At 38.6% G+C, this 284,825-nt stretch overlaps 1 protein-coding gene and 1 long non-coding RNA gene across 2 annotated transcripts; one reads left to right on the forward strand and one right to left on the reverse strand.

The window, feature by feature from the left end:
* Nucleotides 1-68,267: 68,267 nt before the first annotated feature.
* Nucleotides 68,268-240,937, forward strand: SPRED2 (sprouty related EVH1 domain containing 2). Its single transcript, XM_072635393.1, has 6 exons — nucleotides 68,268-69,257; nucleotides 198,955-199,132; nucleotides 204,500-204,668; nucleotides 212,106-212,170; nucleotides 234,705-234,854; nucleotides 237,163-240,937. The coding sequence occupies exons 1-6, from the start codon at nucleotides 69,232-69,234 to the stop codon at nucleotides 237,832-237,834; spliced, it is 1,260 nt and encodes a 419-aa protein (XP_072491494.1). The 5' UTR covers nucleotides 68,268-69,231; the 3' UTR covers nucleotides 237,835-240,937.
* LOC140520929 (uncharacterized) lies at nucleotides 195,471-199,014 on the reverse strand. The gene is made up of 2 exons (XR_011972716.1): nucleotides 198,927-199,014; nucleotides 195,471-195,687 (listed from the first exon to the last, which is right to left on the reverse strand). It is a non-coding gene; the product is annotated as an uncharacterized lncRNA (long non-coding RNA).
* Nucleotides 240,938-284,825: the final 43,888 nt, after the last annotated feature.

A 284,825-nucleotide genomic window follows, 5' to 3' on the forward strand; every position in this document is an offset into this window, starting at 1 on the left:
AAAGAACCAGGAAAACAATTTATACAAGAACAACTTTGAAAGACTTAAGAACTCTAATAAATAAAATGATCAACTATGATTTCAGAGTACTAATGATTAAGCATGTTACCTATTTCCAGACTTAAAGGTGATGGACTCAAGATGTAAAATGAGACACACATTTTTGGACATAACCAATGTGTGAATTTGTTTTGCTTCTATACAATTTTACTGTCATGTTTTTTGTTTGTTTTTTAATGGGCTGGGATGGAGTTTAAGTTCAATTTTTTTTTTTAATGAAAAATTTTATAACATTTTTCGACATAGTAAATTCAAACCATCAGTGGCCATATAAGAAAGCAACCAAAACCACTAATATAAAAGAAACATAAACTAAAACAACTTAGAGATTTCATCTCACACCAATCAATTTCATAAATATGTTAAACTATTGAACTAGTTAGCATTAGAAGACCACAACAAAGAGGCAAGTCAGTGAGCTGGTAGCAACCAAAAGGGCTTGCAAAACAAAGCACAATTATAGAAGATGAGAGCTGGAAAAAGCTTTAGAGATCAGCTAAGTCATTTTTTTTCACATTATACATGAGGAAACTAAGACATAGTGAGGCAATGTGGTCAAGTGGAAGCTAATGACCATGAGATACCAAGAAACAATAAAACAAAGTTAAAAGACAGAAAAAAGAAAAGACTATGAAACATCTCATCAGAAAAAAATGATTGACTTGGAAAACAGATCAAGGAAAGATCATTTACAAATCATTGAACTGTATGAAAAGTATAATAAAAAATTCTAAATGTTGTATTAAAAGAAATTATAAAGGAAAATTGCCCAGAGTTCATAGAACCAGAGGGCAAAGTAGAACTTGAAAGAATCTACTAATCATCTCCCAAAGGAAATCCCAAAATGAAAACTCTCAAGAATATTATAGCCAAATTCCAGAACTACCAAGTCAAGGAGAAAATATTGCAAGCAGCCAGAATGAAATAATTCAAATTCACAGTCAGAATCACATAAGACTTAGCAGCTACCACTATAAAGAAGTGGCAGGCTTAGAAGATGATATTCTAGAAGGCAAAGGAGCTAGCATTACAAGCGAAAATAACCTACCCAACAAAACTAAGTATAATCCTGTGGAGAGGGGGGAATAGATCTTTTAATGAATTAGAAGACTTTTATGCATTCTTGATGAAAAGATCATTGCTGAACAGAGAGTTTAGCATTCAAACACAAAGACTGGAAAGAAGTATAAAATGATAAACATGAAAAAGGGACTTAATAAGATTAAACTGTTTATATTCCTACACAAATAACTCCCAAGAACGCTATCATTAATTGGGTAGTTAGAAGGAATCAATATAGATAGAGGCCATGAATATGAGTCTGTTATGTTAGGAGAATATAAAGAAAAGAATGGAAAGATGAGAAAGAGGAATGCACTGGAACAAAGGAGAAGGGAGAGAAAGAATGGGGAAAATCATCTCATACAAAAGAGGCACAGAAGAAATAGTTTTTACAATGAATAGGGAAATGGTGATGGGGGTGTAGGTAATGCTTTGACCTCTCATCTGAACTGGTTCAAAAATAGAAGAATACACACAGACACACACACTCTCAGAGAGCTGAATATAGTATTTCATCTTGTACAACAGAAAAGTAGGAAGGGAAGGGGCTAAGGGAAAATGAAGAAGGCTGGTAAAAAAGGAAAGTAGATTAACAAACAAATTTTTGAAGAGGGAAGGTGAAAAAAAGAAAGAGAAGGTTAAATAGGAGAGAATAGGATGAAGAGTGATGCACATCAGTTGTAACTGTGAATGTAAATGGAATAAATTGACTCATATAACTATATAGCCCAATGGATTAAAAGCCAGAATCCAACATATGCTATCGCAGGAGACACACTTGAAATAGAAAGACACATACAAAGTTAAAATTAGGGGCTAGAACAAAGTCTATTATGCTTTAGCTGAAGCAAAAAAAAAAAAAGGCAAGAGTAGCAATCATGATCTAAGACAAAGCAAATGCAAAAATAGACTCAATTAAAAGAGATATTCAGGGAAACTACATTTGGCTAAAACATATTATAGATAATTAATATTAATATTGAAGACATATGCACCAAATGGCATAGCATCCAAATTCTTGAAGGAAAAGTTAAATGAGTTATAGGAGGAAATCGAGAGTAAAACTATGCTACTGAAAAAAATATACTAGATCTCAATTTATTCCTCTTAGACTTAGATAAATTTAAACATGGAATAAAGAAGAAAGAAGTTGAGGAGATGAATTGAATTTTAGAATAGTTTTGCATGATAGGTCTCTAGGAGAATATTGAATGGGAAAAAAAGGAATATTCCTTTTTCTTAGCTGTACATGGCAACTTCACAAAAATTGAGCATGTATTAGGGCATAAAAACTTCATAAATAAATGCAGAAAAGCAGAAATTAAATACACCATTTTTGGACCACAGTGCAATGTTCCAGTCTGTCAAGATCCTTTCAGATTCTGATTCTGTCATCAACTATATAAGATATGCCTGCCAACTATGTATCATCTGAAATTTTTGAATGTAATGTGTATTCTTTTATACGTCATTGATGAAACTGTCTAAAATTTTAAGTAACAGAGGAGTTGCAGACCTGTATCCATGGAAAATGGATGAACATTCCCATACCAAGAATTCCCTATACCGGTAAAATCATAAATCCTAATCAATCAATATGTACATATTGAAACATATTGTATATATAGTGGGTATATCTGTTGTACATACACACAAGGGCAGTGGGACAGTGGATAGAGTGCTGGCCCTAGAGTTAGGAAGACTCATCTCTCTGAATTCAAATCTGGTTTCATACACTTACTAGCTGTGTGACCCTGGGCAAATCACTTAACCCTGTTTGCCTCAGTTTCCTCATCTGTCAAATAAGCTGGAGAAGGATATGGCAAACCATTCCAGTATCTTTGCCAAGAAAACTCCAAATGGGGTCATAAAGACTTGGACACAACGGAAAACGATTAAGCAACAACAATATACACACATATGTATAATCATATATTCGTGGAGATAAATGTTCAACCAGAAGCTGAAAGACTAGATCCGGAATGTTTTAATGGCAGTAGACTAGTGATATGAAAAAAGCCTCTCCAATTCCAATAATCTATAATTCTATGATATATTAATTTTACTATATCGTGAACTGAATATATTTCTCCCTGTTAAATAATGAACCAGTTGAACTAGAACTGAATTTATACAGTTTTTAAACTCATGTGCCAAACCATTAGAAGGCCCGCTGAACAGAGCTGCTATTTCTTTCAGTTTGACTCCCTGCTCACAATTCCAATCTAATGAACCTCATTTTTGTTGATTTTTTTAATCACTAAAGCTTATCTTTTCCATCACTAAAACTAATAAGGGACTAAAATCCCCAAAAGGCTGTACCCCTCGAACTTGGAGTCAAGGTCAGTGAATGATTCAGATTTCAGAATCATTCCAGCTGCTGAAGGAACCCACCCTAAGAGATGATGTGGACAGGGTTTATTGATGAGACTAGGCTGCCTCCCAAAACTCTCAGTGAGAAACCCTCATCTAAGGTCAAATAAACTGTTACTTACTTAAGCTGTATTGTATCCTGAGGGAATGTTATTTTTGGAGTTTCTGACAAGGGACCCACTGCATTAAGAAGTCTTCTAAACAACCAGGATGCTTCCCAGAACCTCCTCAGAAAAGAGGCACTGGATCAGGGGTGGGGAACCTACGGCCTTGAGGCCACATGTAGCCTTCTAGGTCCTTGGATTCTGTCTTTTGACTGAATCAAAGTTTTACAGAACAAATCCTTTTACTAAAGGGATTTGTTCTGTCAAGTTTGGATTCGGTCAAAGGGTCACCCTTGAGGACCTAGAGAGGCACATGTGGCCTCAAGGCCGCAGGTTCCCCACCCCTGGACTGGATTATAACTGACCACAGAGAAAGGTATGACCAGCTCCATTGTTTTATAACATATCCCAGATAATTATGTGACAGCAGAAGAGCTAAATCAAAGATTAAAAATGGATCAGTCTCTAGCACCATCCAGGTCAGAGGGATATATTGCTTAGATGGAACTATAGGCTATTTACTGAAGTTTGAAAGAAATAAATCATTTTCTCTGGTGCTTATAAAAAAAATCTAACCCTATCAACATCTTGGTTTTTACATCACCTTCATTTCCAAATACATCCATCTCCCTCCCCCCAGTTCCAAACAGTGAACTGTGCCCAGAGATAAAGATTTAAAAATGAAGGAAAAAAGACAGTTTAACAATACTCATCAACACTTTTCTGACAATATTTGTGATATTCCATACACATAGTCCCCTACCTCTGCCAAGAGGAGAGGGGTATTTTTGCTTTCATTTTCAGCTCACCAAACAACCTTTTTTGATGTACAGTTTGATATACTGAGTGAATTTATCCAGTAAGAGGAAGGGAGTGCCTTGGGCAAATGACCTCTCTCAGTTATCTTGCTAGATCTATATCTCTGACTGTAAATTAATAAATCTCCATCCTGCTTTATAAATCAGTCTCTGGTGAGTGCTCATGAATCAAGTTACACAAAGCCTGACCACCTCAGGGTGGACTGATAATATCAGTTCCTGAGTCTGAAAAGCTGAGGACCAGATCTGTGACCTAACATGACCCCACCAGGGTGCTATGACTCAGGGAGGCCCCCGGGAAGCAGCCAGCTGGCCTAGCTTTTCTCTAACACCGTCTTTTAGCTGCAAGTATCACAACTGCCAGAAATTCAATGTTTCCATCAGGAATAAACCTCTTTCAAAGTGTGCTAATATTGCAGATGGTTTCAATATTCCTTAATATTTCTCTGTACTAGGACACGGATAAGTTTCCCCTCTACTATTGGTAATAAAAACACTCTGCATTGTTCCTTCACAAAAGTTTTCCCCACATCGGTCCTGTTAGATAGTTGGTAAGCAACTAGATGGAGCAGTGGGTAGAGTACTGGGTTTGGAATCAAAAAGACTCATCTACCTGAGTTCAGATCTGATTTCAGACACTTACTAGGTGTGTGACTGAGGGCAAGTCACTTGATCCTGTTTGACTCAGTTCACTCAGCTCTAAAATGGACAAGGAAATGATATCTTTGCCAAGAAAACTCCAAATGGGGTCATGAAGAGTCTAGACAATTGAAATAAACGAATGACAACTGCCAGGTAGTTGGTACAGGTATTATTGTTCCTATGTTACAGATAAATTAGGATGATGATGATGATGATGATGATGATGATGATGATGATAGCAATAATAGTAGCTTGCATTTCTACAGGATTATCTAAAAGTCTTAGAACAGTTTTAAACCTGTAGAACGTAATGGTTTTCAAATATTACCTCATTTTGTCCTAACAATGAAATCATTGCTCTTATTATCCTCATTTTACAGATGAGGGAACGGGATCCAACAGTTTGAGTGACTTTGCTAAGGTCACACAGCTAGTACGTGTCTGAGGCCAGATTTGATGCCAGGTGTGACATCAAATACTGTGCCCCGCCCCAGTCACAGCCCAAAGAAAGAAGGGATTTTCCTGAGATTACAACCGAGATCTTCGGGACACAGGGTCATTGCTCTTTCTCTTACCCAGTATCTCCTAGGCTTGTCCCTGTTAGGGAACATTTGTTAAGTGAGGAATGTTTGCCTACCTGGCTATATAGGTTCTCCATTGTTGTTGCTGCGTTTGGTGGGGGTTTTGTAGTCACTTTTTTAATCAACAAAGCAAAAAGTGTTAGAAAGCAGTTAACAAAGGAGGCTGGGAATGAAGAAACCAATTAATCAACAAACATTTATTAAGTGTCACTAGGTACCAGGCACGGTGCTCAGCCTTGGGGATAAAGAGACAGAGGGACAAAGAGAAAGAGGCAGAGAGAAGAGTCAATCCCTGCCCTCAAAAACTCTATAATCTAATGGAGGAGACCATGTACAAACAGATATTTACAAAGCAAGCTATGTATAAGGCAGATAGGAAATAATTAACACAGGGAAGGAACTGGAATGAAGAGGAGTTAGGAGAAGGCTTTCCTCAACAGAAATATTTTTATGTTACATTTTCAATAAGGAGGGTGAAGGGATGGAATTGCTTGATGTCCTCAACTCCATTCAGTACTAGGGATCATCCTCCTTAAAAAGAGGGATCAGATATGCTCTACATGAGAACATAGATATAACCTATATCAAATTGACTGCCATTTTCAGAAGAGGGGAGGGGAGGGAGAAAAATTTGGAACTCAAAATCTTGTAAAAATGAGTATTAAAAATAGTCTTGACATGTAATTGGGGGAAAAAATAAAACACTATTTAGAAAAAGAGAGATCAGACCTTGGAAAAGAAATGATCCCAAATTTTAGAGTTTGTCCCACCTAAAGCTTTCATTTTATAGAGAGGTAAGTGAGGCTCAGAAATATCTAGACTTACACAATAGGAAACAAGAAGTTACATCCTGTTTACTGTCTTTGTTGTCCAAGGACAAGAAATTCCACCCACTTCCCAGAACTATGGTCTAACAACCCAAAGCTTCTTAATCCCTTAAATACATCTTAGAAGTTGGTATAGCAATTATAATGAAACATTCTGATTCAAACAGTCTAGATTCCATAAGAAATGCAGCACACTCTACTTTAATGACTATACACTGCACTTTGGGTAACAAACACATCAGTCAGGATATCAGGAATGTGTGAATCGCAAGTCAGCACTGCAAAGTTGTTTATTTTCAGCCTTTCCAGAAAGAGTGAGAAAAAGGGTAGGTAGTATGCATAATGAAAAAGTATGAGGCATCAGGGCGAAGGAGTAGCTTTCCATAGGACCATAGTCAAAAATTTAGAGCTTGAAAGGACCAAAGAGACCTTTCAATTCACCCCTCTAATCTAATAGATGAGGAAATTGAAGTCCAGGAAGGCTAAGCTGCTCATCCAGGGTCACACATGTGGTAAACAGCAGAGGCAGCATGTGAACACAGGTCCTCTGCTCCGGAGTCCAGCGCTCTTTCCACAACAACACAAAGTTAACCTGAACCTTCTGCTTCAGTTCTGAGAGGGGATTGGAGAGGAGGAACAGGGGAGAGAAATACCTCCCCAACCCAGCAATAAGCATTTATCGAGGACCCACTCTGTTCCAGGCATTAGAAATGCAGACCTAAATGAAATAAATAGTCCCTGTTTCCAAGGAGCTTATGTTCTGTGGTAATTCCATTGTTCATTCTTAGCCCTATGAACATAACCTCCAACCCCGCACTACCCCCACCCCCACCCCCCACACACATACACACACACCAAGCCTAACCAAGCCACTGACACTTTGGGCTATGGGGGAAAGAAAAGTCAGAATTTGGACAAGAAGAAACAAAGCTAGAAAAGGGAGGAAATGAAAGAGGATTATAGGGCAGTTTGCACTCAGATGCGAGGGAGCAAAATTAAAGCTGTCAAAAGAAAAACAGGAATATGGTTTTCCCTCCTTCCTCTGACCTCCTCCTCCCATCCCACCCCCAAGCCACTCCTATAATTAGATGATAAAACTGGGCCTGATAATCACATGTCATAGGGGCAATCCCAAAACACAGTGTCCTCCCTGCCAAGGACTTACTGAAATTCAATGGCAAACCACATTCACAAAGGTTTCTCCCCTAGTGAGGATGAATTTTGTGAGAAGATCCCTTTCTCTACAGTATTCTCAATGCCACCCACATCAACAGCCATGATGAAAGGCTGTTAACAGGAATAATATCCAAACAGAATATTCAAGCTATAAGGGACCAATGGAATGTCAACTTCTTGACAGGCATTAGGAATAGTTTCATTATTATATTTGTACACACACACACACACACCAGGGTGACTTGCCTATAATATGCACTTCGTAAGCATTGGTTTAATCTAATTGAATTGAAGATCATTACTATTACTCTCAAGGACTTCACATTCTAATCACAGGACACAATACATATAAGAGAGAGTTCAGCAGTAGAGTGGGGTGGAAGAGCCTGGTGAGCCTAACAGTGTAGGTACAAGGCAAATGGCTTCATTGGAGAGTCTGAAGTTCTGGAGGCGAGAGTGGCAAGGAAGCTGGTAAGGTCTAGTAGATCTAAGGAATCAGTGGTTCAGCAGATGAAGTCTTATCCTCCATCTTACCAGAAGGATTAGAGTTAGAGACTCCTTGTTTATCTAAGCGATGTGAAAGGATATGCCCTCTCAAAAAACAAGTTTAAAAGGCCATGTACCTTGAAATAGTGTGAAAAAGGGTTGGAAGGGCATGGCCTACCACCATTGGAAATAAATAAATAAGTATTTATTGAGCACAAATTTTGTAACGGAAAATGTGCTAAACCCTAGTGATACAAAGAAGAAAATAATCTCTGCTTCAAGGGGATCGAATCCTAAGGAAGAAAACAATATGCCAAAAATAGGTGCAGACAGAGAGAAAAGGCCAAAGGGCTGAAGTGGAGTCGGGGCTCTGGGTTCCTCACAACCAACAATGGCCAATCCCCAAGATGTTCGAGGTGGAGCAGAATACTCAAACTACTATAGGATGGTCAAGTATTCACAGTCAGTCCTTGTGGCAAGGCAGAAAGAATGACTAAGTCCATAACTGTTACACGGATCAAAGGTAGTCATCAGGCTAAGGTAGAACCCTCTCTTTGAAGCTTTCCTCCTCTTCATGCTTCCCAGAGGCTACAAATACCCAGGTTAGAGTCAGCACTCTGACTTTTCTCCTAAGAACAAGGCCGAATAAGTCATTAGAATTAGATGAAGATATGTGGGAGATAATCCTCATATCAAAAGAACTGGATTGCATTTTTCTCATTAGCGGTTTGGAACAACACTTCACAGGGTTGCTAACAGGTTACAATTCTTCTTTTGAGAACTATTCATAGGCTCTGACCACCTAACTACTAGGGGGTAATTGGTTAATGTCATTTGAGCCTCTCCTTTGACACTGGTATTTTTATTCAAACCAGGCCTCTTCTCATTCACTTTTTGGGCAATTTGTCCTAAGACTATAACACACAGAGCAAGGTAGAGAGAATATTGTTGAGCCCAGTGCCTCCCTTTTATCTAATTAATCCATCACCACCTGTTTTTTTTATTGGCAGAGACCTAAACCCTAAAGAAAGGAGATAAGAAAGATTAAGGTTAAATGGAGAGGGAAAGATGAGGACAGAAATGTCCAAATTTTGGTGTTAATGACTACTAGAGTACCACATTGCATTTTTGGCATTTCAATTCAATCATTTATGCAGAAGATATTATGCTGGTCACTGAAATCAAAAAGATTTATCTTTTATTTTTGTCTCTATCCTCAAAGGAGCTTGAGAGCATGAGAAAAGGTTTGAGTTAATTTATATATTAAGATATTAATAGTAATTATAACCCATATAAGTTCAAAAGATCCTTCTCAAGGAGTTTAGCTAGAACATCATACTGAATATACTTTCTTGAATTCCACCCCCTCCTTCTCAACTTGATAGATAATTTATAGGCAAACCCTCAAGTTCCAGTCTATCTAAACATTTCTTATTTGAAGGCCATTTCAGAGTTACTCTAAGATCTTTTGATTAATTGATTGATGAATATTCTCACTTAGATAAAGTATCAGAGCTAAAGTAGAATAGGGTAGTTTAGACTCAACCTCACTGTTACACTCTCAAGTTATACTAGATGATTACTGTTCCATTTTTAGAGCTCTCGATCAACTCATTTCTATAGTCCTTTTAAGTCTCATGAAATGCTTTTCTCAGAGCAACACTGTGGTTGACTTTTCAGGTATCACTATCCTTCACTAATTGTAGTACATGAAAATAATAGAACTACTGTGCTGTAAGATCAGATGAATAGGAAGAATTTAGAGAGACATGGAAAGATTTGAATGAACTGATACCAAATAAAATATGCAGAAAAAGGAAAACAGCTTACACAAGGACTACAATATGAATGGAAAGAATAAAAGATTGAACACTATATGATTATTGTGACCAAGTTTTTCAACAAAGAAAAACTGAGAAAATAAACCTGTCTCTCTTGTTTATAGATGTGGAAGACTATGGTTATGGGGCATTATTATCTGTACTGATAGACTTGATTTACGTATTGCTTAATTCTACTAAAAAAAATTTCCTTCTTTTCCTTTTTTATTTTCTACTGGAAGGGAAAAAAATCACTGAGTAAGAGAAAAGGGAGAAATACATTTGAAAATAAAACTAATGTAAGAACTGAAAATTTCAATAAAAATTGTTAATAAGAGTAAACTAGAACTCTAACCCATCTCTCCTGACTCAAAATCCAGACAGCGTTTGGTCCACTCCACCGTATTTTATTAAAGACTGATGACAGGAAGATTGTTTACAAGAAGCAAACCCTCAGATTAACACAGTCAATGGGGATGACAAATACATGGTAATTCAATGACTTTTTTTCAAGCAAAGGCTTGCAGAGAGAACATAAACTGCATACCTTAAAGGTCACCTACTCTTCAGATCTACAAAAGAAGTTTGAATTTTGATGGTTTTATCACGCTGAAAACTTAAAGCTGGAAGGGAGTTGGGAAACCTTCTACCTCTTGTGTGCATATGTTTAGATTTCACAGGGCCTGGAATCTTGGGTGTGGAACAATTTAGGGGGCTGACAGATGAGCCCTGTGGGCTTGATGACTGAGAGAGACACCATTAGGAATTCCTGAGAGAGCAGCTGATTTACTAACTTCTCTCCCTCTTTATTCCCCACTCTATGCTGTCTGGCTGAGGGAATGTGTGAGGAGGTGAATTGGATGAGTTCTGTGTTCCCTCCCTTCCAAAAGTATTGGGGCACTGGATTAATGCAAGATAAGAAAATGTAGTGTCAGGGGCCGGGTTGGCACCAGTCATTTTCAAAGTAAGAACGGTCAGCCCAACACACTGTCAGTCTTTTCAAAAAAGGATTAGGCATTGAAGAGACAGAAAAAGGCATGACCAAAAGGCAAAGTCTCCTTACTGGCCCCCATTTGGAACTGGATTTAGACTTTAATTCAATAAACAATTATTAAGTCCCTACTATGTGCCAGGCACCGTGCTAAGCTAAGACTTAAGAGAGGGCCTTGGAGCTTCTGTAGTCCTATTAAACTAAACGAACATTTGTTCACTCATTCAACAAACATGTAAATGAATGCCTATTCCGCATAAAATATTGTACCAATTACTGTGGGAAGTACAAAGACAATCTTTCCTGCCTGGACGCTATATGGGAGATTGCTTAGTTCTAACGCAGAGTAGTGGCTTTAGATAGAGTAGTGGCTTTACTGTATAATGATTTAAGATTTACAAAGTCCTTCACATCCTTTAACTCATTTGATCCTCACAACAATCCTGTAAGATAGGTACTATACACAGAGACTGAGCCCCGCTTTGCAAATAAAGATACTGAAACTCAGAGAGGTTAAATACTTTGCCTAGGATCACACAGCTAATAAACGTCAGAGCAGAGATTCAGTCTCAGGTTTCTCCCGACTCCAAACCTTGTACGTTGTTTCATGTTGCCTAAAAGGGACTAGAGATGAATTAAATGATGAGTTGAACCCTAAAACATGGGAAAATAGAATCTTCATCCTTTAAGGTTTAAACGACGCAAAGAACAATGAAACAAGACAGCCTGAACAGTATGTTATCAAGATCAAATAAATGACTTCAAAGTCATTACCAAAGACATAATTTACTAGAAAAGAAGGTGACTTTTTTCCTCTTTTTTATTCCAAATTGGAGGGAAGGGAGTTGAGGAGAAGGAGGTTAGCAATAGTATTCCCACCACCACCATCCCCCCAAAAAAAGAAGAAAAGAAAGGAGGGTCATTGAAGTATTTTTTTTTAATGTATGGAAGCAAAAATAACGAGGTGGGGGAAATAGTTGATCAGAATAGCTTTGAAAATAACATTGAATTTATTATGTACTTAAAAGCAAAAACAAGTTCAGTGTCACAAAGATTCATGATTTCCTATACAATTCTCATTACCTGTTGTACTTTGTGTATGAAAAAAATGCTCATTAAAGGAGGGAAGGAGGGAGGGACAAAGGGAAAGAAGGAGGGAGAGAATGAGGGATCAGACGAAGAAAGAGTGAAGAAGGAAGGAAGGAAGGAAGGAAGGAAGGAAGGAAGGAAGGAAGGAAGGAAGGAAGGAAGAAAAGAAGGAAGGAAGGAAGGAATCCTATATTATATAAAGTCGTCCAAAATATTCCCATATTGGTCACATCCAAAAATGAATTTCTTATTCCACATATTGGTGCATCATTCCAGGAGGTAAACCATGTTCTTCTTTATTAGTCCTCCAAAATCAGTGGATCATTTCATTTTCCAGAGTTACTCATTTATAAAAGACTGATGTGACTGTATAAAGTGTTCTTCTTGCTCTGCTCACGTCACTCCATATCAGCTTCAAGTATTTAGATGTCTCTCTGAAATCATCTTCTTCATTTCTTATAGTAGCATTTCATTGCATGTATATACCAATGTTTGTTCAGTCATGGCAAAATTGATAGGAATTCCCTTAGTTTCCCATTTTTTATCACCACAAAAAAAAGCTGCTATAAATCTCTTTGAACTTATGAGTCTTTAGCCTCTATCTTTCATTTTTAGGAAGCATAGGCCTAGCAGTTACATAGCTGGGTCAAAGCTCACATGCATTGTTCAGTAATTTTTTATACATAATTCCAAATTGTTTTCCAGAATGATCGGACCCATTCAGAGCTCCACTAACAGCACATCAATGTGCCTGCTTTTCCACAGCCCATCCAACATTTGTCATCTTCTTTTTTTCCCTTCTTTCTTTTTTATTATTTTTTCCAGTTATTTCTGGCTCAGCTCTTGACTTCTCCCTTCTCAATCTCTCAAAATGAATGTCTCTTTAAAGAACTCTAGGTCATAACTCAATCCTGCCTTTCCTTCAAAGTTCTTCATGGTCCCAAATCTCTTAAAAGCTGAGAGAGCTATGTTTGTCCTTCTGAATTTAAAATCCCAGCCAGTCCTCAAACCTCTGTTGCCCAGGACTCTACTTAATGAAAACAATGACTGCAAAGCTTTCTACTCCAATGATTGAAGCAAGTAGTTCTGATGAGTGCTTTAAGCAGACCACAGAAACAGAAGGAAAACTGTCCCATCTACCTACAAAACCATGACACATGGAGGGTGGCAGGAAAGATGAAGGTTCAGAAGTGAATTAACACAATCTCTTTTTGGTTTGTTTTGGGTTAGTTGTTTTGTTGAGTTTTTTTTTTTTTTAACTAGGTCTGATCTTGTGGGAGTACGTTGACTCACCATGCAAAAGTGGGAGTAGCAGTTTAATTAGAAATGGGACATTTTTCCACACTCTTCCTACACATACATATTAACATTAGGCCACAAAGTGGGGTGACGCAGTCATACTGGTGGCTACGTACACTTAGCTATAATGGGGTATTTCATCAAATATAGCAGAGGCTCCTGAATATAGGGACTCAATGGGGTATGAGTAAGAATGAATAATGTTGACAAGAGTGTTGATTAGAGAATTACCCTAAGACTACCCCAAAACAATTGTAAAAGGAGACCAAAGAAAGGCATTAAAGAACACTCAAATGCCCCTTCTCTGCCTAGAGATGCTGAGTCTGCCCATGGATGGTTACAAACACTTCAGTATTTCAAGTTTACATCGTTTTGCCTTTATAATACGCCCTCCATTCATGCTCATCACAATCCCTCTGTCACTTAGTAAGAAGTCTCTGAGGCTCACAAAGGCCAATAATAATAATAATAATGCATTACCTTTCAGGTAATGATCAGGTAATGATCAACATGACTGAATTTAGCTAGACTAGGCCTTTGATGGCAGACATGCAGTCCATCCCTGGGCCTCTACCTTCTAATTTGGAAGAATCTACCACAGTGTTGATTCCTTTCACAAAGCTTTTGAGAACCCAGGTTAACTTACAATGTCACTGTGATAATCCAGTCACAGTGAAGCATCAAGAGGCCTTCACGAAGGACTCTAAATAAAAATAATAACAATAATCACATTTCTGGAGATTTTGAAGTCATACATTTAATATCTCTAACTCCTGACTCCCTTCCTTATCTTTGAGGCTTGGCCACCTTAGCCAGAAAGCATTCCATCCTTTCTTAAATTTCTCAAACCACTCTGTTCAAGCTGTCCTATGTACTTCAACATTTTCTAAATTATGTTATAATTATTTAAGTAAATGTCTCTTCCCTTCTACTAGATTATAAACACCTGGAGGGCAGAGGCTTTGTTTTTCATCTTATTCTAGTATCTAGTACAGTGCCATGCATGTAGTAAGTGCTTAGTAAATGTTTAAGTTAAACAAGAAAAAAATTTGAAATACACATATGTAATCCAGGTTTCTAGAAAAGCCTGAACTATTGCACTTGAATTTCTCCTAAATGGTGAAGGGAATGCAATCTCTTTGAAAAAGAAAAAATAATCTCTCTCCATTCCCAAGCTCTTGCACCAACCCCTCCCTTCACAAAGTCATGCTATGTTGTGTCAGTGCTCTCTCTACCAATTAGGAGAGTTCATGTAAAATGTCCCAGGCTTAGCTGAAAACCAAGATTATCTATAGTACATATAGTACATTTAAGTGCCCTTTGCAACCTGAAAGTCACATTTTTAATTTAAGAATACAGAAATGTGCTTAGTTTGTTTACAATTATAAATATAATTATCACAGACAAAGTTGGAAAGCTTTCCAGAGGTCACCTAAGGCAACCCAGCCTGAGCAAGAATCCCATCCCAAAGGCTATTAAGCCTTTGCTTAAAGAAGGGAAAGCCCACCACGTCCTCTGGCAATCCATTCCTCTTCTGGATAATTCTAGTTTTAAAAGTTTTCATAACACCAAGTCTAAATCCATCTCTCAGCAACTTTTACATATGTGTTTGGTGTACTGGAAAATATAAAATTCAATCATTAAATTTTTTTTCAAAATTTTACCACAATTTGGAGGCAAAAATAAAAGTTCTCATAATAAAGGAACACTATCTCTAACTCCCTTCCCATTTACCATTCACCTCCCACCCTACTGCCTTATTTTTCTGTGCCTAAATCTGCAGTTAAGAGAATAGGTAAGATGTCCTATTTATGCTTGCTGTTGCTACCTCATCTTCCCATGACAACTATGTGTTATTGGTTACTTTTTCAACCCTACCTTTCTGGACGTAAGTTAAGGTATTATTCACTGAGTGCCTCTGTGTGTCTTCTTGAGTTGTTAACTATTTGGTCAGAGCATGATGTAACAAAGGAATTTTGGGTTTGAGTCCTTAAACATGTCAGTCATTCCTCTTAGCGATAAATGCTATCCCATGGCTACCTGAGCTAGTTGTCTCAAAAGCAGTGAGCCAGGTCAGATAGTAGGAATGGATCAGGGGAAGTCCATTTTGACTCTAGGAAATGCTGATCAGGTCAAAGCTTAAGGGCTGCTGATGGTGGGTTAATATTCTCATAGGCAATATAGTAAGACAAAGGAAATCATTATCTTCATCATCATAGTAAAGGGAGCTCATTCTAAGAAGTACTTACTGCTCCCAAGGACAATGAGGCTCTCTACTCTTCTTCATTGGAACAAGGATTCTAATGAACATAAAGATTTCTAGATTAACCAATCCACAAATATTTATTCATTGAGCTATGTTAAAGACACCAATTATAGTGGGATAGAAAGAAAGAAGTACGAGATGCCGTCCTATGTGTTTACAATATATTTGGAGAGGCAAGAAATATACACAGGATAAAGATCAGTAACAACAGGAGAGACAACAGAAGACAACATTATAACTGACTTATAGAATATATGCTTTATAAGTAGTCTCTGGGCTGGGATAGTCAGCAAAGGTTTTACAGAGGTAAACCTTATGGGTCAGGGATAAACTTTGAAGACTACATATGAACTAGAAAAGTAGAGAAGAGAAAGGAGAGTATTTGAGATGAGGGGATGTATCAGAAGGGAAGGGATCGAGCAAAAGAAGTGCACTATAGACCAGATATTATATACCCAGGACAGAGGTGGGAACAAATGCAACTGACATGGGACCAACCAGATATTATATACCCAAGACAGAGGTGGGAACAAATGCAACTGACATGGGACCAAACAACTAAGAAAGGGATTTTCTTTGAAGGAAAGTCAATACTGGATCAAAGGTACCAGTGCTAATCTCAGTACTAGTATTGTAATGATAAGCAGCCAGATCTACATATATGGGGAGTAGGTCTCCCTTCAGAGTCATTCTTGCATGGAGAGGTGGTATTTAGCTGAGGTATTTAAGAAGGACCACTGGTTACGATTGCTAGTAGACCTAAGACATCTCAACTTTTAGAGAAATGAGGCTTATCTATGCAAAAAGGAACTGAACAAAGTAAATCTTCACAAGAAAGGTGTAGCTGTGGTAGCTGCCCTTATGGACTGGAAGTCATTCAGGGATACAACTGGCATATTGGTGTCTCTATCCTTTGCTAGAGACCCATGTATTACGGCTGTGTCCTCTCAGAGCAGGAGGTACACTCTGCTATTCTTCTGCGGAAGAGGGAAGGTTTTTGCAAAACTTGTATCCAACTCTTTGTGATCTCATTTGGGGGTTTTTTGGCAAAGATACTGGAGTGGTTTGCCATTTCCTTCTCCAGTTCATTTGACAGATGAGGAAACTGAGACAAACAGGGTTAAGTGACTTGCCCAGGGTCACATAGCTAGTAGATCAGATTTGAACTCAGGATAATGAGTCTTCCTGACTCAAGGACCTGTGCTCTATTCACTGAGTCTCCCAGCTACACCTTGCAAAGCTTAACACTACCCAAATTTATCAACACTGGCTCTTCGATGAAGCTTCCTCCAAATAACTCTTCATTGAAGGGCCTTCCAAGTTAATTACCTTCAGTTTAGAACTTCTAGTGTCCTTGGAATTTTCCAGTGCTTCATGGAAATACTGCTTTCCAAGGTTACAGTGTAATACCATATTTAGATGATGTCCTGGTTCTCAGTGCAACAGAGAAAGAACTAAAGAAAGCTTTCAGGAAGTCCAACAACATTTAAATAAAAATAGCATACAACAGTTACCTGAGTTTTTTATTTAAAGGTTGTGGGGCAGGGAGAAATGTGGAATCAGAGAATCAGAAGTTACAGTGCCACCATCTCAAGCTACACTATCAGTGCTGCTGGTATTTGTTTGTATAGGAAGATCTGGCACATAGAAATCACAATTCAATTCTATGAACAAAGCAAGAATTTCAAGCCTTTCTTGGGATTATTCAACTTCTACTTTTATTTTTAATAAAAGAATAGAAAACCACTTCATTACCTACTGGAAAAGGACTCTGCCATTGGATTGCCAATGGGATATCAAGCTGATATTGACTCCTGATCTTTAGAGGTCATCTAGATCAACTCTTTCGTTTTACATATAAGAAAACTGAGTCACAAAGAGATCACATAATTCATTATTTTTTACTACTGATGCTGCACCAGTTCTATGTCAAGGGAGTACAGTCAGCCAAAAAAAATGTCAATTAATGCTAAGGCAATAATTGTTGATTATTTAAGAATCATGTGGCCCATAGAATGGAACATTACACAAATTAATAAAGTGATTCTTGACATTATTACAGGAGTGGCAGGGCCAACAGTTACTCCTGCAGTCACTTTCTAATTTGTTCTAGTGGCGTGTTGCTGTAATCCAAGGGAATCTAGGGTAAGATCTGTTAGGTTTGCTTACTCCAACATAACCTAAAATGAATACATCTAGGTTTCCAAAGAGCCATCATCACATGGTCACATGCAAACTCTCTCAGGGTCCTAGGAGTAACCCTTATTGTGTAGGGAGTTTGGGGGGAGAAGAATATACTCCCCCTATTTGGCATGAGAGTTCCTAAGGGCTTTTTTTTTCTTTTTAAAATAAATTTTTATTGATGTATTTGGGAGGGGGGGGGTCTTCATATCATCAAAATTGTCCCCACTATCTCTTCCACTCTCCTCCCAGAAAACCATTACATATAACAAAATAGTATTTTTAAAGACAAAAGAAAAAGAGAGAAGAAGAAAAATTTATGTATCATTATTGATACATTTTTAAAGTATGAAAATGTGCAATGTGCTCTTGGGTATTTCCTACCTCTGAGAAAGGGTGTGTTGGAGATATCTTCTCAAATCTCTTCTTTCTAGCATGTTCTTTGTAATTTTGCCATAATAACATTTTTTTTGTGGTTAGTCTCTTTATTTATATTGCTATACCCATTCTGTATATTTTTTTTGGCTCTTCTTACTTTGCTCCACATCGGTTCATGTGGATTTTTCCATGCTTCTCTATACTCATTATTCATAATTTCTTACAGCACAGTGATATTCCATTGCATTCTTGTACCAACATTTATTCAGTCATTCACCAGCTGATGAGTATCCACTTTGTTTCCATTTCATTGGTATCACAAAAAGTGCTGTTATAAATATTTTGGTGTTTATGAGGATTTCTTCTTATTGCTTACCTCCTTGGGGTACAAACCTAGTAGAATCTCTGTGTCAAAGCACATGGACATTTTATTTGCATAATTCCAAATTACTTCCCAAAATGAGTGTACTAATTCCCAGGTCCACCAACAATGCACTAGTATGCCTATCTTTCCACAACTCTTTCAATATTGACCATTCCCATCTTTTGCCATCTTTGTTTGTCGTGTATCAGGGCTGTTTTGATTTGCATTTCATTTATTAGAGATTTGGAGCATTCTTTCATATCATTGTTAACAGCTTACAATTCTCCTTTTGAGAACTATTTATTCATATCCTTCAGCCATTTGTCTTTTGAGGAATGGCTTTTAGTTATTTGTGTGTGTGCATGTGTGTGTGTGTGTGTGTTTTGAATACCAAATTCTTATTAGAAAAATTTAACACAAAAATTTTTCCCATTTGACTGCTTTTCTTCTTAGGTGCATTAATTTTTTTATGTGCAGAGCTTTTGAGTTTCATGTAATCAGAGTTATCTGTTTTATCTTCTATAATTGCCCATAACTATTATTTGTCTAAGAATACATCCCCTAACTATGTCCAAAGGGTTATAAAACTGTGTATACCCTTTGACCCAACAATACAGCTACTAGGTTTACCTCCCAAAAAGATCAAAAATTTTTTAAAGAGAAAAGGACCTACAGAAATATTTATGGCAGCAATTTTTGTTTTATTTAGTTAGGTTTAGTTTTCAACATTCACTTTTATAAGATTTTGAATTTTAAATTTTTCTCCCTCCCCAAAATGGCATGCAATCTAATATAGGTCATCTGTATATAATCATATTAAACATATTTACATATTAGTCATGTTGAGAAAGAAGAATCAGAACAAAAGGGAAAAACCACAAGAAAGAAAAAACACACCAAAAAAAGACCACATGGTGTGCTTCAATCTTCATTCAGACTCCATAGTTCTCTCTCTCTGGATGTTTAAGATCATTGCATTGCTGAGAAGAGCTAAGTATCAAAATTGGTCATCACACAATGTTGCTGTTACTGTATACAACATTCTTCTGGTTCTGCTCTCTTTTCTCAGCATCAGTTCATATAAATCTTTCCAGATTCTTCTGAAATTCACCTGCTCATCATTTCTTATGGATCAACATGTAGCAACTCTTTTTGCAGTGCCAAAGAATTGGAAATTGAGGGGATGTCCACCAATAGGGGAATGGTTAGACAAGTTTTGGTATATGATTGTGATGGAATACTATGGTACTATGAGAAATGAGAAGCAGGATGGTTTCAGAAAAACCTAGGAAGACTTATATGGATTGATGCAAAGGGAAGTAAGCAGAATCAAAAGAACACTGTACACAGTACCAGCATTAGGATAAGCAAAAATTCTTTCTCTTCCCCCTTTAAACAATGGAACTATTGACATACAAAAAAGGCATCACTCTACATCCTTCACAAAATGATTTAAACCTTTAGATTTATGCCACAGTATATATTCTGCCCCAAACTGTTCCCATCCCTTATGAGAATTGTGATTTTTTTTAACTTGGAAATTTTAGCAGTTTGTATTAAACAAAAGTTCTTTTCCTATTTCTTTTAGGCATTAACCTATCCAGCCATGACAGGCAAAGCCTGTAGCAGTTGGTTTAATTATTTGCAATTTTTCAAATACTTTTTTAAAAAAACCCTCAGTTCATCTGGTACTTTCACTACCATTCCCATTCTTCTTTTCTGAAGGTTAGCCATCTTGAGCTCCTTAAATAATCTTCACATGGTCTGAGGATCATGGAAAAGTCCCCAAAGCCAAGAACTCTAAAACAACAGTTAAAGTAAAAAAAATAGAGTAGTCTGTCAACATTTATTTACTGCTTACTACACACCAGGAACAACTAGGTGCTGCAGTGAATAGAAAGATTCACCTTCCTGAGTTCAAATCTTGTCTCAGAAACTTATTAGCTCTGTGACCCTGAGCAAGTCACTTCACTCTGCCTCAGTTTCCTTATCTGTAAAATGAGCTAGAGAAGGAAATGGCAAATCACTACAGTGTCTTTGCCAATAAAACCCCAAGTAGGATCACTAAGGATAAGACACAACTAAAGACTAAACAACAATAACAAAATACATTAGGCACTGTGCTAAGTATCAGAATATAAAGAAAAGTAAAAAATAGCCCTTGCCTTCAAGGAGACTACATTGTAATGGAAGAGACAACATGTAAATAATTCAATCCATACAAGATATGTACAGAGTAGATTAAAGGTAACCTGAAGGAGGGAAGGAAGGAAGGGAGAGAGGGAGGGAGGGAGGGAGGAAAGAAGGAACTGTGTTTATTTAAGTGCTTTTCAGTTTCATGTGATGAAACTGTGCTACAGTGTCTTCAGACAGAAAGACCAAAACATTTAAGCATTTCCTCAAGCATCTTTTTTTTTCTCACTCTCTACACCCTCACGCTCACACCCCTGCCCTTAAGGATCTTATCTCTTATTGAAGAAATACAATATGAATACAAATAAGTAGCTACTAAGTAGATACAAAATTCTTTCACCAGAGAAAAGAACACAGATAACTGAGGGTGGGGGTAGGGAATTAAGGAAGACTTCATACAGGAGGTGGCATCTAGATGTTATTGCTTTTTAATTCACTGCCTCTCCGGAACTCAGTTTCCTCATCTGCGAAATGAGAAGGTTGGATAATATGACCTTGAAGTGTTCTTCTAGCTCTAAATTCAAGGGTTCTATTAAATAAGTCTGAATGGGCAGTACATGCAGCAGTTTTGCTTTGTTTTATTTGACCAGTTTTATAGTGTGTTTTTAAATTGTTGAATCTGTCCCATTTCCCCAGATGGGCTACAAGATCAAATAGCCACCCTCTCTGATCCTTCATTACATATCCCAGTACCCTATACAGCCCCCTTGAACCTAGTAGGTGCTTATTTCATATTAGTTGAAATGGTCTGAGGATGAACAGTGATGGGAGAGAACATAAAAAGACATTCTCCTTTCATTTGCAAGAACTTTCCGTTTCTCTTGATTTCAAATACTATGTAAGCTAAACTCCCTTCCTTGAATAACTAACTGCACTTGGGTTTGGGGAGATTTCCATCACGGAAAGGGCACTTGGGTGTTTTCCTGGGCGAATAGCCAGACCCACTTTGGAACTAACTCTATGAAAGCTCTAGTTTCAACTAATTTTCAGCCATGACATGGAAGAGCGGTAGGAGACAAATTTCTTTCAACTTCTCCTAAAATAAGACAAGCTCCCTCTCGGTAGTGTACTCTTCTGCCACAGTCCAGACACACTGTGGTTACAGTCAGCTGGATTGAACAGGGACATACTGCTGACTGTGCAAACTTAAATAAGGTTTCCTTACAATCCATGTCACTGGTGATTTCAGAAGACAGAAACCATGAGTTTAGAGTCGCTGGCCCTGCTGGGGACTGGGGAAGGCTCATATCAGAAAGGGGAGGAGAGAAAGGAAGGCTGAATCAGTTTCATGTTAAAGGCTGCAAAGAATCAAGCTTTGTGAATGTCTTCCTCCAACCTGTCTAGGCAGGAAAGTAGGGGACAAAGGGGGAGGGGCAACCTTTGTGTTCAAATCCCAGTGGTTACAGTACGCTATTTGGAAGTAAGCTGGAGAAACTGGAGACTCTTTCTCACCCTCTGCCCTCCACGAAGCAAACTTCCTGTAACTTGAACTAATCTCTTTGACAATAAATGGGATTAGTTGGATGCCCAGGTACTCACAAGCCTTTTCTGCCACCTATTTTTGGGAGAGTACATTTTCCAGCACTCAATAAACATGGGACACCATTCTCCAGGACTTAATAAAACAGTAGACACTGGGAGTAGTTTAGTAACTAAGAAATATCATCTAGGAACAATTGCTCAAACCACTGGTTTTTTACGAGCTTGGCAGTTTCAGATACTTACCAACTATGTGATCTTAGGAAAGTAACACAACCTTTTTTGGTATCAATTTCCCTATTTACTGATGTAAAACTAAGGTCAATAATAGACTATCTACCTAAAATAGCTACTGTAAGGAAAATGCTTTATGAATCTTAAAATGCTATCTAAAGATTGCTTTTTCTTGAGGATAATTCCTGTCACGTTTAAGTAATGACTAAGAAAAAAATAAAGTACTTTATTTCTCAGTTCCCTGGGTTTCTGCTTTACAAGGAGGAGTGAGAGACAATGAGTCCTGTCTCTTACTTATTCTATAATACAATATTTAACAAGATACTGGATGTGAAATTCTTTTAGCTTTCTTCAAAAAAGTAACTAGTAAGCCTATATCCCCAAAGAGATAAAGGAAAGGGGAAAAAGCACCCATATGCTTTAGAATAATTATAACAGCTCCTAGTGGGGAGAGGGGGATGCACATCAGTTGAAACAGCTGAACAAATTATGGCTTACGAATTTAATGAAATTCTATTTGTTTTAATTGTTGGCTAGGCAAGGCAATGATGTGGATAGAGTGTTGGGCTTGGAGTCAGAAAGACCTAAATTCAAATCTAGCCTCAGATACTTTCTAGCCAAGTCTCAGTTTCCTCAAGTGTAAAATGGGGATAGTTATAGCACCTATCTCCCAGGGTTGCTAAAAGAATAAAATGAGATAGTATTTGTGAAGTGCCTGGCACGCTGCAGGTGCTTAACACTTGTTTCCTTCCTTTAAGAAATGATGGAAGGGATAGTTTTAGAGAAACCTGGGAAGACTTGTGAGAACTGATGCAGAGCAAAATGGACAGAACCAAGAGAATGCTCTATATGATGACAACACAATTGTAGACAGACAGCACCGAAATACTTGAGAATTTTGACGAATACGATAGCCAGTCCTGATTCCAGAGGGTCAATGAGGAAACATATTGCTCATCTCCTGACAGGGAGGTGATGGAGTCATGATATAGAATGAAAGCACATTTTTAGACCTACCCAATTTAGGAGCTTATTTTGCTTGACTATTCATATGTATTAGAAATTTTGTTTTTCTTTCTTTCTTTTTTTTTCCAATGAGGGAATGTGGGGGAGAGAGAGAGAAAGAAAATGCTTCTTAGTTAAAAACTAAATTTTTTTTAAATACTGAGAATGCTAGACTCAGAGTGAGCATGACCTGCATTTAAATCCCATCTCTCTGGTTCTAGCTGGATTACCTTGGACAAGTCACCCGACTCAACTTCCCCATCTGTAAAATGACAATAAGAATGAGATAATGTGTGTAAAATGTTTTGTAGATTGTAATATTCAGCTTTTTGAAGTGTCCCACAAGTCAGAGTTTCCAAGGTTGCATATACATGTGCCTCCTCACGCCATAGGGATAGCAGTACTGTGGGGCAAAACCACAATTCCTCCAAATGGCTCTTTTATCCACTAGGTAAACACCTTTCTCCTCTAAATAATAGTTGTACTTAAGCCTGACAGCCCCTTTTGTATCTGCTGAACTCTGTCACAGTCTCAAGTGTATTTGTTCCCTTACAACAAGGAAATCTCACTCAGTCTGGCACAATCAGACCATTTAAAGCTTAATGTAATTACAACAGCTGCAAATTAGCCAATGTTTCCTTTTTCTTTGTTTCTATACTACACACACCTAGATCTTAAAGGTTTATTAAAACTCATCTCTAGGCCATCCCTTTTGAAGGAACTACCTAAGGCCAGGTGTTAGTGTTAAATATTTATTGGGACTTCTTCCACTGCAGGAAAAAAGTCTACTCAGGGAATATTTTTCAATGAAAATTTAGATGACAAGATAAGCAGACAGGAATACATAAGTAGGGTGCTAGCTATTTACTTGGTGTGGTGAATTTGAGGGACACAGCAAGATTCCCCCGTCTCCCAAATCTCTCTCTTGTAAAGTTTTGCCATTAAATTCACATTTGGGGGTTATTTCCATTATTTCTAGAAATCAAGAAAATGTGTTTCCTAGTTGCATTATTAACTAACAAATTAGCTGAGATTCCTTTATCAGTTAATTTCCTAGGTGAGAACAAGGTGAAGAGGAGAGGTGTACTGCATAGTAAGAGAGACCAAGAGCCTAGGATGGAGAATGGGATGGGGAACCATGAAACAGAGTTAGAAAAGGGATGAGAATTTAAGATGGGGAAAAAAAAGTGTAATTTATGTAATGGAAAGGATATTTAGTATATTTGGAGTCAGAGGATCTAGATATAAATCAGACTCTGCTAGTGTTATCTACGGTGTGACCTTGGGCAAGTCAGTTCCTTACACTTTTTATCTGTAGAATGAGAAGGTTTGGGTTTGGTAATCCCTTCCAGCATATACATTCTGTGGTCCTGTTAGATGACAGGAGATGGAGAAATGGTTGGTGGTAAGAGAACCTTCCTATTCATCCCAATCTAGCCAAGGACTATTCCTAACCTAGGAGGAAAATGGGCAGGAATCAAGAATATACTAATAGTGGTAATCATTATTAAAGAGACAATCCCTTAAAACACACACACACACACACACACACACACACATATACATACACACACACAACATACTTGGGTTAAAAAAACAAGATACTTGAGTTTTAGTCCCAGCTCTACCACTAATTAGCTTTATCATCTTATTGAAACCTCCATATCTAAGCCTCTGTTTTTCCAAATACAAAACAAGGAAAATAATGCAAAATCATCAATTATCATTGAAAATATTTGTGTTGCTAATCGTTACCTAAATGTTAGCTTGAGATATTGTTTGTCCTTCCTTTTCAAAGATATCTTTCAGTGATATCTTGGAATGATGTTTTGACTTGCACATGAATTAGATTTAAGTGAAGCAGAAAAGTCTCACTTTCTCTTCCAGAGTCATTGAAGTCTAATGGTAAGAAAAAAGTCAAGACAACTGGTGATGCCCCAGAATGCATTGGATGACCTTGTCCTCTTTGATGTCTGACCAAGCTCTGAGCGCTCCATAGCACTTGATTCAGCCCCTTCATATTCTTATCTTGCAGTTCTGCTGGGGGAAGTCTTCATGTGCTTGAGGTAGATATATTCCCACTCATGAATGGGTTCAAGGCCAGAATTAGCAACAATCATCTCTAGGATCAAATTTCACATTCAAAGACCTTCCTAACCTAGCTATACACCCCCTCATCTTTCTAGTCTTTTTACACTTGTGCCATACCATATGCTCCTTGATTCAGTGACACTGTCCTCTTTGGTAGTCCATGAACAGGTCACTCCATCTCCCTACTTCAGAGCATTTTCATTGGCTTTCTCCCATGTCTGGAATGCTCTTTCTCCTCATCTCTACCTCTTGGCTTCCCCGGCTTCCTTCAAGTCTCAATTCAAACCTCATCTTCTACAGGAAACTTTTCCCAACCTTTCTTAATTCTAGTGCCTTCCTTCTATTCATTATTTCCTTTTTATCCTGTATGTAGCTTGTTTTTACATAGTTGCTTGGTTGTTTTCCCTCCCCCCCACCTTTAGATTGTAAGTTCCTTAAAGGTAGGGACTGTCTTTCACCTCTTTTGGTATCCTCAGTGCTTAGAACAATGCCTGGCACTAAGTAGGCACTTAATAAATACTTTTTGTCTGATTGACTAGGATAAATGTCTGATAAGCTGTATAATCATAGGAGGCAGAAAGGAATTATCACCTCTGTCTAGAGCAGTCAAGGAAGCTTTTTTGAAGGAAGCATCTTGGTATAGCACTAAGCCTACTATATCCCAAAGAAGTCAAAGAAAGAGGAAGAAAAAGGATCCAAATACAGAGATATTTATAGCAGTTCTCCTTGTGTTGGCAAGGAACTAGAGACTACCAAAGGGATGCCCACCAACTGGAGAATGGCTGACCAAATTATAGTACACAAATGTAGCAGAATATTAGTGTAGTATAAGAAATGACGCAAGAGAGAGTTTCAGAGAAACCTAGGAAGATTTGTAAGAATTGATACAGTAACAACATCACCATGCATGAAGATAAAAACCTTTGAGAGATCTAAGAACACTAAGCAATAACCAATCAGGACTGCAGAGTAATGCTGATGAAACATGCTACCCCACCTCTTGACAGAGCTGATAGACTAAGGATGCTGAATGAGACATATTTTTTGAACATGGTTAATCTGGGAATTTGATTTGCTTGACACTTCCTTCTTTTAATATTATTTCTTTTCCAAATTACATGGAAAGACAATTTTTAACATTCATTTTTTATAAAAATTTTAGTTTCAAATTTTCTCTTTCTCCCTATTCTCCCTCCTCCACAAGACAGTAAACAATTTGACATGTTATATATGTGCAATCATGTTAAAGCTATTTCTATATTAGTCTTTTTGTGAAAGAAGAAAGTTTGCTAAACAATTACAGTTTGCAAAAGAAAAAAACAACAAAAAAATACAGAAAGTGGAAATACAGAAAGTGGCAATAAGACTCCATCACTTCCTTCTCTGGATGTAAATTGTTTGACTATTCTTTTTTCTTTTTTCCAATGACGGAGGGAGAAGTAGAAAATAGCTTTTTTTTCATTGAAAACAAAAACAAAGTTTAATTAAAAAAAAAAAAACATTGTGTCTGGAATTAAAAAACACTTGGATCTGGGTCCAAGTCACAGCTCTTGTACTTTACTAGCTACGTGACTAAACAAATCACTTCAACTTTTTGAGCTCGTTTCCTCATCTATAAAATAAGGATAATAAAGTCAGTCCAATGTTGCTGCCAGGAAAATGCTTTGTACCTAGGTAGGCATATGGTACGTTGGGGAGAATACTGACCAGAGTGAAAGGAACTGGGTTGCCATCCTACCTTTAATGCATATTAACTGTGTGCAACCTTGGGCTAGTCACTTTTAACCTCCTCCTGTTAAAGTTTTCCTCATCTAGAAAAGGCAGGAGTTGGAATAGATGGCCCCAAAGTTTCCTTGCCACTCTAAATCCATTCTTCTACCTGTGGACTCTGGATAATTCACATAAACTTCCTGAGGCTCAGTGTCCTCAACTGTAAAATAACTGAATGATTAGACTAAATTGCTATAAGTCCATATGAATTATTATTACTTAAGATTTTACTTAGGGGGATAAAAGATTTTAGATGATCTTTGAGTTAAGACTGGAAGGAAGGGAAGGACCTATACAAGCAGAGAGATGGGAAATGGTAATCCTAAAACTGTATAAGCAAAGGAAAGAGAGGGGAACACACATGGCCTGTCAAATAAACAAATGAGCAGATCAGTTTGACTGGAATGGAAAGGTTCTATGGGAAAATGAGGTAAAATCTTAGACCTTTAAAGCTGGAATGGGGTTTTATAAGAGATATAAAGAGTCCAACAGGGTTTTTCAGAAGATTGATCTCCTAGGGGAGGGATGGGAGGCGTAAGAACCTGGCAGTGGAATATTTGGCCTGCCTGCCTTACAAAGATGATCTGAGATTTGACTGAGATAAAATAATGAATATTTAAGTGCTTTGTAAAAAAAAAAAAAAAAAGTTTAAAACTATCCAACAAGTATAATGTACTATATGTCTCATTTCAGCACCAGCATTAAACCCACTAGCTTCCATTGTGTTCAGATGTAAAAATTGTAGAATGGGGAGTTCACTGACACTCTACCCCCTCCATGTAGAGGACATATCTGGCCCCCATCTTAAGGCACAAGGAAACAAAAGAGGCACACAGAAAATCCACCTTCCTAAATTTGCTGAGGGTTTCTCTTCACAAAGTTACCCAAGGCTGGCCCCCAATTCACATATTAGAGGTTCAAAGTCCTAATTATTTATTGCTTTTCCCCAAGGAAATGGTCTCTTTCATTCCAAAGCCTATGGGAAGTTGTGAAAGCTAAGTGCCCCTAGGAAAGGGAAAAAGAGACCACCACAAAAAAGAAAGTCACCAGTCTCCCCTTGATTTTACAACCCAACTTCAAAACATAGACGTCAATATCTCTTCAGGTTAATTGACATTGACAAATGTAGACTTTAATTACCCTCTGATAACATCAATAGAAATGTTTAGCTTATACTAGAAGTTCCTGGTATTAACTGAAATAGCCAGGAAACCAGTTATTTCAAAGGCAAACCACCCTTCAGTTCCCCTCACTTACCCTCCCTTCCTTAAGGATCCCAGCCATCAAAACACCCCTTGAGACAATGTGATAGAGAAACCACTGAAAATGGAGCCAGGGTACTCAGCTCAATTTCTGACTCAGTCTCTTGTTTGACCTTGGTCAAGTCAACTTAAGCCCTCTGGACCTCAGTTTATTTGAAAAAAGGTGGGGAGGGAATTAGACTAGATGAAGACTAGATGAAGTCCAAGATGTTTCTAGCCCTAAATTAGTGATCCTACCTTTTCTTACAGATAAGAAAACTGAGGCACAGAAGAATGAAAAGTAGCTTACCCAAGCTTACCCAACGAAGGAGGAGGCGATAGAACTGCAATTAAACTCATTCTCATACTAACAGTTCAGATGGTCCTGATGCCCCCCAGGATGAATCCAAAGGACACAGATTTTTCACTATGTCCCATAGTCCCTGACTTGGGGTGGGGGTGGAGAGTTGTAAATCATAAAATCATAATTTCAAGAAAAATGTATGTACTCAATAATGGCAAATCCATCCAGTTCCATAAGCACTTCTCTAACATACAAGGCCAGTAGCTCTAGGGAAAGTCACATAGTGCACTTGGGACATTCTGCAGACACTAAACTACTTAGCAGGCAGACTAAAATACAGGGAGCTACAGTAATTCAATCATGAGAATATTAAAATATGGACAATAAATCCCCAGCTCTGCCATAGTTCTCAAGCAATGCAGTCCAGTCAGGAAATCTTCCTTTTGATCCACTGCTCACTGAGTAGTCAGTTTCACGAGGCAGTAGGCTGGGTGAAAGCCAGTATTGGAAGGGTTCCATTTTTCCTCTTCATTAAATGCATCCCAAGTTTTTGAAGCCTGGGAATTATACAGAGCAACTTTTTGCAATTGCGGTTTCTATTCTTACTGCTATTATGTTGTATCAAAAGTGTAACCTCCTAGATCTCTCAACAGGATTTCCCACCTATTCAGTTAAGTAAAAAGTTCCCAGAAAGCAAAGCAGCTCTGCTCTTCCCAGAATCAGAAACAAGCTGCTCCTGCAGGGTCCTGCTTTATCTCTAACCATAAGCTCAAACTTTGGAGGCCTGGCCAGGCTGCACAAAGAAGGAAGTATAGCAAAGCGCAGAGAGCAAATAGCCCCTACTATGGAATTAAAATGTGTTTTCACAACTCACACAGACAGCACTTTAAGACTTAGAGTGCTTTCTGTCCTAACAGCCCTGATAGCTAAAAAGCATGGTCATTCTCTCTTGGACAAATCAGGAAACTGAGGATCAGAGAAGTAAGATCAAGGTCAGAAATAATAAATGTCAGAGCCAGAATTTAAACCCGTGTTCTTTCTTCTATTAGGCATTGATTCGGCTTTTACTCTAACAAGTTGATGGTCAGCAGGCAGCTGATTCCAAAATGGCTTCCACATTAGTAATTACTCACAACGCAGCTCTGGATTTCTCTTCTTTTTCCATCTTCTCCTGAACAATCTCACCTGCTCATCCAGGAGAAATCTCTACCTAGAGACTCTACTCTCCTGATTAATAACTTCCTAGCCTGGACTACTATTTCAGGAGTTGCCCTAGCCATGCTTCACATGACTTGACCATTGTGACTTCTCATCATTGCCAATTGCCTTTCCTCCCCCTTACAAGTATTCTCCCCCTGCCCTTTCTTCATGTGTTGTCTTCTTGCCACCCCCTTCCATTTAAATGTAAACTCCTTGGGGAATAAGGACTTTCTGGCTTGAATCTATTTGTACACCTATAACTTAGCACAATGCATATAGTAAATTTTAAAATTCTTTCTCTGTCTCTATTTTTCTCTGTGCGTGGCTGTGTCTGTCTATCCATCTGTTTGTCTGTCTCTAATATCAATTTCTTTTTCGCATGATGTTATTTGGTGCCTTCCTTGCCCAGCAATTCCCAACTTATTGTGTGTGTATCTATGTGTATACATGTGTACATGTACACATGTATACACATAGATACACTTATACATACGTAGCATATATAGATATGATTTTTATAATATATAAATGACTTATATTATCTATTTATTGAGGTTTTGAGGTTTCTGCATTAAATATCTACATATGTGAGTATCTATAGCTATATACACATAAATGCATTTATGTGTATATATTTTAATATATTTTATTGAAAATATATATGTCTGGATAATTAAAGTTTACATGTGTGTGCATATACATACATACATACATACATACATACATACATACATACGTATTCATGGGGTTTAAGATGAAGGCACACAGCAAGTTTTTATGAATGAAAGAAATGAAAAGAAATAGGACAGGTTGTGATTAAAGAATGGAGTTTCCACGTTTACCATCTTTGAAGGTTGCTATCTTCCTGATAGTGTAACCTAAGATTTGTGGATGAGGCGGGGCAAAGGAGGAGGTTGTTGGAGTTGAGGTTTCTGAGGAATTGTATAGTTAGGATGTTGTAACAGTAAGCACCCCAACATACACAAGGGGGCCTGTTATCACAGGATCTTAGATCTGCATTCATAAAAGGAAAACAACTTTCAAGGGGTTAACAATGACTTTAATCAAGGACATGTATCATTCCTTTAACGAAGCACATATATCATTCACCTAGTTCAGGGGAGTCAGCACCCTGAACTTCAAAGAAAATACAGAGAAATCAAAGATTAACAGACATGTCTTCCTCTGCCTGAATTTGATAGACAGGACTAACTGTCTGACCATAGTTATCAGAGAGGGAAGCATGGATATGTGGGTTTTCAAAGGGGGGTGAGGGGAGGGCTTCTTTAGTGGCTTCCCAGAGTCCTCATCTGGCCAAACAAACACTTCCAGTCAGTAAGCCCCAAAGTAAAGCCTCAACTTAGAGTATTTATAGCTTTTTTTAGAGCCAGAGGGCATTACAACCCTTGATAACCATTATAACCTTGATAGCTTCATTAACAAAAGGCATGGGCCTTTCCATAAATCTTCCCTATTCAAACTCCCCTTAATGGGCAGGCCCATTAATGGGTAGGGAAGATCTTTTATCACACTAAAATAATTAACAATATAAATACATATACTGTTTCTAGTTAAAGAAACTCTTATTTCTGTACTTTACACCTAGTAAAGACTCTTGATTGAAAAAGGCAAGATTCAGAGGCACTTGATTACACTAAAACAAAATCAGCAAAATATCCTATTTTGCTAGCCATCCCAGATATTTGAGGAATCATCAATCTGAATATTGACATTACTAAAGATGATGGTCATAGATGAAGCAAAGAAAAAAATTCTAAGAAAACCTGTGAGCTTGTTGATAATAGTAACAATAGGGAAGGGGTGATTATAAATGGATGCTTGATCTTCAAAGGAGGCAAGGGTATTAAAGGGTAGAGGTAAAGAAATACTCAAAAAGCAGCAACCAGAAGAAAAGCCTATATGCCAACCACTCCTCTGTATCCTATTAGCTGGGCCAGAAACACAGAGAACAGCGATAGAGTAGGGAGGGAAATAACAACAGGGAAGCTCAGAAATTTACAGGAAACAAAATCCAAGAAAGAAACCATCAATAAAATGCCTGTCCTAAGGTGTCTATATACAACATAGGAGGGAAAAGAAAGATAAATTAAAGATTCCTAACTCAAAAGGGGAAATTTAATATGATAGCAATCCCTGAGACTTGGTAGAGGGACATATGACTTTGGAAGGGTATGTGCCTTATTCAAAATAGGGCGGGGGGGGGAGGAGGAGTAAAAATGGATTGTGAAAATGATGGCACATATTAAGATACTATATTCATATGAGGAAATCCAGGAGTCAAAAAAAAAAAAAGCAGGGAAGAGAGTATTTGGGTAAATAATAATAAAGGCAGAAAAAGAAGCAACATTGTCATCAAAATATACAACAAACTAACCGGATAGCAGGAGAAAGTAGATGGGGATTTCAATAAATAGAATAAAAATCTTTCATGGAGGCATGATGTATTAGTGATGAGGAACTTTATTATCTGAACATCTGCTGGGTTCTCTGTCTAAGGAAGGGTAGCTACTAATTTCTTAGCTTCCTTAAATGATAATTGCATCTTTCAAAAGGTAGAAGAAACAACAAGGGGAACTGTTATTATGGAACTGGTTCTTACCAAGAAGAAAGAACTGTTTTCTGGATGAACTTGATGGGAACCTTAGCGGGAAATGATAATTACATCTGGAATTTGGATAGAAAAGGAGGGGAAAGCTGGGCACCATCTGAAGTACCTTCAAAATGTGGGAAGAGCAGATTTCAAAGCATTCAGAGAAAGGATATATAAAATATCATGGACTAAAATTCTTCAAGGGAAGTCAACAAGCAGTGAGGGAAAGCTCCTAGGAATGAACTTCTGAAGACACAGAAAGAAACAATTCTATTGAGTTAGAAAAAGGTAAATTCTATAAAGAGAACAAGGTGGAACAAACAACAAACTTAGATTTTTTTTTAAGACTTTTTTTAAGACACATCTGTATTGCTAAGACATATTTTAAGACACATATGGAATATGGAGCAAAGGCAGGTAAAGTAGGTTGAGAACAAAAGTATGGCATAGTCCTGTAAGAAATTGGTCAGGAGTGTTAAAGCTGAGAATGAAAGCTCTATTAAGTATTGTATAGAGGAAGGAGAATTAGGTTGGGGAAAGAAGTCAAATGAAAGGTAGAACTCTACTAGAGTGGCTGGGATGGTGAGAGCAGCTAACAGAAAAAACAAAAGAAACAACTCAGTTCTTCTTTTCCTTCTCTTTTCTATGACAAGAAGATTAATCTTTAGTTTGGAAAGAACAACAAAAACTAATAAAAGGTAGAGGGGGAGAATTCAATACAAATCATTAGAGAGTACTTGCCTTGATGAATTCAAATCACTTGTCCAACACATATTGCATCCCTAAGTATGAAAAGAACTAGTAGATATAATTGCTGAGTTACTATCATGTCAATTCAATATATATTTCTTAAACAACTGTTATATACAAGGAACTGGACTATGTACTCACAATGCAAAGGCATAATGAAAAAAGTCTTTCCTCTCAACCAGTTTACATGCTACTTGGGGGTGGGGAGGAAGCAGGGAGAGAATCTTTTAAATACTTTGGTTAATGGAAGAAGTGTTTAGTACTGGAAATGGGCAAATACCATTACAATGTTTTTTTTGTTTTGTTTTTAAAAGAGGAAAAGAAAAGAAGAGGTGAGTCTGGAAACTATAGATCAATAAGTTTGATTTCAAATCACTGTTAAATTCTAAAATTATTAAAGGAATGGCTGGTAAAACATTTAGAAAAGGAAGTGAACCATGTGAGAAGCAGTACAACTTCATCAAGAACAGGTCAAGTTAGAATAATCTTTTTATTGTACTGTGTTATGAAAATTCCTGTTTTATTCCAAAAATTAAAAGTAAAATACATTTTACAAAATAATAATCTTTCCTCTTTTAGCAGAAATATTAGACTGGTAGATCAAAGGAAAGTTAGAGATATAGTCTACCTAGATTTTAGAAAATCATTTGAAAAAGTCTATTATAATGTACTTATTAATATGGAAAGATATGGGCCCATTGACACATTTATATGGATTCAGAGCTATTTCAGAGCTGGACCCATTAATGATTCAATGTCAGGTTGGAAGAAGGTCAGTAGTAAAGTATCCCAGGTATCTATGCTGGGTTTATACTGTTTTAAAATTTTTAAGAATGACTTGGATAAAGACATGTATAACAACCTTATCAAATTTTCAGATGAACAAAACTAGTTCTCATTAGATAGTGAGCTTCTTGAAAGTAGGAACTGTGTGACATGTAATTGGGAAAGAAAATGTTAAATTCAAAAAATAAGTTTTATCTAGGATTAGAAAAAAAGAAAGTAAGAACTGTTCTTGCCTTTCTTTGTATCTCTAGTATTTAGCACAAAGCTTAGCACTGGAAGGCACTTAATTAATTCTTGACTTAACTTGAGTGGATTTGTTTAGAAGGCCTAGGTAATATATTAGATGACAGGATCAGCATTCCAAAAGGGCTTAGGCTGGAATGACCCAAAGGAAGGTAACCAGGATAATGAAGTATTCTACCACAGGAGGATCAGGTAAAGAAACTAAGGATGTTTAGGCAAGAGAAGACTTCCAAGGTACAGGGTAGGTGACATAGCTATCTAGTATCTGAAGGACTAATAGAGCTATCTTGAAGCACCTGAACAATTTTATGCTTGAAAAAGGATTACAATTTATAATTTTTCATGCTTGGCCCTTGTAGGAAGACCTACGAACAGTGGGTACAAGTCACAGAAAGGGAGATTTAAGTTTGATATAAGAAAATCTCCCTAAAAATTAGAGGCCCCCTCCAAAAAAATATGTACAATGTACTGCCTAGGAGAAAGTGGACTGACCTGAGTGGAGGTATTCAAAGAAAGACTAGAAAGTCACTGATAGAGGATTCTTGTGTGAGTAATTGGCCATGACTGTGAGTCTGTGAATGGGAGTGGCAGGAATGGGCTCAGTCAGACAATAAATATTTATGAAGTCCTGCTATATGCCAGGCACTGTGCTAAGGACTGGAGATACAGAGAGAGGCAAAAGATAGTCCCTGCCCTTAAGAAACTCACAATCTGATGAGGGAGAAAACATATAAGCAAGTATGTAAAAACTAACTACGTATAGGATAAATGGGTAATAATCAATAGAGGGAAGGTACTGTGATGGAGAGGAATCAGGACAGGCTTCCTGTCAAGGTGGGATTTTAGATGGTACTTAAAGGAATCCAGGGAAGCCAGGAGGAGATGAGGAAGGAGGGAATTCCATGCATGGGGGACAGTCACTGAAAATGCCTGGACTAGGGAGAAGGAGTCTCTCATTCATGAAAGAGCAAGGAGACCCATGTCCCTGAAATGAAGAGAATGTGAGGGGTAGAGGGTGTCATAAAATGACTGGAAAGGCCTGGGGGTAGAGGGGAGTCCTATATTATGAAGGGCTTTGAATACCAAACAGAGGGCTTTATATTTGATCCTGCAGGGCATAGAGAATCACTGGAGTTTACTGAGGGGGCTGGGATAAGGTGACATGGTCAGATCTGAACTTGAAGAAAATCACTTTGACAGCTGAGTGTAAGATGGATTGGGATGAGGAAAGATTTGTGTCAGGCAGATCTATAAACAGACTACCACAATTTTCTAAGCATAAGGTAATGGAGGACTGTATTAGGTTGGTAGAGAGTGTCAGAGGAGAAAAGGAGATGTATTTGAGAGATGTTACAAAGGTAAAATCAATAGATCTTGGCAACAGATTGGATATGGGGGAAGGGAGGAAGTAGTGTGAGGAGCTAAGGAAGATACCTAAGTTTTAAGCCTGAGCGACTTGGAGGTTGGGGGTTCCCTCAACAGTAATAGAGAAGTTTGGAAGGGGGAGGGATTGGGGAGAAAAATAAATGAGTTCAGTTTTGGACATGTTGAATTTAAGAGGTCTATAGGACATCCAATTCAGGATGTCTACTTTAAGCAGGTACTTAATGGAAGGAAGGAAGGAAGGAAGGAAGGAAGGAAGGAAGGAAGGAAGGAAGGAAGGAAGGAAGGAAGGAAGGAAGGAAGGAAGAAGGAAGGAAGGAAGGAAGGAAGAGCTGTCAGACACAGTGTCTGGGCTTAGCAATGATAAGGAAGATAAGCTCAGCTAAGCTTAGCTTGTCTTAGCTTCTGGTCTTAACTCTGACACATACTCTAAAGGTGGCTTAAGGAAGTCACTGAACCTCTCAACTTCCTTATCTGTAAAAAAGACACTGGAGATGGGGGGAGGATATTTAACTCCTGGATCTAAGTTCTCTATAAAACAAGAGAAAATAGGATCACAGGCACAAAGTGAAACTTCAGTAAAACAAAGATTACCTCTCACTTTGTGACCAGAGAGGAACAGAAAGTGTAGAAATGATATTGAGAGTACTAAAAAATGGAAGAAGGCTAAGGGAACTCCTAGAGCGTGGCCTCAGTCTTCTGCATAAAGTAGGAAGTTATATTAATTGTAGAGTTGAGGACTGAAGGAGAGGAGAGGAAATAAGACAAGTTTTTGAATAGACAGTCAGGAATGGATATGGAATTGGTAAGAGTAGAGCCAAAGGAATGCTGGATCCATAGGAAGTTAGAGGGCAAATTTGTCACAGGTGAAATCAGTTCAATTTCGTAATTTGCCTGTGGTAATGATCAGCAGCCCTATAATAGGAATAGAGCAATAAAATGATGGATTTTATCCAAAGACAAGGATTTGTGGGTAGGTCAATAATTACAAAAGGTTGGGGAGCTAGTGTGCTAGGGTAGCAGTTACAGATTCAAGTATCTCCACATAGGGTCAGGGTTAGGTATAGAGGTAAGTCAAGTCAGAGTGTCGGACTAGGAGAATAGAAATGGGTCACCCAATAAGTGTGAAAAGTAGATTCAATATGCGTGATAGGAGAAGGATGAAGTATAAAATTTCACATTCCAGGTGAAGGTGATTTGATGCTGAGATGGTGACACCTAATATATGACCATGGTGATATATGAATGAAGCTGTGTGATGAAGGAGATCGTTAGCATCAAGGAGGATTAGGAATCTTGAGATTGTTAAAGGAATAACTGGCATGAATATTAAAGTCCATGAGAATTATGTCAGTGGTCAGAGTGGAAAGACTTTAACCCGTGTACTAGAGTTATTAGTGAAATTTGGAAAACTGACTCTAAGTAAATGACAGCAATAAGGCTAGAGAGAGGATGGATTAAATTGACTCCAAAAGAAAAGTGGTCATTAGGACATAATAATAGGGGAATGTTCTGGAAGAAGTGAGAATCGAATCTCCAGGTCCATCTCTCCTTCTGGCCCTTTGATAGAAGAGTTATCCTTTAATAGAGCGTATTACAAGGGATGCAATATCCCCAGAGGTGAGCCAGGTTTTGATTAAAGTGATGTAGCATAAACACTGTTGCTTGAAAAGTTCAAGTATATATCAAATTTATTTATAATGGAAGAAGGTTCTCCAAAGAATATAGTAGAATATCCCAGTAGATCAGTGAATTGAGTCAGGGTAGAACTTATTATAATGGGTCTACAGATTTGGGAAGAGTTACTGTGGGTGTAGTTTACATATAAGGTAGTGAGACTGAATGACCAAGATTAGTGAACCGATCCTGTAGGAGGTAGAATGGTGTGGCATGTTTCATTCAAATAACTCTAGTACTAATAATAATAACTAATATTTATATAGTGCTTACTATGTGCCACGCACTGTGCTAAGCACTTTATAATTATCTCATTTGATCCCAACCACAACTTTGGAATGTAAATATATTATTATCCCCATTTTACAAATGAGGAAATTGAGGCAAACAGAGGTTAAGTGACTTGCCCAGGGTCACACAACTAATTAGTGTCTGAGGTTGGATTTGAACTCAGGTCTTCCTGACTCCAGGTCCAGTGCTCTATCTATTATTCCACCTAGCTGCTCCTGAGTATTATTAGTGCTACCGCTATTACTAATACCCAAAGGGACTCTATAAATCCTACCTCAATCAATCAACAGATATGATTCATTTTTTTTAAATGTGCAAAGAAATTTACTTATACCTATATGACCCTTTAATCAGGTCCAAAACACTTTTTCAATATAATTAGTTTACCCTATAAGCTAACATCTTAGAGATTTAAATAGTGGAAGAAACCTCTCCCATTATTCAGTCAAGTAGTGGAACAGCTCATTGGAGAATGAACCCAAATTCAGAGGGAATTGCTCTGGGTTGGGGTAAAAGAGAACTGCTCTTTCTCTCCTTCTCCTTCCCCTCTCCTCCACTGACGATGTCATGGTAGAGAACAGAACAGCAGGAGTTGCCTTTCAACTAATAATAGCAGAGATTTACTAAGGGCAAACGTATAGTCATATGAGAAAGGAGAGGCTGTACTCAGGAGTAGAGAGAGGCACACCAAAATAAACACAAATAAATACAGACATAGACAAATACAAAATATCAAAGGTCAGAGAGCTTCAAGAAGAGTGACCAAGGGATCAACAGAGAGGAATGGATTCAAGAGAATGCCTATGGACTCAAAAAAGGAGCTGTGTTTACCTTTTGGACACATATTCTCTATGTGGATGCTTCACTCCCATCATATTCTAGTGGCCATCACCAGTTGTCCTACTTGCCAGTAGCCTCTGAGGACTCTAGAGGAGATAGTGAGGCTGGTGACTGTGCACAGCTCTGCCTCACTTAAATCCAATTCACTTGCAAGTCAAGACATCATCCTCCTGATGTCTTTGAGAACCAAGAATGAATAACACCAACAATATCCTATTCTAAGTTAAAACCCACTCTTGTTCTTGTGGGAAACTGCTCCCCAGGTTTTGTGCAGGGGGTGGAGTGGGGATGAGGTGGATATGTTTTGTGCCAACTGCTCTTACTACACTCCTAGTAAATATGCCCTTTATGAAAACAAATTGTCTGACTGGCAATGGGAAATACACTGGTAGGAGACTATGAGCAATAGTCCTAGAATTGCAGTCCTTCAAGTTCACCCCTTGAACCCTGGAAAATAAATAGTAGTCTTTTCTCTGGGGACTCCAACCTGTGAGTTCGAGGGGACATTACACTGATGCTAATACAAACAACAATAACAATAGAATGGCCTAGTACTGAGCCCAGAGGCTTGGGCTTAGTCAGTAAGACCTAAGTTATAATCCAGATTCTGAGACCATATGTGACCATGAGACAATGATTTAACTTCTATGTGCCTCAAGGAATTTTCTAGGACTTAATCTGTTGCCATAAACAAGTTATTATTGGAACTGATTGACCTAGCTTTCATATTGGAGCTCCCCTAGTAGAGGAAATCTCATCTTTTTAATCTACTTGAGTAGCAACATAGTGGAATAGAAATTGTATACTTGAACTTTAAATCAGGAGGGAACAAAGTTCAACTCCCACCTAGAACATAAAACTAACTGTAAGACCACTGAGAAAGTCACTTAAACTCCCTAAGTCTGGGTTTCTTCTTCAGAAAAATTCGATTAATAATAACTATAGTACCTACTTACCAAGATTGTTATAAAGATCTGAAGAGCTCATGTGCATAATGAGCTTTGTATGGGAAACAAACAGGGCCATTTGGTCACTACTGTGTTCAATTTAACGTACACTTTATTGATCATCATATATTGAAATATTTGTGTTTGTTGGTGGATGTTAAATTCATAATAAAAGAGAACATTTTAAAAATAGTTCTATATACCTTAAAATGTTATATAAATATCATCTTTTACCATAACTTAAAGAATGGACACCTAGCAGAGTTAATATACCCCCAAAATTTGTGATGGAATTTGGAATTCTGGTGTTTTGAAGCCCCTGAAGTTTATAATAGCAGAGGTGTGCTGAGAACCAAATGATTAAATTTTCAGGGTGAGCATTTAAACTTCAGATATTCAGCAAAAAACTACAAATTAGGGCTTGATTTATTGTTTGTTGATTGTCTAGACTTAATAAAAAGATGGAAGAAAAGTCAGTGATGCTCATTAAAATGAAAAGTGTATCCTGCCAATATTTTTTCAATAAAGCCAGTTGTTAAACATTTGCCAGCATACCACTGAACAATAATAATAATAATAGCTGATATTTGCATAGTGTTTTAAGGACTGCAAACATTTTACATATATTTTCAATTCAATTCAATAAACATTTATTCAGTTCCTACTTTTCTGCATGTACCCTGCTTGGTAATAGAGAGAAAACACAAAAATGGAATAGTCCCTGCCCTTGGGGAGCTCATGTTTTACTGAGGGGATCCCAGGTGTACATAAGCATGTAAATGAAAAATAACAATAATGTTATGACATAGAGTAATTGTTACAAGGGTAACTCTGGGTAGGTGATGGAAACAAAGATAATATAAAAAGAAGATGAATAAAAATCAAGATGTTCTAAGTTACATTTACTAAAAAAAATGTACAAAATTGCTCCTCATGTTAGAGAAATAGGGGTAACAGAGAACAGTCTTCTTATTTTACTAATGAGGAAACTGAGTCTCACAGAAATTACATGACCTGCCTATGACTACACAGGAAGTGTAGCAGAATTCAAAGAGAATTTGAATCTCCTGATGCGATTCAGGAAACTCTATACCCAATTTTCTCCTTGAAGTTCTGTGGGGTTCCCAACCTGGAATAGCCAGCCAATATTAAGCAAATACATAAATCTATAGTTACACCTTGAAATTATCATGCTTTGATTAAATTCTTACATGCCTTGGGTACTGAAATTTCATATGTTCTGTCTATTGTGGACATTAAGTAATGTTGGTGATTAATACCTTTAATCTTACTTATTGGAAACCAAAGTTTCAGAGACCTCTGGAGACATCAATTTCTTCTTTTATCTCTTAAATTAAAGGAACTTAATAAACTCAAAAGGGATTTAGGTAGAAAAATAGAAACTAAATGAGGGTTAATATGGGTTAAATTATAAATCTTAATATCAGTTTTTAGGTTCCTCTCAGTTTCCAATTGATTTTTTAAATATGGATCAGGGTTAGGGGCTGCAAAAAGACAGGCCCATTAATATACTACAGGTGGAGCTATGAATTATTCTAATCATTCTAGAAAGCAACTGGACTTATGCTTTTAAAAAAATGACTGATGGCTATGCTTTTGACCCAAAGGTCCTACTGCTAGGTTTATATAGGTTTCATGTACCTCAAAACTTTCATAGATACATTCTTTGGTAGCAAAAGACCAGAAACAAAGTATACGCACAGTGATTGGGAAACAGATGAACAAATTGTGGCACATTAATATAATAGACTATTGCTGTGTAATAAGATGACATATATGTTGAATGAATTCAAAGATGTATGTTGAGTTCCATAAACTGTTGAATAGTGAAGGAAGCAGAAGGAAGCAGTGAAATAACCAAGCTTAATGTCGTTAGAGCTAAGAAAATGTACCTCACTTCCCTTGATGCAGAAGTGGGACATTAGAGCTATGGACTTTTGCATATATAGTACTATCAAACCATGGTCTTCTTTGGCAATGAAGGACGAACACACATGCTATCAAACTTGGTTGATGTATTGGTTGGTTTTCCTAAACTGCTTCTTTTCCTTTTTTTTTTTTTAATATATTACAGTGACCCTGAGTTAGTACTGGAAAAAAAATATGATGATGATATAAAAATAAGATATCAACAAAAATAAAATTTTCTAAGATACATTTAAAAGTAAAATGTGCTGAGTTGCTCCTCTTGGTAGATAGGTGACAACTATGGATGGAAAAATGCTGTTTACACTGTTAGATATAGTCATGTCTGTTGTTTCTGAACTATTTTCCTCCTAAAGGAGGGTCTATGCAGCAAAAGGTTAGTAGAAAATGACTAAAGCAAACCACCATCACTCCAATTATATTATTTAAAATTATTTTTTAACTTAAAAAAAGTCTGTCTTTATTCTCTTTAAAAATGTCTCTCTAAAGTCTGTATCTAAAGTGAACACGTAGGCAGTATACTAATGGCGAGCGGAGACAGGGTAGGAAAGGGTTGGTTTCCTTTTTTTTTAAGTTTGGCCTAATGGACAGCTTTCAGACATTAGCAGACATTTGTTGAGTTCCCTAGAGTATTCAGGAGAAAACAGAGTGTTTCGAAAGACATTAAAAAAATAAGTCTCAGTTCTTATACTCAAGAAGTTTCCTGTATTGTATAAAAAGCTATCAACCAAAAAAGTTCATCCGACATGGCTAGGGCTCCAGGGTGGTATGGTAGGAAAAGTATTGAGTATGAGCCAGCAGACTTGAATTATGGCGATGGCTTGCTGACAGCTCAAAATCACTTAATGTCTCTGTGTGCTTCTTCATCTTTTAAGGCATAATATCTTACACATGTATAGCACATCCCCTGGGGCCACACCCAATTTTGACTATACTGACAGGTTAGATTTGCAGAGGATGACTGACAGTTTCCCCTCTTAGGATTCTAGGAGCAACCCTGAGGGTTTGGGGTGTGCTCCTTCATTATCAATCAACTAGTCAAGCTTTATTAGTTTCTACAAATAGATATTTACTGAGATGTCCAAAGAACATTTGTTACAGAAACATGCCCCCAGACTAGCGGTACAGGCTCCCCTTGCACAAATAATATCCCTGGAAAGAAGAGGAGGCTTCTAAAGCACATAACCAAAAGGTCAATTCATAGCTTCCACTACCCTCTCTTTGTATAATTCTCATGAAGTTCCTCTTAGGTATAGCTCTCTGCTGGGCTCCAGCAGTAAATTCATGAAGTTGTTTTACCTCGGGGAGTTTAGTTTATCTTTGGTATTTCTCAACATCCCTCATGCAAATGCTGCCATCGGTCACTGCTGCTTTGGGGCCATTGCTATTCACACCTATGAGAAATCTAGATCTTTCAAATTTCATAATTTGAAATTTGCAAAACCTGGTCAATGGCAGGAGCAGAAGGGAGAGAGAAACTCAATTCTTCTTTCCCCAAGGAATTACCTCTTAGGTGTCCACCACTGGATTCAGCCATCATTCAATTGATCTGCTACTAAAATTTCAATTTTGAACTGGCTTGCTATGTTAAACATAAGTCTAGAGGTATGTCTGATTCAGCCAATCACAAGAAATTGGCTGTATGGCATCATTAGTCTTAGTCCAAAGATCAAAGCCTTCCACTACTTCCAAACTATTAAGAACTTGTTTGCATCTAGTTCATGCTCCTGATTAACTGCTGAATTTATGACATTATATTCCTTAGGATTGGGGGGAAGATTTTTACTTTACTCAGATCTTCACATACTAATAGTCCATTAAGTCTACAAAGAACTTTCTACATGATGCCATGACCACCCTGTGAGATAGATCAGGCAGATACTATAACCCTTCTTTTATATATTAATAAACAGAAATTAAGGCGGGGGGAGGGGGCATGTGAAGGACAAGTATCACCGTGTGTGGTTTCAGTGACTTATCTAGGGTCACCCAGCTAGTAAGTGACAAAGTCAGGGCCTGAATACAGATCTTTTCCAAGGCTCTTCCTACTACTTGCTTCTCATAAAGATGCCCTACACTGTCTTATATGAAGAGAGTTGTGAGGTTCAAGTCTGATACTTTAAAAAGCACTTCGAAAAGTCTCGAGAGAGTTAAGAAACTTTAAGGTCTTCCTATTACTGGAAAGAGTCTCTTGCCTTGGCATGATTTATGATAGGGGCATGAAAGTATCAGGTTAAGGCAGGAATACTTACTTTAAAAGCCTAGGGTTTAAATTTATATCACTAACTTTAATCCTAAACTTCTATTCCCAACTCTGTTCATTATCTAAATGGCTTTAGCAAAAGAAAAGAAAAAACATTATCTATATTTTCCCATTTATGAACTGAGCACAATTTTGCAGCCTTTCTGTATCATAGTATGGTCATAATATGATAGGTTTAGAGCTAGAAAGAACCTTAGAACCCTAATTCAATCTCCTCATTTTATACATGAGACAGCTGTGACTTATCCAGGTCAAACAGTAGTCAACGACAAAGGTGGGATTTGTATCCATGTCTCTTTCCACTACTCAACAGGTTGAGCGTGTGCCTGTGAATGAGGTGTGTAAGAGACAGAGAATGAAAGACTTAAAAAGAGAATATGAAATGTCATATTCTGTATTAGGAGCTATGCACTCTAAATATAGAAAAGAAGTATGTATAAAGGCAAAGTAATACTGTTCCAGAGGATTGAAGAGCATTTTCCCTTTGTTCAAACTTCCAAGCAAAGCTTCAAAGGTGAGTTTCATTGGAATAATAAAATTTACAAGACTTGCAGAACTAGTTACATCCTGCAGAGAATTATTTTGGGAAGGGGCCTATGAAAGGAGGGTAATAGTTGGGTGTTTTTATTTTCTAAAGAAATCTTTGGACCTGATGGTACTCAGTTCTGGAACCATCTTCCCTCTGTTTTAGGTCTAGCATTAGTTATTAAATGGTGACCACTGTCCTAAAAGTCCAGCAGTACGTACTGGAAGTGAGTATCTGAATTTGAAGGCAATCAGAAAGAGAAAAGCATGTAGACTTTGTATCTGGAAAGATCTACGCCACATTTAAGCCCCAAATAAAACCATAATATAATAGTAATGGCTGAGAAAGACCTTTACAAGCTAAGGTATTATATTTATGAGATAAAGTTGTTAAACGCACAAAATGGCTCTGAGATTTTCAGCTGCATTTGTATCATTGTTTTCAGGATAGTCATATTTCAAAGACTGGAGGCAAATTAAAAATGTAACAGCACTAAGTGAAAGAGTCATAACTTACTCTCCTTTATTTTCCACTTCCCTCTCCTCATTGCTCCTCCACAATTTGCCCAAGGAATGGAGAAGAAAGCTTGCCCTCCTCTACCTCATCTAAAGATATCATGTTGCTATAGGGTGAGGCAATGTTCCATTCGCTGCCATGGCAGGAAGGGCCCAAAAGGGTGTGGTATGACCTAGCCTGGCAGATAGCCAAGAGGTGGGGAATGGGAGCTGCCCAAGTACCAACATGATACATTAGATGACACTGAAAGAGAAATTCTGTTTAGCATCCAGAACTGACCTTTGACAAATGGAAAAACAGGTGCCATTTGCCTCTGGTGCCCTTCCATAGAACCATGCACCCTTGGTCTTTCAGAACTCCTGCCCTGCCTTCCTAGAAGCACAACTCTTGTGCCCCCAGATATCAGACATCCAAAGTCCTCTAATCTGACCCTCCCCTCAGCATTCCTCTGTCCTCCAGAATGAACCAGCTTAACCACCAAAACTCTTAGTTCTACAGTGCTCTGATCTGAGCTAGCTGTTAGGAAGAAATAATATAATAAACTAATTCACAGTGAGGTATAAATAATCAATAATAACAATCCAGTATTTTACTTTTCCTGGGAAAATTGGCATTTTAAAGAGGATATTTAGAGACATAAGAACTTAACTCCAAAGGAATGGTACACTTGAAATAACTTGCATTAGTCATTCCCCAACTGGTAAGTAGTCAAAGGATATGAACAGGTACTTTGCAGAGGAAGAAATTAAAACTATCTGTAATCACATGAAAAAATGCTCTAAATCACTATTGATTAGAGAAATGCAAATTAAAACAACTCTGAGGTACCACCTCATACCTACCAGACTGACAGAAAAGGGAATGATAAATGTTGGAGAAGATGTGGGAAAATTGGAACACTAATGCATTGTTGGAGTTGTGAACTGATCCAATCATTCTGGAGACCAGTTCGTAACTATGCCCAAAGGGCAACCAAACTGTGCTTACTTTTTGATCCAGAAATACCACTATTAAGTCTGTAACCCAAAAATATCACTAAAAAGGGGAAAGAACCCACATATACAAAAATATTTATAGCAGCTCTTTTTGTGATGGCAAAGAATTGGGAATTGAGGGAATGTCCATCAATTGGGGAATGGCTTAACAAATAATATATGAATGTCATGAAATACTATTGTGCTATAAGAAATGATGAGTAGGCAGACTTCAGAAAAACCTGGGAAGACTAACATGAGCTGATGCTGAGTGAGGTGAGCACAACCAGGAGAACATTGTACACAACAGCAACATTGTGCCATGATTAATAGACTTAGCCCTTCTCAGCAGTACAATAATCCACAAGAGTTCTGAGACTTGTGGTGGAAAATGCTAACCACATCTAGAAAAAGAACTATGGAGACTGAATGCAGACCAAAGCATACTATTTTCACTTTTTTTGTTTTTTCTTTCTCATGGTTTATCCCTTTTGTTCTGATTTTTCTTTCACAATATGACAAATGTTGAAATGTTTAACATGATTGTACATATGTAGTCTATATCAAATTAGAAAAAGAGGGAGGGAGAAAAATTGGAACTCAAAATTTTACAAAAATGAATGCTGAAAACGATCTCCACATGTAATTGGGAAAAAATTGAATATTACTATTAAGGAAAAAAAGAAATAACCTTGCATTTAGAGTCATGGGACCTGAGTTAAAATCCAGGCTCTTTGATGTCCTTTCTGTGTGACACTGGGAAAGTCATTTAACTTCTGTGAAACGGTTTCCTCATCTGAAAAAAGAGGGATTTAAACTATTTGTCCTCTAAGGTCCCTTCAGCTATAAATCTATGATACTTTTCTAGTAGTAGAAGTTGAGGCAGTGTGTGAGTGTGTGAAAAGTGGATTGGGGAGATTTCTTGTTGCTTTTCCTATTATATATATGAAAATCAGGGGTGTAATATTCTCTTTATGTTTCTAGAATGGGGTGAGGGGAACTGGCTGTTGGAGACCCAGTCCTTAGAACACACACAACATGCTCTGCTGGCTATCAACTCACCTGGATGCTTGTTGAACCTGCTTTCAGAAATCTGGGGTGTGACAGAAGGAACCTTCTTCTCCCTGCTTCAGAATATATGCAAGTATCCTCTAACAGTTTTAGTGGATAGTAACAAAAACCTTTTAAATTTGACTACTGAGTGTTCATACAAAAGACTCGAGCAGTCAAAAACTCTCTTTTCCCTAGTGGCTTTCAGGTGAGGAGGAAAGAAATATTGTAAGCTTCGAGGTGGGGGGAGAGTTAGCAGCCGTAGAAACCACAGCAGACTGCTGCCTGCTGACCTACACTCTCTCACCATTCAGCAGCCATGAATGCATGACATTGTCTCTGCTTCTGTGTCTTCTGGATGTATTCTTTTCTGATCTTAACTGAATGAGTATCTAAGATGTAATAAACGAAAAGCTTACATAATTTCTTCTTCCTCCTCTCAAGCTGCTGGGGGTGGGGGGAAGGGAAGGAGAGCATATTCATCGGTTGAGCCTTGTGTACACACACTCAGTTCCAGCTTATCAACTAGTTAAAAGACTTTTTGTCACCATACAGTACACAAACAGGAAATAGAGGTTACCTGAGTATGCTCAGAAGGGGAGTGGGGGAGTGGAGGAAGGGCTTGACCATCACACCATGCATTTCTGGAAGCAGGTTTAACAAGTCTCCATGTGGGTTGATACCAGGCAAAGCACTCTATGAATGATCTAAGGACTGTGCCCTCATTGGCAAGTCCCCCTTTATTCCCTACACCTTACCCTGGTATAATTATTCCTTGGTTCTCCTCTTCACCCATTGGGTGTTTACACCCAGTGTGGAGTGATTTCTTTTTCCTCCACTCCATTCTCCTAGCTAAGCAAGGAACAGTACCTGGTTAAAGTATTTATTGTATAATTGAAACAGCATATGGAAGTGGAAGAGGAAATCCATTTTTATCTACTTTGGCATAAAGTCTATCACTCTAAGTTCAGGAGTAGGAAGCTGCATGATGAGAATTTCTGTGTGCTGAGTAATAGGGTATAACAGGCAAGGGCAACAGCATATTTTCACTTGTGTATCACCAAAAGGAAAGATCTTTTGTCATATGGTCACACGGTGTTTAGATGACCAAATTAGTCTAAGTATTCTAGAAAGATTACTTTATACATGTACGTGTGTGTGTGTGTGAGTATAACAGAATAGTTGCTGATCTGGATTGACAGAAAGTCTATTCATAGGAAAGTCCTTACAATAATGATAATATATACATATATAATGCATAGAGGCATATATAATAGATATTATAGCTATATTGTGATGCATAAAATAGTAACTATTTTGCATTACGTTATACTTTTAATATTTTGTATTTATTTTTATGTATTTAATAAATATGTATTTATATTTTTACAAGTTTATGTTTATATTTATGTATTTTTATATTTCAAAACATTTTCATATTCATTATTTCATTTGCTTCCCACAATTTCTCTGATAAGTAGACAAAAACAACTATTATGATCCCAGTCTTACAAACACGGAAACCAAGGGACAAAGAAGGTAAGTGACTTGCCTAGAGCCAAACAATGCCTACTCTAGAATCAAGGATTGCTATTTTGAATCCTGGTAGATTTTTCTACCCTAGATCTGAAAACTTTTATGAAAAATTTACAGAATATGAATGACTCAGAGAAACTTGGAAAGATTTGTATGAATTGATACAGAACAAAGTAAGCAGAAGTAAGAGAACCATTTGGAAATGGATTACAATTTAAATTAAAAGAAAACAACACTACTAAAAGACATTAGAATTCAAATCAACGTAATGGCCAGTGGACTCCAGAGAACTCGATACCTTTCTCCTCTCAATAGAGAGATGGATGTCTATGGGTGTAGATAGAAGTTCATGTTCTCAGACATTGTAAATGTTGGTTTGTTTTGCTTAGTTATTTTTGTTTTTAGGGTTGGTTTTGTTGAAAAGGGGGTAGTTTTGAAGAAGACATCAATATTTTTTGAAAGGATCAATGAGACTAATAACAATGTATGGACTTAAGAAACTGTAGTATAATAGTATGTAGTATAATAGAAAATATATTTCTGTATAATATGTAATAGGAAAAATATGCATTTATATATATTAGACACTAGGTATTAGACAATAAAATGATTGGCTGTGGCAGCCCCATTACTTTATACACTCTTCTTGTATTAGCCACTAAAAGACCTTACTGAAAACTGATTCCTAATCTCTGCTGATTTCCTTCCAGTCTTTTTGTTTTTCCTCTTACCAGTGGGCATCTGGCAAACTGCGTGGGAGAGAAATGTTACACACCAAGATTACTGGAGTAATGGTGTCAGTATGACCCAACATTAATACAGATAATAGCATTTCCTTGGCTACTATAGCACATGCTTTTCCATATTCACATAACTACTCCTATTGGAAAAAGCACTGGATTTAGAGTAAGAGGATCTGAGTTTGAATTCTAGCTGGTAATTACTAGATACATGACCTTACTGTAACTTCATTTCTTGGGTCTCAGTTTTCTCATCTGTAAAATGAGAGAACTATACTAAATGACTGGTCTGACTCTAAATCCTTCAATTCTGTGATTTGGATCCTTTATTTCCTGAGTTGTCACTGAAAAAAAATCCAGTTTAAACTAGTTCTCCACAGTAGCTCCTTAATGCCAGAAAACTGTCTGGTTTGTAAAATGATTCTAGTGATACCTCTGTGTCTTCACAGTTTGTTGGGTGCTTTTTTTTTAATGTCAAATCCTTTTTACCTAAATAATTTACTATTTCTAGAAAACAATTGAACATTTTGTTTTCCTGACTCTCAAATCTCATTAACACATTTGGCTTAACACAATTGCAAAACTTCCAGACTGTGCTTCTGTGGTTGTCTGTATATTGTCCAGTGAATATGCAACCCTGGCTCACCTTCTGAAACCCTTGTTTAAAACATATCAGCCTGGAGCATGCTCACACACACACACACACACACACACACACACACACACACACACACATTTTTCCCCAAACAAAAATCCAACCGTGAACAAAAACACACAAAATTCAATATTGTCATAGTAACTTATTACACTGGAATAATAATTTTTCAGAGTAATAGTAAACAATCCTAGGTAAGGACTAGGATAGGTTCTGCTCATTTTCATTAATTTACTAGCATTCTATACAGTTAAGCTGTAAAAATAATAGTCTCAAGGTTAGAAGATGAACTGCTAACTTGTTATCTAGCACCACCTGCAGAGAAGCTCGGGTCAGGCCTAACTGGTAGACTGCTTTTGTCCTACTAACACTAAAAACAAATCCTAAAATTGAGATTAGGATTGGATTACATCAAAGCCAGGGCTAAATGTGGCCCCCAAAGTCCTCCAGTTGGTGAGTACAGGTTCCCCAGCCCATCTCTCCCAATTTAAGGGTCCCTTCTCATTGTGAGGATGCTAACGTGTTCTGACAGACAAGAAAGTTTATGCGCATTACAGGGGAAGAGGGTAAAGGGTGAGTAAGAAGAGAGAGGAAAGGGAAGGAGATGAGGGGGTGGGGTGACAACGGGATGTTTGTTTTGGAGGAAACATTCAAGGAGAATGTCTGGGAAAGATGGGGGAGGGGCATCTGGGGAACCGCCAGGATGAATGAGAACCCATATAAAAATTCCCCAGTGCAAATGCAAGAAGACATTTCTTTATTTCAGGGACACAATAGAAGTAAAGGTAGAAAGGAAAATAGTGCACTCATTGTGAAGAAGCTAGAAGAAACCTATCCCTTACTTTCTCGCTCTGCCCTTCTAAGCCTCTGGTCTTAGAATTTCAGTTTCCCATGTACTTCATTCTTTCATCAAATACCTAGAGTACCTATTTTGTAAACAGCACACATACACAAAAGTGAATGACAGGGTCATTGCCCTCAGGGTGCTTATATGCCAGTAGGTTTGATAAGATTTGTACACATAGAAAGGCAATGAAAATTTATAATAAGTGGATAGAGGAAGAACAAAGTGTTAGGAGAGTTCAAAGGAGAAAGAATTTGCTTATCATGTAGAAAGGGGTGGGGGAAGGAGAAGTAAGGAATTGATCCAGGAAAGTTTCCTTCTTTGTGAAGTAGCCAACGTTTGAGTGGGGCCTTCTTTCATCCAATCTATGAAAATGACTTATGTCAGCATTAGTACGGCTGTATTAAATTGCTTATCAATTTTTTATGTGCTTGTGTCTTATCTCCCTAATTAGTTGCTAAGCTCCCATGTCTTATTCATTTTTGTATCCTTCGCAGAACCCAACACAGCCTTATACATAGTAGGTGTTTGGTAAACGTTTGTTGATTTTCTTCAGCTGTTACCTTGCCTTCACCAGCCTGGGAGGGCTTCCTGACTTCTCCCATTCCAATGATTCTAAATTCCAAGCTGCCATTGTTCAAACCCTTTTCAGGCTCCCACTGACCACTCTCCCTCTATTATCATCATTCAGTTACTTCTCCTTTGAAGTTCATTTATTCCATTTATTACCTAATCAAAATTCTGATAGTGATTGTCTACTGATCTGCAGGACTCTTTCCTTCCTTTGCAATGACGAGTTTAGTTTGTAGCTCTCACAGTCTCTTTTTTTCTTCCGTCTCCAATTGCTTTCTGTGAGGGGATTTTAACATTCAAATTGATATTCCCTCAAACACCTTTTTCTTCCAGTTTCTCAACTTAATCATTTCCCCTGATCTACTTTTCTACTTTACTTCAGTTATACACAGAAATGGTCATACCCTTGATCTTGGCATCATTCACATGTGGTTCATGTTCATGTTCAGGAACTCTGAAATTCCCTTCTCTGATCACAATCTGTTAACATTCTGCCTCTCCTTCAGCCTTTCCTCATCCCTAAAACAAAGGAGGTTTGGACTAAATGATTTCTGGTTCACCTATGACTAAATTCTCTAAGAAATTCTGTAACTCATCTATCTTTACTCAAAGACTGACTATGTAAGTAGTCTACACAATAAAGATCCAAATGAAACATGAAAAATTTGATCCATCTTTTGGACTTTTCTGTTTGTTCATCAAACATACAAGTAATTGAAAATAATTGAATGACGGAAGACACATTTCCCTTTTCTTCTGGTTGTGTTTTGTTGAGTAAGTACAGTCTATGAGTGCTCAAAATAATAAGAAATGATAGGGAAACTTCAAGTTAGGACAATGTCTATATAAAATTGTCATGATAAAACTCTTTTTAATGTGAGACAGATAATGATTTTGCTGATGATGTCATATTTCTTCTGTGATCTTAAGAAAATTATCCCACTTTGGGAAAGAATATTTCAATAATAAAGAAGTCTGACAATAATTTATTGGGCTATGAAGGATTCAGCATTTGTCCTTCATGACCTTTGATCAGATTCCCATTTCCACTGTAATGACATTCCTAAACCTTGTCTTACCATATCAAAGTTCTTTTCCTTTTGACCCAGATTGGGTCCTTGCGTTCAGAAATCCTACCCATCAACTATCTATCCCCCTTTTATGTTTCAACTTTTTAAAGCAAGAACAGTTTTAAATTTTTGAAACAAGAACAAAAGAGAGAATTTACAAATTAACAAATAACATAACAGAGTCAATTAAGATGTCTGCCCGGTCTCGGACTAAAGTGTATCCCTGAGCTTTTTAATCTAATCTTTAACTAGCCTCTTGAGCACCTGAACTTCCTCACCATTCTTCCTACACACCTCCCCCTCCACAAGTAAATGACATTTTTCACTATAAGAACATCTACCTAGACTCCTTGGATCTAGCTCACTGGTTCACTCTTAAATAAATAGTAAGCTTCCTGATGGCATAGAGATTTTTGATACTCCAGTCTTCCTCCTACCTCTTTTTTGCATGGATATGAGATTTCATTGGCATAGGGAACTCCCAGTGAGGGAACTCCCTTTACCAATGCAGATCAGGAATGATTCTGAAATAAATAGGCTTAGAGAGTTGCTGAATTTAAGAGATTCACTGGTGATTACATGGTCTGTGTATCTTGGAGGCTCAGTTTGAACTTGGATCTCTCCTGTGCCAGTCAGCTCCCTATGTATTATGCCATGCAGCCTCTTCATCTACCCTTGTAAGGTTTTGGTAACTGATTGGCATTTTAGATTTTGTAATTCAGAGGGACAAACCTTCCTACTCAGCCTTGAAAATTATTTGGGATTATTTTGATCTTTGCGCCAGAAGGCAAACGAGTCATGCCTGGGAATTTTTGAAAGGACACACAACACAGATTTTGAGGAAGGAGTGGGGACTGAAGAAGCTGAGCAGCAGCAGCTATAAGAGAAAAACAGTGTCTCCTGCCCCACTTAGCACTTATTGTTGTGTGTCCTTCATTTTCAAAGGGGACCAATAATATCACAGGGTGATGTCTTGATTCCTATGTGAATTGGATGTGAGGCAGAGGTGCACAAAGTCATCAGCCTCACTCTCTCTTGAGAGTCATTGAGGTCCAGCAGCAAGATAAAAGTCAAGATGACCGGTGATGGCCCAGGATGCAATGGATGACCTTGGTGTCTTCAATATCTGATCAATCTCCAAGTGTTCCACAGCAACCCCTTCAGCAACCTTCATGGCCCTTGGAACAAATTGTTCTCATTCACCTGTTCTACCAGGGGAAGTCTTCACTCCCCAATGCATTTGAGACCTATCACTGTCTGCTAACCTGGTTTACCAGAATGTGGCCATTGTGTATGAAACAGCTTCTTGGAGCAACAGGTGAAATACCAGGAGCCAAGTAGAAATGGATGAGCAGCCCTGAAAAGGGCTCTGCAAGCTCTCACACTAGAAGTGCTCTTACTCCTAGACATCCCAAACACCCCACCCAGCACTTAAGATGAAAGAATTGGTAGCACAGGAGTTAAGAGGAGAAACTGAAATGAGAGACTGAAAGGAGAAAGTGAAAGAAGGATTGAACTGGGGCAGAGAAAGGCAAGAGTAAGCAGTATCATTGGTCCCTTCAGACATCTTAGAGCAGAAGACAAACTAAAGCTACCAGTTATACCAACTGAAAGAAATTCCCAAAAAAGGACTGTTCTTTCACCAACTTTTATAACCTGTGCCTGTACAGTAACAGATGCTGTAATATACTTTACTTGCATCTTTTCCTTAGATGTTTACCATATCCTGATTTTTTTGCTTCAAATATATAGAGGCTAGAAGTCACCTAAACTAAAATTTAAATAAGGACTGAGATGTAAACCTCTAGCTGTTATGTTGGGAATTTTCCTAACTGGGGGCTCTGAGCTTACAATAACTTTTTGTCTGATATATGCTCAGTAAACTAAATAAAAACACCAAATAGGCCTGAAAAATACTAAGTTGCCCCAACACTAAAAGAGGGAGTTACTTTTTTTAACGGGCTGTGGCTGATTAAATCTCTGGAGAGAAATAGGATAAAGAAGAAAGGATAGAAATGATAGCACTGGTCTAGGAGCCAGGACATCTGCCTTCTAGGCCAGCTCTGCTACTAACTTATTGAGACTGGGTAAGTCATTTAATCTGTCTGGGCCTCAGTTTCCTCATCAGTAAAAAATAATGGGTTGCATTAACTTCCCTTCTGGCTGTGGATTTTATACTTCTATGGATCCTATCTTATCCATGTAGGTACTCCCTTCCTAATGTAATTTTTCCATACCTTCTCATCCAGCTAGACTCTTCTGTAAATCTGTCCATAAATGTTCCATAGTAGATCTATTCAACATCCTTGAGGATTTCCTAAGTTCCTCTTAAAAAATCTTACAAGACACCTTTAATTTTATTTTAAATGCATTTTATTGATGGTTATTGTCATTACATCACAGATATTCCCTATGACATCCTACAGAATGGAAACCTTCTTTGTCATAAAAGAAAACAATGTAACCAAAACATCCCATCCAGAGACCACATTTGAAATCACATACAGCATTACATTCTAGTTGTTCACCATTCTAGTATGAGGAAGAAGGCGTATGTTTAGAATCTCTTCTGAAGCATACTTTGTGATAATACAATAATACAATACAATAGACATTTATTAAGCACTTACTATGTGGTAGACATTGTGCTAAGCACTGGGGATACGAATAAGAAAAAGAAATACAGTCCTTGCTCTCAAGGAGCTTATACTCTAATGTGGAAGATAATACACAAAAGAAGCTGAAAAAGGTGGGGAGGTTACTAAAACTAAGCAGTGTAACTGGTAGGAAATGAAGAGTTGGCTGAGCTTCTGGGACCTCTTTAAAGGGAGGCTTTAGGAAGACTTTTATGTTCTCTCCTCTACCCATTCAATCAGTAGGACAGAGGCAACTAGATGACTAGGTGGTCCAGTGGATCTCACCATTAAGCAACCAACACCTTTTGAACAGCTTTAATTGCTAATAAGTTTTTCCCACCGTTGAGCCTAAATTTCCTTCTTTGCAATTTATACCCATTTCTCCTAGCTCTGTCCTTTCAGTCAAACAGAACAAGTCTAGTCTCTCCTTTACATAATAGTGCTTCATATAATTGAAGAGATCATGATCCTCATGAGTCTTTTATTTTCCAGGCTAAACATTCCTAATTCCTTCTTCTGATCCTGATATAACATGGACTTCACCAACCTGATTTCTTTCCTCTGGATCCTAATACCACTGTGTTAGTTAGCCCTTCAAGTTCTGAGTCATCTGCAAATATGATGAGCACACTAACCATCCCTTTATTCAAGTCATTGATAAAAATGTTAAACAGCACAGGGCTAAGCACAGATCTTTGAAGTATTCCATTACAGACCTCCAGCCACATTAACCATTGACAATTATTCCAACCAGTTCCAAACCCATCTGATTTTATTACTGTATAATCATTCCATAAGAATAGTATGAGATACTTTAACAAGGCTTGGCTAAAATCTTGGTAAACTATATCCACATATGCTCCTCATCACATTAGTAGTCCTAACATAAAAAGAAATGGGGTTAGTTTGGCACAACCAACTTGAAGAAACCACGAAGACTCTACTTTCACTGCTTCCTTTTCTAGAATTTTGTCAATCCTAGATTTCTCCAAGAATCAAAAGTCAAGCTCACTGGGCTACAATTTGCAGACTCTACTCTCTTTCCTTTTTTTGACAACTGGGACCATGTTTGCCCTTCTCTATTCTTGTAATATTTTTGTAGTATTCCATAATCTTTAAATTATCATCAACAGTGGTTCAGAAATAACAACTGCCTGTTCTTTCAGAACTTGAGGATATAGTTTATCTGGACAAGAAGCATGAATTCATAAAGAACAGCTAGATATTCTTTTACTACCACCTTAATTATCTTGGCTGTCAACTGCCTATTTGCCATTTTTCTTCTGTCATGCTAGTATAAAGATCATCTTTTTTGAAGATAAAACCAAAATCGAATATGAATTGAACAGCTCAGGCTTTCTCTATTATCAGTTATCATTGTACCACTCACCCCAAGCAGAGGTCCCATCTTCTTTGATCCTCCTGTTTCTTCCAATGTAGCTAATAGAAAAAAAAATCCTTTCATTGCCCTTAGCTTTCCTTAGGAACCCTCTACTCGTTGTGAGCTTTACTCAGATTACTTTTTACTTATATTCATCTGCAGTTGCTTGGCCTTGCTTCCACTTTCTGTACATTTCTTTGTTAAACCTAAACTAGTTTATGAGTTCCCTGTGCATATACATTGGTCTCTTTAAACAAATCCTATTTTCCCTCTTCAGTGGAATTACTTTATTTTGTGTCTTCAGAATTTCATTTTTGAATATCTCACATTCTTCCTGGGCTGACTTCCCCTGAAACATTTTGCTCCATGGGATAGTATCAGTCTTTTACCTGAACCCTTTGAAATAGCTTTCCCAAAACCTAAGGTACATATCAGACAATGCCCAGATTTTCCCTCCTTATCCATCATAAACAAAGATGGAGTGGTCACTTCCCCACAAGGCTTTTATTATTTTTATTATTTTCATACCAGTCTTATTCCTGAGAATCATATACACAATGGAATACATCCTTGCTGGTTCCTCCACCTTTTGAAGGATGAAATAAGTACTAAAGCAACTTAAGAAGTTATTAGTTGCTCTGCTTTGACAGACTTATAGTAAGTGTCTGGGTAATTAAAATCTCCTATTACTAATATACATGCTTTAGTGCTAAGTTTGTGATCTGTTTCCCAAACTCCTCAAATATCTTCTCTTTCTGTCCAAGTACTTGTAGTAGGTACTCCAATGACAAACCCCTTCTGTTTCTCCTCCTCTGATCTTTAACCAGATACTCTGTCATGCTCCCTCCTCCATTCTCCACCTATTCCTGTATTTCTACAATAAGCATACCTTATTAAAATACAGTTTTGCATCAGCACTCCATATTCCATATATTCTATTTTTTTAAAATAAAGTATACCCGCCCAGAAAATAATACAGTAATGAGTTTCATCCCTTCAAATTTTGGTGATACTTATGAGGTCAAATTTGCCCTCCCCTTATAGTGAGACCTCAAGTTTTGTTTTTTGCCTAAATTTTGGAAATTCATATACAGATATTTGAGAACATGGGTTTCTACTACTGTCTCTTTTTGTGTTTTTTCTTTTTTGTGAGTTTATAGTGTCCCCAGCTGCTATTCTTCTCCTTTTGTGGCTACTTTCTATAGTATATAACTTAGGAGATATACATAGGCAATCTTCTCCTTCCACATTTTTAATGGCTTTTGTTAAGTGTACTATATCGCTGGCCAGGAATATGTCAGCAGCATATTGTAAATCAAGATCTAGAAATCCAAAGCCCATTCTCATATATTGCTTTTTAGTCAGGTATTCACTTCCCTAATTGATTTTTCTCTCTAATCCCTTGCCTTCAATGGGCTGCAGAGGGGAAAATGGAAGATTTTGTTTTTGTTTTTCTTTTGGGTCTTCTGTTTTTGGGCCTGAGGCTTCATGACAGTTAGGAATACTTTTTTGGTTCCTTCTGAAGTGGCATTTGTCCCTGTGGGAATTCACCAGAAATGGATAGTTGTCATCTATTTTGACTAGTCTTGAGAGATTATCATTAGTATCTGTGAATAGGAAATCTTAAACCAATAACAATTTTGTCTTCTTCCTCTACTCTTTATTACATCATCTGTCACCTGGGTGGCTCTACTATGGTACTCTTGGAAAGACACAATATTTCCTCAGCACACCCAGTTCTCTTTTCTCTAGGAAAAGGATCCATTCAGTTTTTAAGCTCTAATTGTAGAGTTGTTCTTTTCTTTCCCTATCTTCTCTGTGGATTTCCTTTTCTTCCTCGGTTTCCTTTCTCTTCCGTTCTAAAAAGGATCAAATCCCCCCATACCTCATAATTCTCCTTTCTTCCCACCCCGTAGAAGCCTTGATTGTGTTTCCTGTAGGAATCCTTCATCCTAATAGGCTGCATTTTGAAAAGATATTCATCTAATCCCATCACCTTTTTCTTTAAGAAACATAGATCACAGTCACACGACCATGGAAAAAATACAACCATTTTTACACCAAATGTAAATCACTGCACATTTCTCCTGCTTTCCATAGCAGTTGAGATTCTCAGTCTCCTTTCTTGAAACTACTTGTGGGTTTTTATACCTAACCCTAAGTACCTGGCTAAAATGTTTCACAGTCAAATATAATTTGTAAAAGTTAAATCTTCCTGTTATTAGTGATTTAGAGGATTCTTTAATATTTTTGTTAATAGTCTACAATTCTTTTGAGAATTACTTATTTTCTTTGACCATTTGCCTCTTGGGAAATGGTTTTTAACTTATATATTCTGTTAGTGATGTCCCCTTATTGGAGATAATTCATAATATGTTTTCCCAGTCAACTGTTTCCTTCTTAAACCAGATGAGTTCATCGTGTTTATGCAAATGCTTTTCAACTTCATGTAATCAAGATCTGTTTTACCTTTTACAATGACTTCTCACACTACTCTACTTATCCCTCTACTTATAGCTATGAAAGATAGAGGTCTTCTTTTCCTATAATCTTTAATATTAGTTCACACATTCATTTTTAATTTATTGTGGAATATGGTGTAAGATGTTGGTCTAGGCCTAATTTCTGCCATGTTACTTTTCATTTTCCCTAGCAGTTCTTTTCATATAGGGAGTTCCTTTCTAGGTAATTTATATTTTTGAGTTTATCAAGTGCTGAGTTATTAAATTTAATTATTTTTGGCTCTTTCTTGTATAGTCTCTTACAATCTACTTTTCTGTTGCCATTTTTTTAAAACCAGGATCAAATGATTGAGATTGCTACTTTACAATGATGATTTAATTTCTGGAAGTGCTATTTTTCCTTCATTTCTAGGATTTTTTTCATTATTTATCCTGATAGTCTATACCTTTTTTTCCTACAAATATAAATCAAACTATCTCTGAGGTTGTCACACCCAGAAAATTGACAAAGATGGCAAAAGATGAAAATAAGTCACTGCTGGAGGATTTACTGAATCCTCTCATGTTCTGCTGTGTACAAGGGAAATGTTCTTTTTTTTATTTTCTCATTTTATATTTAAATTAAAATGAATCAAAAAATTCTTAAAAGGAAAGATAGGAAGACTAATGCATTGTTGCTGGAGCTATGAATAAATTAATACAAATATTCTGGAATTATACAAAATAAAGTCATAAACACACACACATACACACACATATATATCTTTCTCCTAGACATTCCTCTGCTAGATATTATACCTCAAGGAGTTTACTGATCAAAAAAAGGCTCACTATAAACCAAAATATTAATAGCCACTTTTTTTGTGATAGTAAACAAAGTGCATACCCATTCTGACAAATGGATAGACACATTGTGGAATATGGTTGTAATGGAATAGTACTGTATTGTAAGAAATGACAGACATACTGAATATAGAGAAGCATAGAAAGACTTATATAAACTAATATAAAATGAAGTAAGCAGAGCCAGGAAAACAATATAAAGGAAGACTACTATGATGTAAATGGAAAGGAGGAAACAATGGCAACTGAATGTTGGCCAATCATAAAATCTAAACTTGGTCCTGAAGGAGATACTTCCACTTTCTCCTTTGTAAGGGAGTCCATACATATTAAATACTGCATATAATTTCAGGTTTTTCAATGTGTTAATTGGTTTTGCTGTTTTGTTTTTGTCTTCTTTCTTTAAAAATTCTGTTATAAGAAATAGCTGGGATGAGAGGGAAAGGCATTATAATGTTAAAGGAATTTGAAGATCTTCCCTGCCTCTTAATAGGCCCCATGTGACCTGCTTTGAGTTTAGGCTCAGCCCACAGTCTGAGTCACATGAAGTGCATGGTGGGAGGAGCTTGCTGAACAGGTGGAGCAGGAAGGGCATAGCAGGAAGAGAGAGTGATGTGGAGCTGAGAGATCACAGCAGGCAGAGCAGCTAGTCTGAGTGAGAGAGGGAAATTTTGCCTAAGGGAGCTTGTTTTGGGGGAGGTCTGACAGAGGAAAGGCTTGGGGATGGCTGTCTTTCCTCCATTGGTAATGTGCACAAACTTTGTGGTTACTATGGTGGAATTGGCTTTCTGGTATCTGAAAAAATATCTTTGAGGAGTTTAAATTTTGCAAATTTACCCTGGAAATATGCCTGCATATCCATAGTAGCTCCTGTGGATATAGTATTGGCACTAGACAGGCATATAGAAAGAAATGTAGATAATGTAAAGACAAAATATACCAATAAAATATTTTTTTAGAAATTTATTACATTTTACAGCCAATTTGCCCCCCTCATCAATCCACTTTATCAATTTACTTCTCTCTGTTTTGTTCTATTTAGCTTTTCTTACTTGCTTTGCCTTACCTTATCTTGTCAACTACCTTCTCCTTTTTGAGTCTAGCTTAGCAGGTGCCTTTTCCTAATGTTTGTTAATTCTTTTATATTTTTCTTAATCGTCCTCAATTTTGTTTAACTGAAGTCTGGACCTGGAAAATTTTTCTCCAGTTTCAAAATTTTTTTCTTCAATTTTAAAAGTTTTTCTTTAAATTTTCCTCTATTTCTCCCAAATTCGTCCAAATTTCTCCTTTCCAAATTCAATCTTTGACTTTATTTTCTAGTCCAAAGCCCTCCAAGTCATCTACATAATTTCCTTCTTATTTAGTTCAAGTTCTCTCTTTTTCCCAATCTTCCCAAAACCATCTCCCAAAGAAGTCAAATTACAATCAATAAGCATTTATTAAATCACCCACTATGTGTCAGGTGCTATGCTAGTCAATGGGGATACCAAGAGAGAAATGAAATAGTCCTTGCCCTCAAGGATTTTATATTTTATCAGGGCAGACAGCATGTACATATATAAATATATTTTAAGAATAGATTCAAAATTATTTGGCAGAGGAGGGCACTAGCACCTTGGGGATTAGGAAAGGTCTCATACAGAAAGCAGCTTTTGAGCTGAGTTTTAAAATTCTAAGGGGTAGAGATAAAGTAGAAGTGAATTATTCTAGGGTGGGAGCCAGGTAGCCTAGGGCTTATGGAGGGGAGCAGTCAGGTTGTCTATCAGCTGTTATTTGCATTCACTACCTGACAAATCCCCGCTCCTTTTCTTACCATACATGTCCCTGATAATATTTTTATGTCATTTCTAAAATATATTCATTTGGTAGATCATAAATGAATTCTATATTAAAATTGCAAAACATATTTCACCCTCTTGGCAATGACATGGATGAATTTGTCAGGACACTGGCTCCTATCATTGACTGAGTTGTCTGTGCTTGGATATATTGCCTTTTTGTGTCTAAAAAAAGAAAAACCATCCAGATATCTTCATCTTTGACAAACTGCAGAATGAGGAGTGGAAGCAGATGAACTCAGAAGCCAGTGTGGCATAAAAAAAGGAATGTTTTAATTCATGTGAACTTTACTTAAGTAAAAGCTGCCAAAATAGACCCTGGGGAAAAAGTTTATCTTAGATACCAAAGAACTTCATGACTATTCTGTGAAGCAGCAAATGGTTAACAGCAAAGTCAGTCTGTGGAACAGAGTGAATGCACTGAAATGTTCCCTCCCTCCCTCCATTCCCTCCAGCAGCTGATTTAGCTGGAGGGAAAGGCAGTAAGGTTGGTGATTTAACCCTTTAACCCTTCACAAATCGACAGAGGGTGGCCCATGTATTGGGGTGGGGCGAGAGAAACTACATTAATTTTTAGAAATTTGAGTACAATGGCACTACAAGCTGCACATCAGAAAAAGAAACAAATGTTACTTTAATAATCACATACATATTTGTCAAATCGAACTTGATTCTATCATAACTATTTGCTGTGGTAAGGAAAAAATTTAGCACTTGTGATAAGCTTTTACTTTTAAGGTCTGATATGTCTCTGACTGGATACAAAGAAAAGGGGACAAAACAAATAGAATCAAAAAAAGACTGAAAAGAATTATAAGACTTCCTCTATGGTCTTTTCTTTCCCCAAATGAATAAAGAGTAATTTTATGGTGGGGCAATAATGTTGAGATTCCCACAAATATCCTGCCATGTCCCCCTTTAAAAGGCCTAGAGATGCCTGCAGAAAATGAGAAAGCTCATTTGAAAGAAAGAGCACCTTCCAGCCTGGGTTGGAAGGGGAGCCGGGGCTAGGAAGAAGGGTCCTACATGGGGGCCTGAGTCACTGTTACAGAGACAGACTTTACATAAGTCAATTTAAAATTGTGGTCAAATGCGTATATTTGTAAAGAGAAACTCAAAAAGCCCAAATGTGCTTTAAAAAAATTCCCATAGAGCTGTCAGTTATCTGATCTTATTCGGTTCCTCCTTTTCACATTTCCGCCGACCCCCCTCCAATCCCCCTCCCCACGCCTAAATGACATGGAGCCTCCCTCATAGCTGAAGTGGCAAGCACAGAGTATTGTTGGAGAGGGAGGTTATCGCTCCATTCATATTGCATGAACTTGCCCGGAGCTCTGCTGGAGGTTTTACATATTTCATTTACTGGCATTTTAAATCCTAGCAAACCGGCTGAAAGGAAAAAATGACCTGGGTTTGAAGGGACCCAGACGTGAAGTATTTCGAGATAACGGTACAATAGCCCACTTCACTCACCAGCCGGCTATTTATACCACGAACATTATGCAATTCAGCCTGAACCATTCATGCCCAGACCGTGAGCACAGCACGTCGAGATGGCTCTGAAGGACTCATTCCGGCGTGCTGTGTCAGTTTGCATCAGAGCCTTCACTACGAGCTTTTGTTTCCATTTTCGCCCACGGATCTTCGGACAGCAGTGGGGTTATGTCTGCGCTACCTGGCCGGGTACCACTAAGGGTCTGCAACCAAGCTCATTTGGAAACAGCCGGGACAAACTCCGACTTGTTATAATTTTTTTAATGGGGAAAAAAATCCAGGCTGAGGAGACGCAGCAAAATGCGTGAAAGGGATCCTCCGGCTAGGGTTTAGAGCAGACCGGAAGGAAACTGATAAACTGGCTCTCGGTGTTTTAATCATTGTGCCCGCCCCATCGGATATGTCCTCGGCGCTCCTGTCATTGAGAAATACCAAAGGAGAAGGGGTGGAGGGTGAGGTGAGGACAGGGCAAGCAGCTGCGGCAGTCTAGCTGACCCAGGTGCTGCTGGCGGCGGGGGAGGTTTCCAGCAGCTCCCTCCGGTCTCTCTCTACCCCGGGCGGAGTGGGGCGTGGGGAGTGGGAACGCCACCCGAGCTCGCAGCTCCTGCAGCCGCAGCCCCGGGCAGTGGGGAAGAGAGGGGAGCGGCTACGCGAGCGGAAATCGATGCCGCGCCCCCTCCTCCTCCCCCTCCCCTCCCCCCAGCCCTACCCTTGGCAGCTCGGTTCTCAGGCTGGATTCCCAACTTGGCCGACTTCTCGGCCGGTCCCGCACCACGGAGCCTGCCACTCGAATCTCTCGGGACGGCACTCACGCCGCCAGCTGCTGGGGGCAAGGGAGGAAGGCCGGGGTGGGGTGGGGGAGAGAGAGGAGGAAGGCACACTGGTAGAAATAACCAAAAAGGCTCCCCCACCTCGGAACAGCGTTCTGGGGGGGAATGGGCATGGGGGAGAGGGAGAAGGGTCCTTCTGAAATAAAACCTGCGGGTCTACTGAGCATGCCCGGCGTTAGCTTGCTCCGGGAGTTGAGTTTGGAAACTAGTGGATTCCGGGCTCCACGTTTTAGAGTTGGCTGAGGGAGGGGGCGGGGGGAAGGAGAGGGAACTAGAGAGATTCAGGATTGAATCTGAATAGGAAGGCTGGCTGGAATTTCTCAATGCTGGGCTGAGGCCGGGAGTAAAACCCAGAAGAAGGTAACCCACACTGTACTCCCATCTGTGGCTATGGTGGAGATGCAGAGCCTGACTCGTAGAGGATCATTTATGAAGTCTTAGCATTTTAGACCTGAAAAGGACTTTAAAGAGCCTATGATCCGACCCCCTCACTGAAGCAGTTCCCTGGTTAGACTCCCACAAGAATTTTAGGTTTAGTACCTTTTGTCTTGTTAGTTTATGAGGCCGAGCTTTAGCTAGCCTGGGACAAACAAGCCTAGGGCACTCACGTGGGGCGGGGGAGGGGAAAAGGAAAGACTACTGTCCTTGGGTCCTCCCTAATGGCTCTCTGCAAGCCTGCATTGCAGGATGATCCAACCAACCTGGACTGGTGGGACTGCATCCCGGTCAGTCTCTGTGTTGCTGCTTCCTTTGACTTCCTCCCTCGTCCTCTCCCAACCACCCTTTTGGTGGTTGGTGGCTTATGGCCCAGGTGAAGTCATTCCTAATGATGCCTTGGATAGGAGAAACAGGTCTATAACTGAAATGAGGGGAAAGGGATATTTTGTGCTTTTGCGTTATCATTAAAGCCTCGGTCACGTAAAGACTGGACATATATATGATATGCAATCATAGAGCTATCTATATATCTACACGTTACTGTGTTTACATCGTTCTCTGACTTCTAAGACCATAGTCATAGGTATCTCATTTTTCTTCACCATTTGCCCACAGGAGAGGTTAGGTGTAGGTGTTATTTCTATTTAATCAATGGGAAAATGAAGATTTGGAGAGATTAAAATGACTTGCTCCAAACCAAAGAGTTAGTCACTGATAGTGTGGCTGGGTGTGAAAATCTAGGACTACTTCCTTTGGACTGGCAAGTGCATTTTCATCAAAAAGCATTTATTCATGAGTCTAGCTGCCTAATACCCCTTTGCCTTCAACAAACTAATGTTCTTGAAACCAGATACAGCCAAGTTACATGCCCCTAGATAGATACTGTATATTATACATTATATTTAATATTATATATTGTTATTTGGAGGTAGAAAGCCCTGGGTCCCAGACCTTTCATTAATAACTCCATATATGATCCTGCATAAACCACTTAACCAGAAAATATTTACTAAGTAGTTCTTAAGTTGGAGCAAGGGAATGAACCTTCCTTCCCTCCTTCCCCATCACTTCTTCCTACATATGTATACATTTAATGCTAAAGGTATAGTAACACCTTTTTTCTTACTGTGGGAGGTAGCCAATTATAGGTAAGGGCAAGGACCCAGAAGAGTTTTTTAAAGTAGTTAGAGGCAATTATAACATCTTACATTAAGGCACTTTCCCATGTCTCATTTGATCCTCACAATAACTCTGTGAGGTAGATAATAGCATATTTTATTCCCATCCTATAGCTTATGAATTAAAAGCTAGGAATAACCATCTTCCTTATTGACCTCTCAAAGTATTTTTCTTTGCAAATCTACAGTGCTCCTAGGCAATATTGTGCATTCCAATCAATCTATCAACAGGCACTTATTAAGGTCCTATTATATATTGGGCACTGTGCCAGGAGATAGTTATTTGTGTTTAGGTAGCTCAGTAGATATGCTGGGGTGGGGGCCAGGTAGTCCTGAGTTCAAATCTATTCCCAGATATTATAGGTTCGTGACTCTGAGCACATACCTTAACTTCTCTGTGCCTCAGTTTCCTCATTTGTAAGATGAGGATAATAATAGCAATTACCCCCTCAGCATAAGATATCTTGAAAACCTTAGAGCTCTATTATATCAATGTTAGTTATTATTATCTTATACCCCAACTAAACTGTAGGCCCCATTCAGGACAGGAGCCCACTTGGATCTATTCCAGCTTCTATCACACTGCTACGCAAAACATTATTGTTTATGTAAAAACTTATTGAAAGAAGGACTTGCTCAAGTTCACACTTCATTTGGACCTAGAACCCAGGCATTTTGATACCTAGTCCTAGACTCTCCATTATTTCAAATTTTATCCAGGGCTGTGCATCTAATAATAGATGATTCCCAAATCTATCTAATAAATGACAAAGTAGGTAAGATGGATGTGATATAGATGTTAAACTACCCAAACTCTCTCTGACTAAAGTTGAGACTTTAACCACTCATTAAATATCCTATAAATGCCCCTGTTTTCATTTCTATAATCTTCAGTGGAAATGTCATCTTGAAGCAGCTGGTTGCTCAGTGGATAGAACTTGAATTCAAATCTGGACCTAGACATTTGCTGTGTTACTCTGGGCAAGTCACTTAACTTGTGTTTGCCTCAGTTTCTTCAACTGTAAAATGGGATAATGATAGCACCTACCTTCTAGGGTTGTTATAGGAAACAAATGAGATAGTGTTTGTAAAAAACACTTTGCACAATGCCTGGCACGCAGTGGATGCTTCCACTTTTCATCCCCCTAGTACTGCCATCTCATTTTTTTATTATTTATTATTTAATTGAGGTGTTTGTCTTCTTCGTATTCAGAAGGAACTGGATTTTCTCTTTCAAGTTACAAACACCGAAGAGCAAGACTGTATCTTTTTGACTTGTTCTGAACTAGCACATTCTATACCCACATAGCAAATACTTCAAGGCTCTATACCCTACCCTCAAAGGACTTGCTTTCTGGGGATGTATCTGTCTGTTTATGATGGTACTGTCCTAAGGGTGAAGATATTTGACTGGTGCCCATCTGGTATACAAAAACTATCCCAATGGCTTTTGGAGTAGAAGAGGAGAAGGAAGGAAAGAAATAAGGAAGGGAGGGAGGGAAAGGAAGGGAAAGGAAAGGAAGGAAGGGAAAGAGGAATGCCTGATACAGTCTGGAAAAATAGATGATATTCAAGGCTGCCTCCAGAAGGTAGAAATATAGGCATCTTTCTCCCAGATATTTCATGGGAGTTTTTATCTAGAAGTAGGATCGTAGATTTAGAGTTAGAAGGGACCTTTAAAAGTTAAGAAACAGAGGTTTAGGAAGTTAAGTGACTTATGCATTGGTCATATAGCTAGACAGAAGAGCTGGAAGCAGGATTTGAACTATGGTTATAGAATAAATTTAGAACTGGAAGGGGTCTTGGAAGCTACCTAGTTCAATCTGCTTATTTTGGAGATGTGAAAAGAAGGGCCCAGAGATTTTGAAGACTCCCCTGTCAAAGACAGAATAGGGATGTGAACTCAGCCCACCCCCTGGACTTCATATCCCGCTTTCTTCTCATTGCACTCCACCTTTCTGACTCCAGATCCAGCACTCTCTCCCCTATACCTCGTGTCCTTAGGGACGATCTAGTTCAGTTTCATTTTGCCAGAGGTAGAAACGTTACTAGTATGATTTGTCCAAGGTCGTATGTCTAGCTTATGGCAGAACTGGACGAGAACCTAGGTCTTGGAACTCCTAGACAAATATTGGTTTCTTTATGACACATTTCACTGATGTCCTGGGTGTATGAGAAGATTCTGCATCTTAACAGCAGTCAACTAGTGATGGAGAGACGTCTGGGGCCACCCCTCCTCTTTCCTTGCTCTCTCTCAAGCGCCCTTACCACAGTCTGGCGACAAGTCCTATTCTCCTCCTCCACGAGACACACGACAATAACTTGTTATTTAGAACTTCCTTTAAACCGAACAATCCCCATGATTTCAGCAGAAATGCAAACCTTTTAGATCAACTTGCCTGCCTGTGTGTGAGAACTTTAACCAAACGCGCGCCCCTTCCGCCAAACAAGAGCATCGTTTAGGTCCAAGTGGAGGCGAATTTGAAACAAACAAAAAACCTGTTGGGGCTATGCGGCTGCCGAGCCCTCCAAAACTAGTCACTTCTCCCCTCCCCCGTAATCCTAGAGGGCGTAGTGCAAGGACACCCTGAGAGCCCGCATGCTATGCAGGAGGGGCGAGGGAAAGTTGACTCCACTTTGCCGGACCCCCGCACTCCCTTTGCGTTTCTCCCGCTTTATCCTAATTACCCCTTTCCTATCTCCGAGCCCCTGTCCCCGCCCCAGCCCCTAGTTTAATCCCTGGGTTTGGGAGGAGAGGTTGGAGAGGCAGGGGGATGGGGGGGGAAGCAGGCTCCTGGAACGGGAGCCAGATGTGTGCGAATCCCAGTGCCTCTGCTCCCGCCTCCTCCTCTTCCCCAACCCCTGGGGCAGCTAAAACCCGGAGCACGGGAGAGTTGGGGCTAGCCTAACACAGCCCCAGTGGAAACAAGTCCACTCCGCAGCTCCTCCAGTGGGAGAGGTGGGCAGGGGGAAGTAAGCCGGACATGCCCAGTGGGGTTGGGCAAAGTTTTTTTTTCTTTTCTTTCTTTTTTTTCTTCTCCCTCTCTCTCTCTTTTTTTTTTTTTTGGTCGCAAGTAGGAAGCTTTTTGCACTCCACCACCTCTGGCCGCTGGGAAGACGTCATCGCTTCCGCCCTACTTCCTCCTCCTGTTGGCGGTGGTGAGAATCCAATATGGAGTAAAACGGAGGAGGAGTAGGGAGATGGGGCTCGGACGGGGCGCCCAGCACCGCCTCCTAGGCGCGCCTCCCCTCGCGGCGGACCGCTCCCCGGGACAGTGATTGGTCCAGCTTCTCCCACCCTGGGGGCGACCCCCCGCCCCAGACCCCGAGCCCCCTCCTCACTCCGGGCAGACCCCTTCACCTCCCCTCCTCTCCTCCCCAAGGCAGTTCTCTTCCACTCCTCTTGCTTGGCTGCTTGTTTTTCTTGTCTTCGTACCCTCCCCCTCTTCGTCCCCCTCCCCCCAACCCAAATCTCTTCTCCGTCCCCTCACTCTTGGAAACTGTTCCCTTCGAAACCCAGCCTCTAGCTTCATTCTCCCCTTTTTTGCCACCCGACGCCGGTGTCTCCCACACTAACCCCCCCCACATTTCAGCTCCCCTTTTCTCTGTGCCTTCCCCCTTCTGCCTTTCCTCCCTACTCTTTCTCAGCCCCCCTAAAACCTCGGCACTTTGCCGCTGGCTACTTGAATTCACACCCTCCCAACTGTGCCCCCGTAATCCCCAGCCCCTCTTCTCCTGTCTCCTCCCTCCTCTCCTCTCCCCCCTCCCCAATCAGGCGATCTCTCGAAATGTGAGGAAGGGGGGGGGTGGGTGGATGGGAAGATGAAGGGAACCGAGCTACCCGCTGCGGGGCATTCATCTAGGTGAACAAGAAAATGACCGAAGAAACACACCCAGACGAGTAAGTTTTTGCATTTCGGGGGCGGAGGAGGGTAAAAGAAGGGGTTTCATGAGAAACTAATGTGGGCAAATGGAAGGGGAGACATACTGATGGGGGGAACTTCATGGGGTTAAGTTTGTGATGTTGATGAATTGACTCCAGCTTAGAAAATTTCTGGTGTGAGATTTTTTTTCCTCCTTTGATGGGGGGGGGGGGTCGTGTTGGGTATTGAAGGGGGGAGTTATCCCGAGAGCTTGGAGCAGGGGTGACTAGCGGAAGCAGAGTGAAAGGAGTGGGGGAAACGAAGGAGCCCCCTCCCACTACTCGGCCCCGGGACGGAGAAAAGGGTGGTGGTGGTAAGGAGGTGGGAGACTGTCCGCCTAATACCGAAGTGGGGGGGAGAGAAAGAGAGAGAGAACGAGGAGGAGGAGGGGTTAGTAGTCAGAGGATTTGCAGAGAAGAGTCGAGCATTTTCTTTGCTTGGCCCCCCCAAGGTCGGGGCAATGGTGGGGGAACACTTCCCTCCCCTTTTTTTCTCCTTAATAACTCTGACTCACAAAGGTCCCTCTACCTTTCGCTGCAGAAAAGGAAGCCTTTACACCACCTTTCCCTTCCCTTCCCTTCCCCACCCCACCCCCCACACACCCTCTTTCTCCAACCGCTTCCCTCCGGCCCTCGTTTGTTGTTGTTAACTTCATTATTTTTAAGCCTTCCTAGCTCCCCTCTGGTGGCTCTTCGGGAGTCCGGTGATGCCCAATATCCGCCATTTCTTTTTCTTGAATCGCTCTCATTTGCATACCACATTTTCATTCATAAAAAACACACTAGAGAGAGGGGAGGAAGAGGGCTCCACCGCGGGAGCAGCGGGTGGCATTTGTTGTACACACGGTCTCCCTGCCCTGGCCAGCCGGCATTTTATTGCAGCCCCAAGGGGACGTGTGTGTGTCTGGGTGTCGGTCCGTCTGTGGGTCAGTGCTTGTCTCTTCTTCTCCCCCCACTCCCCCAAGCAATTTCGGAGAAATGGAGGGAGAGGTTCCTTTGAGGAGGGGGTTACCCCAGACTGAGGGGGAGCCCCCTCTGCCTATCCTGGCTGTGTATTCACATATACATGCAAGCGGAACCTAGTGGGGGGGGCAGGAGGGACGAGGGGCTCTGCGGGACACACACTCACCCCGGTAGAACGGAGAATGTGAGGAATGATACATACCCGTAGGGGCGCAGACGGAGTTCTTTGGTGGGAACGATACTGTTGCACGGTGTCTGGGTGCCTGCAGTCTGGGGGAAGGCTTAGATCATTTGTTACGAGTTCCCCCCTCCCCCTCCTCTTCCCCTGACACTTTATTATCCTTACTACTATTATTATTCCAAGTCCTGTGGGAGGGTGCAATTTCCAGACGAGCAGTCTCGGTGTTCAGGTGACTACTTTTGACTTCGCCCCCCTCCCTTCCTCCTATCCCTAAGGCATTTGCCAGCGCCGGTGTGGCTGGGGTGGGGCCGGGTCTCCTGGTCTCTATTCGGGTGCTGGGCTCCTCGGTCTCTAGGGCTCCGACCGGAGCCAGTTGCCTGGCTGTTGCTGTTAGGTACTTAGTAACTCTCCCTACCACCTACCACCTCACCTTTTTTTGTGAATAAGACGATCCCTTTGTCACATGATTCCTCTCCCCCTCCCAACACATTCATAAATCCAGTGCAAACCTTCAGCATCTTTCATTCAGAGCTGCCATTAACCTAGGTACCTCCTCTCTCCCTACACCTCTTTCCCCCTCCTTATCTTAGAGCTGCAGCAATTCGGAACCGAACTAAACGACTGGGGGGGCGGGGGGAGGTACCAGGATGCTGAGATGATGGATATTGCCTGGGGTTCAATTTCTTGGGGGGGGGGGGGCGAGGAAGGCGCTATCTTCCTACAATTGACTGAAGAGCCCAGGGGAGGGAAGTGACTCAGTTTTGTGCGACAGGATGGTGTGAAGGGGGAGGGAGATCTCATCATGCGGCAGGTGAAAGAATGTTAATTTAGCTTCCCCCCCTCCCCAAACCAGTACTTGCTTTGGGGTTTTCTGTAAAAGCCACAGCAGATATTGGAAAAGGGAGGTTAAGAAGGAATACAGAGTTCTTATAGATATGGTGAACGAATGAATGAACGTTGCTCCACCCAAAGAAGCCTGTTCATTCCTTTTCCCCCATATGTTATTTTGTTTAGACAATGGGGGTCTAATGTTGGGAAGGGAGGCTTATCTTAGTTGGATTATAGAGATTTTCTTCGTATTTATACATCACACTATACAGTGCTGACCTGTTCGCCTGGAGACATCCTTTGCTTGGATTTTGTGCCAGCTGGTATTGGTTTCTCTGGTTGTTTGGCCTTATCAGCTGGTAGTTTCTATTTTAGTTTTTGTTTTTGTTTTATTTTCAGATGGTACTTTGAAATGTTAATAAAAAGGAAGTTGAATTTTTATGGCTGACATACAAAGGAGGGAGGAAATGACAATGAATCTTACACCTGAACCTGTCTTTTCTTTCATTTTAAGCCTGACTAATAAAATGGCATATTACCGAAGAGAATTTGTGTTAAAAGGATCCTAAACAATTAAGGACCTAAAGCTAGAGGTTTGAGGATATATTTCCAACCTAATAGGTTTCCAAATTCATATTTCTTTAGCATACTGAATTGTTGTACAATTCAAGGTTAGAATTAGAAAGTACACATTTTGGATTTATGCTGCTTCTTGGAATTTCAGTATAACTAAAAATCTCTTGTTGTAAAATCAAGATCTTAAAATAAAATCGAAACACATGAGAGTATTTCTCGTGAGAAATCTACATGTTATTCATGTGAATCCCCTAATATTTATTTCTAACAGGGCCTAAATTTACTTGTAAAGAAATTGTGAGGATACAAGTATTTCTTTATCCACATCAAGAAACTACTGGTAGCCCAGTTATTTGCATGAAGTGAAGAAGGTAAAAAGGATGAATAAACATAGTTTGTTCAGCTCCAGAGTAAGAATTTTGAAAAAACAACCACAAAAATGTTGCCCTACTGGGAAAGGAGCCTGACTCAGGAGCATAAGGGAACTAGCCAGTTTCCCATTTTCCCATTTCCCATTTTCTGCAACCTACTTTTTCTTTGGGATGATTTTGCAAGTTTATCCTCACTAGTCAGGACCTTCCTTGGAGGAAGAGAAGGAAGGTAAGGATCTAAAGGGCTTCTCTTCGTAAGAGCAAGTGATTAAAAAAAAATCTCTAAGCCCACAGTATCAATAATAAATGCCTAGAGCTAAATTATCAAAGGCTAGTACAATAGAACTGAGGTAAGACAATGAAGCAATGATTTTTCCCATAGGTACCTACCCCTCAAAGACATACATACATTACATTCTAAAACATGCATTCACATTCATTTTTGTTGTTCAGTCTTTGAGGTATTCTTTGCAAAGACACTGAAGTAGTTTGCCATTTCCTTCTCCAGCTTATTTTACATATTAGAAAATAGAGGGATGCAGGGTTAAGTGATTTGTCCAGGGTCACACAACTAGTAAGTGCCTGAGGCCAGATTTAAACTCAAGAAGATAGTCTTCCTACTCCAGGTCTGGTACTCTAGTTACTGTACCACACAGCTGCCCATTCATTTAGTAAACACTTATGTGCCAGACACTGTGCTAAGCTCAAAAATCCCTTCCTCCAAGGTGTATATGTACATTTTAATAGTGAAGATAAAAAAATGCAAAAAAAATCCAGCATTATGTATGTATAATCAGTGGAAGGTAATTTCAAAATACGCTAGTAGTAGCAAGGACCTGCAGAAGCTAGGATTTTAAGTTTAGTGTTGGGGGAAGCCAACAGGTGGAAATGAGGAGGGAGAGCATTCCAGGCATGAGAGATAGCTATGAAAAGGCATGGACAGGCAAGTGCATCAGTGTTATAGAGCCCTTGATAATTTAGGAATAAAATGTAAGACTGCAAAGACCTGGGCTGTAAGAGACTTTAAATGCCAAACGAACATTTGATCTTGGAGGTAGTCCGATGAATATTAAACTTGAGTGGGGGATAACATGACTGAACCTGTCTTTTAGGAAAATCACTTTGGCACCTCAGGTGGATTGGAGTGGGGAAAGATTTGAAGGTAGGGAAACCAACTAGAAGACTATTGTAATAGGCCAGGCATGAGATGATGAGGGCCAGAACTAGATTGGTAGCTGTGTGAATGGAGAGAACAGGATGTGTATGGTAGATGTTATAAAGGTATACAAGTCAAGACTTGGCAACAGATTAGATATGTGAGATTGAGCAGTCAAGGATGACCCTAAGGTTTTGAATCTGAGTGACAAGAACACTTGAGTATCAAGAGACTGGTGCCCTTGACAATTATAAGGAGGTTCAGAAGAGTGGAAGGTTTGAGGATTTGTTATTGAGTTCTTTGGGCATGTTAAGTTGAGATGGCTATAGGATATGCAGTTGGAAATGTTTAGGAAACAGTTGCTGATCTAAGACTTTAACTCAAGAAAGGGATAAGGACTGGTAATATAGATCTTGGAATAATCTACATAGTGATAATAATTGTACACATGGGAGCTGATAATATCACCAAGGAGAAGAGGATCCAGAACAGACTCTTGGGGGACATCTATGAATAATGAGTGTGACCTGCCTGAAGATTCAGCAAAGGGACCAAGAAAGATCTATCAGAAAGATAAGAGGATAATCAAGAGAGAACAACGTCATAAACCATAGAGGGAAGAAAGTATTCAGGGGAGCAGGGTGATTGACAGTATCAAAGGCAGAAAGGTCAAGAAGGCTAAGAATCAAGAAAAGGCTATTAAATTTGGCTATTATAAGATCTTCAGTAAGGGGAGAGAGCAGTTTCAGTTGAATGATAAAGTTGGAAGCTACACAGCAGTGATTTTAGAAGTCGGAGAGGAGAGGTCATGGAAGCCATTTTAGAAGGCTTTCTCAAGGAATTTACACAAGAAAAAGAGATATAGGATGAAAGATAATGGAAATTGTAGGATCAAGTTTATCTTTTTTAATATAGGGAGATATGGGCCATAAAGTATCAGCCAGTAAAAAGGAAGAAATTGAAGATTATCAAGAGAATGAGAGTGATAGTGAGGACAATCTATTGCATTGGGATGACCTCACAGGTGCTTGGTGTAGGGTTTGCTTTAGCAAGGAAAAGGGCCACTTCTAACTGATAAAAGAGTAAAGAAGGAGATGTGATACAGGAGTGTGAAGAAAGAGGGGTAAATAGAGAGTTCATCATCAAACTATCAATTTATCAATTTAATTTTAGGCACATCCCAACTGGAAGTTTTTTGAGAGTATAGACTGTGTTTTTCAAAATTTTGTATGTTCTGCTGGATAAGAACTGTACTCTACACCAGAGGTGTCAAATGGGATGTGGGAAAAATTTTAGTGGGCAGAATCAGATTAAAATGTAAATGGGAAATATCTTTTTTAAGTACAGTGCAATATAGGTAATATTCGTTTGTAGTTTTCTAAGTCAATATGCTGCAGTCAGGGATCTGTTTCTATTTGAATTTGATACCCTTGCTCCACACGCAGTAGGCAGCTAATACAGTTTTTAAAGAGTTTTAGTCCTGGAAGCTGATGGAAAAAATCAGAATTAGTTATCACTGGATATAGAATATGGATCTTGAAGCTTATAACATGTAAAATTCTGATAAATTTTGGTTGGTTAGTTGGGTGACTGTTAGTCTATTGCTTTGTCTAGTATTTATTATGAAGGAGTCTGTTTCTTTGTGTGTGTATGTTCGTCCTTCATTGCTGAAGAAGACCATACCATCAGAGAAGTAACGACATGACTTGCATTTGGCTCTGTTTTGATTGAGGGAGGGCTGTGCAGGTCACCAGCCTCACTTCTCCTCCAGAGCCATCTGAATCCAGTGACCAGATATTCATCAGAATGACTAGAGATGACCCAGGATGAGGCAACTGGGGTTAAGTGACTTGCCTAAGGTCACACAGATAGTGAGTGTCAAGTGTCTGAGGTGAGATTTGAACTCAGGTCATCCTGACTCCTGCACTGGTGCTCTATCCACTGCACCACCTAGCTGCCCCTCATTTTTTGTAAAGTTCATTGAAGCAGATAAACTGACCGATCAGACTGGGTCATTCACTCATACCTAAGAAGTCACCTCAGGTCCAATCTGGACCTCAGGTCTCCTTGGGCCAAGGAAGAAACTCCATTTTGTCAATTCAGCCTATGAATCTGTAAATCATTTACATTTCTTTAGGTCCATACTGTGTGCTACACAATTTATTGTGGGGATACAAATACTTGCTATAGTCATTGAGTTTACATTCAACCACAGAAGACAACAAGTTGCGTGTAAGTAGATACAGAATAAATATGCTCGCCACAAAGTAATTGAATATAAGGTAGTTTGGAAGGGAGAGAGCTAATCAGTTTCCTGAATCAAGAAAAGCTCCACGTAGAAAAGGATTAGAATTTCATCTTAAGGAAGAGAAACATTCTAGGAAGCACTGGGTGAGGAGAGAATGCTTTCCAGGACCGTAGGATGACAGGTGGATAGAGTGTGTGAGAAATGGAAGGCTGGGTTAGAGAGGGAGAGAGAGAGAGAGAGAGGAGACCAGTAAGGCTGGAAAGGTAGTTTGGAGCCAGGTTGTGAAGGGCTTTAAAAGCTAAACAGAGGAGACAGTATATTTTTTTTCTTCCTCTGGCCTTAAAAATCATGACATCTCTACTGCTAGCTCATCCTGGCTTTACTCAGTACTCGAAGCCCCCTTACCCTCAATTGCCTTTCTAAGTGTACTTAGCATGTGATATCCCTCCACAAGCCTAGTCCCCCTTTTCTCATTGGTCAGTTCTTCCTGTAGTCTCCATTTGCTAGAGAGGCTGAGGGTGACCTGCCTTCATTCTCCTCTCTGCTCTGTACCTGACTGCCAGGTGAGTACACTTCCCTGCTTTTCAGCCCCCGTTTTTGCATTGTCTTTCTGTGTTCAGCTCCTCAAGTGCTGGATCTGTCCATTTTGCTTATATTTGCATCCCTGTCCCTTAGCATAATTCCTGGCACATTGTAGGCAGCTTCATAAATGCTTGTTTTCCTTCTTTCTTTTATCCCAGAAGTGTAGGAAGGCCCTAGAGCAAGGGTGGGGAACCTGTGGCCTGGAGGCCACATGTGGCCTTCAGGTCCTCGGGATGGCCTTTTGACTCAGTCCAAGTTTTACAGAACAAACCCTTTTATTAAGTGTGGCCCTTTGACAGAATCTAAACTTCACAGAACAAATCCCTTAATAAAAGGATTTATTCTGTAAAACTGAGATTCAGTCAAACGGCCACACCCGAGGACCTAGAAGGTTACATGGGGCCTCAGGTTCCTCACCCTTGCTGGAGCTTATTGAGTAGGAGAGTGACATGGGCTTATCCAGGCTCCCCAAAACTGTATATGGACCCTCTTACAAGAAGCTGTCCAATATGCAAACCAGACTGTCCATTTATTGATTTATAACAGATTGATATACTTTCAGCTGGTGTCAAGGTAGTTGGGAAGCTGAATTTCAAAGTCAGAAGACTGTTTGGTGAGTGGGAAGTCAGGCCCAAGGGAATGGAATGATCTTGAGGGATATTTCATCAAGGCTGTGATGAAGCTTGGAGAATTAGTTGTTTTTCCCCTATGTGTTGTGGCTGTTGTTGTTCAGTCATTTCAGTTCTGTCTGACTCTTTGTGACCCCATTTGGGGTTTTCTTGGCAAAGAAACTGGAGTAGTTTGCTGTTTCTTTCTCCAGCTCATTTTATAGCTGAGAAAACTGAGGCAGAGAGGGTTAAGTGACTTGCCTGGGGTTACAGCTAGTAAGTATCTGATGCTAGATTGGAACTCAGGTCTTCTTGACTCTAGGCCCAGTATTCTGAATAGAGTCACCTAGCTGCTGGTTTCTATGGACACCAGAGACCATAAAGGTAATAAAGGTATCTGTCAGCTACCATCTGCCTTTCCCTTGTACCCTAAAAAATTCTTATTCTTTGATGTAGCTTAAAAAAATTTTATATAAACAACCATACTTGAATTATGGTATCAGTTTACAAGACATGTTGCATTTGACTGAAAGCCATAATGACCTTTTTTTCCTCCAACTTGGAGTTACCATTTTGAAATAAATTATGGGTGTGGCAGGGATTATGCCTTATTTAAATCTTTATCTCCCACAGTGCCTAGTACAGTGCTATGTGCATAGTAGATGCTTAGTAAACGATAGTGGAGTTGAAGCTTATTTCACCTTAGATTTCCCCCCACTTTTGCATATCCTTTAGTGACATTTCTCTGAAGCCATGTAGGTGGTCTTAAGGCATGTCTTCCAGTGGGTTACTTCTGGCAAGTCATTCAGTTTGTATTCTTAGCTTTGGTGTCATAGGGATACAGTTTACTGACTTTGTCTCCAAAATCCAAGGGAATATCCTGTTTGGAGTTCACAATCCTTGTCTCTCTTCCCCTCTACACCACTACCCTTTCCATAGATTTACTGCATAGTAGTTGGTAACAATAAGGCTGACTGTGCAGTCACCGAATTGACTGTAGAGAATTGAAATACTTGTTCTGTTAACCACAGAACCATAGATTTTTAGAGATAAAACAGAAGACCTTAGACATTGACCAGTCTTCATTTTTCCAATAAGAAAACTAACTGAAGCATGAAAAGTACATAACTTGCCTAACATCCTGAAGCTGTTTTGGGGGTTTAGGGGAGAAGGCAAGGTACAATGCTCAAGTCTCCTGTCTACAGTGCTTTTATAACATGCTTCCTTTTTTTCCCCTAAGGAATATTTCATGGAAATTGGTGGGGCCCCTTTTTTAGGGGCAAGCACCTACTGTGTCGCAGGCTTCATTGGAAGGACAAATACCGAAGCTGAAGCTTAAATACTTTGGCCACATAATGAGAAGACAGGACTCACTGGAAAAGACTCTGATGCTAGGAAAGAATACAGGCCAAAAGAAGAAGAGGATGGCAGAGGATGAGATGGATAGATAGTGTCATGCAAGCAACAAACATGAGCTTGGAGATACTTCAGGAGACACAACAGAAGGGCCACAGCAATAACAATGTGTCAGGCACTGTGCTAAGCACCAGGGATACAAAAGCAGGGAAAGTCCCAAATCACAAGGAGCTCAAAAATTAAGACGCGAGGAGAGAAAACAAGCAGATAAATATGTACTAATAAACTACGTATAGGATAAACAAGAAAGGATGAACAGAGAGAAGGCACTAAAATTAAGAGGGGTTGGAAACGACTTCCAGTAGAAAGTGAGATTTTAGTTGGGATAGGAAAGAAGCCAGGGAAACCAGCAGGTAAAGATAAAGAGGGAAAGTGTTCTAGACATGGAGGACAGCCAGAGAAAACTGCCAGACCTGAGAGACAGGATGTCTTGTTCAAGAAACAGTAAGAGACTAGTATCATTGGATCAAAGAGGAGTAAGAAAAGACTGGAAAGGTAGGGGAGTTACTAGGTTATGAATGACTTTGAATGCCAAATAAAGGATTTTGTATTTGATCCTGGAGGTTACAGGAGGTCACTGGAGATTATTGAGTGGGAGAGTGGGTAGGGTGATGTGGTTGGACTTGCACTGGCAGCTCAGTGGAGGAGTGACTAGAGTGGAAAAGGACTTGAAGCAGGCTGACTGACCAGCAGACTACTGCAGTAGCCATGTAGGAGGCAATGCTGGCCTGTACTAGGGTCATGGCAGTGTCAGAGGAGAGAAGAGGGTGTGTTCAAGAGGTGCTGCAAGGGTGAAATCCATAGACCTTGGCAGCTGATTGGATTTGGGAAATGAAAGACAGACAAAGAGAGAGAAAGTGAGAATGAATGAATGAGGAATGCACCACTATACCTAGGCTGTGAGCCTGGAGAACTATGAGGATAATAGTGCCCTTGACTGTAAAGTGGTTGTTTGTGGGGAAGAGGAAAGGTTCTGATAAATGATAGGAAAGCTAATGATAAAGATCTTTTGCATATGTTGAGGTTAACATATCTAATTTAAATTATCTGAAAGAGTTTTGAGTTATAAACTGAAGGTCAACTGAGAGATTAGGGCCAGATTGGTAGATCTGAGAATTATTAGCATAGTGATGGTAGTCAATTCCCTGGGAGCTAAGATCACGTAGTGAAGTAGTATAGAAGGAGAAGAGAAAGAGGACCCAGGACAGAGTGCTGTAGACACCTATGATTAGAGGGCATGAATGACCTGGATGAGGATCCAGAAAAGGAAACTGAAGAGATCACTGAAAGGTAGGAGGAGAACCAGGAGAGAGTGGAATATCAAAAACCTAGAGAGAAGAGAGTATCAAGTAGAAGGAGATTCAATAGTGTCAAAAACTTTTACATGATCTCATTGGGATTCTCACAACAGCCTACTAAAGAGGGCCGTGACCCACACAAAGAAGTTAAAAACCCCTGCTCTAGAGGTCTGGACATTGGATGGATCCCAGAGTGGAGCATGTGGGGTTTCCTCTCTCTCTTTCTCTTAGTTGATGACGGGCCTACACCTTCATTCTCCTTAGTTATTGGTAGTAGCCTGTCCTACATGATAAGGTGATAAGCAACTTTAATACTTGAACTTTTAATAGGTCATAGATTCCTGAGCTGGAAGAGTCATCTGCCAATCACTTTAATGAATGAGATTGAGTCCCAGAAAGTTTACTCAAGTCATACAAAAGGCCCAAATCCAAAACCTTTTCCACGATGCCACACAGATACACGAGGAAATTATTTCATTAGCAGCCTGCCCAATGTCTAATAGAAAGTGGATGACTTTCTAGGACTAAAAACACCCGTGTTTGAGTTTTCAGTTCAGTGTTCTGGGCACTGGAACATTATTAGACTTAATGTGAGAACTCAATATCTCTGCACTGAAGGAATGAATACTGCAAAGGTTTTTGGGGTTTTTAATTGCCAGTACCCAGTTTCTTTTGGGGATAAATCCTATGTTAACTTGCTAGTTTATTCTTGTAGGTTTCTCCTCTAAATTATAAAATAGATGGAATCAGCATTTCAAAAAGTGTTGTTAACTAGAAAATTGTCAATTTGGGTGGGATACCAGAAAGGTAAATCTGTGGTATGTTAGGAAGGGAAGGAAATGATTATACTAGAACCTTGTTTTAATACATTGTTAATAGGTTGAACATTTATTTCTTGAAGACTGCTCACAGGACGGCTGTATATAGAAGCATTAGCATGTTCTAACCACTTCTCATAAAGGGATAGAATAGTTTCTTTCCTTTTTTGGGAAGGGGGGTGCCAGTTGGAGTTAAGTGACTTGCCCAGAGTCATACACCTAGTATGTGTCTGAGGCCAGATTTGAACTCTGGTCCCCCTGACTTCACCTACCTGCCCCTAAGTCTTTTTATTGGATGAACTTTTCTGACTGTTCTCTTCCTTTTTTTTGTACTATGAGAACAATCAGAAAAATGCATGTTCCTGAGAGATATGATGTAGTACCAAGTATCCAAAATGCTTAATGATTTCTTAAGTTTTATTAAGAATTTTTTAAAAGATTTCTTGCTTTTGCCACTTACTGCCTATTTGACTTGGACAATTTATTTAATCTTTATGAACCTCAGTTTAGAATAATGACCTTGCAGTCTCTTCAAGCTCTCAATATATTTTTTCTTCCATTTCTAATTGAATAATTGAATATTTGTATCGCTTGCTATGAAAGTGACAAAGAAATTAGTTTTATCCCAATTCTCATTTTTAATACTAGTGAATGAAGAAACTATACAGACATGAGTATATTTTTTGAAATTTTGATCCAATTTGGTTACACTGTTTAAAATGTTATTTTACACTGTTTAAAATATTATTTTAAACTGAAAAATTTCATACTTTTAAGTATTCTCCCTGCCACTTAAAGGATGTAATACCGAAGCTTAATATTTTCACATTTTCCTTCACAGAGTAAAATATTTCCTTTTTTTTCTTCATCTGGTAAAGCATGACTCACTTTTGAAACCATCTACATAATTATTGTACAATGTTAATAATTACATCCGGTCCAGAAATGTTAAGTGAATTGAATTTTCCTAAATTCAAAGGATCTAAAACACATTTAGTATTTTAAATATGGAAAAGATCTTAGGAATCTTTTGGTTTACAGATGAGACTCATTGTGGGATAGTGGATAAAGAGCTGAATTGGAGACAGGAAGACCAGAATTCAGATTCCTTCTGAAAATACCTAATTACTGTATTCAACAAGTCACTGAATCTCTGTAAGTCTCTTTCTTCATGAGTCCAATGAGAGGACTGGACTAAATCTCTGAAGTTCCCTCCAGCTCTAAATTTTTGATCTATGAACCAATGTATTTGAAGCTCAGGGAGTTGAAATGATTTGCCAGGTTCATGTTGGGAGTAAGGGATTTGAACTCATCTTCAAATTAGAGATTCTGATATTTGATTCTTTACCACTTCTTCTATTGTTTACCTTACCCCCTAATGACAGTGCTTTTGACCTTACCTACAAATACCTTTCCCCCAGACTTCTTCACCTTTCCAAAGGTTGCCTAATCTTCAAGGTCCAGGTCCACAAAGGAAGAGATTTCTGTAATCTTCACTAATCTCTCCATTCTCGGAAATCTCAAGACAATTTTCCAGTAAAATAACTTTTCATAGCCTTGTTAATTAATAGATCACATGCACGAAACAGCCTTCCAACAAAAGTACCCTACTTTTGAGGGTAGAGATTTCATATTTTTTTCTTTGTTTATACTCTTCACAACTTGCTTACTGAAATAAAATTGTACATGAACACAATCCAAAGAAGAGAGGGAGAGTGGTGTGACCCCACTAGTGAGATGGAGAGAGTCAAGACCTCTGGACCAGTCTTTTCGGGGAGGTGGGGGGGAGAGAATTGTTCTAATGTCAGAGGGACTCTTTCAAATGCCACTAGCCCCAAGTCCATGTGATGATGGTTCAGGTTTAAACAAACCATTATCCCAAAGTAGTGCAGGTGATGCCCCCTCATTGAGTATTCAGGCCCTGACTTTTTCTTGATGACTGGCCAATCTGACTTTAAACTGAAGAAAAACTCAACCCTAGTGAGGAAGAAATCAGTAGGCAGAATGAGATACATCATTACCTGGTATGTCCCCTTCATGGACAACCAAGAGAAATACAACACTTAGAAGTTCATCGAAAAGTGATTAGAATTTTGCATTTGTATGAGTGTTCTATAGTGGCACTTTGCAGAGGTAGTGACAAGGAATAAGTCCAGTGGGTGGGACTTCTTCAGCTAGCTGGCATTTACCCTTCAAAATGCAAATTGCCCCAGTGATTCCATGATTCCTTTGGGATTCCTGCCATCAGTAGTGATCTGAGTCCCTTAACAAGGTTTGTAAAATTCACCCCCATGTGGCCAATCTAGTGATGTGTGGGTCCTTGAACTTAGCTTTACTTGGCTAGGATAAGTCCTCAAATAGAAACTGGGAGGTGTAGTTCTTCCCACTTTGTAGGGAAGCTCTGCCTAAGCTTATGCTTCATTTACAATGGACCATTGAGAGTCCATTGTCACCACCTCTATAGGACTAGGAGTTAGAAAGAGTTCGATGGCCCAAATAATTGAAACAATTTTTGATAGAAACATTTCCAAAATAGTACATATTTTCCTATTTTCTCTTAAATGGAGTATAGAGATGGTGATTGAATATGTGATGTCATTGGTATGAAGAATTCCTGGATGAGGATACTCAGTCTTTACCTTTTCTGCCACTTAGAGTCTTAAAAAGTTGCGGTAGTACTGAGATGTTTAGTCAGTAAGTCTTTCCTAACTCATCTGCTATGTATCAGGCTCTCTGCTAAGCATTGGGGATACAAAGAAATATAAAAGACAGTCCTTGCTTTCAAAGACCTCACAGCCTTAATGGGGGATATGACATGCAAGTGACCATGCACAAACAAGACAAATTGTAAGTAATCACAGAAGGGGATAGTACTAGCACTTAGAAGGTCTGAAATAAGCTTTTTGTATAAGGTCGGATTTTAGTTGAGACTTGCAGGAAGCCAGGTAATCCAGGTGAAAAAGATGAGGAGGGTGAGCATTTTAGGCATGAGAAACAGTAAAAATGCCTAGAATCTGAAGATAGATTGACTTATTCAAGGAATAGTGAGGAATCCAGTGCTGCAAAATTGTAGAGAGTATGAAGGAGAGTAACCAATAAGAAGACTGAAAGGGTAGGAAAGTGCCAGGATCACACAGGCAGGATGTGTCAGTGTTGGTACTGGAATCCAGTTCTTACTGGCTCTTCATCTACTATATGAGTCTACCATTCCAAATGGACTAGACTGAACATAACATGATTATTCAGGGTCATTGTTAATATGAATCTCAGTTATTGTATTGCACTGAAGTAGAATAGGAACTCTTGAAGTGACTTTTTTCACCTGTACAGTGTGATTCCAGATAATTTTTTTTCTGTCTCCTTATAGGTTCACTGTCACTTCTACCAATACCTTCATACCCATATTTAGCAGACACCTCGCCTTGTGATCTGTTGTTTTTAAACTGCTGGTGGTTTAAGAAATTCTAACTAAGCCTATTGGAATCGTATCTAAAATAAAACTTAGTCACTGACTCTGAGCAAGGGTCCAAGAAGCTTTTTCTAGGTTAAGTGCATGGATTTTAGTGACAGCTATTTTGGCTGCTCAGAAGCATTTTAAAATGTTCCTTTCTTGGCTATGGCTCTCATAGTTGAGGTTGCCTGGATATGTGATGAGTAAGGTGTTATTATAATCAGTTAGTTAAAGGAGACATAATAAAGACAGATTTCAAACTGTGCCAAAATGTTTAGCCTAAACCATCCAAAGTCCTGTTGGTTTTACTTCTTAAGGAGCTCGTAGTCCAAGGGAGAGGCAACATGTACAAGCAAAATATATACAGAATGGATGGAGAGCCAGCCTGAGAGCCAAGATATATACAGCATGGATGGAAGGTAATCGTAGAAGAGAGAAAGGCTAAGATGTATTAGATTGTGGGCTCAAATGGTAAGAAAAATCTGGTAGGTCTTGAGCTGAGCCGTAATGGATAGATTACATCAAAATAAACCATGGGAAGGCATAACCTGACCTTAGCAATTAAACTTAGGATCATAGGATTTAAAACTGGAAGAGATCATAAGTCTGATGTCCTTATTTTTCAAATGAAGAAGCTGCAGCTAAGAGAGATTAAAGGACTTACCCGAAGTCACAGAGGTATTAAGTGAGATCATCCATCGACCAAGAGCTTGAAAAGGGCCTTAGAGATCATACAACCTATTCTTCTCATTTGATAAGTTAGGTAACTGAGACCAGGTAAGTGGATGGTACTTACTCAAGGTTACATGTAGTAAGGAGCAGAGCAAAGGCCCAATTGAGGGAAATGGGGCTAGATTGGGAATCAAAGGATGTGGCCCTCATCGGATCTTATGGCATTCTGATTCTGAATTCAATACATGGTGCATTGTATGTTGATGCCTTCCCCCTTTCATCCCCACAAAAATTGGAGTGTCAGGTGCTCAGTTACAAACCAAGCTTCAGGAAGTGATGTTAGTTGAGTTAGTCCTATTTTATTCACTTAGTCTTATCTTTAACTAAAATGAATAACTTATCACATTAAAAAGTATAGAAAACATCCATTCAGTAGACATTTATGAAATGCATCCCATGTATTAGGCATTCTACTTAGTGCAGGGGGATACAAAAAGGGACAAAAGACAGTTTCTGCCCTGAAAGGGCTGACAGTCTGATGGGAGAGACTACATGCAAACAAATACATACAAACCAAGCTATATGCAGGTTAAATAGGAAGTAATTAATAAAAGCTAGGGGCTGGAATAAGGGGGGTGGGGGGAAGGCTTCCTGATGAAGGTGGAATTTTAGTTGGGACTTAAAGGAAGCCAGGGAGGGAGGTTGGTAGTCAGAATGGAGGAGAGGGAGTATTCCAGAGAAAGTGAACAGCCAGAGAGAATGCCTAGAGCCAAGAGATGGAGTATTTTGTTTGTGGAACAACCGGGAGACCAGTGTAGCAGGATCCAAGAGTTTGTGTTGGGGAGTAAGGTGAAGGAGGACTAGAGAAGTAGGAGGAGCTATGTTATAAAGGGCTTTGAATGCCAAACAGAGCACTTGGAGGCAATAGGAAGTCACTTAAGTTTATGGAATGAGGACACCTATACTAAGGTTGAGCTTGTAAACCAAAACTTGATTAATTCTGATGGTAAAATTGGCCTCTGGTGTTAATTTCTCTTTATACAAGCAACACTTGAATGATTCCATGGTACTAGGTTTTTCATAGGTGTAAGCCTGCATAAAAGCTATGGAGGAGTACTTAGACTTTGGTGTCTATTCAAGTGAGCTTTGGAATGGAGGCTAATAACTGCCTCAGGGTGTGTTAAAAACTTATGAAGGGTAAGTGGAGGACCAGAGTGTTGATGGGAAGGGTTGTGTTGGCTTAATGTCAAACTAAGTACAAACCTTCTGTTGAAATTTTTCTGGGAACTCCTGGTCCTAAATGGATATTTAGTTTTGCAGATGAATCTCTTGTGAGCTTTTCCATTTTAATTATGGACATAGTTAATCTTGTACATTGGGCACTTTAAAAGTCCCCATTCTTCTTGGGCTTGGTGTGTACAGTTTTTCCTTAAGAGCTAAAATCAAACTACATTGTATGCTCCTTAAAGAACTTTTGAAAACTTTCTAATATGTTCTCACCTTGGTGAGAAGGAAGCTATCTGAAAAAAAACCTGTAATTATGAATGTGCCTCATTGATGTCTGAAACCAGGCTGCTCAAATAGTCATCCATCCATCTAGATTTGAGAGTCTGTTTTGGACTTGGCAGTTGAATGGGCATGTTTATTTTCCTGTTTAAATGATACCAGTGCATAGGGGAGGTGACAACAGGAAGGGGAATCTGTGACAATATGTCTGTCCTTCATACTGCTGAAGTTTCCCCTGATTACAGGAAAGGAAAAGGAGTGTGTGTGTGTGTGTGTGTGTGTGTGTGTGTGTGTGTGTGTGTGTGTTGGATCTAGGGAGGAAAGACTTTACCTGATAAGTGAGTGATTTGCTGCTTACCTCTACATGGAAATTGGGGGACAATCAACAAGCATTTATTATTAAGCACCTACTGTGTGCCGGACATGGTGCTAACCACTGGGGATATCAAGAAAGGCAAAGACTTCATTTTTTTCTTAATTTGTTTTCAGTTTTCAACAATCACTTCCATAAGTTTTAAATTTTCTCCCGCTTCTCCCCTTCCCTCCCCAAGACGCATACAGTCCTATGTGGGTTCTACATATACATTCTTATTAAGCACGTTTTCACATTAGTCATGTTGCATAGAAGAATTAAAACAAATGGGAGAAACCATGAGAAAAAAAACAAAATATAACACAAGAGAAAATATTCTGCTTCATTCTGCATTCAGATTCCATAGTTTTTCTCTGGATGTGGATAGCATTTTTCATCAAGAGTCCTTTGGAAATGTTTTAGGTCCTTGCATTTCTGTGAAGGGCTAAATCAGAAACAGTGCTTGTACATTGTGGCTATTACTGTGTATAAAGTTCTCCTGGTTCTTCTTGCTTTACTCAGCATCAGTTCATATAACCTTTCCAAAAATCTTTCCAGGTTTTTCTGAAGTCCTCCTGTTCCTCATTTCTTATAGCACAATATTATTCCATTACATTCACATACTACCACTTTTTCAGCCATTCTCCAATTAATGGACATCCCCTTGATTTTCAGTACTTGGCCACCACAAAGAGAGCTGCTATAAATATTTTTGTACATGTGGACCCTTTTCCCATTTTTATGATCTCTTTGGGATACAGCTGTAGAAGCAGTATTGCTGGGTCAAAGAGTATGCACATTTTTATAGTCCTTTGGGTATATTTCCATATTGCTCTCCAGAATGGCTGGATCTGCTCACAGCTCCACCAACAATGAATTAATGTTCCAACTCTGCCACATCTTCTCCAACATTTATCATCTTCCTGTTTTGTCATGTTAGCCAATCTGATAGGTGTGATGTGGTACCTCAGAGTTGTTGTGATTTGCATCTTTCTAATCAATAGTGATTTAGAGCATTTTTTCATGTGACTATAGATAGCTTTAATTTCTTCCTCTGAAAACTGCCTGCTCATATCCTTTGTCCGTTTATCAATTGGGGAATGACTTGTATTCTTGTAAATTTGACTCCGTTCTCTATATATTTTAGAAATGAGGCTTTTATCACAGACATTAGTTGTAAAAATTCTTTCCCAGTTTTCTGCTTCCCTTCTAATCTTCGTTGCATTGGATTTGTTTGTGCAAAAACTTTTCAATTTAATGTAATCAAAATTATCCATTTTGCATTTCATAATGTTCTCTATCTCATGTTTGGTGATGAATTTCTCCATTCTCCATAAATCTGATACCTAGATCATGTACCCATTTGAACTTTATTTTGGTGTACAGTGTCAGGCATTGGTCTATACCCTTTGGCGTGATTGTTTTTGTTCTCTCCGAGGCAGCTGGGTGGTACAGTAGAAAGAGCACCAGTGCAGTTCAAATGTCACCTCAGACACTTGACACTCACTAGCTGCGTGACCTTGGGCAAGTCACTTAACCCCAGTTGCCTTACCCTGGGTCATCTCCAGTCATCCTATGAATATCTGGTCACTGAATTCAGATGGTTCTGGAGGAGAAGTGAGGCTGGTGACCTGCACAGCCCTCCCTCACTCAAAACAAAGTCAAGTGCAAGTCATGTCATTATTTCTCTGATGGCATGGTCTTCTTCGCAATGAAGGATGAACACACACACCCCAAATCTTGTTCTCTAGTTGCTCACAGTCTCATGGGGGAAACCACATATGAACAGTTATGGTCAAAGCCAATAAAACCAGGGGTAGTGCAGAACAAACTTAGACTTGTTGCTAATTTGCCTGGTTTCTACTTTTCTCAAACTGCTTGGTGTGATGTTAAGGATTTTAATGTAATTTCATTCCTTCTTATGAGTGTTCATTTGCTCATTTTGGGTAACAGTGATTAATTTTATGATTTTTAAAGTGGAAGAACTCAAAAAAGTTCAGATGGGATTGTCTTTTTTTGTTGGCCAGACACAACTTGAAACATTTGCCATTCTGAGTTCATTTGCTGGTGAAGAATACATAATTATCATAAAAGTTTTCATAGGATTTAGACCTGGAAAGACCTTAGAGACCATCTGTCTCAGAGATTCTTAACTTTGGGGTCTGTGAACTTGGTTATTTAAAAAAATATATTTTTGTTAACTGTGTTTTGATATAATTGGCTTCTTTTGTAATGCTATTTGTTTTATTTGGTGCATTTAAAACACTTCTGAAAAGGAACTCACTAGACTCCCCTACGGATCCAGGCACACACAAAAAGGTTAAGAAATGTTGGCTGAAATGATTCTTGTATGTATCTTGAAAACCAAGATATTTACTTATTGTAAGCCATCTACTTGTTGATTCTCTCCTTCCTCCTACTTTATCCCCTATCTACTCCTCAGTTTACAAAAACAATAATATCCCACATTCCATGTTTCAGATCCTGTATCAGTTTTGGGGGGTGAGCAATGGGTGGAAAAATTTGGCCTGTGGAGATAGCCATAGAGGAAGCTCTAGTGAATACATCCTCAGAGAGATCAAATACCTCCAGATAAGTAAAGCCCCAGGGTTCAACTATGTCTGCGCTGTTTCTTCCAGTCAAGTGCCATTCTGCACTTCCAAACAAATTTATTCCTACGGAAGGCTTGCAGCCCTGGGAAGCATGCATACTCAACCCTAGAAGAAATCACAGGAAGTAATTAAACAGAAAAGGTCAAAGAATGAGGAAGTGGTTGTGTTTCTGATGCGGATAGCATTGTTGTTGCTTGGGATCTCGATGGGAATGTTTAAGTCTCTTGGAATGTGGCTGCTCCTGGGCTTGGATTGTATTTAAATTACAGCCCTTTTAGTTTATTTTCTCCGACGTCCATCTAGTTAGGAAATGAATTGCTTTTGGTTCTTATCTGGAGCCCCACACATGCCTTGCACTAGTCTGCTAAGCGAGAGTTTCTTATGTTCTGGCAAATTACACTTGCAGAAGATTAATTTGAAAACTATTTGAGGTTCCTTTTAGGCTTCTAGAGTTCTCTTTTGATTAAACTCCTTAACCTGATAGGGTTAGGGTACTTGGATAAGGCCACATGTGGCTTTCTAGGTCCTTAAGTGTGACCTTTTGACTGAATCTAAATATTACAGAACAAATTTGAATTCAGTCAAAAGGTTGCACTTATGGACCTAGAAGGCCGTGGGTTCCCCACCCCTGGACTAGGGCTATGATTTCTTTGGTTTAGGGAACTCACTGAAAGGAGACTTCTAACAATATAGGTGTGCTATTTCTGGTCTTAGAGATGTGAGAGGAAGCAGGGGGCTGGAAGTGATTTGCCTAGGGTCATGCAGCCAGTATGTTTCAAAGGTGGATCTATGTTTTCCTGACTTTTTCCTCACTTCTTACCAGCTGGTAAACTCCATATGCCTCTTAACATTATCTTAAATAATAGATTTTAAAAATTGGAATAATAATGGAATATTAGCATGCATATTAATCAATTTACCGACATTTAAGTGGATTAATAAACAGATGAGCTTTCTGTGTTATACATCCATGCCTAATGCTAAGAGGAATAATTCTTTTGGTGAAGAGGTGAATGTATATATTTTATTTTAAATTTGTAGGTTTTAAGAATTATTCATATGTAAAAACAGACCAGGATATGAACAACTAAATTTCTTTTTGAGCTCAAAGTTGTAGGAAACTGAGGGGTTAAGTAGCCAAAATACCTTTTATGCTAACAGAGGAAATAAAATATAAAAATACAGAGGTAACCAGTTAGATAAGCCTAGCTCAAACTGGGTGGTGGCTGCTCTCCAGAATCTTTTAATTGCTCTAGATATGTTGTACTTTTTGTCCCTTGTGGCTGTAAAGCTTATTATTTTCCTTAAGGGAGTTACCTTAAAGCAAATTTTAAAGATGCTTCTTCAGTAGATAGTTACATTTTTTTTCTACTGAGGTATGAGCAGTTGCTCTAAACCACATTAAAACCTAGAGGGAACATGAGTATGTTCACCTGTTCGGCCCTCTGCTAACTTTGCCAAACCCTGTACTAAACAATGGGGATATAAAGAAAGTCAAAAGCATGATCCTTGCCCAGAAGGAGCTTACATTCTAAGGGGGGGGGGGGTGACACCATGTAGATAGTCAGGTACATCACGTGATATACACAGAGGAGATTGGAAGGGATTGATTTTCCAGGAGATGGGAAGACCCAGAAAGGTCTCCTGCAGAAGGTGGGATTTGAGTTTCATTTTGAAGGAAGCAGAGGTGAGGAAGGAGAGAGAGCCTTCCCAGGTATGGAGAACAACCAGTGAAAGACCTAGAGTTCAGAGGTGAGTGTTATGTGTAGCCAGTAGGTAGTTTAGCTGGATTCCAGAGGGGTACCTAGGGCAGTAAAAGATAAGAACACTACTGGTAGGAAGGGACCAAGTGCCAGAAGACTTGATATTTAATAATAAGTAGATGGTTTCAGTTTGATAATAGAGTGACTAGAGCTGGTTGAGAAGCCAGGTGATATGGTCAGACCTACACATCTGAATGGCACTTTGGCAGCTGAGTGGAAGACAAATTGGAGTAGGCAGAGAGAGTTTTGAGACAGGGAAGCCAATTACCAGTTGATGAGAGAGTCTAGAGAAAAAAAGAAGCATACACAGGGCAGAGTTAATAGGTATGACATAAATGGAGAACCTGGAAAGACTTCTGAGGAGTAGTCAGAGAGCTAGAGGGATAGCCAGGGGAGAGAGCAGTGTTGGGAAGATCTAGAGAAAGGGGAGAGTATTCAAGGTGATAAGCGGTGTCAAGTGCAGCAGAGAATTCAAGAAGGATGAGGACTGGGAAAAGACCACTGGATTTTACAATGAAGACATTGTGGCAGTTTAAGTTGAATAATGAGGAATTGAATATTTAGAGGAGAGAGGTTAGCAAGTGGAGAGGCTGCTGAGAATTGGAGAAATGTAGGATGATCACTAGGAGAGATCATCTGATCAAATGAAGATTTTATAACCATGGGGGAAACATGGATTTGTTTGTAGGAAATAATAAGGGAAGGTGGGAGTAAATAGGGAGAGATTGAAGATAAAAGAATAGGAATGATAGTGGAGGTAATCAGGAAGATGGGATGGGATCAAGTATGCCTGCATGTTAAGAAGGACTACCTCTTCCTTTGAGAAAGACTTGAATGACTTTTTTTTGTAAAGTATGAGGGGAGGTACTCAGCTGCTAGAGTAGAATGAGGTGGCTTAAGGAGAGATGAGAGTTCTGGAACTGCCTCCATGGAAAGTGGGATAGTGAATCAATTAGGAAGACAAAGAGTGATGGCTATGCTGCAATGAGAGCTCAGTTGAGATTAGAAACAAATTATTGGTGGCCCCCGCTAACGTAATTTCATGATTCTCTGCAACTCTGTTCTGTACATGAATAGGAGGAGCAAAGAAGGTAGATAGTGGGAGCATCCAGGGTCACGGTTTGGCAAAGTGTTATCAGTGATAGGACTGGGGAGCAAGGGATTACGGAGTAGAAGATGGTTTCAAGTTCATTTGATTCACAAAGGGAAATGATAAGGGGAGGAGAGTATAGCCCACATATAGCTATGCCTAGGGAAAGAATTGTGGGGTGAAGGGAATAGAGGCTACCATAAGGACAAAGGACCCTGTCATGGGGTTGTAAAGCACAGGGCAAATGGAATGATAAAAGGTCATGCTCAGATAAAGGAATTAGGGAGGTCATGAGTGTGGAATTGGAACACTTGTGGGTGGTGGCAAGATCAAAGGTTCCACCCTCTTTGTGTGTAGCTGAGTTGGAGTGGTGAATGGGGTAGGTCCTGAAAATTGAGTAGACTGAGTAACTTGGAAGCTAGGGCTATTTGAAGGATCATTTTTAAAATACATGTATATATATATATATACATATATATAGTTGTATTATGTATGTGCATGTAGTGTATATATATATCTACATACATGTATATAATATATATGTTATACATGTATGTAGATACACATATTTAATATGTATATAGCCATACGTTATAGGTTTTTATATGTATATGTACATGCATCTCAAGGAGGGAGAGGTTTCTGGGTAATGCTGAGAGTCCAGAAGCGGGAATGGGAAGCAGAGAATCAGGGCTTATGAGATAACCAGTACTGGAAAAGACAGTAAGCTAGACATGGAAGCAGTGTCATCAGGAGGGACCCAGGTAGCATTGAAGGCCAGGAGATGGAGTGAGAAAAGAAGAGGTTTAAGATGAAAGGAAACTTCTTACCATGGAGCAGGCTTTTCAGAGAGAACAGTAGAAGGGGCATCATATCTAGAGCCTGGATATTGTGGATGGGTTAGGTTTCAGGTGGATAAGAGTAAAGGAATAGGTATTTGGGGATGAGGAATGGGTTTGTACATACATCAGGCTTTTAAGATTCAGAGAATCTTAGGATTCATCACTGGGAGAGGGAAGAATATAGGAAGGTGGAGGATAAAAAATGTTGAGCAGCCATCCGCTGAGGCCCTCCTACCACCCACCAACACATCCTCCTCCCAATTCCCTTCTTTAAAACATATACTAGTTTCTCTCTTTGGCTAGCTCAGGGTTGAACACTTTTATATGAAAGAGGAAGAGAGTCAGCCTCCATCTGAGAAAGAATTGTAATATTGAGAATGGGCCCTTAGAGGTGAGAGAAAACACTAACCTCAATTCAGTAAGGTTTTTTTTTTAGAGGAGTAATGGACAATAAAGCTGAAAAAGTAGATTTGGACCAGAATGTAGAGGTTCTTGAGTGCTAGGCAAGAAGGGGATGGATTTTTTTTTCATTGAAAGTAATATATTCAGAATATTTATTTTAGTCATGGGATGCAAGATTAAGGAGGAGGGGAAACTTGAAGTTGGTTCCATTATGACTTTGTGGAATCCATTATGCTAGATGTTAGGGGAGATTCATAGGTAGATAGGACATAGTCTTTACTTTCAAGTAGTTTATAGTCTAGTAGATTTAGATTGGTTCCAACTTGTGTTAAAAGGGAGCCAAGAAAGACTTTTCTACTTTAAGTTTATCATTAATGTGAATGTTAGAAAGACAAGCACCGTGACCTGTCAGGATACAATGAAGAGCCCTTCTTTGAGGTGTAGACCAAGATTGTGGCTTGAAAATGATCTTGTGAAAGACATTTTGGAGCAGTCTTACGCTGAATTTCTTTCTTACTGAAATGGCAAATAAGTTATGGTCTTCAGCTTTTCTTTCTTTTTTTAATCAGGTGTTTTTCAAGCAGGACAAGATAGTTGATATGTGAGCTGTACTCAGAATTATGAAATTTAGAATGGGCAGACACCTTAGGGAAGATATAAAGATTGATCTTATTTAAAGACATCCAAAAATGTCAAATGACTCGCTTAAAGATATATAGTCAGTCAGTAGCAGCTGTTTTGTACAGATCAGCAAGAAGGGTTGATTCAACACTTTTCAGGCAAACATCTTTGCCCTTGAGTTGTTTATAACCCAAGGGCAACAAAACAAAACAGTTAACATGGTTGAAACTTGTCTGTAAGGTCTCTGTTGATTAAAAAATTAACCAGCTGTGAACCATAAATATTGACCTCTTAACATTGTGTACAAGTTAAGATCTATCTATACAGGAGGATTCAACAATCTTTGTAAAATGAAGAGATTGAACCAGATGATTTCTTAAGTCTGTAGAACATAATTGGATATCCATTTTACGTTAAAATATCAGTAAATCATAACCCAAGACAATGAGCCTTATACTGGGATATAATGAATAGAATTCTGAACTCGGAATCAGTAAGACCCAAGCCATTTTTCTAATTTGGTCAAGAATCAGAAGGTAATAGTTTTAAGCAGAAGTTTTTCTTGATTTTTCTTATACCATCATAGTTATCTCAAGTATCCCTTCCCATTCCTCTCTCAAAGAGCCCTTCATAGTAGTAGTTACCGTTCAGTTAGAGTTAGTTCAGCTGAAAGCATTCTGAATAGCCCCAAACATTTCTCCTGAAGGGAGGCCCCTGTCATCAGAGATAGAGTCGTCCATTCATCTATACTTAGATGATTAATGGTTTCATTCATAGATGATTTTCAAGGATTACTAGGTAGGGGTGATAAGCTGCTCCAAACTTGTCCTCTCTCAAACAGTAGAGACACAGTACATCAGCAGGCCCATTTTTGAAACCTTTCAAACTAGAACCTGCCAGGGTTGGTGTTCCTCTGACATAGTCTTCAAGAACCCAAAGTCATCATTGTGGCATATCATAATGAATGTGAGTGTTCATCCTTTGTTGACGTCAGAGAAATAATGACATGACTTGCACTTGACTTTGTTTTGAGTGAGGGAGGGCTGTGCAGGTCACCAGCCTCACTTCTCCTCCAGAACCATCTGAATCCAGTGACCTGATATTCATCAGGATGACTGGAGATGATCTAGGATGAGGCAATTGGGGTTAAGTGACTTGGCCACGGTCACACAGCTAGTGAGTGTCAAGTGTCTGAGGTGAGATTTGAACTCAGGTCCTCTTGACTCCTGTACTGGTGCTCTATCCACTGCACTACCTAGCTGCCCCTATCATAATGAGTAATAGTTAGGGGAAGTAATCATTCATTCATTCCTTAAACACTGTTCTAGTTACCGTTGCAGACACAGAGGATAAGACTATTTGACCTCAAGAATTTTACTGTCTATAGGGGAGATAAGACAGGGACATACATGTCTTTAATACAAGAATGAACATGATAAGTGCCCTAAAAAGGATACAAATTTTTATAGACTTTCAAATCCAGGAGCAATCATATTTGATTAGGAAAATAAGGGAAAACTTCCTGTAGGAGGTAACATTTAATCTGCACTTTGAAAATGGGTGAAGAGAGAGGAATTGGTGTTAGGGGATTATTAATTATCCTAGGTTGAAGACACTGCTTGAACAAAGTTCCCAAAGGGTAAGCATAGTTTCTTGCGTTTGGCCAAAGGTTGGACTTGTTGACTTTTGAGGTTCCTTTCCACCCTGAGGGAAAACAAAATAGAAAAGAGCCCTTGAGGAGTTGAAGTTTTTAGGAATGTTTCATGCTAAATACAGGCAATCAAAAAAAATTTGTGAAACAGTACAATTTTTTCTTCTTTCTTCTGCCTCTTTTTTCTTCAGTTTCCTCGATGCAACTGCTTGTTACTGTTAACAGCCAAAAGAATGTGGTCATAGACAGCAAAGAATCATGTTTGATGTGCAGAGACTCTGGGGTCAAGGTGGATTCAATGCCATGAGTGTGGCTGTTTTCATGTGGGGATTCAGAAGTATGCTATAAGCAAACAGATGTTATGAAAGCGAGAGAGAAGGGCATGGTTGGTTTGTGTTTTTGTCTTTGTTGCTCCAGAGATATTATGTCCTCAAGGATTGGTGATTTCATCAGTGTAGATCATTGGTTCTCAAACTTTATTCTTTTTCTTTGTTTTTTTCACTCATAACTGTAAGGAATCCTTGCAAACTTCAGAATCATGAAGCCAAGGAAATCAAGCTGGAAGGGACCTTAGGCCATCTAGTTCAGTACCCTCATTTTACTAATGAGGAAACTGAGACTCCCAGGGAAGTGGAGAGACTTGCTTAAGTTCATACAGGTGAATCCCATCTGAGGTGGGATTTGAGCTCAGATCTTCTGACTCCAGAGCCTGTGCTTTTTCCGTTGTACCATACTTCATGAGATTGCAAATAATAGTCCCACATATCTGGCTGAACCCAGTCCTGGCACACCCTCTGAGCATCACTAATTTGAATATTCATCACTTATGTGTCTGGGTCTATAGCATTACAGATGCAGATTTTACAACCCCTCTGTCTGGGGAGATGACTTCAGGAGAGTACTGTTGTGGGAAATCTTTTTTTTTTTCGCATGGTTCTGGTAAGAAACTTCCACTGTCAATATGGATCAGCTTTTGCTTCCAGTCTTAGAGAGTTGCCTGGGACGTTGGGGTTAAAAGGTTTGCCCAGGGTCACCTGACAGTACTTGGACGAGATGTTTCTGACTCCAAAACTGGCTCTATATCCCCTCTACCATATGGTCTCTTTAGGAAAGGATTTGAGAATTCCAGCCTTGTGATTTCATCAGTGTAAGAACGCCCCCATACCCCCAATACAGATCTACTGCTAGTTTAAAGAATAGTCTGGAACACTGAGAAGTTAAGTGACCTTCTCAGGATCCCATCTGTATGGGTATCAAAAATAAAACTGGAACCTGGTTCTTCCTAAGCCTAAGACCTATCAACTATGTCACAGAATCATTACTGGGGTGATGAACTTTCTGATGATGATCCTCTCCAGACTTTGTTATTAAGAGCAGTAAGAGACGATAGAGACAACCTAGCTAGAACTGTCCTCTTATTTTACAGATGATGAAACTGTGACTTGTCTGAGTTTCCATAGGTAGGGACAGAACTGGGATTTCAACTCAGGTCCTCTGTCTCCAAATTCAGTGTTCTTTCTATTCTTATGATACTCCTTCTTGAGTCAAGATCCCTGAACTGAGATTCTGCATAGCAATAGTTGAGAATTAGTCCTCCATTATCTTTCTCCATCTTGAACACAGAGGTGCAGGATGGAAGGACTCATAACAAGGTGGATGTCCTGGGAAACTTCATCTTGTTTCCTTTCCTCCAGTATCCAGACTGATCTGGGATTTGGGTTTGTAAGAAAGTATTGTTTTTCAACCAGTTTTTGTGATACTCTTTCAATGAAAACACATTGTTAGCATGCCTAGACATCATGAGTTTCTTCAACTCCTAGGAGCTTGGCCACTTTCTTTGGTGAGGGAAAACTGGAGGTGGTTCCTCAATAGGAAGGTGGATGGATGACTTGTGTGCTAATAACTTGGAAATGCCCATTTGTCTTTCATGAGTCACATGTTTAATCCCAAAGTTGATTATTCCTTGGACTCAAGCAATTCTGATTCTACTCCCATCCTAGAACTAGAAATTCATTTTAATGTTAGTTTATGACATTTAAGGCCACCCCACACATACACACACACGCACACATATTCTGACTCCTGCTCTTTTGCCAGCTTTAATTTAATGTTACTTCACTTCACATACTCTTTACTATCGCTGAACTGGACACTAAATAATTCTGGGTTGTTCCTCTCTTGATGCTAACCTCTTCCACCTCCATGCACAGGACCACGTTTCCTGTGTCTAAACTGAATTCTCCTTCCTCATCTCAGCCTATTGAAATTCCTTCCTTCTGTCAAGATTTACTTAAGATACTACCTGCTTTATGAAGCCTTCCCTGATTTTTTCCTTCTCCTATCCTCTAAAAAAAAATGGTGGGGCAGCTAGGTGATGCAATGGATAGAGCAACAGTGCAGGAGTCAGGATGACCTGAGTTCAAATCTCACCTCAGACACTTGACACTTACTAGCTGTGTGACCTTGGGCAAGTCACTTAACCCCAGTTGCCTCATCCTGGGTCATCTCCAGTCATCCTGATGAGTATCTGGTCACTGGATTCAGATGGCTCTGGAGGAGAAGAAGATGCTGGTGACCTGCACAGCCCTCCCTCACTCAAAAACAAAGTCAAGTACAAGTCATGTCATCATTTCTCTGATGGCATGGTCTTCTTTGGCAAGGAAGGACGAACACACACAAAAAAGTGGTGTCTCCCTCCTCAGGTTTTTCCAGAGCATTTAGTGAGGATCTAGTCTGTGCACTTTTTTTTTTTACCTTAAATTTGTTGTTTTGGTATTCCTCACTAAAATGTAAGTGACTTGAAGATGGGGACTGTTGTCATTTTTGTCTTTGTATTCACAATTCAATACCTGGTAATACTCATTCAAAAGCATCTCTGATTTCATTAATTTGGAAATCTTCTCCAACAATGAAAAAGGCCATATTCAATCTCGCCCATCTTAGCCAATTCTTGTCCGAGGTTCATTCAGTGTACTGGAAGCTTTCCCTACAACCTTCTCTTGATACTGAATTGTGGACACTGTGCTGATGGCTTTAAGTCCTATAACACAGCCCTGTAACAGAGTTTCCTGGAAAAAATCAGTCACTATTCAAGAGTTTGGTGTGATTATCCATGCTGGAAAAGCCAAATCAACGAAAAAGTCATTTGCTCTGATTATAGACATACTTGGCACATAGTTGGCACTTTAAGCAAATGCTCGTTGAATAAATGAATTGAATGAATTTCTTCCTTTTCCTCTATCAGATCACACCTTGCATTATATCTGTGTATCTTTATATCCTTTATATTAAACTGTACATTTTTATTACGTTTTGATATTTTTTTATCTTTCTATTTCCAGGGCCTAGCACAAGCCTCTTACACACATAGAAGGCACTTAGTACATTTTGACTTAAAGTAAATCAATCAAGATGGTAAATTTGCAACAGGGAAAAAAAAAAGAAAAATATATAGCACTTAACACAGCAGTTCAGACTCATGATCTGGCCAAATAATTCTTTGTCAGACAATGGCATCAAGAGAGGTCTCATGGAAGAGTAAGGTTAAGATTGTCCTTGTTTACAAAGGGTAGCAATGTGCCAGCTTTCCCTGCCCCTCCATCATTTTACAATCTGATACATAATTAATGTATTGATTAGTTTTGTTGAACTTCTTTTTCCCCTTATTTAAAAAAAGGTAGCTCGCTGAGGTGGGGGGTTGAGAGGGAAGGGATTCATTAGGAATGAAGGAGATATGAAAGGAAACGATAATCATTAAAACAGTTTAATAGCATAGTATGTCATCTATAAACTCTAGAAATTAGCTCAGATTTGAGTCCCTATCCTAGAGAGGCAATGAGAAATACAGGCAGAAAAAACCAGGAGACTTTTATAACTGGCCAAGGGGAACCCTTCCCTGTCTTCTTTTCTCCAACCTCCAAACTCTGGGAAAAGGGAAAATAATGAATTGGAATCAACAATTGGGCTTTGACCTTGTTTCTCATAATAAATTGTTTTCTGTCATTATTGAATTTGTCGAAACTTTTTCTATAAGTTGGTTACTTACTCTATAGGCAATGCTTTACAGGCATCATGTTGAATCCTTTCAAAATACTTATGATGTGGGTGGGAGTAAGTGGGAGTTTCTCTGGGCTAAACCTCCAAAAGTCTGAGTAACTTTGAGAATTAATCATTCTGGGCATAACTCACCTACCTCACCCCCTGGGATAGGAAAGAAATGAAAAATACCATCTAAAGCTCCTAACTCTCTAAAAGGTTAATTTTTTGTCTTCTGTCTACGACTTTATTAGAATGAGCACTCCTTCGTTGGCACAGGTTACAGATTTCCCTATGTTTCATGAGCTGCCATTGGCAAAAACCAAAATGAAACAAAAAAAAACACCATATCCTTCACTGGAGAGTCACCCTTCTAGTGAAGAACTCCCAGTTTACCAGTACTGGCCCTCTATAACAGACCTATGCAGTCTGTCTCAGGCCTGTACTTGAAGCTTTTTCAGTTGGTTAAGGCTTATGCCCCACTGGCATACCTCTTAATAACTAGGAGTCATATTTTGTTGAGTCATCCAAAGTAGGACCTTCCTGTGGAAGCATCCTTCCTTTGATTTAGCATCCTTCTAAAAAAAAAAAGAATCCTTAAATAACCCTTTGATTTTATAGGTTTAGATCGTAAATCCTCTCAGCCCTTGTCCATAGTGCAGAGGCCTAGTCTTTTGGGCCTTTTATTTCCTAGAATCATTTTAGTTATTCATGTCCATATCTTTCCTTTCTTTCTTGAAGAGTCCTGACTAGGACTGCCTACAATAGTCTAGCCTCCATTGTTTTGGTAGAGGATTGGAAGGTGTTTTCTGCCTAATGTCTCTGTAGAGGATGCCCAGCATTGGTGTTAGCCTCTAAAATAATGGATTTATACCATTTTATACTTTTCTAAGTGCTTTCACATATACTATGCCATTTGGTCCTCTCAAGAACATGGAGCTGACCTTGAAGCCAGGAAGACCTAGGTTCACGTTCCTCCTTTAACGCAGACTGGATCTGTGACCCCAATAGTCATTTATCATTTAATCTATAGTGCTAACCAACTCTCTAAGAGTAAAAGCTTCAGAGAAATGTTGATCAGTATCAATAAGAGGCAGCCTCTTCACCTGGGAGTTCCCAGGTCTTAATCCCTTCCGCTGTTTTTTTCTGAGAGAATGAGGTATAATGAATTGAATTCTGGGCTCTGAATCAGTAAGACCCGAGCCATTTTTCTAATTTGGCCAAGAATCAGAAGGAAATATTCTTAAGCAGAGGTTCTTAATCTGTGGTCAGTGACCTTGTTTTAAAACATATTTTGACAATTCTATTTTTAAAATAAGTTTTTATTGATTTTTCTTACATCATCATAGTTATCTCAAGTATCCCTTCCCATCACTCACCCAGATAACCCTTCTGTATAATAAATAGTATTTGTAGAGAGGAGAAAAACCATCACAACCACTCAGTATATTGAAAAAAAACTAAAATCATGTACCATATGTAATACCCTTGGGCCTCCCACCTCCATGAAGGAGTGAGCTGTCTCACTTTTTTTTTTTTTTAACAATGTTTACAATTCTGTTACATTTCACTTTTGGGGTTTTTTGGTTATGTGATGATTCTTTCCACTTATACTGTTGTGATTTTGTACAATATTGTATGTTGTTTTATTGGTTCTACTTTCTTAACCCTGTATCAGTTCGTATAGATCTTTCCCTGATTCCCTGTATTCATCACATTATTTCTTATAGCATAATAATATTCCATTAGCTTCATGTACCACAGTTTGTTTAGCCATTCCCCAATTGGTGTGTCTATCATTCCACAGTCATTCCAACACTGTTGCTATTTTTTGTCAGTTTGCATGGTGTGAGGTAAAATTTCAGGATTGTTTTGATTTGTATTTTTCTTATTAGTGGTTTGGCACATTCTTTCATGTGGTTGTAAATGCTTTGCAACTCTTCTTTTGAGAATGGCTTGTTCTACCCTTGGATCATGTATCTATTGGGAAATGACAGTCATATGTGTGTGTGTACGTATTGATAAACTTCATTTCTGTTTAGGGTGTTTGAGAAGCAATTAATCTCTTCAGTTCTGGTTTTCTTTCTAAATAGTGTTTCTAACACGTTTATTATTAAATGTTCATTTTTTTCCATATATGATTAAGCCCAGATTTGCAGGGGCCAGTTTACCCTGGGTTGCATCCTGACCTTCATTGCTCTTGGGAATACATTATTCCATTCCTTCCTGTGTTTTCTGCTTACTGAAGAATAGTCTTGCATTATTCAAACTTCCTTTCCTTGGTATTTGAAGGTCTTTCTCCTGATCATTTGCAGAACTTATTTTCTAGATTTCACCTGACATTTTGGAGCTAGTCACTGGATATATAACATGTAAACTGATTTTTGTGCATATTACTTTTTTATATTGACACTTAATTTGCCATTCTTAGGACCTTCCACACAGGGATGTAGGTGCCCAGTGGAATGTGTCTTATTCTAATTTAGTTCTGTTATGTTGACATTTCACTAAGAATACTTTAGTATCATTTGCAAATTTGGACATTTCACATGATGTTTGTACCGATATTAATGAAGATTGGTAGAGGAGTGCTTTAAGATCCTCCACCAATAAATATTTAACTTCATCAAGGAGGATTTATTATTTTTTTCCCAAAATTTATTTTTTCCCAAAAAATTTATTAATTTGTTTGTTTTCAGTTTTTAACATTCACTTCCGTAAGTTTTAAATTTTCTCCCCCTCCCTTCCTCCTCCCTTCCCAAGACGACATGTAATCTTATATGGACTCTATACATATATTCCTATTAAACACATTTTCACATTAGTCATGTTGCATAGAAGAATTATAGCGAATGAGAGAAACCATGAGAAAAACAAAACATAACAAAAGAGAAAATAGTCTGCTTCATTCTGTGTTCTAACTCCATAGTTCTTTCTCTGGATGTGGATAGCATTTTGCATCATGAGTCCTTTGGAAATGTTTTAGGTCTTTGCATTGCTGAGCAGGGCTAAGTCTATCAAAATCAGTTCTCACACATTGTGGCTATTACTATGTATAATGTTCTCCTGGTTCTTCTTGCTTCACTCAGCATCAATTCATATAAGTCTTTCCAGGTTTTTCTGAAGTCCTCCTGTTTCTCTTTTTTTTTTTTTAATTTTTTAATTATTTTATTTATTTTCAGTGTTCTACAATCACTACCATATAACTTAGATTTTTTTTCCCTCTCTCACTCTCCTTCCTCCCCCACCTTCCCCCTCCCTCCCCAAGACAGCATACAGTTTTATATAGGTTCTACACATACATTCCTATTAAATACATTTTCACCATAGTCATGTTGCATAGAAAAATTAAAATGAATGAGAGAAATCATATAACAAACCAAAACGTAATACAAAAGAAAATGATCTGCTACATTCTGTGATCGAATTCCATAGTTCTTTCTCTGGATGTGGAAGGCATTTTGCCTTAAAAGACCATTGGGAATTTTTTAAGTCCTTGCATTACAATGAAGTTCTAAGTCTACCAGAAAAAATCCTCACACACTGTGGTTGTTGCTGTGTACAAAATTCTCCTGGTTCTGCTCCTTTCCCTCAGCATCAGATCACATAAGCCCTTCCAGGCCTCTCTGAAGTCTTCCTGTTCATCATTTCTTATAGCACAATAATATTCCATTACATTCATATACCGTAATTTATTCAGTTATTCCCCAATTGATGGGCATCCCCTTGATTTCCAGTTTTTGGCCACCACAAAGAGAGCTGCTGTAAACATTTTTGTACATGTGAGACCCTTTCCCCATTTTTATGATCTTTTTGGGATACAACTTTAGAAGCGGTATTGTTGGGTCAAAAGGTATACACATTTTTATAGTCCTTTGGGCATTTTTCCATATTGCTTTCCAGAATGGCTGGATCTGCTCACAGCTCCATCAACAATGAATTAGTGTTCCAACTCTGCCACATCTTCTCCAACATTTATCATCTTTCTGTTTTGTCGTATTAGCCAATCTGATAGATGTGATGTGGTACCTCAGAGTTGTTGTGATTTACATCTTTCTAATCAATAGTGATTTAGAGCATTTTTTCATGTGACTATAGATAGCTTTAATTTCTTCCTCTGAAAACTGCCTGTTTATATCCTTTGTCTCTTTATCAATTGGGGAATGACTTGTATTCTTGTAAATTTGACTACATTCCCTATATATTGTAAAAATGAAGCTTTTATCACAGACACTAGTCGTAAAAATTCTTTTCCAGTTTTCTGCTTTCCAAGGAGGATTTATTCTTCAGAGTGTCTGCCTTGTTGGATTATATTTGAGTAGTCCCTTGTGTGAGTTGGCTTGAAAAGGATATCCCATTTCTTCCCTGACCTTGCTCTATCTCTCTGTGCTTTTCATTGCTCCAGGATCCTTCTTGTTCCTACTTAAATGATCATCCATGTCATATGAAAACCAGTTGAAGAAAATGGGGCTATTGAGATTGAGAAGGACATGAGAGTTGTCTTCATGTCTCCAAAGGCACTCATGTAGAAGAAGGATCACCTTTGTTTCACTTAGTCCCGGAGGGTTTAACCAGAAGAAATGGAAGTTGCAGAAACAAATTTCAAAACTTGATACAAGGGATTAGCTTCCTAATACTTCAGGGCTAAAAGTGGAATGGGCCACCTCTTTAGGGAAAATGAATCCTCCATCTTCTGTGGTTATCAGGTGGAGACCCATATAGTTAGTTGACTAGAATGTTATAAAAGAGAGTGGGTTCTGATTTGACTAGGTTACCCCTAAAGTTCCTTCTGACTCATGATATTCTTGAACTATATTGTGAATTTAGCCTGTTGAGTTAGAGACATGTGAGTCATTTCCCAGGTGCTCTCGTCGTATGACCAGTAGTAGCTCCTACTACTTCATCTTTATTTATTGGAAATATTTTATCAAATGGTAGGATGATCAGGAACATCCTTAAAAGAACATCAACTTTTAAAAACATTTTTTCCTCCCTTTTTGCAGATTGTTAGCATGATATAACCTACCCGGGATGAATACCAAAATAATTCCATACATAAGTTGTTATGCATGAAATGAAATTTTCTTTTAGAAACTGTGAACTAAATTATAATTGTTGATCCATATAAAGGCCTTTCATTTATTAAAAAAAGAAGAGAGAAATCAAAAGCACACAAAAATCACCTACAGCTGTCATCCCAGGTTAGGGCTGTTTTTTATTAATTTCTTGGAAAAGTTTGGCTGAAACTTTAAAAGCTCTCCTTTTTTTTTTCAGAAGTTTCTCTTGATGATGTAGCACAGATGCCTTTAGGACATAGGAATTTAGCCATTTCCAAAGTTAAAGTAGTAAATAATAAATTGGCAGGGGAAAGTAATTTATACAATGATTAATTCTTTGAAGCTTTTTTTATTTTTTTAAACCTTTGTATTATGATGGGACAGTATCTGCCTGGATCTAAAGTCTTATGGAACCATATGCTTTACCTAAAAATGAAAAATACATTGACAGAAAACAGATGTCTTAAGCAAAAACTGATGCCAGGTTTTAAGATTACAGGTTTAATCTGTGACAAGGACATGGTACACAGCATGCAAATATATGGAAGACTGGAGAGTTTTTCTAATTACTTGGGAAAACATGGAAGGTATGACTGGTAAAGGTACTTAGTCAACTGATAACTTACTGAAAATCCTTTTTAGAAATTCAGCTTATTAGACATCATGATAATGTAATGACTTATTTATCTTGTACCCTAAAGAAGGCATATCATGTCCTTGAGATGTAATTTTGGTAGCTTCCAGTTTTTAGTGTCTTAAAAATTTATGATTAGAGTGAGGTAGAGGAACTACTAGGATTTGTTTTCTACAAAGTTTTCACTTTTTATTTTCCACAGTGAATTTTGCAACACCCTCCAGTGGTGCTTGCAGTCATGTGACACTACCTATCCCTTGTGTTCACATTCCCCATCTGGATGTCTGAATTGCAGCATCCCTTTTCCTTGTATAGCCTATGTCAGCCAATACGTTTAAGGATTGTAAGTAGGAAATCATAGCTCTAAAGTTGGAATGGACTTGAGAGATCATTGGTCATAGGATCATAGATTTAGAGATGGAAAAGACCACAGAAGCCATCCCCAACCCTCTAATTTTACCAGTAAGGGAAACTGAGGACCACTGAGAACAATTGCCTTTGTTCATGACCCCACAATTTACCAGAAGTTTGGTCAAAGCTAGAGCAACCCAGGTTTCCCTCCAGGCATTTTAGATTATGATTTAGAATTTAGATTATTCCTCATTGTAAAGGGAAGAATATAATTCCTTTATTAATTCTTTTTTCTTCTGTTTTGGGACTTACTTCATATGTAAACTTAATTATTTATTAAAATAAATTATCAGAGTTTCTGAGTTTTTTCTCCTGATTTGATGCTTCTGTTAACATCTTTCAAGGTAACCTTTTAAAGAATCTATATGATAAAAGTAAAATTTAATTTTAAAAAAGGAAAAAAACCCATATAAAATAGAATGATAGATCCTAAAATAGATAAGATTATTAACCCTTCAGGATAGACTTTATAAGGTTGTGTTTTTCTTAATAGCTATGTTGAAAGTCAGACATGAAATGAGAAGCCCCCTCAGCATTTCCTTTCTTTGAACTTTATATCTAGTGCATAATGAGTTCGGAGTAGGAAGGTAAATCTAGTCTGATTTGAAATAAGATAGGTAACTTTGTGGTTCCCTCAAATTATGCCTATAGCCCGTTTCTCCTTGACCAAGCATTAAGCTGCTAGCAGTGTACAGTTAGTTGTTCTTTCCTCATGTTGATCTTGGCTGTGCTTGGAAGGATCCATTGTTTCTTTGGAGGTAAAAAAAAAGAAAAACAAACCTTCCCCAAAATTCAGATATTCCTGTACAATTTCCAAATCTAATGTCAGTTGATTTAGTCATAGAATTAAGCTGTCTGAAATGATCTCTGGAAAGGAAGAAAATGTGTTACCAAGAGGTAAATCTTTAAAAAAACATTCATTGAAATGGTGAAGACTTAAAACTAAAAGTGTTTTATTTTCATTACATTTAATAATAAATACTAGTAGCTGTGAATGACACTGTGGTACCTATTAGTATTGTGATAATATTGGGGTGGCAAGGATTACAATGGAAATAATATATACAACAAAACCAGCTTGCTGAGCACCTGCTATGTTTCCTGGCACTGTGAGAAATCTTGGGAGACACAAAAAGTTTAGACAGATTCTCCTACTTCATGGAACTTTTGGCATAGAAGGTAAATATAGTATCAACATACACATCATATATATTATCTTAAGTGCAGAAGGACTTGTGAGGCTCCTTAGGTAAAATTATTGCCAACAAAAGGCATTCTGACCTTAACATTTTTTTCTACTAATGCACATTTGCTGTTACTTAAAAGTTTAGCAAAAAACAAAAAGATTTATTCTTGAATCATCCTTTCATAATTTATTGTAGATCCTGTACATTATGTGCCAGAACTCCTTCGCCCAGGTAGCTCTCCATACATCTTTAACTTAAAGTTTTAGAAGGTTGCCTTAGTTACAAAGTGGCATTACTTGAATATAGTTCTGTTTTCACTATGTCATACTTCTTTTTATTTGTGGTCTTTGAAAACTGATTTTTACATTTATTAACAATGTCTCATCAATTTTGGAATTTTTTTTTCTGTTCAGCTCTGATGTTGAATTTAGCAAACAGTTCTAAATAAAAATGTATGATCTAATCCTTCCATGAAGACTTTTAACTTGTAGGAGAAGAGTTAAGTATTATTTGATATTGTATTTTTTAATATTATTTCATAGTATTTTTATATTCACTCGCGTTATATTGGCTTATACTAGAATATATAGCAATCCCAGCCTTTAAAAATGAGAATCAGGGTCTTGAGATTGGAGTGACATTTCTGTGACTGAGTATAAGCATCGAGTAGAGAGACAACTGGATCTGGAGGTGGAGGAACCTGGGTTCCAATCACATTTCTGCTACTTACTGCTTGTATAACCATGGGCAAGTCACCTCATTTCTTTAGGCTTTAGTTCCTTAACTGGAAAACAAGAGGTAGGACTAGATCCGGGGTGGGGAACCCCACATGTGGCCCTTTAGGTCCTCAGGTGAGGCTCTTTGACTGAATTCAAGCTTCCTTCTCCATTCACATGTGGTCTCCCACTCCTGTACTAGATAGATTCTAAATTCCCTTCCAGGTCTAAATCTGTGATCCTTCTATTACATAGCTAACTTGGTCATTCAGGTTTTGCTGCAGTACTTAAAGGGCTAGGGAAACTTCCTGCTTCACGAGGCAGAGCCAGCCTTTCCCCATGCTATCCTAATTGATAAAAAGTTTTTCCTTCTGTTGAACAATAATTGCTTTTCAAACTATATGGAATAAGCTTAATCATTTTTCCAGATGATATTTTTTCACCCTTCAGATATCTGAAGCCAGGTGTCATGCTCTATGTCTCCTAAAGTCTTTTTTCCCCCAGGCTAAATATTCCCAGTTTCCTTATGCATTTGTCATATGACTAAATGTACTGCAATTTGTTGGTGTACCTCTTACATTGCCCAGCTTAATAACAATATTACAGATGTGAATCTGACCAGGGCAGAATACGTTGGAACCATTTGCCTTCCTTATTCTGCGTACCATGCTTCTATTAATGTCGCCCAGGATTGCATTGTTTTGTTTTTTAGCCATCAACTCTATTCATATTGAGTTTGTCAACTAAAGCTCCCAGAACTCTCTCCTCTCACTTTCCTTCATAGAAACTGCTATTAAGCCAGATACTTGTTCCATTTAATATATTGGTCGGCTTCTCATCAACTTTTTTTTTTTAAGTTTATGAGCAAGGCAGCTTAATTGAACAAAATTGAATTCATAGGATCATAGATTTAGGGCTGAAAAGGACCCAGAGGCCATAAGTCCAACCCTGTCATTTTACAGGTAAGGAAACTGAATCACAGAGACATTGAATGATTTGCCCAGGGTCACTAAGCTAGTGAATGTCTGAAGTGGCATTTGAAACTTGGTTTTCCTAACTTCAAGACCAGTGCCCCTTTCACTATGCCATACCTATCCTTTGATCTTTTCTAGACACTCTTTTTAACATGAGTCCTCACTCCCACAGCATGCTACTTCTTTGGAGTACAGAACAAGAAGTAAACTATACCTGTTGCTAGGATCTCTGTTATCATCAGTACATAATTAATGTCTTCCTACATGGGCTTATTACACTGTTGTTATCCCTTTTTTATCAAGGAGAAACTGAGATAGGATCAAATAACTTGCCCAACATTATATAGCTAGTAAGGGGCAGAACTCTTGTATCAATCCAGTGTTTTTACCAGTAAGCCATGGCATTCCTGTGGAATTCCTGATGCACACTCACAGAAACATAAAACATCAGAGTTGGAATCAACATTCAAGTTCATTTCAACCAACACCCTCCCTGAGATTCAAACTGACTTCTGGTCATTTATTCATTCTCCTAGGTATTGGTGACAAGGAAGGATATGGAAAATCAAGGAAGTATCCTCTCACTTCATAAGGGCCTCTGTACCAATCAGTGGAGGGCCCTTGGAGAGTATGTTGTGAAATTTTTGTTTTTCAAGTTCTGTGTAATACACACATCATAATTTGTTTTTGAGGGGTGAGGTAAGAGGCAATGTAGAGTTCATAACTTTAAAACATTGCGCTGTTTCTAGTGTGCAGTTTCTAACACAGATTATTTAATCATTCTGCAAGGCACCTCTGATCCATTACTCAAGTCAATTCATGTATTATAAGTTCCTGAATGTATTTACGTAATCTGCATTTTATGAAGTCTCATAAAAAACATATTTACCCAATAAGTCACAAGAACCAAAGGTCAAATCCTCTGAATGTGTGTAAAGGGTTATCCTTTATTTTTAAAAAGTACTTCAATAAGGAACCTATTAATGCTGATTTCATAAGACAGTTAAGCTAAGGAAATTGAGTTATTATCTTCAACTTTTGTTCCCTATTATAACCATGAAATATTTCAAATGGCAGGTAAAAGTACAGTTTACTGAAGTATGGTTTGTCGTGTCGTAATATGAGTACTATTTAATACTCCCAAATGATGTAATTTGATATAAGCATTTGATTATTGACCAGCACTTCCATCTGCCTCATAGGCTAGAATCTGTGGGGACAGGTGGAGAGAGGGAAGGGAGTCAGACCAAAGTTCAAGTGGTGATCTCTTCCAGTTAGACTTTTGGGGCTTCCAACGACTTCTTTTCTTTGGTGATCTGCAATGCCTGGGTACAGAGTTTGAACCTTGGATAAGAAGAACTTATCCAAATTCTTAGGTGCTTTTTCAGTTAATAGGACTGTCAAGGCAGACTTCATTGTTAAGTTTTCAACAGTCTTAAGTCAGAGCAAACAAACTATGGTGACTGGAAATCTCTCACTGATCTTTAAGCAGACACTGGAGCCCCAGCTTATTCTGTCTTAGATTTTTAAAGAGCATTCATTCAATGAGCCTTTTAAAAATGACTGTTATATCCCTGGTACTCTACTGGATTCTAGAAATACAAAGACAAAACTTGAATAGTCCTTGCCCTCTTAGAGCTTATATTCAATTGAGAAAGAACTAAATATGTGAAAACAGACAGAATAAATAAAGGACTGTTTGGAGAGGACAGGAATTAGGAGCTTAGGGAGGTGGGAAAGGCCTCTTATAAAGGTAGTGCTTAACTTGGCTTTGAAGAAAACTGGGGTTCTAAAAGGTGGAGGTGGAGATGGGGGTGAGGTGGGAAGTACATTCCATGCTGAGGGTGAAGGCAATACAGAGTCCTCTAGATGGGAGACTGGAGTGTAATTTATACCAATAAGAAAGCCAGTTTGAAAGGATTGTGCAGTGTGTGAATAAGAAATAACATTTAGTAGGGTGGACACCAACTTGTAGATGGTTTTAAATGCCATCAGAGCAGTTTTCAGTTGATCCTGGAGGTGTTAGAAGAAGCCACTGGAGTTGATCGATCAGAGGAATGACATGGTCAGACCCACATGTTAGATATCACTTTGGCAGCTGGGTGAAAGTGATGAAAGACCGGAGAGACCTAAGGTATTGACATTGTCTATAGTTAAAAATTCAAATTTCCTTCCTTTGATATTTTGATGGGTACATGGTCGCTAGTATATGGTTAGCCATCATGGTTATACTGTGCCAAGGCCCTATCTTTGCCCTGATGTAATCTTCCACAGAAGGTCCACCCAACATGGTTGAATGCTCCTTCTGTAACATGGAAACAGCAGTCTTCCCATCTGTTCTCCCACAATCAGCCTGACTGTGTTTCTTGTCTGGTATACTCTTGGATGGTATCCTTTAATATCACTTCTGGGGTACAATTCTTTCTTGATAATATGCTAATCCCACAATGTATTACTCCTTTCTTGGAAGTTATGTTAGGGATATGGTCAATATCTATGGAAAAATAGTTTTCGTTTGGGGAATATTGATAAAGTTTGCATTCTATCACAGGAAAATGATAATTAAGTAGAATTTGTTCAAGTTGACATAAGAATTTGATTGTGTGAGGTATGATTACTGCAGGACTTGGTAGTAATAGTTGCTCACATTTTTGGGGGTGCTTTTATGATTTATAAAGTTGCTTTCTTCACCACTGCTCATCCTTACTTAGAGAATTCCATGGATTTTTTTATTCCATAAAATAGGGATGATAGCACTTGTGCTAATTAATTGCCTTGTTTGGAAGAAAGCACCCTTTAAACTTTAAAGCTATATGTAGATGACAGTAAGATAATAAAACTATATATAAATAAATGTAAGGTAACAATAATGACAGTTGTGATAATTATGAGGCATTTGAGCATCTTTTGAGGAGTGGAACCACCGGAAAAGGATCTTGCTTCTTCATTCACCAAGGAAGTTGAAAAAATATCTCAGCCTTGGATTAGGAAGTAGAAGAGTGAGCTAGAGAGAGGATCCTTGGTGACCCAGAGGACTAAGTTGCAGGAAGAACCCACCAGTCTCTGGGTGTGGAACAAGAAGGACCTGAAAAGAAGCTGATAAATGCCTTAAGCTGAGTCAGACTGAGTTGAGTAAGGTGACTCAACCTGCAGATTTTCACACACATGTATATTTGTGTATATGTGTATATGGATATATGCATACATACATATATTTGTGTTTCATGCCTGTCATTCTCTGGAGCTGTGTTAAAACTATGTTAAACCAGCTTGTGTCCCTTCAAATAGTTAAGTAAATTTATAATCTTCAAGTACAGTAAAGTACTAGAGTGGAGCTGTGGGAAAGGAAGGACTCTGAGAGGTAAGGGGAAGGATGTGAAACAATAGAGGTACAGTCTGGGGACGGAGGGGGGAAGAGAATACCTCCTGAGGACCAGGATGACAGCAGTCATAGAAAAATCTTAACAAGGTACAATGGAATTTGACAGAGGGAGCTCTCTGTTTGGGGAACTGCTCTGGGGACCATAACATTTTTGGAACTGTGCTTCTCTCGTCCCCTTCTTTATGTCGGTGCCACTTTTTTCTCAATTTTGCTTTCCTCTAAAATGTATTCTTTTGGTCAGAAGTAACAGCACAAATCCTGCCTTAACACATAATCTCAGCATGGAGAGTATTCTATCAAATACTTCCCAAAAGGCTCTCCCTCTTTTAATGTAAAAAATGAGAATATTTTTGCTGATAGCAAGATCCTAGTAAAATGGATCAAAGATGTAGACTGATTAGCAGAAAGAATTTGGGGGGGTTTGGTATAACAATAATAATTATTAATGCTACTGTCATTTATATAGTAAGTACTTTAATGTTTGCAAAATGCTTCGCATTTATGTGAAATAAAAAAGAAATGCTCCATGATAGATACCATAGGCATTGTTATCCCCATTTTCCAAAGGAAGAAACTCCGACTCAGAAAAAGTAACTGGCTCCCAGTAGGAGTCAGAGGTAAGATTAGAACCCAGGTCTTCCTGAATCTGGCCCAACATTCTTATTTACCACATTGCTTTTACAGTTTGTCAATGTACTGTAGAGGGGATTCTTGTCAGAGTTCTTAACTTAGGATTTTGTGTACTAGTTTTTTAATTTATTTTTTATAACCATTTTTTAAATATAAATTACTTTCCTTGGAATCCTACGTATCTTACTTTACAAATTTAAAAACTTTCTAAGAAGGCTTCATCAGAATACCTAACAGGTATGACACACAAAAGAATTTTGAATCCTTGGACCACAAAACATCAGAGATCAATCGCAATTCTTATTCTCTAATTCTTTTTACCTTAAAGGTCATCTAGTCCAATCTCTTTACTTTTTGAGTGAGAAAATTGTAATAGAAAGAAAACAATGACGCTGTTTTCTCCTGATTTTCTTCCTACCTGATTAACCTCCATCTTCTCGCTCTCCTTTGCTGCCTTCATTCAGGTCATGCCCGCTAATTTTGGGTGTCCCTCAAGTCTCTGTCCTTACCTCTCTTCTTTTCTCTTCTATCTTGCTAGGTCATATCATCAGTTTCCATGGATTCAGTTATCATCTCTATTCAGGTGATTCCTAGATCTACTCAGTCTTGGTTTCCTGAACTCCATTCCCATATCACTAGCTACCTCTAGGATTGGAGCTCCATCTCACCACCAACTGCCTTTTGCATATTCTAACTGGAGAACTGCTACTATCGCATGTCAAAGAGGTTCTGAACTCAACTCTTATCCTGTGTACTTCATTATCACCTGCGAATTTGATTGGTCTGCTTTTTATGCCTTTTTCCAAGTCATTGATCAAAATTTTAACCACAGACAAAACATATCCCTGCATATGACCCTGAAGACCTCCTCCCACACTGACATGTTAATGAATGCATTAGTACACTAAAGCATTAATGACTATACAGCCAGTTATAAATCCAAATGATTGCATTCTCTTCTAGTTCACGCTTCTCCGTCATCTTTGTGAAAGTAGTATGAGATACTTTTGCCAAAAGCTTTTCTAAAATTGATGTAAACTGCACCTATAGCATTCTTCTCATATGCTTATTATAAAAAAAAAGGAAATGAGGTTAGTCTAGCTTGACCTTCTCTTGCTGAAACCATTGACTCTTCTGTAATTACTGTTTCCCACTCTAGATGTTCACCAGCCCTCTCTTTAATTATCCATTCGATTATTTTTCCCAGGAATCAAAGTAAAATTCTCTAACATGTTCTTTAGCCTTTTTTTTTTTTTAATATTAGGACATTTACCCATCTCCTATCTTTTAGTACTGCTCTTGTGCGTGTGTTCGCCCTTCGTTGCCGAAGAAGACCATGCCATCAGAGAAATAATGACATGACTTGCGCTTGACTTTGTTTTGAGTGAGGGAGGGCTGAGTGCTACTCATACTTCTCAGTGCTTCTATGTATAATCAGTCTGCAACTTTTGCAGGGGTAATGTTACTAGAAAATGGCATCAAAATCAGGTGCAGAAATGTTGATACTTCGAACCTGTGGGAAACAGGGGTTTAGGTTCCTGTGACCACTAAAAACTGTAATCTTTCACTGGAGATTACAGAAAATATACTTTTCTGCATAAAGTTCTTTATAACAAAACATTAATTCTGATAATATATACTTTTCCTAACACACTAATTATGAAATAACCTATAAAATGCAGTATACAAAATAAAATTGGTAACTTGCAAAACATTTTTCTCACTAATATTTCTCTAGAATTCTTTGATCTTTTGTGCTAACATCTCAATTACAAAAACCATTGATTTCAGACAATATTCACTTTTCATAACACGTGAAATCTACAGTACCATAAATACTGTATAGCAAATGAAACTCTTAAAACAAAAACTTTTTAACCTGAATCATCTTACCTTCTACTGTGTCAGATGACAGTGTGAGGGCATTGTATTGTATGCTCAGCTGCCGGAAACCTCTCTACTTTGACCACCCTCTGAACTACCTTGGCTGCTCTCAGAAATCCAAGGGAGAGATTGCTGGGTCACTGCTATTAGAACACTTTGAAATTGTCAGTGTACCCCAAACATAAAATGAAAATGAGGTTACCAATAAAATCACTTGAATACTTGAAGTTCAGAAAGTTAAATGTAGGAATGTTGAAGATTGTTCTTAAAACATTGTGAGAAAAGACATGTTATGGTGACTTCACTCATTTATTTTAAAAATGAGAATTTCTGATTTTTTAAAACATATCGTATTCTTTATTACCTGGCCAAAGAAAGTTATACTATGCTGTAAGGGATATAGAATAGATAAATTAGAGACTAATCAGTCACTTTATAAAAAGAATTAGCTTTAAGAATTTCTGTAATAAAACCCATTCCCTCATCCCATACAGTTGACTCTTTGCTTTACCCAAATGTGATTTACATGCAACTTTTTAGGTATATACCCATTGATTTCATAAAGCAGGAAACACTTGTATATTTACTTTGTAAAAAATGAGAGCCCTTATGCTTTTATTTCATAAAGGGAATGTAAGTCAAAGAATGGCCTAGTCACAAAGGTACCTAGAAATACCCTTATTTTTTTTTAAAAATCCAAACTTTTCATTGTAGTATTCAAGTAAGTTTAGAACCATAACCTATGTGTAGAGCTTGATGAAGGTCAATGCTTCAGGCCTAATTTACTCTTATCTCCAAGGAAGTGGAGGATACCTTTAGTGACCATTCTAGTGAAACAAGTTAACTTTGCCTGCCCTGTGGTCCTGAAAGGAAATCTCAAAGTTAACTGTTTTTGCCCCATATTCTTATCCGTGTTTAATAAGGTAATGAGGCTTGCCCCAAAGAAGGAAGAAACAGTGTTATGTGGTATCAGGAAATATATAATAACATATAATCTATATAATATATTAATAATATGTATTAATATATATTAATAATATATAATAATAATTCTCTCCTTTCTATTATTTTACCTTAAAATAAGTACTTGGTTAATTTAGACGCTTTTTCTAATGAGGTAGACTTCTCTGTCATCCTGAGGTGTGCCTCCGAAAGGGTACAAATATTGAATTAGGCTACAGTCCATGCAGTGTGAAGATAACCTTTGACATCTTTATAAATCATATGTGCCTATGACACATGTATGACCTTTGATTGTTTTAAAAGGACTTTGCAATCATAAAGAATTCATCATTGGATATCCAAGTAGCTATTGAGACTTCTGATAACACGTAGCAAAACAAACCTTTTTGCTTGGTTTGTTTTGTTTTGTTTTTTTTTTGCTATTTTTCCCTCATTCCACCCTTTATTCTTGAATAATGGCTGCTTTGTGGAAGAAAGTAGAAGAATGGGAAATGGAGACCGCTAAGCTATAGGTTTGTGTAGAGTAGATCAACATTTTTTAGTGGGACACAATGTGAATTTTCAGTCTGGCTTAAGTGTCTTTGTAGAATTGTTTATTGAGAATGTCATCACTCAGTAACTTTTCCACTCTCACTAGGGAATTTTTATTTTTTAATTAGTCCAACCTTCTTACTTTCTGAATGAAAAAACTGAGCCTGGAGTGATTTGCCTTCCCAGAAGAGAACAAATTCACTTTCTCTTTTCTGTTTCGCAGGATCTCTCCTTAATGAATTAAAGGAAAGGAGGGAGGCAAGTTTTTTCTTCCATTTTTAAAAGGATCAGTTTGTAGACTTTAGACTGGGAACCTAAGAGAAAAGGGAGACATTCACTTAAGAGTAAACAGCAGGTACCCCGTCATGTGTGTATTGGGTGGGAGGAGAAAGGCGGAAGGCTTGTGAGCCTTGAGGACTTCTCAAAGGAGATCAGATGTGGCTGCTTAAATTAGTTTAAAGTGAGAAATGTAATTACTATACTTGCTCAAACCAAATGTCTGAACATTGTTATAAAATGAGGCGCAATCACAGAAAAGAAGATCACAGCTCAGCAGTTACTCCCACAAAATACCCTTTGTTCTTGGTAGCCCAACGTTCCTGATGCCGTCTGACTGTGTTAAGGCATGCTCTCCTGGGGCTGGGGGAGAAGGCTGAAGTTCCATTAAGTTCAGGTATATGTTTGGAATTTAATTGGTGATTTTAACTCTGCTTATCTGGGGATGCTCATCATTCTATATTTATAACCAGTATGTGATGGAAGAAAAGAGAATGCATCATATACCCTGCTAAGAATATTCTAGATCAGAATGAAAGAAAAAACTGAGCCAAAGAAAAACTGATGCTAATTTAGAGGCTTCTCTCCCATGTTAGCCATATTCTGAATTGCTGAAGGAAAAACGAGAAGGGCATTCCAGCATTTGGCTCAGGTTCTTTAAACCAACAGAATGCTGTGTGTTTAGTTGTTAAAGTAAGCTGTGAGTTTATAAAAATTGAGAGACAGACAGCCTGACTTTAAGTCTGATTTCAGAGACCATGTATTTAACGAACATTTGTTAAGTGCCTATTGTGTAGGAAGGCCATCAATCAATCATCTGACATTTATTAGGTGCCTACTGTGTGCCAGGCTACTGAAATGGGCAGCCAAGTGGGACAGTGGATAGAATTCTGGGCCTGGAGTCAGGAAGACTCATCTTTCTGAGTTTAGATCTGGCCTTACTTACTAGCAGTGTGACCCAGGGTTTGTCATTTAACCCTGTTTGCCTCAGTTTCCTCATCTGTCGAATGAGCTGAAGAAGGAAATGGCAAACCACTCTGGTATTTTTTACCAAGAAAATCCCAAATAGCTTTACGAAGAGTTGGACACAATGGAAAATGACTCAACAACAATACTAAAATGTGCCAGGCACTGTACTTGGCACCAGGGTTATAAAGACAAAAAACTTTGCCCTTAAGTGACTTACATTGTACTAGAGACACACAACATGTACACATTGTAAATACGAAGCTTTTTTTTTTTTCTGTACTAAGTAAGACTAATTTCAAGATAGAGGGTGTACTGATAACTCAGAGGGGGCTCAGGAAAAGCCTTTTTATACCACATGTGATATGTTACAACACATAGTGTACTGTGTATAGATAAGTGATAGGAGAAGATCATGCATCTGAGCATCCCCCACTGAACTGATGAAGACAAAAATACACAATGAGGTAGGAGGCAAGAAGATACTCCCGTGAATGGAAGAAAGGCTGGACCTTTGCCCTCATTGATCTCCTTTTAGCTGTTCGAGCACTTAGTCTCTACTTAGATGCTTCAGGAGTCCCAGTGATGCATAGTAAAGCGTCTACTAAGAAATAATGTCTTCCAAGTGCTTGTCAAACTTTAAAGTGCTGTATAAATATCCGTTTATTACTACTGCTACATTATGCAAATTGTGGCTACTCCCTCAGTTGATGGTCTGGATTGACTGTGCCTAAAAGGTTAATCCTATAATCACATTGCAGCTAAGGGGATCATGAGCCCCACTCTTCCCTGGGCAAGGCTAGTCCTCTATGGACAAAAGTGTTGTCATTTGTTGTTGTTCATTTGCTTTGGTCATGTCTGACTCTTTGGGACCCCTTTTGGGGTTTTTTGGCAAAGATACTGGGAAGGTTCTCCATTTCCTTTTCTACCTCATCTTATAGCTGAGGAAACTTTGGCAAACACGGTTAAGTGACTCGCTCAGAGTCACATAGCTAGTAAGTATCTGAAGCCGGATTTGAACTCAGTCAGGTCTTCCTGACTTCAGGCCTGGTGCTCTTTCCACTGAGGCACCTAGTTGCCCTGCTAACAAAAGTACATTTATACCTGAAACCTGTATAGCTTGGTAGAAGATCTGACTGTTGGCATAACCTTCAAAAATCCACGGTAGCCTCCTCCATGCTGCCTTTAGCAGTGGAGCATGCCAATAAAGAGTAGTGCATTTCATCATTTGTATACCACCCTAGGTTTAATGATTTATCAGGTTAGTCTTGTCTCTTTGATTGGATTAGTAAACTCTGAGGGTGGGGACATTTTATATGTGTACTTTCTGTCCTCTACTGCTTGGATTATCACAGCCCTGGACTTGTGATGAGCTAGGGAGGAAGTTGGGGGCCTGATAATGTGAGCTAGTGTCTCTATGTGATAAAATTTAAACTGTCCATTGGTATCAAAGGAAACCATCATTTCATTTCAGTCTTTATAGATACTGGGGGAGAAAAGTAGAAAAACTTGGCTGAAGAAATATTAATGTCATTTATGCGAATTTTTTTAGTTTAATTAGCCTGCAGCACTCTCTATTTACATATGTCTGTGTAAATATATATGATTGAAAATTTATTACGTATGACATATGTGTACATTTACAATAGCTAGCCCATATACAGTATTGTAAAGTTTACAACCTGTTTTATGTATTTTTATCTCACTTGAGCATGTGTATATACTACACGTGTATATACTATATGTATATACTATACTATATGTGTGTATATCCATAACTATATATCAGTCATTTTATAGCTTAAAAAATTAGAGGCAGTCATTCTTATTACTAATATTTGGAGAAAATAATTTGCTACATGCAACAGACATGAGGTAGTCAGACTAGTAAGAAAGTTGTTTTAATTAGATTATAAGAATAACTGTGTCAGGTGCTCATCTGCATAGGGCATTGTGGCATGCATGATACAAAACAATTTAAACTTAATATGGCCCTTTGAGAAGGTTTTGGGTTAAGAAATTTATTAGATTGAATGGTTTTTTTGTTGCTGTTTGTTTTTGTGTAGGGGGGAGGATTGTTTTGTTTCATTTTAAGGCAATTGGGATTAAGCCCAGGGTAACACAGTTAGAAAGTGTCTGAGGGCACATTTGAACTCAGGGCCTCCTTACTCCAGTGCTCTATCCACTGCACCTACATCGAATGTAAAAGCTCAGATTTTCTTAATGTTTGGAGGTCTTTCTTGAGTATCTAAGAGAGCTAACCAGCAGACTAGGAGGTCCCAATTATCTTCATAGTCTCTTTTTGGGAACAGACCTTTTCTATTATAAGTTCCTTTAAAGTTTTCAAATGGATAAGGTTTTGAAGAAAACTTTTAAGGTTTTTCAAATGGCAGTAACGGCTGTTTTTTCATAGCAACTTCTGGAAAACAGACATTTTAGGGTTCAGTTTGGACAGTGTGTGAACAGTGGAAGCCAAACTTTGCATTAAGTATATCAGATGTTTTGGGTATGCTGGTTACCTGGAATAGGCACTGTTCAAATAGCTCACCTTCACTTTGGTATAGGAATATGCTAGCTTCTTATTTCATTTCCTTTGTCCAGCCCTCCCAAATTTATTCCATCCTTTTTTAATTAGCAGCAAATCTACTCTTTGGGAAGCTTTGCATGGAGGAAAACTGAGTTAATTCTTGTCTCCTTGAAGTGTTTTGTACCATGTCCACTGATTTTAATATTCTTTTCTTAGATGAATGTAGTGGCAGGTACCTATAATCTCTGCTACAGAGGGAGGTTGAGGCTAGTGGATCCCTTGAGCTCAGGATTTCTCAGACATAGTAGCACTTTAGACACCAATAGGTGTCTAAATTCAGTCAACCAAAAAACTCTAATTAAGCACCAACTGCACTGCCCGGTATTGTGCTAAATGTTGGGGATACAAAGAAGCAAAAGAAAGTCTCTGCTTTCACAGTCTGGGAGAGGCAACCTGCAAAGAAACATTGTGCAGGATAAATTGGGGGTAATCTCAAAGGGAAGACACTATAACATTAAGAGGGCTTGGGAAAGGCTTCTTGTAGAAAGTGAGATTTTAGTTGAGACTTTTAAGGAAGTTAGGATAACTTGGGAAGTCAGTAGGTGGAGATGAGGAGGAAGACCATTCCAGGCTTGGGGAGCAGATAGTGAACTACAAGAAGTTGGGAAGTGGAGAGTCTTGTTCAGGGAACAGTAAGTGGGCCAATGTCACTGGATCACAGATTTTGAAGTGAGCACCACTAGTCTATCACGCGTATGATGAGGTCCCTCCCCACCAAAAAAAGGGAATTTGTCATCAGTTTAAGGAGGTGCCAAGCAACCTAGGTCAGAAATGGAATAGGGCAAAGCTTCAGTGGGTTTAAATTGGCCTCTTTACTTCCATCTTGAGTGAAATAGGGAGTCCCTGCCTCAAATAATAATAATAATGATACCTGCTTTCCAAATTCTTGAGTAATTTTTCTGGAATGCCTTTAAGTACTATTCATTTGTTCTGTAATTTTGTTATTTTAAATAAAAGGTGTTTGCTTATCTTTTAGGTAGTGGGGAGTCATTAAATTATCTAAGTAGAAGAGTAACTTAGGCAGATCTCCTGTGTATTAGGAAGATTATTTTGTAAGCTGTGTGAAGGCTGGAGGTGAGAGACCAAGAGGCAGGGATACCCAATTAAGAAGCTCTTTTAATAGTCCAAGTGAGATTGATGAAGACCAGTAGAGTTGGTGGCAGCATCATGAGGGACTTTAGGGAAAGGGTAAAACTTATATTAAAAGAGAAGAAAGTCAGTCCAAAAACATAGTTTAAATTAAAATTTTTAAATGGTATTAGATACTTGCTATGAGCAGGGCACTGTGCTAGCTGCTGGGGATACAATGACAAGACTGAAACTGTCCTTACCTCCAAGAAACTTACATTCTCCTAAGAAGCTTACATGATTGAGAATATGGGGTCACTGCAGACTGAGAACATAGCCAAACCGAGCATTCAAGACTCAATTATCTTTTTTCTTTTCTTTTAAAATAGTTTTAGAAAAAATTATTAGTAACTTAGTAATGATTAAAAAAACCTTCAAATCCATGAACAAAACTAAAATAATGATGCATGCCATTGTAAACACTGAAATAAAAATTAAAAAGTATTTTTTCCCTTCTTTTTTTTATTTGTTAATTTTTTGTTCTAATTTTATTGTTCCTACCTTCCTTTCCTGCCAGCCCTGGCCATTAGCAATGTCTCCTGAAAATTATTACCAATATCTCTTATTTTTATATTACTTTTATCTCCAGATATACTCTTCTCTGGAGAACCATCCTCTATAGTAAAGAATCAAAATAGAGGAGGGGAAGCCCTCTTAATGTTATAGTGTCTTCCCTCTGAGATTACCCCCAATTTATCCTGCACAATGTTTCTTTGCAAGTTGCCTCTCCCAGACTGTGAAAGCAGAGACTTTCTTTTGCTTCTTTGTATCCCCAGCATTTAGCACAATGCCGGACAGTGCAGTTGGTGCTTAATTAGAGTTTTTTGGTTGACTGAATTTAGACACCCATTGGTGTCTAAAGTGCTCTATGGCTGAGAAATCCTAAGCTCAAGGGATCCACTAGCCTCAACCTCCCTCTGTAGCAGAGATTATAGGTACCTGCCACTACATTCATCTAAGAAAAGAATATTAAAATCAGTGGACATGGTACAAAACACTTCAAGGAGACAAGAATTAACTCAGTTTTCCTCCATGCAAAGCTTCCCAAAGAGTAGATTTGCTGCTAATTAAAAAAGGATGGAATAATATTAGCAAAACTAATAAATATATCAGACACACACACACACACACACACACACACACACACACACACACACACACACACACACACACACACACACACACACCCCTTCCTTTCCCACTACCCAACATTTTGTGATCAAGATGCACTTTCTCATTTCTTGCTGTCATTATACAGTTCCTATATATTTTCTCATGCTTTTCTGTATTCTTTGTGATCATTTGTTATGGCACACTAATATTCCATTACCTTCATGTGCCACAATTTGTTTACCCATTTCTCCTCTGCCCCCACTCAGTTGGCATCCTCTTTGTTTCCAGTTTTCTTGAGCAGTGCCTCTTCTTTCTCTTCATTCTCCTTCCTATTCTCCTCCTGCTCTCACTCAGTCACCGACTGTTCTCATCCATTCTGTCCCCACAAAATCCTCTTTTCTCTGTTTCCCACCTTTTTAACTGCTACCCCATTTTCTCATCCCGTTTCATCCTTTCCTCTGTTTAACTTCCAGTCCTCCTGCTCATTCTTCCTCACCCTCACAAATCTTTCTTTCTTTTCTCAAGTTAATTACTAAAAATATCAAGGTAGGTAGGAAAATTGTTAACCATTAGGTGAACTAATGGTGTCTTCTTTAAAGAAGTCCATCACTGTTGTAAATGTACTATGTGCTTTGGGCACTTGTTGAGGTTTCTCTTACCAAGAAGGAGAACTGCACCTTAAAGGAAAGTTGTTTAATGGAGCTACAGTGGCCTTTCTACTTGCCAAGGTCAATTCCTTTACATGCAACCTTGATCCTCACTCTTCCTTTCTCTACCATGTCACTCCATCATTCTGTTCTCTAGTTTTCAGTCTCTATCTGTTGTCTCATTCCTTGCTGCCTATAAACATTCCCAAATGTCCTCCATTCTTAAAAAAAAAAAAAAACAAAAAACCTGATTAGGCTATATCATACCTGCTATTTATTGCTCTATACCTCTCCTCCCCTTCTCTGCTAAATTCCTTGAAAAAGCTGTAGATGTAGCCACTTAATAATCTTCCATTCTTTTAAAAAAAAAAATTTGTACATTGCCTAAATTTTCCCTTGTACTCTTACCCCTTCCCCCTGGGCCATCTCATATTAAAAAAAACTGAAAATTAATAAATAAAAAGAGAAAGAAGAGGAAAAAGATAAGCAAGCTAATCAATACATTGGAAAAAATCTGAAATTGTATGGAATGTTACACACCTATGGATCCCTCATCTCTGCAAAACAGTGGAAGCAATGTGAAATAATTCTCATCCTTGCATATTTCTTTTTTGAGGTGAAGCTTACACTTTATAATTTTGAAACATTCATTTCAATTGTTTTGTGGTAGTTTTTTAATTTACATTGTTATTTTCATTGTTTACAATGTTTTCTTGACTCTGCTTGCTTCATTTTGTATCATTTCACATAAGTCTTCATGATTCAGTATTTTTCATATTTATTTTTAATAAATATGAAACATTACATCCATGTGTCAGAATTTGTGTGACCATTTCCCACTTGATGCTCATCTACTTTGTTTGTAGTTCTTTTTAACGACAGTGTTGCTATATAAATGTTTTGGTGTATATGGAGTCATTCTTTTTAACCATGAACTCCTTGGGGTATATGCCTTTGGTCAAATCTCTGGGTCAGAGGTTCTGGCACATTAACACTTCATTTGCATAACTCAAATATAATTTCCAGAATGGTTGTACGACTTCGTAATCAATTCACACTAGTGCCTTAATTTGCCTGTCATTCCATAGTCTCTCCAACATTGAATATTTCTAATTTTTGTCATCATTGTGGATTTACTGGGCATCTGATTTGCATTTATCTTATTAATCACATGGAGCATTCTTTCACATGATTATTAATAATTTGCAGTTTTTCTTTTGAGAACTGTTTGTTTATATCCCCTTGACTACTTATCTTTGGGGGAATAGATTTATGGTCTTATTTACATGCATCTATAAGTTGTCTATATCTTCAATACAAATTCCTTATCAGAGAAATTTGATGCAAAGAGGACATAGTTATTAATCTTGTTTGTGCAGAAGTTTTTCAATTTTATGTAATCAAAATGAGTTCTTTTTATGTCTTCTCTTTTATAAACTCTGCAAAATATGAGTGGGGAGCACCTACATGGTAAAGTAAATAGAACGTTGGTGTCAGAAAGACTCGAGGCCACATCTAGCTTCAGATACTTGCTGGTTGTGTGACCCTCAGGAAGTCACTTAACCTCTATCTGCCTCAGTTTTCTCAGTTGTAAAATGGGGATCATAATAGCACTTAACTTAGAGGGTTATGGTTGTGAGGATCAGATGACATAGTATTGTAAAGTGTTTAACACAGTGCCTGGCACATGGTAGGGACTTACTAAATTCTTATTCCTTCCCTGATCTCATCATCAAACTGGAACTGCTCTTTTCAGAGTTACCAAATCTACATATTGCCAAATGTAATGGCTACTTGGAGATTCTCATCCTTCTTGACTTCCACCTACCTGCCTTAACATTCCTTTGCAATCCCTTTTGTTGGTTATTTCTTTATCTATGTGTGCCCAATAGCCCTGAGTATTCCCCAGTGCTTTGTCTTGGGACCACTTTTTTTTTCTCCATGGCCTTCCTCCCTTGGTAATCTCATAAGCTCCCGTGGATTCAGCTATCATTCCCAGACATATGATTCCTAGAACTACAGAACTTGCCCTGGCTTTTATCCTGAGCTCTAGTTTCAAATCTCCAACTTCTGTTGTTGAGTTATTTCAGTCATGTTCAACTCTTCATGACTCTTTTTGGTGTTTTCTTGGCAAAGATACTGGAGTGGTTTGCCATTTCCTTTTCCAGCTCATTTTACAGATGAGGAGCTGAGACAAATAGGGTTAAATTACTTGCCCAGAGTCACACAGCTAGTAAGTGTCTGAGATTGGATTTGAACTCAGGAAGATGAGTCTTCCTGAATCTAAGCCCAGTGCTCTAAATACCATACCACCTAACTGCATTTCTCCCCCCACCAAAATCAGCAACTGCCTTTTGTACATCTGAAATACAATGTGTCCAGAATAAAATTCATTATCTTTCCCCAAAACTCACCACTCTTGTGAACTATCCTAGGTTGGTTTTTTTTTTAAGAGATCTGCCATATTTCCAGTCACATACATTTATAATTTGTGTCATCTTTAACTCCTCACTTTCATTCACCCCATGTGTACAGTCAATTGTCCAATCTTAACTCTTCTCTCTCTGCATCATCTCAGTCTCTCTACATGAAGTCACCTTCCTGGTATAGGCCCTTATCACTTCAGGTCTGGACTGTTGTGATACCCTTCAGATTGGTCTCCCTACAGTGAATCGTTCCTCACTTCAATCCTACCTTCACTTGGCTGTCAAAATGATGTTCCGAAAATGCAGGTCTGACTATGTCACTTTCCAAATCAGTTCTCTCCAGTAGCTCTCCGCTGGTGGGATCAAATAGAAAGGCAGTTTGTTTGCCATTCAAAGTTCTTCACAACCTCCCTGTTACTCCTTTCTACACAATCTACAATCTACCTAATGCCATTCCCTCTAAAGTTACTTTCCTTCTCTCTGTATTTATTTTGTATGTTCTAATTTGATTAAAGTGATTAAAATATAAGATTCTTGAAGTCAGGGACTGCTTTTTCTTTTTGTTTCCAGTGCTTGTCACAGTATCTGGTATATAGTAAGCACTTAATAAATGGCTGATTTATTGATAATTTCTGCTGTCCTGAAGACCCATAATCTTGCTTTTTGAAAAATTAACCTGAGTCCTTCTGTTGGGAGAGAGCTATCCACCTTCATCCTGTTCTGGTAGGTCAGCATTCTGTATAGCCCCTGCTCCAGTCTGGGAATGTACAGGAGATCTTCCTGAGCAAAGCCTTCATCCATACTCCTTGCTAGGATGGCTAAAATGTGCCAGGCTCTGTCTGACCCCCAAGAGCATATAACATCACAAAGGTAGATGATGCAGTTAAATGCATCTATGTTGCACCTGAAAAGAAATACTGGGATAGGAAGCAATGTGATATACAGTGAAGAGAACGCTAGATTTGGGCTCTTGATATTGGTTCTAATGTCAGCATTACCATTGTGACAACAGGCATAGCTTGTCTGGGCTTCAGTTTCCTCATCTGTAAAATGAAAGGCTTTGGACTAGATAAGATTTTAGATTCCTTAAACCTTTAAGTCAATGAGGCTGCGTTAGTACTGAAACAAAAATAAATTTCTTGATGTCCAAGAATCCTGGGACTTGACTGATGCTGACCCCTAGTAATATAGAGGATGGGGGGATGGAAAAAGTAGCTTGTTGGGGAAGGCTTGCTCATTCATTTTGAGTGATTTCACCGTTTGGGCAGGCCTTACTCTTCATAGGAAAAAAAAAATCACATTTTTAACCTGAATTTCTTTCTTAGTCTTTAACATACATTCTTTAAGCAAAAAAGATCTTGTGTTCTTATTTAAAAAATTAATTTGGCATATGGCAGACCTCCTTGAGCTATCTTTAGTTGATTGTGGGCTACAAGTGATTAAGAATACATCTGTACTTGTTACCAGTGCATACTTTTATGGAATACTGTTAGGCAGGCCCAAATAAAAATGTAGCTTTAACTGGGCATCAAAGATTTACATTGTCTTGAACATAAGCCTCTTTGTCTTTCTTCCCCTCCTTCCTCTTCACGATTTGAAGTTTATTGGATTGCTTACATGAACGTGTTACCTGTTTTAGACTGCCACAATGCCTGCAAAGATCGTGTTGCTTCACTTGGAGCAGTAAGCAAGAGTTTTAATTACTTGAGGATTCTTCTGTCCTTGTGTTTTGCTTCCACAGTTTCTGTATATGAAAAATTCTTTACTTCTGGAACATTTGTCTCTGCTATTTGGCAAAACACAGTCATTTCAGAACTGTGTAGAGAATATTGAACCCCTCTATCTTCCCCACGCCCAATGACATCAACAGAAAGAAATATTAGGGAATAGCCCTTTGGGTTTCCTACCTCCTTGCTAGATCTCCTAGGGGCCTGTCTTAACTGAGCAAATTGCATTTTCTCTTTCAGATAACAAAGGTAGTTTTTTCTGGTTAGTATCATTATGCTTGAAGTGATATTAAATTAATCAAATATCAAGTGCCTTCTATGTGCTAGGCATTATGCTAGTTGCTAGGAATCCAGTGATAAAAGTCCTTGCCCTCAAGGAGTACATATTCTATTGGGAGAGACAACAAGTAGAATATTGCTGTGTTGGCATAATAGGTATCAAACTAATTTTTTTGTGAAGGCACTAGCAACTGGAAAAATCAGGAAAGGCTTCCTGTAAAAAAAAATAGTGTTTGAGTGGAGCCATGAACAAAATTAGCGTTATATGTGAGGGATGGGGGTGGGGTGGTTATTACAAAGGTAAAGGAGAAAGCCAGTTGGGTTAGAACATAGAATTTGTCAATGGGAATGGGGGGAAATGTACAGTAAGGCTGGAAAACGTACAGAGGGGCCAGGACTTTTTAAATGCCAAACAGAAGTTAGCATATAATTAAACTTTTGACCTTGCCTCTAGTTTTTCTTTTTTCCTTTTTTGGTTATTCTTGTCAACATTTTTTTTAAAAAGCCAGAAACTTCAACAATTAAGAAAAAAATCAAACACAAAACCAGATTATGGGCTAGTAACTAAAGCTACCCATCATTAAGTAGACAAAGTTGTTGACCTCTGCTAGTTGTAGCGTACCAAGAAGAGTAGTATGTATTTCCTTCCCTCAAAGAATTTACACTGTAACTGGGAAAAGATAGCTAAACAAAATCATATGGAAAGTTAATTGAGGATTAGTTGGAGTTTTTATGAATATGTGATATCTTGGAGGCACCATTGAACCATTGGGTTGGGTACTTGTCTCATCTTCTCACTACATAACCAGTCCATTTCCTTTTCTTGTCATTCATGGTCTTGATGTTTCTTATGATGTCATGTGTAAGTTATTTCTGTTAAAATGCTGTAGGTGATGTAAAATAACTCTAAATATGGATATAGATAAAATAGCTCACATTTATATAGCTCTTACGATGAGCCAGGTTCTATGCTAAGTGTTTTACAGCCATTCTCATTGGATCTTCACAACAACCCTGGGAGGTAGGTGCTAATATTGTCCTCATTTTGTAGTTCACAAAACTGAGACAAATAGAGATTAAGTGATTTGCTCTAGGTCACACAACTAATGTGTATCTGAGGTCACATTTGGGTTTGAATCTTCTTGACTCCAGACCTGACATTCAATCCACTGTACTACCTAACTGTCCCAATAAAATTAAGATAATCAGCACTTATGAAGTACCTATTATATATGCCAGTCACTGTAACTCTGTGCTGGAGCCATGAGGACCAAATGCCATTCCCTGCTCTTCAAGAGCTCATTCTGTCAGTTTAATAAAGATCGATATTGGCACAGTGTGCCTCTTTCTGTTGCTGATTTGTTCTTTTGAGATTAGGCTAGAGTTTTCCTTATTCATAATCATATAGCATCTTGCGGAAGAATATTGATGTCTAAGAGGTAGGCTTTCGAAGCATTGGAGAGTTGGGGGTCACTCAGTGTTTCACAAGGTTTTCCAACAGTGATTTTGCTCATTCTTCTATAATAAGTCATTGTCATAGCATATAGCAGAAAGACTACTGATTTTGGAGTCAGTGATCTTGAGAAAGTTACTTCCTGTCTTTGGGCCTCAGTTTCCTCAGCTTAAATGGGGTGAGGCGTATTGGACTAGATAATCACTAGCTCTAAATCTACAAGTCCATGAGCTAGGGAACCATCTGCAAACACCTGCCCAAGACACATGAAAGCTAGAAAACAGGAAGTATGTAGCACAGACAAATTCAGATAGTCCATTTTCACTAACTCTTAAACAACTGGCTTAAGATCTCCGTTTGGGCGGCTTTTTTTGCCTCCCTATTTTTTCATTTGTATTGTTACATAGCAGGAGTCATAGAGTAAATGCAAAATGACTCAGAGTTCAGGGGAAGGGAGAGAATGAACACCTCTGAAAGGAAAGACTAGCAAATGGTAGGCTATGAATTGGGCCTTACAGCATATCTGCAAGAAAACTCACCTTTATACAGAGAAAAATCTCCATTTCCACTGGGTTTTGTTTAACCAAACTCCAAAGGGGAAAACCACTTTCCCTCCTTCATGAAAGTCTAAATGAATGCCTGTTCTAAAGTATCAAACAAATGATGACATGAAAATTTTTAGAAATTTGCCTATTCTTTGGTCTGAATCAGCACAGAGAGAGAATTATACTAAGTTGAAATTCCATGGCAGCTGTGAATAAGATTCTGTCTATTTTTGCTCCTATCCAACAACAATCGGGTTTCCTATTTGTTGTTAGAAGCTAGCCATGGATGGGATATTGGTCACTCTTCTCTTACCTACATGGCAACTGGTAGACAACCTATAATAAATCCCAAGTATTAGATTACTTTTTAAAACAGATCAATTAGGAATATTAACTTTCTCTACTTAGAGGAAAAAGTAACAATTCCCCTCGATCCTCTTCAACCATCCTTCCCACTTTAAAACTCTCAGCCATCATGAAAACCCAGGAAAGCAGTGTGGTATAACAGAAAAAGCCAGTCAAGATCTGGGTTCCAATTCTAGGTCTGTGTAAGCTTGGACAGTTCTCATCATCTTTTTGGGCTACAATTTCCTCATTGTAAACTCTTTCAGCTCCTAATTTATGATTCAGTTGTGAACTTACTAAACTCCTAAACCGTGAGGGTTGAGAATGTAAGCAGACCTAGCAGTCTTCTTGATCTCCAAATATTTCCTTTCTCTCTGCCTGGTCTAGGGGTACTAGATAAGAGGAAGCACTTTTGACTTCAGGCCCCCTACACAGCTAGCATTTGTTAAACACTTAATATGTGTCAAAGTCGAAGGACAGCTAGGTAGTGCGGTGGAAGAGCATTGAGTCAAGAAGCTTTGAGTTCAGTTGGGGCCTCAAACAGTATGTATGAGTTATATGATCTGGGTGAGTGACTTAACCCCTATTTGTCCCTCATCTGTAAAAAATGGGGACATGCTGGAGAAGGAAACAGCAAAGTACTCTAGTATCTTTGCCACGAAAACCCTATGGACTTGTCCATGGGCTCAGGAAGTCAGACATGACTGAAAAACAAATGTCCAGAGACTGTGCTAAGCCAGTGTCTGTCCAATCCGTATCCTTTAGAAGCTCAAAATCTGATAGGGGAGAAAACAACAAATGGCCCTGTACAAACAGAAGATAGAAAGGATCGGAGGGAGAGCACTAAGATTTAGGAGGACCAGGAAAGGAAACATGATTTCTAGTCATTTAACTCATTCTAACAACTTTCCATTCGAAAATTTTTTTTTAAATTGCTTTTATTGTGATTTTACATGTAATCTAAAATCAAAAGAAATGGCCAAAATTTCTGCTAAGTCAAGAACAGTCTACCTTATATCTTGCTGCATTACCTTGTTATTCTCTCTAGAGGAAATGCCTTCAACTTGTTTGGTTGTCAGTCATATTCTAATATTCTAAAGAATACTAGAGACCACAACCAACATTTTTAGGAGGTACCTCACAGGGGATACTAAGAGTGGAGCCAGGAGGGAGAGAGTTTTGTTTTTTAATTCTAGAAATTTATTGTTTGGATCAGTAAGCAGCTAAGGAGGTAGGCAGCCTATTGAATAGAGTGCTGGATATGAAATCAGGATGACTTGAATTCAAGTCTGCCTCACATACTTACCAGCTGTGTGACCCTGAGTAAGTCACTTACTCTCTGGCTGCCTGAGTGCCTTCATCTGTAAAATTGGAATAATATCGCCTATTTCCGCATTCGTTATGAGGCCCCAGTGAAATAATGTTTGTAAAGTTCTTCCCAAACCTCAAAAGCACTATGGAAATGCTGGTTATTACTATGATATCTTCGTTTTGGATTACAGGTATTATTTCCTCTTGATTGATCAGCTTATTCTCTGGTACTTATTAAATGACATTAAATAAACTCAGAACATATAAATTTGATTAGAATTTTCCTGAACTTCCTTTTGTCTTTTTTTTAACTTTATCCCCAGACGCATTAAAGTCCTTTTTTCATTTTTTTTCTTTTTCTTTTTGATGGCAGGAATGTGAGGAAGGGATGGGAGAAAGGAATAGGAATGCAGTTTAAGAAAACCAAAGACTAAAATCCTTTCCCCTAAGGTGCTTGTGGTTTGAAAGGGGTAGGCTACCTCAGTTTCCCACTGTGTGAATAAGGAAAGTTGAAGTAGAAGATTTCTAAGATCTATCTTTTTCAGGTTTTAATTTTATGTAATAAAATACAAAAAGAGAGTCAAGTATTTTAAAGAATGCAATATAGTGGGAGATTTTAAGGGTAAAATGATAGCTGTCTTTGAACAGGCTATAATATATCCTCAAGCTGCTAATTCCCTGAGAAGGGGATATGATATCGCCTGTTGGAAAGAGTGTGAGGGGATAGGGGAAGAGGAAGGGCCTGGGCCAGTCGGGCTGCTGACACTGAGAAACATTGAAGAGCTGGGGGAGGGGGCTTTGAAGTAAAACCATAGATTCAGGAAGAAGGGATGAGCTGGGAGAGACTGGCAGGAAACCTGAGGAGCAGGACCCTAGGGGACAGAACCCAGGATGTGCTAAGTGGAAATGGCTGGCTCTGCCCCAAACTGAGAAAGGAGAGGCTGAGTGCTTCTAATCAGGAGAAAAGGCTGCTCAGATGTTTCCTACTGGCAGAGGCTGGGAGAGGATTGTTGGGCCAGGTGAGTGGCTGCCCAGAGAGCGCCCTGGGTAAGGAGAAACTTCCTTAAAGTGAGAGCTGTCTGTGCAGCATGGCCTCTAGGCAAAAAAGGCCTGGCCCCAATTCTACGGAGAATTATGGACTGAGGACAGAACATAGTTCAGACCTGGGGGTGGAAGCAAGGTCCATACTGTGACTAGTTAGTAGACTGGAATTACTCTTTGAGGACTGAGGCCGTTTTGACTTTGTCCACCCAGTGCTTGGGGTCATACAGTAGGTGCTGAATAAATAACGTACTGAATCGAATTGAAAAACAAGTTGGAAGGACCGCTACAGCCTGGGCCTAGAGCAGCAGCTCTTAACCAGAGTTCTGTGAATTTAGGGGTGCAGGGGAGGGTAGATATTTTGATAGTTGAATTTTAATATAATTGATTTCTTTTATATCCCTCTGAATTTTATTTTATAAATTTAAATAAATTATTCTGAGGAGGGGAGAGATCCAGAGACTTCACTTTTGTGTTATGGAGATGACAGAAAGAATAAGCTCCAGAGAAGTTTTCCCTCTACTTGGGACAAGAATGTAAGAAATGTTCATACAAAATAGAAGTTAAATGCATGAGAGACGTAGACCAAGTGCTTTGCAAGGTTAGAAAAGGGAAAGGGGCATTTGAACTGTCATTTTAAAAGGATAGTAGGAATTCCCCAGGAGTTGGTGGGACTCCACATTTCATTTATCTTAAGCATTCTCTTTCGAGGTGTTCATTATTTAAGGAAATATAAAGCAAACCTAGTTTTTCTCTTTCCTTGAGATCTGGGACTGAAATAAAGCATGTATTTAGGTTCCAGAATGAATAGGAATTGGATACAAAACTGGGTGTGGAAACTTCTACCCTAAACCATAGTAATTACCTAATTATTAGTCATATGTTCAGTGATGAGACTTGGTGTCTTTGACCCTGTACCTAACAGGATCTCTACCTTGAGGGCTTATATTCTGTTTCATAAACCATGGTTTCATTTATGTTGAACCTTCTGTTCCTTCCCTCCTCTGTCATCTTCCCAAGAAAAAAAACCAAAACCTTATAGTTAAAGTAAGCTGGGTGAATAACGTCTTTGTTTATGAGGAGTTGACATTGCTAACTTGGTGACTAGACACTATCAGTTGAGGCAGATACATGGCACTTATTTTCCAGATGCTGAAGCATAATTGGTACATTGATGACTGTGCTAAATATTTCTTTCCCTAAAATTTTTTTTAAAAGTATTTTCAAGTACTTGATGAATAAACATATATTCAAGGCAAAATGCCCTTCCCCCCCCCCCCCTTTTTAAAGGATGCTCATCTTTTTCAGATAAATAGTATAAAACTATTTTGAACCAGATCTGCAGTTTAATCAGCATGGAAAATTCTTGGTGAGGAAATCCACTGTGCCAATCCAGATCAGCTTCTGTTCTGTGACTTAAACTGTAAAAAATTAAACTGGGATACTAAGGGGTTAAGCTAGTATGTGCCAGAGACAGAACATGAACTTAGTCTTCCTAATTTTGAGGCCAGCCCTCTAACCATGCCCTTACAGCTACTTCTTATAAAGTATAAAAACATCAGTGTATTTTATATTTAATAACCTAGACTTGCTGGCTTATCTTGATGTTTCTTATTTGGTTCCTAGAATTTTGAAGCTGAGAAATTCTCTCATCCAGAGCTTAATGGATTTACTTAGATTGTAGAAGCCAGCCCCCAAATTTAGGAAGCAGACACTTGTTTTTAGTTGTCAATGTTTTTTACAAGCCACTATTGAATATTCTTGATTATGTTTAATCATCTAATCATAGAAAAGGACTTCAAATTTTAAGTTTGACTAGTGGGGCATTATTTTTGCTAATTACTAATAATAGCTGACATTCCTATCTAGCTTTACATCCATTTATCATATTTATTCCTGAAACAACCTTATTCCCAATTTACAGATAAAGATGTTGAAGCTCTAAGAAATTAAAAGACTTATCCAAGGTCTCACAGCAAGAATATGGCAGAAAGGAAACTCATACCCAGGGCTCTTTTGATTTTAAATGCCTTAGACCATACCTTTGAGATCAATTTTCATCATGACCAATGAATTTATGAAAGAAAAATGGCATGAAATCAAGGCTACTTGGGGAGCTTGAGATATTTGCCCTATTTTTTTCTACTTAATGCCCCATAACTTTTATCACTCTCACCCCCCAGCATCTGTATAAAAGCTTTGAAAATTACCTAGTCATTTCCTTTCCAGAGGTAGAAATAACCTAGTGACTTTAGTTCATCCCTCCCCCTGCAGCCCCTTCATGCACATCTCTTCCTATTCTTCAAAAAGAGACCATTTTGAAACAGTTTTTCCTGGCCTCAGCTTGGCAGAATTAACACCCACCCAGTCCCTTCCAAGTACCAGGCACCAGGATGAAATTGCCAGGTGTCATGGCAACCAGTGCCCAGGACTAGTGGATTTGTCATCGGATTTAGAGAAGAAGAGGACCTTAGAGATCATTCTTGTCCAATTCCTTTTTACCCAAGAGAAAGATGAATCTTAATTTTCCATCCCAGTACTAAGCACTGGGGGCATAAAGATACAAAGATGGTCCCTGACCTCAAGGAGCTCACGTTTAATGGAGATCACAACATAAAAACAGCTATGTACGTTCAAAAGACGTGCAGAAGAGACTATGGAACCCCCAGATAAGGCAGCCTCCTCTGCCCATGCAGGAGAGCCACCTTCTCTACAATTTATATTGAAGATAGCTATAAAGAGTACTGAGAGGTTAAGTGATTTGCTTAGGGTTGCATAGCTATAAGGTAACAGAAGCAATGTTTGAACATAGTCTTCTTGGCTTCAAGGCCAGTTTCCCAGAGTACCTCTCATTCTGAAGTATGAGTATTAAAATAGGGAAATTCTACTGTAAATGCTTCAAACTATACCATATAGTTTTGAATATACCATAAAGAAACAAAGTGACTTCTTTTCTGCTTCGTCTTCTGGCCATGCTGCTTTTCTCTCCTCAGTCAATTCTTCTTCTTTATGGTGCAAAAGGGAATCATAATCATGTTCATGATATCCTACAACGTATTCTTTACGTATTTGAAGCAATTCTACAAAGATTGTGTCCTGCTTAAAGAAAATTTAAAAATAGCATTTTAAAAATGCATACAGAATAGGTAGAAAGAACTCTCTGAGATAAGGCACTGTCAGTGGGAAGGACCAGAAAAGGCCTCCTGCTGAAAGTAGGATCTGAGTTGACCTTGTGTCATTCCCCCGCTCTTGCCTTTAGGCTTAAGAACAAACTCCTTTGTTTGGCTTTTAAAGACCTTTCTAAACTGACTCAGACTGAACTGTGAGCTCCTTGAAACCAGGTAGTATTTTTTGCTTTTCTTTGTAACTTTAACTTAGCACAGTATGTGGTGCATAGGAGGCCCTTAATAAATATACTGATAAGTATATTGACTTGACATTAAACATTACTTCTTTCACCCACAATTGCTGTTCTTCATACATAATATCTTACCTCCATGACTTTTCTGATTTCTCCCCAAATTACCTTGTATAGTCATCCTTCAACATTTGCAGGGGTTAGGAGCCTGGAATGTGGCCAAACAATGAATAACTAGGCCCCACCCCATAGTTTTATTTTTAATAATTCTGTTCCTGTTTATTTAACACAAAAATAAACAAGTAAAAACAACACACTATACCCATTAAAAAAAGGTTGTACCTTCTACACTAGAGAGATTATTACTATCTTGCATACTGAATCTGGATGGTAGAGAGACAGAGAGAGGCATTTCCAAAGAGAGTAAGTATACTGTAGTTCTTTAGCACCCTGAAACATTTAACAAAAGTTAACTATAACAAATTTATGTATATATGCTTATGGTAGTAAATTATAAAACAGATTAACAATATACAGTACTTATGTATTAATGACTTAGTAAATTCTTTTTTTTAGTTTTCTTGACATACATGTCATCAGCGATTTTTTGCAGCACACTGCTAAATCTCCAAAAATTCTCATTTAATTATTAGTGGCCAACCCACAAATAACCCAAACCGGGAATATGAAGCCTGAAAATGGCAAGAGATGATTATTTATATGTGTACATGTTTTTTCTAGTGGAATATAAACTCTTGGAGGGTAAGAACTATTTTATTTTATTTCTCTTCATATCCCTCAACATCTAGCGGAGTACTTGCCACATAGTAGGCATTTCATAAATGCTTATTGACTGATTTGGTTATACTTGGTCCATTTTTAAAAATAGTTTTGTTAGATATCCCATCTTGAGTATAACCACTGAGTTATAGCACTTAGAACTTAAATTTGAGAATAAACGTGCCTACCCCAAATTTGAATGTGAAAATGAACAGGCTTTGGGATTATTAGAAGAAGTAAGGGGAAACTCTATAAGAGGGTGTTGACCTATACCCATAGTCACTAGCTAGAGACTTTTTCTTAAATTCATTTCAGAAAAAGAGCATGGCCAACTCATGGGTTAACACTCACGTGTAATCTCAGAGAATTCATCTAAGTGTTTCTTTGTCAACAAAATGGCTATTCATAGTACCTCTGTAGTACCTATCCCACAGGACTGTTGGGAGCATCATAGAATGAGGTGAAAGGGACCCCTCAGAGACCATCTAGTCTAGCCCAGGACTCTAATAATCCCCTCTACAAGAGACCCAAAAAGGATCATCCAGCCTCTTTCCCAAAGTAGCAATTCTGCTTTCAGTTAATGAAAACTTTTCCCTTAAATCTAGCAGTACCATTGGGGGCCATGCAGGGCAACCCCAATCCTTCTTCCATGTGGCAGCTAAACAATCTTTTTCCTTTGAATCATATAGCACGTAATTTTCAAGATTTGACTTTACCCATCTTGATCATCTTTCCTCTGGAAATGCTTCGGTTTATTAAGGTTCTTCCTAAAATGTGTCTCTCAGAACTGAATACAATCCTCCACAGATGGTATGATTGGAACAGGGTATGGTGCTACTATCATCTCCCTTCTCCTGGACAGTATAACTCCTATTTCAGCCTATGATAGACTTTAGGTTTTTTGGATGCTATGTTTTACTGTTGACTCCATTTGAGTTTTGGGGCCACTCAAACACCTATTTCATTTTCAAGTACACTATTATTTAGACAAGTTTTCCCCATGTTGTGAAGCTTTTTTTTTTTAACCTGCATGTAAGATTTTATCTTCCCCCTCCTCGCCAATTTCATACTATTCTATTTAGCATGATATTTTAGCTTTTTCAGGTGTCTTAACTTTGTAATCCAGAGTGTTAACTATCCCTTTTTGTTTAGTGTCACCGGAAGATTAGATAATTATGTCATCGATACCTTTTTTAAAAAGTCATTGATAAAAATATTATGCAGCTTTGGGCCAAGCACTGAACCCCTTGGGCACTGGAGACTGCTGCCTTTCAGGTTGATGGGAGCCATTAATGACTACTCTTCCAATTTAGCCAATGTAGCTAAAGTGCTTTACAAATCTTAAAACACCATATAAATGTCAGCTATTAGTTATAATAATTATTATTAGAGGTGAGTGTGCACTTGGGCAAAAGGAAATAGTAAAAAAATAGATTTTTTTGTTTAAAGGAAAAGGAAAAATTAAGCCATTTTCTCCCTCATCAGACCTTTCCTTGTTAGCCACATTGGGTACTGGGGAAAGAAGTTAGTTGCCTAGTATGAGCTTTTTTCTTCCCTGAAGTTTTAAAACCAGCTTGTCATGTGTTTTAAAAAGGCAGTTAAAGTTGTGCTTATACAGAGTTTCTCCTTTGTTTCCATCTTAGTAGTGTGAAGTCTATCCAGGGGAGAAGGCCATTTGGCTTATTTGTAATTTTGGAAGGCATTTAGAACGGAGTCCTTAACACACATGGGTCAGAGAGTAAGTAAATGAATGATTTTTGTCTGAGTGTAGTGGGGGTAAGGGGATTCCTTGGTTGGATTTTTGGTGAAAGTGCCTTTTGATATGGGTGGATATACCAAGCTGGAACACTTATTTGCAGTTGCTCAAATGGTTTCTGTTTTGTTGTTTTCTTTATTTGCATGATTACTGGAGGACTGCTGGAAAGATCCACCCAAGCCTAACAATTCAGGAAGTTGTGTTTAGGATTTCCACTGTTTTTATAAGATTTTTTTTTTAAGCTAGCCTTGTGGCTGGTCTGGGGGAAGGGGGAGGGGAAGAGCTATGAAGAGTCGCTTCCTTAGCTCCTATTTCTTCTGCCTGATTAAAGGGACTTAAGGGCCCAGAGGCACATTTCCCTCCTTCCTCCTCCCCGGGGCTGGGCCTCTCCTCTGCTCTCTCCCTTAACTTTCGGAAGCTCCGGAAACTTTTGACTTTATCTCATCTCTTTTTGTCTGGGAGAAATGGGGAAGGGGCCAGTTATTAGATAGCGGTCTTCCTCTTTTTTTTTGTTATACCCCAAGTTGGTAAAGAGTGGAAGAAGTAAAATCAACTCATGTGCGTGTTCTCTCCCTCTCTCCCTCTCTCTCTCTCTCTCTCTCTCTCTCTCTCTCTCTCTGTCTCTCTCTGTCTCTCTGTCTTTCTTCCTCCCTCTCTCTCCCTCTCTCCTTTCCTCCACTCTTTCAGCACTTACACTAAGGCAGGCACCTCTGAGCGGGAAAACAGATTTCAGCCACTTTCTTGACTTAGCCAATTATGAATTTCTTACTGGAGTAAGTATGTTAAGTTAGTCTTCTGTGTCTTGGGCAGGTTTCATAATGGCAGTTCCAGCTCTCAGCTCCTTTCCTGAAAAAATGGATTTCCAGTAGGATCTTAGTATTTAAAACTCTGAAGGATCTTAGAGATAACCTAGTTCTACTCCCTCATTTTACAATTGAAGGAACTGTGGGCCAAAGAGAAGAAAGGGCCTCCTGACTGCTCTCCCTGTATCCAGTCTCTCTCCCTCTAATTCATCCTCTACACAGCTACTCAATTGCTATTTCTAAAGCTCAGGTTTGACTACGTCACCCTCCTCTTTCCAAGAAAATTCAATGGCTCCTCCTTACCTCTAATGTAAAATCCAACAATCTCCTCTATTTGGCATTCAGAGCTCTTCACAATCAGGATTCTACCTATCTTTCCAAATTGGTTCTAAAACCTCACCTTCTACAGGAAGCCTTTCCTGATCCCTCTTAATTCTAGTGCTCTCCTTCTATTGATTAGTTGAAGTTCATTCTGTCTGTCTTGTTTGTACCTGTTTTATCTCCTCTGTTAGACTGAGCTCCTTGAGAGCAGGAGCTAAATTTACCTTTCTTTGCATGCCCCACTGCCTGGCACATAGTAGGCACTTAGTACTTATTGTCTGACTGACGGATGATGCTCCGTATTCTTTGTCATTGACCGTTTGCTGTTGCCTTTATTGGATCTCTATCCTCCTTTATGAGGGTGCTTTCCTTCTTTTTCCTCTTCTACACCAGGGAACCCCCAGCTTCCTTTCATGCTCAGTTCAAGTGCTACCTTGTCGGATACAGGTCTTGATTTTCACCATTTGTTTTATCCCAGGGCTTTTTGGGAACAGTTTGTCTCATTTTTATCCATGTATCCCTAGGATCTGGTGCTTAATAATGCTTGATTAAGCCAGGATTCAAACCTAGCTCTCTGGCTCCAAGTCTCAAATGCTCTTTTTGCTCTACCATGTTTCCTTCTCTAAGGCTTCAAAGAATTTAGGACAGGGCACTAAGGATTCTCTGGGTTTCCTAAGAATGTACTATAATTGAAAACCAAGAAATGGTCATTTAATAGAGGTCACTCCCCAACACCCACAGTAGTAAATAATATATTTTATTGGAATGCATATTGGCTCAGTGGATAGAGTGCTGGGCCTGGAGTCAGGAAGACTTATGTTCCTGAATTCAAATCTGGCCTTAGACACTTACTAGCTGTGTGACCTTGGGCAAGTCACTTTACCCTGTTTGCCTCAGTTTCCAGATCTGTAAAATTAGCTGGAGGAGGAAATGTCAAACCGCTCCAATGTCTTTGCCAAGAAAACCCCAGTTGGTGTTGTAAAGAGTCAGACATGACTGGAAAGTCACTGAACAACAAAATAACCCCTAAAGCCACATGGATTGGGAATCAATAGACATAGGTTCCAGGTTCATTTCTGTCACTGGTTAGTCCTGTAAGCAGACAAATCCATTCACATTTTTGGGTCTCAGTTTCCATAAATGTACCATAAAGATGACAAGGTGAGAGGACTCACCTTGGAATGATTTCCCTTTACCTCTACCCTTCAAAATTTCTGTTAACTTCTCTAGTTCTTTTACTAGAAGCTGAGTATTCTTACCTGTTACCCTGGTAACCATTCTAAGCATTTGGAACAATGGTTTAAAACATCAAATTGCAATGGTGGCTCTAGCTTAATAACTAGGAATTGTCTATGTTCCAAGTGTGTTTTGCAGCAGTCCAGTGACTGATTATGCTGGGCTTTGTGGAAATTGCCTCACATCATTCTGATCAAATAAAATGAGTTTTTCTTACGTAGTCACGTTCCTTTCTTTAGACTCTATATTATGGATAGGTGAAATATGTAATTATGAAATGTTAACTTCTCTACCATTGTTTAACCATTTCAATGATTCCTACAAATACTCAGAGTTGGATGATATCCTATAAATTAATCTGTCTCTGAAAAAGCTTCTTAGGAATTTTTCTCTTACGTCAATCTAAAAATTTGCTTCCATGCAGCTTTTACATATTAGGCTAGGTTCTGCCCTTTGGGTGAAGTGGACTAACCCTAATTCTATTTCCATTGCAGGCCACTTTGTGGAATCACTTATTTCACTCGGCTTTCTTCAGAGTTAGAATTTCACAGTTGGAAGGGACCTCATTGGTCAAGTAGTCCAACTTAGAACAGAGAGAGAGAGGGAAAGGGAGGGAGAGAGAGAGAGAGAGGGAGAGAACCCAGACTTTAATACAAGGATAAGTAGAGTAATTCTGGGATGTATTCATATTCGCTTAAGGATCATCTGCTGAGACAATTTCAGGTAGCAAATTATGTATGCTAAAGTAATGAGATCTCTCTGTTTTGGGGCTATTGATTATATATTTTATATGTATATATATTTGTAGATCACTGGTGCTGATGGTGGTGAAGACTTTGATTCTCTCCCTTCAAATAATGAAATGGCATATCAGTGTTAGTTTCTAAATAAAAAAACCTAGAAACTTCCTTGGCTCCTGGGGCTTCTTTACCCTGGAACAGACTCCTTTCTTCTCTTAGCAAGTTCCTCAATTTGTGGGAAGGTCCTAGGTTGGCTGACATTTATTCTCCCTCTGATTTTGCTTCTGACCTCAGTATTTCAATACCACTGAACATGAGGGGCTACCTTCATTCCTCCTTCACTTTGTCTGTGAGCCTTTTGTGAATTGTCTCTCCCCATTAGAACGTGAGCTCCTTCAGCTCAACAATGATCTTTCTATTTGCTTGCATCTTGTGTACCTAGTTCTTGGCATATTCCCTAGTATATAATAAATGCTTAATAGATGTTTGTTGCCTTTATGGAAATTGTCTCCCTAAGAAATTTTTTTTACATTGAAATGTTTTATTGATCCCTTCTATTTTCAAGGCACCAGTATTTCTCTCTCCCCTCCCATCTCATCATAAGAAAAAATTCAAAAGAGAAAAAGCAGTTTGGTAAAACTAACCAATTCACCAGTCTAGTCCAATCAGAAATGCAGACTGTCCCCATAGTCTCTTCCCATTTCAGTAAAGAAGAGAAAGGGTTACATTCATCCTCATGCCACTTCTTCAGGACCTCCTTCCAGTCTTCATATTCATTATTTCTTACATTGTACTGATCTTCCCTTATAGTCATTTACCCTAATCTGTGTAGCCATTCCCAGGTGATGATGAGTACCCACTGTGCTTCCAATGACAATGCTACCACAGAAAATGCTAGCTTTCCATATAGTAATGCATGTTGCTCCACTAGGCCCTATTGATCACCATTTCTACTTCTGGGGAGAGAATGGTAGACATTATTGAGAGAAGTAAAGCTTCCAGAATTAAGGAACAAATAATCACTGTCTTTAAAAAAAAATGTTTTTTCTCCCTGCTGCCAACCTGCTGATGAATAAGCCTTTCTAAATTCAGATTCTTCTAGATGCTCTATTGGATGAGCACCTGTTAGTTTTTTTGTGTATCAAGTTTGTCTCTATCAAGGAAAAATTATTAAAATGGAGTTCAGAGGAGGGAGGGTCTTCTATGTTCCTTCCCTTGAAGGAACGGGTAGTTGTTTCCAGTATGGCCAGAATAATGGAGGCTTCTTATACTGTTTTCCGAATTTTGGATCTCCTAGGCTACTGTCCCCTGGCCATATGACTTTATGTTCTCCTCTCTGACAGGCTTTCCTTCAGACAATTCATTGAGCCTGCGCATTAGTTTCTGACTTTTACCTGACTGTCCTAGGTCATCACTCTGTGGAAACAGAACTGCCTTGTTTCCCACAGCACCTATTTGTTGTTTGGCCTTTTTTGGTTGTCCAAGTTGGTTGGACCTTTCAGAGCATATATTCTACTACTATAACCTTAGAAAACCCAGAGTTGCCTTCTGGGCAGTGCTCAGACTAAGGCATGAGAGTTGGGTATTGTTGGAGAGGGATGATGATATCGGTCAAGACCAACATGGGTAATAAAAGACTTAGAATTTTAAGGAGGGCAAGATTATTAATAAAGTTATGTTTGCTTGTAAACCATTCTCATCCTTCTCATATTCCCGTTAGCTTTGGGGCTAAATTCTTCAGTCCTTTACCATCATTTATTTAAGAAATACACACACACACACACACACACACACACACACACACACACACACACACACACACACACACACACACACCTCTTGTATTAACTGAGGCCAGTTCTAGATCTGTACTCAGAGGGGTTGGGAGGAGTAGGAAATAGATACTTATGAAACAAAGGAAGGAACCTTGGCAGACATGTATGCTAACAACCCCAGGACCCCAACACACACCTCATTTACAGATGAGGAAATGCCATATTGCTGTACCCTGGAAGCTTATGATCTGAGAGGAAAGCTGAAGGAGTATCCTGAGAACTACATTACCAACGAGAAGGGTAATAAATTCTACAAGTGGTCCACTCCAAGTATCTGAGGAGTCCAGAAGAAGACAAGACCACATAGGACTTTGGCAGCTAGGTAGCCTAGCTCTGCTTGATTTCAACTCTTCCCAGGATAAACTGATCACTTCCATTCTTACCTCTAGGGTGCTAACTCAACCTTGGATACTCAACAGGTTCCTGCCTCCCTCAGCAGCCTTTCCCTTCTAGTGGGAGAAGAAGAGTAGAGCACTAAACTCCTCCCTAAACCTTCTTTCATAGAGGGCAGGATTTGGACTTTCTGGCCTTGATTTCAACTCCATGGAACAAGATGTCCTCTAGTCTCCCCCTCCCAAGACCCACTCCAAGATGGTTCCAGCTTCCTTCTATGCGATGACTTCCTCTATTAGATTATATACTCCTCAAGGGCAGAGACTGTCTTCCTTTTTCTTATTTGTATCCGTAGTGCTTAGCACAGTGCCTGGCACACAGTAGGAGCTTAATAAATGTTTATTGAATAGATGACACAGTAGATAAAGCACTGGACTTGGAGTCAGGAAGAGCAGAGTTTAAATCTAGCCCCAGAAAATTAATAGCTGTATGACCCTGGACAAATCTGTAAAATGGAGATAATACTATTATTATCCCTCCACCTTGGTTGTGAGTATCAAATGAGATGATAACTGTAAAACCTGATCAGCACAGTGCCAAGCACATAGTAGGCACTTAATAAAAGTTTGTTTTCTTCTCCTTCTCTTTCCCTTTCTTAAGGCATTCAGGAAGAAGGAGGTGCCTTAAAGAGTGGCCAGGACTTTGTTTAGTTTGTATCTGAAAAAAATAGATTTCTATTATGAAGAAGAGGCACTCTTCAGGAAATGATGAAGACCGTCTGTTGTTTTTGGTAAGGGAAGTTCTGTGTGCTAGGGAAACCCAGGTGGTGATGGTTATAGAAATTAGTCCTATTTAATGGCATCAAACTTTGTAGCTTTAACTCTGTCCAGCTCAGCTCACCTGTTTAGATATTTGCTTATTATTGCAACGAGTAGCAGAGGAGGGAGTGAAATGGCTCCAAGCCCATCAGTCTCCACCACCCAAAACATAGGTTCTAGTGTTGAGGATCTGAGAGGTAGAATGATCTATGGAAGGCAGGCCTTCATTTGCCAGTTTGTAGGAATCCGGTGATGCAGATGCCTCCAACTCTGGAGTTTTATGGGGTCTGGGCTCTTCAAGCCTTCTTTCTGGATGCACATGGTAAAAGCTTGAGTCATACTTTCCTTCCCCTTTATCCGATTTAGGGGGTGAGAGGAATTGCTAAGAATGAAACAAAATTAGTGGCAGTGAGAGAAGATCCTGAGAAGGAGAGGAAGAAGGAAGACAGGACGCGGATAGGGCAATTGGACAATCCTCATCTGTACAAATGAACGTAACTACCTACTAGTAAAACTATTAGAAGGGCCACAGTGGATACTTTAAAGTATTTTGTAAACCATGAGATACTCCTGTGCAACAGTAAGCTATTTTTAGGATCAGTTTTTTCTGTCATCTTTCCCCAGGGAAATCTTCTTTGTTAATAGTTTGTTGCAAAAGAGTCTGTGTGACATTAAATCTTTTTCCCTATCACCACTTGAACTTGGTAGCCCACAAAATGAAATGGTTGCATGTATTTACATCCTAGACCTGTCATATCACAGGAAAGGGAAAGGGAAAAAGCAAAGTACCCCTCATGCTGATGAAAAATTTTTAAAAAATAAGTTATGGAACTAAGTGATCTGATCTAACTTGGCAACATTTAAGCTCATTTTTTTGTTTTTTTAATTAAAAGTTATCAATTATGACGGTAGCATCTTAGGATCAAAATCTGAAGTTTCACTAAGTGAAACCTCTGTGAGGCTCAGTCATTTCCTCCCCTGTAAACTTTCCCTAACAAAGGATCCACAGGCCCTTGTTAAATAGGGAGCCTTGCCTTAATTGTCTAGCCTCATAGTATCAAATAGAAACGGGGTTACTAAACGTACATAAGCATCCTTGTGGCTGCATATTGACTTAGAAAACTACATGTTAACATTATCTATGTTAGTGTATTTTTCTATATTAAATATTTCCCAGCGACAGTTTAATATGGCTCTTGCAGTGCTCAGGAATGTTGTGGGTCATGTATTCAACACCTCTGATCTAGCCCAGCTCTCTGAAACCTGTACTTAAACTGTTTATTTGGGGATGCTAGTTTTCTGTATTTAGTTTCTGCTAAAGATGCTACGAGTCTGTGCCCTAGGAGGCAAAGTGATATCGTGAAAAGAATACCACAGTGTTCAGAGGTATGAGTTCTTCTAGATCCTGGTTTGCCACTATGTGACTTTGGCTAGGTAACATTCCCTCTCTGGTTGTCAAGTTTCCTCCTTGGTAAAATGAGCTCCGAATGCTCCTTCATTTGTATTCATTAAAGTACTGTATAATGAGAATAGTTACTGTTTATCCTGTTTGCCTTGTCTGATCTGAGCTCCTCGTAACCTGCATCCAGGCCTCTTATCTCAAACTAAATTGAAGAGCCACACCTGAGCCCCCCTGCCTTGGACCCACCTCTCTAAAGGGTGGCCCAGAAACATAAGGGAGTTGTAGACCTGAAGGGAACCCTAGAGAACTAACTCCCAGTTCCCCTCATTCTTGATCTGATTGTTATTCATTTGAAGATGGTGCAAGAAGACCACTGGACTTGGAGGTAAGAGACTTGGGGTGGAATTCTGGCAGTGACCCTTGGGAGCCTCTGGGCTTCACTCCTTTCCTCGCCTATAAACAGGGGGATTTTTGTACTTACAGTAACCACCTCACAGTTGGTTTTGAGAAAAGCACTCTAAAACTGTTAAGCTTATATAAATATGAATTGATGGTGGTGATAATGAGGTAATGAAAAAGGGACACAGAACTTAAATTTCTTGTCCTTGGTCGCCCTAGCCAACCAAGCAGTGGGTCATGCATAGGACAAAGTTTTAGTGAGTGCTTTATTGAATGAATGGCAAATAATAGCTTTTAAGGTTTGCAAAGCATTTTATTATCCCCACAACAACCCTATGAAATGGATGGTGTTGTTATCCCCATTTTAGAGAGGGAAAAATCGAAGCCCAGAGGTCAAGTGACTTGCCCAGGGTCACATAGCTAGTAATGTCTGAGGCTGGATTTGAATGGTCTTCCTGACTCGAGGCCCAGCTCTCTCTGGAGTAAACTACTCAGCTGACTTACTAAAAAGTGATTGTTACCCAGCTTTTGCTCAGGTCCATTCTTTATCAAGGCAGGATTTCTGTATCACTTTTCCAAAGAATTCTCCATTCTATCCTCTTCCCTGTCTTGACACCTGCCCCCCCCCCCCCCCCCGAGTGTGCCCCACTCCTTTCAATCCCTAAAGAATAAAAAAAGTCATATCTCCCTAATATGCTTGGGTAAGTGTAGGACCCCGAGGATTCTGGGCCAAGTTAAATTGCATGAGGTTGGTGCTATACGTCGGATGTGTGATCTGGTAGTGAAGTTTTTCCAAAAAAGGGCGGAGATCCCTGGTGGGCCAGTTTGAGGAAGCATGGATTGCAGCAGCTGTGCTCCTGCAGCAAATGACCTGCAGATCAAGGTTTTTGTCAGTTTCTTGAGCTTCGCAAGAACAAATACTCACCCAAAAATAACATTTAAAAAATAAACTTCCATTTCTTCCTGTTTTTATAACTTGTCTATTTCCTCAGAGTTTAGGGCTGGTCTCTAGTTTTGTGGGTTATTCATCTTCAGAGGATCAAGCCCTCCATAGAAGTATTTCCTGTACATGTTTATCTACTCTGTCTTCAATTATTTTCCCCAAATGATGAGGAAACTTTTCCGTACTAATGTGACAGGAATTTTCTTTAAAGTGGAAATCTAGAATTGGACAACTTTTGAGGTTTTGTAAGAAAAAATAGGTTTTCAGGAACATGGGAAATAGATGTGACCTAGTCATCAAGTCAATGAGCACTTATTAAATGCCTACTAGAAATGACAAAAATGCAGGCATATTTCTCCCAATAGATCTTTGATAGGTTTTAATTGATTTTAATCTTCTACAGTTCTTGAAGGGTTAAGAGCAACTACTTAATGTCAAATGTCTTTGGGGAGATAAAGGGGGTAGCCCAGAGGGATTTGCTTGATGAAGTCCTGAGTGCCATAATGATTATATACGATAGAATAATAGCCCCTTCAAAGCACAGCAGAGGGACTGCCATTATACCATTTTGAAGATGAGAAAATTAGAAGTGATATGGTTGTATACGTGGAAAGAGAGGAGTGTTTACACTCTATATTCAAACAAGCCAGACTGCTATTATGGGTTAAATAGTCATGGAAATAAACTTTAATCCATTTAAGCCAAAATTCAGCTGGAAGTCTGGTCTGCTGGCATTTTAAAAGAATCTACTCTGTGCTGGCCATGGTGCCCAGCTCTGAGAATACAAAGAAAAACAAAAACTGTCCCTGCCCTCAAGGAGCTCACAATCTAATGGGGAGCAGACAAATAAATAACCATGTGCAAACAAGACATAGTATAAATTGGAGAGAACATGGGGAAAGGCACTAGCATTAAGGGGGGGCCCAGAAAGGCTTCTTGCAAAAGGCAAGATTTTAGCTTAGGCTGAAGGAAAACTGGAAGCAAAGATGAGGAGAAAGCATGGGAGACAGCCAATGACAATGCATGTAGTTCTGCCTCCCCAGCCCGCCCCCCCCCCCAACAAAAAACCACACACACTTCCCAGGGCTCACAGGCCAGCAGTTGGAAAATAAGTAGGCCTGTCAAGATCTTTTCATGTATTACTTGGTTATGAACCTTAATGACCCAAAAGATGTGAGTATTGTTTTATTTCATCATGGTCACCATTAATAATAATATATTTAATCCATATAATTAAATTAATAATTGATATAATTATTGATTTAATTATTAATATCTATTATTATTATTATCATTATTAAGACTGGTTCTCCCTATCTTGGGCACTTAGGTTGAGTAATGGATAGAGTACTAGAATCAGGAAAGCCTGAGTTCAAATCCAGCCTTCAGATATTTACTACCTGTGTGACATTGAGCAAGTCACTTAACCCTGTTTGCCTCAGTTTTCTCATCTGTCAAATGAGGTAGAGAAGGAAATAGCAAACTGCTCCAGGGGTCAGGAAGAGTTGGACATGATTAAGATGACTAAACAATCAACTCCCTATTTTGCCTAGACCAGATATGCAGCAACCACTCTCAGGCCAGATCCCAATGCAGATTGACTTGGAAGCCTGGACCTGCTCCTTTTTGCTCTCTGTAAGCTGCCTGGTGGCCCCCTCTCCTCCCTCAAGGGCTCATCATATTAGTGCCAGACACTTCCAGTGCATCTCTGAACTCCTGAGTTCAATCTATCTACCAGCCTCAGACTCCCTGGGAGGAGGGATTTGCCACCATGACCATCCATCAGTGGGGGTACTTAAAGATTAAGGCAGTTATCCAGCATTTTAGGAAATTCAATAAGTGTATTGCTTCCTTCCTTCCTTCCTTCCTTCCTTCCTTCCTTCCTTCCTTCCTTCCTTCCTTCCTTCCTTCCTTCCTTCCTTTCTTCCTTCCTTCCTTCCTTCCTTCCTGTTTTGTTCTTGCTTTGTTGGGATGAGATTGTAAAGGGATCTTAGAGTCCATCAAGTCAAACTCTCCTGCCTTTGAAAGATAAGGATATTAAGGCCCAGAGAAGCTATGACCAGTCCAAGGTCACACAGTGTTTCACCCCCGTGCCTCCTCTGTGTTATCTGTGAAACACACAGTGAGTAGCAGACCTGAGATTCAAATTCAGACTTTGTGACTCCAAGTTAATACTGCTGAGATCTGATAGTTGAAGGGAAACATAACATTGCTAAACATTACTGAGCGATTTAACAAAGATTGGACCAAAATAACTTTACAGCTTTAACATTTCAAGGTACTTTTTCATCCATTCTCAAAATTGAGATAAAGTTGTGTATAACAGTCAGTCGAAGTGGTGTATGGAATGACAGGCACTCTCACAACTATGTTGGGTAGGTGGGACTGCTTGTTATCTGCATTTTACAAATGAGGCAACTGGGGTACAGAGAAATTGACTTCCCAAGGTCATATGAATAATGATTAGCTTATTTCAGGCTAAAACTGAGAAAAATAGACTCTGTTAAAACAGTTCCTTTCCACATGAATGCACTTGTAGACCCACTGGCATTGGCTTACGCTATAAACGCCAAAGGAAACATTTTCCCAAAGGAAAGCCTGAAGCTTCCTGGGCCTGCTGCTCTAGGAAGCTCTCCCTAGTGGCCCAATGTAATAGGGGTTTTCCCAACCTGCTTGGTGGAGGTAATCCAACCCTGACCACTGATAATTCTGGAGTTGCTTATAGACACGGTATGTATATGATCAGAGAATCAGTGGGCATGAGTATCAACTTCTGGGCAAATATTTATAATAATATTAAAAAGACTTTTTTGAAATGCTTCCATTTTAAGCTAATATCTTTCCTTAACTAGCCTTAGGAAAGAAGGCATGACTTTAGGATGCCTTCCTTTTTTCAGGGAACTTTCCTCTCCTTTTTCATGTTTATTTTATTGGACAAAGGAAAGGAAGAAGAATGATATTTTACCTTCCTGTAACACTTTATTATGAGAAGGACAGGTTGCCTATGTATCTTGTTTTGTTGTCTTTGTCTTGACCTCAGATGAAGCCTCACAGAATTCATTTATCCCTTAATTCCCTGCCCTCTCAATCCCCCCCCACCTCCCAACTAAATTACTTAGGATGTACAAAGTTGAAAAATGCTAGAAAGATTTAAATTGAAGTTTATTTGAATAAAAACTTAGCACTTCAGGTGAGTTTTTTGAGGTTTTTTTAAATGAGGTATAGTGAATAATTAAAAATTTTTTAGAATTTAAACTACTCAGACTTGAAACTTTATGATGAAATAAAAACAACAGTTAGCATTCAGGGCAAGGTTTTCAACATTTTTCTTTTTTTAATTATGAGCTAGTATTTACCTTTTTTGCCAGATAAATCACACAGCACTCACTCTCTCTCTCTCTCTCTCTCTCTCTCTCTCTCTCTCTCATACACACACACACGCACACACACACACACACACACACACACACTTAAAAACCTGTAGCACTCCTTTAATCACATCCAAACTCCTCTGCCTCTAGATTCAAGGCATGTATATTATATGCTACTATATACGTAATGCATAGATGGTATATAATACCATATGTGTACAGTACCTTATAATCTCCATCTTCTTACTTCTTTCAGGATCCTCTGTTAAATTATCTAATTCAACCCCAAATCTTCTTGTGGACTTTCTATGCCCATCCATCTCCCCTTCTTCCCTTCCCCCAGCCCTCACATATACCATGTTCCTTATCACTTCCACCCTTACCTTTCCCTCTATCTGGAACATTCTAACAAAATCCTACCCATTCTCTAAGGCCAGGTTCAAGTTCTTTTTCTTTTATGAAACCTTCCTAGTCCAACAGTAATCTTCTTCTCAGAACATTTGACTTGGGGGAATATGATACAGATGAAAGAAAACTGTCTCTAGAATCAAATGGGCCTAGGTTACTTAGGTGTACTAAGCTTACTACCTATGTGACCTTGGGCAAATCACGTAACCTTCCCTGGGTATTAGTTTCCTCATTTATAAAATGATGGATTAGACTACATAGCCTTTGAAGTCCCTTATGGATGTCACATTTTTAATATTTACATTCTCCTCAGGCTTAAGGGCTCTCATTTTTATCCTTCATGTTTGGGAAAGCAGTCATTATATTAAAAGGGTAAATTCTGGAGAAAGGAAGCAGGGTGATTTCTAATGGGGGAGATGCCCTTAGGCTTGTATCATTAGGACCTTATTTTTATGCTTAAGACCATCCTCTGTATATCAACACTATGGGATGGATGGATGGGTGGATGAATGGATGGATGAAAAAGCATTTATTAAACACTTACTATGCACTAAGCACTAGCAATACAAATAGAGGCTACCAAGTCAGATGGAAAGGACCCATCTTCAGAGTGCAATAACAAAGCAGATAGTAATGCATCTTCTTTCATGTTATTTCCACTAATAAAAACCACATCCATTTCTGATGTTGAACAATTTGACTACAGACACCTACAAAGCCACCTTGAATTATAAGCCTCTCTGAAGTTATTATAAAATTCTCCATGTGAAAACCTTTGGAATAATTTAGAGGCAGGATATGGGTATAGATGAGGAGGATCAGTGAAGTGGTGCCAATTGAAACTCTTCAGAGCAGGGTTGGTTCCTTTGAGTCACAGACTCAGTGGTAAAAGGGGCCTCTTCTTAGGACAGTGTGGTGAGGTTTTTTATTTGTAATTCAAGAAAATACTCAATTTCAATTAGAGGTTAGTGATAATAAAGATTTGAATTTTCTTCCTTCAAAGTTCACAGACTTCCTGAAATTCATGGACTTCAGGTCAAAAATTGCTGTTTTAGACAATTACTTCTCTTACGGGATTGATTTCTTCCTCTTCTCAAGCTCTGTGGATCCAAGATATTTCCCCTGGAAAAGCCATGCAAATAACCTTGTAGGAGATTCCAAGCAGAACTTTCTTAAAGAGGCTTGCCTATCAAGGACAGAAACGTTCCATCTTTTGAACCAGCAGATGTGGTTAGCAGTCAGTAGAGTAAAGTAAGAGTTAAGGAGTAACAGGCACATTTATCTTCAGATTCATGTATGCCAAGGGTGTAATATGTAACCCATTTTAGGGTTTTTTCTCTTAATGTAATTAGTAAGTCTCCTTAAGATTACAGATTGCTTCCTTGTGTATCTTTCAGAGTCTTTCCTTTCATCAGTCCTACTGAATATTAACAATCTGGATGAAGGGGCATATTGAATTACAGGCAATCAGTCAGTCGACATGCACATATTAAGTATCCTACTATGTGCCAGGAAATGACAGGAAGTTGAAACAGTAACTGCAGTCTGCTGAATTACAGAATCTATACCCCAAAGGATCTCATAAATCTAAAACAATGGGCAAAATTGAGTATTATGAAATTTAAAAGGGATAAATATCGAAGTCTTAGACTTTTACAGTTGATTTTTTTTTTTTTGAGCCCAAATCCAACAGAAGGGAAACATGGCTAGACAACGCTTCATATGAGAAAGACTTGAAGGTACTGGTGGCACTCAGTGTGTCTGTAATGATGTTAAAGGCCAAAAAAAAAAAAAAGCTAATGCAGCCTTTTTAAGGGTGAGGAGGGAAGATTTAACTTGTAATTTTTAGGAAGACTTTCCATTAGAAGAAACTCCCTGTATCAGTTCACCTGATGAGTAATTAGGAGTCTTAAGAGAGATATTGAGGGCACTGAGAGGTTAGATGAGTGAGTTACTTAAGGTCACACAGAAAAATATATATATCAGAAACAGAACTTTAACTCAAAGTTATTACTTGGTGAATGGAGGCCCTTTTCTTATTTCTCCTCCAGTGTTCTCACTCTAAACAGTGTGGCAGTTCATGATCCACAGGTCACCACAAACAAATCAGGGAAAGGGTGCCAAAATTCATTTGAGAGGATGACTATTGCAGGAGGGGGAAAATGGCAGGAGGCCTACATTGGTGTCAGCACTTGCCACGTGCCCCAGGGAAATAATCTTGTTATTGTCCCTTCTCGTGGTTAGATTTGTATTGCTGAGAGAGAGAAAAATTTATTCTCCTCAAACTATGCCAGGTGTTGGGGGTGGGAGGTATGGAGAAGAGAACTTCAATTAATGACCAAATTTGAACAGATTCTGAGAATTCATCAGGACTGGAGAAGTTAATTGTTCTACCAAAAAAAGAAATAATAGTCTTTTAGATACTTAAAGACAGATGTCACAGATATCATGTGTCCCCAAACCTCTTTTCTAACCTAAGTTTTTTTTTCTCTTGTCTTCTTTGCCAATCTGATGGATGGGAGGTACAACCTCAAAGTTGTTTTAATGCGCATTTCCTATATTCATGATTTGGAACATTTTTTTCTTTAGTTATTGATAGTTTAAGCTTTTTAGAAAGCTGCTTATTCATATCTACAGGCAACTTAAGACTTAGTAAATGACTTTTATTCTTATATAATTATATCAGTTATTGATGTATTGGTTATCTGACCTCCACAGTCAGTCTCTTCTAATATTCTATTTTATTTTGTGTGGGCAAAAGATGCTTAGTTTTACAATACTCAAAATTGTCCCTTTTATCTTTTATAATAATAATTGGAATTTATGTAGCATTTTAAGATTTGCAAAAAACTTTGCAAATATCTCCTTTTATCCCCACAACAATCCAGGGAGATAGATGCTATTATATCCTCTTTTTACAGATGAGGAAACCGAGGCACAAAGAAATTAGGTGACTTGCCCAGGGACATTTATCTAGTAAGTGTCAGAGGCTGAATTTGAACTCAGATCTTTCTGACTCCAGGTGCTGTCTACTGAGCCACTGAGCTGCTTCTGTCCCTTGTTTGTTTAGAAATTCCCATCTCCCCTAACCAACTATAGTTGGTCATTTTCCTGTAATGTTTAAGTGGCATATCCTTTTTTTATTATAGTTCTTTTTGAAATTTATTGTGGTAAACAGTTTAACATGTTTTAAAACCTAAACTACTTTTCAGTTTTTCTTGAAGGCTCTTGCTAAATCAGTATCCAGTCAATTGCATTCGTGAGGTCTTCAAACATTAGGGGCACCGCCTATGTTCTGTTGCTTCTGAGTTTTGCTTGCCTAGTCTGTTTCATATATCAACTTTTTTTTTTCTTCGAGAGTTTGGGATTATTTTAAGATAGTACCTGTTTTAAAAGTATGTGTATGTAATATGACGGAGTTTCCATTTTGGTGTAGTGCTTGTATCCTTTTATTTCTACTTTTTTCATCTTTTCCCTTGACATTTGTGACTTTTTGTCCCTCTACTTTTGTAATTTTGCCTACTTCTACAAAGAAGCTTATTTGTAGTTGGAGTAGAATGATGCCAAATCTGTAAATTATTTTTTTTACTATGTTGACCCAGCTCGACCATGATCACCAAGCAGCTCTCCAGTTATCTAAATCTTATTTTATTTCATGTTGGTAAAGAGTGTTTTACCATTGTGCTCCTTTAAATCTTATGTGTATATTGGTAAGTTAACTTTCAGATGTTTTATTCAGATGACATTTCCTTAGCAAAAATATATCTTTGTATTAGTTAAAAAAAAAACAAAACCACCTGCTATCCTGAACTTTCTTTCCACTGTAATGTTGTAGTGGGGGAGGGAGAGAAGCAGGCAAAGGGGTGCATTTGCATGTATTACTGCAGCTGCTGATGTAGATAATTGTTTTATCTCAGCTGGATTCAAGTGTGCTCAGCTTCCGGTTTTATCTCTTCTTTGCCAGGCCTCTAGTTTTTAGGACCTTAATTGCACCATCTAATTGCTGGGAAGTCTGGTATGGACTACAGACCGGTATAACAGACGTGATAATCAGGGAGAACACAGGAAGTCTCAGCAGATAGCAGCAGTCTGTCAGCTCCTGTCTTTCTCACGAGGAAGAACTTGTCTAGTCTCTATAAGGCTTGCCTTGTCAGGCTCTTAAAACCAGAAAGATATGAGAGAGGAAACCCAATATATTGAAGTTCCTTGAAAATCTAGTTTTGCTTCTGGTTTCGTCTGATTGCAGTACAGCAGCTGCTTAATGCTGTGTTACAACATTGCTAATAAAAATTACATGCAGTCAGCTTTCAATTATCCGAATAGAAATTGTCCATTCCAAATATTTAATCCCTAAAGGGCCTCTCTCTGCCATATAACATGTTTCTGATTCTGGGCCACCTTCCCATCTTGTCATCAGTGGTTAGTTCTCGGGAACTATAAACTCATTTTATCATCCATCTGAGCTAAACATTATTAGGAAAGTAAATTTGCTGTTTAAAATTTTTTTTAATGTATTATGCAAACCTGATTGTAAATGATGTTTGATTTATTTTGGCACAAGAAATTATCCACATGTAACTATTCGAATCCTTTAGCACCAGTTTCACCAGTGGCTAGAAATGGTAGTGTACAGTGGTCACTAAAATTTTACCTGACATGATTAGTCATTATACTTTTAGTATCTTGTTTAAGGAAAATATACAAAGCTATTGTGGATTCAGTAGAGCTTTTAAGTGAATAGATAGTTCACTAACCGTGAAAGCATAATGATGATGACAATTTTAATATTACTTTAAAGGGCTGCAAAATGTTCTCCATATGTTATCCCATTTGACCTTCACAACAACTTTGGGAAGTAGGTGCTATGATTATGCCCATTTTACAGGTAAGGAATCTGAGAGGGGTTGAATGACTTGCCCAGAGAGTTTCATCCAGCTAGTAAGTGTTTGAAGCAGGATTCAAACTGAGGCCTTTCTGATTCCTAGTTCAGCACTCCTCTATAATGCCACATTAAATCTACATAAATTTGAAAAAATTGGTGGTATATGTGAGATAGCATATTATTTATGTAGTTTCTAGAAGACATGTTTATCATATGAAGTCATGATGTATTGGAATTTATTGAATAAAAATTAAAATGACATGTATTCATATAGATTCACTCCTTGGTTAAGGTTGGGAGTAGCTCTCAAGAGAATAGGAGCCGCTTGTGTGTCTTCAACCTGAACCCCATTTTCTTTCTCTTCGGTACTGTTTTATTCCTAAGGCAAGTTCTTTTCAGTAAGCCAGGGCACAGTTTATCAGGGGTGATGGGGGAAATGTAATTTGAATAGTTTAAATGAGGGATAAGGGTAATTTAGCATTTCCCACTATCTTATTTAAAATTCTGAGATCTTTCACTCCCAGGTCAGGCTAGAAGGGGCATGGATACTGTCACCTTCATTCTTCTGACTGCTATGGGATCCTTATTTAATTGTCCCCTCCTGGAGTGCTTGGCCATACAAAGAAGTATGCTAACTGGCCTTCATAAGGTTTTACTTTGAATTTACCAGCTTCTTCTTCTACATTTTGAGGTTCAGAACTAGATAAAAGCCCAGGTAAGTATAACTGGATAATTGATATTCCTTTCCTTCATCAGGTATATGCTGATCTGTGAAGTAGAGCTGGCCTAGTGACAACTTGGTGGTATCTTGATGGTAGGAAGAGATAAGGGAAGACGCCTTGCCTGTGGGCTCCCTGGCTTAATTAACTCCTGACATGTTTGCAAGTGCCTTCTGAAGTGGGATTGTAGAGGAAGGACTGAGTGCAGCTTTGCACTGTAGTCTCTGGGCTCTGTGTATTAGTCTGCTTATCTTTTGGCATATAGGTTTTAATAGCACAGATGCTTTGTGATCTTTGAATTTGTGTTACTTTCAGCCACTGCAGTATAGTGACAAAACCCTATCAGCAGCTTTGAATGCTCAGAGGTGACACTAGTTATTCACTTTGATAGCAAAGGAAGCCAGTTTGGAATTCCAGGGCTCAGGGAAGAAAGGTAGGAGTTCCTTAAAGAACTTACAAGAAAGGGAGGGAGATTTAGGAACAGGGATTTTTGGGCAGAGTAAAGTGCTCTGAAAGATGCCCATTTATAAATCTGCTCATCATCCTCATTCTACCCTCCTAAACAGAAGTTGTGTTTCCCTCTAGATCAGGAGTTCTGACCTTGGGAATCTGCAGAGGTCTGTGGATAAATTTTGAGAGGTCTGTGAACTTGAATGGGAAAAAAATGACATCTTTTATTTTCCCTAACTTTTGATTTCCTTTGTAATCCTATGGATATTATGCATTTAAAAGCATTCTTCTGAGCAAGGGGTGCATTGGCTTCCCCAGAATGACAAAGAGATCCATAACCCAAGGAACTTTTGCTCTAAACCCACCCTTAATCTTCATTTTCCTGTTTTGCTTAGAATACCTACCTTTTCACCCAGGCTCACAACCTTGGAAGGCTTTTTTATTTTGTTCATGCAACAGGTGTTTAATTTTATGCATTCAGAACTGCCTTTCTTGTCTTTTATTCTGATAATAATGATGACGATAACTAGCATTTATATGTAGCACTTTAAGGTTTGCATAACGTCTTATAAATATTATCTCATTTTAACCTCACAACAACATTGGGAGGTAGCTGCTGATATTATCATCATTTTACAAATAAGGAAACTGAGACAGAGAGGTCAAGTGAGAAATTACTTCTTTACATATATTATGGTGAGCAGGGTATTGCTGAGAGCAAAAAATGCTGACTCTACCCTTTTTCTATGAGGGCTCCCTTCTAGCCTTAGAGAGGGATTGTGGTTGCAGCAGCCAATATATGGATTTATGAGGAAGGACTTTGAGAGCTTTTTTGCATGTGAGGATCTTCTCGTTGAGGGATTGGGAGGAGAAGGGCAGGTTTTCCTAGATTTAACAGTGTGTCTGAATCTTGAGCTTTTGAAAGAGTTAAAAAAAAGTTTAGGGCCCAGGGCAGAAATGAATCCAGCCATTTAGTTAACCCTATAACGCTTGCTATTAGGTAAATTATTCAGCCTGGAAAATCTGGCCTGTACAGATGACAGAAGTATTCCCATTCAGCTCAAATTGATTTATTTTTCAGACTAAATATACCCATTTATGCCAGATCTCATAGTTCAGCTTGTTAGCAATGCAGTAGCATTTATTAAGCTCCTACTATTATCAGGCACTCCTAGTTACTGAGGATACAGACATCAAGAATGAAACAGTTCTGTCCTCCAAGTAACTTATATTCTATTAGAGGGGACGTAAGTGTACATACAACATTTAAAACATTTTTTCAAAAGGCAATTTAGAAGGAAGCACTAGTGGCTGTTATGGAAAGGTAAGGCTTCATGGAAGAGGTGGTATTTGAGCCAAGGTTTAAAGGGAATTAGAAATGCTAAGAGGTGGAGGTGAGGCTGAAGTGCATTGTGGGCATAAGGCACAGGCGAGATAGGGAATTGCATGAGTGAGGAAAAGCAAGAGGGGCCAGTGTGGTTAGAATTTGGAATGATATGCCTGGAAAGGGTAGATTGTACTAGATTGTAAAGGAGAAGTCCGTTTTATATATTAAATTCAGTGAGGATCCATTTGAACTTTTTGAAAAATGGAATGACGTAGTCGGGGCTGATCACTCTGACATACATGTGGAGGGCTGAATCAGAGAGGTGAGAGACTCGAGGCATGGGTCGAAGTAGGAAGCTGTTGTGATGGTTCATGTGATAACTGATGAGGACCTGTATTAGTCTGTGTAGGTTGAGAGGAGGGAGCAAACATGCTAAGTGTTAGGGAGATACAATCACCCTGATTTAGCAACTGATTGGCTGAGCAGGAGAGATAGTAAAGAATGAATGACTCCGTGGTTGCAAATCTGGGTGACTGGAATTATGACGTTGCCCTTGACAAAAATAGGAAAGTCCAGAAAAGGGAATAGGTTTTAGGGTAAAGAAAATGAGGGATGTTTGGATACTTTTCATTTGAGGTGTCAGTGGGATATTCAAGCAAAGATGTCCAGAAGCCAGTGATGAAAGACTATCTGCTGGTACTCAGGAGAAAGACCAAGTCTGGATATATAAATCTGTGAGCCATCTGCCTAGATCATTGAACCCATGCAGATTGATGAGGCCACTTAGAGTGGAGAGACCAGCACAGTTCACACAGAGTGGGATTTGAATGAGATTATTCAGCAAAATAGATAGGAGGGAGAGCCAAGAGAGTGCTTTGTCAGGAAAATCTCAAAAAGAATGTCCAGAATAAGCATGACCATCACTTTCAAATGCTACGGAGAATGGGAGTCAGGAGTCCTTTCTAGAACCATTGACTAGTTGAAAGATCTTGGGCACATTCAGTTCTTTGCAATTTAGCTTCCTCATCTGTAAAATTAGAGATGAATGAAATGATCACCAAGGTTCTTATGAAATCTAAAAATTCTGCTATTTTATAATTAAAAATTTACCTTTTCTCATTAGATAAGCGATCGAGTTTTCTAAGGTTTAAATAATAAATGCAAACATTCATTCCTTCATCTGCTTTAAAAGTTGGTGGCTCAGGGATGAAATTTTTAATGGAAGTGTCTTTGTATGTGCAAGTATCTTCCTTTTGCAAGGCATGAAGAGGTAGGGAGGGAAAGGTTCTCTTGTATATCATTTAAATAGGGATCATTTGATGAAGATTAAGTCACTATTTGGTAGTCTTTCATGGAAGAAGTTCCTATGGGATCTGAGGCATGAGCAATTCACAGATGAAAAATGCTCTTTGAAAAAAACTATCTGTTCTTTGCCATAGCTCAGCTCCTTTCATGCTTCTGTGGTGTATGAATTATGTTTTTTTAAAGAGTAGATCATTTCATTCCTAATCTGATTGACTTCTTAAAACTAAAAAAAAAAATGGGTTAATTGTAAGAATAATGAAAATAGATCTGTAGATTACAAAGATTTTCTTAGAATCTCTCTCCCAACTCTCCAAATATGAAAAGAACAGGTAAGTCTGCTGTTAATGTTGGTTAGACCTGTTCACCTATTGAATGTTTGTTATGCAGCCCTAGTTTGCATTACTTAGGAAATAGAATAGCTTCTTGGGAACCCGTAGAAATTCACTTGTGTTATACTCTAGGGGATTTAAGATGTCATTGATATGGCTGCTCCCACCAGTGAGGCAGATTTCCTTCCCCTTCCTATGTAACTCTGGTCTGTGGTCTGTGCCCTTCCTTAAGTCACCATAGGGGGCATCTAATCCTGGCTTCTTTTTCAATCCTAAATTTCTTTGTGATTGCATAATCTTCCTTGTTTGTAACTTGTTGCACCTTCCTAAGGCTCGCCATGTGCCTTCTTCATTGCCTTTTGCTGGATCTTCAACTTTGTGATCATTAGTGAAGTCATTCTAGTGAGGGTGCACTGTGGACACTGGATTTTTTGAAGTCCTAAGGACTTTTTTCAGATGTTTTTCAAGTATAATTAGTAAAATATTGTGATAATAACAATGTTAGTAATAATAGCTTACATTCGTATAGCATTGCATACTTTTTCAAAGTGCTTTTCTCACAACTGAATTAGGTAAAAAAAAAAAATGTTTTTATTATAATACCCATTTTGCAGGTGAGGAAACTGAGCTTAATTGACCCAGTGTCGGATGGCTAGTAATTGGTGAAGCTGGCTTTTTCTTTTTATACCATACTGCCTCTTGCTTACAGTTAAAAGCTGAACCCAAACCTAATGTTGACATTAGCAACAGCCCTTGACCAGTGTTTATTTAGGAAGAAAAGTCAGTGTTAGTAGCATTTGGGTAAAATCAACATGAAGGAGGGGTTCTGTTAGGACCAGGGGCAGGAATAGACCTTTCCACTGATTTCTGGGTCCCTTTCACACTTTTCTCCCTCCTCCCACTGGCAACTGTTTCTGTAGTGAGTGGGCTTTTTTCTCTGTATCAGGAAAAGATTGATTTTAGTATTGATATTTGGGGGCCTTAGACATTCTGTGTTCACTAATTCATTGTTATAGTTGGGCCTAACTCCTTCTTCTCAGGGTTTATTTGGATTTTTAGCTACCCTAACTGGAAAATAGCCAGCTAGTTTTAGAATTATGTATTGCAGTGAATGCAGTTGTTATAGCTAGATTCCAAATGTGTGTCATATCTTTATATAGATCAATAATTTAAAATATAGACAAAAGTTCCTAGAATAAATTATGTATCTGCCCACCCATCTTACAAAATGGGGTACCCTGAGTGTATCCCCCAATGGAAGCCTCTCAGATTCGGATTCCTAGTTCTATATGTGGTTATTGTATTGCTATCAACTGAATTATCAATAGACACAGGGGAATTTCTTCTCCAAAGACTCTGCCCTTGAAAAAAATGACACTCTTACATAAAACACTTTTTCTTCTAGTGGTGTTTTCCAACTCCTCCCCCTTCTTTTGTCCACTGTATTATATAGTACCTTGAGTCCAGTAGCACAACAAATCTTTATTTTGGGAATTGACAAGTACAGTTTTAAAAATGGTTGACATCAATTACCAGCCTCATTACTCAGCACAGATTATTATTGTTTTTGTGGTTATAATTAATTACAGTAGTATTGATAAATAATAGTTACTGAATTGTATAATACTGTGAAGTGTGAAAAGCATATTATATACATTTTATTAGGTAAGCCTGTATGTACTATAGGTATTATGGTATTCAGGTGGCTTTATGCAGGATGCAGGAACAGGTACTGAGCAATGAAAGCTTTTAGGTTTCCAGCTGGAGTTGTCCTTGCAATCCAGGAATAATGTAACACTCAGTATCCTAGGACAGGAGCAGAAGAACACAAGTAGACAAGATCAACCCAGACATTCCTTCCAGAAATAAAAAGAACATGCCCCTAACAGGAAGTCTAGAGTCAGGAAGTAGGCTGGAAGAATAAGGAAACAAAAAGAATCCCACCATGGAGAACTGTTGTGATGATAGAGATGTTGAGCATACAAACCCTAAGAAGAGAATAATTCCAAAATATCTGCAAAGGCTCAGAGAAAAACCCATCTAGAGCACAAATTCAACTAGAACTCCAGGAGGAGATGAAACAAGAGATTTTTGTTTCATTTTAAGCCCAAAAAATGACTTTAGAAACTGAATGAGAAAGCTAAAAAGAAAAGTGCAAACAGAAAAGAGATCTGTGTAAGAAAGATTTAGAGAATTTATAGCTTGGGACAAGTGTATGAAACCTTATCCCTGAAAATTCAAATGAATCAAGAAGCTAATGATTCCCTGAGACAGGGAGACAAGAAATATTAAACAAAGTCAAAACTCAAAGAGGTTGGGGATGGGAAACAGAAGAAAATGTAAGGTGCTTCATAGCATAAACAGCTGACTTGGAAAACAGATTGAGGAGAGTTAAGTTGAGAATCATTGGGCTACCCGAAAGCCATGACCAAAAAAAAAAAAAAAAAGCCTTGATAGCAGTATTTCAAGAAATCATAAAAGAAAACTGCCTAAATTTCTAGAATTAGAGGACAAAGGTGAAAATAGAAAAAATCTACCAGTCACCTCCTGATAGAAATTCCAAAATGGAAACTTAATGTCCTAGGAATATTATAGTCAAAATTCATAGCCTGAATGTCAAAGAAAAAGTCCTAGGACCAAAGAATCACAATCAGATTCACTCAGGATTTATCAGTCACCTCTACTTAGGAGCAGAGATGTTGGAATAATTCCTGAAGACAAAAAATATAGGTTTGGAAATAAAAATAACTTGTCCAAGAAAACTTAAGTAAAATCTTATAGGGAGAAGAAGTGGAACTTAAATGAAGTAGAAAACATCCAAGCATTCTTGATGAGAAGACAAGAGCTGAGTAAAAATTCTGAAACACAAACAAAGGTGTCAAGAGAAACATGAAATAGTAAACATGAAAAAGCAATCAAAAATGACCAAGGAAGGATAAACTATTTATATTTTAATAGGGGAGATGATACATATATCCCATCAGAATTCCGTCATCATGAGAGTTCATAGAATGAATCTAAGTAGACAGAGGGCCTGTGAATGTTTTTGTAATATTTTGATGATCTTTAAAGAGAAAAGAAAAAGGAGGGGAAGAGGAATACACTAGAGCAGAGGTGATAGGTAGGAGAGGAATGATAGAGAAAATTATCTCACATAATTGGGTTGCACATATGAGAATCTATGTAAGCAATAAGGAAGGAGTAGGGGAAGAAGGTAATGCTTGAACCACACTTTCATCTGAATTAGTCAAAGGAGTGAAGAATACCCACATATTTCACTGAACAAGGAGAGAAAAGAAGGGGATATGGGAAAAGGATTAAAAGGAAGAATGGCAGATTAAGGGAGAGATTTGTCTTAAAACAAACAGAAGATGGATTTCAAACAAGGGTTTCAAAGGAAAGGAAAGAGGGTAAAAATTTGTTTTAGGGCTCTGAAAGAGAGAACAAGAATAGGTACAAGAAGTAAATTTTACCGAACCTTAAATATCCACGCTGAGCTTATTCCTCTTTAACCATTCTCTTCTTTATAAAGGTGGAGTGGAAAACAAAGGGAAGGAAAGGTATAAGAAACTAGGATGGAGAGAAATATGCCATTGACAGTCATAACTATGAATGAGGCGAACTAATCCACAAAATGGAAGAGGGCATTAAAATGAATTAGAAAGTAGAATCCATCAGTATGTTTTTTACAAGAAATTCACTTGAAACAAAAAAAATGTGCATAGAGTTAAAATAAGGAGCTGAAGCAAAGTCTATTATGCTTTAGCTGAAGTAAAAAAAACAGGAAGGGGCAGTAATCATGATCTCAGACAAAGCAATAGCAATAGACTTAATTAAAAGAGGTCATAGAGAAACTGCAATTTACTGAAAGGTACCATAAACAAAGAAATAATATCATATTGAAAATATATTCATTAAATGAAATGGCATCTAAGTAATTAAAGGAAAAGTTAAATGAGTTACAAGGAGAAATAAATAGTAAAGCTATACTAGTAGAAAAACCTCAATTTGCTCTTCCCAGACTTAGAAAAATCCAAACAAAGAAGAAATGAAAGACCTGAATAAATTTTTTTGAACAGGTAAACCTGATAGACCTGGAATATTACAAAAATACAAAATGCCCAAATTAACAGAATAAGAAATAGAAGGATTAAGTAATCCAAGCTCAGAAAAAGAATATTTCAAAACCATAAGTGAATTCCCCAAAATAAATTCCCAGGGAACAGATGTAAATTCTTTCAAACAATTACAGAGTAATTAATTCTAATATTACATAAAACATTTGAAAATAATTGGAAGAGAAAAAGTCCTGTAAAACTTCTTCTGTGATACAAATATGGTTTTGATGCCTAAACAAGGGAGACTAAAAACAAAGAAAGATAAATTTTAAATAAAATATTAGCATGGAGACTACCAATGGGATATTATGAAGATTATACACTGTGACCACAGGAATTCAGGAGTGGTTGAATATTAGGAAAACTATAAACATAATTAACCATATTAATAACAACCAAATACAATTATATTAGCAGATTCAGAAGAAGCTCTTGATAAGATAACACCTATTTCTGTTTTTAAAAAATATTAGAAGACAAAAGAATAAAGTAACCTTTTTATAACAAGTAGTTTCTATCTAAAACCAAGAGTCAGTATTATTTCTAATGAGAATAAACTAGAGACCTTCCACCAAGGGTTACACAAGGAATTCCATTATCACCATTACTATTCAATGTAGTCCTAGAAATGCTGGATATATCAATAAGAAAAGAAAAAAATGCAAGAGTAAACATAGGCAAAAAGGAAACAATTATTGCTTTTTTAAGATTATATGATGGTATTCTTAGAAAATCCTCAAGAGCCAGCTAAAAAGTTAATCAAAACAATGAACATCCCCAAAGTTGGAGAGAGAATAAATCCACAGTATTGTTATCATTTTTTTATATTACCAACAGAATCCAAGAGGAAGGGATAGAGAATTCTATTTAAAATACCATGGATCTCTAGCCAAAAGAGGAAATCTATCGCTAGGGTGGCCCACATCCCTAACCTATTTCCTTATACCAGGGGATCGGGTACACTGAGTCCTTGCCCCAGAGCACTTCCCTGTTGTAAGGGAGAGATACTTAAGAGTCAATAAAGTCATCATATTCAAGGCACACACACATACACACACACACCCTTACACAAAGTACCTATCAAGATATGCATAGAAACTATATAAACACAATTATAAAACACTTAAAACGAATAAAGACAGATCTTAATAATTGGAAAAATATTAATTTCTTTGGGTAGGTTAAGCCAATATAATATAAATGACAATACTACTTAAATTTATTTATTCAAGTAAGTATCTGAGGCCTGATTTGAACTCAGGAAGATGAGTCTTCTTGACTCCAGACCCAGCACTCTGTCCACTACACTATCTACCTGCCCAAGGTTGATCAGTGGAACATATCAGATATGCTATGTAGAAAAGCAAATGAGCAGAATAGCTTGGAGTTGAATTAATCCAGAGATCACAACTTATTAGGGCAAGAACTCATTGTTTTCTAGTTTTAGAAGATGTTTTTTCAATATGGTAAAAGGTAGGTATGTATAGACCAATATACCTCAAACCACATACCAAGCTCCAAATTGGTATATAAGTTAGACATGATGACATCATAAGCAAATTAGAGCCACATGGAAGAAATTACTTGTCAAATCCGAAGAGAGAAGAAAAGTTCATGATCAAATAAGAGTTGGAAGGTCACAGGAGATAAAATAGAGTTTTCATCACATAAAATTTGATTTTTACACAAATAAAATTATTGAAACTAAAAATGTGAAGAGAAAACAGGTAAATGGGAGGGGGGGGATCTTTGCCACAAGTTTTTTTGGGTAAATGCCTCATTTCTGATCTATGTAGAGGACTGATTCAAATTTATAAATATAAGAGCTATTCCTCAATTGATAATGATCAAAAGATAGGAACAGGCAGTTTTCTGAAGAAGAAACCCATCCTATCAATTACCATATGGAAAATGTTCCAAATCACTAATAATTAGAGAAATGCAAATTGAGACAACTCTAAGCTTCACACATATCCATCAAATGGACATAGTTAACCAAAAACAAAAAGGAAAAAAAAACTACTGGAAGAGGTGTGGGAAAACAGGTGCATAAGTGCACTATTAATGGAACTCTGAACTGGTCTAGCCAATATCAAAACCAATTTGGGACCATGCCCACAAAGTTATTAAGCATACCCTTTGACCTAGCAATACCAGTACTAGATCTTTACCTCAAAGATGTTAAAGAATGAGGAAAAAGATCCACAAGTACAAAAAATATTTATGACAGCTGTGTGTGTGTGTGTGATGGTAAAAAGTTGGAAACTGATGGAGGGTCCTTATGAATTGGAAAATGGCTGAACAAAGTTGTAGTCTGTGAATATAATATTATGCTATTGTGCTGTAAGAAATAACGAAGGGAATGCTTTCATAGAAACTTGGGGAGAGATTTTGTCAACTGGTTCAGAGTGAAGTGAGCAGAACCACGAGAACAGTTCGTATAATAACAACAATATTGTAAAGATAAGTCATTTCAGAAGCTTTAAAAACTCTGATCAATGAAATGATTAACCACAGTTCCAGATAACTCCAGAGGAAACATGCCAACCACCTCATGAGAGAGAGGTTATGGTCTCATCAAGACTTCTTTTTTTGACATGTCTAATGTAGGAATCTGTTTTGCTTGACTATACGTATTTATAACAAGGGCCTTGTTTTATCAAGGGTTGGTGAGGAGATGAAAGGGAGAAGAGAGAGTCCCCATTTGAAGAAAATTTTAATTGAAAAAATACTCAAATAGTATATCCAAAGTACGTCACATAGGGACCTTTTCATTAATCTTTCTAATGGTTGGCATCCATCCTCTCAGAAAACTTCCTTGAGCTCAGTTTTCTTTTGAATCAACCCACTTTGAATTCCCTCAGTGCTTTGTCCCTTCTTTTCCTGTTCTAACATGTTATGCCTTTTGTTGAGCTGATATTTTCCATCCCTTTCTTGCCTTGTTCAGCTCATCCTGGATTTTCTCCGATATGTTCACATAAGATTTTTGCAAACTCCTAGAGTTTTGTTTTTTTTTTCCCTTGTAACTTCATATTCTACCATCTTCCTACCTTTCTAATGCTTAGGAAACTTGCTTAGAGAAGCTACACAAGTTATTATGCTAAAGAAGCCTTCATTTGGTGTTTTCAGTGTTGTAAGTTGGCTTCCAGCACTTAGCATAATAGCCCATCAGAATTTAATTATAGTTCAGCTAACCTGGGTCCAGCAAGGGTAAACACTCCTAAAATCCATTATCACTTTTCTGTAGAGAGTCATTCACCATTTGGTCCAAGGCTTTATAATAGATCATATGCAATATTATAATTGGAAGGAACCTCAGAAACCATTTAATACAATTCCAACCCAAACAAGAATCATTATAAAAATATTAAGTGAAATACATCCCTTTCCACATTGTTTTTTCAAATCTTGTTAAAGTTAGCCACCTCTTTAGCTTCTTTTCATGTCAACCTTTGGAGGTCACTTAACCTGTCTTGGCCTCAGTTTGCTCATCTGTTAAATAAGAAGATTGGTCTCTTTCATCTCTGAGTCTTGATCCTGCAGTGGAATCCATTCTCATTCTACTCCCCTTGTGGTTTTAGTTAGGAAACAACACTATTTTAGATGTTAACCTGTGCCTGTCTATTACTGCATTAGCTTTTCTTTTTCAAGTATGCAAAAGCTTACCAGCAAAGTCAACCAATTACCATCAGAAAGACAGTATTCCTGAGTGTACCCCGAAAATAAGCTGCTGTTTAAACATCTGCCTATTAATAAAACATAGGAGTGTGTGTGTGTGTTTGTTTTTAAGGTTCGTCCTTAATTAAAGATAGTAAACCAGGTTTCTTTTGTTCAGATTTCCTCTTCCAGGGAAATAGCCCCAGGAGTTTCTTCACCTGCATTATCCATTACTGCTTGGTCAGAGAGTTAGCTGTGGATTCATTTTTCCAAAATAAATAAGCTTTTTCTGCCAAGAAAAATATGAAGCTTGGGGGATGAGTGGATGGGGGCGGATATCTCAGGAACTGCAAGGGAAAGTTGCTTTTTCCCTAGCAGGACTTAGACTTTACCTCTTGTTCTCGCTTAGCTTCTCTGCTCCAGCCTTGGTTTCCATGGATTGCCTAGCTGCTTCATCCATCTTGGGTGTTGCTCTGATTGCCTGCCACCTCTACCTTTAAGGGTATTCAACTTGTTTTTAACATGATTCGAAGATGTGGCCATGGAAGGGGGCTCAAGAGCAACACATCGGTCAACCTGGAATTCAAGGTTGTGCAATGGGGTGGCTCTTGTGGAATAGGTCGAGAAAGTTATAAGCCCTAGAAACGGAAGCAGCCTCAGGCTGGGCATGTTTCAGCCACAGCATCACAAAGAAAGGATTTGTGTGTTTCTTTATGTGTGGTATGGAAAATATTATTGGTTTCAGGTCAGTCTTTTCAGCCACATTCATACATAAGATATTGGAGTTAGAGCCAGAAGGGAATTTTAGAGAACTAGTTGAACTCTCACTTTAGAGATGAGCAAACTAAAGCCTGGAAAAATAAAAAAAATTGTTTGATCTTGGACGAGTAAGTAGCTGAGCCATGATTCAAACCTTGACCATCTGACTCCAAATCCATTGGAGATCAGTCTCTATTATTATCATCCTAAGCATATATGAAACCAGCTAATGTTCAGGATAGTTGGCAAATTATAACTTATTAAACAGAAAAACTACCAAGGACCCCAAAGCACTGAACCAAAGATTTGTTCCTCTTCTACTGAACTGCTGACTTCCATTATGCTGGACATTTGGCTAGTGAACATAGTTGACATCTAGATTTGCTGTCCAACCTTGACACTAACCAGGCTTTGGACTTTGGCCATAGTGTATACATTTGTGAGCAGATAATCACTAAGGCAGCTGTGCAGATTAACTCAGGCCATATTTTCAAGAAACAAAATACCAGCAAGCAAGTTAGAATCCTGCTTCATCAAGATGCTTATGCCTCCTGCTATCAGTCATTTCTAGGAAATTTGTAAGTTTATAAAGTGCTGGTAGCAAAGCAAAGAAAAGTACATGAACTCAAAGGCTAAAGGAATTTAGCTTGCCAGAAGGCCCTTGTAGCATTTCCTTCTAGTACCTAAGTGATGAGGTAGTGGAGAGAAGTCTGCAGCAGCCATACCTTCAACAAGTTGCTTTGCCTGGTTATATGGGATGCTTTATGTGTCCCATAGACCAGATGTGTCAAATATCTGCTGAGGCCAGCAACTAAGTAAATGCTCCAGAACCAGATTAAGATCAAGATTATAATTGGGAAATGTTTAGCAAAATAAATAAAAATACACACACAAAAAAAGAAAATGTTAATATATAGATGACAAATGGTCCTAATTTCTATTGGAGTTGGATATTACTGCCATAGTCTACTGAGAACCCAATCAGTAGAGCTGAAGCCCATGTACATATTCTACGTATTCAGCCATGGTTGATGGCACAGTCGCTGGTCAGGATTTTGTCCATCCCAATATGGCAAGAGATCTGAGGACCATTATTATGTCTGGAGAAGCTGATAGATCAGGCTTGAATCTTCTTAAATTACCTTAAACAATTAAAGGACTTTCACAGTTATTTCATGCATGCGTATATGTAATAAAACAATTTCCAGTAATTTCGGGCATAGTTTCAGTTAGAAATCTGATTTATAGGCTACTTACAAAAGAAATATGACTTTATTGCTTCTAAATATAAGGAGAGTAACTCATAGTAATTTGGGAGTTCATTTGATATTTAAACTCTTGCCAAATGGATGTTTTGGGGTTATCAGTTTTAATTAATAAAACTTCATTGGAATTAGCATTTCATTTGACTGCATATTGTTTTACTCAAGTGGTTAAAAATAGTTGTGTCAAATTTTGTTAGACTGGTTCTCTACAGTGTTATTTATTAATAACCCATTAAATTGCATTACCTAAGTTTAGTTTGCTAAGCAAGGTAAAGGGCCTTATCCTTCAAACTAATGTTAATTAGATTTTATTGTGTTACTATTAAATGTGTATGGATACTTGTCACAAACATTTGCACTCATTTGGAATCATCTGTGTGTGAAGTGCTTTTGAGCAGTGCTGTCTTAGGATTGGGGTATTTTGTAGAAAGAAGATAGCTTTTGGGGGGGTTTATTGCATTTGGGTTGTTTGCCACCCTCTTTCATTCCTGTTAATTCAGAAGCTTCTCTAATGGAAAAAAAAATAGCTAGGCATTCATTCATCAAGTATTTTATCAAGGCACTGGAGATAAAATGACAAAAATGAGCATCAACCCTCAAGGAGTTCCATTTTGGACTGCTGTAGAAGGTGACAGGATATGTGCACATATGCAAATACTAAATGCATGCTAAAGAGATATGAAGTCATTTTCTTGCAGGAGGAACCTAATAAAGCTCAGGGGATCAGGAAAGGTGTCATGTAGGAGAAGGTGGCACTGGCACTGACCTTTGAAAGAAACTAGGGATTCTAAGAAGTAGAGGTGAAAAAGGGCTACAGTCCATAAACAGAGGAGAATCTGTGCACAGAGAGGAGAGGCGGGATAAAGTGCGAAATAGTAAGTAGGTGAGTTAACTGCCATGTGTAAAATGTGTGAAGGAGAGTAATGTGTAAGAAGAATAGAAAGGTAGGTTGGAGTCAATTGGTAAAGGCTATAAATTCCAAACAAAGGAATTCATATTTTATCCTAGAGACAGTAGGGAGTCACTGGACCTTACTGAGTAGGGGGATTGGCATGGTCAGTGACAATTAGGTAGAGGATAGATTGGGGAAGAGAGTTTTGAGTCAGAGAAACAAATGAACAGGCAACTAGGAGCTTAGTGGATTGAGAGGTGGACCTTGAGTCAGGAAGGCCTAAGTTCAAATCTGACCTCAGACACATTTGTGACACTGGGCAAGTCACTTGACCTCTGTTTGCCTCAGTTTCCTCAATTATAAAATGGGTCATTATAAGGATCAAACAGGATAATATCTGTAATAATCAAAGGGGCTTGGCGTCTGACCAGAGAGATCAGTTAACAGGATTTATTCAGCACCTACTGCACACCAGGTATTGTGCTCAGCTTGAAAATACAAGTATAAAGAATTTTTTTAAAAAGATCTTTACTTGCATTGAGCCATCATGCTAAGGGAAGAGTCATCACGTACATATAAAATACATGTAGCAAATTATAAAGTTAATCATTTCTTGTGTAGATCTTAGAGTCATCTTCAGGTCCTCCTTCTCTATCCTCAACTGCTTCCACCCTTGTATAAGGGGGGAAAAGGAAGTGAGGATAACTCAGGAAGCAGAGGGGCTCAAGGAGAGAGGAGAGTTTGGCAGAAGAGACAATGAGTTCTTGTTTTTGTTTTTGTATCTATGAAACATCCCATGGGAAATGCCCAATAAGTCATGGGGGGAGGAGGAGGAAGCATTTATTCATTGGTAGGCACTGTACTAAGAACATTAATATTATTATCCTCATTTTACAGTTGGGGAAACAGACAGAGCTTAAGTGACTTGTCCAGGGTCTCATAGCTTGTAAGTATCAGAGGCAGAATTTGGACCCAGTTCTTCCTGATGCCAGGCCCAGCCCTCTATCCAGTGTACCATCTTGCTGCCTATTGGTGGTATATTCTGGAATTCAGTAAAGAAATTAAGACTGAATATATAGATTTAATCTGCGTAGAGCTGAAAATGGAACCTATGGGGAACCAGTAAGATTACAAAGAGAGTGTATAGAGCAAGAAGAAAGGACTTGGTTCAGAGCTTTAGGATCTACCCACAGTTTGAAGGAAGACCATGGGTAATGATCATGCAGAATTGCTTTATTTTATGACATCTGCAGCCATTGACCTTTGACTTCATATCTTGCCTGCATGGCGTCTTGTCCAATATCTACTCATGTTCTACTCCAGGCTGAGTTTTGAATAGGAAGCCCCCAAATGTTTTATGTAATGTGAAATGTGACACTAACACATTGTCTTTGTTTTCTTTTTTCTCTCAATATAGAACATATATACTAAAATAAGTATTATTCTTCAGATTAATCTCATTGAGAAGTTAAAGGCTTATTTCAGTTATACTGACATTCGAACCAGATAGGACTTTCTCTTGGGAATTGCCTTCAGAGCCAATGTACAGACCACACTGGAAAATCAGACTTATTATTTTTTGTGTTTGTGTAAGCTGTTATCAGACATTTCACTAACCTATATATAACTGTCCCTTTGTATTTTCTTCACTACATTCATAATTGATACTCATCATGACAACCCTAAGGTGCTTCATGTCGCTTCCAAATGTCAAAGACTAAAAAACTTTTTTTTAAAAAGAAGGTGTGTTGTTAGCATTGAGTGCTTTATCACTGCAAGTTCTTTGAAACAGAAAATCTTTGTAAAGCATGTAAGTCTTCTAACCACTTTATTCCTCAATCTTGCCTGATAGGGTATGCTGACTCCCAAGTACATTAAGACAATATTAACACTAGTCTGGGACTTGGTTGCTGTTTAGGAAAGACCAACACATAAGGACATCTCTGTCTTTTAGGTGTGGATGTTTTAATTTGAGAAAGTCAATCAAAAATGATAAAATCATGGAATTAAATGGTTCCCAGTGGTTTTGTTTTTTGTCTTATTGATTATGTGCTATAACTAAAATGTGTGCACCTTTTTTTTTTTGGCCTTTTTATGTGAATTCACACAACATGGAGTACTTCCTAAGCCACATAAAGAAACTCAATATATTCCTCTTATGGTTCAGATGTGTTTTAGTGCTATGAATGAGGCTATGACTTGTGTGTTCATTGATAGGGAGAACAGCCACCAAATTGTCACATAAGAAGTGAATAGAAAACATTTATTTAGGGTTTTATAAAAGTTGCAGCTTTTATTTATTGCATTTATTACATAAATATCAAACAGGTTGCCAATGTTTTCTCATTCAGGAAGCTAAACCCTTCCTAAAAGCAAATGTTGTTGAGTCCTAACTGGACAAGGAATATTGATTCCACAGGGCAGCCAGGTGGTACAGTGGATAAGTGCCCTGGGCCTGAAGTCAGGAAGACCTGAGCTCAAATTCAACCTCAGGCACTTCTTGGCTATGTGATCCTGGGCAAGTCACTTAACCCTGATTACCTCAGTTTCTTCATCTATAAAATGAGCTGGAGAAGGAAATGGCAAACCAGTCCAGCATCTTTTTCAAGAAAACCCCAAACAGAGTCACAAAGAATCACACTTGACTGACAGCAGCAACACAACATTGATACCATGTGATGAGATGATTTCAAAGTCATCCTGAATTGTGTAGTGTTGCTTTCTACACAAGTCTGGTCAATGTTTACAAGGGACACCTAAGTATGCACCCATGTTTATTCAGTTCTGAAGCTAAAATAGGTGAGATCTCTTGCAACTTTTAACACAGTTGGTTTGGAGGGGAGCGATTCATAGTCGTAGGTGTAAAGACAGTAATTTTAGGTACTTCCTTGTGGTATTTGTTTTCTGAGATACTTTCAGCGCTATCATCAATGACTGATCATTGCAACTTACAGGAATTTTAAAAGAATATTTTAATTGGAAAAAGCATCAGTCAGCTGTCAAGCTTCCAGCTTCCACTTTTGAGAGCAGGATGTTGAATGTGAGTAATGACACAACAGGCCTATAAAATGCAGAATAACCCTCTGATGACTCATCCAGTACAATGCAGTATATTTGTCAAGGAGACTGAATCATATATGGGGGAAACCACTTTTCAGGCAGCCAGCTGGTTCTCAGGTCAGCAAGAGACGATCCATTTTTATCAGAAGGTTTATAGTAGCAATAATGATAACACGGAGCACTCTGGCTCGAAAATGTAGAGGAAATGGCATCTCCCAGCAGGTATGTACTTGGTATTTACATATATCTTATTCTGGCATTCTTTTCTGTTTTCTGCCTTCTCCATTTTCTGATCTTAATTTTTTGTTAGCTTGAAAAAAAAAGCAATTCTAATCATTGAAGGCTAATTAATTTTTAAATATATGTTTCCTCTGTATGCATCTAAATGGAAACTTCATCTATAGATGGAGAGTCATTTTCCCTTCTTCCTTCTATAGAAAAAATAAATTTTTTTCCTGTGTGATCAAATGTGAAATATTTTCATGTTTAGTTCTTCTGATGAAGTCCAGAGTTTTAAAAGGGGGGTTGTAAAAGTGGAGCCCCTTTGGTGGGTAATTTTGAGGTTATTGCATGAATAAGGATGGTTGAGTTGAGGAAGGGGAGTTACTGGTAAACTACTAAGATCTGTATAGAAAATTTATTTTTTTTTTTACTTTGGAATTTTTTTAAGATGCATGACTTCATACAGGAAACATTATTCTAATAGTGAATGTAGTTTTCTTTGCAAATCAAAATGTACCGATGCTAAATTCATACAATTATTTTTTCATTGAGGCAGGATGACATAGTATTAGGTAGGAAAGAGTAAATATAACTTAGAAATGTCATGGATCATACTGCCAAACCTCATGGTTTAGACTTCTTGCTGAAATGAAGGGCCTGCTTTTATTCTCCCCCTCCTTTTTTTTTTTTTTTTTTTTTGGTATAAAAATCAAACCATGCTTAATCCCCAGAATCTATGTACTTAAACATGCTAAGCATTCCATCATATGTTGACAGTCTATTCAGTGTCTCCTCATTTTAAAAATAAATGAATTTTTTGAGCCTTAGATGTTACAGGCAGATTGCTATAGATAGAGCTTGGCATGTACTATTTATGTTTCATGGGCCAGCATGGCGAGGGGTCAGGACCTGTAACCCATCGACTCACTAATTCTTTAAAATCTTGAGTCTCTTTAGTAGAATTGCATCTATAGGCACATCTTTCTATTACTAGCAAAATATCAACTAGTTTTTGGGCTACCAGCCTTGGAAAACATACAAACATTTTTCCATATCCTTTTTCCCCATGTGAAGCTTTCAGTGATGGTTTGTTTTTTTCTTATGTTCCTTGAAACACTCATTTTACAATATTACTTTTAGGAAAGCTGCTAATGAATACGTGATTTCTACATCTCAGTAGTATCCATATATTAGATAAGGTAGCAAACCAGCAGCCAGGAGATGTTTTGTTTGGGGGAGAGGGAGGGATAATTTGGTTTTTGTTTTTGGGAAGGAGGGGGAGGAATCAAGGTGTCTTTCCTTTAGAATTGCCAGTTTACACAGGGAGATATAGTCGGCTTAAAATTTCAGTAATTTTACATATTGTCTAAATGAATGCCACCTGTCATGCAGTAATGTGCTAATTATAGTAGAAGACAATAAGGAAGAGGAGCAATATTTCAAATATGTGGGAGTTTTGCTAAGAATTTTCCTATCACATCTGTGCTTTTTATATATTAAGTGGATGTTTAATAAATAGCATTAGATAAATTTTTTTGAAAGTCAGATTCAGTATGAGGACAGATTTTCAATTATTTTTCACTGAACTTTTTTTGTCAGATAAGTTATTGAAGAACTATTTATTAACTTAATTAGATCAGTTGTTTTGTTTTTTCTGAAATTGTGGCTCTTTCCAACATCTTAAATATTCATCAGAATTAATTTAGCACCTACGGTGCTCATTAAAAACATCTGTAAACAGATTGTCAATTGAAATGTCCAAGTTATGTGACCTATTCATTTTACCCTGAGGTCTTTTATAACTAAGTTACTTTGACTTGCTGTTAAAAGTGGGCTTAAGCGTTTCATTCTTCTTAAAGACGTATAGCAAGTGAGTTATTTAAGGTTTGTAGGTCTTGATTTACAATTGTGTTTTCCATGATAATCTCTGTGCACACAAGAGTATGCTGCTCTTGGTCTCTAATGATTTCTGCATCTGTGACTTTCTTAGGACTGCACTGATCGTTTCAGGAAGGTATAGATTCTTTTAGCTTGCTCACGTTACCCTCCTCTCTACGTGTATTGATCATTATGATTTTTTGTTTTTGGGAAGAGAATCACTTCTGGGGTTGTGGCTGCCAGTCCTTAGAGGCTTTAGTGCCATTGAGAGATAGGCACCTCCCGTCTACAAAGATTAACACAGTTTTCAGATCTTTTCTCTCTAAAGGAAAAGAGGTCCTTCAACAATCAGATTTTTGTAGGCCTAAAAAATTCAAGGTTTGATATAGAAACTGCAGGATTCAAAGAAATAAAAGACAGCTTCCCACTTCCATCCCCCATTGGATTATTTGAATCTTTTCCATAGAGTTGGAATTCATTGTCCCTAGCTTCCTACACCCTGCTTTCATCCCCTGTTATTTGAATCTTCCCAGTAGAGTACGACTCCATTGTCCCAAGAAGTAGATAACTTTACAAATTTTTTGTCTCCTTTAGTATCTGACGTCTTCTTCATAGATAAATGGAATGCTTCTTCCTTCCTTAGTAGTCACCATGGAACTGTTTTATACTGTATTTTATTTATACTATAATTTAAGATAATGGCTCAAAAATTATTTTCTACATGAAACCTTTCCTGATTCCCCCAGCCACCAGTCTCTCTCAGACTACCTTTATTTAACTACTTTGTTATATATGTGTTTATCGACTTCATACTTAACATATGCTCTCTCTCTCTCTCTCTCTCTCTCTCTCTCTCTCTCTCTCTCTCTCTATATATATATATATATATATATATATATATATATATATATACATATATACATATTTCTGTGTGTACTTATCTCTCCTATTAGGATGTGAAGCTCTTTGCAGAACAAGCCATTTCATCTTTGTACTTGATAGCCTTAGCGCCTACACACAGTACCTAGTATACAGTTGGCAGTTACCAAACACTTGTTGATTGATTCTTGTTGCACAAAAATATTGAGGCAGTTTGGCTGGGTGGCATATTATTATTTATTTCTTCCAAGTTTTGCAGTTGCTCTTCTCTTCCTCTTATCTGACTGACCTTTAAATGAATGAACACAACCCTAATACTAAGTAAGCCAACAAAATAATTTCTGTCTTAAATGTAATTAATTTGGGGGAAAACTCAGATATAAGATGACTTGGCATCCCAACTCTGCCTTTTATTTATATGACCATAGGGAAGTCATATAATTTCTCTGGACCTCAGTTTCCTCAACTGTAAAACAAAGGGATTGGCCTCTGAGGTCCCTTCCAGAGCTGAATCTATGGTATTTTTATGACCTTAGCTGTGGTTAAATATTAGATATATATCAGGTCTGTTTTGCTAGAAATTATTGGTGAATATTCTTTATATGCTGGTTAATGCCATAATCAATCCAAGATAAAAATGAGTTTTTGTACATAGGTTCATTCTTCAATGTGAAAGCCTGGTACGTCAACCAAATTAGAAAAATTTTTTTTGTTTCTTCTTTTGGGGAACAGATTTGTTGATCTTGTTGACCTGTGTTATAAGGAAAATATTCTGTAAATCCTAAAGTGCTGTATAAATATGAGTTATGATTATTAAGGCACCTTAGAAATATTCTACCCCTGTCATTTTCCAGATGAGAAGCCCACTACTTATTGCATATGTGACCACACCTAACCCTAGTTTCATCATCTGTTGAATGAGAGGGTTCGTTGGACTTAAAAAATCTCTAAATGTATAATCTTATGACTTGGGTCCAAAAAAATGAAGTGATTTTGTTGTAAAGATCACGTAAGTAGTTAATGGCAGATCCAGGAGGAGAACTCCCAATTTCCCAAGTTCCAGGAGAATGTTCTCCTGGTGTATCATAGTAGTCACAGGGATTTGTAGTTAGAGGACCTAACTTGAATCCCATCTCTGTCATGTAGCTCTGAAACTTGGAACAGGATTCATTTTCTGAACCTGAGACTGCTTTTTATAAAAAGGAGGGGTTGGGACTAGGTGGTTTTTAAGGCTCCTTCCAGCTCTCAATACTATAGTCCAATGATATTTTGAATGCCAAAGGACCTCACAGATACTGTTTTTTAAAGGATTTCATTCAAGTGACTGCTTTCAGTGTTATCTGTGCAGATAATGACTTACTGAATGAACTTAAACTGATATTTTCTTCCCATACATACAGTGTCTCTGTCCTCCACTAGAAACCTACTTTAGTATCTCATTAAACCATGAAAGGAGACAAGTCAACAAACATTCACCAAGTACCTACTACATGGAGTCTCACCTGTGGCTCCAAGGAGCTTGTAGCATGGACAATGGCCACACCCATGTAAAATCATCTCAGCGGCAGGCTAAACTAGATAGAGGATAACCTACAGGTCTCAAACCTGTAGGTGAGTTAGGGGGATGTCTACCCCACGTCTGTGAAGACCTCCCCCAGCAGAATGGGAGGATCAGAACGATTTGTTCCATCCACTATGCAGGTGGCTGAAGCAGGCACCACAGAGTGGTTAGAGCTTGATCAGGCATCCAAGATGCCAAGGTCATCCACAGCATCCCAGGCCGTCATCATCCTGACTTTGTATTGCCACTGAACTTGGATGAGTCTGGAAGAGAGAGGGTAAGGCTGATGACTTTGTTCAACTCTGCTTCACTTATCCAATTCACTCACAAGTCAAGATACCACCGTGTGATGTCATGGTCAATAGCATGTGCAGGCCCTATGCCAAGTGCTGGGGATACAAAGAAAGGCAAAAGATAGTCACTGTCTTCAAGAGGCTCACATTCTAATGACTGTTCTTATGATTAGTTAGACCCATCATACTGTAAGTTCTGGTAGGTCTGAGAATGCTACCAACTTGGAAGGTTTTGATTGAAAGCTTGGCAGTGGAATTTGTTTTTACCAAAAAATCAGTCTAAGAAATGCAGGAGACTCATTATTCAAATGGTTGGCCACCAGATAATGATTTGTAATTGATTATTGGTTTTTTATTTATTTGTGAGGGATGATGGGGAGGAGGGGTGGATACAGAACTTCATGTAACCCTCTACCATGGTGGTGAAAAAGCCTGATTGGAGGTAGGGGATATAATATTTAAGGTATTTAAATGTAGTCTTAAGATATTAATTTAATAAGCAATGTCATTTGTCTTGGAATCCAGGGACCCTTTCATTTGAGATAAGGGGGCTCTTCAGATTATTAATAAAGCACAGGCAGCATGTGTCATAAAGGCATGAGAAGGGTGAAGAGCAAAATTAGTGTCTTTGGGTGGGCGTCTGCTCTCATCATGCAGCCAAGGAACTGTAATGTACAAAATCAGGCAGGAACACATTCCAAAGAAGAAAGAAAACAACCACTTTTTTTGTTTGTGTATTATTAAAAACATAACTGACCTGTGTAACAGAAATGGAACTGTTGCAAAATCGCTTTTCTCCCTCATCCTTTTCTTTTCATGACATCGACCTCTAAGTTGACTTCTTTCCCTCTTTGGACCTTAGCTATTTAACTCCTGAGAGCAGGGGTGTAATAATGACAGAATTCAATCTGAAATACACTTGATGAAAATGCTTACCATGATTGTGATGAGAAGGGATGTGGTTCTTGGAACTCTGATCCCTGATCCTGACCATGATGTCAGTGATTTTAATGGTAAAGATGCCCAGAGTAAATCATTTTCTTTTAGAGGACAGGAATAGTGAAGCAATTGAGTGTGCCTTTGCTTGAGTTGATGACTTTCCTTCTTTTGAGGCAGTTCTATGAAAAAACCTTTTCACATATATTAGAACCATCAGTAAATAAAAATATGTTTGCATTTTCATGTCAGATTTATGAGCAGCTGTATTTCACACAAGGAAACAAAGCTTAGTCAATACTTTGATTTATAATCAGGGCCATAAGTTATCTTTGGGAAAAAGAAAGGTATTATTCTTTCTTTCCTAAGATGTACCTGTACCTTAACTAAGTTATTTGAGATTTGAGAACTTATTTTGAAAGATTACGAAGAGCTACAAAACTAGAATGGATAGATTCTTATTTTTAAAAAATAGCTTTTGCTAAAGAAGAAAACTATAAATGGAACTCTTGGTTTGTTTTGTTTTGTTTTTCCAGTAGGACTTGACCAGGCCTCTCATTATACTAGTGGAAGAAATAGAGTGATTTAGGCTAAACAATAACTCAGGTTGTTTGGGAACAAACTGGATGAAAGACTGGATCCAAGAATCCTGAAACTTAGTTTTAATTTCCTGGGACACTGACTTACACAGGATCACAGAGCTAGTATCCTTTAGAAGTAAGACTAGACCAGTGGTTTTTCTGAATCTAAGCCCTACCTGTCCTCTAACCACTTGGCCATTCTGCCTTTCTCTATAACATTTACCTAAAAAGCTGGATTGCAGACTATACTGAACTGCCAGCTTCATCTCATGGCAATGTAAGCATACAGTATAATAATACCATTCTAGAGTTGTAATTTAAATAATAGAAGTATAGGAGACTTGTCTTTAAGAACTTTTCCTCTATCAGTTATCTGCACACAGAAATTTATTTCATTGGGTCAGACATTACTTGCAAGTATATCTAGCTAGCTGTCTGGATGGACTCGCATCATTGCAAGCAAAATTCATCTTTATAAATAAGTTAGCTAACGCCACTGCTATTTAATCTGACAAACACTTAAGTACCTATTACATGCAAGCACCCTCCAAGGTGCTATGCCTGCGTTCATCCTTCGTTGACGAAGAAGACCGTGCCATCAGAGAAATAATGACATGATTTGCACTTGACTGTGTTTTGAGTGAGGGAGGGCTGTGCAGGTCACCAGCCTCACTTGTCCTCCAGAGCCATCTGAATCCAGTGACCAGATATTCATCAGCATGACTGGAGATGGCCCAGGATGAGGCAGTTGGGATTAAGTGACTTGCCCAAGGTCACACAGCTAGTGAGTGTCAAGTGTCTGAGGTGAGATTTGAACTCAGGTCCCCCTGACTCCTACACTGGTGCTCCATCCACTGCACCACGTAACTGCCCAAGATGCTGTGCATATAAAGACAAAAGGAATGGTTCTTGCTCTTAGGGAGCTTACACGGGGGTGGGGAAATGGGAACTACAGTGCGTGCATGTATGAGTGGGATGTTATTTGAAGAAAGACCAGCAACTGAAGTGTAGGATCATGGTCATGGGCAGGCTTCAAGAAGAAGGTTATACTTAATTGATAGCAGCTAAGCATTCAAAAAAGCACATTGGGGGAGGGGCAGGATGGGGGTGAGGATAGCTAGCCTGTGCAAAGACATAAGATGGAAAATCTAGGTCAGGGCCAGTCTCTCTGAAATGTGTAGTGAATTAGGTCTGTAAGGGACCTTAGAGTCAAATTCAATGTTTTTCTTTTTACAGATGAGGAAACTGAAACAGGCAGAGGTTAAATGATTTATCCAGATTACTGAGTAAGTGGGACTCAGGTCTTGACTCCAAGACCAGTACATGCTTTCAATCCATAAGCCTCCTGGCTTCCTCTTGTGATCAGGAGTCAGTCACTTAGCATTTATTAAGCACCTCCTGTATTCCAGGTATTGTGCCAAGTGCTGGGAGTACACAGAAGGCCAAAGTAATTAAAAAAAAAAAAAACAACAAAAAACAGCACCCTTCTCTCCTCCCCTCCACTTCCAAGGAGTTCACAGTCTAATGAGGGAGACACGCAGATAACTATGTATAAACAAGACATATACAGGATAAATTGTGACAAGGCATGAAGATTAAGGAATACTGAGAAAGGCTTCTTGTAGAAGGTAGGATTTCAGCCGGAACTTGAAGGAAGGCAGTGGTCAAAGATAAGGAGGGAGAATATTCCAGGCATGAGTACAGCTGATGAAAATGCTCAGAAATTGGTGTGTCATGTCCAAGGAATAATGAAGAGACCAGTGTCACTGGATCTCACAGTGAGGGTGAGGGGTAGAAAAAGTATACAGAGACTGGAAAGGTAGAAAGGAGTTAAGTTATATAGGGCTTTAAAAGCCAAACAAATTTTAGTATCTGATCCTGGAGATAGTAGGGAATCACTGGAACTTACTGAAAGAGATGTGACACGGTCAGACCTGTGTTAAAGGAAAAGAGCTGAGTGGATCATGGGGATGGGGAGATGCTTGTGGTGAGGACACTAACAGCCTGTTGCAGTAGTCCAGGTTTGAGATGATGAGGGCAAGATGGTAGCATGCCGGAAAAAAAGGCACAAACGAGAGATGTTGCAAAGATAGAGACGTTCAGAAGGGGGCTGAGTTGGGGGGAGGCGGAAGATAGTGAGTACGGTTTTGGATATGCTGGGCTTAAGATACCTATCAGACATGCAGTTCAAGATGTCGTAGTTATGTCATAGCTGCTATCATGTTGGCCATTTCTCCAACCCTATCCCCTCCCCACCACAAAGTTTTATCACAAGCCTCTTTGCTATGAGACATAATCATGTGCTCAAGTTTCCCAGCAAATTAGCCTCCCCAAGGGTCTCCACCACTGATGTGATCTGTAAAGTTCATCAAAATAGAAAGCGAGGAACAAAATGGCCTCTGTTTTTTGCAGAATGTAGTAGTATCAATATTGTGGGAAAGATGGAGAGAGAGATGAGCTAAACTCAGACTTTATTTCTAACAATTTTACATGATGGTGGTACTTTTCAAGTATCTTAGAATGATTTCTTTAAATTTTGTATCTGAATACATTCTAAAAGGAAAAGCATACCTTAAAATGCCCTGTGAAAATAATTTTTAAAAGATTTTGTTTGGTTTTTTTGTTACCCAAACAGTTCTACTGGAGGGGAGGGGGGACAATTGTGTTGTCAAAAAAAAAAAGACCATTGAAACATCTTTTAAAATGCACATAAGTGAACAGAAGGAAGTTTAGGAGGAAACAGACGAGCAAGACAGCTTTGAACATCACATGGGATTTAGAAAAGCAAGCTGTGGTTTCTTGTACAATCCACATTATCTGATCAACTTTGTGTATACAGAAATGCTCATTTTATTTGATATTTAAGTTCAGAATTTAAAAATATTAATTTGCAAAATTCATAGTGGTATTTACTGAGATCATGTGCATCTCTGGATCTTCCCTGTATCTTGTGTAATGCCTCCCACATGTTTCAGGAATGTGTAATTTTATTGACATAGATAACTTCTTTCACCAATGCAGATCATGGACCCTTGGTAACTTAATAAGTGGTCTTAGAGAGTTACATTGGCTGAAAAATTAATCCTGTCATGGTCAGCCTAGTGATTACATCTCTGAACTTGACTAGGCTGATTCTTGGATATAGACAGTTAGTCTTGACTTCCATCTTGCCTGGTAGTTAGATTAGCTAAACTATAGGACAAGGAAAATTTGGAGTAGACAGCAGCTTATCAAATAAATTTAGATGCAACATCTGTTACCCCATTGATTTCCAGGGTTCATTCCAGTGATCTCACTGGTCAAGTGCATTTACCCCCTTCTCATCCTCCATAATAAACACATTATAGTTAAATGAATGAACCCAGTTACACTATACTTCCTCATCAACCTTATTTATGATCCAGCTATTTCTATGAGAGTAAATCTTACCTTAATGGATTCATTGGCTACCTCAATGTCTAAAAAGTTATATTTTATACACATACAGTAGAATGCTGTTATAATATGGCTTAGATACACAGTGGGTCAAACAATGTCCTCCAAAGCATAAACACTTAAGTCTGGAATAACATAGTTTGCCTTTAAGCCTGGAATTGTTCCTATCTGCCTATAAGTAAACTGACAAGTTCCATAGTTTGGTTCAGAAGATTGAAAGATTCCACTAAAAATTACTTGGTATTAGATTTTACTGAAAAGACTCATTTTCACATTAACACTCATTCACAGATGTTATCATTTGAATCATGTGTGCCATTTTTAACAGAAGTCTGTAGGAACTTGCGTTTTACCCTATAAAACAACTTATTTGTGACATGGAAGGCTGTGAAGAAGCTTCCAGTCACATTTAAGATACCATGGGGCTCCAAGAAGTCGTAGCATGCACAGCGGTAACACTTTGGTAGACCTTTCTTGGCAGACATACTAAACCAGGGTGAGGGTAACCTACAGTCCTCAAACCGGTAGGTGAGTTAGGCAGATGACTACTCCAAGCTCATGGAGACTTCCCTCAGTAGAATGGGCAAATGAGAACAATATGGCCAATATGTATGGCCATAAAGGTGGCTGAAGCACAGACGTTGTGGAAGGTAGACATCAAAGATGCCAAGGTCATCTGCTGCATTCTGGGCCATTGCCAGTTGTCTTGACTTTTGTCTTTCCACTGGACTTTGATGACTCTGGAAGAGAGAGTGAGGCTGTTATGTAAATCTAATTCACTTCTGAGTCAAGACATTACCCCATGACATCATTGGTCCGTTTTGAAAGTGAAGGATGAGCCACAAGACTCTGACCTATTTCTTCAAGATCGTGTCCTCGCTGCTTTTGCTTATCATCTAGGATGTCCATTTGCTAAATACCTCTCTAAATATAGAACCAGAGTAACTTCACATCTTAACTTATTCCACACCTGTAGCTATGTCCTGGTGTTGTCAAATCTTTCATGACAGTGGTAGACGCTCCTCTGTGGAGACCTGGGACCCCAACTCTTTTCTCCAATACTTCCTTCTTTTCCTTCCCTCCCCCACTCTCACTGAACCACTCTTCACCGTTATTATGATCTCTTCTGTCTTTTGACTGAAGGAATACCCAGTCAGGGAGTAAGCTAATGGAGGTCCAGGTAAGAAGGTTCAGGACTTTTTGATGGGAGGAGAGAAGATACAATTTAATTCTATTTAGCACACATTTATTCAGTGCCTACTACGTCTACTAGACACTTAGAGTCCAAAGAGGGAAAAAAAAGCAAAACAATCCCTGCCTTTAAAGAGTTTACATTTTTGGGGGGTAAGAAGTCAAATGCTAAAGCTGAGCCCATTGTCAGAGACACCCCAGGCACTGACATCCCCTGTGTGAAAATAGGAGAGGTGGATTGATTGCTAGCTAGAGTTCAAAGCCAGAAAAAAACATCAAAGACAAAGGGGCTGAAATTTAAGAAATGCAGAGGTTTATTCCAACTTAAAACTCTAGTACAGTATTTGACATGTAATTTTGAAGACAATAAACCAATCAATAAACATTTATTAAGTGCGTCTTCTGTGCCATGCACTGTGCTAAGTACTAGATGGGCATGGATGGAAGGTCCACTTGATTTGAAGTTAGACCTAGGTTCAAATCCTTATTAACATTTACAATTTGTGTGATCTTTGGCAAATGACAACTTCTCTGAGTCCTAGTTTCCTTATTTGTAAAATGACAACATTGGAATAGATAATCTGTGAGGATTCTACTAACTACTATTCTCTGGCCCCTTCTTTTTTGTTACTCCCCTGACTCCCAAAATAGCTTTTTCCTAGTTCTTTTTCTGTGTCCGTGATCATCCCTTCTTTCGTCTCTTCTTCCTTCGTCACTAAGTGGGGAGGAGCAGGACACTATTCACCTCTATCCGCTTTCATTCCTCTGCTTCTCTCTTTAAATTATCTCCAGTAGCAACGTCATTCATTCTCATGGCTTCACTTACTACCTCTATGCAGATGGTTCCCCAAAGTATAAAATGCCACTTAGACTTTATCACTGGGATGGTCTTTGGGAATGGATAGCTATATACACTCCAGACTGAATCTATCATCTTCCTTCCAAAATTTGGCCCTCCTCCTCGGTTCTGCTTTTGGTCAAAATCTTTTTTTTTTTTTTTTTAATTCCTCTCCTTCACACCTTCTGCAACCAGTTTCCAGGTCTTGATGATGCTATCACCATGGTATGTTCCATATCTGTCTTTTTCCTCTTATTCAAATTCTCTCTGCCACCATCCTAACTCTGAGCTGGTTGTTGTAACTTGGCCCTCAGTCTTTCCCCTTGTCCTTCATGTAACTGCTAATGCTCTACTCTAATCACATCACTCATCTCTTCAAAAACCTTTAATGGCTCCCCCTGCCTCCAGGATAATATATAGACTCCTTGGGTTGACATTCAAACCAAGCTCCAACGTACCTTTTCAGCCTTAATTCATGGCACTATTCCTCAAGCTGTCTACACTTCAGCCAAACTAATTTCTCAGGCCATTTTATTTGACCCCTTCAATTTACATAATTATTTTCTCTAATTTGTATTATAGTTATTGGTAAGTATGTAAATCATGGGACCTAGAGTTGAAGGGATCTTGAGAGATTATCATTAGGAAGGAGCTGTAGAGGCAAATTTGTCTTGGTTTAAGGAAAACTGTCCTCCCAGAGGTATCCCAGAGTAAAATGGGCTACTTGGGGAGGTGGTCAGTCAGCGAAGTGGCACAGTGGCTAGAGCTTGAACTTGCAGACAGGAAGTCCTGGGTTTGAATATGTCCTCAGACACTTAATAGTTAGGTGATCCTGGGTAAACACTTTGGGGATAATAATAGCACCTCCATCCCAGGGTTGTTGTGAGGATTAAATGTGATCATATTTTTAAGGCACTTTGAAAACCTTAAAATGCTACATAAACACTAGCTATTGATGATGGAGGTGATGAAGATTTCCCCTCCACTGGAAGTAAACAAAGTCTGAATGACCTCTTAGTTATGTGGTAGAGGAGATTAGATGACCTCTGAGGTCCAGATCCCTTCCAGCTTAGATTTTGTGATATTTATATGTCAGTTCCTTCATTTTTCAGATGACAAATCTGAAGGTCCAGAATTTGTGGCTTTGTCCCATCACCCTCTGAAGTTGTAAGTTAATCAAGAGGTCTGTGCTGTTTTTCATTTTCCCCAGTGTCTAGCAGATAGTACCTTGCAACGTTGAATTATTTAAAACATACATATGTAAGGTTCAACTGGGATTGGATAAGATGATTGTGTATATTTCAGAAACTTAATCAGTGTTGAATTTTCAGTACACGCTTAGTCTCAAGTGAAAAATACAGGCAAGATCCTCCCTAGGAGCACTTGACTTATGAATAATCTAAACTTTAACCACTTCTAACGGAATCCTGAAATTGCTGCTGCCAAAAGGAGACAAGCCACTGCAGATCACCCTCGAAACTAGAGAGGCCTGAGACCTTTCCTCACTCCCAGTAGATCCATCAGCTCTGATAAGTCTGCTCCCAAGCAGCTGAACCTACAAGTCTGGCTTCCCCAAAAAGACCCTTTCCTTCTCCCCCCTCAGTGGAACTATGGTCGATCTCTTCATCTCCCACCTCCATTGGAGTCTGGCTTGGGAGGGGCCCAGCAAGTCTTTTGCTTTAGGTAGGGCCCTTTTTCCCAGGACTGTGCTAAGTAAGGCAAGCTGTCTTCTAAGTATCCCAGTTAGAACTTGGAATGCAGAGGAAACAACGTTCTAAATGTTGGATGGTTTCTGTGAGAGTGATACTGTTACTAGAATGCTATGGTTCAGCTGTGCTATGCGTTAATAAATAAGCTTTTGTGGGCTGGCCTTGGAATTTAATCCTATTGTTTCTGTGGAAAAGTGCATTCTGAGCTCAAAAAGAAAAAATTGCTTAGCAAATGAACTTTTGGAGCATGTCCCATCTGTAAGATGGTGGCAGCCTACATCACAGAATTTACCATAGGGTCATCCTGTAGAACTTGCACATGTACACAATCTGTTTTATAATGTTGTCTTTATGGAGGAGGGGTTGACAGCTAACTAAAAACTTGCCCTTTTTTCAAAAATTTGCTTTTTAAGTAGTTAGAGAATTGAATGGGGAGTAGTATGTCTCCCTCTTCCCCATGTGACTAACTCTTAAAACAGATGGGAAAAATACTTTGAGGGGAGAATGCCTCAGTCCTGCTGAATGGTGGATTACTGAGTTTGAACTTTTCCTTTATTTTGAGAGCCCTGGCAGCGTAGCCCTGGAAAATCTCAGATTTGTTGATTGACTACATAGTGAGATTGTTATCAGGTGAGAAATATAAACCCAGATAGGTGAATTGACTGAGAAAATTTTATGCACAGTTGCTAACAGTTTGCTGAATTCTTTAGAGAAATCAGGATCCCTTGTTAGTATGTGTATGTATATGAGTATATACACACATGGACGCATGCTTTTTCTGAGTAACAAGCCTCCCCTCCATTTCCCTCCTTTTCTCGCCTGTCCTCTCCACTGGAAACACTGAATTGTGTCATAGCACCTACACTGAGTGGTATTTCTGTCTGTTTTTTTGTGCTTTCAAAATTATTTCAGCTTTTCTACTTTTTTTTTCCAATTCTTTGCGGACTGCTTTGGTTATGCATTGGACTTACTAAGGCTCCAAAATATCACAGTAAATTGCTTGAAAGTGTGTGATGTTCATTAGTTCATCCTTCATTCACACATGCATTTAACAATCATTTATTTAATAAATCTCATTTAGATAGTGCTATAATGAGCACCAACTATGTGCAATGTACTATGGGGTTTATAAAAATAAATATGGTGTGCATCGATAATTATTAATGGAGGAAGAAGTCACATTTCTGTAGTGCTCTGTTCTCAAAAGTGACATGAAACATAAATTAAAGAATCTACAAGCATTTATTAAGTACCTATTATGTGCCAGATGCTGGAGATAATAAAAATGTGACATAATCTCTGTCCTCAAGGAGATTACATCCTTCAGGGGAGATGCAACACATATTGGTGAGTTGTATTCAGGGCTAATATAAGCAATCCCAGATGTTGTGAGCAGTTGTTGAGACAATGGGTTTGTCACTGTAGCAATGGTAATAGAAATAAAGTATTTCTTAGACTCTTGATGTGCCAGGCACAGTACTAAGTGTTAGGGATATGAGTAGAAGCAAACAAGAGAGCCCCTGCTTTCAAAGAGCTTACATTTTAGGGGGGAAAGACAGCAAATAAATGGGAGGTTGAGGGACAGGGGACAGCAAGTGTTTGGCTGGCCATGAAGTGGCAAAGAGACCTGTGCCTGGGTAAGTTAAGGCAAAACACCAGACTTGAGACACCCAACAAGTAATTGTAAGTTAATCCTGGGGAGGTGATGGTCCAGTGATGGAGCACACTTGGTTATTATTATGGTGGAAGTGAAATGTATAGGTGGGGAGGAGTGTCCTAATGAAAGTAGATCGACCAGGTGACCCGATAACATGCCCATACTGACCATATTCTGATGTCTTGGCAGGTAGCTGAAGGGATGAAGCATGGTATGGGGGGCTAGCCTTGGGTAGAGGTACTCACCTTCCAATCCAGGAAGCTGTGCAAATCCGAAAGCTTCGGGGGATTAAAATTCTTCCCATGGACAATGTCACTGTGGTTTTTGACTGGGGCCACCCCAATATAAGAATGACCCTTGTAGAACAATAAAAGAGTTTTACAGATCTATTTTGTAGGACAGTGCTAGATTTTAATGGCATGGTCATTTTGGGGGGCTCAGTCAAAGCAGAGAAAGTAAAAACCAGTTGTCCCCATATGGTTTCATTTAAGGGTGGATTAACATTGTCTCTGTGTAGGAGGCCCAGGATGGAGGGACTGTATCTCCAGGTAGATGAGACATGTTTCTTTACAGAGTAACATTGGCATTTTCATCTTTTTGCTTTACCAGAGGCAGCTGGTGGTACAGTGGATAGAACACTGGATCTGGAGTCAGGAAGAATTAGGTTCCAATTTGGTCTCTTGCACACTTACTGGCTTTGTGAATCTGAGCAAGTCATTTAACCTCTGTTGCCTCAGTTTCCTCAGCTGTCATAACAGCTGTATCATAACAGCACCTGCTTTACAAGGTTGTTGCAAGAATCAAATGAGATATTTGCCTGGAACATAGAAGGTGCTTTATAAAGGCTTCTTCCATTCTTCCCTTCTCCTTCATTTATTGGAGAGTTAAACCTGATTCTTAGCATTCATTCTGCTTATGAAAAAGTTGAAGGATTTGGGAAATGAGGAGAATAGAAGACTGTTGAACCAATTGTTACTTCTGTAAACGCCACCTCTCTGTATCCTCAGTACTGAGGACAAGGCCTGAGGAGGGTATCAGGCACATAGTAATCAGTGTTTCTTGACTGAAAAATGGCAGTCCTCTGTGCAAGAGTAAAGACCTGAAGGGCACAGGCTTAGCCAGACTGGTCAAGTAGCTAGCTTAAGATCCCCCAGGTAGTTTGGGCAAAACAGAGACTCAAACTCAGGTCCTTGAGTCCAGTGACTTTGTCAACAATGCCCTGTTATAAAGGCTAATATTAGAAACTGAATTTCTGTTCTTTTTGTGAGTTTTTTAAGGTGTATCCTTCTTCGGTTTCTGAAAGCTATCACCACCAACTCTCATGTTACAAAGGAAGAAATAGAGTTCCTCTTCTTAAAAAAAAAAATCCCAATGGTGGTTCTCAAGGCAAAATGCCTTCCACACTCAGAGAAAGAAATATGGAAGTCATTCGCAAAATGTAGCAGATCATGTTTGTGTATGTGTATGTTTTTGTGTATCATGTTTTGATTTGTTATATGATTTCTTTCATTTATTTTAGTCTGACTACATAGCATGACTATAGTGAAAATATACTCAATAGGAAAGTATATGTAGAACCTATACAGAATTGTATGCAGTCGTGGGGAGGGAGGGGGGTAGTGGGGGGTAGGTGGGGGGGGGTAAAATCTCAATTGTATGGCAGTGATTGTTAAACATTAAAAAATAAAAAAAATAAAAAAAAAAGAAATAGAGTTCCTTTAAAATAACCAACAAAAACACTAGGATAACCATGGCTAATTTCAATTAAAGTGCATATTGCTTGCTGTGGGATTATTGAGATTTACTTATCTTCCTAGGAAAACTGGATTTTTTTTTCACCTAATAAAGAAAGTGAGAAAATCAGTCGCCACTTGCTTAAGGAGAGCAACCTTTTTTGAAGCCCACATTGTGGGATGTCCCCGTAAATGCTGCTCCAGCATTTAGAGCTAAAAGGATTTTGGTTTTTTCTTTTTTTCTTTTTCTTTTTTGCATTTTTAATATGGTTTTTTTCCCCCAATTACATGCTAAAAATCTTTAAACTTTTAAAAAAGTTTTGAGTTCCAAGTTCTATCCCCCTTCCCCCAAAGGGGCTTTTCAGGGATCATTTGAGCTAACCCTCAAAATAAGAAAACTGAGACCTAGAGAGAGGAAAGCTGGTGACTTGCCTAAGGTCAGATATGTAGCAAGTCTTTTGCAGACCCAGGTCCTCTGACTCTACAGCCTGTATGCCCTTCCCAGTACACTAGACTGTGATGTATTTGAATTATCAGCTGATCAGATGTACAAAATTCCATAAACAATAGTGTTTCCATTACCATTATCATAACAGAAGAAAGAAAAGGTTCTTAAGAGTTGGATTGTGTTTTGTTTCACTTAGTTATCCTTTGATCCCAATTATGAAGCCCATTATTACACTAGCCTTCTTTGCATGAGTAGTAAAAGAGAAGTCATAAACCAAAATTTGGTCTTTTGCTTCTCAGGTTTCGCTTGCCCCAACTTTTATGTTACATAAATTGTCTGGAAACTCTGCTTTGCAGGGAAAGTACATTTTGGTTTCTTAGGTTTCTTTCACCTCCCAATAAGTTTAGATTCATTGAAGTCCATAAATGTTTGTTGAGTTGAATTAATTTTATTTTAAATAAATTTTACTTGAATTTTTATTCTTTGCTGATTCTTGAGCTAACTGATTTGTAGTCTTTATTTTTTTAAATTGTACATTTGAAGTAGACTTCTTGAATATTTGCTAATGAACTGTTGTGATGTTAAAAGCATCTAGACACATGTCCTAATATTAGGTTTAAAGGTGTTATTAATAGTTCTGTGGGGTTTGGGATTCTGATGCTAATAAAACTTCCAACCATAATTTCCAAAATTGTCTCTACAGATCCTTAAAATAACTATTTACAAGTGTAGAAAAGCCATGAGTATTTCTGTAGTAGACTGCTTAGTAGAAGAGATTTAGTAATGAAATGTTTTAAAATATTATTTATTAAATTAACATTGCTTCTGTAGGTTAATTTCCTACTTTGGTTTCATTCCAGAAGATTTTTATTATAAATAGCAAAGGCAAAGCTGAGGCCTGTCCTCTTATGAAACAGAGGAAGGTGTAGGATTGGTATCGAGGAGAGTGAGAACGTTGTATGTTTAAAGGAATTTGCCTTGAATAAAATAGTAGAAATTACAAAAAACGGAAATGGGTTCTTTAGGAGAGTCTGACTTAAGACTATATTTTTTTTTTAAAAAAATACTTATTAAAAAATTGGTGAAGCAAGTTCAAATGTATGACTAGGAAAACAATGGACTAATCACATGGTGTGGAACAAAATGAACCAATGATAGTCTTAATGGCCTTGTTGGTGCCTTCTTGGTGGGTCAGTGGGGGAAGCAAGGAGGACTCCACCATGTACCCTACTAGTACTGACTAATTTTCTCTTATATCACAGGGTGCATCTGAAACTCCTCTTCACCTTGTCAACCTCAGGGACTACAAAATAATCTTACCAGCCCAAGTAAAACAAAAGTGAATTGTTTCAGGCAAAGATATAATCATATAATTCATTTCAAACACAAATAATAATTTCCTTTGGATTATCTCATCTTTTTGGTTCCTAAAGATGGTGGTCTGTTGGTCAACAAAGCTCTATATACTATGTGCTTGGCACTGTGCTAAATGTAGGGATAAAAGAAAATCACGAATGATCCCTTGCCCTTAATGAGCTCCCATTCTAATGGAGGAGACAAATAGAAGAGTAATTTGGCACATACTAGATATATATGAACAACATGAAGGCCAGTCTAGCCAGATGGTAGAGTATGTGGAGGGAAAAGTAAACTGTAAGAAGATTGGAAAGACTAGGTTGTAAAAGAGCTTTAAAAGCCTAACAAAAGATGCTCTCTCTCTGGTCCCAGAGGCCATAAGAAGCCACCAGAGTTTGTTAAGTAAAGAGGGGTAGAGGTGGGGGACTGGTAAGATGATCAGATCTTCTCTAGCTTTAGGAAAATCACTTTAGTGGAGGACAATTTGGAATAAGGAAAGAATTGAGGCAGGGGAAAACAATTAGAAGGGACTGAGTGTCTAAATTACTTGCTTAAAACCACACCTTATTAAAGCATCAGAGGCTGACACAAAATCCAAACCTCCAAATTCCCAAACCAGTCTTCTGTCTGCTAGATCATACTGCCCCTAGGGGAAAACAGTGGGTGATGCTGCTATCAGTAGGGAATTGAGTACACATGAAATTCTGCTCATGTGTAGAAAATTACTTTCCTCACTGATTGAAATGACCCTGTATGTAGCAACAAGTACGGATATGGAAATAGAGAACCAAGGTGCTGCATGAATGCCCTCTTTGGGGTGAAACTGAGATGATGAAAAAGCAAATGACCCCCAGGGGACATCATCACTCTTCCCCCAAATTGCAAACTTAATAATAATTTTAATATTTAAATTATAATAAACTATAATCATATCAATATATTATATAATTACATTATAATTGACTATTTAATCATAATTTATTATAATATTTTTCTTTTATAAGGAGAGAAGGCATGTGGGTTACCCCTCTTTTGTTAAGGTGTGTACCTTACATTGTACTGCACACAGTCTTTTTTTCATTCAGGAAGCCATACTTGAGATAGAGCCCAGTGCGATGGAGAGCCTTGGAACCAGGAAGACCCTGGTTCTGTCTTTGGATAAATACTAGCTCAGTACCCAAGAGCCAGTCTCTTAACCTCTCAGTTGCCCACTGAGCAAATCTGTAAAATTAAGGTGCTGGTTGTTAGTGAAAAAGTCATCATAGGTCCAAACCCTCCCATCTCCCCATTCAAATCATAATTAACTTCATAATACACTAACAAAACAGTGCTATTAATATTGTATTGTGCTATTTCCCCAGTTGAATTTTTTTTAACCCTTGCTCTTTCATCTTTCTTTTGAAAAACAGAAGTTTCCTTCAATACCCCTGTATAGTTGTTGTTGTTTTTTTTAAATTATACCACAAATTGATAAAAGTTGGTCTAATTTGCATGTTTTTTCATCTAAAAGATTTTCTTTTTGTTCTAGATACAGAAGAGACCAAAGATTTGAATAGAGAAATGTAATTTTTTTCCCCAGACCTGTATGTATCACATATACTCCCAACAAAGACCTCCATCATTCCCAAGTGCAATCCAAACCAGATTAAAATGTAATTGGAAAATATTTAACAAAATAAATAAAATACAACATAGGTAATACAGTTTTCTATGTCAATAATGTGGCCCACAAGGATCCTTATGTAGATTTAAATGGCCTGTATCTGTTTGAGTTTGACACCATTGGTGTAGAGGACTCTTGGAAGAAGCTTCTGTGGCCAAGACAAATTGACAATTTGTTCTTCAGCTTTTAGTCTTGGAAAGTTGTCTAGAAAGTGACTTACCTAAAGCCATGCCCAGAATATGTCAGAGGCTGGGCTTGAACTCACATCTTCCCTGACTCTGAAAATTAGGCTGTGTTGGCTCTCTAGCCTAATCTGTAACTTTACAAACCTTGCAGAAAACAGAGACTGGTAAAGAATTAAGGTTTTTCAATGTTGTGAGTGTGTTGTGAGAAGGGGGACCTTGGGGAGGGGGTGAGAAGAGATGTATGTATGTATGTATGTATGTATGTATGTATGTATGTATGTATGTATGTATGTACATTCAGATAAAGTAGTTAAACAAAAATATAACTGAGGAAGAATTCTTTGTGGCTGTTCCCCCATGCCTGGAACACTCTCCCTCTTCCATTCTGACTCCTCTGGCTTCCTTTAAGTCCCAACTAGAATCCCACCTTCTACAGGAAGCCTTTCCTAACCCCTCAGAATTCCAGTGCTTTCTCTCTTTTAATTATTTCTTTTTTACTCTACGTAGCCTGCTTTGCATGGATTTGTTTGCATGTGTCTTCTCCCAGTAGAGAGTAAGTTTCTTGAAGGCAGGGACTGTTTTTTGACTCTTTTTGTGCCCCCATTGCTTAGCATGGTGCCTGACACACAGTAGTATGCACTTACATAAATGTTTATTGAATTGAATTGAAAGTAGTTATTTCAAGGGAAATGTTGTTGTAAAAGTCTCATAGGAGTTCTAATAAATTATTCGTATAGGAGCCAAAGTGGGATGGAGAGTTGGGGGTGGGGGGAAGCATTTATTAAGCACCTGCTGCATGTCAAGTGCTATACTAAGTGCTTTACAAGTACTGTTTCATTTAACTTTCACAACCACTTTGGGAGCTGGGTGCTATTATTTTCTCATTTTACAGATGAGGAAACTGACAAGGTCAGAAGCTAAGTATTTGTCTAGGGTCACAATAAGTGTTGGAAACCAGGTTTGAATTCAGGAAGTCCTGACCCCGGGTCCTGCTGCCCCCAAAGCTAAGGAGGGGACCTGAAAAGAAACCAGTATGCTTTAGAGAGAAGACCTCTCAGTTTGAAATCAGAAAACCTGAGTTCAGATCCCTGCTTTGCTACATATGAAAGCCTATGGCCTTTTCCTCATCTGAAGGATATAAAATAGATTTAGTAGGGCATGTTTTGAGATTATGCTCCCACTTCACTACTTACTCACCTCTAACCCCCCTGGAATAAGAAGACAAAATAGATTTGAGTCAAAAGACCACATTTAGATGTTTTTCTGCTTTCAGCCTTGAGCAAGTCATTCAAAGTTTAAAATCTAGAAGAAACCTAACACAAAAAACCTAGTTTAAAATCTAGAAGAAACCTATCACAAAAGAGAAACCTCTTTCTAACAAAGTGAGTCCCAGAAAAAAATTAAACAACTTACCTCTTCTTCCTGAGTTTAAATCTGGCCTCAGACATTTACTAGCTGTGTGACTCTGGGCCAGTCACTTAAGCCTGTTTCCCTCAGTTTCCTCATCTGTCAAATGAACTGGAAAAAGAAATGGCAAACTACTATCTTTGCCAAGAAAACCCCAAATGGGTTCATGAAAAAGTTGGACACGACTGGAAAACAACTAAACGACAACACAGAAATTCAAGAGATTGGTACTTGACATCACAAGAGAGTTAGAAAATAGAATACTATTTATTATGGGATGAGGAGGGAGCTGGGAACTCAGAGATTAGTCAGCCCCACATGAAAACTTTATAGGAGCTGGCTGTGGTGCAGGGAGGGTCAGGATACTACTACTACTAAGAACTAGGGTTCTTTATTCTGTGATACTAGGAGAATATAAGTTCTTTGAAGGCCAAGCAACATGCACATAATAGGTGTAGATGCTTGGGTAATGACTGTTGAATGGAATTATAGGCATTCTGATATTTCTGACTGCTACATCTTTCTCAGCTCTCCTTTCTCTTTTCCCTTCCCCCAGTGTTTGCATCCCCAGCAGCTACCCAGCATAGTTCCAGGCACATAGTAGGTACATTATAAATACTTGCTGATTATTTGAGACACAGAAAGGTTGACTGACTTGTTAGGATCACAAGGAGAGTTAGGAAACCTAGACAAAGGAAGGATTTTTAAAAAATAACACAGCTTTAATAACTCAAGCCACAAGAGCAAAATTCAAAAGCTTAGTTTTGGTTAACGTCTAATGGGTCCTCTGAGGAAGGCCCTCTTGTAGGACATATCTTCTGGCCTCGCGTTTCCCATTAAAATTCTGTAACCCAGAAATTGATTTGACATTGTAGCAGCCTTCTTCATCCCATCTTGGAACTGCTGTCCCTCTGTCCTTTGAGAAAGAAAACAGGCACCATTTTACTTGACCCGATCAAGAGCTAAATTCCCCTTCATTTCCCTTCCTCGACCCACCTCCCTCCACAGCAATCCCATTTGTGTTTTTAGCAGGTTATTTTCTTCTTTCCTTCCAGAAGAAGAAAAGGGGTGGGTGCAGGGTCTGGGGGGGAGGGGGAACTCTTTCTATAGTCTACCTTTAGTTGAGGGACTGAAGACCTTAAATACCCAGCAGATAGGAGATAGTTGGCTGGGTGCCCTGCAGCTGGATAATCCAGACAGATATTGTTTCCTCCTCAGTTTTCAGTGCTCTGCTTTAATTCTGCTGACTTCTTTTATAGACCCAACCACATGCTTCAGTGCCTCGGTTCATTCTGGTCCCTTTTTTTTTTTAGGTTGGTGTATTCTTGGGGGGACAGTGGGAGGCAGGGTGTAGAAGCGCACAGGAAGGAAGATTTTGCAAAGAGCAGAGTTAGAGTAGGGTTGGTGGCATGGGGAGGTCTCTCTTGGGTTGGCTGATCATCTTCCACCTGCATTTTAAAACTTCATCTCTCTTTGGTAAATGAGAAATATTACAGGGATCACATTAATTTAAATTTGGCAAACTTTTTTTTTCTTCCCCTTTAATCTCCTCTCTTCTTTCCACTCTCCCTTTTCCCCAAAAAGGTGCCCCTAGCTCCTGAAGCCCTATAAAAGACAGGTCATGTTTAAACAAGAGGTGTGTGGGACTTGGGTTCTGCACCTTAGTAATTTCCTGTCAAAATGTACCGGTAACACACGTATAGGATTAGGAAGGCAGTGTGGTTAACTCTGGGAAATGCCTCAGCCAGCCTGTTCTAAGCCACTGTGGGAGAGGTGCCTGAGGAACACACAAAAGTTTATGTGGAACTGATGTGGGGAGGGAGAAAGTAAAAGAGCATTTCTTAACATCTGCCGGCTGGAGAAGTGGTAAACAAAGACCAGGGTCTAGAGAAGTAATCCAACCTCCTATACTGGTTTTCCAGTGAGTCAAAAATCTAGTTCTTAAGTGTGAATTATCCAACTAATTGCTTCAGTTTTCCACTTCATTTTCCATTAACAGGGGCAGCCTTTCCCCTAGCCCATGGTAATTCTGTACATTTTTGCAGAAATATGTTGCCAAAAGTTTTTTTTAAAAACACTAGAATGCAAATTTCAGGCTACTCTAATTCTCAGAATTATCTGCAAATAATTAGCTTCCCTTTGCATTCCTTTGTTTTTTGTGCACACAAGGAGAGACATCCCAACTCTATGGTGAACCTTGTTCCTCATTTGAGCTCTGATCATTGACAAGCATTTAAATTTTATCACTCTGCTTTCCCTTCTTGAAATGAGAAAATAACTTGATCAGCAAACTGTTGTGACATTTGTGAACCTATTTTCATTAAACATTTTCTATTCAAAAATAATTGAAGACAAATTATTGCCAAAGTATTTGTGCATATATTTCACCTTTGATAGATGAAATGTGGCTAGACCGTCCATCACGTGCAAATAGGCAAATTACCCATTTGATGGTCTTGTGGAAACAAATAATTGTTCCAAAATGTGACAAAGAATGAGAAAAGGCTGGATTTGGTCTCTGGAGGAAACAGATTTTGGCAGGTTTTCACAGTAACTTATTGTGAAACTAGTTATTTAGACTAGCAAATAAAATGATAAACAGTAGACTATGTTTTAGATGAGAGAGTTGAAGGAAAATGTTTTGTAAGCTATATAAACTGTTCTGTGATTTGCTTTTCATTTGAATGTTTATCATCCTTGTAATCTTATCTCAAAACATAACTGGATTTCTGAAATGTTGAGAATCAGTTTTTGTAAAGTCATTTGAAGGGTTAAAGATTGTTAGGAAAGTCAAGCTGAGTGGCATAATTTACAGATGCCACGTAATACGTAGTGTAACTGGTTATATTTTCAGAGCTTGTGCCCAAAACTGCTTGTAAACAGGCCATATGAGTTACTATTTAAACTTTTAAAATAGATGTGTATGCCTTCAGATGATCATAAGATTTTAAAATATGAATGAAAAGTTATTGAGGAATTGCATTTTGCAGTGATTTTAAAGCAGCTGTCTTTTGTTATGATAGTGTAAAGATTTAGTAAGGAATTGCCTGCTAAGTAACATATTTTCCTTTTTAAACAAATTTAATACAAAGCAATTCTTAAATCACAAAGTCATAGACAGATTATTCAACCTTTCTTTGATTTCATCTATTCTGTTCTTCTCTAGAGAGGGAAAAATCTAAAACAGTGAAAGTAACATGGGGTACCAAAGATGCGAAAGTTTCAGTCATGGTTATATTATAATAGTGAATTGGGAGAGACCTGGGTTCAGATCCCATTTTCAGGACCCACTAACTTTATAAACCATGGATAGGTCACTTAGTAATAGTCATCATTTATTTATAAAGCACTGGAAGTTCTCCAGAGTGCTTTACAGACATTATCTCATTTGATCCTTGAGATAAGCCTAGGTGGTAGGCTATTATTATCCCATATTCTCAGCTGAGGAAATCAAGCAACTTGCCCAAGGTGATACAGCTAGTTAGTGACGGAGGCAGGATTTCAACCCTGATCATCATGACTCCCAAGACCAGCATCACCTAGCTGCCTGCCCCTTACCTTTCTGAACCTCTCTGTGAAATGAGAATGAAAATAATATCAGTAATAACTATTTCACTGGATTGTTCTGAGAATACAGTGGCAGAGTGTGTATTTAATTACTCTTTATACACTTTTAAAAGCTATGTAAGTATCCATTGTTATTAAAAGTAAAATACTTATAAATTATATAATTATGGAATGTTTTATCCGGCTAAAAAGAAAAGTCTGTATTAGATTTCCGCTGTTACTTAAATAGTACTTTAAGGTTTACAAAGTGCTTTATATAAGTCATCTCTTTGATCCTCGTCACAGCCCTAAGAGAGTGTTGCTGTAGGCATTATACCCATTTTATAACTAAGAAAACTGGGGCTGGAAAGTCAAATGGCTTGCCCATGATCTCAACTAGTAAATGTCAGATATAGGATTTTGATCCATGTTTCTTCCACACTCTTTACACTATGCCAAGTTGCCTTTCCATAGAAGATACTATCAACTCTTGATTTTATGAGCACTGGCATTCATGCATAGATCCTGTTTGGGATGTTGGTTGAATGGCCTACCGAAAGAGTTTATTATATGGAATCAGGAGGAGGCAAAACTAGAAATTGATCTTACCTAGTTATTTTTGTTTTTGTCATTTTAGTGACAGCTATATCGTTCGTGTCAAAGCTGTGGTTATGACCCGAGATGACTCCAGTGGGGGATGGTTACCTCAAGAAGGAGGTGGAATCAGTCGAGTTGGTGTCTGCAAGGTCATGCACCCAGAAGGGAATGGCAGAAGTGGTTTTCTCATCCATGGGGAACGACAGAAAGATAAACTGGTAAGAACGGATATGAGACTTGTGGATTAAACTGCTGACGACTGATTTTTTTTCCTACTGATAAATTTAAAAATGTTCTTCCCACCCTTCTCCCTCCCATTCTTTTTCTTAATTCTTAATTTTTTTTCTTCTTCTTAATTCTGAATTCCTTGGGGAAAAGTTTCAGAAGTTAGACTCTGAAGCCAAAGCCAGGTTCTGCAACAAGACCTTTGTTTCAAATAAAGAATTTTTCATCCCCTATACCTTCATCTAGGGGTGCTTCACTTTTTTAGATTCCTTGGGCAGTCTAGTGAAACCTCTGCATTCCTCAGCATATTTGTGAATGCATAAAATAAAATTTGGGGAATTACAAAGGAAACCAATTATATTTAAATATGATTATCACAATACTTGTTTTTAAAGTCCACACATCCCAGGATAAGAAACTTTGCCTGAGCTCAAAGTAGCTTCAGTTACAACTGAACTGCTTTTCTCAGTCAATTCCAATTTTTCAAATGTCTGGGTTGTTTTCCCCCACCCCCAGATTTAGAACTTCTGCCATCTTAGTGGAATTAAGCAAACTACCCATTCATAGATCAGACCTTCCAGCACTGATGAAGTCAGTCACATTGTATAGCCCAGTAGCAGTGAGAGCTTTTAAAACTAATGCATAATTCAGAGTGAGCTATTCCTGAGTTGGATTGGTAGAGTTAAAATGTGGGGGCAGGTTGTCTCCTGGCATACTGTTTCTTCCAAATAGATGTTTACCTAAAAGACAGTGTAGCTTTTATTGCACAAAATTAATGAATAAAACATGTTTTGGAAAGAAAAAAAGCAGTAACAGGAAAATTAGCCAAATCAACCTTCTATTGGCATCTGCTTCCTCCCATGATTCTTTGAAGAAGGTACTTTGGTGTTATAGAAACTAAAAATATGTTGAATGCGAAAATCTACTTTAAATTAGCAATACTGTTTATGAAAAAGCTATGAAGCTCTCCTAGGCAGCTTTAACACTCTTCGTGTTTGTTGCCTATATTATGTACTGGAAATTTACTTTCAGAAGCCAGAAGAGATTCAAAATATTCAACATATTCTCAACTAATGCTACTTAGGAAAGATATGTAAAGTATACATAATATACATAATATGAACAGGTTAATATTATTCTGAGAATATTAACATTTACATTCTTGATCTTTATATGGGCTGAATTTGCAATCTGAACATTCCTTTGCAGTCACTTTATCTTTTTTAAAAGCAGTTAGGAGAGAAACAATTTTAGCTATGGGTCAAAAGATTTCCATTTGTTCAGTTCTAAGAGCTTTTATTAATAAGCATTGAGTGTCAGTATGCTTTACTTTAAGTAATAGCTCTATTCCTGCAACATTCATTGTGCATAAATTGAATTTTTGTAAATGGAAACTTATTTGGCAGATATTAAAGAAAGTCATTGATTTAAAGGAATTGTTTGAGAGGAATGATTGGCAAAGAAATTGTTACCTCCAGATTATTAAACTTATTTCTGGACATCTCGATTTCTCTTGTAACTTAATTAATTTAAACTAAAATAACGTGTGTATGCCCCCAAGCAGTACAACAAAAAGGGGCTCATTGAAGACAGCATTGGCTGCCCTTTTACATTCTTACCTTTACTTGATAATTCATCATCTAGTTTTTATTTTTAAAGTGTTCTTTTTAGGGTTAATTGTACAAAGGGTATTTCTTGGCCGTTCATCGAACAGGCCTATGCATAGAGTTCTATTATTTGTTCTGGGAAAGCTTAGATGTGACAAAAGCTGCCCTCCTAGAGCCTGGAGAGATGGAGACAAGAGCTTCAGGATGGTGCCACATACACACACATTTCAGTTCAGACGTGCATTAGCCTACTGTTTGCAAGGCAATGTGGCGGATAACTTACTGCAGAGTAACGCATGGCACCTGTACAAAGTTGGTGCAGACTGGGGGAGGTCCTGAGAGAAACTGATGGGGACTGAGGGAGGGGGTGGGTGAGGTAGACTCTAAAGAGCGAGTAGGCCAGAGAAGGGCCATGCCAGCACAGAGGGCAGCATGAGCACAGCACATAATGGGCATAGCAACCTATTTTTTCATTATTGTTAGTATTATTATTGCTGTTATTATCATGAAATTAGTCCCAATTGAAGCTGATTTTATTTCTTCTTCAAAAGGGAAACAGTTGCTTGTTCTGGAGAATTTTTCCCCCCTTTCTGTTCACATTATTCAGATGACTAGACCCATTTCAGCTTAAAGTTTCCTAGGAGAATTGACCTTTGAGTTGAATCTAAGCATGGAAAATTTTAAACCAAAGGACAGTGTTTTTTTCCCCTTGAAATTATGGGGAAAGTGATGAGTTAGTAAAGTTGGTTAGTTTGTTTTTTAAAAGACTTCATCTAGAGACTGTTGCACATACTATAACTGCACAGACGTTTGTAACCGTAAAAATCCCTGATTTTGGACTTCTCTAATTCTGAGTTTATTAGGATTCTGACACAGGCTTGATGTGGGTTAAAGTTAGTGCCCTTTGCACTCGCTCTTCCACACCAAGCAAAGCTCTGCAAATAGTAGGCACTCAAGAAAAATATGTGGTGATTTGAGATCTTAAACAGCTTTATTAAACAGTTTAAAATATAGTAGTAAACATTATTCCAGCAAGGAGAGGGCTAACCTTGGAATTAGGAAGAAGTCCCGGCTTTGATATACAAAATAGCTCTATAATCAAAACTAAATTCTAATCTCTTGGTCTTCTAAGCCAAGCTGGTTTAAGACTATGAATTACAGAGGAGTTGTTTAACTGTATCAGTGGAAGGCATTTCTTTATTTCGTGTTGTTGTCATCAACAACAATAATAATAGTATGTGTATAATAACACTTTACAATTTTCAGAGTGCTTCACCTACCTCATTTGATACGAATGATGAAATCATTCTCCCCTCAAAAAAATCTGCCTCAGAATTTTTTATTTATTAATAAGTTATGTCAATATGCTGGTTTGATTATAGATAATGTAACTAAATCTTATTCAAGGAGTACTTCTATTTGACATATTGCAGGTTATCTTCTTAGCCATTCACAATTTTATGAACCCTTCCACTCTTGAATTGTCTTAAAATAATGTGATTCTATTTTAAAATTTTTGATAGCTTATTCTTTACATTAAATTCAGACCAAATTCTACCTCTCCCCCTAGTTCACCTAAATTAATTCTTTACTTTCTTATTGTGATGATGACCCATGTGATATTGAGATTATGCAGCTGAGCAAACTCCTTATAGTATTCTGAATATGGCGATTTTAATACATTATGGAAGAAAACAGAATATTTTGAGATCGAAAATTTCTTTTACCTACTAAGACTTGAAAATGGACCATCCTCAAAGAGCTCACCTGCTTAGGGACACAAAGTTAATCCACATGAAGCAATTAAAAAATGAGATGTGATAGCATATAAGTAAGTCTTTTTGATGTAGTACAATCAAAATGTACAGGCAGCTAGAAATACCATGGAAAGCGTGTTAGATTTGGCATCAGAAAACCCAAGTTAAAAATCTTGTCTCTCTTTTCTTACTACCTCTATGAAATGGGGGCAATTCACTTAATCTTTCTAGGTCTCCATTTCCTTATCAATAAAAAAAGTGGTTTGGACAAGGTGACATGAAGGCTCTTCCAGCCTCAGATTTGTGATCCTATTTAGTTTTTAGGGGCATAAAAAATCAGCGAGAGCTACGCTAATCAGGGAGGGTTTCATTAAGGAGATGGTCTTGAACCGAGCCTTGAAGGGTGAGTGAGATTAAAAGGAGAGAGTTTTCATGTAACAGGATCAACAATTTGCCTAGAATCAAGGGTGAACTTGAAGCATTTGTGGGATGTTGCATTCATTCTGATTCATTATCATAATTTTTTTTCCTACAGGGCTTTATAGCTTTCAAAGCATTTCCCATACATGATTTTATTTGATCCCAAAAACAATTGGATAGTTATCATCCGTATTTCACAGATGAGGAAACAGTTTCAGAGGAGTTACATGACTTGCCCTAGTTGACATGGCTAGTAAGAGACCAGAAAGAAGCCAGTTCTTTATCTGTTGTACCATTTTTAGAGCAAAAGAAGGAATGACATGATATAGTAATATTCAAGGAGGATGAGTCTGTCATAGATAGGAAGGAGGGTTGGCTACTACAGTCAGGAACAGCAGTTAGAAAGCTATTTAGTCCAGCATCCAGATAATAAGAGCCTGAACTAGTAATTGTCAATGAGAATGGAAAGGAATAGCTGGTTACAAAAAAGTATTTCAAAGGAAATATTGAAGGGCCCTGGTGAATACTTGAATGTGAGGGCCTAAAGGAAAAGGATAAAGCAAAGATGACTCTTAAGTCTGAGCCTGGGTAGCAGAGAAAAGAGTAGTAAAATAAAGACCAAGACCAAAAGCAAGTACAGAAGGAGAAAAAAAAATAACATTCATTTTTAAATTTATGGAATTTGACTGAGGCATCTAAATCAATAGGTAGTTGGATCTGAAGAGAGGGCAAGGTTTAAAGGTTAGGGTGGGGTCGTTAGTAGAGAGATGATAGCTAAAATCTTGATGACTAGATGAATGAAGTAATTGATCAGAAAATAAGAGAAAGACAAGAACTTATGAAGGAAATTGAGTAGGAACAGAGAGAGAACTGAGCAGGACTAGAAGAATTCAGTATCTCAGTAGCCAAGGAAAAAGAGAATTTTAAGTCAGCACTTTCATATACAGTAGAAAGATTAATAATGCTGGTATTTACGTAGTACTTAAGGTTTGCAAAAGTTTCATAATTGTCTGTGAGGTAGATACTACTAGGATTATTCTCATTTTATAGATGAAAAACTTCATGAGACTCAAGAGAAGTTGTGACTTGGCCATACTGAAAGATAAGGGTCAGGAACAGGGTTCCAAGTCACATTTTCTTATCTCCTATATTATGTCACATGGACCAGAAAAATAAAGAAAATGCCTTTGAGTTGGGGGAGGTGGGCTGGTAGAGGTTGTAGAGTTGCAGGGTATCTGGTACACAGTAGAAGCCTAATAAACCTTTGTTGATTGGTGACTCATTTCAGTGGAGAGGCAGGGAGGGAAACCAGATTGCAGAGAGTTAAATGGATAGTAAGAAAATTGAGATAGTGTGTTAAAAGTATTCATGTGATAAATTTATTAGCCAATGCAAAGAAAGAAACAAGGTAACAGCTAGAGAAGAAGCAAGGAAAAAGGGCAGCTTTGATTATTGGTACAATTTTTTTTATTTGTCGGAGTTGTATAGTTTAAAGGTAGAAGACCACAATGTCATCTCTTCATAACTAGGCTTCACAATAACACTTATTACTATCTCCATTACTTAAATCTTTTAGGTGGTATTGGAATGCTACGTAAGAAAAGACTTGGTCTACACGAAAGCAAATCCGACATTTCATCATTGGAAAGTTGATAATAGAAAGTTTGGGCTTACTTTCCAAAGCCCAGCAGATGCACGAGCCTTTGACAGAGGAGTGAGGAAAGCAATAGAAGATCTGATTGAAGGTACTGGATTCTCTAAGTGGACTCTGCCAATTTCACAGTGGGATTGTATGAATTATCAAGTTTTTTAAATCTCTCTTTTTTTAAAAAAAAAAATGCTATTTGTCGGGGTTATGGTGTTTTTTTGGTTTTCGTTTTGTTTTTGGTTTTTTGCTCGAAGGGTATTACTTGGCAGCACCCTTGGACTGGATCAGATGGCTCGGTGCAAAGACTTGGTATCCAGTTCAACCACCATTTATTAAATGCTTACTTTTTGCAAGGCACTATTCCTCCCTAGACACTGGGTGTACAAAGATTAAACAAAAAGCAGGACCTGCCCTCAAAGAGTTTATACTCTCCTGGGCCAGTTACAACATGTAAGCAGCTAAGTACGTATCTGACCATTTGAGGGCAGAACAGGCATAAACAACCAAGGAAATTAGATGTTTCCCATAAGCAGTGATACATTGCCTAAGCCTTGAATGAAGCTGGAATATCTAAGAATGGGTTTAGGGAAAGATACTGAAGGCATTACTGAAGTGACATCCCCAAGGCAAAAAAGAAAATAGGCCTCCTGATAAGGGAAAGTCATTTAGATCGAAGGGAGACCTTTCAGCTTCTGTTACTCATGATATTGGGATATTTAATCAAGACAGGTAGTACTCTTGAATTGAATGTGCTGAAGTTCTAGAAATGAATTCCTTATATGAATTTACTTTAGTCCTGTTCCCAAAATGCCTTTGTTTTGGGGTATATCCAATTGGCTTCAAACTCACAGTCATATTCTGTTAAGAAAAGGCTCCAGGAGGCTGAGCTTCTGGGAAATGATCCAGCAATTTATTCCTTGCCCCCGTGGATTCTGATTTAGTCTATGATTGATCGATCAAACAACCAATAGATATTTATTGAACAGCTCCTGTATTTGTCCATAATGTATCTAGCATCTGTAGTCAGTCCAGGAATGAAGCCCTGTATCTGTTAGATATCTGTTAGAGCTGTTGAATGGACTGAATCTCCCAATCCCCTTCTCCAACTGTACCTAAGAGGCAGCTGGTGGCAGATTGGACAACATATTAGGTCTAGAGTCAAAAAGTCTCACTTACTAGCTTTGTAACCCAAAGAAAGTCATTTAACCTACATCTGCCTCAGTTTTCTAAACTGTAAAGTGGATCTCTTAATAGCACCAATCTCCCAAGGTTGTTGTGAGGATCAAATGAGAGGTTATCTGTAAAGTGCTTAGCACAATGCCTGGCACATGGTAGGCACTTAACAGATCCTTGTTTCCTTCCAAATCTAGGCTACTTTAGCCCCAGATATGATCCAGTATCTCACCATTCTCAGAAGGTAATGAATAATGGACTCATTATTTTGAAACTAGAATTTATTCATTACTTTGGAACTTAAAAAGGACCTCAGAGATCATCTAGTCCAACCCTCTCATTTTACAGGTGGAGCAACTGACACCCAGAGAAGTTAAATGGTTTTTCTAAGGTCCCAGAGGCAGTAAGTGGCAGCAGAGCTGGAATGGTAATCCAGGTCTTCACCCCTAAATACAGTACTCTTTCCATTGTACTGTATACTACCATTTGTAGGCACCTATGTTCCTAAAAGTATTTAATATTTTATAAGTCACTTGGATATATATCCATTAATTTAAAATAATTTTGTGCTGCATTCCTTTTAGGCAGAGGTATGGACTAGATGACCTCTATCCCTTCCTATATTGACAACTTTGAGACTAAAATATAAGGAGGTACTAATATCCCTGACCCATTCATTAGTTATCATAATTTTAGGGTTAGAAAGGATCTTAGAGGTTGTTGAATCCATTCCCCCACATTTTACAGACAACATTCCATGGGTTGCTAATTTACAGATATCTCTTTTCTCCAGATGAGCAACAAAAAGGAATTTTGAAATTTTTTTTTTTGGTCTCCTAACCTTTGTCCTTTCAAAGGGACATACTAGCTGGTTTATAAAAAAGAGAGGAGAATGAACCAACTTTTTGTATCCATGAATCTGTTAACAAAAACACTGTATTTTAAAATAAAGCTAAAAATCATAGCACCTACATAATCATAGTTACCTTTTATATTCTTCATTCTAAAGAATAGGAGTCATAGAGTTTTAGAAAAGAAAGAAACCTAGGTCATCTAGTGCAGTCCCTCTTTGCCCTTTCTGCAGCATTTTATAGTTGAGGAAGCAGATCCGGAGAGATCAAGGGACTTGCCACACAGCTAGTTCATGTTCTTGTCTCATACTCTCTTCTCCACACCTTAAGTCTAACTTCCAATTCTTCTATTTAAGTAAAATTGTTCTCACCAACAAGCTTTTTTCTTAAAAAAAAAAAAAATTTTTTTTTTATATTTTCCCAGTCCCAAAGAGCCATCATAACAAAATTTTTTTAAGAGGCAGAAAAAAAGAAAGATTCAACAAAACTGATTACAAGTCAGTCAGCTAATAAATGTTTGTTAATTGCCTACTATGTGCTAAGCACTGAGGATACAAATAGGAAAAAGAAAGACAATCCCTGCCAACAAGGAACTTAGAGTCTAATGGGGGAGGATAACAGTCAAAGGGAAACTGACAGCAGGGAGAGGAGGATGTTATGGCGACATGATGGAGGTCAGTACAAAAGAGTACCACCAGGTGGAAAATGGGAGCTTTGTGAAGAATCTTTTGCTCAGGATTCCATTCAGAGCATACTGATGAATACTAAGGCTATTGCAGACTTGAAGGATAATCCACCCAAAAAAAACAAAATAAAACAGCAACCCTTCTTTTATACAGTGTTCCATATCCATAGTCTCCTTTTTCTCTACAAAGGAGCAGAGTGATGTGTCTTCTCCTATCTCTTCTTTGAGGCCAAGCCTATCCTCTCTAATTTCACAATATTCATCTTCAGCTGTAACCAACAGACTCTTTAATTGTTAATTCCAATGGCCATTTTTCAGACCTTAAACTTTTTCACATCTCTAGCTTTTGATACTGTGCACCAGACATCCAAGAAAAGGATAATCTTTTCTACCTTCATTCCTGAAACACCGTATTCTTCAGGTTCTTCTTTCTTGTCTCTTACTGTGGTTCTCTTGTTGTGTCTTCTCCCATCTTCTTGACTTATTAAGCAAGGTAAAGGAATGGAGAAAGGAAACAAGTATTAGTAAGCACTTAATATGTGCCATGCACTGTTAACACTTTAGATATAGTATCTCATTTGATCCTCACAGCAATCCTGGGGAGTAGGTGTTGTTATGCCCCTCATTTTATAGTTGAGGCAACTGAGGCAAAGAGTAGTTAAGTGACTTGCTTGAAGGGCACAGGTCTCCCTGACTCCAGGTCTGGCATTCCATCAACTTCACCAGCTTGCTCTCTCTAGGTGTGTCCATTGGTCAGTTCTCAGCTTTTTCAACACTCTTCCTTAACCCCCTGGCTTTTAGCTACTACATCTGCAAATGTGACTTCTGAGTCTCCTTAACTATCCCTACTTCTCTTCAGAGTGTCAGATCTGATTCTCTAATTGAATAGAGGACATCTCCACTCAGGTGTTTTACTTTGACCTTAATGCATCCAATATGAACTTCAGACTGAAATTTAGCACACATATTAATTGCTAACTATATGCAAAGATCCTCTACTATTTGAGGTAAAGTAGCATGGCGTATTAAAGGGGGAGGGCTTGTCAGAAAGATCTGAGTTCAAATGAATCTCCTCTGATGCTTACTGACTCTATGATCAAGGTCACCAAGTCACTTAAATCCCCTGAGCTTCGGATTATTCCCCATAATTACCTATTAAGTTGTCTACTAAGGTATGTTTTGGTGGAGGGCAAACCAGCACTAATGACATCCCAGATCCTTCGGTGTTGTATTGATAGACGTGTAAAGCCCTTAGCATTGAGCTTCAGCATTTCTGGCAGTGGCTTTTGCCATGTACCCAGGCTCCTGCATCACATCCTTTGTGTGGTTTTTGAGTCTTCCTTCTGCCTCACCTCTCATATGCAGTCAGTTACCAAATCCTTTTGAATATGCTTTCCCAAAACCTCTCACCTTTATTCCCTTTTCTCCATGATCACTAACACTTCATCCATTACTATCACCCATGTACACACTGCCACAATAACCTCCTAACCAATTTCATTCTTGTTCTCTTCTCTAACCCATTCTTCACATTGATGGCAGCAAATTTACCTTTCTTTTCCATTGATCTAATCTTAGCACCAGATAGAATACTGGGCTTGGAGTCAGGAAGACCTGAGTTCAAATCTGGCCTCAGACCTTTACTAGCTGTGCGACCCTGGGCAAGTGACTTAACTTTGTTTGACTCAGTTTCTTCCACTGCAAAATGGGGATAATGACAACACCTACCTCATAGGATTGTGGTGAAGGTTGAATGGGATAATATTTTTAAAACACTTAGCACAATGCCTGGCACAGAGTAGGAGCTGTATAAATGACTATCCTCTCCCATCTTTCCCAATTTCTCATGTCTCTTTAGTGGTACTCTACTGTTTATCAAGTTCAAACTCATTAGTTTAAGGTTCAGGGAGCTCCAAAGTCTGGTACTCCCTTTGTATCCTTATTTCATTCTGCTTCCTTATATTACCAGGAGGTACACTTTTGTAGTTTGGGGTAACATTACACAAAAATATTAGGCACAACAATGAGTTTATTTGGTGCCACTGTAGATTGATCACAATCTTATGCTTTAAAGAAAAAATCCTGGGTAAAGAGAGGAGGAGGGTGTTGGTGACTTCTGTATACTTTAACTCTCTGTCCTTTGAATACACTCTACTGGTTTTATTTTTTTCACTTCAGTGATGAAATTGAAGTTATTGTTCAGAAACAGCTCTGCTTTTTTTTTTTTTAACATGAGCAGTACAGTGGCATTTCCTTCTTAATGAAACCAAAAATTAAATAGGGAACTAACTACTTTTTAAGGAGAAACTGTCTTCTCTACCTTTTTTTTGTTCTTCCCTAAATAGTATCAAACTTACGGATTTAATCCAAAATGACTAAATATGATCTATTGAATCATGTCACACTCATGCCATTCAGGGTTACGTCCAAAATGATTACTAAGCATGGCTGTCCAGGAGGGTGGCAAGGATCCACAGGCACAAGCCTACAGGAATAGTCTGCCTTCCATTCAGTGAGCAGACCCTGCATTCTTCCTGCTGAGAAAGATATATGACTAAGGATGACATGTCAATAGCCAAATCAAAACCTCCTTTGGTAGATATATTTGTTTAAAAAAAAAACAACCTGTTTTAATCTATTTGAGCGATAATACTTCTTTACTCATTACTGGGTGTGGGAAGAGATGGGTGATAGTAGACTTTAAAATAAGAAATGTGGGGCCTCAAACTCACATAAGCACACACGGATTTTAGTCTCTTCTTAACTGCCCCTGGGTGGTAGCTGAACAGATAGATGAAAATTCATTTTCCAAGTCTAATGTTGTCATAAAAGGCAAGTGCAAGCACACAACGCAACTTCACAATTGTTGATGAAATGAACATCAGACCACGTCTCCATCTGGAACTGCTGAAGGTTTGCTGAGTACTTTGTATATATCATCTCATTTGATCCTCAAAACAGCCCTGGGAAGTGGAAGCTGTTATTCCCATTTTGCAGATGAGACTGAGAGAGGTTAAGTGACTTACCCAGGGTCACACAGCTAGTATATGACTGAGGTAGGATTTGATTTCAGCTTTCCTGATTCTAAATCTATAGACAGCACCAGTTCGGTGTTGCCCCTGTTACCTGGAATACATCCTGCTCTGTTTTAATTTATCTGGGCAATATCCTTTGCTTGGCTCTGATGTCAGTATACACTCTAACTTACTTTAAGTGGGCTTTGGGGCAGCTGGGTGCTGCACTGGATAGAGCACTGGCCCTGAAGCCAGGTGAACCTGAGTTTAACTTCAGCCTTAGACACTTAGTAACGGTGTGACCTTGGGCAAGTCACTTAACCCCAAATGCCTCTAAAAATAAATTTTTTAAATGTGCTTTGAAGGGAGGAATTCTGATGCTCAGTTGAAATCATGAGGGAGAGATGGATATGTGCCAACAGTCTGTTTATTTGGTTATGCCTTTTCAGGTGCTGTATTTGAATATTTAGACAACTGTTCCTCACATCTTTTTTAGGGGGATATTTTAATTCAACTTGCAAATTGGTAAAGGAGGATCTCCTAGAACTAGAAGATCCAGAACTAGTCCAACCCCACCTCCATTTTACAGATAAGAAAACTGAGGCTCAAGTTAAGTGACTTGCCCAAGGTCACACATGTAGTATCATGGTCCTGAAAAACCTAACCAAGGAATGGACCAGAGCTTAAATTTTAATTATTTTATAAAAAGGGAGAGAAGGGAGACTGAATAAACAGCTGATAATTTTGTATATATTTTTTTCTTGCCAACCACTAACTTCATTTTAATTACTCCACACATTATTAATCCTGATAGGAAAAGAAAAGAGGGTAGGCCATGCCTGCTTGTAAATATAAGCTTTTTTTGTTTAGTCTCTTTTCCAAGAATATTTATATACACTTGCATACCAGGATGAAGAAAGATGTGAAGTTGTAAATAAACTTAGCTTTCATAGGCTGATTCCTGTTCCAGCATGAGATAAGCTGAATTTTGGAGTTTCTTTTTTCTGACATGCCCCTAGGTTTTAGCTGAAGACAGCAGGGTGTAAATAAGTCCCCAGAATTTTAAGTGCCAGCAGAAGAAGCTGTGCATTTAAGGGTCCAAAAGTCCAGTCTTCAACCTTTGCCAGAGATCCTTACTTCTAAGTCATAAGAGTTGGCACACTCTGGCTTTTAAGAGTCCTAGAATGTTTGGACCTGGAAGTGATCCCAGAAATCATTAAACTCATTTCCTTCATCCTACACCATGAGAATACAGAGCCAGAGAAGTTGCCCAAGGTCAAACAGGTCATTAGTGACCAGTCCAGCTCTGCTTGTTAGCTGGCTTAAGTAAAGTTCTGCTCTGATTCTTCATCATGGCATAGCAGTAACCCTTGGGCTCTCAAATGCTTTCTCAGTGAAGCATAAACAATGAAATGGTCTACCAGTCCAATAAGGCTTCAAGGACTGCAGACCCAGTAATGAACTGGACAAAGTGTCTCATTTGATAGGCATACCCCACATCTGAGAAATTCATCTCTCCTACATGGCTATTTATTTGGCTGCCATGACTTCTGGAGAACATCTACCAGAGAAGAGATGGTTTCAGTCTGCATCAGTAGAAGAGGCTGTATATGCTAAATAAATCACTGATCTTGAGGCATTGAAAGTATAAAATGTTTGCTGGTTTTTTATATTTTATTAGTGTTGATCCATATTGACCAGAAACACATAGTGGAATGTCAGCTAAACTGACATTATTCTTGAAAGTATAATGTATTCCTCGCGGTCAACTTTTCTTTATATACATATATATTTTCCCATCTTCTTTCTAGGATCTACAACTTCTTCTTCAACAATCCATAACGAAGCCGAGCTTGGAGACGATGATGTTTTTACAGTAAGTGCACTTAGTCCATTGGGTTTGTTTTGTTGTGTTTTTTTTCCTCAGATAATTGGATGAAGAATCCGAAAGGTTCCATTTATGGGTTCCAGTTACAGTAATGAGATAACGCTTTCAGCCTGCAGTTGATTCACATTTTCATCCATTCTAATTTCTCATTCTTTGGGTTTTGTACTATCATAGGTAAAGATAATATCACACAAAGCCAGCACCCAAAGGATCCTCTACGGGGTTCTTCCTTCTCCTTTAAATATACTTCCTTATGTAGTTTTGGGGTAGATTTCTTTTTCTTGCTTCTTTTTTTTTTGAACATGGCTAAAACAGAAATCTGTTTTGTATGACTATGCATATTTGTAATAAGTTTTGTTTTTCATGCCTTCTCAGTGAGGAGGGAGAAGGCAGAGAGTTTGGAAGTTTAATAAAAAGTCTCCATGATTTAAAGGCAAACAAATTACAAACAAAAAGACCAAGAGAGAATAGAAGTTTGAGGTATGGGTTATAAGGGAAAGATATTTGATTAAATGTGTTACAGCCCAACCAGTTACTTTCTGTGATTTGCACTGTCATTTAATGTCAGACCACAAGTATTTTATTATATGCCGACTTAACCCAGGGCTGGACTGTGGATCACAAAAAAAGTAGAAGACATAGAATCTCTGCCCTCTTGTTAGGTAAAGAAGACTGATATAAGAACAAGTTTGGTTTGAATTTTGTATTTTTAAGATACATAAGACATTGTATAATTAAGTGTGGTAGGTGTTCTAAAAAGGGGCAGGTTGATAAGGGCTGGAAGTGATTGGGAAAAAAATTGTGGAGAAGGAAACATTTGGGGACTCTTAAAGAGGGGATTTGGGGTTAAAGAACCTGACTTCAGATTGTTACCCTGCTCCCTAGTACCTGTGTGGTCTTGGGAATATTACTTAACCTCCCCTGGTCCTCAGTTTAGGTTTAATGATCTCTAAGGTCCCACAGAGCTCTTAAGTCTGTGATCCTACGAGTAAAGGCTTGGAGCTAAGAATGCACATAATATGTGCCCAGGACAGTGAGGAGACCCTGCTTGACTAGAAAAGAGCCACCCACAGCAGTCATTTACCTTCATGAAATGACTGGTATGATGTGGATCTGAGCGGGCTTCCTTTAGTGCTCTGACCAGATCCTCTCCACAGCTGGCATGTTGCTGATATCATCTGTTCCTTTGTCACAGTTCACAGAGACAACAGCAGGCGGGTTAAAAGGTGGCTTCCTGTACTCCGGAGCAAAGTTATCCTTAGCAGCTGCTTCCCAGCTACCTGCCAGCAGTGATTTATAGAATGGAGGGGGGTGGGGTGGGGGGATGAGGCCTGATTGAAGCCAGAATAGTTTATTGCCATCCTGTTATCTGTAGAGCTATATTTACTGTGAGAGATTAAAACATCTTTCTATGTTTCTTTCCAATGCCTATAAAACTGGGGTAGAAATTTTACTTAATTTACCTGATGTGAAATGAGGCAAATGGAATTATAGAAAGGGAACCAAGACATCACCTAGTTCTACTCCCTTTCTTTTTCAGATTAAAAAAAAAAGTTCAGTCCAGAGACAGAAAATGACCCATCTTCGGTTACACTCGGAGCAAGGAGCAAATATGAAACTAGATTCTGAGTCCCCTGAATCTTTGTTCTTAAGTCAGTGTACCTTAAAATAGGACATATTACTAATGGGGGGAAAAATTTCAGGGAAAAGAAGGTTCCATCAAGGTGTACTTAATGTCTTACATATCCAACTCTAAGCTGAGGAGGGCTGAGTTTGAGAACCTTCAGACAGAAGTATGTATAGAGGCCCACAAACCACGAGCAAAGAGGTCTCCTAATAACTGTGGGAATGAACAAGGTACTGCTGAAACTCAAGTGAAAGAGGTGAGCAGCAGTTCTTAAATAATGTGCATTTTTACCCTTGAAGGTGAGTGGTCCAAGTCATTTGTGTCTTATATGAAACGATGGATTAGGAGTTTTAGTATTTGTTTCTTAATGAGAAGCTGGAAGACCAGCCCACAATTCAGAATTAGTTGAGTAACTGTGTGTGGGTGTAGGTGTGGGTGTGTGTGTGTAAAACTAGCCTTATGCAGTATGTACTATCTGGTTTTATATTTTCCATGTATGGATTGGAGCTCTTTTCTCAAGAATCATTTCTGCAAACTTTTGATTATTCAGGTTTCATATCATTCTTCCTGTTCTCCACAGCCTTTTTAAGAGTCCTATTTATTCCTCAAAAAAGAACCAAAAACTTTTTTTTTGATTTACATATGTATAAGATGCATTTCTCTCCAGCATATTAAATTTTAAACTTAACAGGCCACTGCAACAGCAGAACCCTTTGATTCTTGCCACCCTTCAGTGGTTTGCTTATTCCAGTTGTATTACATGATCCCAAGGGTACTGCAGCTTTGAGGGTCTTCTGTGGCAGTCAGCTCTGTCATGTGGAGATCTCCATAGAACTCTGGATAATGGGAATTGGTTCTGGTTTGGAATGGATTGGGTCAAAGAGAAAGTGCTGAACATACTTGTTTGAACAAGTGCTTGAACATATTTGTTGCTGAACAAATTTGGAGTCAAATTTAGGTTACCTTTTAAGATCCCTCATAGTCTCAAGCCACTTTCTATTCCTAGGCTGATCATATATTATTCCCCCTACACCCAAGCCAAACTAGAGTCCTTGCTGATCACCACATACCACATTCCATCTGTTGCTCTGTGCCTTGGCCTAGGCTGGCTCTCATGCCTGGAATGTCCTCTCTCCTTGCTTTGTTCCTAGATCCCTTTAGGGCTCAGATCAAGAGGCTTTTCCTGTTTCCCCTAGTCATTAGTTTCCTGCTCCTCCACCTTCCTCATCCCCAGTCATTTTCTATTTGTTGTGTTTTATTTGTCTCTGTACATGCTGGTTCCCCCAGTAGACCATAAACTCCTTGAGGGCAAGGAACTGTTTCATTTTCTTGTCTCTGTATCCACAGAGCCTCGCAGAGTAGTACAGGAAGTAGGTGTTTAATGTTGAGCTGGATTTTCAGTCTTACTGTTTTTCCTTCTTTGTCTTTCTTATAATCAACTTGTGAACATGAATCTATACGTGAGGTTGCCTGCCCCTCTCTTGGTGCAGCTTATCTGCACCTCTGACCTTCCATCAGCAGATCAGTTAAATCTGCTGTCTTTTTTTTTAAGCAGTTTGAGGGGCTGTGATGGGACCTGTAGTTTCTGTAAACAGGTTGAGTAGATTTCATCCTTAGCCTAATAGTAGAAATACACTAAGGGGCACTCTGCAAGGGGCATTTTTGAGTCTATAGAAGCATTCAAAAATGGCATAGTTGGGAGTAAGGTTGCCAGATAAAAAATTAAGGAACACTGGGTTGTACTTAGCTGGCTGCCAAATTCCTGTTCTTTAGCAATATCAGTTCATAAAAATCTGGCCATGTATATACTGTTGCAGTCTTCTAGAGCCATTCTTAATCTTTTTGGATAGATAATAGTAGCCTGTTTAAATTATGGTCTTTGGAGCATGCAGCTGAGGGGTGTGGGTGGGTGTGGGGGAAGGGAGGATGTATAAATGCTTGCTCACTATATAGTCCAATCTGTAATCTGTGGTTGTCTCCTTGGCATTTCAGCAGCTGTTGCTGTGTGAATGGCAAAATTCTGATTTTAAAACTAAAGATTAAGGGAGATTTATATCTATATATATACATATACACATGCATATATATATATGTATGTATGTGTGTGTGTGTGTGTGTGTATTTTTTCAGGTATTTTGCTCTATTATGTTAGTAGCTTTTATGGTTCATTAAAAGCCACAAAAGAATGGGATTTCCTGGAATGTTGTAGAGCAGTCTATTAGCTCCTAGGGTTCATCACCCTCCTGGTTTGACCTATGATTTATTGGAGTAAAATAGTGAACCCTCTCTCCCCTCCCCCCTGTGTCTTGAAAAGGCTTAGACTAAAGTGATAAAGGGCTTTGATGAAATGGAGGTTGGAGGAGATAAATCTGAAAAGTGAATATTTTAGGCTGGTTTTTTGTTTTCCCCAGATCTTATTCATAAGGAGCTGAAATTTCATGCAGATGTTAACATCCTGTTTAATGGGCATTTTTTTCATCATTGATTGGTTGGGCTGTTTTTCCCAACTCTTAACAAATATATTAAAAATGTTGAGAAAATGTTAAGGATCCCTTGAAGGGACAATCTCACTTTCTTTCAACCAAATGAATTTTTGCAGTTTGCTTCATGTGTTGGGAAGGGGAGAATTGGAATGAACACAATAGCTCTGGTAAAACAGACATCACTGTTTTTCAGAGCTGGGTATTGAACTCAAGGGAGTATTATCTTCATAAAAAGGTTGAGTTGGATAGCTCAATTAACCTTGTAGTGGCTGCCCCTGCATTCACTGTAGCCTATTAGGAAGCAGTCTGTGCTTCCTGTTCCAAGATTTTGGTGGTCTTTTTTCTGTTGTAGGGATGCACACAGGGTGTATGACAGGAGTTAATAGGAAAATGTTTAAATTGTTGTGAGATGAGGAAAACCATAGAAATGTCAAGTCATTAGAAGCATAGATCTCAGAGACAAAAGGAAGCAAAGACAGCCTGTCCCACCTCAGCCTTCCAGTACTTTTTTATTAGTCCAATGAAGCATCTGATTCCCAGAGATTTCACTTAATTTTTATTAATATCTTTTGTTTACATTACCTTCATTTCTGAATGTATCCTTCCCACCCTACCCAAAGAATGAAAAGGAAAGAGGAGGAAAAAAAGTGACTCATGAAAATTCATCAGCTGAGCCTGGCGTTATGTACAGAATAACCAACCTGTATTGGTTCTCCTCTGCAGAGAAGAGAGGTGCATTTTCTCATTTCTTTTTTGGGGCCAAGTTTGGTCATTATCATTACCCAGTATTCTGTTTTTTGGCTTTTGTTCTTCCACTTATGTTATTATAGTCATTGTGTATGTTGTTTTCTTGGTTCTGCTTACTCCATTTTATATCAGTCCTAATCAATCTTCCTATGATTCTCTAACTTCTTCCTATTCACCATTTCTTAGGGCACAGTAATATTCCATTCAAATTCCATCCAAATACCACAATTTGTTGAGCTGTTCCCCATTTGGTGGACATCTACTTTGTTTCTAGTTCTTTGCTGCTACAAAAATAGTGCTGCGATGAATATTTTAGCATTTATGGGACCCTTTTTCTTCTGTCATGGACGTCCTTAGAGTAGGAGCCCTAGAGATTCTTAAACGACTTGCCCATGGTCACAGTTGTCTCTCTAAGAGTGAAGACCCAGAATCCAAGGTTCCTGCCTTCTCATTTATCTCCCTTTCCATTTTTACCTCAGCTCTTTTGCTCAATTATATTTAGGTATATTTACTAAATTCTCACTGGTGTTATCTGAAAAGGGCAAAGAATGTTATAATAAAATAACAGGGCTATCTCTGAACAGAGGCACTGTAGCTTAGTGGAAAGAACAGGGGAGTTTGGGTCAAAAGATTTAGGTTCATATCCCAGCTCTGTGATCCTGGGTAAGTCATATCACTTCTGTGGGTCTCAGTTTCCCTTCAGTAACATGAGGCATTAAAAACTAGATGACCGCTATAGTCCTTTTCAGTTTTGTGTGTGGTTCTGGGATTGCTGCTTGGGCCTTATATGAAAGGAAAGAGCAGAAGATTAAGGAATTAAGTTTCCTCAGAGATGCAAATCCCTACCAGTTCGCTAATAGCTATCGCACTATGAAAGAACCTGTTCTGGAGGGATAAAGAAAAAATCCATGGTATCTTAAAACGTCCATATATGGGTAACAAGGGAAGCCCTAAAACCACACTCACTGATTACTGACACCCAGATATTGGTCTTTCCCTCCTGGCCATGCTAATGCACTGTGAACACTTAGGTGGACGCTTGTTTAAAGCAAAATGTTATTAATTGAGTGTCTTCAAAAGTAATATGATACACATAGCGTTGATTTGAATTGACTCTGAAGTGGAAAGAGGTGAGATAGAAGTTGGCCGCTCCAGGCCATTCCTAGCTCTGATTTGCTTTGTAAGAATATAGCCATCTCCCCAACGTGTATATTTTTTTAAAAAATAAAATAAAGTGGCACCAGATTAATTAATTCTCTAATTGTTTGAATGGCAGGTTTCTGATATTTCTTTTGTATTCTATAAAACCAAGTTGCGTGTGTGGGCAGGATGTATAAGACTTCACCATGTGATTTGCTTTCTAATTTAATTTAATTGATTGATTTCTAATTTAACTGAACAGGGATATATCCTATAAAGCATTGCAGGTGTGCACACTGGTGCGGCATGTTTCTAGCCTTAATTTATCAAGAGTAATGAGGTTCATTCCATGCTGAGAGAATGAACCCTTGACACTGAGTTCTCCATCTCCATTTCATTGCTTTTCTTAGTGTTAGGAGCAGTTATTCCTTCTCCCAGGCCAGGGCAGTTATAAATAAGTTTAAAATTGCCCTCTCCACTGAGTTCATCAGAGTGTTTTGGTTTGGTTAGGGATGTTACAGAGGTAGAGGGTGTTTGATTTGGAAATTTTCATGCTTTGCTTAACACTTCCTTTAAGTAAATGAATGAAAATTTCCCATTTTCTCAGTTTCTAAGCTTTTTTCATTAGGAAGAGAGGGAGGAATGACAAAACAGAATGTGTACATTTTTCCTCTGGTGGAGTAATTCTATTTTTGGGTCTCAGTTACCTTCTTTGTAAAATGGGGCATTGGGTTCAGCTGACTTTTAGGGTTCTTTCCACCTCCAGATCTGTGTTCCTGTGATTCTGCACCCACAAAAAGACTAAAATTGTATTTGAAAATTGATCTTTCCCAAATTTAATGGTGGGTTTGTTGTTGTTTTGTTTTAGAACTGTGATTTCAGCCCTCTGACAAATCCTAGTAGGGAGAATGGTTACGTTGCTTCTCATCCACAACTTAGGACTTTAGAGAGTTGTCTGAAGGTGTGGAGAGGTTGGGTAACTGGCTAGGATCTTTCCTCTGTCAGATAGAACGTGAACCCAGGTATAGTCCTTATGATCTAGCCAGTTATACCAAAGCATAGAATCAGAAGGAGGAAGTCAAATATAGATTTTGGTAAAGGTGAGTTATCTGATAATACCATTTACACATAAACATTTAAAAGTTTACAGAGTACTTCTTTTGTATCTTGAAACAATCCCATCAGTGACACAGTGCGGATTATTATTTCTGCTTTATAGATGAAATTGAGATTGATAGGTCAGGTGACTTGCCCAGAAAGGGACTCAACCCCAGTTGCTACTGATCCCAGTCCTGTGTCTTTCCAACATAACAGGCTGCTTCTCAGGGTCTTGGGCCAACTCAGCCTTTTCCCTGGGCCTGACCATAGTTTAAGTACTTCTCGTTTTGTGACACTAAGTGGAACTACTTTATTTCCAAGGTGTCTAAATAGTTTGCCATTTAAAGTGTCTTTCGGGTGAGCTGAGTTTGATGAGTATTTATTTCTAAATCCTTCCTAGTTGGCCTACATTTCCCATGAAGCATCCTTCTGTGAGCTGGGTTTATGAAAATGTTTTGAGTGTATTGAATGCACCAGATTTCATTAATTTACTTTGAGGGTCAAAAGAGTTACCATATATCAATAGATTTTTTAATTGGCACGTTAAGTTTGGAAAAATCAGACTCAAGGATTAGATTCCACATCGCTCCACCCTTCCTTCTTCTGGCCTTTTAGCTGATAGGCTCAGTTTACCCAACATCTTTCTTTTTCTGTGTAAAGGCTGCAAATATCTCAGGAGATGTTTGAGTAGATGTGGTGAATGGTAGGTTTACTGCATATTTAAAGGAAATTAGAGTGTTTTATTTAATTACTTAAAGAAAATTTATTTTTAAATTATTGGTTCATTTTGCTTCCTTACAACAGCTCCCTTGTAAAGGATTATTTGCATAGTAGAAAAGCAGAGTGGACCCATTAAGAGTATAACACCAATATGGATGACTAGGTGACTCAATGGATAGTGAACAGGCCCGGAGTCAGGAAGATTCATCTTCCTGAGTTCAAATCTAGCCTCATACACGTATTAGCTGTGTGACCCCGGGCAAGTCACTTAACCCTGTGTGCCTCAGTTTTCTCATCTGTAAGATGAGCTGGAGAAGGAAATGGCAGTTTATCCTAGTATTTTTACCAAGAGAACCCCAAATGACATCATGAAGAGTTGGGTGTGACAGAAACAACTGAACAACACCTAATACGGACCATTGCATTTGACCAGATTATTGTCTCTCTAGATTTACATTGTTGTAATATTGTCTTATATTCTTCTTTTGGTTCTAATTTTTTTTATGATCTTAGACAAATCATTTCATCTTCCTGGGCCTTAGTTTCTTTCCCATCTGTAAAATGAGACAGTGATTTCAACACTTCAAATGAGTATACCAGTGTTTCTCCAGATTCTCCACATTTGTCATCCCTTGAAGTATGATGATATTTCATTATATCTTTATATCATAATTAGTGGGCTCGTATCTTGTTTCTAGCTTTCTCTTATCACAAATCATACTGCTATGCACATTTTCGGACACAAGGGTACTTTTCCTGCCTTCAGTAACCTCCCTGGGATACTATCCCAGTAGTGAGTGTGTAGATCAAAGGGCATGAGCAGTTTAGTAACTTTTTCTTGCATAATTCCAAATGATTGAACCACTTCGTTGCTCAAGCAGCAGTAAGTTACCAGGCTTGTCTTTCTGCAGCCTGTCCAACAATGGGTTTTCCCATCTTGGCTAATTTGATAGATAGCAGTGAAGGAATAGACACCTCAGTTGTTTTATTTACATTTCTCTGATTATTAGGACAGAAATTATTATTAGATATTATGATATGTGATATATTGTGATCTGTGTTAACATTTTTCTCCAGGTGAAACAAGAATGTTTTCATTCACATCCTCAGCTTTTGAGGCTGTCGTGTACCACAACACTCCTAAGACGTGTCTTGAGTGACTCTGTTCCACAGCAGGAAGTTGAGCTGAATGGACAGTTTATTCAGTTAGCATTTATTAAGCCCCTACTATGTGCTGGGGATAAGACAGGCCTTGCTCTCTAGGACCTTACAGCTGTCATTGTATATCAGCAGTACTAAAATATGAAAGAAGTACATTTCTCCACATTTTGTTACTACAGCAAAAGTGTCTCACAGGGCAACTTATAAATAACAGCTAGAATTCATATAGCACCTCAGCCTCTGAGAGGGAGGTATCAGGATTATCCCCATTTTACAGATGAGGACACTGAGGGAGACCGCAGGTCTTTGCCCAGGGTCACACAGCTAGTAAGTACTTGAACTCAGGTCTTCCTGACCCCATGCCCAGTGTTCTGTGCGTGGTGTCATTTGGATTCTAGTATGTAACCCTTTAGGATCATAGGAGACCTCAGAAATCCTCTCATGAAGCCCCCCTCACCGTACAGAATAAAAAATGAGGCCCAGAAAGATTGTGAGTTGGTCAATAGTGTGTGACACCCCAAAGTGTCCTTCTAAACTTTGAGCCAATTTGTACTCATTCCTCTATTCATATTTTACCCTCGTGAGTACCCAGTGAGGTAGATATTGTCACCGTTTTACACATAATGCAGACTGAGGACACTGAGAGATAAGAATTCCCAAGATAAAACAACTAGGTGAGTTCCAGCACCAGGATCTCTCACGTCTCTACAGCAGCTGAGAAAATTCAAACTAACCATAACTTCATCATTTTCCTTCTCGGGGATGCTGAAATTTTACTAAGCATCAAATTCTGAGTGAAGCTTTTCAAATTGTGCAAAAACTTTTCTTTTTCTCTGCAAATGAGTCCCCACTTTATTTTCCTCCTTCTCCATTCCTTTCCCTTGTCCCTCAGGACCTCTTAATAGATTACATATCAGCTGCCTGACAGGGCCTTGAGTTCTGCTATGTTTCAGGCTGTACTTCCCTGTGGAAGAGGCTTACCCAGAGTGGGGGGGGGGGGGAAGGGGGGCTCATTGCCCGTTAGTTGTTATCTCCTGTGCTCTGGAGTCTGACAAGGAAATGACTGACTACAATTTCCTGTTTACCTGGGGAGAAATGATTGAGGGTTCAGGATTCACCTTGGGGGAAATCAATGCAATGGGATTGCTAAAGTGGGAGCTGGAATTGGGCAATGGAGGACAAACCTGAGGAAAACCATAGTGAACCAATGTCACCTTTTTAAAAAGGTCTTCCTTAGTAGCCGGGACATTGACTTTCCTGGTATTGTGATGAGGGCCAGTGTTCCCAGCTCTCCAAGGCAGAATTCCTTGATAGGACGCTAATAGGTTAAGCTATCAGCTCAACCTAGCTGACTAGGGTTCATTCCCTAGAAATTGTTACCTTCAGTCCCAGGGTAAAGTCGGAAGGAAAACTAACCATCTATGGAGTGAATAGTGATAAAGCAATTGTTTACTGTTTTGTATTAGACGGAAGCACTGGGATCTGTGTGAATTGTCTTTGTTCTTAATCTTGTCGAGATTCTTTGAACCCAAGGAGTTGTAGCTTCCTTATGTAAATCAATCAATCATTTATTAAATGTCTCCTATGTGCTGGGTACTCCATCAGCTCTTGTGTTCTATTTTAAGTGTTGAATTCTGACTAAAGTGTCAATGGAGGTCACAACTGCAAATAAACAGCCCCTAACAAGTATTTTTAAATAGTCATCTTGGTCTATAGAAGAAGCACTGAGATACCATTATATGAAACTAAATTCACTTCTGACTTCTACACCTGAGCTAAAGCCTGAGATGGGCTTCTCTAAAGCTGCAGATAATTGATTCTTCCTCTGACCTTTCATAGGAGGGCAGTGTAGTCTGGTTCCTTAAAGGATTGCTTTTTCTTTAAGTCCTGTTGTGCCCTTTAGTGGAGATGCCCCCTCCACTGATAGAGATTACCACCCCATCATGCCTCCTCATCCCCTGCCCTGTCCCATGGTTTCCCATAAATTATTTTCTCTGCAGAAGGCCTTTCTCTTGTGTTCCATTTTGTTTTGATTTGGGGGACCCATCTGCCACCGAAACTGTAACTGCTACTTTTAGTCTCCCCACATGCAGACCATACCCTTTTCCAGCCATATATTTTCTGTGATTTTTTTTTTAACACCACTTCTCATACTCAGAGTGGTGCTGATAACACACTTGCAACTTGTTAAAGAACAGTCATCTTTCTATTGCTTCAGGGGTTATTTGTCATTTTAATTACTCTAAGATTCCTGTGTTGTAGCCATAGAGTATCACCATACTATTGGTGTTAGGTTTTTTTAAAGGGACTTTTTGTAACAGTGAAGAGTTTGTGATTGTTGGATGCTTAGTGCAATTTCCCAAATGTGCCTTTACCTAGGCCCAGCTCATTATCTATCTGTAGCACCCATCCAAAATATACAGGTGATGACTCCATTTGACAACATGCAATCCAGCTGCAGGCTATCATGTCCAAAAATATGCCTTCCTCATCCATTTTGTTTTTCTAGTGTGAATTATTTAGACAAACCTCTTTCATGGCTATGGATTTTCATATAGGCTTTTCAGGGTTCAGAAGCTCAGTCCAACTAACATGGATGCCATATGTGAATAATAATAGTTAACATTCACACAATATATGAGTAGATAGTTCCAATTACATAGGATAGGTAGGTGACACAATGGATAGACTACCAGGCCTGGAGTCAAGAAGAGTCATCTTCCTGAATTTAAATCTGTCCTCAGACACTTAGCTGTGTGACCCTTGGCAAATCACTTAACCCTGTCTGTCTCAGTTTCCTCATCTGTAAATGAGCTGGAGAAGGAAGTGGCAAACCACTCCAGTATCTTTGCCAAGAAAATTCCAAATAGGGTTATGAAGAGTCAGACATATCTAAAAAATGGCTCAATAAAAACACCAATGACATCCTTATTTTAATAGATGATAAAACTGAAGTTTAGAAAGCTTAAGTTCACATAGCTCAAATTAGATGTTTGTCAGACTCTTTGCATGGTACCTGGCATGTAGTATTAGCCATGTAAATGTTAGCCATCACTGTTATCATTGTTATTATTATTACAGCTAATTAGGGTCAGAATTGTGATTCAAACCCTGGACTTTGGGCTCCAGTTTCAGGGCTGTGTACAGTACTGCTATTCTATTTAGAAGACCTAGCCATTAACAATAGGGCATCTTGCTTTTTTCTGAACATTACCTAGGGCTCTCCCATGCCACTTGCAGACATCTTTGGCAAGCATATCACTTTGCCTCATGTTAATTTTCAGTGGATCATTGGACAAAGTGCTCTCTATAAAACAAGATGTAAACAGACTGGATGATTTAGAGGAACGGGGTGGTTCTGGAAGACATTTTTTCTGAAGAGTCGGTTGTATATACCCTACTAAGTCACAAATGAATTTTTTTAAATTGATAAATTAAAAAAAAACTGGATCTTAGATTCTCTCTACCTGTCATCTGCGCTGTCAAAAGGCAGTCTGCTGCAGAAAAATCATCTGCAAAAAGTTTTTGAGCTTTTGTAGAAGTCCTGTCTACCATATACCATTACCACCTCACCAAAGAATTATTCAGAATTTGGGTACAGAGCCATAGGAATGTGGGCAAGTCACTTCACCTCTGGGCCCCAGTTTCCTCATCTTTGCAACAAGAGAACTGGGTTAGATGCTCACTTCTAAAAGTTTCTTCCAGCTTCCCCACACTCTGATTTTATGGTTTAATTGTTGCCTGCTTGACTTTTGTTCATTGAGGTAATGGGCTGTAATAGAATAGTCTTGTTCACTTCCTTCTCTAGAGATGAGTTTGTGGGTTCTCGTAGGTTTCATTCTATAGGATTCTGTCTACAGCAAATGAGCCTTCAAGCCTTTTCACTAACAAATGTGGCCAGCAGGAGCTTCCTTTTTGAAAAAGTAGTCAGCCAAGGTGCCCTTCAAAAGCTGAGTAGTCCTTGAAGCCTAAGAAACACACACCTAGTCATACTTTTCCTCTCTCAAAGGCAGTGAATTTTGCAGCTGATAATGCTCCAACTTTTCTCTCTCACTGGAAGAAGGGGGAAAAGGGTAACATGAAATTATTTAGCAAACTCCCAGTTATCTGCATTATCAAACAGGTTAGAGGCCTCTACCTATAAACCCCTGGGTCTTTCTGTTTAATTAGCAGTGGAGTGAAGTAAATTTCTGACTCCATATTTAAATCATCCAAACACTCCAAGTTCAAGCATTCCAAACTTTGAAGCTTGGGCTCACCATTATGGATCCGGAAAGCAGGTTCTAGAAAAATATCCCGAGAAGTATTTGTTAAATAGATAGTCCACTTGTGATTAATAGAAAATTAAGTTGCAGAATCAGTCAATAAGCATTTTTTCTAGACTTGCTATGTAGAAGGCACTATGCTAAGTGCCAGGGATAGATACACAGAGAAGTAAAAAGCTGTTCCTACTCCCAAAGGGCATACTAGTGAGGAGAAAACTTGTAAATAACTAGGTGCATAAAAAACATATACAAAGTAGATGAAGCTAACCAGAAAGGGAAAGGCATTAGTAGCTGGGGATATTGGGAAATGTCTACTTTTGGAAGGTAGGATTTGAGCTGAACTTTAAAGGAAGCTTGGAAAATTCAGATGGAGAGGTGAAGGGACAGAACATTCCAGGTAGGGGGCACAGCCAGTGCAAAGGCAGGGAGACTGGAAATGGAGTTTCATGTTTGAAGAACTGCAGGCAAGCTAATTAACTAGATCATTGAGTATATGGAGAGGAGTAAGACAGAAGACTGGGAAGCTAGGAAAGGGGTTCATTTATGAAGAACTCGAAATGCTTAACAGAGAAGAGTTTATATTTCATCTTGAAGTTAAAAGGGGGGCTACTGGAGCTCACTGATCAGGGAGTTGACTGACATGGTCAGACCCTGACCTAGCTTTATATCATAATCAAGTGCAGGTTGGATTGGAGTAGAGAGAGATTTGAGGCAAGGAGACCAGCATGAAAGCTACAACGGTAATCCAGGCAGGTGATAGAACCCTAAACTAGAGTTGTGACTGTAGAAATGGTGAGGAAGATACATGAATGAGAGCAGAGATTTCAAGTTTGTGGGTAGCAATGAACCAGATTAAAATAAAAATAGAAAAATTTAACAAAGTAAGTAAAAATACAATAAAACAGATAACAATACATTTTAAAACTAAGCCAATATACTGGCAACAAGGATCCTTATCTACGAATGAGTGGCCCCCTTTTCTATTTGAGTTTGGCACCACTGACTAAGATGTTGCTTCTGTGGGGTTGGGTGAGAATGAGGAGTTGGGATAAAAGTGAGTTTGTGAGCCCGAGTGACTGAGAGGATGAGAGTGCCCTCAACAGTAATGGGGAAGATCAGAAGATGGAGTGTTTGAGTAGAAAGATTCAGAAAGTTCAGGTCTAGACATGTGGAGTTGGATATTCCAATAGGACATCCAGTAAGAAATGTCCCGTAGGCATTTGGTGATGTGTGACTGTGACTCAGTAGAGAGCTATGGCCCTGCTATATAGATCTGAAAATCATTGGCATAGATGATCATTGAACCTGCGACAGCTGATGAGATCGCCAGATTCAATAGTTTAGATCAGGAAAAAAGAAAGTGGGACACTAAACACCCACTAACAGTGACATGGATAAAGATCCTGCAGAAGATGTTGAGGAGAACAGAGGAGGGCAGATAGGAAAATCAGGTGGTCATTCAGTCCTTTCAGTCATGTCCAACTTTCTATGATCCCATTTGGGGTTTTCTTGGCAAAGATATTGGAGTAATTTTGCCATTTCCTTCTCCAGTTCATTTTACAGATGAGGAAACTGAGGCGAACAGGGTGAAGTGACTTGCCCAGGGTCACACAGCTAGTAAGTGTCTGAGGCCAGATTCAAACTTAGGTCTTCCTAACTCCAGGCGGGATGCTCTATCCACTCTGTACCATTTATTTGTCAAAAGTTCTGGAGACTGAAAGACATTGATAAATTGAATTGTTAGGTGTGCTCTTTTCTGGAGTGAGCTCCATAAGTCTCACCAGATGTTAAAGCTGAAAGATGACTTCAGGATCATCCAGTCCATTGGTCTTCTTAAGGATGTACTTGGATTTTTTTTTTCCTTAGGGTCACATAATAGTAATAATAATGACCTGTATTTATATAAAAATGAATATATTGAGTGGCATGATGGTTTAAAACACTTAGAATCATGAAGACCTGAATTCAAATGCTACTTCAGACCCTTATACACTTAATAGCTTTGTGCCTTTCCTAACCTTAGTTTTCTCATCCATAAAATAGGGGAAGTAATAGCACTTACGTCACAGGGTTGTTAGAAAAATCAAATGAGATAACGTTTTTAAAACATATTGAAAACCATAAAACACTATGAGAATACTAGTAGCTACTATTTTTTTTAATTTAAGGTTTACAAAGCAATTTCTTAACAACTCCATGAGGTAAATATTTCAAGTATCCCACATTTAGTAGATGAAGAAATTGAGAAGAAAGTAAGTCCTCAGAGTTTTTTGAACTAGTAAGTATCAGAGGTGGAATTTAAACCCAAGTCTTCTGACTACAAGTCCACCTCTGGCCTGCCTTCTATACGCTGGTACTGCTTGTGATTTTCATTTTAAGCATCACTAATTCTACAAAATAACCCCTCCATCTTTTTATTTCGCAGATTTGGTTTGTCCATCTATATCTTTTGTTGTTAGGATGGAGGTGATGGGAAGGAGACAGCAATGGCCTTAACACTTCAGCTTGATTTGTGAAAACTTGTTGAAAATGTTTAGCATAGACTGGATGATCATCGGTCTGAAATGGTATAGAGGGCATTCTTGTAATGGGCAGGAATTTGGATGCTGTCTTACATGTCAACAATCCCCAGCCCTATTTTTCTTTCTCAGTCCATTAAAGTACCCTTTTCCTGAATTATTAAATATAGGACTTGATTTTTCTCTAAGAGATAGTTAAGAATGGAAAAGTCTAATCATATCTATTCTAGGTAGGAAAATTATGTATCCAACCCTACGCAGAAGTGACCTAGGTTATATAGGCCTTATTTAAACTGAGATAGAAGTTTGCTTGAGATGAAAAAGTTGGCTAAATTTTCCAGGCAGAATAGAAAACGTGGGCTGTATTGATGGTTATACATTGAACATGTCCGGAAATTAAATAAACCACATCATTATATAACACTTTGGGTTTTACAGTGAGCCTTCCTTGTATTAACCCTTAAACATATGTGGGTACTGCAGATAAAATTACTCCCCTGTTATATCTAGGGAAATTGAGGCTTGTAGAATTTGTGTTTTAACCAGAATTGCCCAAAAAGTAGTAATATATAGACTGAAACCTAGCTAGTCTTGACTCCAAGTCCAGCGTACTTTCTCTATAGGATCATGATCGTGGGTTTTAAGAGCTAGAAGGCACTTTAGAAGCTATACAGTTCAACCTCTTCATTTGACATGAGAAAACTGAAGCCCAAAGGGGTTAAATGACATGCCCACGGTCACATAGTTAGTGCCTGAGGTCTTTAATCCAGGTCTTTCTGATTCCCAAGCCCAACTCTATCCCAACTACTATCCTATTCTGTAGGAGCTTCTGAAAGAAATTTCACTTTTATGATTATGACCCCTCCACTATGCCTACCACTCCAGTTGGTAACACAGCAGTCTTCTATTTTGTCATTTTTTTAATCACCTTGACCCATAGGTTTAAAATTTCTTAATCAGGGCTTTTTTTTTTTTTTAATTGAGGGTCTTCCTAGTAGATCATGGTCAATCAAACCCAGGGAAAAAAACTACTGATTTCAGGTGGCCGCTAAGCCTACTGCTTTGAGGTTTTTTCCAATAATCATATACCATCTGTCATCTCCCCCTCTGCCCCCAAATGTGCTTAAATCATCAACACTAGATCCAATCACAATGGGGGGGGGGGGAATTAAAGATATTGGTTAGTGCTTTGGCATAGCTTTTGTGACCATATATGTTCCTTGGAAGAATCCCAAGAAAAAAGAGAATTTGACCTTGAATCATTTCAAAATTGGAGGAGATCCTTTGTCAGACTGATACTCAGCTTGTGGGTACAGATCTTTTTCAGTGTTTCTGAGTTTTTAAAAAAAAAAAAAAAGAGGGCACTCTAGGTGTATAACATAACTAGTCCGTGGAGTAATTTTTCACCTAACTAGTCCTCCTATAAGCAGATGCCTGATCCCTGCTGCTGCAAGGGCAGGCTTCCTTCCACAGGCCCTGTCGCAGAACTGTGTCTTCCCTCCAGTGCCCCTAGGGAGAACTTAGAAGAGATAAAATAATGGGTGAAAGGGTGAAAATGTGGTTTTCCTTCCCACACGATGACCTTATACGTTCATTCTTTCAGTTATGCAATTCACACCCACCCCTTTGGAAGACTTGCCTGGTATTATGGATTGTAAATAAGTTTCAACTTCTGACACATCCTGTCTCTCATGGCTGCCTTACAATTGGAAAATCATGAACATAGAAGCAACATTGTAATAGAAAGACTGTTGGCCTGGGAACTAAGAGATTTGATTTCGAGTACCCACCCTGACTTAAAATCCAGACTAAGTCACTCAAGCCTCAATTTCTTCATCTGTAAAATGAGGAGTTGAAAGTTGAGGACCATTCTGTGAAAATTCTAAGAGTAAAATCCTGTATTGACACTGTGCAGTAAAAACAGCCAGAAATGAGTTGATTAGGGGATAGAGGGAAGAAACACAAGTGGAAAGCTCCCTTTGGCTGATGCCCTAATCCACAATTGAGGTGCACCCTAGGTATAATACTTTATTTTTGCTTACAATAAAATTCTAGGTATTATTCATCTTAGCCGTAAGTCACACAAAGGTTTGTCAGTATTAGAATAAGCAAGTGATCAGTTTCATGTAGTGCATAACGTGGATTTCTAAGGAATCCTACTATACTTTTGGTTAAATAAATAAGGAAACACCCCAATCACCAACACTTCCCTACCTAACCCCAGCCACCCTTACATTTGAATTTGTGTGAACTCAGTGCACATTCGTATCTGCACTATACAGAAAGGAAACTCTTCATTTGAACTCTGGAGACCTAACTTAAAATCTAGCTCTTTTATGTAATTATTGCTAGTATAACCTTAAAGCAAAACGCATTACCCTCTCTGGGCCGTAGTTTACACATCTGTAAAAATGAAGGGAGTTTCCATTAGATGGATTCTAAAGTACTTTCTAGGTTTAAGGTAAAACCTGTAATTCTGTGAATTTATACCCAAATTAATCCATATTACTTTATTTTTCAAACCAGATTTTTTTTAAAAAACATTTAATATGCATCTAGTGTATGCCAGGCATACAAAGGAATACAGTAGTGAAGTGTTTCTGCTTTCATAATCTGTATCACTTTAAAGTGGGGTAAACTCCTTTATAACTGTTAGAATTGTTACTATTACAATTGGACAAAGAGTCTGGTTGTGTTATGTATACTTTTAATATGCTTATTTTCAAATGAATGAACTTTTTATATTAACATGACTCTTGAAAGTATACAGGGCACCTTGAGTACATACTAGTAAAAGCAAATGATCGTGAGACACTTCACCTCTTAGATCCCCAGGAAATTCTCAAAAATTATAAGTTAAAAAGGAGTTGTAAGTCTGAGTCAGTTGGGAGAGTGGCATAACGATGTTATTGGTCTTTTTTTTTTTAAAATTATTTTAACCAAACTTTTTTACTTGTGTCTAAGTATTCAGAAAAACACAGTACTCATCAGGTATTTTGTGGAGGGAATTTTGCTTTGACTGTCAGTTGTACTAGATGGCATCTGAGGTTCCCTCTAGCTGAGGTTGTATTAAAAAATGTCTGTCTGCAGCTTGTAGAGGTTTGTGGATCCTTGCAGTTTCGTCAGCTCCTTTATATGGGGCAGCTATTGACCATCCCCACACACATTTACCCTCCTATTTATTTTTGTCCCCATAATTCAACTTAATTTTCATCTCATCAAGTAAAACTTAGAACCTGCTGATCATAAATTCTGTTGTGATTTTAACAGAACTGGTTTTGCTCAGTGGCCAGGGCACAATTTGGTATTACGATTTTACCCAAAATTATTTAATTTACAGCTCTCTTAAGTGCTGTTCTCCACCTTAATAGTAACTGAGGTGCCTCTCTCTATTTCATTTGAGCCATGCCTTTCCATACTTCCAGCCATCAAAGTGGAACAATGGAAAGTACACAGTATTTAGAATCTGCAGGCCTAAATTCGAACCCTGCCTGTGCCACTATCTGTGTGATTTTGGGAACATCTCTTTAACTGTCTGGGCCTCAGTTTCCTCAACTGTAAAATTGGGATGGGGCTGGCCTAAATAGTGTCTAATGTCTATTCTACAACACTGATTGACTTGCTATGTGATGACCACTGGGATATTCTTGGGGCATGGTGTCTGCTTGAGCAGGTCACTTAAATCCTCAGTTTCCTTGTCTGCAAAATGAGAGCAGTGGGCTAAATAAAGGATTTCTTAGAGCCACCTTCTAGCCCTACATCTTGGATTCTGTGAATCATATGAACTCACTTTGGAGGGAGGGAGATTGCTAGTTGAAGTATTCTGGGAGTCTCTGTGGAAGAGAATATCTTAAGATCAAAGTCCGGTTTATACTGAATACATTTAGTATCCTGAATAAGACTGCCTGACATTTACATACCAGTGTAGAATAGTGTTTAAAGAGCTGGCCTCCAAGTCAAAAAGATGAATTCTGGTCCTGACTCCAACACGTACTAACTGTGATCCTGGGCAGATCACTCAGCCCCTCACAGTGCGCCAGGCAGCTCATGAAGAATGCCACTTGCAGAAAGGTACTGACCAGCATTAGGAGAGGGGATTTCTTCATCTCAGAGTTCCATGTGTGTGTGCATGTATGTGTGTGTGTGTGCATGTGCACACACATACATATTTTCCTATTTATAGTCAAGGTTTGCAAAATTACATACACACACACACACACACACACACACACACACACACACATATATATATATATATATATATATATATATATATATATATATATATACACACACATATATATATATACCTATAAAATTTCATTTCATTAAATGAAATGAGTGCTATTACTCTCCCTATTTTCTATGTGAGGAAACCAAGATTCAAGTTAAATGATTTGCTTGTAAATTATGGAGGGTGGATTCAAATACAAATCTTCCTGACTTTAAATTCAATGCTCACGAATAACTAAAAGTTATCACATTAGGAGCGGATCAGTTTATCTTAGAATCCACAAAAAAAAAAATGCTAGAGGATATTACATTCTTAAGAAAAATTGATTTCATTTTTTAAACATAAATAATTTTCAGTGATTTCTGCAATAACATCAGTGGCATTGAAAATGAATTGTTTTTTAAAAATAGGATTTTTACAAAGAAAATTATTATAACCTTTCTTCCAAAATCCTCTTTTCTTTTTTTTTTTTATTTTGTAATGTTTAACAATCACTGCCATACAATTGTGATTTTATCCCCCCCACTCCCCCCCTCCCTCCCCACGACTGCATACAATTCTGTATAGATTCTACATATACTTTCCTATTGAGTATATTTTCACTATAGTCATGCTATGTAGTCAGACTAAGATAAATGAAAGAAATCGTATAACAAATCAGAACATGATACACAAACACATACACATACACAAACATGATCTGCTACAATATGTGAGTGACTTCCATATTTCTCTCTCTGAGTGTGGCAGGCATTTTGCCTTGAGATCCTCCATTGGGATTTTTTTTTTTTTTTTGGTAAGAAGTTCTTGTGTTATTACAAAAATCTAAGTCTACCAGAAAAAAACTCTCACACACTGTGGTTGTTGCTGTGCATAAAGTTCTCCTGGTTCTGCTCCTTTCACTCAGCATCAGGTCATATAAGTCCTTCCAGGCCTCTCTGAAGTCTTCTTGTTCATCATTTCTTATGGCACAATAGTACTCCATTACATTCATATACCATAATTTATTCAGCCATTCCCCAATTGATGGACATCCCCTTGACTTCCAGTTTTTGGCAACTACATAGAGTGCTGCTATAAATATTTTTGTACATGTGGGACCCTTTCCCATTTTTATGATCTCTTGGGGATACAGTCCCAGTAGTGATATTGCTGGGTCAAAGGGTATGCACATTTTTGTAGCCCTTTGGGCATAGTTCCAAATTGCTCTCCAGAATGGTTGGATGCGCTCGCAGCTCCACCAACAATGAATTAGTGTTCCAACTTTCCCACATCCTCTCCAGCATTTATCATTTTCTTGTTCTGTCATGTTTGCCAATCTTATAGGTGTGATGTGGTACCTCAGAGTTGTTTTGATTTGCATCTCTCTAACCAATAGTGATTTAGAGCATTTTTTCATATGATTATAGATAGCCTTAACCTCTTCCTCTGAAAATTGCCTGTTCATATCCTTTGACCACAAAATCCTCTTTTCTAAAGTGGGGAAGAGAGAGCGCAATAGAATGGCGGAGGGTTATTAGCAGGGAATGATTTCAGAGAGACTTTTTGACATGTATTGTGTCTATTCAAAGCACTACAGACTCTCTTTATTAGGCTCCTGAAATGGAGGAGGGGAGCAAGTTATCCAAATCGGTGATCTGATTGCTGTGGATAAGGCTGTGGTCATGAGCTCAGTTCCTTAGAGTCTGGTTAGCTCTTCTTTATCCTATAGACACTGATTGCCCCTAATCCTGGCCAGTTACCTTGCATATATTTTAATAAGAATGACTAAAGTAGAATGTATAGATGTCTCAGAGCAAATCTAGCCCCACAGCTAGAGAGAACTCTTGTATGTAACAGGCACTCAAGAAATACTGTATGAATGAACGACTCGTCCAAATAATAGTAGTGTTCATTTTGATCTGTGATAATAACCATCTACTACCCAAAACTGCTTCCTACAAAATCAATGCCTATATGTAACACCCTAGAAGAATCCTCATTTTTAAGGGTCTCTGTAGCAAAAATCAGACTCAGATTTAGAATTTTTTTTCATTGAGTACATATTTATTTCCTAACTAAAATAACCACCAGCCATCTCTGCTCTCATTTTAACTGAAATTGACCACTAGGAAGACCAGACATGCTAAATCCCTAACTGAAAAATCCTAACTGCTTCCACATTTAAGAATATAAACTTGAAAAAAAAATTTTAATTAAAAGAAAAGAATATAAACTTCATTTTTCTCAAGACCTTGTAGGGAGCTGTAGTGACAAAAACTGTTGAGCTCTATCTCATACTGTGACAACCTAGTCCTTCAGCAAGTCTTGCTACCTCTCCCAGGAGAAAGCCCATGATTTGGGAAAACCAAAACAGGATGCTATAACTGGGAAACACACAATATTCAGAAGCTAATGCCACTATCTAGTAATTGAGGGGAGGTGTTTGTTTTAAATGAAAACAGGTTTTTGCCGGTGTGATTTAACATTACTTTCTTTCTTTTCTTATCACATAGCATGAATTAACATTTCTTTCCCTCTTAATACAGACAGCTACAGACAGTTCTTCTAATTCTTCTCAAAAGAGGGAGCCACCCACCCGGACAATCTCTTCTCCCATGTCCTGTGAACACCGGAGTATATATACCTTGGGCCATATCCATGACCAATATAGCGCCGACCACTATCAGCTTGAACAAGTGAGTACCACTCATCATTTTCATAGCCTTTCCCCATTCATTGGTGTCAGCTTCTTGAGAGAAGCATCAATTTCTTGCCTTTCTTCATATCCCCTGTACTTAATATAGCTATTTGCTGCACAGTAGTACTGAATAAATACATGCTGACTTCAAGGCCAAACTCATGTCCTGCCTTTTCATTGAAGTTTTCCTAAACTAGGCCACCCTACAGTGATCCGTCCCTTCCTCCTTTCTCCGAATCCTTATTGTTCCTCTTATCTGTTCCACTGCTGCCTTGTGTCACTGCTAATGACTCCTTTTACGCACGTATCCTGTCACCCCAACTAGACTTTTAAGTGTCTTGTGGACACAAGCCATGTCTTATACCTCTTTGTATCCTGTGTGACTAACATATATAGAGTAGGCTCTGACTAATGTTTGTCGTCAAGGAGAAGTGGGAGGTTTTTTCCTGTTCTATGTAAGGTGCTAATACCATCATCTGAAAGGATGCCTGGGATCAGTTTCATTTAAAAACTAAATCCATGCTTCTTATTCCATGAACACCAGGGACATCTTTGAGCGTAGGCATAGCTCTGTATCTGGACACAGTCTGGGGGGGAGGGAAATAGTATCAGGAAAGACAGATGAGGTAAGGAGTCCAAAACTTAATTCTCTGCTACTCTAACCTAAGGAAACCAACTTTCAAGACTGGACAAATCTTTATATAGCCTTGGGCTCCTCTCATTCAGGAAGAGTTTCGGTGAAGTCCACAGACTTTGGTGGCTCTGCACCCCACTTGAACCTGCTTGGTTTCATGGCCTTAGGCTATATCCTTAATCCTGTTATCTCATAACTATATGACATTGTTCACAGGGGAATAAGGAAAGAAATCCATAAGCAAAATCATGTAAAGCAGCTTGGTGGCAGAGTGGTTAGAGTGTTGGCTCTGGAGTCAGAAGGACCTGCATTCAAATCCAGCCTCAGACACTTACTTACTGTGTGACCTTGGACCAGTCACTTAATCTTCCTTAGTTTCCTCATCTGTAAAAATGAGCTGAAGAAGGAAATCACAAATCGCTCCAGTACCTTTGCCAGGAAAACCCTAAATGGGTCATAGAAAGTCGAACATAACTGAACTGAAATGACTCAACAACAACACAAGCCATCCCTACTACTCTAAAAGGCAACTCTAAGTGGATAATGAAGCTAGCTAGAGTTGTCTCCATAAAGACCTTGTGTGGTTGTTTGGTTTGTTGTTTTTTTTTTAATTTAGTGACTTAAAATAGAAATGACCTATCTTTTTTTTCTGGTAATAAAATAGTAAAGTTTCCTTTTCACTGCTCATGTAGATTCAGTTCTCACCCCAGGACTCAACTTACCATTTTTGTCTGTGATGATCATTTTTCATTTGTCACAGAGACTAAAAAAATCATCAAGATCGTAATTCTCAAGCTGGAAAGCACCTCAGAGGCCATTAAGGTTTTCAGTTGTCAGATAGAGAAACTGAACCTAGATCCTCTGGTTCCAGAACAGTTATCACTATACCATGTTTCCTCCCATTATATGCAGTCCTCTCATGGTGTTGTCCTAAATGCCAATTGACATACTTTATGTTTTTAATAGATTATTTCTGTTATACTTGTGGCCTGAGTTATTACTGGAGGACAGTAGGAGAAAGTAATCTAGTCTGTTCCAGCCTCCCCATTTTACAAATGCCTGGCACACAGTAGGTGCCTAATTTCCCTTTCTTCCAGCCCTCTAACATTCTGTGATCCTATCCAAAAGACCATAGATGAGGGCAGGATTCCTGTGAGCTCAATCCCCTGGTCACCCTGGCCTTAAGTGAGGAGAGCAGAGACCATGCATGCTTTTCTCTTTCTTGGGGCTCCGCATAGTGCCTAGAATATACTAAGTGCTTCACTAACTGACTTTTCATCCCAGTGAATCATTCTAGCAGTTGTCATCTATTAATTTGATGATCACAGATAACCTGTCAGCCTCCCTTCTGCTGCCTGAGCTGTTCTTAAAACCTGTTATTGTTATATCCTTATTGGCTTAACTTCCAACTAGATTTTAAGTTTTTTGAGGGCAAGGACTAGTATTTTTTTTAATTACTCCTACAGTGAGATTGCATAGTGTTTTATACAAAATGAGCACTCAAGGAATATTTATTAAATGAGTTCTTCAAAAAATGCCTTTGACCAGCATTGATTTGGGGGGGGCGGGAGAGGAGGAATGCCAGGTGTGTCAAAGAGACAGTCTTAATTGTGATTGGTCACTGATATTAAATAAATCACATTTGTGTGTCTCCCACCCTGTTCTCGAGCAGTCCATCCCAAGACCATACCGACAGGTCAGTTTCCCAGATGATGAGGAAGAGATTGTCCGCATCAACCCTCGGGAGAAGATCTGGATAACAGGGTATGAAGATTACCGGCATGCTCCCGTGAGGGGCAAATACATGGACACGTCAGAGGATGTCGACTCCTACGTGCGCTTCGCCACCAAGGGTGATGCCTCTAAGCATGACTACACCTACCCATATGTGGACCATTCAGACTTCGACATGGGGGACGACCCCAAAGGAGGGGGTGGAGGGGGCGTGATTAAGACTCAGCCCAACCGAGGCAAGTCCCGACGGCGGAAGGAGGATGGGGAACGGTCACGGTGTGTGTACTGTAGAGACATGTTCAACCATGAAGAGAACCGAAGGGGTCAGTGTCAGGATGCCCCTGACCCCATTAGAACTTGCATCCGCCGAGTCAGCTGTATGTGGTGTGCAGACAGCATGCTCTACCATTGTATGTCTGACCCTGAGGGAGACTATACGGACCCTTGTTCGTGTGACACCAGCGATGAAAAGTTTTGCCTCCGGTGGATGGCCCTCATCGCCTTGTCCTTCCTTGCCCCCTGTATGTGCTGTTACCTGCCCCTCCGAGGCTGCTACAACTGTGGGGTGATGTGTAGGTGCTGTGGTGGGAAACACAAAGCAGCTGGATGAAGACAATAGCCTGTTTCTCTATCTCCCTTTCTCCTTACCATGGACAGGGGCTGATTCCCCTGAAATGGGAGCCTCTTCACCCTAGCCCTGCTGTACCTGGAGACATCATTCCAGCCTGGGGAACCCATCTGATGGGTCTGCCCCTTGAGCTCCAGCCAGCCACTCTTAATTGTTCACACACACACACATACACCCCACCCCCAGTGTTGTAATGAAATTAACCTTCGGCATAGACTATTGTATTATTAATAATCTGTAATCCAATGATTGTCTTGTACATGTTTATATTCCCTGTCCCTGCCCTCCCCAATCCTTCTCTCCTTCCAACTTTCCACTTCAAAAGGAAGGAGACTACTGTCTGAACTGTTGATTTGCAGGGAATTTTTTTGGTTTGGGGTTTTGCAAAGAGCATCTCAAGACTGTATCTTGTTAAGCTTGCCTTGACAAACCACCTGTACCCAGCAGACTTGGGGTACCTACCAAAATAAGTGAGAATGATGAAATCCCACCAGAAGTATTTCAATCTGCAGTCAGTTATTATGTGTATAGAAGGTGTGCTAGCGTGTACCACAACACGATTCTACTATTACCATTCTAAAGCCAAATTTCTTATGTCATGTAAACTGCAATTTCTGTTTTCAGTCCGTCATCATTTCTTTTGCAAAAAAAAAAAAAGCATTTAAATTATTCACTAATGGAAAACATCCGTTCATGCAAAGACAATGAAAAAATAAGCCTTAACATCAGGAGGAGTCCTCAGACTCCATGTGTTTCCAGCTAGAGCTGGAGAAGCAACTTAAGGTTTCTATGAGCTACCCAAATAGTTACAGAAATAGCATTTAAAGGATTTAAGTTTTAAAAAGGGAGGCAATATGATGTAGTGGAAAAGACAGTGGACCTGGGTTCCAGTCCTAAGCCCCAGAACAAAGAAGTTGGGTGTGACTTTGTGTGGTTCAATGAAAAAGCCACTGGATTTGAAATCCGAGGACCTACTTTGAATTCTGGCTCTCCCGCTTACAGCCTATATGATGTTGGGCAAGACACTTCACTTGTCTCAGCCTTGGCTTCCTCATCTACAAAATGAAATGAGGAAGTTGGACCAGAGTGACTTAAGATTTCATCCTGTTCTAAATTAGTGATTCTATGCCACTTCACCCTCAGTGGGTCTCAAATTCCTTATCAATAAAATTACAGGTCTGATCTCAGCTGATTTCCCTCTGCAGAATTCTGTAATATGATGATTCTAGGATGGGAATTAAATGATCACATTCCTCCCTCAAGTTCTCCATCTTAGAGTAAAACACTAACCTCCAAATAATTTCTATTTTGCTCATTGTTCTGCAGATGGACAGTAAATATCCAGAGCAGACACAAAAAGCAGTTGTCAAGATCCACTAGGATTTTAGAGAAACACTAAGGTTGTGGTGAATGAAACCAGAAGCTTTTTCAAAGTAAACTTTGTATTAACTATATAGAGGGAAAAATTTTAACTGTCATAAAGCTTAAGATTTAGTTTTGTTTTTGCATTTCTTAATCACTTCCACATCACCAAATTCCAAATTTGTACTTGAAAAAAATAAGGCCATATGTAAAATACAAAAACTTCCCAATGCCTAAGTGTCTTTCTCCCTTGACTCAGCACCCGGTCTTGATGTTATCATTAGGAGTGTGCAGATGTTTCCAACAGACTTGTCCTAAAAAAAAAAAAATGTCTTCTCTCTATGTACCAGGCTTGTAATTAGCTGGGGAAAAGAGTATTTTTCTAACTTATTACAAGGAATAGCCAAATAATTTTTTTATTGAAATAAGAAAAAAATGAAAAATGTAGAGCACTTAGCGGTAACTAGCATAGTACAATCAGAACCGTTCCAAGGCCGTTAGGGGTAGGCATGTCCATCAACGCTGGCACTGCTCTTCCTGCCATAATTTCTTTCTGCAGTCAGTTGCCAGTTGAGTGCATGGCCTGATCCGCCCCTCCCTCCTTATTGCACATGGACATCGTCTTCAAGGAAAGAGATTCTCTTCTTTTTGCCAATTACATTGGAAAAGTGTTTGCCACGATTAACCTTCTTGGGAATGTTTTGTTTTCTTCCAGTTCTCGGGGAGTTGATTACAGTGCTTGGAGTAAAATTATCAACAACAAAAACCGTACCCAGTGTGCTTTTGACCTAGAGTCATCAATGCTCAGTTCATGGCAGTTCCTGATTTAAGCCTTCTAGCTGGAGAGGGGGCTCAGAGGGAGATTTATCTGATTCTCTAGAATCGGAAAAGAAATCTGCTGTCCATGGTAGCAGATGACCAATCTTGGTTAGCAACTCTGTCAAGCATCAAACCAGCCTCCAAAGGCTCCTGTGAGAGCCAGTGTATTCATTCACTCTGTGAATCCCTGGAAGGTCTCAGTCTCTACAAAGCACAACAAACACTAACCCAAGTTTCTGGTCAGATCCCAGTTTAAGTGCTCCTATTTATTTCAGTAAGAAGACATGCTCCAAAGCAGCCTCTCTGTACATGGGATCTTCCTCCTCTGTAACCTGTCGTTGAAATCTTCCTTGGCCCTGTATCCCCTTCAACACCCTGGGGGCTGACCCTCACAGCCCCTACTACACGTGCTCATTTTTCTGAAGACAGTGTAAAAGGGCCCAAAGACAGACCCCGTGGGGACTTTTGTAAATATCTCTCCCTACTCTCCACACTGCAGCTGAACAGTGTGTGGTACTTTCCCAGTCAGCTTTGCAATACTGACTTCAATCATCAGAGAGAGAGAAACTATTCAGATTTTATTTTTATACCTGTGGTAACAAAATGTTAACCAAAATTTTTTTGTCATCGTTGCGAAAGTTCTCCCACCCACCCCAAGCTATTTGCTCACATTTACCAATTAAAGTGCCTGAAGCATAATTCATTATGTACCTGTATCCTAAAAGTCAAAACCTGTTGTATTGATTTTTTATAACAAGCCTTTTTACCTCTGTGTAAAAAAATATATATACACGTGTATGATGTACATTTTAGTTCTTAACTTTTTTTATGGTTTCTAATATGTTTGATCAATGTAGTTATTGCTTTAAAATTTACCATGTAAATATAAATACATCATATCAGATTGCTGCGTCCTAGAATGTTTGTCTAGAGATTAGATGGGGGAAAAGGAGGGGATGTCAGGGTTTTTTCCAGTCTAGATGAAAGGGGAGAGGAAATCTACACCAACACTCAGGGACTTTTTGCATCCTGCTTCTTCCCAGCCAAGGTGAGTAGTATGTCATTGTCCCCAGAGGACAGCAGACAATTCTTAAAGCAAATACATCAAGTGAGAGGAATGTTCTCTTCCAGGGAGATCAGCAGCTGCTCTATTCCCAGGGCTGACTTTCCCCTATTCAGAGCTCCACAGAAAGGAGCTTCAAGGCTTTTCCTGTGTTGCTGTGGATAGGGGTGGTTATGTCTGAGGTCTGAGTTTGGGAGGACTTAGGTTTTTTCAGAAAGTATTGGAAAAAATAGAGTCATTCCTCTAACCAACTTCTCAGGTTCAGTTAACTTCATTTCACTGTTTAGTCCCCCAAGAATTCATGAGCTGGGACAATAAACCACCTCAGAGCCAAAAAAAGGGGATTACTTTTGAGAGTATTGGAAGGAAAGTAAAACCCTATTGTAATGTAACTGGAGCGCACTCCCTTTAAAACTACCAAAGTTCACCAGATCTACCACACTACAGTCTAACCATCTTCCTGCCAATTCTGCTGTGTGAGCTCCTCCCCAAGGAAAGAAATCAAATCAGTGTCCAGCATACAGTAGGCATTTCTTTGTTGCTTTTTCGTACATTCACTCAAAACAAAATATATGTGATATAAAAAGAAGTATTTAATTTCAAGTCAGAGCACTTGACTTCAAATCAACAGGTGATCTCTGTAGGCTTCACTTGTCCTATATATAAAATGTGGTTGGGACTAGATCCCTTCTAGGGCTGGAGCTGTGGTTTTCTCTGTGTATGTATAACTCTGGTGTGTGTGTGTGTGTGTGTGTGTGTGTGTGTGTGTGTGTGTGTGTGTGTGTGTGTGTGTGTGTGTTTGTGTACATATATATACAGGAGACCTGTTCCATATTAGTTTTGAATATTTGATGGTACCAATCCCCAAAAATGATTAACCAGCTTAGCTCAGCCTTTTAGTATACATTGTAACAAACCATAGCAGACAGAGTGGAAGGCTGGGTTCAGAGGACTTGACTTTGGACTTCGGTTCTGATATTCATGTAATCTCAGGCGAGTCCACTCGTCTGGGTCTTCTATCTAAAATGTAAGTTGAAAGCACTTGGTGCATGGAGTGAGCACTTGATAAATGCCTATTGACTGAAAGGGTTAGACTGGATCCAAGACCCCTTCTACCTTGAGAGATCCTGTTATCTCCACCTCGGGGCGGGGGGGGAAGTTGGGGGTGGGGGAAGAGCAGGGAGCGAGGAGAGGAAATAAGTTTAACATAGGATCTTGATCATCCCATGATTACTGCCTATGTGACCTTGGATAATCCCTTAACTTCCCTGGGCCTCAGTTTCCTCATATGTAAAAATGAGGGAATTGGACTAGAAGTTCTCAGAGGTCCCAGCTCTAGTTCCTTTGGTTCCTCCATCTTTATTATAGAGGATGTCTCCCAATGCCCTACTCTGGAGGGGACTGTTCAAATTTATCTTTGAGAAAATACCACAAGGTTCTGTTTTTAAAATATGTTTTAGGGAGAACTGAAACACCATTCAGCCCAGCAGATTGGTGAGCATAGATACCAGTAGCCTAGAAGCTGAGATTTCTTTTCCTACCTTGATTTTGTTCAAATTCTGGCCACCACAAAGGCTGTGCAAACATGCATGATTCCTGCAAAAATTCCCTAGGTTTCCTTCCAAGCAAATATAGCTCAGAAAAATTCCGAGGTCACTTTCAGCACAAACCCACAAAGGAGATAAAACTATTTCTTGGAGAGGAAAGCAGAGCCATCCTGATAAGACTTTTGTCCCTTGGGAGCATTGGACTTTTTTGACCTTGGCTCATGTTACCTTTGGGGATGGAAACTTGTATTTATTAAGCACCTGGTAAGTGCCAGGCACTTCCCAACTATCTCATTTGATCATCATGATAACCCTAAAAGGTAGGTGCTATTATCCCCATTTTACAGTGGAAGATTGAGGTAGACAGAGGTGAAATGGTTTGCCCAGGATTGTGCACCTAATAAGCATCTTCATTTGAGCTCTGGTCTTCATGAGTTCAGGATGGGCACCATCCACCTTGGGATAGCTTCCTCCCTTCTTCCTACTATTAGTCACCTGACCTTTGATTTTGATATCTATATTCCAATATAATTGGTTTCTTTTTTAATCCTATATATTTTATGCTTTTAAAAACATTATTCTGAGAAGGCATCCATAGACTTTACCAGACTGCCAAAGGGGCTCTGTGACACAAACACAAAAAAAGTTTAAGACCTTCAGGCCTAGATCTGCAGGAGGATTTTTGGAAGAACATAGATAAGAATTACATGGGATGACAATGCAGAAATAGATTGCAGTCTGCACCAATGGAGGGAATCCCCTCACCAAAGATCACAAATTTATCCACATAAGGAGGTAATCAGGCAAACTGAGGTTCACTTCCTGACACAGTGAATGGAATTCTTATCATCTGGAGACCTCTTTGATCTTATAATTTGTGGGATAAAATGGCAAAAAAAAATTTACTCCAATATCCCAATGGATCTGCTAGATGATAAATGGATAGAGTCAGGAAGACTTGAGTTCAAAACCAGCCTCACACACTAGCTGTGTGACCACTTAACCATTGCCTGCCTTGGTTTCCTCATCTGTAAAATGGGAAAATGGCATCTGTCTCCCAGGATAAAATAAGATTTGCAAAATGCTTTGCAAACCTTCAAGTGATATATGTCAATAGTACAACATAGAGACATTTATCTGAAATTGTTGGAAAATTGAAATGATGTTCTGCCGAGGAAACAGTAGGGCATAGAAGATGGAATGTTGAATTTGGAGGCAGGGAGATATATGAGTTCAAATAATATTTCTAGCCTTTACTAGCTGTATGACAGTGGGCAAGTCTCTTATCCTCTAAGTTTTCCCCTACCCACCTCCTGTAACTCTTTAGGACTAATCTCCTAAATCACAAGTTGTGATCCAAACAGTGAGAGGAATCACAGATTCTTCCTGTAGTGTTCTGTAAGAATGATTTAATTTTTTTTTATCTAGTGGGAAAAAATAAAATGCATGTTAGTTCTCTGATGAATTCAGAAGAGGTGAGGTAGACCATTGCACTCTTGTTCCTATAGAGGTGAATACTTTACAATAAGTTTCTCACTCCTGGAAAAATCAGGAGTGCCAAAATCAGCTTCTGTATAAGCTGCAGGACAAAGATACTTTTTAACTTGATGGGCAGATGGAGGATACTTTTCTCTGTCTTCTTAAAATTGGGCTCTGCTGAGCTTTAGGCTCCATTACGGTTCTGTGCATGTAGATCCAAAGTGCTGCCAAATGGGCTGGCCTTAGGAGAAATAGTGAAGAAGTCATCAGCTTTCCTTTTCTGTGCCTTCCATCTGCTCTTGAGGGTGTCCTAGTTAATTATCCAGACTCCATAGGAGTCCTTCTCAAAACTCTTCACAATGCCGTGAAGGTGACCCTGAGTTCTCAAAGGTTATGCCAGCAAAGTTAAAGTTAGGGCAGGTTGTGCCAAGCTGGAAAAGTTTTGAGTATAGGCCTGATGACAGGTTGTCTCCTGTTCAAGGACCAGCCTAGCTAAATACAGAGAGGCTTATCACCAGAAAGTTGGCCACAGTAAAATGAATTCTCTGGCCATGGCAACCCATGAAACAGACAAAAAAACAAAAGGACCCAAAGTCCTTTGACTTCTGTTTCTGCTAGGACAGTAAAGGCCTGGATGAAAGGAGGGACAGATGGTGCTGAGAATCATACAGTGCTCTTATCTACAAATATTCATTTAATTTGTGCTGCTCTTAACGTGAAATCTTTCCCCCCGCCCAGTAACCAATAACTTGGTACCATACTGAAGAAATAGAATCCCTTCCATGTTGGCATTCTTGCCAGTGAAGCCAGAAAATACTTGCTTTTTTACATTTTTATGACAATTATAACCAGAAAAAGCAATGAGTCAAGAATGAGTGTTAGCAGAAGGATAGCTCAAATGCTGTACTGGTACTTGGAATAATAATAATGAATATTAAAATACTTGGAATATTAAAAGGAACAAAGGAAAGCCCCTCAGCCCATTAGGGTCAATGTGGAGGGGGAAAAAAAAAAAAGTCTCTTAAGATGAAAGGGGGCCATGATCTCTCTGACAGGAGGAATATCCCCACCGGTGGGATCACAGATCTGTCCAAATACGGAAGTAAGGAATTAGAAAACACCTCCAAAACTATTGAATGTCATGGGCTTTTCCATCATTTATGTCCCTTCCACTGTGTGAATATTAAGAGTCTCTGGTGTATAAGGCACTTGTTAAACACTAAAAATGGAGAGATGAAAAATGACACGGTTTCTGTCCTCAAGGAACATCCAGTCTAATAGAGTTTTACAGTCATTGTTATGAGCATCAAGTATCATACTGAAAATGAAAATACAGTGTAATTGAGTTCTGATCAGTAAAAAATAGTCCTGCAAGGGTAGCATCCGGAGTGCTATAGCTCAGAAAGTACTGAGACTGGCAAGGAGAACTATGTAACAATAAAAAGGGGGATTGTTTTTAAAGCTATCAGAGGGAAAGGTAAAAGCTCAAAGAAGGGATTGTATGTTGCTTGAGATGGATAGGATCTGTACTTTGGGACAATCACGCTGGCATCTGGTGGACAGGACAATGATAATTGCTGACCACAGCGGAAGGCAATTTCTCTGTCTCTGTCTCTCTCTGTCTTTCTCTCTTTCCCATTTTTGCTCTCCTTCTCCCTCTCATCTCTTTTATACACCTGAGGCTAACAGATTAAATGCCTTACCTAGAATCACACACCTAATAGGAGTTTGAGGTAGGGTTTGAGCCCTGGCCTTCCTGATACCTAATACTGATATGTAAGCCAGTAATCATCCAGCTCCCTCAGGATCAGCGCTAATACCAGATCACCTTTCTAAAGAGCCTGAAGCCATACCCCTAACTTGTAATGAGTGAACTTGTCTGAAGGCTGTGACTATTAAGAAGTAAACCATCTGGGCTTTTCTGAGATCTCCTTCCTCTGAACTTTCAGAGCACTTATTAGCTCAGATCCCTATTCATCTTTGCTTTTAGCTTTTTTCCACAAGTACAAGGGAAGCTGATGGAAAGCAAGGACCAAGTCTTAGTCGTTGAAGTTTTGTCAGGACCTCGCCAAATGCTTTCTTATAGAAATATAACTTCCTGTTACTTAGACTCCTATCTATGGGGCAGATTTATAAAAATAAATTGGCTTGTGAGAACTGATTGTTAAATGTTCAGTGTGAGCATTTCCACTTCAGAAATCAGCAGATGCTATAATCAGGGACTGATTTAGTTTTTTGTTAATTGTCTAGATTTAAGAAAGTGATAGAAAAACGTTTTTAATACGGTTTAATTTAAGAGTGTGTTGTAAGTCCTTTTTTTCTAGAGAGTTTATTATTAAGCATTTACAGAGCACTACTCTCCATGTTGATAGAGATTCTGCCCTTAAAAGTACCGTGAACTGGCTTGTGCTTAGGCCCCAGTGAAAGAACAAAACTCCAACAATGGACTGAAGGTTGGACTCCCAAGGCTGGACTAAGAATGGTCACCTTCTCTTATGTGTTTTCCCAAGCCTCGTGCCACAAACAAAGGGAAACCACATATCTTGAGGACAGAATCAACTACCTCCAGATGTTTATAAGATATTAAACCTGGCAAACTTATTCCTTAATAGAATAAATAAAAACACAATTAGGCAGAAGTAAATCAGAAGCAAAGTAGGTACTGTTCCACCTTTCTGGTTTTCTCTTTGTGATCCTGCTACTGAGTGAATATTTAGTATTTAAAAAACACACAGAGTCACACACCTCTCCCCTTGATCATTGAAAAGTCATCTTTCGTTGTCTTGAAGAGGATTGTAATATTTCAAAAACAAGCTACCAAGGGATATTCTCCATCCAAAGTTCCTCAAAACTCTCCATTCTGAGCACTGGTCTCAAACTACTTTCTTCTCTCCCCAAGCTGAGAAGATCTACAAATTCTAGGATCTTTGTGGCCAGCCAATGCTTTGCCATTAGTTGTAACAAAATGTTATATAAAGTTTTGCAACTCAGAGCCATTATCTCATGAAAACCTTGCAAGTCAGGGTATTTGTAATTTTGTGCACTTTTTTTTTACTGAGGTTCAAAATGATTAAATGATTCACCCACAGTCACACAGCTATTTGTCCCAGATTCATTTGTATTTCAAACTTTCTATGTAGCTCTGGTCTTTTCATCAATAATATTTCATCAGAAGGACAGTCAGGTGTTGTAGTGGATAGAGTGTTGGGGCTTGGAATCGGGAAGACTTGAGTTCAAATCCAGCCTCAGACCCTCAACTGTGTGACCCTGGACAAGTCACTTAGCCCTGTTTGCCCCAATTTCCTGATCTGTAAAATGAGCTTGAGAAGAAAACGGAAAATCACTCCAATATCTTTGCCAAGAAAACCTCAAATAGGGTCATAAAGAATCAGGTATGACTAAAACAAATGAACAACTATTTCATCAATGATCTATTTTTTTCTTCTGTAGGATTATATTCAGTTTTTCTGAGTAAGTTATCCTTGGTCTTAAGTTTTTATCTTTCAGCTGCTAAAATACTATATTCTAAGCTTTCCACTCCTTTTTAGTGGTGACTGCTAACTCTTCTGTGATCTTGAACATGGTTTACTTGAATTTTCCTTTCCAGCTACTCATAGTAGTATTAGTTAACTTGAAGACTTTAGAGTGTGACTTTAATATTCCTGACAGTTTTAATTTGGGAATTTCCCCCAGATTGTCAGTGGATTCTATTTCCACATTGTCCTTTGTTTCCAAGAGATCTTGGCAGTTTCTTTTATATCTTGAAATATTATGTCTAAGCTCTTCTTTTGACCATGGTTTTCAAGTAGTCCAATGATTCTCAGACTATTTCTTGTTGATCTGTTTTCCAGTTCAGTTGCTTGTGCTATTAAATAAAACTTTTTCAACCTTTTGACTTTGTTTTAATATTTCTTCTTGTCTCATAGAGTCATTAGCTTCATTTTGGTTCATTTTTATTTACAGGGAGTTTGTTTCTTGGGTAAGGTTTTGTATCTCTTGTATCATGCTGTTCATTCTCCTAATTTTTTTCTTGCGTAGCCCTTTTCTATTTTTTTCTAATGTTCTCATTTCATTTAATAATAATAATAATAACTTTTTAAAAAAAACTTTCTGTCTTTTCCAGGAATTCTAATTGAACTTGCTGTATTTTGCTTTGAGGCTTCACTTGTAGATGTTTTTTAATCTTTCTCTTCTGGGTTTGTATCTTGAGCTTCCCATCACCATAATAGCTTTTATGGTAGAATTATATTTTTGTTTACTCATTCTTCCAATCTACTTCCTTTTCTGACTTCAGACTTTGTGTTAAGGTTAGACTATGTACACTTCTGGAGAAAGTATCTATTGGATTCTGCTAGATCCTACTGCTACCTTCTTGGGGTATTGAGTGTTGTGTTATTACAGGATCACAGGACAACTCAGGCTGGAGACCTATAGGCTTTCAGTCCTCCCAAAGTGGTCTAACACAAGGCAAAGTTTGGTTACTACCCTCCCGGTCTGAGTTCTGCAAGGTTCTGACCTAGGTTTGGGTCTGAGCCATACAACTATGGGCTTGATACTATTTGGAGCTTCAGTAAACTGCTGCTGGACTAACCCACTGTCAGCAATCTAGAAGGCTCTGTAGGTTCAGTACAACAAGACTGTAGGTTCCCCTTGGGTCTGAGTTCCCTACCCAGTTATTCTGCTCCAGGCTTCAGACTTGGTTAGAGGCTGGGACAGAGATCTTGCTCCACTTCTGTGATCATGGCCACATGCTCCTGCTTGCTTCTGAACTTGTTCCTTCTCCATCCACAGCAGACAGTCCATTACCATTTCTTATACTATGCCTAGGGGCAAATAGATGATGCAGTGGATAGAGCACCAATGCAGGAGTCAGGAGGACTTGAGTTCAAATCTCACCTCAGACATTTGACACTCACTACCTGTGTGACCTTGGGTCACTTAACCCCAGTTGCCTCATCCTGGGTCATCTCCAGTCATCCTGATGAATATCTGGTCACTGGATTCAGATGGCTCTGGAGGAGAAGTAAGGCTGGTGACATGCACAGCTCTCCCTCTCTCAAAGTCAAGTGCAAGTCATATCATTATTTCTCTGATGGCATGGTCTTCTTCAGCAATAAAGGATGAACACACACACACATACACACGCTAAGAATGGTTCTAGAAAGACATTTTTCCTAGTAACTTTTGATGAAGAGCAGAGTTTTATTTCCTTCTTTTCCTCCCTCTTAACTTCTTGGATACTGCTGATGGCTTTTGCTCCTCCTGTCTCTCTAAACCGTCATGATCTTACTCCATCACTGAGTCCTCTTTTTTCATCAAGCTGTTTCAGCCTCATTTTTATGCACTCACTGGCAGTCCCGCTATTGCCTCTAATTTTGCTCACGTTGGAGTTCTGAGCCCATTTATACTCCCTGGGTGTGCTTTTTTTGAAGTACAGGAATATGATGGGCTTGGGAATGTACCACTCAAATATATGAAACCCTCCTCATTATTCTCAAACTGGTATTTGGTGTGTGGAAGGACATTGGGACCTAGAGACTTCACACACAGGTCTACCCCAATCTCAGTCAGTATAGAGTACAAACATGCTAGCTTCTGTCCTTAGCTTCTGTCTTTAGCTTAATACCAGCTATCCCTATGAGTACTCAACTCTCATTGCCCATCCTCCAGAATCTCACATACCTGAAGGTGTAAACCCCTTAACACTCCCTCAAATTCTCTCTCATGCACAGTCACTGGCAGACCTTCAGGCTCCCAGACACTCCCTTTCTCTATCATATATCCATACCTCTTCTCACAAACTACAAGACTCTTAGTCATGGTACCTGCTGTCTGTCTGTCTGTCTGTCTGTCTCTCTCTCTCTCTCTCTCTCTCTCTCCCTCTCTGTCTGTCTGTCTCTCTCTCTCTCTCCCTGTCTGTCTGTCTCTCTCTCTCTCTCTCCGTCTGTCTCTCCCTCTCTCTCTCTCTCTCTCTCTCTCCCTGTCTGTCTCTCTCTGTCTCTCTCTCTCTCACTCTCATCTTTGTACCAACCTCACACACCCAAGAACTAGTCTTTACTGCCACAAATCTACATGACCACCAGCATCATGAGAATGTCTTGACACTCCTAAATATGCCTTGGGAATGAACGACAGCTGCAATTGGCCTTCTGCCCAAGTAGCCTCGAGTACACAGCTGTTCCTCACCTCCTTTACTGGTATCCCATCCCCAAGGGCTAATAAAATGGTGGATCCAGCACTCCAACCCTGGTCTTCTGACTGCAGGCCCAATGTGCATTCCATTGTCCCTCTTAAGCATTTATTAATGATTTTTAATTGCATTTTGATATCTTAAGGCATGGATAAAAATATAAATCCATATATACATGTGTGTTATATATTATATATGTGTGTGTATACACTTGTGTGTATGGGTATACACATACAGAAATACATTGGGTTCAGATATGTGTATACATGCGTATACATGTGGGTTATGTATACATACAAACATATATGCATGTGCATACAGACACATGGATGTGTGTGTACATGTGTGTATTTCACCCATCTTCTGTAGGCTACCATGGTAAGCTGGTTCTTAAGTCAGTTTAGAAAGATATTCTCCTTGACCCTCAGAGCCTCATGAGAATCGCTAGTGTCTGACCAGTTATGAAAGCTGCCACTGTAGCTTGTTACCAAACCATCCTGTGCAGTCCAAAGGAAAGGGAGGAAGGGAGGGACAGACAGCCTGGGACCGTGGTCTGTTTCTGAGCATATCCTCTGGGCTCAGGAAGTTGTGGTGTGGCCTTTGGGGAGTGTTTTGAACTGAAGGTCTTAGCTTCCTCACTGACTTGACGGTACAAGTTGAAGCAAATATAAAAAAGTGCTGGCCCCTGACCAGGCCTGGGATATTTACATAGTGGAAACTATGCCTTTCATTTTGCGTGCGGCCTATGAATCTCAGCAAATATTTTTAGGCCTCCCTGCATTCATGCCCAGCCCATCAATGTCATTCATCAGCTTTTAAGTTCTCTTCACAGGCAATGAGCCACAGAGAGAGGCCTGACTCAGAGCACAGACCACTTTAGCCTGTCTGCTTCCCTTCTTGCCAACACAGAACTGGCCAAAAAGAGAACAGTGAATTTTATAGCTAAGGTTTAGGATTAAAAAACACATACACATACACTCGTGGACACACATCCACCACACATACACACACACACACCCAACAACCAACAAACCATGCCCATTAAAAGGATACTCAATGTACAGACATACAGCAATGTTTGGGGAAGTAAGAAAAATTGTGTGTTTCCCATGACTGATCGTCTCTTTTAGTAACAGCAAGGGAGATTGGTCCTAACGAATGCATCTGCTAGAGAAGTATTATTTTAGTATTCTTTATGGAAAGTCAGTCGGAAAGCGAGGGAAGCAAGTCAGTGTTTGGCTTTTCACCTTGTTCCCTGAGCTGAAGTCAGCCACTGTGGGTTTCCCCTCTGTCCTCATAGATGGAGCAAGCACGTCCAACTCTGAAGGTGTCCCAGGAGAGACGGACAACCTCGGCTCACATGCCCAGGTTGCAGGCAAGGCTTGAGTTAAGGCAGGGTGCTAGTGAGCTGACCTCTTCAACTTGAACCATAAGAAGCTTCCAGGTTTCCTTTATTCTATCAGAAGCTGGGTCAACTACTTAGATTGGGTGCAAGGGGAACAGGGATGGGGATATGGAAGAAAGCCAGGGTTTTTTTTCCAAGTCTGATTTGAGCCTAGAAATATGTGTTGACAAAGCTGGGTCTGAGGAAATCTGTGTCTGGCCCTCCTTTCACCAGCAGGTGTTACTGCCTCTGGGGGGGGGGACTGGAAAACTCCTAACAAAACTTATCACTCCAGCCACCATGAGCGTATGGTCTTTCTAGGATTATGCTTTAGTAAGTTACCAAAGCATGGTGTGGTTTCTTGGAGCTGACTCACCAGCTTGGCAGAGACAAGTGGGCCTTCCACTCAGAAGGCCTGGAGTCACCCTAGGTCAAGACTGACCTCCTGAGCAGTCAGCCATCTGTGAGAGACAGGCCCTACGGGAGAGGGCTGTGCATGTGTGCCTTCTAAGTGTGCAACTTGCCTCTTGACAAGCCCCACATTCTGGCTTTGTGTTGGAATCTCAGCTGTTAGCAAGTGGGAGGCAGTCTGATCCCAAGGGCTAGGCTCTAGACTGAAAGCAAAAGAGTCCTCCGGGATTGAGATCTCAGCTGGACCACCTTGGCTGGCTGACCTGGGCTGAGTGAAAAATCCCCTTTTCCCTCAGGCTTCCCCATCTGTGAAATGGGAAGAGTACCTACCCTCCCTAACTCACAGGCTTGTGTTGAGAGGTATATAACTGGAATAACTGGAAAGACCTCTGTAGGCTGAACAAATATGAAACAGAACCTTACATTTAGAAAGAACTTTTATGTAAAATATTATTATTACGGCATTTTCTCTGTAATTAACTTGAAGTTAAGTAAATCTGAATTCATTATCAAAAGATTTCATCTTAAAATTTTTTTCTTTGGTGATTTCATTGCTGCTGGGAATTCCTGGTATGAAAATTCCCTTTACCAATAAGATGGGCAATTCTTGTGCAATTAATAGTCGAAGAGAATTCCCTGAAACATCAGCAAAGCATTTTAAAAATACATAGAAAAGAGTAAAAGTTCAGAAAGGGACAGAAACAGTCACAGTAGTTTTGTTACTAACAGGTTAAATTTAATATACCCATAAAAACCCCTAAATGCTACATTAGTTCACATTTCAGATACAATCCTATTTTCTCTGGTTTTTTACAGACTGAAATGTTTATGCTTCTTGATACTTATGTTCGTAATATTTTTTAAAATAATAACCTAAGGATACTAAGAAGATAATTAACTAGCCCATAGTCTCAAAGTATTCAGACTGTCTTGACTCAGTCTTTTTGACTCTAAGGACAACATCTGACGATCCACAATCTCTGCCACTACCTACTGCCTCTCATCAATTATATTATTAATAACTAATTGTATTTTCAATTGTATTGAGGTGGCTAGGTGGAAGAATAAACAGAATGTTGAACTTGGAGTCAGGAATAACTGAGTTCAGATCTTACCTCAGACACTAACTTTGTAACTGGGCAAATACCGTAACCTCTCATTCACTCCTCTATGAAGTGGAAATTATGACATCAACCTCATAGTATTGTTGTGAGGTTCAAATGAGATAATACTTGTAAACGTTTTCAAATCTTCAAGCACTATATAAATGCTACTATTGTTATTAACAATAATAATTTACATTTATAGTTGTCCCTTCTACGTCACAACTTTCCCCAGCAGGTCAGCATAAGAAATTAAATGGGAATTTTGCAGAAACTGCCGATAACACAAAGGCCAGCAGACAACGCAAAGAAAGTTTAGAAATCCAGAAATGCATAAAATATAAGTATAGTTTTACATAGTACCAACATATTTTATCTTTTAATACCAAAATAATTCATGATAATAAAAATTTAATACCATAATAATTCATAATAATGGCACAAAGGGAGGGCCAAAAAATTTTATGCATATTTTCCAGATCACAGGAATACCACACCCCTAATCTTGTGATATGGAAGGGATAACTGTAATTTGTAATTTTACACTTAATTGACATTTAATTTAAAATTATAAAGCATTTGTCTCAAAACAGTCTTGTGAGCAGAGCAGCTTTTATTATCCCCAAGTAAGCAAGTATCCCATCTCACTTTGAAGGAAGCTTCAGAGCTAGGATTTGAACCAGACCTAGTACCTAGTTCAGCATTCTTTCTACTAACATTACTCTGCCTCTCATCCAATAATATGGATTGTCAGCTCATTGCTAAGGAGCAGAGTTGCTGTCACCTTTAGACATCACAGCCTTGTACAGAGCAGGGTTTTAGTCAATATCTGGTAAGTCCAACCAGCTTCCATCATACAAGGAAAAATTATGGGTTAAATTACTCGGTGGTGTTCATCCCCCTCAGCTTCTGTTCAGTCCCCAAACTCTTCTCTTCTTTGGGATCTTTTCAGAAAATGCAGAGCACCATCTTTGAGATACCTCATGATGAAACAGAAATAGCAGCCAAGAAAGCCAAGCGAGGAAGAGCCATTGGACTAGGTCAATTGAGTTTGGAAGAGGTCCATGTTGCATGTGACCCATGGTATCTGGAAGAGGAGAGGATATCACAGTCTGAAGATTTAAGGCTGAGTGAGGGTCACCCAAAGGGCAAAGGAGAGGTACAAAATTCAGTTCGATTCAGTAAACATTTATTAACTACCTACTATGTGCCCAACACTGTGGTAAGTGCTGGGGATACAAAAGGAGGCAAAAGGTAGTCTCTTCCCTCAAGGAGCTTGCTCACCATCTAAGGTACACTCAAGTGGGCTGCAAACACAGATCCTACCAGGCATTGTGCCAGAGAAGTAGCGAAAATGACGACCTCAGAAGATGTCTGAGTGATGTGTTTAGAGAGAAAGATGATCTTATGGTCAGCCCTTGTGTTCTATTGATACCCATGGATAACTGCATTTCTACTCAAGCCTGGAGTGCTTTTTCTTAGGGTTCACTCCACCACCTGTGTGCTGTGGAAGGGCATGTCAAAAAAATGAGAGGAAAGCTCCCAGAGCTTCATTCAAAGATTCCAATCAATTAGCATTTATAAAACGCTGGCTATGAGCCAAGCCCAAGGGTTACAAAGACAGAAGTGAAACAGTTTCTACCCTCAAGGAACTTACATTCTATTGAGGAGAGACAATAGGAGACATGGAAACATAGAAAATAGATATGAAACCAGAGGGATAAAAGGGTCTAAATGAATTATCACCTATTTTATATTATTGGAGATATGAGCCATGCCTATCAGATCACATTTCCTTCAAAGGATATCTTCTGGGGAGCCAAATGAGAATATAATACCAATAATAATAGCAATAACTGGCATTTTAAGGTTTGCACAATGCTTTATGTTATCTCATTTGACCCTCATTTACCCTGTGGTGTAGGTGCTATTATCCCCATTTTACAGATGAGAAAACCCAGACTGAGAGAAAGATTCAATGACTTGCTTGGGGCACAGCAGCCCATCAGAGTTGCACTGATCCTTCATCTGGAAGATGGTCATATACCTGAGAGCCAGTGTGGCTTCGGAAACGGCCAAGGAACAGTCAACATGGTGTTTGATGCCCAACAACTCCAGGAGAAATGCCAGGAGCAGTGCAGAGGTCTGTACACAACGTTTGTAGATCTGACCAAAGCCTTTGACACCGTTGATTGTGAGATCTTATGGAAAATTAAGTCAAAATTTGGCTGCCCAGATAAGTTCATCAATATTGTATGTCAATTTCATGATAGCATGTTTGCCCAGGTTCTGGATAATGGACAGTACCCTCATGACTTCCCAATCACCAATGGAGTGAAACAGGGCTGTGTGCTTGCTCTCATGCTTTTTAGCATGATGTTTTCAGCCAAAATGCTTTTAATGAGGATGAACACAGAGTCAGGGTTAGCTACCGTACTGATGGTAAGTTCTTTAATTTGAAAAGGCTACAAGCCAAGATCAAAGTGGAGGGAGTGTTGGTGCATGATTTTCTGTGTGCAGTTTGTGCACTCGGTGCAACCTCTGAAGCTGAGATGCAACAAAGTATGGATCAATTCTCTGCTGCCTGTGCTAATTTTGGCCTAATAATTAACACGAAAAAAACAAAGGTGCTCCATCAGCCACCACCACACCATCCATATGTAGAACCATCAGTTACAACAAATGGAGAAGTTTTGAATGCTGTGGATAAGTTCACTTACCTTGGTAGTGTACTTTCCAGGGATGTACATGTTGACAATGAGGTTGATACATACATTGCCAGGGCTAGCTAAGCGTTTGGAAGGCTCTGAAGAAAAGTTTGGGAGAATAGAAGTATTAGACTGACTGCCAAACTGAAGGTCCACAGAGCCATTGTGCTGACCTCATTGTTGTATGCCTGTAAAACACGGACAGTCTACCAATGCCCTGCCAGGAAACTGAATCATTTCCCTTTGAACTGTCTTAGGAAGATGTTGGGACTGGAAGCTCAATTCCGTGTGGACAGTCTCGGGCAGGTAAAAGTGGGACTTCTAAATCTTAGAGTCTTACGAGGCCCTCCATGAACAGCGGGGGTTCGAGAAGGTCAGACCGAGCTAGCTCGGCTAGCTCGGGTATTTCCGCCTCTCCCCCGGAGATACCTGATGGGTGGAGTCTCCCTGCCCTCGAGGTCGTCCCGGATTGGAGCACACCTAGTTACCTAACAGCACGGTATTGAGATGCAAACTGTGTGGCTGAAGATTAAGTAGGATTGAGGAAGCCTAAAAGCTCGCTTAGCACGTGTGGAGCCAAAGAGAAAAGTAGGGCTCCGCTTCTTTTCTTTCCTCTCTCCCCTCCCCCTCTCTCCCCGCTTGTACTTCTACTTCCAATCCCTTAAGCTTAGCCTTCTTAGGAAATCTCCCCCTCTTCGTCCTAAGAAAGAAGATCCCCTGCACTTGTAACCGAAACCCTGTAATAAAGCTCAACCCCTGTTTGACTCTGGAACGTCCTTTCTCTCATACGTGCATCCGGCGTGGCCAGCCGAAGACCTGGACAGGTAAGAAAGACTCGGGTAGCCCAATACAGGCCTCTAGGCTTGGCAGGAAGATTCTGAGGATCACCTGGTAGGATAAGGTACCAGACACTGAAGTCTTTGCTCAAGCTGAACTGCCAAGCATTCAAACTATGCTTCAGATAGTGTAACTCTGATGGGCTGGCCACGTTGTTTGAATGCAAAATGTATGCCTGCCAAAAAGACTATTTTATGGAGAACTTGCATAGGGCAGGTGATCACATGGTGGTCAGAAGACATGATACAAGGATACTCTCAAGGTCTCTTTCAAGAACTCTGGATTTGACATGGGAGACGCTGGAACAAGATCGCCCAGCATGGCGTGCCCACATCGGAAAGGGTGCTGTGCTCTATGAGTTAAGCAGAATTGAGACAGCACAAAGTAAACTTAGGATGCACACATTTGGAGTATCCACCCCAAATATTCATATGGACCATCTGTGCCCAACCTGTGGTAGAGCATTCTGAGCTTGTATTGGTCTGATCAGCCACAGTCAGATGCACTGAAACTTCACTTTATCATGGTGATGTCATTTTAGTCCTCTTCAAGAACGAAGGACAACAACCGACCAATGCATATATCAGAATCATATCTCAGGACTTCCTCACTCCAAATCTGATATTCTGTCTACTATACCTCCTAGCTGCCTAAACTTTAATGAAACCTACCTTCTAGAACTAGCTACTCTGAGACACTGAATTTTCTCCATCCTGTACTTGGCGATGGGGAGCAAAATGGAATCTAGTTGAGCACTATTAATGTAGGTAGTGAATGGAAGAAAAGGACTCTGGTGTTCCAAGCCAGGGCTGTGACAATGCCAACTTTTCCCACTATAAACCTCCACTATCAAAGTGGAGAAAGCTTTTGCTGATGATAGCCTTTGGGGTTTGGAAAGCTGAGTGGCCTTTGTGTGATGTCTGGAATGAAGACCTTAGCTTAAGGATACAACGGTTGGAAGAATGTTCCAGTAGGAGGAAGGGGACTTCTGCTCTAACTTCCACCTTCACTGACTCCCCATCTTCCACTTACTAACTATACAGCCTTGAGCAAAGTCAAGCTTTCTGGACCTCAGCTGCCTCATCTTTCAAACAGAAATAAAAGTAGCTTTTTTTAACTAAGTCATCTCTTGAGTGATGCAAGAAGGCATCTTTCCTTGACAGCGTTTTGTAGGTTTGCTCATTTGGGAAAGGAAGGAAGTAGGATGATTTCTAAGGTCACTTCTTACTCTAAAGTTCTGCAGTTCTATTTGATGTGATACATGGACTTCTCCTTTGCCATTACTTACTTGAATTACTATTGGCACATGTGTCTTCTCTCTCCTATCAGACCATAAGTTCCTCAAGGGCAGGGATTGTGCCTGATGTCATCTTTGAGTCTCCTGAGTGAATCCACTAGTCCTTGCCGTCTCAGAGTTATCATTCAGATCACTCCTTCAGAGAACAGGTGTTCATTTTAATATTTTATCAGCTGGCAGTTTCTTAAGGAAAAAAATCATTCTGAACTGCTTCCTGTGCCCTGATGGGTCTGAATTTAACCTCCCCCAATTTATTTTTAAAGCACTATGCCTCTGTATGGCTTCCCAAAACTTGTAATATATAGATGAAGTTAATGTATAGCTGGGCATCCTGTTCTCCTTGGGCTTTTATGGAGGATGAGAGAGAGACAGAGACAGAGACAGAGACAGAGACAGAGAGAGATCTCTTACCAAGTCAAAGACAAAATACTCTCAGTTCCATTATGTGTTTGACGCTAACTCAATTAGCTGCCTTCATGCCCTTTGTATTGTAAGCACTTCCTAAACATCATTAGCTCCTGACCAGTGCTGCCAAATGAACTCACTCCTTTTGCTTTGAGAACATTGTCTGTGGAAGGGAACAGATCCTTATTTGTGTGTCTTAATTGCGGTATTCCCCTTTTCTTGAATAATGGATATCAGAAAATCTGGTACAAGGCCAGAAATAGACCTAGATGATTCTGTGTAACCTATGGGGGAAAAAAAGAAAGAAAGAAACTAGCGACAACCCTGCCCTGTCCATTCAACAAGTCAACAAACCATTGAGTAAACACTTAATTGTGGAAACCATTGTGCTTGTTGTCCGGGATACCCTCAAGAAAGGAGAAAGGGAGCATATTTGTGAGATACTAAATAAGATGTTATAGGGACAAAGGAAGAGTCTAGACAAAGGACCACAGGAAATTTGAAGGGGGGAAGATCACTATCAGCGGGTGGGGTCAATCAATCAATAAACCCATAAGAATTTATTATGTGTCTACTATGTTCCAGCTACTATGCTAGCTGCTGGGGATAAGCGTAGGGAAAAGAAAGGAAAAGGGAAGGAGAGAGAAGAAAAGAGAGAAGGATAATAGTTTGAGAAATTTTTTTTCATTTGTTCTCTTGTTTTTAGCATGACCCATGGCCCTATACTGAAACCCTAGGTTGACATGAATTGTTTCGAGCCCAAGTAAGTGCTTTCATGTATATGCATTCTGGCTTTTGCCCTCATCCAGAATTTCCCCAGTGTACATCAGTATACATAGCTTGGATCTGTTCTCTAAGGAAAAGGTAAGTGAGCTCTCAGTTCCCATGCAAGCACTCAGGCTAGCAATACTTCAAACCCTTTCCTCTTCCTTTTCCTAATGAGCCCCAGTTGCTCCAGTGACCAGTAGAATTCTCTGTTCTTCAACCATACTACCTAAGATTGAGGGGCCCAGAAAAAAGAAAGTACTAAGGGACTACTAAAAGATTCAATTCTCTTCTAATTCATAGTAGCGATGAATCACAAAGTATAGGTTTATTCCTCAGTATCTGGTTTTGTCCCCTGTGGCCTCTCAGTCCCACACTGAAATTATGAATATATTTTTCAATATTTTTAAATTATTCCCCCACTCCTCCATTTTTTAAAGAATAAAATAAATAAATGGAAATTAAATTTAAAAAATAATACTTTTGTAACAAATATGCATAATCAATTGAATAAACTCCCATATTGACCATGTCCGTACATTTTGTATGTCTCCTTCTGTATCTGTATGTTCAGTCTGTCTCCTCTCTGTCAGGAGATAAGTATCATACTTCAATAGTGGTTCTCTGGAATCCAGGTTGGTCACTACACTGGTGGGAGTTCCTAAGTCTTTCAAAGTTTTTTGTCTTTACAATATTATTATAATTGTATAAATTGTTCTGCTGATTCTTCTCACTTTACTCTGCATCAGTTCATACAAGTCTTCCCAAATCTTTCTTGAAGCCATGCCTTTTTATCACTTTTTACAGTGTAATATTATTCTATTACATTTATATACCATAATTTGCCAGTCCCCAGTTAATGTGAATCCCCTTAGTTTCTAGCTCTTTGCCACCACAAAATGAGCTTCTATAACTATTTTTATATATCTGGATCCTTTTCCTCTTTTTTAAAAAAAAATCTCTTCAAAGGATAGACCTAGTAGTGATATCATTTGTCTAACTTAGTTACTTCTTGAGGATAGTTCCAAATTGTTTTTCAGAAGGCTGGACCAATTCACAGCTTTACCAACAGTGAATTAATGTGTCTGTTTTCTTTCACCCCCTCCAACATTTGCCATCTTTTTTCATCTTTATCAATCTGATACGTGTGAGACAGAACAATAGAATTGCTTTAATTTAGATGTCTTTAATTATTAGTAGTAATTTGGGGCATATTTCAGATGGATATTGATATCTTGGATTTTTTTCTCTGAAAACTTCCTGTTCATATCCTTTGACCATTTATCAAGAGTTGTAATCAGTTCTTTATATATCTTATAAATAAGACCTCTATCAGAGAAAAATTTTTAATTAAATCTAATTTTTTTCATTTAACAAAAAATATTTTTTCTTTCCCTCTCACCAACCCTCAATTGGAAACAGACAACAAAAAGAAAAATGAATAGTTAAACAAAACAAATTCCTGTATTGACCATGTCTAAAAGATATGTTTCATTTCTTTATCAGAAAAACTTGCAAAGATTTTTCCTCATTAAGTATTTTATTTCTAATTTTAACTATATTGATTTTGTCTGTGAAAAACCTTTTTTAAAGTTATAAAATAAAATGTTCTATTTTATCTTCTGTATTCTCTCTGCCTCTTGTTTGGTCATGAACTCTTCCCATTTCCATGGATCTGAAACATAAATTCTTCCTTGTTTCTTTATTTATGAGGTGACCTTTTATATCTCAGTCATACATGGACCTTCCCTTGTACATGATATGGGGTGTTGGTGCTGAACCTAGGACTGCCAGATTACTTTCCAGGTTTTCCAACAGTTTGTGTCAGACGGTGCATCTTTATTCACTAGCTCAGGTCTTTGAACTTATTCAGCTACTGGGTTCATTTGCTTCTTCTATATGTTACATATTATTTCTCATGATCAGCTTCTGTATTTTTAAAATTTGTTTTTAAATTATATTAAATTCTTTTCAATTGACAAAAAGAGATTTTCCTCTCCCTCGCACTGGGAAAAGACAAATAAAACCTTTGTAACAAACATGCGTAGTCCAGAGGCAGGTAGCATGCTTCATCATTGTCTGCTGGAAAAATGGATGTTTGCCCCACTGATCAGAGTTTTAAAATCTTTCAAAGTTATTTTTCTTTGGAATGTTATTATGGTATAAATTATCCTTTTGATTCTGCTTACTTTGCTCTGCAACAGTTTCTATGTTCTTTTCCCTTCCCTCTTCTTTCTTCTTTTAAGATAATCAAAACATAATAAAATCATTCTGGGGCCCATTTCACTTATTTAACTCTTTCTACAATCCTGATGACATTAATGTTCTCCTCCTATTGGAATGTAAACAGTTAATCCTTTTACAATCTCAACCGTATTTACCTTTTTATGTTCCTCGTGATTTCTATGTTTGCATTTCAAAGTTTCTACTCAGGTTTGGTATTTTCATAAAGAATGCTTGGGAATCCTCTGTCATTAAAAGTCTATATTTTTTTTTACTTGTGGGAACTTATTCAGTTTTGATGGATAAGTTATCCTTGGTTATAAACCTATATCTTTTATCTTTTGTAATATCATATTTCAAGATCTCCAGTCTTTTAGAGTGGCAATAGTTAAATGGGTTTGATCTTGTATGATCCTGACTATGATTCCATAGTATTCAACTCTTTCCTTCAGAACACTTCCGGAATTTTTTCTTTGACCCAGGGTTCTTTCAGAAAGTGACCTGTGAATTTTGTTTTCTATTTTCACTTTGCCCTCTGGTTCTAATAAATCTAGGATGCTAGGTCATGCAGAATAGAGTGCTGAACCTGTGATCAGGCAGAGCTGAATTCAAATCCAGCTTCACACATTTACTAGCTGTATGCTCCTGGGTAAGTCACTTAACTTTTAATTGCTTTAGTTTCCACATCTTTAAAATGAAGACAATAATAACACTTACCTCCCAGGGTGGTTGTGAGGATAAAAGGATATAATGTTGGGCAAGTACTTTGCAAAGTTAAAGCTCTTTATGACTACTAGCTATTATTGTCATCATTATAGGCAATTTTTATTCATGATTTCTTGAACTATGGTATCCAGACTCTCCCTTTTTTCTTTTTTGGTCATAGATTTCAGGAAGTCCAATGATTCTTAGATTTTTTTCTTTTTGTCCTTTTTTCCAAGTCATTTTTTTATGTAAGGTATTTTATATTTTCTTCTATTTTTTATAATCTTTTGGATTTTTTTTAAACATTTCTTTCCTTGTGGAATCATTAACTTCTGTTTGGTTCATTTTCATTTTCAAGATATCTGTTACTGGGGCAAGGTTTTGTATTTCTTGTACTAGGTTATTAATTTTCTTTCTAAGTATTCTTTAGTATGTTCTAGCATTCTCCTTTCTTTTCCCATTCTTTCTTCAAGAGATCTCATTTCACATATTACATGACTTTTAAACTCAATCCATTTCTTCCAAGAATTCTAGTTGACCTTTGTGTTCAGGCTATATTTTTGTTTGAGGCTTTGCTTATAGGTGTGGAGTTATACCCTTCTTGTTTTTTGTCTTAGGTGTCTGGTTCCATAGTTGTTGTTTTTATGGGTGTCTTTTTTCACTTACTTATCCTTCTAGTTTTACTTCCCAAATTGAAACTTTTGTTAGGACCAGGCTCTGTGAACTTCTAGGGTGAATCCTGGATCCTTGTTTGGTCTTACTGTGGATTCTCTAGAGACCTCCTTTGCTTTTTCCATGTATTGTATAATATACTCTTCAAGGATTTCAGGGATCTGCAAAGTTTCAGTGTACCATAATTGTTTGATCTAGGTTGAAATCTGATCAGTATCTTCCTTGTCTGAATTTTGCAAGCTCTGATCTCAGTTTGGGCCTGGGGTGAAAATCCCTGGTTGGAGTTCCAGTAGACTATTGACATTGTCAACTATCTGTTAGTCTCTACAGGTTTTGAATGAGATAACTACAGATTCACCTTTGGTCTGAACTTTTTGCTCTTTTTACTTAACTGGGTTTCACGGAGCCAGGGTCACAATGACACAGATGCTGATTTTTTTCTGTTCCTGCTACTTGCCTGGCATACAGCCTCAGGCCAGGTCCCTCCTAGATCTGAGACACAGCCACCACAGTGATCATTCCTTGCATTGATACACAGTCTTAAGTCCCTCTGAGACCCAGCTCTGGGGTCAGAGTGACCCAGCTACAAGTTGGCTCCCGCCCCTGATGTTTTCCCAGTACATAGCTTCAAGCCCTATCTTGCTTGATCTGGACCTTGTTCTATGTTCTGGTATGCAATCCCACAAGGTCCATGCCTTGCCTTTGTATTAGAAAGATCTGAATGGCCTTTCCTATTTCTCTTCAGTGTCTATAAGCCTCTGGTTATCGCCCTCTACTGATCTGGGTTGGAAAGATAGCTCACTGTGATTTTACCTTGAATTAGGAAATACTACTCAATCATCCTTGATCTTTGTTGGTGTAGCTATGGGGAAAAGCTGGGTTGTACTGCTTCCTCCTACTCTTGGCCTCAGACTTCCTGATTTTAGTAAGGCAGAAGCAGTGTAAAGACACGATGGCAAAGTATACAAAAATGGGGAATGGTATTTTGTTGGAATGGGTAACTATATAGAGTCCAGGCTATGAAGAGAAGGTAAAAATAGAGATGATAGACTGGGGACATATGGATCAAGGAACTGGTGGGTCAGGATAAGAAAGAAAAACAGATCCAGAAGGAACAGGATAAGGGACTATAGGAAATTTCAGAGTTTATTATCCTGAAAATAGAGTAGTTTGAGGTAATAGCAAAGATAAAGATATAACCATCATGGTGGGTAGCTGAGGAAGAGTAATGAGGAAGGTGATAGGAATTTGAGAGATTGATGAATTGAGAGGACAAGTTGTTGGAAGGACAATAAATGTGGATATCTAAAGTCTAACAAAGAGAGGCAAGGAAGATTAAAAACCACATGATGAAGTAATTGGGGTAGGTGTTGTAATACATGAGAAGTCAATAGATTGCAACAAGCATTGGGAGACGATCACATAATAGAGCTCTTGTGAAACCTCTGTCAATTTTCTTCACCTCCAAAGAATGATAAAATGGGATGGAACAAACTCCAGAGGAAGAAAAGCTGTTGAATAATGGTAGCAGGATGTTTCTGGAAATGACAGTGGAGAGTAAGAAAGGGGTCACATTCTTCCTTCTGGTCATGTGATTGGAGAGATAAGAGTAAAGAGCAACTAGCACCTGAAAGAATAGCCAGGGATGTAATGTCATACGGAGAAGGAACAAGTATATTTGGCACTTATGTGCCAGGAATTGTGCTAAATATTTTATAAATATTATCTCATTTAATCTTACAAAATCCCTTTGAGGTAAGTGCTATTATTATCCCTTTTTGACAATTGAAGAAACTGAGACAAGCTAAGGTTAAGAGACTTGCCAAAGGTCATGCAACTATTAAGAGTCTGAGGCCAGATTTGAACTCAGATCTTTTTGACTCCAAGTCTAGCATTTTATGCCCTGCACCACCTAGCTGCCACAGAATCAGAGTCTCACAATCATAAAATTTGAGATTTGGAAAGTACTTAGTCCAACCCATACATGAAAGGAATCCCCACAATAACATACATTACCATATCTTTAAGATGAAGTCTTATTTCAGTTAATGCAAAGTGCCAAGAAATGTAAAAAGCGATAGAGAATAGATGAGAGTTTGATAACAAATTGAGTTCCGTAGAAGACAGCAGAAGCTTGCAGAGAGACAAGAGGTAAGATAGATCTGAGCTATTAAAAGTCCATAGGATCATATAATCAAAGGTTTAGAGCTGGAAAGGATCTTTAAGGCACCTAGTCCAACTTTCCTTTGTTAAAGTCCAGAATGGCTAATTTTTTCAAAGTCTTGTTGAATTGAACTGAATCGAGTGAGCAGGGATAGAGTGGTCAGAGAGAGAGAAATAGGTCCATTTTAAAAGAGAAATAGTCTTTGCAAAGAACAAGGATTAGGGGAGCTAAAGGTTGGGATTTACTTGTCATAGGGCAGAAGTTCAAACAAGCAGAAGTTTGTAGAATAAATCAGTCTTGAGGTTCTCCACTGATGGAGGAATCCTTCATAGATCTTGTCTCCCAGACTAATCCGAAAAACTAAAATGCAAAAGGGAAAAGATAGTGGTGAATGGTAAGAAGGGAACTGGAGATGGGAAATCACTTCAACATATCCTGTTTCCCAGGTGAATTCCCATGGGATTTCAAAATGCAAGTGTTCCACAGTCATTTACTGTGAATCATTTACTGAGAAAGTTAAAAATGGTCTTAACACGTCTGGAAGACAGTGACAACACAGAATGGATTGTGGAGGGGCATGGTTGTTCTCCTTAACCCCATCTCCAAGGGTCAGTCCCCAAATCTTTACTTCCTTGTGTGTATCATCTATAAATTTGTCTTTTTCTTGAATACATTCATTCTTGCAGGTTGACTTACCTCTCAGGATAAGTAATTCCATAAGTTTACCACTTCCTGCAAAAAGTAGTGATCCTTTCTCTTTGTCTATTTTCCAGTTTCTACAGGGATGTTCCCAGATTGGCCATTAATTTGGAGAGCAAGAAGATGCCTACCTTAGAGACATGTCCCTTCCATGGTTTTGTAGATCCTGAGCACATACAAATCATTTTATAGATTCTGAGCACATACAAACCCTTCCAGCTCCTAACTCAACCTTCATCTTTCCAGATGTTCCAAGTCCTAATTCCTCAGGCTAAGTGACTTAGATTAAGTCCTTCTTCTGGATAATTCTTTTACAATGATATTCTTCCTCACTCACTGTTGTTAACAAGCCAGATCCCTTTGGTCAATTGATAAAAGGACAAAATAGACCATTTTTTTTTTAATTTTTTTATTTTTTTAATGTTTAACAATCACTGCCATACAATTGCGATTTTATCCCTCCCCACCCACCCCCCACTACCTCCCTCCCTCCCCACGACTGCATACAATTCTGTATAGATTCTACATATACTTTCCTATTGAGTATATTTACACTATAGTCATGCTATGTAGTCAGACTAAGATAAATGAAAGAATCCGTATAACAAATCAGAACATGATACACAAACAGATACACATACACAAACATGATCTGCTACATTATGTGAGTGACTTCCATATTTCTCTCTCTGAGTGTGGAAGGCATTTTGCCTTGAGGTCCACCATTGGGATTTTTTTTTTTTTCAGAAGTTCTTGTGTTATTACAAAAATCTAAGTCTACCAGAAAAAGCTCTCACACACTGTGGTTGTTGCTGTGCATAAAGTTCTCCTGGTTCTGCTCCTTTCACTCAGCATCAGGTCATATAAGTCCTTCCAGGCCTCTCTGAAGTCTTCTTGTTCATCATTTCTTATGGCACAATAGTACTCCATTACATTCATATACCATAATTTATTCAGCCATTCCCCAATTGATGGACATCCCCTTGACTTCCAGTTTTTGGCAACTACATAGAGTGCTGCTATAAATATTTTTGTACATGTGGGACCCTTTCCCATTTTTATGATCTCTTGGGGATATAGTCCTAGTAGCGATATTGCTGGGTCAAAGGGTATGCACATTTTTGTAGCCCTTTGGGCATAGTTCCAAATTGCTCTCCAGAATGGTTGGATGCGCTCACAGCTCCACCAACAATGAATTAGTGTTCCAACTCTCCCACATCCTCTCCAGCATTTATCATTTTCTTGTTCTGTCATGTTTGCCAATCTTATAGGTGTGATGTGGTACCTCAGAGTTGTTTTGATTTGCATCTCTCTAACCAATAGTGATTTAGAGCATTTTTTCATATGATTATAGATAGCTTTAATTTCTTCCTCTGAAAATTGCCTGTTCATATCCTTTGACCATTTATCAATTGGGGAAAATAGACCATTTTTAAAGTGGGCAGCTATTGACCTAAACTGCAAGATGCATTTGGCAAATTAGGTGATGTGTATTGAAGGCCCCTCTTCTGGTTTTAAAATTCTCTGATTCTAACATGTACATATATATGTGTATATGTGTATACATATATATATGTATACACATATATATGTATATGGTATATGGCCTCTGTCATGAAGCAAAAATCTTCTTTTTCTTCCAAGGTAAACCTCTACAATTGCCTCATAAGCCTTCCCAACCGACCCAATGCCATTTCAGTAATGCACATCACCTTCTTTTGTATCTCTGTATGGTAATTGAAATGAATTGAGGCAATTCATAGTTTCATACTTATTTGATTACTAAAATGTGTTCCCTAAATGTGTAGCCTATAGTAAGCCATGATAAAAGCTTATTGATTGACTGAACCATTCAGTGGAAGAGAGGAAAGAGAAATTATTTATTTCTACTTATTTAACTTTGATAAGACCAGGCAGTAATATTTTTTTAATTGCTAGATATTCAGTGTTCATTTAACGCATTGACACTGGCTATATGTTGAATAGAATCATTTGCTGAAACTTTATTAAGGCCTTCTGAAGAACATTTACTTACAGGTATAGAACATGAAGTCTTACATATGAATCCTGACTCAAACACTTACTTCTAGGGTGACTGAGCAAGTCGCTGTTCACCTCTTGGAGCTGAACTTGATATCTGTCTGTAAAAATGACCTTTGAGGTTTCTTCCAACTCTAAATCTGTGATCCTACAAATGACAAAAGAACACATAAGCCAGTTATAGCCTTCTCACTTCCACTATGTTCTAATAACATCTGTTGGTTTAGGAAGACTGGGGACTCAAAATGTCTCTATTTCAAGATTTTAATTTTTTTTATTATTTGGAATTTTACAAATATTAATTAATCTGAAATTTCCATATACAAAGAAGAAGAGAAAAAGAGGATTGAATATAAAACTGTGAATCTGTACTGTTTACAGGTTGGGTTTTTTAAAAGTATATAATAAATTCAGCATATTAGTTCCAAAGCTGTCTTGATTATCTGTTTCTCCCTCTGATCTTCCTTCTGCTCTCTGTAATTTTTTTTAATCTTCTGGGCTTATGTTACTTTTACTGCCCCCCCACTTTTAAATTTTATTTTATTTTAATAGTTTTATTTATTTATTTTTAGATTTTGACATTCATTTTCACAAAATTTTGAGTTCCAATTTTTCTCCCCATCTCTCCCCTCCCCTCACCCCATAACACTTTGCATTCTGATTACCCTGTCCCTCAATGAGCCCTCCCTTCTATCACACCTCACCCTTTGCTTATCCCCATCTTCTCTCTTTTCTTGTAGGGCAGGATAGATTTCTATACCCCATTACCTGTATTTCTTATTTCCCAGTTATATGCAATAACAATTCTTAACGTTTGTTTCTTCTTCTGAATTCCAACTTCTCTCCCTTCCTCCCTCCCCACCCATCCCCACTGAGAAGGCAAGCAATTCAATACAGGTTATATATGTGTCATTTTGCAAAAGACTTCCATAATAGGCATGTTGTGTAAGACTAACTATATTGCCCTCCATCCTAACCTGTCCCCTCCTTGTTTTTCTATTCTCTCATTTGACCTTGTCCCTTCCCAAAAGTGTTTACTTCTAGTTACTCCCTTCTCCCATTTGTCCTCCCTTCTATCATCCCCCTTACCCCACTTGTCCCCTTCTTCCCTACTTTCCTGTAGTGTAAGATAGATTTTCATACCAAATTTAATGAGCATGTTATTCCCTCCTTAAGCCATATGTGAAGAAAGTAAGCTTCACTTTTCCCCTCTCACCTCCTCCTTTTTCTCCTCCATTGAAAACGATGTTTCTTATCTCTTTTATGAGTGATAGCCTGCCCCGTTCCATTTCTCCCTTTCTCTTCCCAATATTTTCCTCTCTCAGGGCAGCTAGGTGGTGCAGTGGATAGAGCACCAGTGCAGGAGTCAGGAAGACCTGAGTTCAAATCTCACCTCAGACACTTGACACTCACTAGCTGTGTGACCTTGGGCAAGTCACTCAACCCAAATTGCCTCATCCTGGGTCATCTCCAGGCATCCTGATAAATATCTGGTCACTGAATTCAGATGGCTCTGGAGGAGAAGTGAGGGTGGTGACCTGCACAGCCCTCCCTCACTCAACAAAGTCAAGTGCAAGTCATGTCATTATTTCTCTGATGGCATGGTCTCCTTTGGCAATGAAGGATGAACACATACATTTTCCTCTTTCACCCCTTAATTTTATTTTATTTTTTTATGGATATCATCTCTTCTGATTCAACTCAACCTGTACTCTGTGTGTGTGTGTGTGTGTGTGTGTGTGTGTGTGTGTGTGTATGTGTAATCCCTCTACCTACCCAATTACTGAGAAAAGTCTCAAGAGTTACAAATATTATCTTTCCATGTAGGAATGTGAACAATTCAGCTTTAGAAAGTCCTTCATGATTTCTCTTTTCTGTTTACCTTTTCATGCTTCTTTTGATTCTTGTGTTTGAAAGTCAAATTTTCTATTCAGTTCTGGTCTTTTCATCAAGAATGCTTGAAAGTCCTCTATATCATTGAATGACCATTTTTTTCCCTAGAAGTATTATACTCAGTTTTGCTGAGTAGGTGATTCTTGGTTTTAATCCCAGTTCCTTTGACTTCTGGAATATCCTATTCCAAGCCCTTTGATCCCTTAATGTAGAAGCTACCAGATCCTGTGTTATCCTGATTGTATTTCCACAATACTTGACTTGTTTCTTTCTAGCTGCTTGCAATATTTTCTCCTTGACTTGGGAACTCTGAAATTTGGCCACAACATTCCTAGGAGTTTCTCTTTTCAAGTCTCTTTCAGGAGGTGATCTGTGGATTCTTTCAATATTTATTTTGCCCTCTGGTTCTAGAATATCAGGGCAGTTTTCCTTGATAATTTCATGAAAGATGATGTCTAGGCTCTTTTTTTGATCATTGCTTTCAGGTAGTCCCATAATTTTTAAATTGTCTCTCCTGGCTCTGTTTTCCAGGTCAGTTGTTTTTCCAATGAGATGTTTCACATTATCTTCTATTTTTTCCATCTTTTGGTTTTGTTTTGTAACTTCTTGGTTTATCTCATAATTATTAACTTCCCTGAACTCCACTCTCTTTTTTAAAGGACTATTTTGTTCAGTGAGCTTTTGAACCTTGTTTTCCATTTGACTAATTCTACTTTTTAAAGCCTCCTTCTCCTCATTGGCTTTTTGGACCTCTTTTTTCCAATTGAGTTAGCCTATTTTTAAAGGTGTTATTTTCCTCAGCATTTTTTTGGTTCTCTTTAACAAGCTGCTGACTCACTTTTCAAGCTCTTCTGTGGCCTGAGCCCATTTCATATTCATTTTGGAGGTACTGGAGGCAGAAGTCTTGACTTCATCTGGCAGTATGCCTTGTTCTTCCTTATCTGAAAGGATGGAAGGAGACACCTGTTCACCAAGAAAGTAATCTTCTATGGTCTTATTTTTTTCCCTTTTTTGGGCATTTTCCCAACCAGTTACTTGACTTCTGAATCCTTTGTCAAAAGGAGGGTCCTAGTGCTCCTTCTCCCCCCAATACTGTACTCAGGGCTGAGATTTAGATTAGCTGCTCAATTCCCCCAGGGTCTTTAAGCTGAGCAGCTCAGACAATGGACCCAGGCTGCTTCACATAGCCACCCACTGCCCACTGCTGCTGTTGCTGTTGCATCTGCCGCTGCCTGGGGTCAGTGCTGGGGGGATCCCTGCTCCTCTCTCAGCCAGGTGGGAAAGCCCTCCCACGCTGACTTTTGAAGCTTTCTTTGTGGGTTGAAGGATCTGGGACTCTCCCTGCTGGGGATTCTGTCCTGGAGGTCTGTTATAGTCTTGTTCCTCCCTGTGCCAAGTGGCCAGGACTGGGTTCTGCTCTGCTCAGCATCACGTGGGATAGACCCTTCCTGTTTGCCTTCCAGGTTACCTTTGGCTAGAAATCTCTTTCACTCTGTCATTCTGTGGCTCCTGCTGCTTTAGAATTTGTTGAGACATTTTTACAGGTATTTTGTGGGCTGTGGGGGAAGTGCTAGAGTATACTACTATTTCTACTCTGCCATCTTGGCTCTGCCCCTGAGAAGAGAATTTTATAAGAGTACAAGTAAATCATTCAAATCATCCCACCTCACTTAAGTAAGTGTCAAGATGCTAAGTCTGGATATATTTATAAGGTAAGAACACATTTTGATTGTTCAGTAGATATGAACAAGAATCAGACAACTAGTTCTTGAAACAATCAACATCATTTCAGTTAGGTAGGACAGGAAATCTGCTTGCCCCTGCTTTTAATAAAAGAAAAGAATAAAATTAAGTATATACAAGAAAATGCACAGATTAGAATAAAATGAGATTCAGAATCACAAGCATGCGGGACAGCCTTGAAAGTAGCATGGTAAATTGATTACATACATTTTTTAAAAGTAGCTCTATGTAATAGAGATTCTCTGATTCATATATAGTCATTGTTTTTATTCAACTATGTATGTAGAAATGCTGTTTTTTTGGTGTTTGGGTTTTAAGTGTATAATTTTTATTTTTCAATTAACAAACTGTTTAAATGAACAAGTATTTATTTCAATAGACATGCATTAATCTGGTCTTCCCACAGATAATTAAAAAAAAATAAAGCCCTCAGTGCTTAGCTACGTAGGGCAGCAAAATAAATCCCCATATTAGCCATGTCCAAAAATTTATGTCTGTTTCTTAATTTTAAGTTTGTTAACTTTCTGTCAAGAGAGGTATGGCATATTTCATCTTCATTTTGGACTAGTGGTTTATTATTAGAATTCTAAAGGTTTGCAAAGTTGCTTTTCTCTATATTGTTATCATTGTATAAATTATTCTCTAGTTCTTCTCATTCTGCCTTACTTTATAAAGGTCTTCCCATTTTCCTCTGAAACTGTCCTTTTCATCATTTCTTATGGCATAACAATATTCCCCATGGTATATGAATATAATTCATATACCACAGTTTGTTTGGGCATTATGCAAGAGTAGGACATTCTTCTGAGTTTCCAATTTTGGGCTACTATGAAAAGAGCTGCTTTAAGTATTCTGGTAACATAGACAGATAGATAGATAGATAGATAGATAGATAGATAGATAGATAGATAGATAGATAGATAGATAGATAGATACAGATATAGATATATATACACATATATAGATATATACACACATATATATAGATATACACACACTCATATGTATTAGACACACATATATGCACATATATGTATATCTATCTATCTACCTCTCTATCTATCCTTTTCCTTTGATTTCTTTGAGGGTATAAATCTAGTAGTAGCTAGGTAAAAGGGTACATATGTACAGTTTGGTAACTTTCTAGGCATAGTTCCAAATTTCTTTCCAGAATAACTGGACCAAATTCACAGCTCCACCAACAATACACTAAAAGGCCTGTTTTTCCATAGCCTCTCCAACATTTGTCATTTTTCTCTTGTCGTCTTTGCCAGTCCAATTGAATATGAGGTAGGGCTTCAAAGTTGCATTAATTTGTATTTCTTTAGTTTTTATTTAGAGCATCTTTATTATACTTACATATTATTTTAATTATGATTTAGAGCCTTTTTCATATGATGGTTGATAACTTAGATTTCTTCCTTTGAAAACTGTCTGTTCATATTCTTTGACCATTTATCAATTGGGGAATGTGTCTTATTCTTATACATTTAAATCAGCTCCTTATGTGTCTTGGTTATGAGACTATTATCAGAGAAATTTGCTGCAAAGATTTTTTCCTTAGTCCCCTGTTTCCCTTCTAATTTTTGCTATTTAGATTTTTATGCAACAATTTCAAAATTTTGTATAATAAAAATTGGCTGTTTGTTTTGTAAATCTTCGTAGATATATTCCCAAATATTTTATAGGTTTTGCAGTTATTTTAAATTTAATTTCTTTTTATAGTTCTTCCTGCCAACTTTTGTTAGTTATATGTAAAAATGCTGATGATTTATTTGAATTTTGTATATCCTGCAACTTTGCTCAATTCAATAATCAGTTTTATTTGGTTCTGTGGGACTGTCTAAGTACAACATCATATTATCTGCAAAAAGCAACAATTTTATTTCCTCCTTGCCTGTATTTATTCCCTCAGTTTCTTTATCTTGTCTTATTGCTATAGCTAGTGTCTCTAGCACTGTTAAATAGTAGTGATGATTCTTGTTTTACCCCTGATCTTAATGGAAAACCCTCTAACTTTTCTCTATTACTTAGAATGTTTGCTCTTGGGTTTGGATAAATATGACTTACCATATTAAGAAAAGACCATTTATTACTATAATTTCTAGCATTTTTAATAGAAATGAATGGTGGATTTTGTCAAAAGTCTTTTCAGTATCTATTGATATAATCATATGGTTTTTATTTATACTACTATCACGGTTTATTATATTTATAATCTTCCTTATCTGGAACTAATCTAGTATTCCTGGTATAAACCTTACTGGGACATAGTGAATATACTCTTTCTAATATGTTGTTATATCCTGCTTAATAATATTTTAAGATGGTCATATTAATATTTACTGTAAATATTAATCAGTAATTTTCTTCTTCTACTTTGTTTCCCCTAGGTGTAGGTATCAATACTATATTTGTATCATAGAAAGAGATTAGAAAGGTGCCTTTTTTTTTATTGTTGCAAACAAATTTATGTAGTATTGTAATTAATTGTTCTTTGAATGTTTAATAGAATTCACTCTTAAATCCATCTGGTCCTAGAGAGTTTTTTTGTTCTGTATATATTTAAGAAAATATTTCAGTGATGTTCTTTTCTTTCTTTCCTTCTTTTATTTGGGGGGGGGAGGGTATCATCATTAGCACTGGCTTCTCTTTCCTTCAACCTCAGAGTTTCCCCTCCAAAAAAAGCTCTTTCTCAGAACAAATAAACATAGTCATGCAAAACAAATCCACAGTTTGGCCATGTCTGAAATGTATTTTTCATTCTGCATTTCTAGTCTATCACCTTTTTGTCAAGAAGTGGGAAACAGACTTCTATTACCAATCTTCTTGAGTCATGGTTGCATCAAATAGCATGACTGCAATGTTCAGCATTCTTTAGTATTTTTAAAATTCTTGCAACAGGTCTCACAAAAATATTTACAAAGTCAGTGTTAATTTACAAAGAAAGTAGAATCCAAGGATTCGAATGTTGAAAATTAGGAACTAAAGCTCCCTCTTGCGCTCCGCTTCTGCTTCATTTGGAACATTAACAGCATGTGGTCCTTTGAGTTGAGCTGAACCACAGCAAGCAAACCCTTTTCAGGACCCTTTATAAGGTGGAGCACGCAGTTCAACAGTGTTTAAAACCTGAATTTCTTTCCATCCTATTTCATCAAGTTATTTTTACCGTCATAGAGAGCAATTTTTGAGGGGGGGAGGGAGGAAGGGAGCTGGGACCATGGGAGAGTATCATTTGAAAACATCTGGATCATGGACAACCAGCCCCAGTAGCATATCCATGCACCCCATACTATTTCCCTTTCCCCTTGTATCTATTCCATGACTAATTCTACTTCTGTCCATTTTTCCTGATGTCATGTAAAATACCCACATTAGAGACCTAGGCAGACCTTCTCACTGTACTTGAGGGTTGTTTTTATTGTTCATTTGTTTCAGTCATGTCCCACTCTTTGTGACCCCATTTGGGGTTTTCTTGGCAGAGGCTTTGGAGTGGTTTGCTATTTCCTTCTCCAGCCCATTTTACAGATGAGCAAACTGAGGCAAACTCAAGGATCAAGTGAGTTGCCACACAACTAGTAAGTGTCTGAGGTGAAATTTGAACTCAGGTCTTCATGACTGTAGGCCCAGAGCTCTATCCACTGTGCAACCTAGCTACCCCAAGAGTGAGAATAATGGATGTTAAAAATGCTTTCTCATGGTATGGAAAATAAGAGGGACTTTATAATAATAACCAACATTCACATAGCAGTTTAAGGTTTACAAAGCATTTTACAACTATTATTTCCTTTTTCCTTCAAAACAACCATGTGAAGTAGATACTGTTATTATCTCCATTTTTCAAAGATAGAAAACTGAGGTTGTGACTTGCCCAACATCATACGGATGAGTGGCTTAATACATTGAATGCTGGATTTGGAGTCAGGAAGACCTGAGTTTGAATCTCTCCTCCAGCACTTTAGCTGCATGACCTTGGAAAAGTCACTTCATCTCTCTGTGCCTTGATTTAGTCATATATAAAATGTACATTAATAATAGCGCCCACCTCTCAGGACTGTTGTGATGATCAAATAAACAAGACAACCTATGTAAAGTGCTTTGCAAACCTTGAGATGATATGTAATGCTAAGTAGGATTATTATGAGGAAATGTCTAAAGTGGGGTTTGAACAAGTGCATCACTGTATGCACGACATCATGCCAAATCCCATGAACACCATAAAGCTATAGGCACAGTGGCAGTGAGGACGTGCACAGCTGAACCTCAGACTGAGCTCCAAGTTACCGGTTGCTTCTTCTGTTTTGTGTTTCCACACCTGAGACCAAGCTACACAGGTTGGCTACCTTGAGTTGGAAAAACTGGGAGTTCGGAGCTGGGTGCTGGTTGTCTGGTGAGCAGTGATTAATGAAATGATACAGCTTCTGGGAGGAGATGACCTGGGACAGGATCCTTCTTGCAACTAAAAAGGTGGAGAAATTCCAGGCCAAGCAATCTATGTCCTGGGTTGCTACTGGGATGGACAAGTGCAGACTGAGGTGAAAGTGAAATCTATTCAGAAGAACCAAAAAGTTGTCTTTATCTTTCAAGAAAAATATAATATGAGTGGTAGGTTACTATTTTATATGTTAGGTATGTCAGTGTAGACTTGGGAGTCTTTTAAGTTTTAAGCATTTCTTTTGTGGTAGGAGAAATACCCAGTTGTCCAGTGCCTGATACTGCCTTTGTACCATTTGTACCTTTTATAGGAAGGTGCTTCTCTTATAGGGAAACCTCTGGATAGGAACCATATCGAAGCTTTGAGAGCTGTTCCCCAGAACTCAGAGGTGGAGGCATTGAGCCAAGGAGTGCAAGAAAAACTTGACATTCTTCTTTTTGGGGTCAATCTGCTTCTAAAACGAACGAGCCCAGAAATGGAAGCCTTTTTTGGGCCATGGGTAATATACAGAAGGCATATTTGCTTATTAATTTTACTGAGTAATTTAATAAAATGTACCCATAGACATCCAAAGTCCGTAGTTTAGGAACTGCTGGCCTAGATCCTAGGCTAGCTGTGTGCTCCTCAATGCTTCGTGCGCAATAGAACTGAACACTTCACATGTGCTTGGTTGAGTCCGACATACTTTTATCCTTGTCATCAGTTCATTTCTTGAGACAAGAGTTTCCTACTGTGAATGTAATAATTCTGCTCCCTGCCTCTTACCCTTCCAACTGATTTGGTTGATGTCTGGTTGAGGCTGGGGTAGGATTTTCAGGAAGGTAAGAGAATTATTGTGAGCTGGAGACGGAGAAATAGGAGCATGAAGCCAAAGAGCTGGTGTTTCAAAGGACCATTAATGCTTTGGGCTGCTCAGATCAAAGCCCTGGAGAGTAGGAACAGGACTGGGTCTAGACTAGAGTCTAATAGAACATTTGAAAAGCCATTTTCTCCCTAGGATAGCCAAGAGAAGGAAGAGTGCCTTGGCTTCTGTGACTGCCCCAGTACTAGGTATGTGCCTGCTCCACAATCTAGGTATAGATGGGAACTTCTTAGCTCCAGATTAGCTGAACAAACTAACCGTCTCCTTCCCTCAGTCACAGATAATCTGCCTGATCTTATCCTTCAGTGGTTAGTTACTCCAACCCAGTCATCCTCTCACCATCTCAGAGATTCTGAACACCATCTGAGTGGATATGTATGTATGTATGTGTATATCTGTAGATATGTGTAGATTTGTATATGTGTGTATGTATAAATGTGTACATACATTTATGTGTGTATGTATATATGTATGTAGGTACATATATCCATATCTACATCTATCTATATCTATCTATCCATCTATTTACCTGTCCATCCATCCATCTATCCATCCATCTATCCATCCATCCATCCATCTATCTACCTACCTATCCATCCATTTATCTATCTATCTGTCTGTCTGTCTATCTATCATCTATCTATCTATCTGTCTGTCTGTCTATCTATCATCTATCTATCTATCTATCTATCTATCTATCTATCTATCTATCTATCTATCTCTATCTGTCTTTCTGTCTGCCTATCCCATCTTCTATCTACCACTGCTTGTTCTCTTACTTCCATCTCTATGATCTCAACATCTCACTCCAGATCTACCTATGTCTTCCACTGTGATCTCTGGAAGACCTGCTCCATAGGTAATAAACTCCTTTAATCTCAAACCTTTTCCTTTCTCGTTCCTTCTATGTTTTGGCACTTGCTGACACCTAGCTCCTTTCTGATAACACAGCATCCCTGCCTACAGAGGCTCTGTTCTCTAGGTCTCACATTTTAATGAGGGGAGACAACATGCAAATAACTGAACACTATATATACATATATATACAATACACGTATATACGCATGCCATATATGGATTTGCATATACATACCCATATGTAAATTGATGCACATTTCCATTTGCTACATATACATATGTATGCCGCCTAAGAGAGTGAGAGGAGTGGTATAGGGCTCTGAGTAGTACTATCCCCATTTTCCAGATAAGGAAACTGAAGCCATTTGTCCATTGTCCCCTTAGCTTTAAGTATCTAGTCTTGATCAGAACACAGGTCTCCTTATGAAATATATCTTCTCACTCCTGTTCTTCCCTATTTAAAAAAAAGTCTAGAATTTTAGGGGTTCTGTTTACCTAAGGCTACATAACACAGGTATATTAATACATTTTAGAATGAACTGGGTTAAGTATTTATAAGTGATACTCTATACAAATTTACTTCTCCAACTCTTTTTTTTTTTGCTTTAGTAAGTACTGTACCTTTAAATATTTCTAGCAAATTCTTTCCAGTGTATTTATGGAATGGGAAGGAAGCTCTAATTGCCTATTTCCAAGCTCTGCTAGGACTTGCATGTCTCTAGATTAGCAATTCAGATAAGGAAGAAATTTGGGACTGGGTGCTGATTGAAAGAAAAGTAAAACCTATCTACTCCTAAGATCTATGTGGGGAGTCCTCTAATCATTCAGGTCCCCCCTTATGGTACCGAGGATTGTGAAACTGTCAGGTAGCTGAACAAATATTTCATGGAATAGGGATTGCTTGTAGAAAGGATTTAGGAAATTCTGCCTTAAAAACACTCAGCTAATCAGAAAAACTAGAGCTTTCCAATTGAGCTCTAACTCCTCCATTAGATTGGAATAGGTTTCCAAAGCCCTTTTTCTATTTATAAAAAAGTTTCTTAAGGAAGGAGACAATGGGATACATTAGAAAAGACAAACTCCAGACAAACAACTTCCTGAAATTGACTTTGGTCCTTGACCAAATGTACATTACAGAAGGGCCTGGCCCAGATCCCCACTCTGAGCCCTTGTGAAAGATCTGCCTGGCAACAGTCTGGAAGCAGCACTTTATACGCAAACTTTCATTTTTAGCTCCCGTCTTCCTATTTTTCCTCTGCCATAGTCCTATTCAGATGCTTTGTCAGGATGTGGAATTGATCCCCTACTCTCAAAAGCTTGGCCAATGGAGCACAAACTCTCTGGCCAGCTCTACCCAGCTGGAAAGGCTTCTAGTAGAGACCTGGCAATGGGCTAGGAATCTGCTAGGGTTGTTGCTGTGTGGCTGCAGAGAAGGGGATGTATGCAAGAAATGTTGTGGAAATAGGATATGTAAAGAAAGTGAGAGTGAAGATTAGAGAATGACCTCAAGATTTTGAACTTGGCTGATGGGAATAAATCACTACCCACGGAACCTTGGCCAAGTCCCTTAATTTCCCAGGGTCCCATTTTTTAATCTGTAAAATAAGAAGTTGGATAGATAGTCTCTGACATCCCTTCCAGCTCAAGATGTGGAGTCCTATGAACTATGATCCTATGGTATCCTCTGCAGAAAAAGGGAAGTTGGCTTAAGGTGGACATATTGATAGAGTTAGATCTGGACCTTAGACAACAACTGTCTAATGCCCTCATTTTACAGATGAGGAAACTGAGGCCCAGAGAGGTTAAGTGATTTTTCCAAAGACACCCAGGTAATAAGTAGCATTCCCATGAATAGAACTGAGGTCCTCTCATTCCACATCCAGTCTTCTTATGTTGCATAACACAGCTCACAGTTAAACAAGTTTAGTTCAAAGTTTTGTGGATTCTCCATAGGGTTTGTTTTTCTCCTTCTTTTTATCCCCAGTGTTCAGTGCTATGGCACAGAGTAAGTGCTTGTTTACTCAGCTTGAATTCTATGAATTTTTTAAATGTTTCATTAATGCTCTCTCCTTTATTTTCTTCTAATTTTTTTTTGTATCAATATCACTTCTTACTTCCTGCCTAACTCCCCTGTGCTTATTTTTACAATGAGCCCAATTTACCTATTAAGGAAGCCAAGTAGCATAACATAAGAATAATAATAGCTACCATTATAGTGCTTTAGGGTTTGAAAAGCTTATGTAAATATACATATTTATATAAATTTTATACTTATATTTAAATATATATGTATAATGTAATATGTAATATGTAATATTATATAAATATACAAATAGGAATAGTATAATTAATATGTTAATAATTGTTATATAATATGTTTGTATATAATAGAGTAATAATATAATCAATATGAATAATATAATTAATAAAATTATTATAAATATTATAAATCTAAACAAACTTTATAAATATTGTCTCATTTGAGCCTCACAACAACACTGGGGGGTAGATGTATTATCAGCTCCATTTTCTAGATGAGTAAGCTGAGGCTGACCAAAGTTAAGAGACTTGCCCAGGGTCATCTAGAGAGGAGGGGTATGAGGCAGAGCGTGAATGGAGTCAGTTCTTCCTGACTCCAAGCCCAGTGTTCTGTCTACTATGTCCCAGAGCTAGGACACCAGACTTGGAACCTGACGATACAGAGATCTGTCAATTACTGTGTGACCCATAAGCAAATCACTTCCTCTGAATTTCTCAATTTCTTATTCTGTAATTAGCCATAATAATGTTAACTAACATGCAAATATTCTTTAAGGTTTGCAAAGTGCTTTACATATGTTAACCAGTGATAACTAATCTGTAGAATGTGTACAATAATTTTTGCTCCATACCCATTCTTCTCAGGACAAATAATGTACTATATGAGAAAACATGTCAATTGTAAGGCATCATTTATTTTAATATAAAGTATTAATGCTACTATATTGATGCAGTGAGAATTGATGTTTAGAGTCCTGACCCTGAGGCAATTTATAATTGTCCATTACCAATGAAATTTTTGGAATGATAGAATTTTAAAACTGGAAAGATTTGGGAGATTATCAGATTTATCTCCTTCATTTTATGCATGAGGAAATTAAGACTCACAGCCTCTGAGAAAAAATGCTATTCTTACTAAGGCAGGAGACTGGAGTCATGTACTATGGAAACAGTGAGTTAATCAAAGTTAAATTGTTCAGAACACCCAATTCATAGTGTCTTGGACTGGAAGGCACCCCAGAGTTCATCTAGTACAATCTTTTCATTTTAGAGAGAAAAGGAAAGTGAAATCGGAATCAACTGGCAAATATTTCTTAGGTACCTACTGTGTGCCAGGAACTGTGCCAGGTGCTGGGGATCCCAGAATAAAGAATAAATACACTTTACTGACAAAGAGTTTGCATTCTAATGAAGGAGACAAGTGCATACAAATAGAGACGATATAAATATAAAATGAATAAGTACAAATATATTGGGCAGCTAGATGGTACAATGGAGAGAGCACTAGGCCTGAAGTCAGAAAAATCTGAGTTGAAGTTCACCCTCAGAAACTTATAGCTGTGTGACTCTGGGCAAGTATCTTAACTCCTATTTGCCTCAGTTCCTCATCTGTAAAACAGGAACACACTGGAGAAGGAAATGGCAAAACACTCCAATATCTTTGCCATGAAAATTCCATAGAAAAGTTCATGGGGTCATAAAGAGTCAAACACAACTGAACAACAATAATTAATCAAGGTGGGAAGAGACTTGAGACAAGGAAACTAAGGTGATAGAGCTAGTCAGTTGCCATGGTATTAATCCAGAATACCTTCCCTTTTGTTTCATGACACAGTTTCTAGATGGTTCGTCACTCTCCTTTGGGCTTGTCAACATGTCTCTTAAAATATAAATATCTGTCTATCCTGTTCCATCAGTTAGAGTCCAGGAAGATGGCTTTAAGCTATATCTCTCCTCTGGTTGTCTATCTCCCAGCCTTGCATCTCAGATGTCAAATGGAGTTCAGATGGAAATTACCTACATTATTACCTAAACTTTTGCAGAAATAACAAAGGTGCCAAAAATTAGAGAATTTTAGAACTACTGGAAAGGACTCTAATCCAATTTCTTTATTGTGTAAATGTGGAAACTGAGACCTGCAGAGATGATGTGATTTGCCTAAAGTCTCAAAGCTAGTCAAGGGCAGAACTTTGACAAGAATTAGTAGTCCAGGCTCTTGACTCTAGGCTAAATGATCTTGACCCATGCTTTACCTTCTTTCTACCCTGAAGTCCCTGGTTTCATTGAGTAGAACAGACTGGCATTGCATCTGCAGATGAGGAGTTACACACTGTTCCAGTCACCATCATTGGCACCATATGCACAGTCTCATGTGATGACCTTGTAATTTATAGCCTACCTGTCATTTTCTCTATAGTGGATCCTTTTGCTTGATGTCTGTAGCTGAGAATGAGTGGTGTGACTTGCCATCTGCTTTAATTCCAACTAGGTCTCTTCACTTGGTCTGCTGGGCTTCACTGTTCTTTCTCTACATTTCCCCCCTGCCCCTTAACGTGTATTTAATTTCATCGTTGCCTTGTTCTTGTACATGACCCACATGAGATTTAGAAACTGGAAACTGTACTTAAAAGTCAATCAAAAATTTTTTTCCCATAGAACAGCCTTCTTCAAAGTACCTACCATATAAAGTGTTGGTCCCTTAAAGAAAAGAAATTAGCTTGCCTTTCACTTTTGCCATGAGCATTGTTCATTAAAACGAGCAGGCTAGCAACCCTGTAGCTAGTGGTGTCTTAAGTCACCATAGGACGTTATAAGTTCTATGAGAAAAGGATTGAGTCATATACTGTACTGGTCCGCATATAGGCAGCACCCATAAAGGGAGATGTCTTTTGGGGGAAAAAATTGACTCAGAATAACAGCATGATATGGCAGCCAGGAAACCGAATATAATTTCAGAGTACATTGAGAGAAGCATAGCATGTAGGAATAAGAGAATGACAGTCCTGGTGTTTTCTGCCATTGTCAGATCACATCCAGAGTCTTCTGTTCCGTTCTGTGCTGGGCATTTTAAAAAATAATAAGTCACTAACATTTATAAAGTGTTTACAATGTGCCAGGTTCTGTGATAAGTGCTTTACAATTAATATCTCATTTAATCCCCACAACAGCCTCAGGAGACAGGCGCTCTTATCATCCTCATTTTACAGATGAGGAAACTGAGGCAAATAGCAGTTAAGTGATTTGTTCAGGTTGACACAGCTAGGAAGTGAATGAGTACTATTTTGAACTCAGGTCTTCCTTGCTATACTCCCAATCCTCTAGCCACTGCATCACCTGACTGCCCTAGGAAAGGCACTGATCAACTGGAGAGTGAATGACTTCGAGTCCTGATTACTTGAAAGTACTAAGAAGCGTAAGCCTGGAGAAGATAAGTTGTTAGGTTAGGGGTGTTTTTTGTGGGGAGTGGCTGATTGTCTTCAGATACTTGAAAGGCTTTTCACATGGAAGAAGGATCAGACTTGATCATGGTCCCACAGGACAGAATTAGAACAAGTTGGAAGTCAAAAAAGAGTCAAATGAAGATTTGATATAAAGAAAGATTTCCTAACCATCAGAGCTTTAGAAAAGTGGAAAGAGATTTCTTGGGAGGCAGTGGGTTTTCCTTCCCTGGAGGTTGACAAGCAAAAGCTGGATGATCCCTTGTTGGGAATTATATCAACGGAGGAAATGGAATGCTGAGTTAGGGAAAAGCAAGAGTAAGTTAAGGGAATTAATGAGTCTGGAAAAATAGGTTGGAGCCACATGATAAAGGGCTTTAAATATACAAAGAGTGAAGGGCCAGAAGTCAGGAAGACCTAAATTCAAATCCAGATTAAGACACTTACTAGGTACATGACCTTGGGCAAGTCAATTAACCTCTGCCTGCCTCAGTTTCCTCAACTTCAAAATGGGAAATAATAGCACCTACCTCCCAGGGTTGTTGTGAGGGTCAAATGAGGTAATATTTGTAAAGCACTCAGCAAAATGCCTGGCATATAGTAGGCACAATGTAAATGCTTATTCCCTTCCACCTTATTCTAGAGGCAAGAGGGATTCACTGCAGCTTTTTGAGAATGGGAGTGACACAGACAGATCTGTGCTTTAAGAAGATAATCTTAGCAGCTAATGAAGAGATTGAATTGAAGAGGGAGAAACTGGAAGCAGGGTGTTCAATCATGAGGCTGTTAAAATAGTCCAGATGATATATATAAGGAATTAAGAGGGATCTCACAGCAGAGTGATTAGAAGGCACAGATAGTTCTTGGGGTGTCTTAGTTTTCAGTGCTTCCAACGTGGTATGATCCAGGGATAGGGGTGGTCACTGCTCTCCTGGTCTGCACTCTGGTCCTTGCCAAGGTAAGGCTCCTGTGACCTGGAACTGGGTCATGAGCAATGGGCTTGCAAGACAACACCCAGCTCTGTACCCAGTGACAGCACAGAGGTCCCTTGTAATGTCTTTCTGACCTTCTCTGGGTGATGAGAGCTCCTAAAACTGCTTTTGCTCCTGCCAATGCTGTTGCCATTGACTCTAAGACTCACAGCTGGTGGTGCTGTGTGCTGTGCTCAGGGGCAGTCCCCACCCTATTATCACAGACCTCTTCTTTTAAGTTATCTTGGGCTGGAAAGATGTCACACTCACCTGACCTTTTGTTGGCTATGCGACTCCAGAATTAGATAGGATGCATTATTTTAAAGGTGTTTGTAGGGGAATTTGGGAGAGTTCAGCTTGAATGCTACCTTTACTTAGCCGTCTTTGTCTCTGCCATATGATATCTTTCTTTATTTTTCTTGTTCCACCCCACCCCCTACAACGTGGCTAAAGTGGAAATGTGTTTTGCATGACTTCATGTCTACAATGGGTATTATATTTCTTGCTTTCTCAATGGGTGGGGGAAGGATCAGAAGGAGGGAGAGAATTTGGAGCTAAAAATAATTTTTTTAAAAAGTCACATTGGTTTTTTATTTGTTATTAGAATGATTGTGGTGGTAGTGCTGGTATTGGGGGCAAGGGGTGCTAGAAGGAGCAGTCTAGGGAATGTGAAAACACAAGCTATCAATACACATCTGTTTGAGCCAGAGTGATCAACATGCCCATAGGTATAAAGAATGAATTGATAAATGTTGTAAAAATAGAACTGACAAGATTTAACAAATTGAACATGTAGAATAAAGGACGAGGGGAACATTGAGCATGATTCTCACGTTTCAAACCTAGGTAACTAGAACTCCC

This window comes from Notamacropus eugenii, chromosome 1 (assembly GCF_028372415.1).
Source record: "Notamacropus eugenii isolate mMacEug1 chromosome 1, mMacEug1.pri_v2, whole genome shotgun sequence".
NCBI classification, from domain to species: domain Eukaryota; kingdom Metazoa; phylum Chordata; class Mammalia; order Diprotodontia; family Macropodidae; genus Notamacropus; species Notamacropus eugenii.

What these genes read in the sequence shown, in the direction of transcription:
- SPRED2 (XM_072635393.1), top strand. Translation starts at nt 69,232, where the DNA reads ATGACCGAAGAAACACACCCAGACGA. An exon ending in AACGACAGAAAGATAAACTG is followed by an intron (nt 199,133 to 204,499) that starts GTAAGAACGGAT and finishes TAAATCTTTTAG; the next exon opens with GTGGTATTGGAATGCTACGT. An exon ending in GAGACGATGATGTTTTTACA is followed by an intron (nt 212,171 to 234,704) that starts GTAAGTGCACTT and finishes CTCTTAATACAG; the next exon opens with ACAGCTACAGACAGTTCTTC.